General features: G+C 40.6%; 3 protein-coding genes across 14 annotated transcripts; 2 read left to right on the top strand and 1 right to left on the bottom strand.

Annotated features, from left to right (window-relative positions):
- The first annotated feature begins 14,712 nt into the window (after positions 1-14,712).
- mmaa (metabolism of cobalamin associated A) lies at positions 14,713-64,780 on the top strand. Its single transcript, XM_059964999.1, has 6 exons — positions 14,713-15,171; positions 22,898-23,020; positions 37,771-37,941; positions 54,348-54,433; positions 57,802-57,951; positions 63,121-64,780. Exons 1-6 carry the CDS (start codon positions 14,754-14,756, stop codon positions 63,406-63,408), a joined length of 1,236 nt encoding a protein of 411 aa, XP_059820982.1. The 5' UTR covers positions 14,713-14,753; the 3' UTR covers positions 63,409-64,780.
- A 33,796-nt stretch (positions 64,781-98,576) lies between these two features.
- Positions 98,577-136,112, top strand: LOC132391596 (uncharacterized). The gene is made up of 7 exons (XM_059964998.1): positions 98,577-98,944; positions 104,228-104,307; positions 104,901-104,992; positions 107,041-107,107; positions 107,232-107,326; positions 120,081-120,153; positions 135,782-136,112. Exons 1-7 carry the CDS (start codon positions 98,694-98,696, stop codon positions 135,982-135,984), a joined length of 861 nt encoding a protein of 286 aa, XP_059820981.1. The 5' UTR covers positions 98,577-98,693; the 3' UTR covers positions 135,985-136,112.
- Positions 136,113-147,800: 11,688 nt separating this feature from the next.
- znf827 (zinc finger protein 827) lies at positions 147,801-236,955 on the bottom strand. Of its 12 annotated transcripts, XR_009511276.1 has the most exons (17): positions 236,578-236,955; positions 218,676-219,683; positions 217,919-218,091; positions 215,004-215,490; positions 202,770-202,985; positions 189,847-190,080; positions 180,258-180,315; positions 171,221-171,312; positions 164,773-164,910; positions 164,421-164,592; positions 164,110-164,276; positions 159,873-160,115; positions 156,539-156,716; positions 155,463-155,579; positions 150,525-150,614; positions 150,282-150,363; positions 149,425-149,481 (listed from the first exon to the last, which is right to left on the bottom strand). XR_009511276.1 is itself a non-coding variant. In XM_059964997.1 (15 exons), exons 1-14 carry the CDS (start codon positions 236,621-236,623, stop codon positions 150,324-150,326), a joined length of 3,252 nt encoding a protein of 1,083 aa, XP_059820980.1. In that variant the 5' UTR covers positions 236,624-236,955; the 3' UTR covers positions 149,343-149,481; positions 150,282-150,323. The 12 variants fall into 12 exon arrangements, 8 of the variants coding, with proteins under 8 accessions (XP_059820972.1, XP_059820973.1, XP_059820974.1 ...); XR_009511275.1 differs by lacking the exon at positions 150,282-150,363 and having other exon boundaries at positions 149,439-149,481; XR_009511277.1 differs by lacking the exon at positions 155,463-155,579 and having other exon boundaries at positions 149,338-150,363; positions 236,578-236,954.
- Between the last annotated feature and the right edge of the window lie 6,167 nt (positions 236,956-243,122).

Below are 243,122 nucleotides of genomic sequence, written 5' to 3'. Positions count from 1 at the left end.
CTGTGCTTTGATGTCAATCAACTGCAGAATTTTTGTCGTTAGTTATATTTCTTAAAATGTTATTCAGCAGGCTGTATAACTGTTTTCATTTCTTAAGGGGACAAATAGTGTTGGGTCACAGGTTCTGGTGGTTGCCAGAACATTGTTATAGCATAGTAGTCTTCTCATTGTCTTTGGGTATTGAGATAGGTGCTGTATAGTTTGTGATGGAGTTTGCTTTTCTAAGTCTTACTCCTCTATAGATTAGTGTTTTGGAGCTTCCTTGTAAACAAACCAGTACAAAAAGTGTTCCTTCTAAACGTACTGGTTTCAAAAAGTCTCCTCCAGCTAGGGATATCTTTTTGATACCCATGTGCCTCAGTCACTATTCATGAGATTATTCGGTGAACTCAGATTTTCATACCATTGATCATGGGAAGCCAGCCCAACTTAACGAGATGCGAGTTTCTTACCCTAACTTTTATAGGAACAACTCTGGTTGAACCTGTTAAGACTTCATTAAATAAGTATGACTTCGTGTTTCTTTTGCCTTGTGATCATCACACATGGGCTGTTTGTTTGCTTACTGTGAGCTACGGCTTTTGCTGAGGCTTGTTAGGACCATTAGGAAACATCAAATGTATTTTGTTGAAGGGTTAATGAGTGTCAGCAAAAATGACATTCAAGAAACTAATGGTATGAGTAGATTGCCCACATGAACTAAGTCAGTGTACTGCTCGTGGTGTTTATCAGTAAGATGTGTGCGCTACAGTGCAGAATCTTCAGCCAGCTGAGAGCCAAGGCTTATTGGCTGAAGTTATTTTATCTGCCCTGGTGCTCAATAAGTGACTGTCAGCTGAAGTGTGGTTGTGTTGTCATCTGTATATTAGGATTTTTCAATCATTTACGCCCTTTCTATTCACCCTCCTACTGACAAAATGTCATATACTGATTATTTTGCTCAGGTGGTTTAGCCTTTCGATTTAGATCAACGTTGAAACTAATTGGGAACTTGAAGTTTCATAATAGTCTAAGATATATCAAGATTCTAATGGTAAAAAGGCAAGTCTTGCATTATTTATGGATTTATTTATCTTCATTTCAACTATTTTACATATAAATAGGACTAGTTTAGCCGATTCAGTTCACTAAATGACATCAATGAAAGGATTTCACTTTTTGTACTATTATATTGCAGACTAACTATTTCAATCATGTTCATTATTTTCGTAAGCATGTAATATGATTGACTTTCTGCTTTGTTTCTCATGTCTTCATCCACAATGGACCAGTATGTAAATTGATGTTCCCAGAAATCAAAAGACTTGAAGACAGCAGAGAAGTGTTTTGCAGAAATAACGTACAAAATAAACATACTTTTCACTCAACAATTTGAGATATTCTTGAGTACCGTGGTTGTGCTGTGATCAAATTGCATGAAATGTTTTCAATAAAAAAAATTCTGTGCATTACCCTAGACCATGTCTTCAATGTGACATTTGGCTTCGAGAAGTAATAAATATTATAGTAATATTAATTTATTTTACTTGCTGCTTAACAGAGAATAATTAAAGTTCAAACTTTCATTGGTATGTTTATATTTGCCTTTTGTCTTCACATTCAGTTTTTCTTTTGAATGGTGTTTGTAATCTAGAATTAGAAAGTCCTGAGCCCAGATTTTCCACATACACAGAAGCAAAGTATTTAATGCAGCTGACAATGTAATGCATACTTTCACCTTGGTAGACATTTTACAAAATTAATTAGTTCATTATAGAGAATATATACATTCAGTATGGTTTTCAAATAATCAGAAGTGTGCATATTTACAATTGGTACATTTCTAATTAGATCTTTCTGTAAAGCTTATCACAGACCATGGCATCTTGTATAAAAGCAAAAATTGATGAAAACTCAGTAGATTAAGCAGTGTCTGTGTTGAAAGAAACAGTTGACATTTCAGAGTGAAACTTTCAACAGACAAGGTTTATTTAAGGGAAGAACAAAAGGAACAACTTAGATTGGGTGATAACCAAAAGGACTGAATTAGATCTCTTTGTGCCATCTATGAGAAGGTGCTTAAAATTTGTAAATCACAACCAGGAGGAGTTGAATGAAAAAGGGAAGAGACAAAACAAAAATGCATAATAGGGCTTCTAATATTTTCCATTTTTTTATAACTATGGTTTCCTCTTTATCAGTGTTCACAAGGGTATCATCCATATCAGGAATATCTTCCCCTCTTGCTCTCGTGGCCTTCTTCATACAGGACAACAATTGAGTTTCCTTTGTCCTGTCCTTCCATCCCACAAAATTCTGCATTCATCACATTATCCTTAATGTCTACCACTTTCAAAGTGATAGTAGCACCACCAGTCACACACTCTCAGCATTCTATGAGGACTATTTCTATTACATCTCCTTGGCTCTTCCAAATTCACTAAAATATATCCCCTTTCTTTCAGTACCTCTGCCCACCAGCCAGTGAGCCATATATTGCTTAACGAAGCAGTGGTTAATGTGTACATACTAGCATTTGATGTTCATGATGTTTAAACAAAAATGCAGCTGCTTTCTAGGATACCTGACATTGAGCTTCTCCTTTGCAATTCTCTTGTCTCGTTCATTTCCAGTAGGAGAGCAGCATCTTGACTTCTGACTGGGCAAGCTATAATTCTCAGGACTTGATATTTCATCCAACAACTTTGGACAACCATCCTTTTCACTTTGTATCAGAACTAGGTAGTTCTCAAAGATTGAAAGAGTTAGAGCTAGATGAACTAAGGATCTTTCAGGAGGCCGGGGTTGATACACCGGAGTTACAGGGAGGCATTCACATCTAGGTTACAGGATGCTGGGAGCTGGATCATTGTCAGGAGAGGAAAGGAGTCAGTCAGTGCAGATTACCTTTGTGACTGTTCCCCCTGATTAACTTTGGATACTGCAGGGGGATGACCTACCAGGAGAGAGCTGCAGTGGCTAGGTCTCTAGCACTGAGTCTGGCTCTGTGATTCAGAAGGAAAGAGGAGAGTGATAGTGATAAGGAATTCATTGGTTGGAAGATTCTGTGGACAGGAACAAAATTCACAGTTGCCAGGGTCAGGGAGATGTCTTGGATCGAGTCCACAAATTCTTTAGAGGGAGGGTGAGCAGCTAGAAGTCATGGTACACATTGGTGCCAGCAACATAAATAGGAAGAGGGATGAAGTCCTGAAGAATGTAGGGAGTTGGTAAGAAAGCTCAAAAGCTGAATCTGAATATGGATTAGGAGTATCTTTTATAAAATGGATTAAAACCTTAAATACTAATCCCAAAGCTAAAGTAGTGACAAATGGTCAAATTTCAACACCATTTCAGTTAACAAGGTCAACTAGGCAAGGTTGTCCATTATCACCTGCTTTATTTGTTTGGCGATAGAACCATTAGCTGAATTAATTAGAATGGATCCAGATATTAAGGGTTTCAGAGTTAAATCAGGAAGAATACAAGATTAACATTTGCTGATGATGTTCTGCTTTATTTAACAAACCCATTGCACTCGTTGTGTAAATTATCCTATAGATTAGAAGAATATGGGAAAATATCAGGTTATAAAATAAATTGGGATAAAAGTGAAATTTTACCTCTTACTAAAGGAGATTATAGTCAATGTCGATTAATAACTCAATTTAGATGGTCGGCAAATGGTATAAAATATTTAGGTATAAGAGTTGATAATGACATAAAGAACTTAAATTAAATTACTTACCATTATTGAAAAAAATTCAAGAAGATCTTGATAAATGGATGGTATTACCAATAACATTAGTAGGTAGAGTAAATACCATAAAAATGAAAATATTCCCTAGACTACAATACTTATTTCAATCACTACCAATACAATTACCCCAGAAGTTTTTTCAAGAGTTAAATAAATATGTGAGGAAGTTTCTTTGGAAAGGTAATATGTCAAGAATATCGTTGGAAAAATTGACATGGAAATTTGATCTAGGAGGGTTACAACTTCCAAATTTTAAGAATGATTATAAAGCAAATCAACTTAGATTTATTGCATCTTTTTTTGAGAGAGATAGACCAGCATGGATTAGAATAGAACTAGATAAAATAGGAGAAAATACACCAGAAGATTTTACATATAAATGGGAATCTAAATGGATACGGGAAAAGAAAGAATCTCCTATATTAAAGCATTTGATTGACTTATGGAATAAGATAAATGTTGATGATGAGACAAAGAAATCTTTATTAGCAAAGAGATCTTTAATTCAAAATAGACATTCCTTTTACAATGGATCATCAACTTTTATATAATTGGTTTCAAAAAGGGATTAGATACATAGGAGATTGTTTTGAAGGAGGTATATTAATGTCATTTGATCAAAGAATAAATATAAAGTATCAAACAACAATCTTTTTTGTTACTTACAATTAAGGGCTTATTTAAGAGAAAAATTAGGTCAAACAATGTTATTGCCGAAATCTAATGAAATAGAAGCTTTAATTCAAAAAGGAAAGACTAAAAAATTTATCTCTTGTATGTATAGCTTGATTCAAAAACAGGCAATTAAACAAGGAGTCCATAAGTCAAGACAAAAATGGGAAAGTGACTTGAATATTAAAATTGAAGAAACAAATTGGTCAAGACTATGTCTTGATAGTATGACGAATACAGTAAATGTCCGGTTAAGATTTGTGCAATATAATTTTTTACATCAATTATATATTACACCACAAAAAATAAATAAATTAAACCCAAATTTATCCGATCAGTGTTTCCGATGTAAACAAGAAATTGGTACTTTTTTACATTCTACTTGGTCTTGTTCTAAAATTCAACCTTTTTGGACAAATTTAAGAGTTTTATTGGAACAAATTATTGGAACACAACTTCCACATAATCCAATATTATTTTTATTAGGTGACATTGAAGGGATAAAATCGAAACCCAAATTGAATAAATATCAGAAAGAATTTATAAAAATTGCACTGGCATAGCCAAAAAGGCTATTGCAGTTACTTGGAAATCGGATGCATACTTAAGTATAGATCGTTGGAAGAATTAAGTTTACAGCTGTATTCCACTTGAAAAAATTACTTATAATTTAAGAGATAAATATGAAACATTCTGGAAAATTTGGCGCCCTTATTTACAAAAGACAGGATTAAATATATAGGTTCTCCGAAGATAAAATAATTGGTTATTTGGGGAAAGAAATAAATATATATACTAAAGTTATTACGAACTCCATGGAGCATGTGGGGATCTCCCGATATCCAGGCACTCTTTTTTTTCTATAGGGATGGGAGGGGGGAAGGGTATATATATATTTTTTTTACATATTTTCTTTTTCTTTCTGTAATTATTTGAAAACTCAACAAAAAAAGTTTTTAAAAAAAGCTGAATCTTGTGTATTTATCTCTGGATTGCTGCTTGTCCCAAGCACTAGTGAGGGTAAAAATAAAATACGACTAGACAGATGTGGCTTAAGAGTTGGTGCAGAGGGCAGGGTTTCAAATTTGTGAATCTTTGGTGAAGCTATAACATACACAAAAGGGATAGAGTACACCTGAACTTGAGAGAGACCTATATCCTTGTGGGCAGATTTGCTAGAGCTGCTGGAAAGGATTTAAACTAGGTTAGCAGAGGGGTAGTTAGCCGAGTGTTGTCAGATGATGGAGCAGTTGGACAAGGGAAGCACAGGTGCGGTTATAGGTCAGCTTTGAATCGGTGGACTGGACTGTATTCAGGGATCCATCTTCAAAACTGGTTGAGTATGCTGCAGTTGTTACCAGCTTCATTAAAACCTGTGTGGATGAGTGTGTGCCTACAAAGACTTACTGTACATTTGAAACCAAAAGCTGTGGATGAACCAGGAGGTATGTCATCTGCTGAAGGCTAGATCTGTGGTATTCAAGTCAGGTAACCCAGGTCTGTACCAGAAAACCAGGTATGATTTGCAGAGGGCTATTTCAAGGGTGAAGAGACAATTTTGTACGAGGTTGGAGGGGACATGGTATGTACAACAACAAGGTTTGCAAGACATTACTTTGTACAAAGTGAAACCCAATAGCATAAATGGCAGTGATGTTTCACTACCAGATCAACTCAAAGCCTTCTATGCCAGCTTTGAAAGGGAGAATATAACTACAGCTGTGAAGATCCCTGTTGCACCTGTTGACCCTGTGATCTCTGTCTCAGAGATCGATGTTAGACTGTCTTTAAAGAGGATGAACCCTTGCAAGGCAGAAGGTCCTAATGGAGTATCTGGTAAGGCTCTGAAAACCTGTGCCAACCAACTGGCGGGAGTATTCAAGGGCATTTTCAACCTCTCACTGCTACGGGCTTAAGTTCCCACTTGCTTCAAAAAAGCAACAATTAATACCAGTGCCTAAGAAGAATAATGTGAGCAGCATTAATGACTATCACCCAGTAGCACTCACATCTACAGTGATGAAATGCTTTGAGAGGTTGGTCATGACTAGACTGAACTCCTGCCTCAGCAAGGACCTGAACCCATAGCAATAGGTCAAGAGCAGATGCAATCTTAATGGCTCTTCACACAGCCTTAGACCACCTGGACAACACAAACACCTATGTAAGGATGCTGTTCATCAACTAGCTCAGCATTTAGTACCCATCATTCCCACAATCCTGATTGTGAAGTTACAGAACCTGGGCCTCTGTACCTCCCTCTGCAATTGGATCCTTGACTTACTAATCGGAAGACCACTATCTGTGCGGATTGGTGATAACATCTCCTCCTCACTGACAACACTGGTGCACCTTGGATGTGTGCTTAGCCCACTGCTCTACTCTCTCTATATCCATGACTGTGTTGCTAGGTATAGCTCAAATACCATCTATAAATTTGCTGATGATGTAACCATTGTTGGTAGAATCTCAGATGGAGATGAGAGGGCGTACAGGAATGAGATATGCCAACCAGTGGAATGGTGCCGCAGCAACCTGGCGCTCAATGTCAGTAAGACTAAAGAGCTGACTGTGGACTTAAGGAAGGGTAAGATGAAGAAACGTATACCAATCCTCATAGAGGGATCAGAAGTGGAGAGAGTGAGCAGCTTCAAGTTCCTGGGTGTCAGGATCTCTGAGGACCTAACCTGGTCCCAATGTATCGATGCAGTTATAATGAAAGCAAGACAGCGACTACTTAATTAGGAGTTTGAAGAGATTTGGTATGTCAACAAGTACACTCAAAAACTTATATCGATGTACCATGGAGAGCATTTTGACAGGCTGCATTACTGTCTGGTGTGGGGGGGCTACTACACAGGACCGAAAGAAGCTGCAGAGGGTTATAGATTTAGTCTGCTCCATCTTGGGTACTAGCCTGCAATGTACCCAAGACATCTTCTAGGAGTGGTGTTTCAGAAAGGCAGTGTCCATTATTAGAACCTTCAGTACCTAGGGCATGCCCTTTTCTCACTGTTACCATCAGGTAGGAGGTATTGAAGCCCGAAGGCGCACACTCAGCGATTCAGGAACAGCTTCTTCCCCCGGCCGTCTGATTTCCTAAATGGACATTGAACCCTTGGACACTACCTCACTTTCTTTAAATATATATTCTGTTTTTTGCACAATTTTTAATCTGTATACATATACTGTAATTGATTTACTTAGTATAATTTTATTATTTTTCCTTCTTCAATATTATGCATTGTATTGAACTTTTGCTGCTGTTAACAAATTTCATGACACCTGCTGGTGATAATAAAGGTAGATGCAATGAGGAAGGACATAAATGCAGTCAGTTGGATGAACTGAAATGTATTAAATGTGGGAAGTATTAAGAATAAAGGTGACAAACTTAAACGTGGATTGGTACATGAAATTATGATGTGACCATTACAGAGACTTAACTGTCTCTGAATAGACAGAATAGCAGCTTGATGTTCCAGGGTTTTGATACTCCAAAGGGGACAGGGAGGGAGGTTAAAAAAGAGGGGTGGGACAGTGTGCCATTGCTAATCAGGTATGGTATCACAGCTGCAGAAGGGGAGGCTGTATGGATGTCAGAAACAGGAAGGAAGCAATCACTTTTTTGGGAGTAATCTATAGATCTCCCGATACACACCATGACACCAAGGAGCAAATAACAGGCAGATTTTGGAAAAGTAACAGGGTGGTTGCCATGGTTGACTAAAACTTCCCTAATATTGATCGGCACCTCTAGTGTAAAAGGTTTAGATGGCCCTTTCTATGGGTGAGCATTTTGCACAGCCATGAACAGAAGCAGATGATTATGGGCAAGTATTTATTTGGGTAGGGGTAACTATGACGGTATTAGGCAGAAATTGAGTGTAAATTCAGAACAGATATCCTAGGGAAGTACACAGCAGAAATATGGAGATAGTATAGGCCACCACTCCCATGGGGTTCTGGATAGGTTTGTTCCACTGAAATGGGGAAAGAATGATAGGCTAAAAACCATTTGTGGAACATTTAGTCAAGAGGAAGAAGGAAACATACTTAAGGTTTAGAAAGCAAAAACATTCAGAGCTTTTGAGGATTATAAGGTAGCCAAGAAGCTTAAAAAAGGAAGTAGGAGAGCTAGAAGGGGACCTGAGAAGGCATTGATGAGTAGGATTAAGAAAAATCCTACTCATGGACCTACTCTTGACCTCAATGACCTATTTTTGGTCATTCTTTGATTACTGACTATATCCTATTGACCAAGAAGAATGTGGTAACCTGCCTCAATAACTATTGTCCAGTAGCAATTACATCCATTGTGATGAAGTGCTTTGAGAGGTTGGTGATGAAACATATCAACTCCTGCCAGAGGAGTTGCAACAGCAGATGCCATTTCATTGACTCTTCAAACCTCTTCATTGTCAACAGTTCTGTATTCAATACTATCATCCCCTCAAAACTAATCAATAAGATTCAGGACCTAGACCTCAATAATACTTTGTGCAACTGGATCCTTGTTTTCCTCACTTACAGACCCCAGTCAGTTTGGGTTTGCAACAACATCTCCTCTGCAATCACCATTAGCACAGGTGCACCACAAGGCTGTGTGCTTAGTCCCCTGCTCTACTCACTTTATTTATACTTATGACTGTGAGGCTAAGCACAACTCCAATGCCATATTTACATTTGCTGATGGCATTACTGTCGTTGACAGAATCAAAGGTGGTGACGAATCAGCACGTGGGAGGGAGATTTAAAAATCTGGATGAATGCTGCCACAACAACAACCTCTCACTCAATATCAGCAAAACCAAAGAGTTGATTACTGACTACAAGAGGAGGAAACTGGAGGTCTATGAGGCAGTCCTCATCAGGGGATTAGAGGTGAAGAGGGTCAACAACTTTAAATTGTTTGCATTATCACTTCAGAGGATCTATCCTGGGTTCAGCATGTAAGTGCCATTACAAAGAAAGCTCTGTAGCTCCTCTATTAGAAGTTTGCAAAAATTTGGCAGGTCATCTAAAGCTTTGACAAATTTCTATAGATGCGTGATGGAGAGCATACTGACTCTTGCCTCGCAGCCAAATACCCTTCAACAGAAAAGCTTACAAAAAGTGGTGGATACAGCCCAATCCATCATGGGTAAAGCTCTTCCCACCACTGAGCACATCCACAAGGAGAGCTGTCTCATCAAAGATCCCCACCATCCAGGCCATACTCTCTTCTTGCTGCTATCATCAGAAAGAAAGTACAGGAGCCTCAGGACCTAAACCATCAGGTTCAGAAACAGTTATTAATCCTCAACCAGAGGGGATAACTTAATTCAACTTGACTAATCCCAAAAAAGAACTATTCCCACAATCTATAAGGACACTGCATCTTAAGTTCTCAATATTCATCTCTATTATTATTTTGTTTGTTTTTCTTGCACACTGGTTGTTTGTCCATCTTGTGTGTGGTTTTTCATTGATTTTATTGCGTTTCTTTGTATTTACTGTGAATTCCTGCAAGAATATGAATCTGGGGGTAGTATACAGTGATAATAAATTTACTTTGAACTTTGATCAGACTTGGACGGAGAAGTGGCAGATGGATTTCAGTCTGGAAAAGTGTCAAGTGATACATTCTGGAAAAGCAATCTTGAAGGTACAGTGCAGTTTTAATGACAGGGTTTTTGACTGTGTGAGGAACAGAGTGATCTTGGGGTCCAAGTCCATTAGTTCCTTAAAGCTGCCGCAGAAGTTGATCGGGTGGCAAAGAAGGCATATGGTGCGTTGGCTTCATTAGTCAGGGGGATTGAGTTTATAATCTGTAAGATAATGTATAATCTGTAAGATAATGTTGCAGCTCTACAAAACTTTGATTAGACCACACTTGGATATTTGCTCAGTTTTGGTCATCTAATTATGGGAAGGATGTGGAAGGTTTAGAGAGGGTGCAGTGGAGATTTACCAGGATGAGAGAATGTCTGCACCCTGACGTTCTCTCATCAGGTTTAGTGAATAAGTTGGGGGGGGGGGGCTACCGCACAGAACCAAAAGAAGCTACAGAGGGTTGTAAGCTTAGTCGGCTCCATCTTGGTACTAGTCTACAAAGTAGCCCGGACATCGTCAGGGAGCTCGGACTTTCTGCTTTAGAGCGACAGAGGATGAGAAGTGACTTGATAGAGGTGTGTAAGATTATGAGAGACACAGATTGAGTGGACAGCCAGCACATTTTCCTAGGGCGCCAATGACCAATACTAGAGGACATCTGTCTAAGGTGAGTGGAAAATGTTTGGGGGAGATGCCAGGTAGGTTTGTTTACAACAGAGTGATGGTACAGGCCAATACAATAGGGATATTTAATATTCTTAGACAGGCACAATGTAAGAAAAATGGAGGGTTATGGGCTGTGTTAAACTGATCATGGAGTAGGTTTATATTGGGCAGTACAACATTGTGAGCCAGGTGGCTTGTACTGTTCTATATTCTATTCATCTGCCTGTAATGTTCACCTTCTCTCACCATGGTTATGTCCAGACCCGGTTGCAGCATATTCCGCTAATTAGGATTACAAGATGTATAGTTTGTATACTTTTTAGTTATATCCTCTAATGTATTGTGTGCAAGAGATTTACGCCACCCACAGCTTTCCCTCAAGGTCCTTTACATCAATAGCACTTAATCTGTGTCCTGCAGCATATATACTCCTGGACCTCAATGTGCTCGTCAGTAATGTTATGTCATGAATACAAATCCAATAATCTGCTCTCCTATGGTTAGAAATTCCAGTGGTTTGGCATCTGCTTACAGCATTCTCGTTCACTTGCACTCTTCAAACACGCTAGGTCCTGCACTCCCTGTGAGAACAATGGAGTCCCAACTCCTGCACTCCCTTAGAATTTAACTGTGTTCACTGGAAAATATATTTTACTAATGGAAACCAAAAAATGGATTAAAAGTGTTGGGATATGGAATAACATCCAACAGTCTGGATAATTTGCCAATCTGGCAGCAACTAAGTTCCCAAGTGTGCCAGATTAACAATTTTACTGTAGTTTCTTCTTGGTAATTCCTCCTAAAAGACCAGAAAGCTTTAAATGGACCAAGGCATCTTTTGCTGGTTTAAAACTTAAAGCAATTGATCTGTTTGGATAACAAGAATTATGTATAATTTAGCTATGAGAAACAAACCACTAGAATACCAGTTCATTTACCCCTGGAATATCAGTGGGCTACATCAGAGCCTGTAGTGGCAATATGGTTTTCCCTTTATATAACTGGCTCCCAGAATTATTGAGGACATATAATGTTTGGTCCTCCCATGTGACTGGAGAGAAACGCAGGTCAGAAGTTTCTCACCCCTCAATGATCTTATTATTGGATGTTCCTGGATTGCTGGAATGAGGTCATAGGTGATAAAGCTTCTAGCAGCATGCCAAGGAAACTTATTTTTGCTTAAAGTAATTCTACCCTACTCCCAAATTAGTATGAAAATACATGTACTGTATAATGGACCGTGGTTTAACATATAGTGTTTCTGGGTGTTTTGGGCACCAGATTAGACTGAAGTTGCACTTCAGCTGGGTTTCAAATTTTCAAAGTAAATTTATTGTCAAAATATGTTTACTGTATGTCACCATATACTACGACATTCATTGTGTGAGCAGTTAACAGGAAAATAAAAAAATATAATAGAAATCATGAAAAAGCTATACACAAAGACTGACAGACAAACAAGCTACCAATGTGCAAGAGAAATCAAATCATGCAAATAATTTAAAAAATGTAAATAATACTGAGAACATGAGTTGTAGAGTCCTTGAAAGTGAGTCTTGGTGTGTCTGTGCATAGACAACAGATCAAATCGTAGAACTATTTACAAGGATGTTGCTGGGACTTGAGAAACTGAGTTACAGAGAAAGGTTGAATAGGTTAGGACTTCATTCCCTGAAGCGTAGAAGAATGAGGGGAGATTTGATAGAGGTATATAAAATTATGATGGGTATAGACAGAGTGAATACAAACAGGCTTTGTCTACTGACATTAGGGGAAGAAAAAAACCAGAGACATGGGTTAAGGGTGAAGGGGAAAAAGTTTAAAGGGAATATTGGGGGTGGGGGCTTCTTCACACAGAGAGTGGTGAGAATGTGGAATGAGCTGCCAGATGAAGTGGTAAATGCGGACTCACTTTTAATATTTAAGAAAAACGTGGACAGCTACATGGATGAGAGGTGTATGAGGGATATGGTCCAGGTGCAGGTCAGTGGGACTAGGCAGAAAAATGGTTCAGCACAGCCAAGAAGGGCCAAAAGGCCTGTTTCTGTGCTGTAATGTTCTATGGTTCTAACTAAGGATGGGAGGTGGTCATTGCTCTAAAAGATTTGATTTATACATTACACTTCCCCCGCCTTTAGATTAATGTACCATAAAACTGTATATGTACAAAACATTCATTTTCCCTTTTATAAACGTATATTCCAAATAAATACACTTTCACAATAACAGTCTATAACAACTTCACACACAGTTCTGAAGGTGCAATAATTCGGAGTCTCAAAGATCCTTCCAGGTGAAGTGACACATACCTGTGTGAGTCTGTCAGGGTCATCTACTGTATCCAGTGCTCCCTGTGCTGCCTCCTCTACATCGGTGGAATCTGACGTAGATCAGGGGCTGTTTCATCAAGCAGCTTCACTCCATCCTTTGCGAAAGGCAGGGTTTCCTTTTCAGTTCGACTCCCCATTCTCATACCGACACTCCCCTACTGCCACAATGAGGCCAACACTTCTAAGTAGCCTCCAACCTGATGGCATGAACATTTATTTTCCTAACTTTTGGCAATTTCACCCCCTCTCCCCTCCTTTTCCATTCCCCATTCTGCGTCTGCTCTTACCCCTTATCTTCTTACCTGCCCTTCACCTCCCTCTGGTATCCCTCCTCTTTCTTCCATGGTCCCCTGTCCTCTATCAAATTTCTTCTTCAGCCCTTTACCTCTTCCACTTATCACGTTCCAGCTTCATACTTCAACCCTCACCAGGTTTCTCCTATCACCAGCCAGCTTGTACTCCTTTCCCTCCCACTATCACCTTATTCTAGCCCCTGTCCCCTTCCTTTTCAGTCCTGATGAAGGGTCAACCCAAAATGTCAACTGTTTATTCTCTTCCACAGATAGTATCTGACCTGCTGAGTTCTTTCAGCATTTTGTATGTGTGTGTTGCTCAAGATTTCCAGCATCTGTAGAACCTTGTGTTTGTTTATCAGTTTTTCCCTTTGTCTGTATAATCTGATTTGCTGACAGGCTGCATCCCTGTCTGGTATGGAGGGACTACATACTGCACAGGACTGAAAGAAGCTGCAGAAGGTTATAAATCTAGTCAGCTCCATCTTGGGCACTAGCCTACAAAGTACCCAGGACATCTTTGGGGAGCGGTATCTCAGAAAGGCAGTGTCCATTATTAAGGACCTCCAACACCCAGGGCATGCCCTTTTCTCACTGTTACTATCAGGTAGGAGATACAGAAGTCTGAAGGTACACATTCAGTGATTCAGGAACAGCTTCTCCCCCTCTACCATCTGATTCTTAAATGGACATTGATGCTTTGGACACTATGGTGAACTACAGATACCTGTCTGGACACGCCCCCTCTGCTGACTGCTCCTGTGGCTCCTCCCACAGACCCCGGTTTAAAGGCTATCAAGGCCTGAGCCCGGCCTCTCAGTCTCCAGGATGTAGTATGGTGGTCAATCACCAGTCAATACTGGCCTTCGCGTCTCAGAGAGATCTGAGAGAGAGTTATTGATGGTGCATCAGACACTACCTCACTTTTTTAATATACCGTATTTCTGTTTTTGCACATTTTAAAAATCTATTCAAAATACGTAATTGATTTGCTTGTTTATTATGTTTTACTTTATTATCATTTTTCTCTCTGCTAGATTATGTATTGCATTGAACTGCTGCTAAGTTAACAAATTTCACGTCAGATGCCGGTGATAATAAACCTGATTCTAGACATTACACATACAAAAGAGTTTCAAATCAGAAACACGAGAAAGTCTGCAGATGCTGTAAATCCAAAGCAACAAATACAAAATGCTGGAGGAACACGTCAGGTCAGGCAGCATCTATGGGAATGAATAAACAGTCGACGCTTATTAAAGGAGCTTGACTGTCTTTCCCATCTAATTCTATTCTTCCACATCTAATCAAATCTGATGAAAACGTCGTCATCATCCACCCAGCCCGACCACCGATCGTACACGACCAGGTAGAACGGATGGTCAGAGCGTCAACGAGGCGCATGCGTGCAGTATCAGCGAGGCAGTGTATGCTGGGAACGGAGCAGCGAGCAGGACGATGCTCCAGGCGGTGCGGCCGGGCGCCTGGCCTCGCGCCACACGGCCGAACTGGGGTTGGCCGCGCTGCCCGAGAGGACCCTCGCGCCAGGGCCCCGCGCAGCGGCGCGCGACCAGGCCGGAATTCGGGGTGTGGGCGCGCGGCGTCGCGCACCAGCGCCTCGGCCCGGCGCCGGACGGCCCTGCGGGCCCGGGGACGGAGCCGGAACGGATGACCGACTGGGAGAGGAGGCTGCTTGACCGTTTGGGCCGCGGGCTGCTGAGTGGAAGCAGGTCGTGCCTGGCTGAAGGCATCACCCTGGTGGAGTCGGCTCACCGGCAGAAGAGGCACCTGGCGCAGCTGCTGCTGCAGAGAGTGCTGACCTGCCAGAAGGAACGGGAGCGGCTGAACGGCGGGAGACCGCTGGCCTTCAGACTGGGTCAGTACCGAGTGGCCTTTCGAAACGCCACCGGGTGATCAGCAATCGTGGCGTCCTCAAATGAAGCCTTATACCAAATCCCTCAAAAGCCACATCACGGTGGATCTTGGAAGTCCGAAATAACAAGAAATATTTGACAATGATCTGTCATCCAAACTTGGAAGAGGTGAATTTTCAAAGGCAGTGTAAGGAGAAAAAGAAATACAAGTAGTCTGTAAAAGGGTGGAAAACAGGAGATAGTAAACGACAAAGGGTTGATGATGTAAGGTGAAAAGAAGTAACAGTGAGTAAAGAAACAAAATATTGGTCGAGAAGTGGTGTAAATGGAAGAAGCAGAATAATTCTCAACTTTCAGTGAGTAGCAACCTATTCCTTTGGCTATTTGGGTTTTATTGTAAAAGGTATAAATACTCTGTTTGAGCCTCCTTTAGATCCTTGCTTCATAAAGAGTAGGTCTGACCGGTCATGGGAGGATTGCCAACATCTTGATTTGGAAATCTCTTAATTTGAATCTGGTCCTTTCTCATTAGGAACAGTACTTTGTGTGCTCCCACATCTGAAGGACTGTTATATATTTGATCTGTGAAGTTTTAGAATGAGGGACATACACAAAATCCCCGAGGAGCTCAGGTCAGGAAACATCTGTGGGGGGAAATGAAGAGTCAAGGTATAGGGCTGTGGCCCTTCATAAAGACTCAAGAAATAGTGAGATTTGAGGCCACATCTGTGGATCAGGTGCTGCGTAGGTGTATGTAGGTAGATTGTTTTGCTGAACACCTACGCTCTGTCCGCCAGAGAAAGCAGGATCTCCCAGTGGCCACACATTTTAATTACATGCCCCATTCCCATTTTGATATGTCTTTACATGGCCTCCTCTACTGTCAAGATGAAACCACACTCAGGTTGGAGGAACAACACCTTATATACCTGCTGGGTAGCCTCCAACCTGATGGCATTGACTTCTCTAACTTCCGTTAATGCCCCTCCTCTCCTTCTTACCCCATCCCTGATATATTTAGTTTGTTCCCCCCTTTTTTATCTCTCTGCACATCACTCTGCCTGTTCTCCATCTCCCTCTGGTGCTCCCCTCCCCCTTTCTTTCTCCCTAGGCCTCCCATCCCATGATCCTTTCCCTTTTCCAGCTCCGTATCCCTTTTGCCAATAACCTTTCCGGCTCTCAGCTTCACCCCACCCCCTCCAGTCTCCTGTCATTACGCATTTTCCCCTCCTCCTCCTACTTTCAAATCTCTTGCTATCTTTCCCTTCAGTTAGTCCTGCCGAAGGGTCTCGGCCCGAAACGTCAACAGTGCTTCTTCCTATAGATGCTGCCTGGCCTGCTATGTTCCACCAGCATTTTGTGTGTGTTGCTTGAATTTCCAGCATTTGCAGATTTTCTCGTGCTTGCCCAGTTTATTTAGCCTTCTTGGAACTGAATGACTTGTTATATAACATGCTTCTGACTCTTTTCTGCATCCTTTCCAGCTTCATGATAGCTAGGCAATGAGAATTGCACACTATACTCCAAGCATGGCTTCACCAACAACTTGTACAATTTAACAGGTTGTTCAGGATGCCCTGACCAACGAAGGCAAATGTACCAAACACATTCTTCATCCTGTGTTCACGTGTCTGCTTTCAGAGATCTATGTGCTTGTACCCCTAGCAACCTCTGTTCTGCAACACTCTCCAGGTCCCTATCGTTTATTGTACATGTCCTGCCCTGGTTTAACTTAAAGTAGAATACCTCACATTTGAGTGTTAGATTTTATCTGTCATTTTTGGCCATCTCCCTCTGTTTATTTAGGTCTCATTGTGATCTTAGTTAACCCTCTTCACGGTCCACTATACTACCACTCATCTGCAAACTTACTAACCATGCCCAAATACTGTACTTTCTTATCCAAATCAAAAGGTAACAGACCCAGTATTGATCTCTATGGCATATCTCTGGTCACAGGCTTCCAATCCATGACACAAGCGTCCAAAACCACTTTGTGGATTTCTTCCACCAAGGCAATTTTATATCAAAAATCCACGATATATCAAAATTGCCTACTCATCTTGATTCCCATGTAATCTAATCTGGAGTAGACCATCATGCAGGTACCTGTCAATAGCCTTGCTGAATTGCCTTCACTTTTCAACTGAAAAACCAAATCAAATTTGAGGGGTGTACCATTTCCCACAGACAGCCATGCTGACTCTCCCTATCAGTCCTTGTCTTTCCAAGTACTGTTAGATCCTGTTCTTCGTAATCCCCTCCAGTAGTTTTCTCACCAACATGTAGTTTGTCCTACAGCTGTTTTAAGATAGAAACACAACATTTGCCACCCTCCAGTCTTTAAGGAACTAGTCAAAGTTGTCTGGAAAGGGACATTCGCAAGAAGGACAGCAGAGCAGCAATAGCTGGGGTTTCTGTGAAAAATGAGGGAAGTGTCGGACAGATATATTCCGAAGAAGAAATTTTCAAAGGGAAGAAGGACACTACGGTGGCTGACAAGTCAGAACCAAAGTTAAAGCAAAAGAGAGGGCAACAAGGAAGCCAGAGCTAGTGGGAAGCTTTTAAAAACCTACAGAAGGAAACTAAGTAGGTCATTAGGAAGGAAAAGATGAATTATGAAAGGAAACTGGCAACTAATATCAAGATACTAAAAGTTTTTTTAAGTATATAAAAGTTAAAAGAGTGTTGAGCGTAGATATAGGACCAATAGAAAATGACGTTGGAGATTTTGTAATGAGAGATGGAGAGATGGCAGAAGAACTGAATGCATATTTTGCATCAGTCTTCACAGTGGAAGATGTTTGCAGTATACCAGACATTCAAGAGTGTCAGAGAAGTGAAGTTTGTGCAGTGAAAATTTGGACTGAGAAGGTGCTCAGGAAGCTTAATGGTCTGAGGGTGGATAAATCTCCTGAACCTGATGGAATGCACCTTCAGATTGTGAACGAAGTAGCTGGAGCGATTGCAGAGGCATTAATGATGATCTTTCAAGAATCGATGGATTCTGGCATTCTACCAGATGACTGGAAAATTGCAAATGTTACTTCGCTATTTAAGAAGGGTGGGAGGCAGCAGAAAGGAAACCATAGACCCCCTTCCTTTTTTTCTTTCTCTGCCCATCACTCTGCCTGTTCTCCATCTCCCTCTGGTGCTCCCCTCCCCCTTCCTTTCTCCCTAGGCCACCTGTCCCATGATCCTTTCCCTTCTCTAGCTCTGTGTCCCTTTTGCCAGTCACCTTTCTGACTCTCAGTTTCACCCCACCCCCTCCGGTCTTCTCCTGTCATTTTGCATTTTCCCCTCCCCCTCCTTTCAAATCTCTTACTATCTTTCCTTTCAGTTAGTCCTGACGAAGGGTCTCGGCCCGAAAGGTCGACAGCGCTTCTCCTTATAGATGCTGCCTGGCTTGCTGCGTTCCACCAGCATTTTGTGTTTGTTGCTTGAATTTCCAACTTCTGCAGATTTCCTTGTGTTTGCCCTTTAAACTATAGACCTGTTAGTTTAACATCAGTAGTTGGGTAGCTGTTGGAATCAATTGTTTGGGACTAGATTCCAGAGTACCTGGAGGCACATGACAAGATAGGCCACAGCCTGCATGGTTTCCTGAAAGGAAAATCCTGCCTGACAAACTACTGCAATTCTTTGAGGAAATTACAAGCAAGATAGAGAAAGGAGATGCAGTAGACCTGGTGTACTTGGATTTTCAGAAGCCCTTTGACAAGGTGCTTAGCAAGATAAGAGCCCGTGGAATTACAGGGAAGTTTCTAGCATAGATGGAGCATTGGCTGATTGGCAGAAAACAGAGAGTGGGAATAAACGGATCCTATTCTGACTGGATGCCAGTTACCAGTGGATTTCCACATGAGTCGGTGTTGGGACCGCTGCTTTTTACGACGTATTTAAATGATTTGGACTATGGTATCAATGGATTTGTGGTTAAATTTGCCAATGATACAAAGATAGGTGGAAGAGTGGGTAGTATTGAGGAAACAGAGAGCCTGCAGAGAGACTTGGATAGTTTAGGGGAATGAGCAAAGAAGTGGCAATTGAAATGCAATGTTAGAAAGTGTATGGTCATGCACTTCAGTGGAAGAAATAAACAGGCAGACTATTATTTAGAGAGGAGAGAATTCAAAATGCAGATATGCAAAGGGACCTGGAAGTCCTTGTGTAAGATACTCCAAATGTCAGTCTCCATGTTGAGTCGATTGTGAAGAAGGCGAATGCAATGCTGGCATTCATTTCTAGAGGTATAGAATATAAGAGCAGGGATGTGATGTTGAGGCTCTGTAAAGCACTCGTGAGAGCACACTTGGGAATATTGTGTGCAGTTTTGGGCTCCTTATTTTAGAAAAGATATACTGACATTGAAGAGGGTTCAGAGAAGATTCACAAGAATGATTCCAGGAATGAAAGGGTTACCATATGAGGAACGTCTGGCAGATCTTGGGCTGTATTCCCTGAAGTTCAGGAGAATGAGGGGGGATCTCATAGAAACATTTCGAATGTTAAAAGACCTGAATAGTTTAGATATGGCAAGGTTATTCCCATGGTAGGGAATCTAGGACAAGTGGGCACAACTTCAGGATTGAGGGATGTCCATTTAGAAAAGAGATGCGGAGAAATTACTTCAGTCAGAGGGTGGTAAATCTGGAATTTGTTGCCATGAGCGGCTGTGGAGGCCAAGTCATTGGGTGTATTTAAGGCAGAGATAGATAGGTTCTTGATTAGCCAGGGCATCAAAAGGTATGGGGTGAAGGCAGGGGAGTGGAGATGACTGGAAGAATTGGATCAGCCCATGATAGAATGGCAGAGCAGACTTGGTGGGCCGAATGGCCTACTTCTGCACCTATATCTTATGGTCTTAATGTATTATATTGATATAAATATTAAATGCATTAATGTGCTTTAAGACTCCCAGCATCTCCTTTGTAATGTGGATATGTTACAAGACATTGTTATTCATTTCTCTTAATTCCTTAACTTATGCCCTTCTCCATGGTAAATATAGTCATTTAGAATCTCAGCCAATCTTCCTTAGCTCCACTCATGGATGACAACATTGATCCTTTAAGAGTACTCATTCTCTTCCTTGTTATCCTTTTGCTTTTAATGTACTTGTAAAATCTCTTGTTTCTCACTTCCTTGTCTGCAAGAACCATCTCTTGTTGTTTCATCCTCCTGTTATCCCTCTTGTGTACTCCTACATCTCTTGTACGAAGGATTTTCTAGATCCCAGTTGCCTCTGTCATATGCTTCCTTTTTCCTGAGTAGAGTTTCAATATCCCTCTTCAATGAGAGTTCCCTACTCTACCAGCCTTGCCCTTTATTCTAACAAAACTCTCTCTACCTCACTTTTAAAAGCCTCCCATTTTCCAGGCATCCCTTCACCTTAAAATATCCATTGCAGATTCCTAACTAATGCTTTCAAAACTTACCATGCCCCAATTTAGGACTTTAGGATCAGTCCCATCCTTCATTAGAATTTAAAATCTAATGGAATTGTGCTTACTGATCCCAAAATGCTCCCTGCTGATATTTCAGTCACTTACCCTGCCCTATTTCCCAACAGCACATCTAGTGTTGCCCCTTCTCTTAAACTGTCTACATATATTTTGAGGAAACTTTCCTCAGAATTCTGCCCCAATCAATCCTTTTGCACTATGGCAGCCCGGTCAATATGAGGGAAGTTGAAATCACTTAATCTTGCAACCCTCTTATTCTTACAGCTATCTGCAGTCTCTAATTCTTACAGACTGTTGAAGGGACAATAATGCAATTCCATCAAAGTGATCATCCCCTTTCCCCCCAAGATATCACACATGTATAGACACATGTATAGAATGCTTTTCCTTGTCTATCCTCCCACTTATATTCCTTGCCCTCCTCATTCTTGATCATCCCCATCCCTGAATTTCCCATCCTTTATTTAGTTTGACTTCATCTCATCCCCATTCTCTGCTTGCTGACTAACCTACTCCTGCCATCCTCAGTCCCCCACCCTCCAACTTTTACTCATCGTCACTCTTAACACCCTGCTGCTAAGCATAATTCTTATCCTGATTTTTGTACCCATCCCCTTCCCCACCCTCCACAAACCCCCCCACCGATCTTTCCTCTTACATTTTCTCATCTCTCCCATGCATCTTCTCTTCATCTTTGAATGGTATTCTCTTAGCAAGGGGTTAAAATTTTGGGTGGCTAATAGTCATGGAGTTGGACAGCACAGAAACAGTCCCTTCGACCCTCTATGACCATGCTGACCTTTGTGGTCCATCTACAATTATCCCATTTGCCTGCATTGGGTCCATATCCTTTTATGTCTTGCCTATTCATATTTATTTATTTAGTGATACAATGTGGAGTAGCAAGTCCTACTGGCTCTTTGAGCCACACCTCCCCAGCAACCCCTGACAAACCTGATTAATCCTAACCCAATCACAAGATAATTTTACAATGACCAGTTAACCTACCCAGTACGTCTTTGGTCTGTGGGAGGAAACCCATGCATTCCACGAGGAGGACATACAGAGACTTCTTACAGAACAGTGGCAGAATTGAACTCTGGAACGCCCTGAGCTGTAATAGTGTCCTGCTAGCAACTACGCCTCTGTGGTACCTAAATGGCTCTTAAAGGTAGCGATTGTAACTGATTCCATCATCTCTGAGAGTGTGTTCCAGATTTAAACCACAGTTCAAAAACAAATCTTTTGCTAAAATACATTTTAAAACTTCGTTCATCTTAATCTATGCCATCTGTTTTTGATGCCCATATTTTTGATAGTGGCAACCTTAGATTGGTGACTTGGCAGAGTCATGGTCCTTGGGGTCACTGTTGTAGCAAGAGTGTAGTGAGGCCAAAAGAAGGGAGGAGTGCTGGAGGCACCCAGATTACTAGTTCGGTAATGTACGTGCATCATTCTTTGCCTCTATAAATTTGACGACCACTGATTTGGTGATTAATTTACGTGTGCTATTAGTCCAAGGAAACCTAAAGTACAGAAGATATTAGCTAGTAGTCCACCCTATCAATCTCTTGCAGTTTTTGAGTGTAGATCTGTAGATTGCAAATCAATATTATAACGTGTATTTTATGTATTGAAACAGAAGGATTATGAAAGGTATCATTGAAGTGAGATTTGAAAGAGTAATGTACAGGGCAGTGGCACAGCTTGTAGAGCTCTTGTGTCACGGCACCAATAATCTGAATTCAATCCTGACCACAGGCCCTGCCTGCATGGAGCTGGCAGATTCTCCACATTACTACATCTGTTTACTCTGGGTGTTCCAGTTTCTTCTCATGTGGTGTGGTAGGTTAATTGGTCATGTGGTCATGTAAAATGACCTAGTGTTGCATGAGTGCTAGAATCTGGGGACAGTGTGTGTCAGTGAGAATGTGTGGGGGGGGGGGGGGAGTAGAAATTGGAGCAAGACAGGATTGGTACCAAATTGGTTGTTGGTGGCCATACTAGATTTAGTAGGCTGAAAGGCTTGTTTCTATGCTGTATCTCTCTGACTACAACAGTGATAATACCTTGGCTATTAAGGGCTTCTGATTAGACTTTGCTAAGCCTATTTCAAAGCAGTAACTTGCATTCAATCATTTTATTCCACACCCTTTCCAATAAAATGTTTTTGTTCAATGTTACTGGATTATTTGGAGGAGAATTCAAAGATCTGAAAACTATTCTAACCTATGATGACTTAATGTACTGATTTGCTCTTCAGGACTGACTGGCCCGCCGGGAGCTGGGAAATCCACATTTATTGAAAAATTTGGGACAGTGTTGACAGGAAAAGGACATAAAGTTGCTGTACTAGCTGTTGATCCATCTTCTAAAACTTCTGGAGGTATGTAGAGTTGCACATAGTAGGATACCTTTAAGGCAGTTCAAGATCATGCATTTTTCCCTCCTACTCTCAGCCAGCTTAAAGTTCCACAATCTATATTTTTTGATATTTTAACTGCAAGCTGGAAATTCTTATCTGAATTTCAGAAGAAAATGAAGAAAATATTAAATTAGTAATATTATGTAATTACCCTGTTTTGACAGATCTTTAGTATTTTTCTTTAAAATATACCTGTACATAAGTTAAGTTTTTGTTGTATTAGTAATCAGGATATTTAATGACATTAATGCTTCAAGGTTGCTATTTATGTACAGCTTATTTAGTTGTTTCAAGAATTAGATTTGAGGTTATTTACAATACTTTTGTTTAGTCATTAAGTAATTGAATATATTTTTAAAATATCAATCTTTTTCCTCCCCTCCCTGTATGTTCCTGCAAGTCCTTTAGTATTTCAGAGATGACCGTGCACAAGTATCTTAAAACCATAATCCGATAATCTTGCAGTTGTCCTGAGATGTGGGCTGTTTGTCAATACTCATGCTTCCATAGGTAAAAGTGGCTCAAAGCTTGACTTTGTTCATAGTGTCTGGAAGCAATCTTGTCATAAAGGCAAAGAATAATACATTACGGAAGCAGGTCTTTTCGTCTAACTGGTCCGTGCTGACCACAACTGGTTCCTATTTCCTGCATTAGGACTCTAACCCTCCAAGCCTGTCTCCTTCATATTCAAATACCTCTTAAGTGTTGCAGCTGTACCTGCCTCAACCACTTCCACCTTAATTCTCCTGCACTTCATTAAGTAAAGATTTAGTTTGTTTCCCTATAACTCAAACCCTCTAGTTCAAGTAGCATCCTTCTAAGTCTGTTCTTGCACACGCTCAACTTGATATTTCTTATAGGGATATGACCTAAACTGTACACAATCCTCTAAATACAGTCTCATCAATAACATGTATAACAACAACATAATGTCCCTACTCCTAAATTGATGCCCTGACTGATAAGTACCTTTTTTACCACTCATGCTTTTGCGCTGGTGTTGCGTGGCTGTTTTTGCACTTGTACTCCCAGATGCCTCTGTTCCACAGCACTTATCAGTGCCCTGCCTTTCACTGTATATGTCAACCCTAGTTTGGATGTCAAAACACATCACCTTGCACTTATCCAAGTTGAAATCCATTTCTATTCCTCAATCCTTGTCCCTAACTGCTTAAGATCTTTGTAATTCACTAACCTAATTCACTATCAATAAGATCTCCCTAATTTTAATGTCAGTAAACTTGCTAATTGTTCTAATGTACATTCACATTGAAATCATTTACATAAATAATGATTCAGAAAGATCCCAGTACCAACCCCTGAGGCATCAACGTAATCCTGTATCTTAAAACTTGGACACAATTTCAACCAGGTTTCCTGTACCCATCCTGTTCAGGTTTACTTGGTAAGTCTTCCAACAAATTTCTTAAATTCTTGACCATTATTTAACAGGCTTCTAGCATTCCATTGTAAGATTAGAAAAACTGTTAACAATCCTCCTTTGAAGTCTGAGTATTGTTTACTACTTGTAAGGCATCATTAATAACTTCTAGAGTCTTTTATCTGTAGATGTTTTCCTGCAGCTTTTAATATAATTTTAATTTTTTTCTGTCTTCCTTTTAGTTTGTGATGTATTCCTCCTCCTCACACCCCTCCACCACCCTTCTTCTTTTATGCTATGTTGGCTCGCATCTATTAGAAAGGTGCATTACCACCACCTGCTATAATGGAGTATGAAGGGAGCCATGACAGACATTAATCTCCTTCCTATATGCTGATTCATCACCTCCTTTGATTCGGCACCATGACAGTGGTGCCGTCAGCAAACTTAAATATGGCATTGGGGCTGTGCTTAGCCACAGTTGTAAGTGTAACGTGAGTAGAGCAGGGGACTGAGCACTTGTGGTGCACTTGTGCTGATGTAGATCGTGGAGGAGGTGTTGTTGCTAATCTGATCTGACTGGGGTCTTCAAGTAAGGAAATTGCAAAAGAAGGTATTGAGGCTAAGGTATGAAGCTTATTGAGTTGTTTTGAGGGGATGATAGTATTGAATGCTGAGCTGGAGTCAATAAAGACTGAACATCTTTGTTCAGATGTTTTAGGGTTGTGTGAAGAGCCAATGAAATGACAAATGCTGTGGACTTCTTGTTGCTGGTAATGAAATTGGAGTGGATCCAAATCACTTCTCAGGCAGGAGTTGATATGTTTCATTACTAAGCTCTCAAAATGCTTCATCACTGTGGATGTAAGTGCTACTGGATGATAGTCAATGAGGTAAGTCACCAAGTTTTTCTTGGGCACAGGTATAATTGAAGCCTGCTTGAAGCAGATGAATACCTCAGACTGCCAAAGCTAGAGGTAAATATCTCATTGAACACTCTAGCCAGATGATCAGCATAGGTCATTAGTACTCAGTTAGGTGCCCCATTTGGGCTGGATGCTACCCCTGGATTCAACTTCCTGAAGGATGCTCTCATGTCAGCCTAAGAGACTGAAATCACAAAGTCATTGGGGGCTGTAGGCATTTGTGTTGGTTCTTCAATATTTTGACGGTATAAGCGAGCATAGAAGGCATTGAGCTCATCCAGACATAGTGCCTTGTTGTCATCTATGGTTTCACTCTGTAAGAGGTGATACCATTCAAGCCCTGCTACAGCTGTTGAGCATCCTTCATTGATTCAAGTTTAGTCTGGAATTGGTACTTGGGCCTCTTGTAACTTTCTTGGTTGCTAAACTTGAATGCTCCTGATCTGGCCCTCGGCAGATTGTGGATCTCATGGTTCATCCGGGGTTTCTGGTTAGGAAAGACTGAATGATTATGTGTGGACACACTCGTCTACGACTTTTTATAAGGTCTGTGACAACCGTTGTGTATTCATTCAGATCCACAGATGAGTTCTTGAATGCAGCCAAGTCCAACAACTCAAAGCTATCCCATATCTGTTCCTCTGCCTCCTGTGACCACTTTGTTGTCCTAATCTCTGGAGCCTTGCTCTTTAGCATCTGCTTGTATGTAGGTAGGAGAAGGACAGCGAAGTGATCAGATTTCCAGAAGTGTGGTCTGGGCATGGAACTGTAGGCATTCCTTATCTTAGTATAGCAGTAGTCCAATGTGTTGGAACCTCTGGTGTTACAGGTTATATCCTGATGGTAATTGGGCTGGGAATTTTTTCAAAGAAGTCTGATTGAAGTCCCCAACTATGATATGAAATGTGTCGGGATGGACTGTCTCTTGTTTGACAGCATCATATGGTACCTCAAGCGCTTGATTATAGTTGGCCGCTGGTGGTTTGTTAACTGCAGTCAAGATCATGGAGAAGAACTCTCTTGGTAAATAGAATAGTTGTCATTTGATCGTTAGGTGTTAAAGGTCAGGGAAATGTGAATACAGCAAAACTGCTACATCGGAGCACCACTGAGAGTTTATCATGAAACACACACATCCACCTTTTGCCTTTTTGAATCAACAGTTTGGTCCATCCTGTGTAATTGATGTAATTTTAAACAGTTTTTAATATATACAGTATATAGTTGATGGGTGTTATAGTATTAAATCAGGAAGTTCTATTTATTGCTGGAGAATCCAAAAGAGATTCGAAAGGGAGTGGGTAACTAATTGGCCTTGTATCAGTAAAAAAAAATGCTGGAATCAGTTATTTAAATAATAATAGGGAGCCTGCAAAAGGACTTGGACAGATTAGGAGAAAAGAAGTGGCAGGTGGTATACAGTGTAGGAAAATGTATGGTAATACACATTAGTAGAAGGAATATGGCATTGATTATATTTCTAAATGGAGAGCAAATTCAGAAACCATTGGTGCAAAGATACCGGAGAATCCGAGTGCAGGTTTTCCTAAAGGTTAAATGGCAAGTTGAGTTGGTAGTAAGGAAGGCAAATGCAATGTTAGCATTCATTTTGAGAGAACTAGAATATAAAAACAAGGAAGCTAGGGCTTTATAAGACATTCATCAGATCAGATTTCGGTATTGTGAGCAATTTTAGGCCATCTGTCTAAGAAAGGATTTGCTGGCATTGGAGGGGGTCCACAGGAGGTTAACGAAAATTATTCCAGGAATCATTATATGAGGATTCTCATATATGAGGAGCATTTGACAGCTCTGGGCTTGTATTTGCTGGAGTTCTGATGAATGAGAGAGGATCTCATTGAAACATACCTTATACTGAAAAGCCTGGATAGAGTGGACATGGACAACAAAAGACCAGAGGGCTCAGGATTAGAATAGAAGCATATCCCTTTAGAACAGAGATGAGGAATTTCTTTAGCAAGGGAGTGGTGAATCTGTGGAATTCATTGCCACAGATAGCTGTGAAGACCAAGTAATTGGGAAAATTTAAAGTGAAAGGTTCATGATTAGTAAGGGCGTCAAAGGTTATGGGGAAAACACAAGAGAATAGAGTTGAGAATGAAAATAAATCACCCATGATTGAATGGCAGAGCTGACTCAATGGGCTGAATGGCCTAATGCTGTTTCTATATCTTACAGTCTTCTGGTCTAATTGTATTAAGACCGTCAGGACTGTAGATTTATGAAAGGAAGGTTTGCAGTATGTTTGACAAACGATACTTTTTTGTTATTGTACCAAGCAGAAGAGTATAGATGAATTGATGAATGAGGCATATGCATTTTAACAGATTAATGGAAGGATATACTTTGGAGAAAAAACAACTCCTAGAGGCATGATGCTATTTTGAAGGAAAATTGATCCTGAGAATGAATGTTATTGCATCATTAGTGTTAAGTAGTCATAAGTAGTCAGCATGAAATACTTAGCTTTACATATGGGGAAATGATTATAATCTTGAGAATCACACTCAAGCTTGTTAAGTCACTAGTTAAGCTTCAGCTGAAATGTTATGGACACAGAACAATAGCACAGTCACTACAGCTGTAGACTCAATGCAGAAACCTGGATTCAGTCCTGCTGTTTGGATTTTGCACATTCTCCTTTTGACCATGTTGGTTTCCTCTGAGTGCTTTGGTTTCTTCCCTCATCTCAAATGCATGCGAGTTGGTATGCTAATTGGCACTAACTAGCGCCTACCTAGTACAGGGGTCACCAACCTTTTTTGCACCGCGGACCAGTTTAATATTGACAACATTCGGACTGTCAAATTGGCGCTTATGGGGTGAGGCTGTATTAGGCTTTGCTCCAATCCTATTACTTTTTTTTTAACCTACAATCACCCCCTAACTGACCTATTTATACCTACTTTAAAGGAGCTGATATTTATGAATTATTTTTCGACTTTTTGAATTATTTTTCAACTCATCAAAATGTCTAAACCACGAGAAACTAAAGAATCGAAACTGACTAAAGAACCATCAACTTTGGACGCAATCGGGAAACTTATGGATGAGAGACTAGAGAGACTGGAGAATAAACTCACCCCAAAGTTTTCTTCGCTTGATGAAACTAAAGATGTTCGATGCAAATCTTCAATCACTTAAATCGGATATTCAACAACAACAAGCAAGAATTTTAGCTCTTGAAGATGCCGCTCGCCAGAGAGATCGTAAAATTGAAACTTTGGAACAAAAGCTATCTTCAACCTCTCAATTTTTGGAACGTTATAAATCCAAACTTATTGATCTGAAAATCGATCTCGAAGACAGAATCTGCGGATAATCGGGCTCCTGGAAAATTTTGAGAAGAGTGATCCAGTTGCATTTTTCGCTATATTTTTAATGGATGTTTTTGGCTCAGATGTTCTGGATACCCCTCCAATAATCGACCGTGCACATTGCATCTCTCGCTTTAAACCAGTTCCAGACGGAAAACCACGGCCTGTGATTCTCTGACTTCACTATCCTCCTACTAAAGATCACCTGATTCGAGCTGTCTGGCAGAAGGGTATGATCATCTTTCAAGATTTCAAATTTTGTATTCTGGAAGACTACAGTCCCGAAGTTCTGAGGGAAAGAATGGCTTTTAAACCGGTTATGTCGGAATTCCATCGGAAAGGCTACAAACAAGTGTTGCTATTTCCAGCACAATTGAGAGTCACTCTTCCCAATGATTCTCATCGGCTGTTTAAATCTCCAGCAGATGCCCAAAGATTTGAGGAATAGAACCTTTTACTATGAGTTGACTAACGTATTTTTATTACCCGTTTTTAATGGCTTTTTATTGTTTTGCCTTTTTTCTTTGCTAATAATTAGCCTACAGATTTGGACCTTTCATAATTTGATGATCCTTATGTGATAGCCAATAGTGTATTTTTTATACTTTTAAGTAAAGGTCTGTTTTTGGTTTACTTTGAGTTTTTTTAAGCTAGTATTCTGTTAGTTTTGTAAGTAACTAGTTAAATGTTTCTATGTATACATTTTTGCCTTATATCTTTTATGCTTAAGTATTAAGGTTTTTTTTAAACTTTCCTTTTCCAAGAAGTTGTTTCTCCTTCCCATAAGACCTCAGTTCTTAGATACGTCACATCCATTTGGATGTGTCTGAACAAGACTGATGACCTTTTTTTGAAATATTGGTTTAACGTTATTTACTTTTGGGTTTTAACGGTTTAGTATTTTTCTTTTTTTTAATCTTGCTTTTTTTATAATATTAATTTTATAGTTTAATCATTGTTATACTAACCCTTTATTCTTTTTTGAATATGGGCGGTTTGTGTCTTTTTTTTAATTACTTCTTCTGAGTTGTCGTCTTGAGAGATGGGGGCAAAATTTGTTTTAGTTTGCATGCTTGCCTCTTTCTGGCTTTTTCTTGGGTTTTCGGGGGGGGTGGGGGGGGACTCTCTTTTGCCTTTGCTTTCTGCTTAGTTTTCACTTCATGGGCTGACTTGAAACTACCAAAATGGCTGAAGTGTCATAACTTCCGGTTCCTCTTTGAACCTGCTCTCCTCTTCCGGATTCATGAGCTTATCTTCTCCTTAACCTTGTGCGTTAACTACGATAAATATTAGCAATGTGGATAAGATTATTAACTTTGTCTCTTGGAATACAAATGGCTTAAATCATCCGACTAAACGAAAAAAAATAAAGTATTCCACAGAATGAATGCTAATATCTTTGCACAAGAGACTTGTGTGAGGAAGGAGGATAGTCAGCGTTTGTTTTGGTTTTAGAAGGGCCAACAGTATCATTCGAATTTTCAAGCTAAAGAAAGGGGTGTTTCTATTTTTATAGACTCTTCAACCTCTTTTATACATTATGAAGCAATTTCAGACCCACAAGGTAGATTTTTGCTCCTTAGTGGTTAACTTTTTAACCAAAAAGTTGTTTTAGTTAATGTTTATGCTTCAAATATTGATTGTCCTGAATTTTTTAAGTGTTTATTTACATTCTTCACTAATTTAAATGAGTATATGTTGATAATGGGTGGGGATTTTAATTGCTGTTTAAATCCCTCGATGGACAGATCTAAGTCCACTCAGGTTCTTCCAAATAAATCGGCCTCTCTTATTAACTCCTTTATGGTTGATTCTAGAATCTCTGAGATTTGGCAGTTTTTACACCCCAACAACAAAGAATTTTCATATTTCTCTCATGTTTATCATAATTACTCAAGAATTGACTTGATCATCGTTTACTTACAGACGTTATTGATTGTAAATATAACTCTATTACTATCTCTGATCACGCACCTTTGAAACTATCTATTAAGACAACGGATTCATCCTCAAGTGTTAAATCATGGCTGTTCAACTCTACTTAAGGACTCAGACTTTCTTAACTTTATTAAACAATAAATTGATTTGTTTTTTTCAACAAATCTTACAGAAGAGATTTCTAGTGGAATATTATGGGACATTTTTAAAGCATTTATTCGTGGACAAATTATTTCATACTCTGCTGGAGTCAGGAAACGAATTAACACTGAAATACTTATATTGGTTGATAAAGAAATTGGTAAGACTTACTCTGTGACCCCTAGTAAAGAACTTTATAAAAGAGAGTTGAGCTTCAAATGGAACACAGTTTGTTATTATCCTCCTCGATTGAAAATCAATTAATTAAATTTAGGACTCAGTTTTATGTACATGGAGACAAATCTGGTAAATTATTGGCTAATCAATTGAAAACTGCTTCAGTTAAACAGCAAATCATTAAGATTCGTAAACGAGATGGCACTTTGACGATTGATCATAAAGAGATAAATAAAGCCTTTCAAGATTTTTATAACTATCAATCAGAATTTTCTGATGATTCTTCCATAATGGATGAATTTTTAAGAAAATTGAATATCCCAAAATTAATAGCCGAAGATTATATATTACTAGATGCACCTATTACGGAAACTGAAATAAAGGAGGCTATTTTTTTCAATGAATTCAGGTAAAGCCCCTGGTCCGGATGGTTATACTGAGGAATTCTTTAAATCTTTTTCTTCTATACTTTCTTCTTGGCTGTGTAAAGTTTTTAAAGATGCATTAACTGTAGGTAAACTACCACAATCTTTTTATGATGCCTGCATTTCTCTTATTCTTAAAAAAGACAAAGACTCTATTGAATGTGCATCCTATTGGCCTATATCTTCGTTGAATACGGATTCCAAGATTTTACCAACATTTTGGCCACTAGATTTGAAAATATATTGCCTCAAATTATTTCTGAAGACCAGACTGGATTTATTAAAAATCGTTATTCATCCTTTAACATTAGGAAATTAATTAATATAGTTTATACTCCATCTAAAATTCCAGAATGTGTTATTTCCTTAGATGCTGAAAAAGCATTTGATAAAGTTTAATGACCATATTTATTTAATACGCTGCAGAATTTTAATTTCAGCCCGAAATTTATATCATGGATGAAATTAATATATTATAAGCCCTTGGCTTCGGTTCTTACCAATAATCTAAAATCTCCCTTTTTTCAGCTGTTCCGTGGTACAAGGCAAGACTGTCCTTTAAGTCCTCTACTATTTGATATCGCTTTGGAACCCTTAGCCATTGCAATTCGTGACTCACCTAATATTTTTGGTATTACTCATGGGGAAGGGACTTCTAAGCTATCACTATATGCTGATGATTTGTTACTATACGTTTCTGATCCTGAGAGATCTATTCCTGCTATCTTATCCTTGCTTGCTCATTTTAGTAGCTTTTATGGCTACAAACTGAATTTTAATAAAAGTGAATTATTCCCATTAAACACGCAAGTTCCAATCTATAAACACTTACCATTTAAAGTTGTCACTGATAACTTATCTGGGTATTAAAATCACCAAGAAACATAAGGATTTATTTAAAGTTAATTTTTTACCCTTAATTGACCAAATCAAGCAACTTATTACTAGATGGTCCCCTCTATCTTTGTCATTGGTTGGTTGGTCGAATTAATGCTATTAAGATGATAGTTTTACCCAAATTTTTATATCTATTTCAAGCATTACCAATTTTTATTTCTAAATCTTTTTTTGACATTATTGACTCCAAAATATCCTTGTATGTGTGGCAGAATAAAAATCCTAGATTAAGTAAAAAATATTTACAGAAGCCTAAGAAGGAAGGTGGTTTGGCTTTGCCAAACCTAAGATTTTACTACTGGGCAGTTAACATTTGATGCTTAATATTTTAGACACAATTGGTGTCAATATCAAGCCCACAATGGGTAAATTTGGAGTGTAAATCTGTACAAGACTTTTCACTGTTTTCTATTTTAGGATCTTTGCTTCCTTTTGTTTTATCTAAATTGAATAAACAAATAACTAATCCTTTAGTTAAATATACATTACGAATATGGTTTCAATTTCGTAAATTCCTGGGCTTGAATAAGTTTATCTTATCAAGCCCTATTATATCTAAGCAACACACACAAAATGCTGGTGGAACACAGCCGGCCAGGCAGCATCTATAGGAAGAAGCACTGTCGACGTTTTGAGCCGAGACCCTTCATCAGGGCTAACTGAAAAGAAAGATAGTAAGAGATTTGAAAGTAGGAGGGGGAGGAGAAAATGCGAAATGATAGAAGACCGAAGGGGGTGGGGTGAAGCTGAGAGCTTGAAAGGTGATTGGCAAAAGGGATACAGAGCTGGAGAAGGGAAAGGATCATGGAATGGAGGCCTAGGGGGAAAGAAAGGGGGAGGGGAGCACCAGAGAGAGATGGAGAGCAGGCAGAGTGATGGGCAGAGAGAGAAAGAAAAAAAAGGGAGGTGGGGAAAAAACTAAATATATCAGGGATGGGGTAAGAAGGGGAGGAGGGGCATTAACAGAAGTTAGAGAAGTCAATGTTCATGCTATTAAGTTGGAGGCTACCCAGCTGGTATATAAGGTGTTGTTCCTCCAACCTAAGTGTGGCTTCATCTTGACAGTAGAGGAGGCCATGGATAGACAAATCAGAATGGGAATGGGATGTGGAATTAAAATGTGTGGTCACTGGGAGATCCTGCTTTCTCTGGCGGACAGAGCGTAGGTGTTCAGCAAAACGGTCTCCCAGTCTGCGTCGGGTCTCACCAATATATAAAAGACCACACTGGGAGCACCAGACCCACTACCAAGCACATCTTTCCCTCCCCCCTCTTTCTGCTTTCCGCAGGGATCGCTACTTACGCGACTCCCTTGTCCATTCATCCCCCCCATCCCTTCCCACCGATCTCCCTACTGGCACTTATTCTTGCAAGCGGAACAAGTGCTACACCTGCCTTTACACTTCCTCCCTCACCACCATTCAGAGTCCCAGACAGTCCTTCCAGGTGAGGCGACACTTCACCTGTGAGTCTGTTGGTGTGGTATAGTGCATCCAGTGCTCCCAGTGTGGCCTTTTATATATTGGTGAGACTCGACGCAGGCTGGGAGACCATTTCGCTGAATACCTACGCTCTGTCTGCCAGAGAAAGCAGGATCTCCCAGTGGCCACACATTTTAATTCCACGTCCCATTCCCATTCTGATATGTCTATCCATGGCCTCCTCTACTGTCAAGATGAAACCACACTCAGGTTGGAGGTAACAACACCTTTTATACCGGCTGGGTAGCCTCCAACCTGATGGCATGAACATTGACTTCTGTAACTTACATTAATGCCCCTCCTCCCCTTCTTACCCCATCCCTAATATATTTAGTTTTTTTTTCCCCCTCCCTTTTTTCTTTCTCTGCCCATCACTCCGCCTGTTCTCCATCTCCCTCTGGTGCTCCCTTCTCCCTAGGCCTCCCGTCCCATGATCCTTTCCCTTCTCTAGCTCTGTATCCCTTTTGCAAATCACCTGTCTGGCTCAGCTTCACCCCACCCTTTCCAGTCTTCTATCATTTCGCATTTTCCCCTCCCCCATCTACTTTCAAATCTCTTACTATCTTTCCTTTCAGTTAGTCCTGACGAAGGGTCTCGGCCCAAAACGTCGACAGCGCTTCTCCCTATAGATACTGCCTGGCCTGCTGTGTTCCACCTGCATTTTGTGTGTGTTGCTTGAATTTCCAGCATCTGCAGATTTCCTCATGTTTGCCTATTATATCTAACTTCTTTTTTCAGCCCTCTTTTATGGACCAAGCCTTTGTGTTATGGAAAACAAAAGATATACACGTTTTCGTGATTTATTTTTAGATAATACCTTTATGTCCTTTGAGCAGTTATCCAATAAACATAATTTGCCTAAAACCCATTTTTTAGATACTTAAAAATTAGAAATTTATTGAATAATATGTTACAGTCCTTTCCGAATTTATGTCCAATGGATATTACGGAAAATTTTTTAGCTCTGAATCCTTGTCAGAAGGGTTTAGTAGCCATCATTTATAATATGATTATGAAAGTACAACCAGTGATATCAGATAAAATTAAGAAGGAATGGGAAAAAGAACTTCATTGTCTTAACCCACGAAGCAGTGGGAGAAAATTTTACAGTTAGTTAACTCCTCTTCCATTTGTGCCAAATGTGCCCTAATACAATTCAAGGTTGTACATAGGGCTCATATGTCCAAGGACAAACTTGCTCGATTTTATTCTCATGTTAATCCAATCTGTGACAGATGTCACTCTGAAGTTGCCTCATTGACTCACATGTTTTGGTCTTGCCCCTGTTTGGAAAATTATTGGAAAGATATTTTTGGCATTATTTCAACAGTTTTGAATATCAAATTGCAACCTCATCCTATAACTGCAATTTCAGTTTACCAGTGGTGGATAATAGTCACATTAATGGCTAGAAGATCTACCCTATTGAACTGGAAAGAAATTAATCCTCCAACTACATTTCAGTGGTTCTCCCAAACTGTTCCCTATTTGAGTTTAGAAACAATCAGAAGTGTCATTTTTGACCCTTCAGTTAAATTTGATGAAACCTGGAGACCGTTCATTCAACATTTTCATATGAGTTAAACTGACCTTTCCCAAACCTTATTCTTATCATCTTTAATTATTTGGATAGAGGTGCAGAGTTATTGATACTATAAACTTGATATAATACAATAGTCCATGTCGGTTAGGTTAGCTGTGTTTTTTTGGGGGGTTTTTTTCTCATTTTTCTATTCTTTGTAACCTACTATGAGTTTGGGAGGCTATTATATATGGATTAATAACTGTTTGTATTTTAACCTATTAATTATGTACTCTCAAGCTCTCTGTACTTGATGTTTTTCTTATTATGCTTGTTTGAAAATTAATAAAAAGATTTAAAAAGACAAAAGAAAGACAACATTCTTGCGGACCAGCCAACGGTGGGGGTGTTAATCAAGACCAGAATATAGGTGATGAATCAACTATAAGTCACTTATAAATGGCTAATACACTCAATTTTGTTTCTAAAAGGGTTTACCTAACCAATTTAATATTAAACACACTTTACTTTCTTTATTGTCACCAAACAATTGATGCTAGAGCGTACAATCATCACAGTGATACTTGTTTCTGTGCTTCGCGCTCCCTGAAGTCCAAAATCGAAGTAAATACAATAAAAATTTAAATTATAAATCATAATTAGAAAATAGAAAAGGGAAAGTAAGGTAGTGCAAGTCAGGTCCAGATATTTCCCAGATCTGGGTCAGGATCTGTTCAGCAGTCTTATAACAGTTGGAAAGAAGCTGTTCCCAAATCTGGCCATACGAATCTTCATGCTCTTGAACCTTCTCCCGGAGGGAAGTGGGACAAAAAGTGTGTTGGCTGGGTGGATCTTGTCCTTGATTATCCTGGCAGCACTGCTCCGACAGCGTGTGGTGTAAAGTGAGTCCAGGGATGGAAGATTGGTTTGTGTGATGTGCTGGGCTATGTTCACGATCTTATTCACAGCGCATATTTTCCTCGTATGAACATATAAAATTATTGCAATACACCAGTGAGAGGACAAGGTAAGGGCCGGAGGTCCCTGTACCGGGGCTGTGGCGGTCACAGTTCAGAGAGTGACCAACCGAGTGAGGAGTGCCCCCCCCTCCCCCCCCCCCCGTAGGTAGGTAGGATCAATCGGCCGGCAAAAATTTGGTTCAAAGGATGACTTTCAGTAGATTGCAACAAGGTCACTGCTCTGTTACTTACAAAACCCCGAGCCCAAATTAGGTCGTCCACAAATATTTTAGTACCAGGTTCCCCACAAACGTACGGTGTGCTAAAGAGGTTTAGAGGCAGTGCACATCAGTACACGCCCTAGGTCAACCAGGAGGCATGCTCCAGGCGCGAGGCGGCCGATTACCTGAGGCTAACCAGTGATCCTTGGCGCGAGGGTAACACTGCAATTAGGTGACTGATGACCTCGAGTGTGTTTAAGTTCAACAGTGGGCATGACAGGGAATGAGGAAAGGTTCAGCTGACTCGTATCATTTCTTATCGCCAAATCATGTTGTTTCCTCGCAGCCCAGTAGCACATGGCAGTGGTTGGGGACCACTGACCTAATATATAGGTGAGTGGACTCTCGTACTGAGATGATGAGGTTGTAGAAGAATTTTTTAAAAATGGGATTGATGTAGGAATATCGGATAGTTAATAGTTGGTACAGATGTGGTGGGCCAGTGATCCTGCTTCCGCACTGACTATAATCCTAAATACTATATTTGGAGTGGTGTAGATGGTGATTACCAAAATGCACTAATGATATGGGTGTCTTCAGACTGGAGAAGTTTGAATTGTAGAGGATACTAAAGTGAGGCCAGTTTCATGCATGGAAAATGGGTGGATTTTTAATAATTGACACATGAATTAATGGCAAATGAAAAGTTAATTTGCATTTAGAATTTTTATACAGTTTTGTATGTATTATTTGAATGTGTGGTGTAATTAAATATAGGAATTCTTAAAGGATATTTGAGGATGTGTATGTAGAAAACTAAGTTGCATTGTTTCAAAAGCAACAAAAAAATGAGAATGCTAAAAATCAGAATCAGAAACAAAAACAGACATGCTGAGATTTCTGCCCAGGCAAAATTCTAAGCAGGATCTGTGGAGTGAACAGTGGGATTAATGTGTCACATTGACAATCTTTCAATAGAATTTGCAGTTTTAAAAGCACCAACTTTAAATAGCTCTTTCAGAGGACTAGTAGAGTTTATTTCTGTGTTGTAAAATTTTTGTTGTTCTGCACTATGCTTTCTTTAGCTTTATAGTTTTAACAATTTTTAGCAATTGTTTGCACATCTTCTTTAGAGACTCGAGGTTTGTCTGGAAACATGTTACAAAGACCCTTATTTTATTCCCCTTTTGGAACACATAAAAGTCATCTATATTAAAGCATGTTGCAAATTTATTAAAACTTGTCATGTGCACTACTATGTTTTGTGAAAGATTTTAATAAATGTTTTGCAATTACAAATTTTAGGATCACTTTTGGGTGACAAAACTCGTATGACTGAACTTTCAAGGAATATGAATGCTTATATTCGTCCGTCACCCACTTCGGGTATTTTGGGAGGAGTTACAAGAACCACCAATGAAGCAATTATTTTATGTGAAGGGGCAGGATATGATATAGTTCTTGTAGAAACTGTAGGTGAGTTATTCTGTATTTTTATCTTCAATTTTGCACAATGTAAATTTTTGAATTGTATTTTGAATCATCATTTAATCAGCCAAAATGAATATAATGTTTTGATCTGGCAATGCCATTATTACAGGCCACATTTTGGTGAATTGGTTATCTTGTGCTTTGCTCTGTTAAACTGTGTTCGTGTGTTTATATAATTTTAAAAATTGCTTAAAAGTTTACTGGAAGTTGACTGGTTCAGAGAAGCAGCAAGTGTCTAAGACCTTGATGAGTAACAAGATAAATTTCATATTTCAAGAGCTTTTGTAATTCAAGGACCTCGAGGAGGGGAAACAAGAATAAGGGAGTGAGTGGGTGAGTGGAATTTGGAGAAAGTGATAGTTATATCAGTTGGAAAAAGAAACTAAGAGACTGGTTTAGCAGAGGGAGATAAGGAAAGATGATAATGTGTTGAATATGTTGTCAAATAACATTTTATCTTTTAACCTTAATCTGCAAGTTCATTAACTGCATTGTGTTCGGACCACAGTCAACACAATGGAAAATTTAAGTCAATCTATTATTAACATTGCAATAAAATTTTGGAGCCTATTAAATTTGCCTTTGACTGTTTTACCAACAATCCCATCTTTTGAGACTTAAAGTACCTGATTACAAACTAATAATTATCCTCTCCATTGTCTTTAAGGCTTTTATATGCTTCCGAATATACAGGGCCCAGAAGTGGTGACGGTATTTCCACTAAAGCCAAATAAGTGATTTTATAAAGGTTTGGATTAAGTTCCTAACTTTTTACAACCCCCAAGCTCATGTTCAGTTTTAGAACAGCTTGAACTAATGCCACCTTCAACATTGTCTACACTGTTTTCTTAAAAATTGCACATTTTGTTTTCCAAAATACAGAATGCAGTATTTCCTAGCATTTGCAAATTTTGAATTAATTCCATTTATGCCCAATTCATTGTTACAACTAGTTATTGATAGTGGTCTTAACAACCCCTCAGAGCACTGTGATATATTCCCCTTCAGTTGATATAACAACCAGTTGCCATAGCTCTGAATGTATCCTAGCCAGTCGTACTCTACTATACCTTTGTCAGATTTTATTATTTGATATTGTATCAAAAGATTTTTGAACCAACATTGACTATAAAACCCTTTAATTGTTTTTCTGTTACACTTTCTGAAATATTTCAATCATGTGTATTAAATGCAACTTAAAAATCCTTGTGAAGGATGTTAATAAGTAACCCATATTTTACAGATTTGACAGTTTTGTCTGAGGTTTTAAGTTAAACATTTCATAATCATTTGACTAGCCTTCAGTAACCAGATATACCTATCACCTTCTTAATTTTTTTTATCCAAAGATTTGCAAACCTCCACTCTTTTGGCATTATTCTTGTGTCCGAGGGAACTGAATGATTGTGGCTGGAAATTCAACTATTTTCACTGTTACTCCCCTCAGCAATCCAATGTATTCTATTCATTTGGTTAAGTTTTCTACTTTACGCATTGTTAACCATTTAAAATAGTAATTTATTTTACCCTTCTAGTTTCTCTATAGTCTTTCTTCTTTACTGTGGCATTGACAGCATTCTCTTATGAGGCAGGTGTAGAATACTCATCTAGAGCTTCAGTCTGTATCCTTTTGTTTTTAATTTTATACAGAAAGTCAGTATTCCAGTTTTCTCAAATAACCCCTTTTCCCTTCATATTTCCCTTTTTTACTTTCTGTATTTTGTTTAATTCTGCACCATTGCAAATCTGGCATTACTCATGAGCAGACCTTTTCTGTTTAACTTTAATGTCTATATCTTTAGTCATTCAAGGAACTCTTTTCCACATTGAGAAATTCTCTGATTTAATCTTTGTTTGGACCTACTGTTCTAGGCTTCTGGTCAAACTGAGCAATACCCCTTTTCAGCCTATTGAAATCAGCTTACTTTAAATTAAACATCAATGATTGTTTGTGATACTTTACATTAATCTAAACCAATTTCAATCATTGCTTCTCCCACTGAAGCATATCATTTGCTAAAATTAGATTGAGTGCTTTTTCCTTCTTCAGTGACCCACCTATTTAACACTAGCCTAATCACAGGATTATTTACAATAACCAATTAAACTACCAACCAGTACATCTTTGGACTGTGGGAGGAGACCAGAACACCTGTGGAAACTCGTGGTTCACGAGAAGAACATGCAAACTCCTTAAAGAAGGTGCCAGACTTGAACTCTAAACTCTGGAACACCCTGAGCTGTAATGCCATTGTGCTAACCACTACACTACCATGGCACCCGGTATTGTATGTTGCTGAAAATTAAGATGGTAGAGGGTTATTTTTTTTTTTGATGACTTTTAGTCTTGGCTGCATCACTTGTCATATAACTTCTGTTGAATGTGACAGGTAATCATGGGCATCCATCCATTTGTTAGCCCTGAGACTGACGTAAACCAGTTTTTACACAATGAGTAATCGTATTTTCCTCTTCACACCATTCCATTTTATCACATCTGTTACAGTAATGTCACAGCAAGAATAATGTTGGAATCCATCTTAAAAACCAGAAGGAAAGAGGGAAGAGAAAAAGACTTAATCCTAAACAGATCCAACTGAAATTACAGTTTTGCCATTTCAGCAGTTCATTTCAACAGCCTGTTTCTGTAATAATAGTGTTAATATATTTCAAAATATGTATTTTGTATTTTCCTTATCATAGGATCCTTTTGTATAATACATAACATGTGAGAGATGAACTGACTGTTTCCAAAACTGGGGGTCTTGTGCAGGATTAACCTAAGCAACAAGCCAGCATTTTCTGCTACTGGTTGGCGTGTGTGTTAACCACTACTTAATATAATTTTAACACATAATCACTGCTAACAACACAACTGGTTGCATGCATCACTAGTAGGCCAATCTTGTGGATGTCCAGCACTACTGAAAGCCAGCCAACATATCTTCAAGTGCCGGTACATTGCAGGCGGGGCAATTTTTTGGCATTTATTAAGCAAGTACAATAGCATAACACGGAAGATAATAGGCTCCAATATTTTCTGATTTGAGGGTATTTGTATGGCAGGCGGAGAGAAGATATTTATTCCACGGAGGGCAGGGAGACTGGGTGAACTTATAAATGGAAAAGGTACTAAATAGCTGTGATCTTCAATTCAACGAGCCCTGACTCAGTGCTGCAAAAATTTTAATGACATATGTTTCAATGTCTGAATGCATTATCACATAGCCTATCTTCCTACCTTCCAGTTACACTCAGAAAATATTTAGTGCACCACTCCTATTAAGTTTCTATCAATCAGAACTTAGCAGCATCCTATTGCTTGCCAGCTTCTTATCCAAGAGTAATTGAGGAATGATATTCAGTCCCTTGCGAGAGGGGACATAGAATCCGGGGACGTAGAGTCATTATGGATAGAACTGAGAAATTCTAAGGGTAGAAAGACCCTAATAGGAGTTATCTACAGGCCCCCAAACAGCAGTCTGGATGTAGAGTGTAAGTTGAATGAAGAGTTAAAATTGGCATGTCGCAAAGGTAATGATACAGTTGTCATGGGGGATTTCAACATGCAGGTAGACTGGGAGAATCAGAATGGTACTGGACCCCAAGAAAGGGAGTTTGTGGAGTGCCTCCGAGATGGATTCTTAGAACAGCTTGTACTGGAGCCTACCAGGGAGAAGGCAATTCTAGATTTAGTGTTGTGCAATGAACCGGATTTGATCAGGGACCTCGAGGTAAATGAACCATTAGGAGGTAGAGACCATAATATATGTTTTAACCTACAATTTGAGAAAGAGAAGGGAAAATTGGATGTGTCAGTATTACAGTTGAACAAAGGGAACTATGGAGCTATGAGGGAGGAGCTGGCCAAAGTTCAATGGAACAATACCCGAGAAGGGAAGACAGTGGAACAAAAATGGCAGGTATTTCTGAGAATAATGCAAAAGGTGCAGGATCGGTTCATTCCAAAGAAGAAGAAAGATCCTAAGGGGAGTAAGGGGCAGCCGTGGCTGACGAGGGAAGTAAAGGGCAGTAGAAAAAGTAAAAGAGAAGAAGTATAACATAGCAAAGATGAGCGGGAAACCAGAGGACTGGGAAGCTTTTAAAGAGCAACAGAAGATAACAAAAAAGGCAATACGCCAAGAAAAAATGAGGTACGAAGGTAAACTAGCCAAGAATATAAAGGAGGATAGTAAAAGCTTCTTTAGGTATGTGAATAGCAAAAAAATAGTTAAGACCAAAATTGGGCCATTGAAGACAGAAATGGGTGAATTTATTATGGGGAACAAGGAAATGGCAGATGAATTGAACAGGTACTTTGGATCTGTCTTCACTAAGGAAGATACAAACACTCTCCCAGGTGTAATAGTGGCCAAAGGAACTAGGGTAAAGGATGAACTGAAGGAAATTTATATTAGGCAAGAAACGGTGTTGGATAGACTGTTGAGTCTGAAGGCTGATAAGTCCCCGGGACCTGATGGTCTGCATCCCAGGGTACTTAAAGAGGTGGCTCTAGAAATCGTGGACGCATTGGTAATCATTTTCCAATGTTCTATAGAATCAGGAACAGTTCCTGATGATTGGAGGGTGGCTAATGTTGTCCCACTTTTCAAGAAAGGAGGGAGAGAAAAAATAGGAAATTATAGACCAGTTAGCCTGCCATCAGTGGTGGGAAAGATGCTAGAGTCAATTATAAACGAGGAAATTATGACACATTTGGATAGCAGTAGAAAGATCAGTCCGATTCAGCATGGATTAATGAAGGGAAAATCATGCTTGACTAATCTTCTGGAGTTTTTTGAGGATGTAACTATGAAAATGGACAAGGGAGAACCAGTGGATGTAGTGTACCTGGACTTCCAGAAAGCTTTTGATAAAGTCCCACATAGGAGATTAGTGGACAAAATTAGGACACATGGTACTGGGGGTAGAGTACTGACATGGATTGAAAATTGTCTGGCTGACAGGAAACAGAGTAGTGACTAACGGGTCCCTTTCGGAATGGCAGGCTGTGACCAGTGGGGTACCGCAAGGTTCAGTGCTGGGACTGCAGCTGTTTACAATATACATTAATGATTTAGATGAAGGGATTAAAAGTAACATTAGCAAATTTGCTGATGACACAAAGCTGGGTGGCAGTGTGAAATGTCAGGAGGATGTTATGAGAGTGCAGGGTGACTTGGACAGGTTGGGTGAGTGGGCAAAAATATGGCAGATGCAGTTTAATGTGGATAAATGTGAGGTTATCCACTTTGGTGGCAAGAACAGGAAGGCAGATTACTATCTAAATAGAGTCAAGTTAGGAAAAGGGGAAGTACAACGAGATCTAAGTGTTCTTGTACATCAGTCAAAGCAAGCGTGCAGGTACAGCAGGCAGTGAAGAAAGCTAATGGCATTCTGGCCTTTATAACAAGAGGAATTGAGTATAGGGGTAAAGAGGTCCTTCTGCAGCTGTACGGGGCCCTGGTGAGACCCCACCTGGAGTATTGTGTACAGTTTTGGTCTCCAAATTTGAGGAAGGACATTCTTGCTATTGAGGGAGTGCAGCGTAGGTTCTCAAGGTTAATTCCCGGAATGGCGGGACTATCATATATTGAAAGATTGGAGCAACTGGGCTTGTATACACTGGAATTTAGAAGGATGAGAAGGGATCTGATTGAAACATATAAGATTATTAAGGGATTGGACATGCTGGAGGCAGGAAGCATATTCCCGCTGATGGGTGAGTCCAGAACTAGAGGCTACAGTTTAAGAATAAGGGGTAGGCCATTTTGAAGAGACGTGGAAAAACTTTTTCACCCAGAGAGTGGTGGATATGTGGAATGCTTTGCCCCAGAAGGCAGTGGAGGCCAAGTCTCTGGATGCATTCAAGAGAGCGTTAGATAGAGCTCTTAGAGATAGCGGGGTCAAGGGTTATGGGGAGAGGGCAGGAATGGGGTACTGATTGTGTATGATCAGCCATGATCATAGTGAATGATGGTGCTGGCTAGAAGGGCCGAATGACCTACCCCTGCACCTATTGTCTATTGCTTCAATGTGTGCTGCTCAGTGACTACTTAGTTTCAACAAACAGATCCTGTCCCGTAGAATTTCAGTGTGTGCACAGGAGGTCGTAAGACCCAAGAGTGCTGATCAAGTTCAAGTATATTGCCAGCTGACTGTACATATATACAATCAAACAAAATAATGTTCCTCCAGATCACGGTGCCTTCACAAAATTTATCTCACACAGCACATAAAACAAAATATTACCACAAGCAGTGAATAAAATATTCAAATTGTTTATAGTGTGCAGCAGTGATGGCGGCAGGGTATCATTAGTCTCACAGGGTAAGGGAAGAAGCTGTTAGCCAGTCTGCCATTCTAAGTGTTGATGCTTCTGTACCTCCTTCCTGTTGGTAGTAGGTTAAAGAGATTCTGGAATGGGTGGTTGGGATCCTCACCAATGCTTCAGGTCCTTTATATACAATACTCCTGGTAAATGTTTCAAATAGTAGGGAGGGAGACTCCGGAATATCCTTTGTAGGTGCTTGTGGTCTGATGCCTTGCAGCTTCCGTACCACACAGTGATGTGGCCAGACAGGACACTATTGTTGATGCTCATTTAGAAAGTTGTTAGAATAGGGATTGATACACTTGCTCACCTCAGTCTCCTAGAAAGTGTAGATACTATTGTGCTATCTTGACTAATAAGGAGGTGTTGTGAGTCCAGGTTAGAACATCTGTCATGTGCACACCAAGAAACTTTTTGCTTTTCACTCTCACCACAGCAGAACCATTGATGTGCGATGAAGTTGTCGACCTGCGCCTTCCTGAAGTCCACAATAATTTCTTTTGTCTTGTCCATGTGCTCACACCATTTGACAAACCTCTCTACCTTCGCTCTGTAAGCCGACTCATTGTTACTGATGAAGCCAACGACTGCAGTATCATCAACGACCTTGATGATGCGGTTTGAGCTGGGTCTGGTAGTGCAGTCATGAGTCAGCAGCGGGCTGTGCACACAGCTCTGATAGCACCATTGCTCAGTGTAATGGAGCTTGAGGTGTTGCTGCCAACTGGGACTGACTGATGCCAGTGTTGAAGGTAAATCAAAGAAAGACATTTAAAAAAAAATTAATAGGCAGTATTATTTCTTTAACTGGCTTAATTTGTTTAGTATTTAGGAATTGTAAAACAAAAGTACATCAGAGCCAAATAGGACAGTGTGGCGACCCATTTCCTGGCGCATCCGAACCGACTCACAATTAGATAGCCTACGGGGGTTTGTGAGCACAGAGCTTTGGAGCCTCTGCGCCATGGGGGGCAGGTTGAGGGAGGCTTAAAAGTGAGGCTGAAGATTTTGAATAAAGTTTTTTCCTTCGACTGCAGTTACCGACTCCGTGTCGTAATTTTAGTGCTGCGTGTAGCACACCGCTACAACAGTTTATTTTAGTTGAATGTGGTCTAGGAGACAGACTAGTAATAATTGCATCATAGACAATTCAAATAATTTCCAAGCATCAAAAGATAACAGCACATTGCCTCCTTCAAATTTATAGCACCTGTAAAATATATAATGTATGCAATGACTGGAATTACAGAAATTCTAGATGGGAATTACTGTACAATTCTTCCTACAAATCCACCACACACATACTTTTGGAAGTTTGTAATGTCGCTTTTTGTATGAGGTAAATGTTGATTAAGAATATGCTTTGGATGGAGAGGGTGGAGGAAAAGTTGGACCTACTCAGCCATCAGTCATCAGCTTCATTCATCCCAGATCAGCAATCAGACTAAAAATAATGCATTTGTTGCCCATTTTCGTTGCAGAATTAGGTAAACATGCTGATTAAAATAAACATTTCTGCATCTTTTATTGTTTTATGGATAAATTACAGGATTCTCTACTGCTTATTCCAAGCCACAGGCATGCAAAAGAATTGAGTTCCTTCATAGGATTTCACTTAGCCAGGGTACTCTCACGTTAAGTGGTCCAGATACTGCGGAAATTCTTGGCAGAGCCTGGATGCTAGCTGGGGATGTTGCCTGCTGATGCAAAGGCTAAGAAATTCCAATTCATAGCAATTTGGTGGGAGACCAGCTTCACTGGTGAGCATATGTGCAGCTTGAAAATATGCATGTGCATTCACTAAACATCCTCCTCCTGTCTTGAAACACATTAGTAACAGCAGTAATTGATGGTGATGTATCATGCAGTCAGGCCCAAGATTCATAAACTTACCTCACCTTAATGTGAACTGCAGATGTACATCTCAGAGCTCACATAATGCTGTCAACGGTCAAACTGTGATAGTCCCATATTATACACATTGTATAACATTCACACAGGTAACCTTTACTTGCACAAGAGACAATATAGCAAGGTATCTACATTCTCTGAATCCAAGGATAAGATGGTGCGTGCTTAAATTGGAGCAGCCATTATTGAGGTTGTCATCAGCAGTGGGGTTAAGACAATAAAAAATACCGGTGTTGCATACACAACCGTCTTCTCCAAAGTGCTTCTCCCTTGTTTTCCAGTTCTTCAGATTTAGACACTTGGATGCTGTAAGCTTTCAACTTTTGCTCTTTCCTGCTTTTTCTCTCACTTCTCCTGTAATTGTGCTTTTTTTAATCTTAGTGTTCAGAGAAGTGCAATAAGACAGTGTAGGGAAAGAATGTCGCCAAGTGATTTCATACTTGTAGCCACCATCTCAGATACTGGAGCCATCACCTAAATATTGATGATGTGTAGATTAAAGGAAGTAGTTTAAAGGTAGGACCAACATGTGGTGAAACATTATGCATGGATAGCCAACAGGAGGCAAGGTTAACACAGGTGCTAGGTCACTGAAGGGTGAGGTTGTCTGTTGAGATTCCAGATTACCTCTTTAGTAGAATAAAGGTTAATAACTGTGGCCATTGACATGCTTGTCACATCTGTAGTCCTCCTAGAAAGCTTACCAAGGAACGTGGAAGAGCTGAGTAACAACTTGAACTGAGCTCTCTCTTTCTTGTGTGGAAAAGGCTGAGAACTCTCTTGGCATGGTTGTTGGCCCAACCATAACAGTACATGTCTTGGTTTTCTTTGTAAATCAAGCAAATCTCAGTTTCTGAATATTTCAACTAATGCTGAGATTCAACTTCTTCCTTGCTAGTAGTCCAATCTTGGTTTGCTGTAACAGAAGCTGAGAATACTATTTATTGTTTGCAGCAGCTCCCAGTGTTTGAGGTGGCTTTCAGTGTATTGCAACAATACTACAACCTGTCCTCTGATAGATCCCTGGGTACCTCAGTGAGCCTAGTAATTGATGTATGAGAATGCCTTCATTTCCTATCATTTCAGCCTCATTGCTGGCCATCATCTATAATGACTCCTCCAGTCTTAGCATACATCATCTCTTCCTTGGAATTCAGAAAATGCAGCAATGCTAACACCCTGATTAGCTGCGGCTACCTCCTGTAATCTGCAGATGAAAGATAAGTGCATAATGAATGAATAATGTGTTTAAGATGTGATTAATACTGTGATAACAGCTGTCCTGTTTCATGACAACAGGACTTGAATTTATACTACTTCCACTTTGAGTGGTAGCAATAACACTGGCAGCTAGCTTTTTCAATTCCTAATGGGATAGCAACTCAGCTGATGTGGTTATAATTCATCATCCCATTGCATTACCTCGGATGGACACACTCCACTACTATTTACCTGGTATCTTTCTCTGCTGGAAGAATTTCCTCAGTCTGCTTGAAGGCCCACTTACCTATTAGGCTAATTTCAGGTTTTAAGTAACTGATCATTTGAAGCAAATGGTTTTGTTCTATTTCACTTAACCACCAAGAAGAGAGATAACTGGGCATCTACATGCTAACAGGTATTGAAAATTGTTAGTTGCTGAAGAAGACTTCTGTTAAACTAACATTGAATGTCTAACAAAGAACCTGTCAATTTAGAGACAGTGCAAAGGCCAAGCAATGAGTTGTCATCAAGATGGAAACTAATGGTCTTGGACGATACTGCAGAGAGGTGACATGTACAGAAGAAACAGGTATGAGTCAAACACGGATGCTTGTGAGAAATCAGATTAATTCAGAATAAGAAGACATTTCTGAAAAATCTCTGGCTTTATCTGAAGAAACGAGAATGGAACCAAGTTTTTTGTCCACATAATGCTTATGGGTGAAAGCTTAAAGGACTTCAAACAAGGCATTTGGGAAAGATGGGCATAAATATTGCAAAATAAATTGATGAAGGTTCACAGAAAGTGACATTGAAGGAAAAGCCGTGAAGATTAGTGGAGGATTATAGGCAACATGCAAAATTTGAGCTGTATATTTTATTCAAAATGTTTGATTTCAAATTCTACTTTTCATATGGAAAAGTGTGGTGGACAACAATTATGTAGGGATCTTGGGTGCAACAAAGATACAGCAGATTAATGCCCATGAAGAAAGAGAAGGCAGACAGGGTCAATGATCTCAAGTTTAAAAGAACTAGAGTTAATATCATTGAAAAAGATTAGTTTACAGAGATTGGCCATCTTGTAGGGATGACCAAAGCTTGGGTTACAATTAAAGCATGGCATAGTGATACAGCATACCATACAGCTGTAGTGACCCATATTAAACTCTGATCTCGGGTGCTCTTTCATCTTCTTACCATGTGTGTTTCCTCTGCATGCTCTTTGCTTGTGTCCCAAAGGTGTGCTGGTAGATTATTACAAGTTGGCCTTTGTGTAGGTGGAATTAATGTGCATGTGATTGAGAATAAGTTACCAGTGAAGGAAGTGGGACCAATGTGAATGTCCTGAAAGCTGGCATTGGTTCAATTGCAGAGTGTTCCTCTGGTGTTATAAGAACATATGGGAAAATATGAAACTAAAGTATCGGTTATTCAGGACCAAAATGGAAGAAATTCCTTCCCTGGAGTGTGGGAATCTTTGGAATTCTCTGTCCAAAAACATCTTGTATGTATTCAAATGTGAAAACAAAAATGCTGGAAACACTTAGCAGGTCAGACAACAACCAAGAGAAGCAGTTGATATTTTGGGTTAAAAGCCCATCATCAAACTAAGAAAATGTAAAGAAGTAGTTTTAAGTTGAAGTGACAATTGCTGATAAGGGTCTGGAATTAGTAGGGGATAGGAAATTTTTTGATAGGGTAAGACTAGGATTGTTTGGATGGCTTAATCATGGAGTCATCTGGTTAATAGGCAGATTAAAGACAAGTCAGCTGCTGCTAAAACAAAATAAAAACTATTGGAGATTATCTACAGAACGAGCACTCTGAGGAGAGAGGAAAATAAGATCAATAATACAGATGGATATTTTACATCTGGTAAGATGCGGCACACATGGTCACAGTGGCCTGCTCCTGCTCTTGTTTCTTACGTTCATTCCCACTTTGACCTCTCACAATTTCTAATGAAGTGCAGCATAAGCTTGAGGAATAGCTTGAAGATGTGAAGGAAAAATAATTACACCTTTGGTTGGATCTGGAGAGGCCACTGTGACCATGTACAACATTAGCCATTCGCCAGTCCTCTGGGATTTCCAGTTTTTCTCCAGATATCTCCTCTATTTTCTGTAATGTTATAAAGTATTTTAGATCCCAGCATTCTTTTAGTTCTGGGCATTTCTATTCCAGTTCTAATAAACTGGCCCCTTATTTTACTCCCAATAAAATCAGAAATTAACGCAACTCACTGCTGCCTAATATTGTGATTCATTCAGAAAACTTTTTTTCCTGCAGTCTGCTGTATTATACATCTCTACCAAAGGAGGTTTGAGTCGCTCCTTCCTTCCGCTAGCCTGCAGGTCACCCTTGGACAAGGTGTAGCAGGTGGTGGATGGTCGTATGACCAGCTGGTGCACATCACAAGTCCCGGTTATCAGAATCCGAATTAGGTTTTTTATCTCCTCCTCACTGATGTGTGCTTATCCCACTGCTCTACTTCCTCTATACCCATGACTGTGTGGCTAGGTATAGTTCAACTACCAACTATAAGTTTGCTGATGATACAACCATTGTTGGTAGAATCTTCAGCTGGAGATGCGAGAACACACAGAAGTGAGATATGCCAGCTAGTTGAGTGATGTCACAGCAACAACCTTTCAGTCAGTGTCAGTAAGACAAAAGAGCTGATAGTGTATTTCAGGAAGGGTAAGAAGAGGGAACATGAATCAATCCTCATAGAGGGATCAGAAGTGGAGAGAGAGAGAGCAGATTTAAGCTGTTGGGTGTCAAGATCTCTGAGGATCTAACCTGGTCCCAATATATTGATGCAACTATAAAGAAGACACGACAGCGACTATATTTCAATAGGAGTTTAAAGAGATTTGGTTTGTCGCCTAAAACCAGTGGTTATGCGACCACTGACGTCTGGAAGATAATCTCTGAAAAGTATAATGGCTGGGGTCACCTGTCTTGTAAAGACATTGGCCAGGCGAAAACAATGGCAAACCATTTCTGTAGAAAAGTTTGCCAAGAACAACCATGGTCATGGAAGACCATAGTCGACCATGTCATATGACACTACACATAATAATGATGATGACTGCATTACAAAATGACCTGCTCTTATCTCCCACACCTACCAACAAATTTAAGCTCAATATACTGCAAACTGCAACTGTCCTGCAAGAAAAGCACAGTTCATTCCACTCTCCACTCTTCACTCAACTCTCACGTCTCTTTTACACTTTATTTATCTGAAGAAGCTTTTGGTATCCTCTTTAATATTATTGGCTAGCATACTTTTGTATTCCCATCTTTACCTTCTTAATGACTTTTTAGTTGTCTAACTTCCCACTAATTTTTGCTGCATTATATACCCCCTCTTTTGCTTTAATGTTGGCTTTGACTTCTCGTTAGCCGCAGTTATGTCATTTTTCCTTTAGAATACTTTTTCCTCTTTGGGATGTATTTATCTTGTGCCTTCCAAATTGTTTTCAGAAATTTCTGCCAATGCTACTCTGCTGTCATTCCTACCAGTGTTCTTTTCCAATCAATTGAGGCCAGCTCCTCTCTTATGCCTCTGTAATTCCCTTTACTCCACTGTAATACTGATACATCTGACTTTAGCTTCTCCATCTCAAAATTTAGGGTGAAATCGATCACATTATGATTCCTTGTCCTTGAGGGGTTCTTTTACCTTAAGCTCTTTATTTAATTCAGGAGCATTACACAACACCCAATTTAGATTCTTGATTGGCCAGGGCATGAGGAGAGTACGGGAAATGGCAGGAGATTGGGGCTGTGATGAAAAATGGATCAGCCATGATGAAATGGCAAAGCAGACTCAGTGGGCTGAATGACCTAATTCTGCTCCTATGTCTTATGGTGTTACAGCTGTACAAAATGTTGATGAGACCACATCTGGAATACTGTGTTGTTCTGGTCCTGTTCTATAGGAAAGATGTGATTAAGCTAGAGAGTACAGAAAAGATTCACCAAGATGTGACTGGATCTGGAGGACTTGGAGGGCTTAAATATAAATTGTTGACAGGTTTTGGAATTTTTCTTTTGATTTGACATAATGCACAATAGCTTGTAGATTAGCTCAAAAAATCGTACTTCAATATATTTTAAATTTAGAACATGAAACATTAAAATGTGAAAATAGTTGTAGGGGCTGAATACATTTTCAAGGCACTGTATATGGAACTAGTTGCCAGAGGAAGCAGTACAGTTCTCTGCATGGGTGTATGTCCAGGAATAGTTTAGAAGGATATGAGCAAAATGCAGGCGAACAGGACTAGCTCAGGAGGACAGCTTAGTCAGCATGGCCGATTTGGGCAAAGGACATGACTGTGCTATGTAACTCTATGAATCTATAAATGTTGGAATTTTATCAACATCCTTAAAGTCAAAAATAACTGTTCTCTGTTTATCATTCTAATTGAAGCTATTATTAGCTTTTATAAAATGTCAAGGAGCCAAGATTGAATAAGCATATGGAAGGATTTTATTGAACAGGCTCAAGGGATTGAATTCTTATTGCAAAACATAGATTCTCATAATTAGCTCGTGAAAGGTTGACTCATAATTTAATAAATCATTTCATCCTTTGGTGAAAGGAGGGGGAAGATGTCAAATTTTATAGCATTAAAATAGATGCTGAGCAATCTGAATCTAGGGTTAACTTGAAGGCATACAAAAATAATTATAATAAATCAATGATCACGCCAATTATTCAGAAATCTTGATGGTCTGCTGTATGTTTTGTTGGATTTCCAGAATGTAAGCCAGGGTTGACAGTGCACTTGGGGCCGGTGTCCAGACTGGGCTGGGTGTGTGGCTGGAGATGGCATTGAGATGTGTACTCCAGGGGTTGAGAACTTGGGTAGATTTGTGGCCAAAGCCAGGGCCTGGTGTGCATATATATTTCTTGATGTTTAAAGATTCCAGATTGTTTCATGTCACTTCTGGTACACAAGTGTAAAGGAGAACAAAATAACTGTTATTCCAGGTCTAATGCAGTGCAAAAAAAAAGCACAAAAGATTAAGAACACAGTAATAATAAAAAACACAATAAATAGAAATACGTAAGATTTCTGAAGTACATAGATTGTAAGTCAGTAAAGATTCTCTGGCAAATTTATTATGCTGTTAATTAATGTACAAATTAGTGAAATAAATCGTATTTAACAGAGTAACTTTCTGTGGTCAAGAAAATCTACCTTGTCCTTCTTCCCCTCACCCCACCTTTTTATACTGCCGGTTTCCTCTCCCTGCTCCAGTCCTGATGAAGAGTCTCACCCTGAAAAGTTGACTGCTTAACCATATTCATAGATGCTGCTTGAACTGCTGAGTTCTCCAGCATTTTGAGTGCGTACTCTGGATTTCCAGCATCTGCAGAATCTCATGTTTAAGAAAATCTACTTGCCTGGCACAACCAAAGTCAAAAGAGTGCTTATGAAATTTTACTGTTTATTTGAATTCCAGATTAACAGGCCCTCTATTGAATGTACTCAGTGAATCAGTGAATTTAGTAGATGCTCATGTTTGAATTGTATGAGCATGGGGGTTTAGTCTGAGGCCATCCACACTACTAGTTATTTATTCTTTTTTTCTTCTACCAGATTCTGTGATCTTTATTTTAGGGCTTACAATCCTGGATCATATTTGGTGCTTTCCAATTCCAAAATTATTCCAGGTGCAGAAAACCCACAAAATCATTTTTAATATTCCTTGATGGTTCAGTGAGTGTTAAAAGGTGATTCATTTCAAGGAATGTTGTAATTGAGTAGAAAACAGTATATAATTGAATGCAATCAAGGAGGAAATTCAGAGCACAAGACCTTGGATGTTGGAATCATAACTATGATAAATACTTGTAAGATGCTAGAATTAGATGTGCAGGAATCCCAGAGAATAATGGAGTAGGGGGCAAACCCAAGGAAAGAATCTTAGCTATGAAGATACTTTACAAGTTCAAGCATTTTTATTCTGAGATCCTTGTAATAAACCTGTCCTATTACTTCAGATTTGCTAGCCTGCACACAGATATCACATCTTATATCTACACACAGATAGCACATCTTACAATAAAACAAAGCATTTGAACTTGATATTATCTCTTTCTTTTATCCTCATATTCCTGCTTCACGTTCTCTTTTTTTTTATTAGGTGGAGGAGCAAGAAATACTAAAATTGGAATACTAAGTGGATAGGTATTACTAAAAGAAAAAAAGAGAGGTTTTAATATTTTGGAGATTTGGTATAGAATTCTCAATATTCAAATAATTAATCCTTTTAGGTTTTGCAACTTCCCATTATTAATAATGTTGGTTAGCCCTGGTTATTGAACTTCTTCAGCAATATAGAAGTAACTAACTTCTCAAATCTGAACCAAAATTCAAGAGTTTGATTGCCTGGAGATGTAGTTTTTTTGTGAATTTTCTCTATAAAGTGTTAATAAAGTGATAAATCTGATACAGCTTCTGACATAAGGTAATGATCATAAGAATGTAAGTATTAACTCTGTTTTTCTCTCCACAGTTGCTGCATAGTGTATTTAGTGTATTTTCTTTTATTATTTCAGGTTCCTTGCATGTACACTATAATCATATTCTTTGATATCCAAGAAACTAGTAAACTAAATTTGGTCTGTAACCGTTATTGGAATTATTAATAAAAAAAACATTAAAATGGTGTGAGATTTCATTTTTGCAGTCAGTAGAAATTAGGATTTTTCAGCTTTGCCATTGTTTCAGTAGATATAGTTTGAAAAATATTACCCTCATGTTCAGTTGGTCAGCACTGCAACTATTTCCTTGCTGATCATGCTTTTCAGCAGTTTTGTTGATTGATAAACCTTTTAGTTTCCACTTGCTTGATGCAGTTTAATTAATTCAGATTTAGTAAAAGCAATGCCATTGTGATTTTGTCTTCTGCATAGGTGTGGGCCAGTCTGAGTTTGCAGTAGCCGACATGGTGGATATGTTTATACTGTTTATTTCCCCAGCAGGGGGAGATGAACTTCAGGTGAGATAGAAACTACTTTTTATTGCCTAATCTTCTTTAATGCATTGCTCCTCGACTTGCGAAATTAAAGAATATGATTTAAAAAGATATGATTTTCTTTAAGAAAAACATTCTGTGTGGCTTTTCATTTTTATAGGAGGATAAAAAAGCCCTTAAGTTGCAAAATAGTATTGAAATTATGATTATGACAAAATATATGGTTACAAAATAGTATTGGACATATGATTAAAATAAAAGAGGTGATGCAAGTGTGCAGCGATAATTTGCAGCATGTTGCTCGGATTTAAGCTTATAGGATCCAGTGCAGATGGGCAAACTGGATCGGAAGTTGGCTTGGCAACAGGAGACAGAGGAAATGGAGGATTGTTTGTGTTTGGAAGCCTTCAATCTGTGTTGTGCCACAGGAATTAGTGATTAGACCTTGCTATTTGTTATACAAACAATTGGATATGAATGTAGGAGATATGATTAGCAAGTGACAGATGACATGAAAATTGTTGGTGTTGATAGTGAGAAAAAGAATATTAAGCTAAAAGATGATATTGATCAGTTGGTAAGATGGGCAGTGCAGTAGCAGATGGAATTTAATTCTAATAAATGCAAGTTAATACATTTTGGGAGGACGAATAACCAAGGAAAATTGAAGAACAGAGGAACCTTGGCGTACAAGTCCAAAGATCCTTGAATATGGCACGTGGTAAATAAATTGGCAAAGAATGCTTGTTTTTATTAGCCAGAGCAAGAATAAGAGCATAGAACAACTATTGATTGGCATACAGCTGTACAGTCTGGCTACCACACTATAGACAGCATATGATTGCAGTGAAGTGTGGGCAGAGAAGATTAATCAGGATGTTGCTCAATACAGAAAGCTTCATTTACAAGAAGAAATTGGGTTTGCTATCCTTAAAGTGAAAAAGGCTGAGGAGGAATAGAAAATCACAGTGGGCATAAATAGGGTAGAGAGTAACAAACTTTTCCTTTCAGCAAAAGTATTTAATATTGGAGAGCATGGATTTAGGGTAAAGGGTAGAAGGTTTAAAGGAGATCTGAGGAGGATTTTTTTTTTGCTCATCCAGAGGTTGATAATAATCTGGAATACACTGCTTCAGTGAGTTGAGAATTACCTCAGTTGAGAAATATCTGAATAAGCACTTAAATCTTACAGTTCTGATAACTGGCAAAGAATAAGTCATCGTAGACATGGTTAGCAGAAGTTTCTGTCAGTTTTGTATTATTCTGTGATTCTTTCTATTGATCTCTTATCCTCTGATTTTATAGTAACCTGTTTGTCTGCGTGCTCATTCTTTTTGTATATATGCTGAGTGCTAAAGGCTAATGCCTTTAAAGACTTCTGATTTTTAAAAAAATCACTGCCTGGTCAAGTTAACATGAGGAAATCTGCAGATGATGGAAATTCAAGCAGCACACACAAAATGCTGGTGGAACACAGCAGGTCAGGCAGCATCTATAGGGAGAAGCACTGTCGACGTTTTGGGCCGAGACCCTTCGTCAGTCGACAGTGCTTCTCCCTATAGATGCTGCCTGGCCTGCTGCGTTCCACCAGCATTTTGTATGTGCTGGTCAAGTTACCTTTTTTTTCTATTTTAATTATACAGCCAAAAACTAAATCTTAGATTTTAAAGAAATAGCTTCGAAGTTGAGAGAAGTTGGATGTACTAAGTGCAGTATATAATTATTTATCGATCCTTTCTTGATTTCTATTTAAATATTCTATCTTTCTATAAGCAGTTAGCATGCTGGAATATTGCTCCTACCAAGGAAGTATTTTCTTCATGTGTTTATCTGTTAAGTCTATCACTGTGACCCACAGTCCAGTATTCTAATTTATCGAAGTACATACTCTTCAGCAAAAGCCACCTGTATTGAATTGAATTGACTTTCTTTTTCACTTACATCCTTCAAATACATGAGTAAAAATCTTTGTTACTTCTCTGTTCAACTGTGCAATGTGTAATTATAGTCATTTATAATAAATACGTACAACAGAATAGTCAATATAACATAGAAATACAGTAGCATCAGCATGAATTAAGCAGTCTGACAGCCTGGTGGAAGAAGCTGTCCTGGCTTTAATGCTGTGGTACCATTTCCCGGATGTAGCAGCTGGAACAGTTTGTGGTTGGGGTGACTTGGGTCCCCAGTGATCCTTCAAGCCTTTTTTACATACCTGTCTTTGTAAATGTCCTGAATAGTGGGAAGTTCACATCTACAGGTGCACTGGACTGTCCGCACTACTCTCTGCAGAGATCTGCGATTGAGGGAAGTAGTCCTCATACCAGGCAGTGATACAGCCAGTCAGGATGCTCTCAATTGTGCCCCTGTAGAAAATTCTTAGAACTTTGGGGGGCTATACCTGACTTCTTCAACCTTCTGAGGTGAAAGAGGTGCTGTTGTGCCTTTTTCACCACACAGCTGGTATGTACAGACTACATGAGATCCTCAGTGATGTTTATGCCGAGGAACTTAAAACTGTTCACCCTCTCAACCCCAGATCCATTGATGTCAACAGGGTTAGCCTGTCTCCATTCCTCCTGTAGTCAACAGCCACTGTGTCAGGGTGATGACTTCCTCTCTGTAGGCTGCCTCATTATTATTAGAGATTTGCCACGTTAGCTGTATAAGTGTTAGGAGAGGAAACAAGAATTTTTTCCCCCTGTTTTCTTAATTTATAATTCTTTCACTTCATGGCAACTTTATTGTGCACCATGGATTCTTTCAGCCAAATAGATGATAGATTCATAGAATGCAGTAGCAAGCCTGTTGACTCACCAAGTCCATGCTGATCATCAAGCACCTATTTATACTAATGCTATAGCAATTTACTTTTCCACATCTCCATCAATTCCTCCCAGATTCTACCACTGACCTACATACTTGCAGTAATTAACTACTGACATGCACTTCTGGGATGTGGAAGGAAATAGGAGCACACAGGGGAAGCCCATACAAACTTGACGAGCAGGAAATCCGGATCAAGCCCAAGCCACTGCTGGTTTGAGGCAGCTGCTGTACTGGATGTATTAGTTATAGCTACTGTAGAGTAGTGAATAGCCAAGATTATTACCTCTTCTGTGAAAGGAAACTGGGTTGCAGCAGAAAATTAAGAAAATAAAATATTAAAACTTGAACTCAATGTCCACTGTTTCTTTAAATGCATGTGCTGACCACGGGGACAAAACTTGTTTGGTTATGTCCAATTTTGATGCCAACTTAAAATGAACACTGGTATTCCCAAATGGCTTTTAAAAGTTTCCACAGTAACTTGCAGGAAAGGATTTAACAATGTAGAAAATATTATTTTAAATTTACACAGATTTCAAGAGATGATTTTTTTTCTTCCTTAGGGAATTAAACGTGGTATAATAGAGATGGCAGATTTGGTTGTTGTAACAAAATCTGATGGAGATCTCCTTGTTCCTGCACGAAAAATACAAACTGAATATACAAGTGCTTTAAAATTGCTTCATAATCAGTCCAAGAGCTGGAAGCCAAAGGTATGCATAAATTATAGTTGATGCATGGCTTACAAATGAATTCCTTAGCTTGATCTTAGTCTTACAACAGTACTGTTAATGGCAGGAGAAGGAAACATACATACGTTTCTTCAATTTAAGACTTATTTAAAGCAAGCACAGGTTTGAGTACCCCATATCCAAAACTCGAAAATCTGAAATTTTTTTGAGTACTGACATGACATCACAAATAGAAGATTACACAAGGGGCTGGGTAGGTTCCCAAGTCTCTGCACTTCACAGACAGTTCTGAGAAATGACCTGACATCAGTATTGTGCAAAAGTCTTCGGCACATGTATATAGATAGTATGTCTTAAGACTCTTGCATGGTATTATATTTCTCAACATGGAGTGGAGAGCAAATCTGTAAATCTGGCAGGAGCAAATGATGTTGGGAATGGTAAGGGTTGGATGCTGCGGGGTGTGATACAGATGGCAGAGAAGGAGTGCTGGGGCAGGTGGTAATCTGGGTGCAGACACACCTAACTCTGAGTCACCAGGCAAAGTCAATTGATTTCAAGCAATTGGTTTATTGATCATTACAGAATGTCTCTCTGATGCTTCCCACTCCCTCCCCTCTCCTTTCCCATTTCTCCAACCATGATTCCCCTCTCCCACTTTCAGTCCACAAAAGAGACGCATATCAGAATCAGGTTTATCGTCACTCACACGTCATGAAACTTGGATTTTTTTTATATATATAGATATATATATATATATGTGACTAAGACATTTGCATAGTACGGTAGTAATGAACAGAAGTCAATGAAAAATATAAAAACTCTGGATAAAGTGAAAAATAAACATCTCAGAATAGATTTGTCAGCATCGGAGTGAACATATACCACTTAATGCTAATGAAATAGGTAAAGATTTATCATGAAGGTCTGAAGATTGAAGGTAATTGTGAATATTCAGCAGGCTGGTTGCAGAAAAGACACAACATTAAATTTTTATAGATTTAAAAAAATTTAAAGATAAAGATGTCTGCTGATCACAAGGCAGTTGAGAAATTCATTGAGTTTGTGAAGATTTTCTGGATGAAAATCTACCACCAGAGCAAGTCTACAATGCTGATTGTTTTTATACCTTACATAAAATCTAAAAAAAAGTAAAATAATAATACAGTGATCTGTAACCTTTTAATCAAAACGTGGCATTGTCGGCGGAAACTGAAAGCCTGCTGTTGTTTGTTGTTCAACAGCTGGTTCAGGTATTCTCCCAATGGAAACATAGAAAATAGGCGCAGGAGTAGGCTATTCGGCCCTTTGAGCCTGCACCGCCATTCAGTATGATCATGACTGATCATCCAACTCAGAACCCTGTACCTGCTTTCTCTCCATACCCCCGATCCCTTTAGCCACAAGGGCCATATGTAACTTCCTCTTAAATATAGCCAATGAACCGGCCTCAACTGTTTCCTGTGGCAGAGAACTCCACAGATTCACCACTCTCTGTGTGAAAAAGTTTTTCCTCATCTTGGTCCTAAAAGGCTTCCCCTTTATCCTTAAACTGTGACCCCCTCGTTCTGGACGTCCTCAACATTGGAAACAATCTTCCTGCATCTAGCCTGTCCAATCCCTTTAGAATTTTATACGTTTCAATAAGATCCCCCCCCCCCCCCAATCTTATAAATTCCAGTGAGTATAAGCCTAGTCGATCCAGTCTTTCTTCGTATGAAAGTCCTGCCATCCCAGGAACCAATCTGGTGAACCTTCTCTGTACTCCCTCTATGGCAAGAATGTCTTTCCTCAGATTAGGGGACCAAAACTGCACACAATATTCTAGGTCCGGTCTCACCTAGATGAATGCTGCCATACTACTTTTGTTACCCTGTACACATTATATTAATGGTATGAAATAATTTTTACTGTTTAAGTACATGTGTGATGATCAAGTATAAGATAATGTTGCTTACTGGTAGCACATAAATTCAGATTTGGAAATGATGGTGATCTGAAGGTATCTCATTATATATTCCAAAATCTGAAAAACCCAGCCCCAAGCATTTTGAATAATGGGTATTCAAACTATACAAGTATGTCCAGACTCCACAGTGCTGAGGCCGTTCTTAAGTAAGCGGTCAGCCATTGTCAAAATTGATTACTTTGTGAAGTGGAAAAGAGAAGGTAGATGGATTGGAAGTGGTTGGGAATACTGGAGGCATGGGTACAAATACAGCCACTGTGAACATAACTATAGAGCATCCACTGAAAGGAAATCCTACCCAAACAAATTAAGTGCAGATAGCCTGGGGCTACTTCCAATCCCATGGAAGCAAGTTGTTCAGTTTACTTTGTACTCATAATTGGTGTTTGAAAGAATGGATGCCATTCATTGTCTTTCACTGTCCAACAATATCTTCAGCCTCACAACTCTGGAGATTATGTGCACAATGTTCACTTCCATTTCCCATTCAAAGCAAATTTTTTTCCCAGAATGTGATCTCAAATTTAGTGTAGATTAGATTATTACATAGGTTTTTTTTATCATGACGGTTCTTGCCCAAAGATCAGTTTAGCAATTGAAAGGCAAACTGATGGTCTAAACCAGGCACTATAACCATTGAAAAGTTTGAAGAAGTTATGAAATGGACAGGTATAACTACACTTAATGGCCACTTTATTAGGTACACCTGTACAACTAACCATTAATGAAAATATCTAAGTAGCTAATCATGTGACAGCAACTGAACGCAGACATGGTCAAGATGTTTAATTACTGTTTCAACCAGTTATCAGAATGGAAAAGAAACATAGAAAACCTACAGCACAATACAGGCTCTTCGGCCCACAAAGTTGTGCCGAACATGTCCCTACCTTAGAAATTATTAGACTTCCCCATAGCCTTCTATTTTTCTAAGCTGCATGTACCTATCCAAAAGTCTCAAAAGATCCTATCGTAACCACCTCCACCACCATTGCCGGCAGCCCATTCCACGCACTCACCACTCTCTGAGTAAAAAACTTACCTCTGTACCTACTCCCCAGCACCTTAAACCTGTGTCCTCTTGTGGCAACCATTTCAGCCCTGAGAAAAAGCCTCTGACTATCTACACAATCAATGCCTCTCATCATCTTATACACCTCTATCAGGCCACCTCTCATTATCCGGCTCTCAAGGAGAAAAGGACGAGATCACTCAACCTGTTTTCATAAAGCATGCTCCCCAATCCAGGCAACATCCTTATAAATCTCCTCTGCACCCTTTCTATGGCTTCCACGTCCTTCCTGTAGTGAGGCGACCAGGACTGAGCACAGTACTCCAAGTGAGGTCTGACATGTGATCTAAGTGATTTTGATCGTTTAATGATTGTTGGTGCCTGATGGGATGGTTTGAGTATCTCAGAAACTGGTAATCTCCTGGAATTTTCACAGTCTCTATAGAGTTTACAGAGAATGGTGCGAAAAATAAAAAACATCCAATTAGCAATAGTTCTGTAGGCAAAACTGCCTTGTTACTGAAAGAGGTCAAAGGAGAATGGCTATATTGGTTCAAGCTGACAGGAAGGCAACAGGGACTCAACTAACCATGCATTTCAACGGTGATGTGCAGAAGAGCACCTCTCAACACACAACACATTGAACCTTGAAGTGGATGGGCGATAGCAGTAGAAGACCACACTGCATTGCACCCCTGTACCTAATAAAGTGGCCACCTAGTGTAGACTGTAATCCATTTAGGTCTGTTCTTTTCGAATACTTGTACATCTATGTAATTTGATCGTGGGTTCACCACACATTAACAAAGTTTGCAAAAATAAAGTTTGCATTTTGTTCTAAAAATTTCATTTTTACTCTTGATTAACTCAAATAACTTGTCTGCGTCCTAAATGGCTGCTTTCTATATAAAAATTAAGTTGTTCATTTATTTTCAAAACTTCCAATATCAACCTAGCAAGGTCTACAAAATGAAAAAAAATGTGATGACTAAGACATTTTTGTTTCCTATTTCTTTGTTCTTATTTCAGTTGGACCTATGCAGTTTATTAGCCTTCAATAATTTCTAAGATGAGGGTGCAGGCAATAGGTTGTGTGCTGGTCTATCCTCTGCATCATAAAATACTATCCTTGGCTTAATTTGTACTTCCCTTCTCTTAGTAAAGCCAAATCCCTTTGTATCTATTCATCAGCCAAACCCTAACACTTTTTTTCATTTACATATCCTATGAACATCAAAAACCCCTTCTCTTTCTGCTCATAGACATAACATTGAATGTGGAAATTCTACAGAAATGCATCTTTGTCTCCTGTTTTAATAGCCGAGAAGCTAGTAAAGGGTTATAGCAGTGAATACTTTCTTTCCGTTCTCACGGAATTTTAGAGTTACAAGCCCAATTTTTTTCAGTCCTCTGTCTTTTTCTAGGTAGCAAAGTACATCTATAGAATTACATGTAGTTATCCCAGAAAGGCAAACGAGACACATGCAGAGTTAATAATATAAACACAATACAAAAATAAATAATCCATTAATTATAAATATCAACATGGAAAAAAGTTCATCACATCTAACCTAGTAGGATGAAAAGATTAATGATTTATAGAAAATTAAAGAGAAATTGTAAAACAATTAAGAAAATAAATGTTTTTGTAGAGACCAGTATTGTAGTCTAGGAAAAGACAGCTAAAAGACTCAGTGTTAGAAATCTGAAATAAAAATACATAATATTGGAAATACTTGAAAAGGCAGCAGTGTAAGTTCTGGAGAAGGGGGGGAACAGATGTGGAAAGAATGAGGGAATATCTAAGATGCAGTGTAGACCAAGATAGGTTGAATGGAACACATTATTTGTAATTCCTGAATCTTTATCCACTTTTAGTATCACCCCATTCTTCAAGTGTCCTCTTTTATTTTACTAGCATAGATGAAGATTAGTTTTACTTGAAAATATATAACTATCATAAAATTTGTACTTTCCAACCTGCAATGCCATGATATTTCAGTATTTACATGATCATATGGATTTAGATTTAGTTGGTAACATATTAAGTAATTATGTGAATGTTACTTTATTCGAGATGTTGTCAAACTAAGTATTCACAATGTTTACACTTTCCAGAAACTTGTTTGTTTTTTTTTTCATTCACATTGCTGTCGAGAAGAACAATCCATTTGTGAGCCAAGTTTATGCTTTTTTCTTTCTTTTTTAGGTGATGCGTGTGTCTTCAAAATTTGGTGAAGGGTTTACTGAACTCTGGGAGAAAATAGCAGAATTCCACAACACAGTAGTTGCGAGTGGTGACTTGCAAATAAAAAGACAAAATCAGCAAAAGGTGTGGATGTGGAACATGATCCAAGCGAATATCACTGAGCACTTCTGTAATCACCCAGCTGTCAAGAATCAAATTCCCAGTTTAGAAGATAAAGTCATCAATGGTGATCTAACTCCTGGACTAGCTGCAGATATCCTTCTGAGGACATTTTCATCAAAGGAATAAATACTATAATTGTTGTAAATACTGATTGACTATAGATTATATATTTATAATGAGTGTAATATTTGCAGTGGTAATTTCTACTCATTCAAAGAGTAGTGAGAAACATTCCTGGGTGACGTTGGAATATTTATGTTGCACATCTTTATGAAAAGTTTTTATATTTCCTTCACTCACAGATTTAAAAAATCCATTATATTCATTCAGAATATTTATTGGACAAGCGTGGAAAATTACTTGGTTTCTGTGCTGAGTCACCATGATTGTATTTTAATTGTTTTTCATTTCAACATTGTGCTAAGGAGGTAAATCGTATAAAACTATTTTCCAAAAAATAGTATCTTTATAAATGTAGAGTTTCAGTAGATCACAATAAACTTCCATACAGAATGTTCAGGCAAGATATTTTAGGTGAATTTGGTGAGTTTTTTAAGTAGGTATGTATTAAGAAAATAGTATTTAGGAATGATGTCTCCCTATGACTTTTTGAAATGCTTTGCAAGATTCTCTACTGCTGATTTCAATTTATCTGCCTTCCATTCCAGATATATTAAATCCTGTAGAATAGTTATATTTAGGATGAACCTTAGGCGAAGTGCTTTCTACTATATTTAATTTTGTCTACTTTTACTTAGGGGAAAGGAGCATTTATTTCACTTGTAAAACATCAGCATTAAGTTTATCTTATTGGTTGAAGTGATGGTCATTTTGGAGCTTGTACATCATTTTATCAGTTGTCATTCTTATGACCTAATATATCAAGACTATAATTTTTGATATTTTAGTGACAAATTTGAAGCAACAATTACACTGTTTCCACTTTATTAGTACACCTGCTTGTTAATGCAAGTATCTATCAGCCATTCATGTGACAGAAACTGTGCAAAAGCATGCAGACATGTCTAGAGGTTCAGTTGTCGTTCAAACCAAACATCAGAATGGGAAGAAATGCAATCTAGGTGACTTTGACTCTGGAATGATTGTTGGGGTAATTTGTATATCTCAGGAACTGCTGGTTTGCACAGAATCTGGAATGGTGCACAAAAAAAAAATCACCTGTGGTCAGAAACATATTGTTAATAAGAGAGGTCAGAGGAGAATGGCCAGACTGGTTCAAGCTGAAAGGAAGGCAACAGTAACTCAAATAATCATGAGTTACAACACTGGTGCGCAGAGGAGCAACTCTGAACACATAATACATCAAACCTTAAAGTGAATGGTCTACAGCAACAGAAGTCCATGAAGTGCACACTGAGTGGATGAATGTCTCTTAAAGTCAACTGTTGTAATGTTGTAGAAGAAAAGATGTGTATCTCTAAAATAAATATCTAATGCATGTACTGGACAGAGTGATATTAAATGGTTCAGATTTTGAGTACTGTCATAGTCCTATTTTGTAGACATTTACAGCACAATTTTTGCATCAAGACATGGTCATGCTCCACATGGATCTAAATTGTAGCCTTTTATATTGTGACAGCTCTGTTCAGTTCCAGGTGGTTGGAGCCATGGCATTTTTTTTTAAAGAGGTGAGTTTTGAGGCTTTATCTTCATTACCAGGTAACAGGACAGTAAAAAAGGCACAGCTGCAAGTTACCAGTTGATAATTGATTGGGTAATTAGCTAAATGGCAAGAGCCAATAAAAAGAAATAAGCATCAAGCAGAGTGGCCCTTGTTGGAGTGGAGAGCTGAGGCATTGGCTCAAAAGGCTTCAGTGTGAACAGTGTAGGTTAAGGTGAGGTTCTGGTAAGTTCTTTTTGAATTTAGAGCAGTGGAAATGGCAGACAGTGATATGCTCCTCTAGCAGAATGTAGGAGTCGGGGACTCCAGAGTCCCTGATGTCTGCACCTGCGAAAAGTGGATCAGGCTCCAGATAGATCACATTAGGGAGCTGGATGGTTTGCAGGTCACTTGTAATCAGTCATTCATCGCTCAGGGACTGACTGGCAAGAGTTAGAGGGAGACAGTTACATCTACAGTAAGTTGCAGGATCCAAGTAACTGGATGAACATCGAGGGCAAAATGGGATAGGCAGCCAGAGCAGGGTACTGCCATGGCAGTTCTCAATAGGAAGTGTAATGTTTTGGATATTGGTGGTGATTCTAGTAGAGGAAAGTCACAGCTGTCAGGTCTGACACTATCTGGCTCTGTGGCTCAGACAGAGGGGGAAGACGATAGGGATTAATTAGGGCAACAGATGGAGCTCAGTGGACAAGAACGAGAATAAAGGATGGTACATTGGCTCCCAGATGCCAGGGTCAGAGACATCACAGATGAGTCTATGGCATTCTTAAGTGAGAAGGTCAATAGCCAAAGGGAGTTCAGGGAGTGAAGTGCTATGTGAAAAGTCAGAAGCTCCAGTATTGTGATCTCAGGATTGCTACCCATGCCACTTGCTAGTGAGACAGAAATAAGAAAATAGTGCAAGTTTTACACATGGCTAAGCAGATGGTGTAGTGTAGGTATGAAAGCTTCAGATTTTTGGAGACCAGGACAGATGGGACAATGTGCAACTTAACCTGAAAGGGGCCAATATCCTTGCTGGAAGGTTTGCTAGAGCTGCTGTGGGAGAGGAAGGGGTGTGGGTGGAAACTGGCTTGTCAGGACAGCAAGTGCAGTGAATGTGGGGAAAGATCTTAAGCCTCAAGCAAAGACAAGAAATTGAAATTTTGATGTTGGGATTAATGTTCTAAGCTGTATATTTCAATGCAAGGTATATTGTAGGAAAAGCAGATGATCCTAGTGCATGGATTAGCAGGTTGAATTAGGATGATGTCATTAATGAGACTTTGTTGCAGGAGGGCCAGTACTGGCAGCTCAGAGTTCTGATGCTTTAGACATGATAAAGGGGGAGGTATTAATGGGGCATGGGTGGCATTAATCATCAGAGAAAATATGGCCATACTCAATGAAGACTTGTTGGAGGGCTTGTCTATGGAGGCAATGAAGTATTATAGACCTACCAATAACAAAATTTGGAGGAGCAAATTTGTTGAGATAACAAAAGTTGCAAGAAATACTGTTTGTAATAGTAGATGATTTTAACCTTGCACATATTGCAAAAGGACTGAATTGAATAGTTTGTCAAATATGTTCAGGAATGTTTCATTCATCAATATATTGGGGTCTCAGCTAGAGAGCACCATCCAGGATCACGTTTTAAGGAATGAGAGCAAGCAGGTGACAGAAGTATGTATAAGGGAACAGTTTGGATCTAGCAATCATAATTCCTTTATTTTCAAGATAATGGAAATTGGTCCTCAGGTTGAGATGCTAAATTGGAGAAAGGCCAATTTTGACAGCATCCGAAGGGATCTGTCAGATGTGGATTAGGATAGGCTGTTTTCCAGCCAAGAGATGCTTGGTAAGTAGGAGGCCTTCAAAAGTGAAATATTGAGAGTACAGAATCCATATGTTAACATTTAAGTAAAAAGGCAAGGCTAACAGATTTAGGGAGCATTGGTGAATAAGTGAGCCCTGGCTTAAAAAAAAGGGGGCATATCAGATATAGGTATTTAGAATCAAAAGAGGTATTTGAGGAGTATAAGAAATGTAAGAGAACATAAGAGATCAAGAGGGCTAAATGTTACATGAGGTTGCTCTGGCAAACAAGGTGAAAGAGAATCTGAAATGTTCTATAACTATGTTAAGAGCAAAAGGACTTCACTGTTACTAATGTCATTCCCACAGGAGTTACCTTTTCTCCAGTATAAGTTGTTAGTTGAAACTTATTTTGTGGAATGACTGAGACAGACAAGCCCGTGTTCAATTCCATTTGAATTAATTTGCTGTTCACTTCTGGTGTAAGCCATATTGCTTGTCTATTGTTAATTTTCACATTGGAAATCTTAAGGCTACTCAGACCTGGGTCACTCATCATTATCAGATTGTTCATCAACTGCATGCAGATTAGTGTTCTTTTCAAAACTGCAACTTGGCTTGTTTGTCTTTTTCTCTTCCAGGGGTAGTCCATTTGTTTTTGTCTGTCTGTGTGTCTGACTTGTTGCATTTTCTGCAAGTTTTGCCTTTAAACCTGGTGTATGTGAGTCACTGCCTAATGGTAACACAGTTTGTTCGGCCAGGCAGGTACCTGTTTAGACATTGCAGTTTTGTTCATGCTCCCTTTCATTCCTGACTGCAACTCACTTGCATCTCTGCTGTTTCCATTGATAATTGATTTCAATCACACTTTCAAATGTGAGTTAGGAGTTGTTTTTGAATGCTTTCTTGTAAGATTCTGCAAACTAAACAATCTCTCAGTACATCTTTACGCTCATCACTGAGCTGACAATGCTTACATAATTCCTTCAATTCAGTCATGTAAACTGAAATGGACACCTTTTTGATTTCACTTGTGAAATTTTGCACCCACTGCATTCAGTGACACTGGCACCTGCTTTTTATTGGCTATTTCATTTGCTTTAAAATACTGTTCTATTTGTTCATAAACATCATCCAGTTATCTGTTGTACAATCAAACTTATCTATCTTTCTGATGTAGCCAGCCATTATCACCCGGTACTCATTGTTTATGAACCTGCAAAGTTAGTCCATTTCCTGCCTTTTTTTTACTCAACTGTCTCTCTCCTCTTATGAGGAAACACATGCTGCATTTCAACAGATGGTCGTCATCTGTTCATTTTAAAACTTACTCATTACCACTTATGTTTTGTAACTACAGAAACTAATTGAAAGGAAAACATGGGAGTCAGGATAAAATGTCTACTTCACTATGACTTTCAGTGAGGCACTCACATGTGATGTGGCATCATGACATTGTATTTGTACGCAGACCACGCCGTAGTCATGAAGGAAAAATTTGAAAAGGGATTGCAGACTGTTGAAAGGAACATATGGTTGTTGTAGCAGGTGATTTTAACTTTACACATATTGACTGAGAATGGCATACTGTAAAAGGACTTGATAGGATAGAGTTTGTCAAATGAGCTTGGGAAAGTTTCCTTCATCAATACATAGAATTCCCAATGAGAGAGTGTGCGATACTGGATCTGCTATTCGGAAATGAGGTAGGGTATGTGACAAAAGTTTGTGTAGGGGAACCATTTGCATCCAGTGACCACAATCATTAGTTTTAAAGTAAATATGCAAAAAGAATCCACTCTCACCTTTCTTTTACACTTTATGTATCTGATGAAACTTTTGGTATCTTTAATATTATTAGCCAACGTACTTTAGTATTCCATCTGTACCTTCTTAATGACTTTTTTAGTTGTCTTCTGTTGGTTTTTAAATCTTCTAAATCCTCTAACTTTACACTAATTTTTGTTCTATTACATGCCCTCTCTTTGGCTTTTATGTTGGTTTGACTTCTCTTGTTAGGCACAGTTGTGTCATCTTTCCTTTAAAATACTTCTTTCTCTTTGGGATATGTTGGCTAGAAAGAATGATAGTCTACAAATCAGTGAATTCATTTGAATCAAGGACAGCGGAAGCAGACAGGCTAATTGTCTTTGTTCTTGCCGCATACTTGGGGATCGAAGCTGCTGTTTTGTGAAGCCACACCATTCTCCATTTTGTGAGCTTGATCAATGTTTTAAAGAAGACACAATGATTCTTCAGGTAATCTGCTGGACTGGAGATAACTTAATATTTGGAAATTATTTGTGAGATGTTCTTTGGTTGGATATAATATGCAGGATTGTGAATATTGGGATTGGTGCCTTCCTGGAGTGATTCATGCTCATTGATGATTGAGACAAAGTCGATAATTTATGGCTCTATCACTTGATGTGAAGAGGGCAATAAATGGTTGCTGGGTTGGAGCAGAGCCAATAACAAAGTGTTAAAGGTCAGACATGACCTGTGACCAATGACACTGGAATGCAATATTTGAATGGATATAAAGTTGGATGCTTCATGTGTCCTGGCAGCAGTAAATTCGAAGAATAACCATTGTAGATGCTCAAGCGTGAGCAACCCTGCATGAAACACATGGTGAGTGAACTGGGACTACAAGGAATGCCTGACCAGCGTAGGCTCCTTTGCCCAGGTAAGACCTTTGCTATTCGTTGACTAGTCAGGAGAGTCAGGGATACCTAGCAAGTGTGCACACAAGGTATTCAGTGTGTGTATTCATGTACTTGTTAGTTTAAACTAACAGTTATAGTTATTCTACAGTTATATTAATGGCAAAAGGATAGTGAGGGATAAAATTGGTCCCTTAGAAAATCAAAGTGGACTGCTATGTGCAGAGCCAAAAGAGATGGGAGAGATTTTGAACAATTTCTTTTCTTTGGTATTCACTAAGGAGAAGGATATTGAATTGTGTAAGGTAAAGGAAACAAGTAGGGTAGTTATGGAAACTATGATGATTAAAGAAGAGGAAGTACTGGCGCTTTTAAAGAATATACAAGTGGATAAGTCTCCAGGTTCTGACAGCATATTCCCTAGGACCTTGAGGAAAGTTAGTGTAGAAATAGCAGGGGCTCTGACAGAAATATTTCAAATGTCATTAGAGACAGGGATGGTGCCGGAGGATTGGCATATTGCTCATGTTGTTCCATTGTTTAAAAAGGGTTCTAAGAGTAAACCTAGCAATTATTGGCCTGTAAGTTTGATGTCAGTGGTGGGTAAATTAATGGAAAGTATTCTGAGAGATGGTATATATAATTTTCTAGGTAGACAGGGTCTGATTAGGAACAGTCAATATGGATTTATGTGTGGAAGTTCATGTTTGACAAATCATTGAATTTTTTGAAGAGGTTACGAGGAAAGTTGATGAGGGTAAAGCAGTGGATGTTGTCTATATGGACTTCAGTAAGGCCTTTGACAAGGTTCTGCACAGAAGTTAGTTAGGAAGGTTCAATCGTTAGGTATTTATATCGAAGTAGTACAATGGATTCAACAGTGGCTGGATGGGAGATGCCAGAGAGTAGTGGTGGATAACTGTTTGTCAGGTTGGAGGCTGGAGACTAGTTGTGTGCCTCAGGGATCTGTACTGGGTCCAATGTTGTTTGTCATATACATTAATAATCTGGATGAAGGGGTGGTAAATTGGATTAGTAAGTATGCAGATGATACTAAGAAAGGTGGCGTTGTGGATAATGAAGTAGGTTTTCAAAGCTTTGCAGAAAGATTTAGGCCAGTTAGAAGAGTGGGTTGAAAGATGGCAGATGGAGTTTAATGCTGGTAAGTGTGAGGTGCTACATTTTGGTAGGACTAATCAAAATAGGACATACATGGTAAATGGTAGTGCATTGAGGAATGCAGTAGAACAGAGTGATCTGGGAATAATGGTGCATAGTTCCCTAAAGGTGGAATCTCATGTGGATAGGGTGGTGAAGAAAGCATTTGGTATGCTAGCCTTTATAAATCAGAGCATTGAGTATAGGAGTTGGGATGTAATGTTAACATTGTACAAGGCATTGGTGAGGCCAAATTTGGAGTAATGTGTACAGTTCTGGTCACCAAATTATAGGAAAGATGTCAACAAAATTGAGAGAGTATTGAGGAGGTTTACTAGAATGTTACCTGGGTTTCAGCACCTAAGTTACAGAGAAAGGTTGAACAAGTTAGGTCTTTATTCTTTGGAGCATAGAAGGTTGAGGGGGGACTTGATAGAGGTTTTAAAAATTGTGAGAGGGATAGATAGAGTTGACGTGGATAGGCTTTTTCCATTTAGAGTAGGGGAGATTCAAACAAGAGGGTAAAAGTTTAGGGGTAACACGAGGGGAAACTTATTTACTCAGAAAGTGGTATCTGTGCGGAACGAGCTTCCAGTAGAAGTGGTAGAGGCAGGTTCGATTTTGTCATGTAAAAAAAAATTGGATAGGTATATGGACAGGAAAGGAATGGAGGGTTATGGGCTGAGTGCAGGTCGGTGGGACTAGGTGAGAGTAAGCATTCAGCAGGGACTAGAAGGGCCGAGATGGCCTGTTTCCATGCTGTAATTGCTATATGGTTTAAACAATGAAGGTACTTGTCAGTAAATACAGATCTCTCTGTGCCTTACTAATCATTTTTGTAAGAGTTTTTTTTCACAACAGATGTATATATCCTGTACCTTCCGAATTGCTTCCAGAAATTCCAGCCGTTGTTGCTCTGTTGTCATCCTTGCCCATTTTTTTTCCCAATCATTTCAGGCCAACTTCTCTATCGTGCCTCATATTCTCTTCACTCCATTGTAATACTGATACACCTGACTTTAGCTTCTCCTTCTCAAATTTCAGGGTGCCCCCATGACTTTTTCTATATTGCCCTTTTGGCATGCATTTTCTACCTCCCGTTGTAGGCTACATCCTTACCACTGTCTGGAGGTCTGTATACAACTCCCCTCAGGGTCTGTTTTACCCTTGCAGTTCCTTGCCTCTATCCACAATGATTCAACACCTTCTGATCCTATGTCGCTTCTTTCTGAAGATTCGATTTCATTTTATAATCAACAGAGTAACGCCACTTTCTCTGCCTTCCTACCTGTCCTTATGATACAACGTGTATCCTCGAACATTAAGGTCCCTGTGCTATAGCCTGTTGGTTGGGCTGGTAGTGCTGTTGGTCCTATTTGATGTTATGGTTTCAGATGATATCCCAGGATTCTGGGCAGAAAAGTCTAGACCAGGGGTCAGCAACCTTTACCACTGAAAGAGCCACTTGGACCCGTTTCCCACAGAAAAGAAAACACTGGGAGCCGCAAAACCCGTTTGACATTTAAAATGAAATAACACTGCATACAACGTTATGTTTTGCCTTTATGCTATGTATAAACAAACTATAATGTGTTGCATTTATGAAATTGATGAGCTCCTGCAGAGAAAACGAAATTACATTTCTGCATGCAACAAAAACATTTTGAACTCCGAAAATAAGATGTTGGGTTGAAGGTTACTTTTAAGTAAAATACTCAACGTCTATTTGAGTCCTTCTTGTGTTTATGAAAAACGCTAAACTTAAATTTGCCGCCAGCAGCAAACCAAAAATAACGTCAGCCAGCTGTCAACCTGAAAAATAAAAGGACTATTTCACTGAACAATGAAAACATATGAATATACGTAAAATAATAGGCAATTAAAATATTTATCATACTTGGTCAGGTTGACTCACACCTGACAATGCAGTCGTATTCGGTAGGGATGGATCGATGCTTAGGGGAGTGACCGGGAAGGATAATGTGTTTTTTTCCTCTCTGAACTCACAGAAGCGTTTCCCAAACGATGTTTGCATTGCGATGATTGCAGAATGTAAATACTCCGAATTTATCATGTCGTGACCTTGTTTGAACTCTCTCAAATTGGGGAAGTGAGACAATGTGCCTTTCTGTAAATCTCTGGCAAGCACTGTCAACTTGCGCTCGAATGCCAAAACATCCTCCAACATGTGTAGGGCTGTAAGTCCTTACCCCTGAAGAGCTGTTTTCAGTGTGTTCAGGTGCGCTGTCATGTCTACCATGAAGTGTAGCTTTTCCAGCCACTCTGGCTGTTCCAGCTCAGGAAAGGTGAGCCCTTTGCTGCCCAGGAAAGTTTTCACTTCTTCCAGACACGCGACAAAGCATTTCAGCACCTCCCCTCTGGACAGCCAGCGATAAAAACACGTTGTAGCGGTGTGCTCACGCAGTCAGTAAACTGCAGTCGAATAACTTTATTCGAACTAAACAGCCTTGCTTTTAAGCCTCCCTCAACCCAGCCCCCATGGACGCAGATGCTGCAAAAGACGCGTACTCACAAACCCCCGTAGGCTATCTCCCTTAGCCGGAATGCTGGCTAATTGTGAGCCGTTTCGGATGTGCCAGGAAATGTGTCGCCACACTTAGATTGTACAAGATCACCATAATCTTCAAATTTGGAATTACATTTCAAAAGCTAACAAACTAACATAAAATACATTTTAATTAAATACTGACCAATTATTTCCCAAAGCCACAGGGAGCCGCAGCACAGAGGTGAAAGAGCCACAAATGGCTCGGGAGCCGCGGGTTGCCGACCCCCGGTCTAGACCAACAGACTTTGCTAAGGGAGTAGCAATTCAAAGCAATTCTGCAGATGCTGGAGATCCACAGCAACACACAAACAATGCTGGAGGAACTCAGTGTATCAGCAGCGTCTATGGAAATGAATAAACAGTCAATGTTCCATTCTTCAGGACTGGAAAGGAAGAGAGAAGACGCCAGAATAAAGAAGCTGGGGGAGGGGAAGGAGGATAGCTGGAAGGTGAAGTCAGATGTGTAGGAAAGGTAAAGGGCCGGAGACAAAGGAATCTAACATGAGAGGAGAGTGGACCATAGGAGAAGGGGAAGGAGGAGGAGACCCGGGGGAGGTGATGGGCAGATGAGAAGAGGTAAGAGGCTAGGGTGGGGAATAGACAGAGCTGACCTGGAGAGAGTTTTTTTCACCAGAAAGAGAAAGCAATATTCATCAGCTGTCCATCATTCAGCCAAGATATTAAACAGAATCCCTACAGAGCTTCAAGGGAGTAGATGACCAGTAGTCCCCATAGCCTTATGATGTATCCAGCTGTACCCAACTGTATCCTAATAGGTGAAGCGAAATTGGCTGAAGAATTGAATTTCTGATACACCTCTCAGGAGAAGGCTAAAATAAATTGTATGCATCAGACTTCTTGTTGAAAATGATTGTAAGCATTTAGCTTTGCCTTCCATGCATGTGGAGACTCATTTGATCCTTTGTTTCATTGTCCACTGTTGCTCAAGGGCTGGAGAGGAAGGAATCTGATAGAAGAGGAGAGTGGATCATAGGAGAAAGGGAAGGAGGAGGAGACCTGGGAGAGATAATGGGTAGGTGAGAAGAGGAAAGAGTGGGCATTGACAGGAGAGGGGCACAGGACATAAATTTCTAACCCTCATTCATAGACATAACATATGTAAGACTGCAGAGATTTGTGCTAATTTGTCAGTAGTAATGCAACTTGAAATACTTTATCCACCATCTATGCTTCTGGGAACAGATGAATGATAAAATAGGAAAATAAAAGGATTGAAAGAACTGTAATTTTATGACACTAGGCTGTTCGTGAGTAAGCCTGCCCAAATATAGAGAAAAAAACTTCATGGTATGCACAGAGAGCTACCCTTCACCCTTTATCTCCATCTAGTAACCCTTCAGGTTGAGTACCCCTTATACAAAACGCTTGGGGCTGGTGGAAGTGTTTCGGATTTTGCATTTTTTCAGATTTTGGACTATATAATGAGATAGCTTGGGATCGCTATCATTTCCAACTCTGAGTTTAAGTGCTACCGATAAGCCATCTTTGTCTTACACTTGTTCATCACACAAGCTGTATGTATTGATACAGTCATTCAGTGTGATAGATTTTCATCAGCGATGATTTTGGCAAACTCATCAATGAATTTCTCTCCTGCTTCGTGATCAGCAGATGCTTTATCACCATAAATCTTTAAAAAGCTAATGCCGAGTCTTTTCTTAAATTTCTGCAACCAGCCTGCTGACTATTCACAATTACCTTCAATTTTCAGTTTGGCATGGTAGATCTTCACTTGTTTCATGATCAGCATACCCTTAAGAGGCATATGTTCACTCTGATGTTATATAACCATATAACCATATAACAATCACTGCACGGAAACAGGCCATCTTGGCCCTCCTAGTCCGTGCCGAACCCTTAATCTCACCTAGTCCCAGCTACCCGCACTCAGCCCATAACCCTCCACTCCTTTCCTGTCCATATACCTATCCAATTTTACCTTAAATGACACAACTGAACTGGCCTCTACTACTTCTACAGGAAGCTCATTCCACACAGCTATCACTCTTTGAGTAAAGAAATACCCCCTCGTGTTTCCCTTAAACTTCTGCCCCCTAACTCTCAAATCATGTCCTCTAGTTTGAATCTCCCCTATTCTCAATGGAAACAGCCTGTTCACGTCAACTCTATCTATCCCTCTCAAAATTTTAAATACCTCGATCAAATCCCCCCTCAACCTTCTACGCTCCAATGAATAGAGACCTAACTTGTTCAACCTTTCTCTGTAACTTAATTGCTGAAACCCAGGTAACATCCTAGTAAATCGTCTCTGCACTCTCTCTAATTTATTGATATCTTTCCTATAATTCGGTGACCAGAACTGCACACAATATTCCAAATTTGGCCTTACCAATGCCTTGTACAACTTTAGCATTACATCCCAACTTCTGTACTCAATGCTTTGATTTATAAAGGCCAGCGTTCCAAAAGCCCTCTTCACCACCCTATCTACATGAGACTCCACTTTCAGGGAACTATGCACAGTTATTCCTAGATCTCTCTGTTCCTCTGCATTCCTCAATGCCCTACCATTTACTCTGTATGCTCTATTTGGATTATTCCTGCCAAAATGTAGAACCTCACACTTCTCAGCATTAAACTCCATCTGCCAACGTTCAGCCCATTCTTCTAACCGGCATAAATCTCCCTGCAAGCTTTGAAAATCCACCTCATTATCCACAACACCTCCTACCTTAGTATCATCGGCATACTTACTAATCCAATTTACCACCCCATCATCCAGATCATTTATGTATATTACAAACAACATTGGGCCCAAAACAGATCCCTGAGGCACCCCGCTAGTCACCGGCCTCCATCCCGATAAACAATTATCCACCACTACTCTCTGGCATCTCCCATCTAGCCACTGTTGAATCCATTTTATTACTCCAGCATTAATACCTAACGACTGAACCTTCTTAACTAACCTTCCATGTGGAACTTTGTCAAAGGCTTTGCTGAAGTCCATATAGACTACATCCACTGCCTTACCCTCGTCAACATTCCTCGTAACTTCTTCAAAAAATTCAATAAGGTTTGTCAAACATGACCTTCCACGCACAAATCCATGCTGGCTACTTCTAATCAGATCCTGTCTATCCAGATAATTATAAATACTATCTCTAAGAATACCTTCCATTAATTTACCCACCACTGATGTCAAACTGACAGGTCTATAATTGCTAGGCTTCCTTCTAGAACCCTTTTTAAACAATGGAACCACATGAGCAATACGCCAATCCTCCGGCACAATCCCCGTTTCTAATGACATATTAAAGATCTCCGTCAGAGCTCCTGCTATTTCTACACAAACTTCCCTCAAGGTCCTGGGGAATATCCTGTCAGGACCCGGAGATTTATCCACTTTTAAATTTCTTAAAAGCGCCAGTACCTCCACCTCTTTAATTGTCATAGGTTCCATAACTTCCTTACTTGTTTCCCACACCTTAGACAATTCAATATCCTTCTCCTTAGTGAATACCGAAGAGAAGAAATCATTCAAAATCTCTCCCATCTCCTTCGGTTCCACACATAGCTGACCACTCTGATTCTCTAAGGGGCCAATTTTATCCCTCACTATCCTCTTGCTTTTAATATAACTGTAGAAACCTTTCGGATTTACTTTCACCTTATTTGCCAAACCAACCTTGTATCTTCTTTTAGCTTTTCTAATCTCTTTCTTAAGATTCCTTTTACATTCTTTATATTCCTCGAGCAATTCCTTTACTCCATGCTGCCTATATCTATTGTAGACATCCCTCTTTTTCTGAACCAAATTTCTAATATCCCTTGAAAACCATGGTGCTCTCAAACCTTTAACCTTTCCTTTCACCCTAACAGGAACATAAAGATTCTGTACCCTCATAATTTCACCCTTAAATGACCTCCATTTCTCTATTACATTCTTCCCATAAAACAACTTGACCCAATCCACTGTCTCTAAATCCCTTCGCATCCCCTCAAAGTGAGCCTTTCTCCAATGAAAAATCTCAACTCTAGGTCCAGTCCTGTCCTTCTCCATAATTATATTGAAGCTAATGCTATTGTGATCACTGGACCCAAAGTGCTCCCCAACACATCTGTCAGCTGACCTATCGCATTCCCTAACAGGAGATCCAACACTGCCCCATCTCTAGTCGGTACTTCTATGTATTGTTGCAAAAAACTATCCTGCACACATTTCACAAACTCTAAACCATCCAGCCCTTTTACAGAATGAGCTTCCCAGTCTACGTGTGGAAAATTAAAATCTCCCACAATCACCACCTTGTGTTTACTACAAATATCTGCTATCTCCTTACACATTTGCTCTTCCAACTCACGCGCCCCATTAGGTGGCCTATAATACACTCCTATCAGTGTTACTGCACCTTTCCCATTCTTCAATTCCACCCAAATGGCTTCCCTAGAGGAGCTCTCTAATCTATCCTTCCAAAGCACCGCCATAAGATTTTCTCGGACAAGCAATGCAACACCTCCTCCTCTGGCCCCTCCTACTCTATCACAGCTGAAGCAACTAAATCCAGGAATATTTAGTTGCCAATCACACCCTTCCTGCAACCATGTTTCACTAATAGCTACAACATCATAATTCCAGGTATCAATCCACGCTTTAAGCTCATCCACCTTTCTTACAATGCTCCTAGCATTAAAATAGATACATTTAAGATACTCTCCATCTCCTCCTCTCTTTCCATCCCTAACAATGCATTCAAATTTATTATCCTTTTCTTTCTTCTCCCCTACATCTTCGGGCTGAGCGCATCCCTTCTCCATCACCTGCCTTTCCTCCCTCACACACTGTCTATTTACTTGCTCCACTGGTGAACTAACCTCCTCTCCCATAGTCTCCTCAAATAGTCTCCCACCCCCCCATCTTACTAGTTTAAAGTCCGCCCTGTAGCCCTAGCAAACCTCCCCGCTAGGATATTGGTCCCCCCACGATTCAAGTGTAACCCGTCCTTCTTGAACAGGTCACTCCTGCCCCAGAAGAGGTCCCAAAAATCCAGAAACTTGAATCCCTGCCCTCTGCTCCAATCCCACAGCCACGCATTCATCCTCCACCTAATTCTATTCCTACTCTCACTGTCGCGTGGCACAGGCAGTAATCCCGAGATTACTACCTTTGCGGTCCTTCTTCTTAACTGCCTTCCTAACTCCCTATACTCTCGTTTCAGGACCTCTTCCCCTTTCCTTCCTATGTCACTGGTACCTACATGTACCACGACCTCTGGCTCTTCACCCTCCCACTTCAGGATATCTTGGACGCGATCAGAAACGTCCCGAACCCTGGCACCAGGGAGGCAAATTACCATCCGGGACTCCCGGTCACCTCCACAGAAACGCCTGTCTGAGCCCCTGACTATTGAGTCCCCTATTACCATGGACCTCTTTCTTCTAACCCTACCCTTCTGAGCTACAGGGCTGTCCTCTGTGCCGGAGGCTCGGCCACTGTCACTCTCACCAGGTAGGCTGTCCCCCCCAACAGTACTCAAACATGAGTACTTATTGTCAAGGGGTACAGCCACTGGGGTACTCTCTAGTACCTGCCTCTTCCCCTTCCTGACTGTAACCCACCTATCTGCCTCCCGTGGTCCCGGAGTGACCACCTGCCTGTAACTCCTCTCTATCACCACCTCACTCTCCCTGACCAGGCGAAGGTCATCGAGCTGCAGCTCCAGTTCCCTAACTCGGTCCCTCAGGAGCTGCAGTTCGGCGCACCTGGCGCAGATGTGGACGTCCGGGAGGCTCGGAGACTCCAGGATCTCCCACATCCGACACCGAGAACAACAAGCTGCCCTCACACTCATACCTCCCAAATAACTGAAAATACAAGAACTAAAAGATAAGCCTACTGTGCCCTCTTCCGCCTAAGCCCTCTGAGCCCAAGCCCTACACTCTGCGCCCGTCTCACTCCCAAGCCCTACACTCTGTGCCCGGCTCACTCCGCTGCCCGCAAACGAAGCTGCCCACTTCTTAAGGCGGCTTTCTTTATATATCTTCCCTCCTTCCCGCGCCTCCTTCACGCGCCTGCGCAGTCCCGCTTCTCAGAACTCCGATCTGAGAAGCAATTGGGCAATTTGAAAATGGCCCCCGCCGCACTTCCTCTCAAGCCTCGCTGTCCTCTTCCAAAAGAGTTCATGAAAAATGTTCATGAATTTACTCTATCAATACCCGATTGAGATCTTCATTTCTTGCTTTATGCAGTGTTTTTCTATTTTTCATTCATTTCTGTTCATTATGTGAACCTTCATTGTGTGAGGTCACTTCTCTGAACTGTCTGAGGTGTGCAGAGACCTGTGTTTCAGCTGGGAACCTTCCCAGTGCCTTGTGAAATCTACTAATTGCTCAAAAAAAGTCAGATTTTGGAGTATTTCCGATTTTGGAATTTCAGATAAGGGGTACTCAACCTGTATTTACAATCCTCGATAAAACATATCAGTTCACAATTCAGACATGAAATGGGTTGATTCCAAAGTCAAACGTATCTTTACTTGCAACTTAAATCAATGAAATGAAATACAGGAGGAGTCTTTGTGCATGAACTCTAAACTGGCAGAATGTAAATCAAAGTAAATAATTTCATTACACAAGTACAACAGCAACTTTTTTTCAAAGCGAGGCACCCAACAGCAAATGTTGCAGTTCTTTTATAAAACCAAAACTGAGCAATCCTTAAAAATGTCCATGAACATTTACTATAGGTAAGTGAAGATTTGGTCATAGTTTAAGAATCCAAAACAGCCTTGATCTAAAGTGGAAATTTGTAATTTTTATTATTCCATTAACTGAACTGAAAGTCTTCTTGGTTTCCCTATACTAAAATGTCTTCAGGTCATTGTGTCATTCTAGACCTGATACAAGGAATGAGATCGGATTAATACCTGACTACTTAGTTACGGTGACTATAATATGTATTTTACATTTTGCTGAAGAAGAGAAGAATGAGTCCAGAGCTAGTATTGTCTTTTAAATTTAAATAAGGGGAACTATCAAAGTAGTCCTGGTATAAGTGTACTGGTAAACTAGGTTAAGGGTCAAGATGCAATGACAGACATTAGATAGGTTCTTGATTAGAAAAGGCATCAAGGGCTATGGGTTTTACATTTTGTAACTCTAGAAATTAATCAAAAGCAAAACACAGGTGTCTGGGGATATCATGTACTTAATTTTACTTGTAGTGAGGCACTCACATATGATGTGGTACTGTAATGACATATGCCATTCACGTATTTTTACATATAACCTGTAATGAATTATGTAAGCAACAAGTAATGATTAACCAAACAATATATTTACAATAGTACTCAAATATTATTGAAATATTAAATACACTACACTCCTCCCTGCTTAGCTCTAAACTCTGACTCAGTACAGCACGCATCTCATCTCAGATCTGTAATGTAATGCTGTCTAGTCATCTGATACACAGTATACTATATAGACTTCCACAACATAGTATATTAAAAATTGTCCCAATGTGGTAAACTATGTATACCTGTCTGGACACGCCCCTCTGCTGATTGCTACTGCCCACTGCTGCCGTGTCGCTAAGTGATGTCTTGCATAGCTGGTGTTCACCAGCAGCAGGTATTGTCTTTTGAGGGCATCCATCGTGCCCTGGTAGCTCGGTTGGTCCCTGATCATGGAGTCGACTCGTGGACTGACCATGGAGAGGAGAACTCTATGCATCGTGGCAGGCTCAGTCACTTGAATCTCCTCCAGGTACGATTTGAAGCAGGCTAGCCAGAGTTCAAAAGCGTTGCCAGCTTCCTGGGATTGAGGGTCGAGATCCCATCTGTCGGATTGTAAAATAATCTCCATGTTTTAAAATCGCTGTTAATAAAATTGATGCACCATCAATAACTCTAGGAGACTGGAAGTGAACGATAGGCTTTTATTAACAGCGAAAAGGGAGCACGACATGTCGAAGACTGAGGGAGGAGCAGTGCCCCAATCGCCTTTATACAGGGGTCTGTGGGAAGAGCCACAGGAGCAGTCAGCAGAGGGGCGTGTCCAGACAGGTATACATAGTTTACCACACCCATTCAGGTCTAAAGATATGTATGCTAAACGATAATCTCCATCTGGTCTGCAAGCTTCTTTGAACAAAATAATTTAGCATGTGTTGTCTGTTTTAAAACAAGACAAATCAAATAACCCATTGTCTTCTTGAGAAGTCAGTCCTGTGCTTTCAAGACATTGTGTCTGTTTGCAAAGCTGTCTTTTCAACTTCAAACTGATTACTCCTTGTCATCTATATTGAGAACTGAAGACTGGCTCCCATTTATGACCAGAAGTTGAACAATGAATATTGGTTGGAAGTTTAACTTATTCAAAAACAACACTTCGGTCTTTAGCTGCTGTGTTTAGAAAGCTGAGCTTAGTAAAAAAGAAACAGGCAAGGATCCCCCAGGCCCAGAACAGTGAGTGTCTATCACAATTCCTTGGAGCATAGGAGAATGAGTGGGTGACCTGAGAGGAAAGTTTAAAATTATGAGAGCAATAGATAAGGTGGATGGTAGCAGTCTTTTCCCAGCACGATGAAATTCAAAACTAACAGCATAGTTTTAGGGTGAGAGGGAAAAGACTTAAATATAGAGCAACTTTTTCATATAGAGGGTGGTGAACCTATGGATGAACTGTCAGAGGAAGTGGTTGAGGCAGGTACAATAGCATTATTTAAGAAATACTTGGAAAGTTTCTTGGCAGGGTAGAGTTCAGAGGGATACAGGGTGACTGCAGCAAATTGGGACTAGCTGGTTGGGCTGATGTGCTGTATCTCTCCATGACCCTAGCCATAACTGGGTCTGTCCCTGGTGGGGAAGATTAAAAGGAGTAGTGCAACATGTGGATTTGTGCAGGGGCTTCAACATGTCACAATTTATAGAAATGATTTGGTTGAAGGGATCAAATTATGATTGATAAATCTGCTATGGAGACAATGATAGACAGGAAAGTATCCTAAAGAGGACCTAAGGAAGCTACAAAGGAACGTAGAAAGGTCAGTGAACCAGGTGTTACTATTTAAAATACTTGGGACAGATGAGTAAAATGGTTTAGCTAGGATTTATGAATCTTGGTACTCAAATTCACAAAAGGTGCTGGAAGTAGAGTCCTTGAATGTTTTTATGACAAGGTAGTTGGATACATGTCAAGCAAGGAGTTAAAAGATTATAGGTGTATAAAGTATAAAATTGAGCTTCCATTATCTTATGGAATGGTGGAACATGTCTGAGGTTTACATTACAGCTGACTAATTACACCTACTCCCACTGCAGCTAAGGCTAATCAGCAGAATCAATCAGATTTCCATTTCTTTTAGAAATGACATTAACACCTGCAATAGAAGGAACTCTCCCAAGCTGACAGTCAAAAATTGACAAAAGATGGTGAGCAATAATTTTACTTTAATTTTTAATTTACTTCCTGATATGGGTTTGCTTTTTCAGATCATTATTATTGTTACCTGTTAGTTTTAACATGGAGATTGATCTAAAAGTCTCACATCGTTCTGCATCCAGACTGTTGCTCATGCATTATCTTTTTGACAGATGGAAAAACTTTTTGACTATTCCAGGGACTGAATTAAAATTTGATTTCATCAAACTCTGCCAAAACTAGTGAAAAGCAAAAATCACAAATGCAGAAATTGCTGGAGATACTTGGTATAGCACACTGCATCTGCAGAGAGAGAAAGGAGACATTTAACATTTAAAATCAATGACTTCTTTTGGAAACTATAATCAAAGGAAAGATAAAGGAACAAGGTAAGCTGTTTCTCCCGCCAAAGATGCTGATTGACAAAATGAGAATATGAAGCACTTTCTGTTTCTTTCAAAAGAATTCTCTAATTCAAGTTTCTGATTTTAGACAAAGTGAAAATGTTATCTATGTAAAATTATGTGAACTTATGGAAGCCAATCTTTAGCTGGAAGTTTTTAACTGAGTTAGTTTTGATGGAGAAATAGCAATTCTGCTTTGAGAGAATGTTATCAATATTACCAAAGTGACACTTGCAGCATTGTTACCATTATTTCGTGTACAATGGATTCAGATTAATTGGGCTAGCTGTTAATCGGGGCAGCCACTTATTTGGGACAACTTTTAAAAAACAAAAACTAATCAAGAAAATTGCTGGGATTCCCTTTGTTTATTTGTAACACTATGCTGCTTAAATGTGCAGGAGACTGTTGCCAAACAGGTTCTAACTAATGAAGATTTGGAGGATACAATTGATGATAGCATACAGTAGTATGAAGGCAGTCCATTATCTGCATTAGGTACCCGAGCTGATTTTGTTCTTTGCTAACACTTAATGAATTTGTCCATCGATAACTATTAGTTTTATAGTACAGTAGTATTGGTAGTGTTCTAATTTGTTCTGTATTTCATTTAAATATATAATTCATTACTCAGTTTTGTCTTTTCTATACCTTTTTACCCATTTACATGAAACTTCAGCTAATTGCGACAGCCGCTTAATTGGGCGAAAATGCATTGGTGCCAGTATGTCCCAATTAACTAAAATCCACTGTATATATTATTGCAACTGGAAAATTTAGTATTGTGGAACAAGAATATCGTTAATTATGCTATTAATTGTCAATCATCTGGAGAAGCAAATAACAATTGAGACCTATAGGTTAGGAGTACTGTAGATAAGAAGAGAATGGGTATATTAGTAAAGGAGTCATTACATGTTGCCAAGAAATTCAGATTCATTTTAACAATAGTCATTATCACTGAAGAGTGAAGAGAGATGATAGATTGCTCATGGATTTTTTGATTATCGATTCCCTCATTTTGGGAGAAGTTGGTGGATATCAAAGAGCTGAAGAGGAATAAGATCCTTAAAATCATAATATAGAGAAAAGTAGCACAAAATCCTGATCTGGAGGAAACCTGATTTCAGAGAGTTGAGGGATGAGCCAATTTGGATCAGATGGGGAAACAGCAACTGGTGTATAGAATCATAAAAGGGCTGTATTAAAATATTGCAGGAGAATATCAAGTTGTAATGAAATGAAAGACAAGCTGGTTCATGATTTGAGAGAATCTTGAAATTCTAAGAAAATTTAAATTGGAAAGAAGGTGGATAAAAATAACAATCTTAATAAAACTTAAATTGCAGCACTTAATGCAGATCTTACTAAAGAAAGGATTTCATAACCTTAAAAAAAAGACTTGCTAGAAATGCTATTTTCCCTCTCAGGGATCTCTAAGTATTTACAGTCAATTAGCTCTGAAGCGTAGTCACTGTTGCTGGGTAGATACGGATTTACTCGGGTGCATCGAGCTTTGAAGATTGCAAGTACAAAATCTTCCTTTAAGAGCAGATTATATGTTAGCTAATGGATATTAATTATAATTATGGGATAGGATAAGCTGAATAGAAATTGTTTCCTGTAACTGAGATTTTCATAGTTCAGGAAAACAAAATAAGATTAAGTGCAAGAAGCTTTCAGAAGAGCCACACTTGTAAGTAACAGCATTAGTGACTCAACAGAGATCACATCAAAAGAAAATTTATAAATGGGTCAATAATAGGATGGGGGAAGGTGAGGGAAGCAAAATAGAACAGACACATGATTAGAACCATTTCTTATGAGGAAGACAGTATCAAGATGACCTGATTGTTTATAAAATTGCTGTTTATGATGCTTTTATGTGAGGCCTTGTTATGGCTTTTTAGAGCAGTTTGTCATTGAGCCTGCTAGGGGATCAGCGATGCTGGATCGGGTGTTATGTAATGAACCAGAGGCGATCAGGGAGCTTAAGGTAAAAGAGCCCTTGGGAACCAGTGATCACAATATGAGTGAGATCAACTTGAAATTTGATTGGGAGAAAGTTAGGTCTGATGTAGCAGTATTTCAGTGGAGTAAAGGAAATTACGGTGGTATGAAAGAGGAGATAGCCAAAGGATATTGGAAGCAGATGCTGGCAGGGATGATAGCAGAGCAGCAATGGCATGAGTTTCTGGGAAAAATGAGGAAGGTGCAGGATAGATGTATTCCAAAAACAAAGAAATACTCAAATGGCAACTGTGGCTGACAAGGGAAGTTAAAGCTAATGTAAAAGCAAAAGAGAGGGCATACAACAAAGCAAAAATTAGCAGGAAGACAGACGGTTGGGAAGCTTTTAAAAACCTACAGAAAGCAACTAAAAGAATCATTAGGAGGGAAAAGATGAAATATGGAAGCAAGCTGGCAATATCAAGGTGGAAAGAAAAAGCTCTTTCAAGTATGTAAAAAAAGAAATATGAGAGTGAATATAAGACTGCTAAAATATGAGGCCAGAGAAATAATGAGAGACAAGAAGATGGAAGATGAATTAAATGAGTATTTTGTTTCAGTATTCACTGTGGAAGACACTAGCAATATGTGTTGAAGATTGTGAGGGAAGAGAAGTGAGTTCAGTTACTATTACAAGGGGGAAGGTGCTCAAAAAATTGAAAGAGCTAAAGGTACCCAAACCACCTGATCAGACAAACTCTTCCCCAGGGTTCTGAAAGAGGTAGCAGTAGAGATTGTGGAGGGGTTAGTAATGATCTTTCAAGAATCATTGGACTCTGCCATAGTTCTGGAGGACCGGAAAATTGCAAATGTCACTCCACTCTTTAAGAAAGGAAGGAGGCAGCAGAAAGGAGAAAATAGACCAGTTAGCCTGACCTCAGTGGTTGGGAAGATGTTGGAGTCAATTGTTAAGGATGAGGTTATGGAGTACTTGGTGATACAGGACAAGATAGGACAAGATCAGCATGGTTTTCTTAAGGGAAAGTCTTGCCTGACAAACCTGTTGGAATTTTTTGAGGAGATTATGTTACAAACCCCGTAACTGGGTCACTTACCAGCAAAGATGGAGACGTCCGTTGAAGTCTGATGGTACTATTTTTAACAGTATTTATTAGTAAAAATACACAAAAATAATATCAATGCAAACATACAGATAATATACCTCGTCAATACTAAATCTAAAAGTGCAGGTGTAATAATAATCAATAAGAAATAGCTCTATCGTTGTCTAGGGGTTAAATTTATTGTCCGATGGAAATATAAAAGTCACTCAGTTCATTCAGGCTGCAGCCTTTGGTTGGAGAGAGAGAGAGATTTTTGAGAAACTTGACGGCTTTTCCTTTTATGATTTCGATCCTTCGGGAGTCCCGTTGGTGTGGCCGCTCACTTGTGGCCTCTCCTTTTGCTAAAGCCATTCTTCCGTGGTGAGGCTGCCAATCCCAGGCAAAGGGAAGGACGCACACGAGCCCCCCACTGGCTGTCGCTATTAAACGCTGTCACGGGATTTCTAGCGTTTCTCCTGGTGCGTCTAAAGGGGTTATTCCCCAGACCCTCTTTTATCCTTACGGGGTCTCAGATGTCAATCAGGTTGGGATGATGCAATCCCTCAACCAGCTCACTCTGGTCGTCCCCCGAGGGGCTTCAATGAATAGTACAGTACTCAAAACACAATTCCGTCTCCAAGAGACAATAGCCGTTATCAGGGGCTTTGTTTCCGCTGAGGCCAGGACACATTCCAAACCTTGTGGATTCTCTCTCATTTCCTGGGTCCCAGACCCGAATTAATAGCGATCTTGCGATTCTCAAGAAGGAGGGGGCTACTTTGTACCCTTCGGCCCCTCAGAGTTGCTGCACGTTTGTAACACCCCCTTCCTTCAAAGATTTTTACCATCGGTAAAAATGAATTAATACAGAGTCTTACAGGATTTTAGAATCTAACACAATACAAAAGAGTTTTTTTTCACTACAGAGGAATACAGTTACACATTCAATTCAGCATCTAAACAGTTAACGATTACATTGTCACTTCTTTTAATATCTTAACATCTTGTACCTTAATAAATTCTTGTAGCATCAGACTCCAATTTAATATCTACCTATTTTTATTCCTTTTCTTCAGCAAACAAAAACTAAAGAGTTGTGATCTTAGCTTATGCGTATACTACAAAAGTTCATGCAAATACTAATCTTTATTTTACTTTCAAACTTAACAGACAATCTTCCATGGGGGTTGTCTTTATTATTCACAGGCTTTGTTGAAATCTCTTAAAACCGGATCCTGTTATTTAAAATGGCATCCCATCAACCCTCGCCCCTTTTCCAGTTAACTCCCACATGGCTAACTTGTATACTAGTGTGGAATAAGCTTTCGCATGCTCCTTTCTTAGGAGTTATTTTATCAACAATGTGTTCCAAACTTAGACCATTTTCCGAATTTCCACACAATTCCTTAATTTTAAGCAAGTTGCTAGTTTTCTCTTCAGGACCTTTCATGCTATTAGTTCTCAATTTAAGATCTGCAAGAGATCCCTCTTTGTTCAAACAGCATTTCAAATTCTGCCTTTTCACAGCACACTCTTGAATAACAATAGCGTGTGGGGTACCTTTACATTCCAAATCAACCTGTAATTGATTCGCAGGCACGTTGCTACCAAGCCATTGTCTCTGCAGCCTGGTTGCTGCTTCTGACATCAATCCAGACTCTAAATTTTCTTCATTCAATTTAGGATCTACACTTTTCCCTTTTCTTTCAATAATAATATTCACCTCACCACCTTTTATCTCCTCACTAACTTTTAACACACTTTCGAAAACAAACAACTGGGTATTCTCACTTCCCACTATTACCAAGATTAACCCTTTCTTCACTGAACCAAGTCCATCTGACCCACAAGGACTGCATTCCTTTTCAACTGAATCAAATACCTCAGACTTTTTTTGAGCTCCATTACTAGGTTCAGTACCACATGCATCCACATCTTGAACACACTCAAACGTGACATGTGCCTCTTCCAGGCTTTCAATACCCGTACCCCTTTCAAATTCTAAATTCCCCTGATCCTCCCAGTTACTCTCTGGGCAACTCCCTTCCGGAGTAAACTGAACCCCGCGGGCTGAAACAACCTCATCTGCCAACCCAGCAGACTTCTTCAAGGTAATGGCATCCTTTTCCTCTAGGACTGCCCCCATTTCATTATCGGGAACACCTTTAGAATTTTCAACTTCTTCAAACAACTCTGCCAAACTAGACAGATCATCCATGTCCAACTCTGGACCTTTTAGCATCCTGATCTGTTTCTCATCTTTACTTCGTGCCTCTATAAATTTCCTCCTGGCTAAGGGCAGGTCTACCTCCCCTCCCTTACTCTCTTTCACTTTCCTATTCTTCGTTTTACCACCCTCTAAACCCTCTTGGTACATGGTTGGTAAAAACGTCTCGGACAAATCGATACTGGCCTGATTTAAACTGGTCTCGTTTTCAGCTGCCTTTTTTGACATGCTGCGAGTGGTCGCGCATGCAGGATAGATCTTGGAATCTAGGGGCGGGTCCTCAACACTTACAGGCTGGCTTGTCAGTTCCATGGCCAACCAAACATCACCACCAGCTAAATCATTACCAAGGAGCAGGTCCACGTCAGTTCTCGGGAATTCTGATCGCACCCCTATTTCAACTGGTCCAGATACCAGCTCACAATTTATAATGATCCTATGCAAGGGCACCGCTTCTGTCCCTTTTCCTATGCCTCTCAAAGCTACCTCTCCAGTCTCGGGACCAAAATCTAGTACCGTACTGCGAATCAATGACAGCTCAGCTCCAGTGTCCCTCCAGATCTGCACTGGAACTGGTGTGTCTCCCTCTCTCACAGACACGGTTCCTTCTGAAATACAATTCTCAGACCCTTCTCGTACTCTGTCTACCTGGGGCTCTCTCGTCGATTTACTGATCACCACAATACATCCTGTAGGGACTGTTGGTTTCCATTTTCCTGTCTCCTTCCTCGGAGCAAGGCACTTGGATGCAATATGACCCACTTTTCCACAATTAAAACAGGTCAAGCCAGGACCTCTCCTGCCATCTTGCCTCTCCTCCTCAATTTTACCACTAGCTCCTGGCGGGACCTCTGCCTCAGCTGGCGGGCTTTCTCTACCGTTCCCACGGTCTCTCTGGTAACTTTTATTCGAGGAAAACTTTGTCTTGTGGGTTAGGGCATATTCATCTGCAAACCTAGCAAATTCGGAGGTGGACTTATTCGGCTTCTCATTCAAATACATCTGGATATCATCTGAAAAACAACCTTTAAATTCCTCAATCAGAATTAACTCCCTGAGATGCCAAAAATCTTCTTCCACTATTTCTGCTGCACACCAACGATCCAAGAGCACACCCTTCTCATAGGCAAACTCGGTATACATCTGATTCCACCCTTTCTTTAAATTTCTGAACTTTTGTCTATAGGCTTCAGGTACCAATTCGTAGGTCCAAAGAATGGCCTCCTTTCTTTCTCATAATTCTCCGACTCCTCCTCCATGGACAATGCCGCATATGCCCGTTGTGCCTTCCCTTTTAACACACTTTGTAACAACGCCACCCACTGCTCTTTGGGCCACTTCCGACTCACCGCCACCTTTTCAAAATGCAAGAAATAACTATCAACATCCGTCTCCTTGAACGGAGGTACTAACCTAAACTCCCGACTAACATTAAACCGCTCCTCTCGGTCTGGCCTTTGAGCTCTTCGATCTTGCCTTAACTTCTCCATATCCAAGTCATGTTGCCTCTGTTTCTCCGCCTCCCTCTCCTTCTCGGCTCTCTCCTTCTCCTTTTTGTCCCTTTCCTTCTCTTTTTCAGCTGGTTCCAGCTGTTTTAACTGAATTTCATGCTCTCTTTGTTTCTCAGCTCTTTCCTGCTCCCTCTTCACCTCTAACTCCTTTAGCTGGAGCACATGCTCCCGTTGCTTTTCGGCTCTTTCTTTTTCCTTTTCGGCCCTTTTCTTCTCTTTTTCAGCCCTTTCTTTTTCCTTTTCAGCTGCTTCAAGCTGCTTTAACTTAATTTCATGTTCCAACCTTAATTTCTCCAACTCTAACTGAGCCATCCCACTAGCTGGTGCCTTTTCAGAGATATTTTCCAATACCTCAGGCGAAAACACATTCTTCACAATATAATACTGAGTTATGGCCCTCTGCACTTCCCGCTTTTTCATTGACAACCTCACCTCTGCGAGGTTTAGTCCTTTCGCAATATTTATCAATTCCGACTTTGTGGCCGCCTCTAGCGCCTCCAGAGTCAGGTTTTCTATAAAGTTATCCACGCCCATCTTTGCTGGTTTCCCGTCTGGCTACCCGTGTAACCAGATCCAAGTTTGGACTTACAAGCCCGATTCACTGGCCCTCCAATTTGGTATCAAATCCTGAGACTAGGTCCCCACTTTGTTATGAACCCCGTAACTGGGTCACTTACCAGCAAGGATAGAGACGTCCGTTGAAGTCTGATGGTACTATTTTTAACAGTATTTACTAGTAAAAATACACAAAAATAATATCAATGCAAACATACAGATAATATACGCCATCAATACGGGATCTAAAAGTGCGGGTATAATAATAATCAATAAGAAATAGCTCTATCATTGTCTAGGGGATAAATGTATTGTCCGATGGAAATATAAAAATCACTCAGTTCATTCAGGCTGGTTGGAGAGAGAGAGAGATTTTTGAGAAACTTGCCTACTTTTCCTTTTATGATTTCGTTCCAATTATACTTGGAGGAGGTTCGTGTGACTGAGCCTGCTATCATGCACAGAATTCTCCTCTCAAGGGTCACCCCGAAAGTTTACTCACTTATCAGGGACCTGCCGACCTACGAAGGGGCACTGGATGCCCTCAAAAGACAGTACCTGTGGCCAGTGAACACCGTCTACGCAAGACATTGCTTAGCGATGCGGTGACAGTGACCGGACAAGTCGAGCGCCGTGTTTCTCAGAGCCCTACAGACACTCGTGCGAACTTGCGACTGCAAAGCTCTGATGGCAGAACAACATGCAGAGCTGCTAGTACGAGACACCTTCGTTACGGGGATCAGGTCAGTGTACGTGCGCCAGCGGCTGCTGGAAAATGCTGATCTTACCTTACGCTCGGCGATCAAGACAGCCGACACGCTGGAGGCTGCTCCGCACAACGCTGACGCTGTCCAGCTGCGCGATCCCCCACTGATCCCGTGGACACCTCAGACCCCACCACCTGCAAGCGAATTCACCAACGCTGCTGCCAGTTGTGAGTCCACGAACTCCCCGAAACCGACCACAGCTGCTGCCAGTTGCAAGTCTGCGCAGTGTTACTTCTGCGGACTCAAAAAGCACCCCCGAAAATGCTGCCCGGCCCGAGAAGCGACCTGCTCCAGCTGCGGGAAGAAGGACCATTTCGCCAAGGTCTGTAAGTCTAAACCACGAGCAGGGTCGGGCAGCGCTGCGTGTGAGGCATGGGGGCTGCCATCTTGCCTGCCCGCCTCGTGTGAGGCATGGGGGCCGCCATCTTGCCTGCCTGGATGGGGGCGGCCATCTTTGTTGGCGCCAACTCGCCCTGCCCCCAACCCACTGGTGCTTACCAGGCACCAAGACGGCAGTTCAACTCTGGCCTCCATAACCCTCGACCAAAGCGCCCCACACCAGCTTGCAAGGTCAATGATGGACATCCTGGTGGAGGGGCACAGGACTAGCTGCCTGTTTGACACAGGTAGCACTGAGAGTTTTATTGACCCGGACACGGTGCAACACTGCGGACTTGTGACCCGGCCAGTAAGCCAGGGGGTCACCATGGCTTCTGGGTCGCATTCCACAGACATCTGGGTGGTTTGTGTAGCGACATTGGTGGTGTAGGGCACAGAATATTGGAACTTTGCGCTACTGGTCATGCCTCAACTGTGTGCGCCTGTGCTATTGGGGCTGGACTTCCAGAGCCATCTCGAAAGTGTGACTATGGCATATGACGGGCCCTCCCACCACTCAGTCAGGAATCCTCAGTTTTGTGGGACTTCGTCATATACCCCGCTTCTGACCACACCCACACACCGACCCGCACATCCCACCCAGCACCATGCCAACAGCTGCGCTACTGACACCACTTGCAGCCTCTCCACCCGCAAGATCCCTCCCCCACCACTGTTCGCCAACCTGACCCCCGACTGTAAACCTGTGGCAACTAAAAGCAGGAGGTACAGTGCGGGGGACAGGGCCTTCATTCAGTCGGAGGTGCAGCGGCTGCTCAGGGAGGGGATCATTGAGCCAAGCACAAGTCCTTGGAGGGCCCAGGTGGTTGTTGTTCGGACCGGGCAGAAAAATAGGATGGTCGTGGACTATAGCCAGACCATCAATAAGTTCTCGCAGCTTGACACGTACCCCCTACCCTGCAACGCGGATATAGTCAACCAGATAGCTCAGTACAAGGTGTACTCGACAATAGACCTGAAATCCGCTTATCACCAGCTCCTCATCCGCCCAGAGGACCACCCATACACTGCCTTCGAGGCGGGCGGCAGGCTCTATCACTTCCTGCGCGTCCTCTTTGGTGTCACGAATGGTCTCTATCTTCCAGAGGGAAATGGACCGGATGGTGGACCAGTGCCAACTGAAGGCCACATTTCCCTATCTGGATAATATCACCATCTGTGGTCACGACTGGTCAGATCACAACGCCAACCTCCAACGATTTTTCCAAGTGGCCAAAGCCCTGAACCTTACTTATAACAGGGACAAGTGTATGTTCAGAACCACCCGACTCGCTATCCTTGGGTATGTCGTGGAGAATGGGGCCACTGGCCCTGATCTGTATGCGTCCCCTGTTAGAACTCCCTCTTCCCACCACCCTCAGAGCCCTCAGACAGTGCCTAGGCTTCTTTTCCTACTATGCCCAATGGGTCCCCCATTACATAGACAAGGCCCCCCCAGTCAAGTCTACCACATTTCCCCTCTCAGCCGAGGCCCGCGCGGCCTTCAGCTGCATTAAAGGGGACATTGCCAAAGCAACGGTGCATGTGGTGGACGAGACCATTCCCTTCCAAGTAGAGAGTGATGCCTCCGATTTTGCGCTGGCTACTAACCTCAATCAGGCAGGCAGGCCAGTAGCATTCTTTTCTCATACCCTTCAAGGCTCTGAAATTTGGCACTCCGCGGTGGAGAAAGAAGCCCAGGCCATGGTGGAAGCTATTAGGCACTGGAGGCACTATCTCACCGGCAAAAGGTTCACCTTGCTGACCAACCAGCACTCAGTTGCGTTCATGTTCAGCAACCAACAGTGGGGCAAAATCAGAAATGATAAAATTTTGCGGTGGAGAATAGAACTCTCCACCTACAACTATGATATCCTGTACTGGCCTGGAAGGCTCAATGAGCCCCCTGAAGCCCTATCCCAGGGAGCGAGTGCCAGCACACAGCTCGACCAGCTATACGCCCTCCATGCACATCTTTGCCACCCGGTTTTACCATTTTGTGAAAGCCCGGAACCTGCCGTACTCCCTTGAGGACATCAGGACAATGACCAGGGACTGCCAAGTCTGCGCTGAGTGCAAACCGCACTTCTACCGTCCTGAAAAGGCGCAACTTATCAAGGCCACCTGCCCCTTTGAGCGTCTGAGTGTTGACTTTAGGGGCCCCCTTCCCTCCACCGACCACAATGTCTACTTTCTCAACATTATCAACGAGTACTCGCGGTTCCCCTTTGCCATCCCCTGCCCCGACACCACTGCCACATCCGTCATAAAAGCCCTTTGCCAGCTCTTCACTCTGTTCGGATATCCCAGCTATATCCAAAGTGATAGAGGGTCCTCCTTTATGAGTGACGAGCTGTGCCAGTACCTGCTGGCTAGGGGCATTGCTACTAGTAGGACCACGAGCTATAATCCCCGGGGAAATGGACAGGTGGAGAGGGAGAATGCCAGAGTGTGGAAGGCCACATTTTTAGCCCTTAAGTCGAAAAGATTGCTGGTCTCTCGATGGCAGGAGGTCCTCCCTGAGGCACCCCACTCTATCCGCTCTCTGTTGTGTACGTCCACCAATGCCACCCCTCACAAGCGCCTATTCTCTTTTCCCAGGAAGTCTGTCACTGGGACCACTCTGCCAGTTTGGCTGACGTCCCCGGGGCCAGTGCTGCTCCGGAAACATGTGAGGAGCAATAAATACTCCCCGCTGGTCGAGAGGGTTCACCTACTACATGCAAACCCCCAGTATGCTTACGTGGTCTTACCTGATGGGCGGGAGGACACAGTCTCTGTCCACGACCTGGCGCCCGCAGGAGCAGCAGACCACTACCCCGAACACTCCACGGTAACTATGAACCCTGTACCCGAGGTGACACCGCGCACACCAGGCCCTACACAGACTCCTCACAACACTCCTATACCTGGCATCTCGCACGCGCATGAGGGATCACTGACGCCTAGTGGGCTGACACCTCCAGTTAGGCCGGAACCAGCACAACCTCCGTCTCTGGTGCAATCACCACCGGCACCTGTGCAATCACAGCCGGTGCTACGTAGATCGCAGCGACAGCTTCAACCACCTGATAGACTTAACCTGTAAATATACTTGTAAGAAACTTCGCCGCATGGGGACTCTCTTTTAAAACAAAGAGGGGGGGTGAATGTGGTGAACTACATATACCTGTCTGGACATGCCCCCTCTGCTGACTGCTCCTGTGGCTCCTCCCACAGACCCCGGTATAAAGGCAATTGGGGCCTGAGCCCTGCCTCTCAGTCTCCAGGATGTAGTATGGTGGTCAATTGCTGCTTGTTCTTTCTTCCAGTTAATAAAAGCCGATACCTCGCCTCACGTCTCAGAGAGTTATTGACGGTGCATCAGGGTGGGAATAAAAGGATCCTTTTTTGGTTGGCTGCCAGTGACTAGTGGTGTTCCATGGGGGTCCGTGTTGGGACCACTTTTTATGCTGTATGTCAATGATTTAGAAGATGGAGTAGATTGTTTTGTTGCCAAGTTTGCAGATGTTACAAAGATTGGTGGAGGGGCACAGTATTGAGGAAACAGGTAGGATGCAGAAGGACTTAACAGATTAGGAGAATGGGCAAGAAAGTGGCAAATGAAATACTATGTTGGAAAATGTATGGTCATTCACTTAGGTAGTAGAAATAAATGTGTGGACTATTTTCTAAAAGGGGAGAAAATCCAAAAATCTGAGATGCAAAGGGACTTAGGAGTCTTTGTACAGACCACCCTAAAGGTTAACTTGCAGGTTGAGTGGTGGTGAGGAAGGCAAATACAATGTTAGCATTCATTTCAGGAGGTCTAGAATACAAGAGCAGGGATGTGATGCTGAGGCTTTATAAGGCACTGGAGAGGCCTCACCTTGAGTATTGTGAACAGTTTTGGGCTCCTCATCTAAGAAAAGATGTACTGGAGAGGGTCCAGAGGAAGTTTACAAGGATGATTCCAGAAATGAAAAGGTTATCATATAAGGAATGTTTGATGGCTGTGGGTCTGTACCTGCTGGAATTTAGAAGGATGAGGGAGGATCTCATTGAAAACTTTCGAATATTACAAGGCCTAAATAGAGTAGATGTGGAATGGATCTTTCCCATGGTGGGAAGTCTAGGACAAAAGGACAAGAGAGCCTCAAGATGGAGGGGCATTCATTTAAAACTGAAATGCAGAGACATTTCATTAGCCAAAGGGTGGTGAACTTGTGGAATTTGTTACCACAGGCAGCTGGGTGTATTTAACACAGAGATTGATAGGTTCTTGACTGGACATAGCATCAAAGGTTATGGGGAGAAGGCTGGGAGTGGGGCTGAGAAGGGACAAAGAAAAGGATCAGCCATGATTGAATGGTGACGCAGACTCGATGGGCCAAATGGCCTAATTCTGTTCTCATGCCTGATGATCTTCATCGGTCATTATATGTATTTCCAAGCTCAGTGTTCAAACGCATTAAGATTTTAATTTACTCCATTTTTGCTGCCTCATTAAAAGCCTAACTAATGAATACTGAGATAATTTAAATCATCTTAAAATTGTTCCTGAAGAAATCCAGCAATCTCAATTTTGAAATTTTCAATTGATCTAGCTTCAGCCAATTTTTTTGTTGGAGGGAGTTCCATATATGTACTATCCATTGTGAACCACTAAATAGCTTGGTGCTGATTTTAAAAATATCCCAATTCTTTTTCAGCTTTAAGCTTTAAGTTCCTCAGCATCCACATCACCGAGGACCTCACGTGCTCTCTACACACCAGCTGTGTGGTGAAAAAGGCACAACAGCACCTCTTTCACCTCAGACGGTTGAGTAAGTTTGGTATAGGCCCCCAAATCCTAAGAATTTTCTACAGGGGCACAACTGAGAGCATCCTGACTGGCTGCATCACTGCCTGGTATGGGAACTGTACCTCCTTTAATTGCAGGACTCTGCAGAGAGTGGTGCAGGCAGCCCAGTGAATCTGTAGATGTGAATTTCCCACTATTCAGAACATTTACAAAGGCAGGTGTGTAAAAAGGGCTTGAAGGATCATTGGGGACCCGAGTCACCCCAACCACAAACTGTTCCAGTTGCTACCATCTGGGAAACGATACTGCAGTATAAAAGCCAGGACCGACAGGCTCTGGGACAGCTTCTTCCACCAGGCCATCAGACTGATTAATTCATGCTGACGACTGCATTTCTATGTTATATTGACTGTCCTGTTGTACATACTATTTATTACAATTTACTATGAATTGCACATTTAGCCGGAGATGTAGGGTAAAGATTTTTACTGCTCATATATATGAAGGATGTAAATAATAATTTCAATTCAATTCCTGTGAGCTCCAACCAATCAGGCTATGACCTCTCTCATTAACAAAGCGTTTTCACCCACAGAAATGCCGTTCACTGGATGTATTTTGTTTCTCGCACCATTCTCTATATAGACTGCTGTGTATGAAAATCCAGGTGATCAGCATTTTCTGAGACATTCAAACCATCCCACCTCGCACCAACAATCATTCCACAGTCAAAGGTGGTGAATTAGCATGTAGGACGGAGAATGAAAACCTGACTGATTGGTGCCACAGCAACAACCTCTCAGTCAATGGCAGCAAAACAGAAGAGCTGATTACTGAGGTGGAAAACGGAGAGCCATCAGCCAGTCCCCATCAGGAGAAAGTCAGTAACTTAAAGTTCCTCAGCATTATCATTTTCAGTGGATCTGTCCTGCATCTAGCACAAAAGTGCTTTACAAAGAAAGCACGGCATTGTCTCTACCTTCTTAGATGCTTGTGAAGATTTGATGGCATCTAAAACCTTGACAACCTTCCAAAGATACATGGTGAAAAGTTGCATCGAGGCCTGGTATGGAAACACCAATGCCCTTGAAAAGAAAAGCATATAAAAAGTAGTGGATACAGCCTAGTCCGTCACAAGTAAAGCCCTCCCCACCATTGAGCATATCTACAAGGAGCACTGCTGCAGGAAACAGCATTGTCATCAAAGACCCCCACCCTGCAGGCCATGCTCTCTTCTCATTACTACCATCAGGGTAAAGGTATAGGAGCCATAGGTCCCACACCACAAGATTCAGCAACAGTTATTACCTCTCAACCATCATGGTTCTGAACCACAGTGGATAATTTCACTCACCTGTTGCACAACCTGTGAACTCACTTTCAAGAACTCTGCCACTCTTTGTTCTCAATATTTGTTATATATTTGCTATATTTTTCTTTTAGTATTTGCACAATTTGTTGTCTTTTGCACACTGGCTGTTTGTCCATCTTTACGTCCAGTTTTCCATTGCTTTTGTTTTTGTGTTTCTTTGTATTTATTGTGAATGCCCACAAGAAAATTAATCTCAAGGTAGTATATGGTGACATGTGTGTACTTTGATAATAACTTCACTTTGAACTTTGAAAATCTGAACAACTGAACCTCTTGACCATGTCTGAGTGCTTTTCGGCATTAAGTTGCTGCCACATGATTGGCTAATTAGATATTTGCATTATCGAGGGGTATAGCGTACTTAATAAAGTGGCCATTGAGTGCATGCAGAAAGATGCTGGGAAAGGCCAGCAATATCATGAAGGTTCGCACCCACCCTACCTGGGGACTGTTTCTCCCACTCCCATCAGGGAGGAGACCGTGCAGCATCCACGCCAGGACATTAGGCTCAAAGACAGTTACTTCCTGCTAACTATCAGGCTGATCAACCCATGACCCCCACCACCTTCCCACATACCACATATCAGCCGCTCTTCTCCACAGCTCCTTGGCAACCTTCAACTTCCCCATGTATTTCCACTACAGTACTTGCACGTTGTCCTTAATAGGATTCCTTTTATATTAATTGGGGTTTTTTTAATGCTGCATTGGATCCAGAGTAATAATCAGTTTATTCTCCTTTACACTCGTGTACTGCAGAATGGCAACAAACAGTTTGGGATCTTGAATACTGATTCTTTGCAGCTATGTGATGACTTGCTGAGGAACAATTCTTAAGCAATAGATTTCTCCAGTCTCTTTTCATCTCCCGCACCGTGCTCTCACGTTCTTGTTTGCCAATGCCCGTGGCAGAACATGTTCCATCCAGACTGTGGGAGGTGCTCTGCTGGCCCTGTTGCTTAGCAATTGATCAACAAAGCCTACTCCTGCACCAAAAGCAGATGAACCACTTCAACAGCTCTGAAAACAAAGTCATACTCCAACAAAACCAAATTTCTGCTCATCTACTGGTCATTTAAAGTGGCAAATAATTGTCTGCAATTGCTCTTCGATGACGCATGAACTGTCTGAAGAAAGCTTTTGCTCTAGAAACCATGTCCTTTCAAATGCCGTTCAGATCTTTAGATCATGAAGAGTTTGAAAAGATCAAGCAAAAAGCAAGTACTATGTGGAGAGAGGAGCATGAGAATCGACTGAGAAACATTACTACTTATTCAGCCGAATACAGAAAAAAGCAACTGGACGAACCTACTCAGAACCTGATCCGACTACACTCCCCTACCAGACTACACAAGCCCCATCCACCAGAGTAAGGAATAATTCAGTCATAATTAACAGCATTTTATAGTTTTTAATGTATGTATTCAGTTGTATTGAAAATGCTTGGGGAATTCAGATGATACATTATTTCTGTAATAATAGAAAACCCTCTTGTCTTTAGACAGAACAATGATAAAGACAGTAAAATTTAAAAGGAACCTTAAAATTAGTCAAAGATAGTGCAGTCATAGTAACCCACACACACATTTTGGGTTGTCCTGTAAATTAAATATGAAAATGGTTTCCACACTGGCAATTTTGACATCACGATATAGGAGCTATCTTTATTATGACAGATGACTGAACATGGTGCAGTGTTGTGATTTAGAATTAAAATCACATTAAGAAGTAATTTTGAAAATGGTTGCAAGATTTGCCCAAATCAATTAAAGAATATTTTGTGATTAGCAATAAAATAAAAATAAAATTCCCTTGAAGTGTTTGGACAGTTTTGTGCCTTTTAATTCAGCTCTATGTGGATATGGCTCATCTCCATCAGAGAGCTGTTAGAACTGTTAATATTTACCTCTGCAATTGAAATGGAAAGTTAATTTTTAATTTGTTCCCAATTTTTCTCCAAAAATGCAAAACCAGGAGATGTTCTTTGTGATCCAATAATCTTCCAGTAGCCACCCAGATTTTCATAGGACCAGGGACAAATGATTATTTTGAACAGGAGTGTGGGCACATGGAAAAGTCAGAATATTCGGATACATCTGATACCAGTCAAGGCTGTGTGTTTCTAATAGAACCTTGAGAGCACAGATTTTCATCAACCCAAACATTAGACATGACAGAACCATTAAGGACACAAATTCTCAGACTGAGGAATTTGTTGGTTCTACTTTCTCACACTCAGAGATTCTACCATTGGAATGATCTGCCTGGGGTCCAAATAGTATTCAAGTATCCTTTCCATAATTGTTTCCTGTCATAAAGTGCATTTTATTAATCTGTTTCTCAGTAGTGACATGATCAACATAAATAAGAACTTTCTGTTATCTCTTCTATCGAGGCGGCTTTCAAGTGCAAGGAGGCCAAATACTAGGAGCTGGTAGAGTAGTGCCAGAGACTGGGGTGGTGGGTACATCATGGGCCTATAGAGGTGGGGTGTAGAGGTTTTGCTGGCAGCTTGCTCTGCTGAACCAACTCTCTCTTTGGCATTACGGGGGGCTACGAAGGAAAGAGGCATCAGGACTGTCATAGAGGCTGCTGAACGTGACTGCAGATGATTAAGAATCAAGAGGTGTAACACAAGAACATAAGAAATAGGAGCAGGAGTAGGCCATCTGGCCCATTGAGCCTGCTTTGCCATTCAATAAGATCATGGCTCATCTGGCCATGGACTCATCTCCACCTATCTGCCTTTTCCCCATAACTCTTAATTCCCGTACAGTGCAAAAATCTCTCCAACCTTGTCCTAAATATATTTACTGAGGTAGCCTCCACTGCTTCATTGAGCAGAGAATTCCACAGGTTCACCACTCTCTGGGAAAAGCAATTTCTCCTTGTCTTCATCCTAAATCTACTCCCCTCAGTCTTGAGACTATGTCCCCTAGTTGTAGTCTCACCTACCAGTGGAAACAACTTTCCTGCCTCTATCTTATCTAGCCCTTTCCAAATTTTATATGTTTCTATATGATCTTTCATTCTTCTGAATTCCAGCGAGTACAGACCCTGGCAACTCAATTTCTCCCCATAGTCTAATCTCCTAGTCTCTGGAATCAACCTGGTGAACCTCCTCTGCACTGCTTCCAAAGCCAGTATATCCTTCCTCAAGTAAGGAGGCCAGAACTGCATGCAGTACTTCTGATATTAATGATTTTTTATCATTTTTATCATTTTATCATTTAAATAGTAATCTGCTCTTCTATTTTTCCTTACAAAGTGGATGACCTCGCATTTACCAACGTTGTACTCCATCTACCAGACCCTTGCCCACTCACTTAGCCTATCTGTATCTCTCTGCAGACTCTCTGTATCTTCTGCACAATTTGCTTTTTCATTCAATTTAGTATCATCAGTAAACTTAGATTCATTACACTCGGTCCCCTCTTCCAGATCATATATCATGAACAGTTGCAGGCCCAGCACTGACCCCTGTGGCACATTGCTCACCACTGATTGCCAACCAGAATAACACCCCTGTATCCCAACACCCTGCTTTCTATTCATTCATCAATCCTTTATCCATGCTAATACATCACCCCCAACTCTATACATCCTTATCTTAAAGATAAGTCTTTTATGTGGCACCTTATCGAACACCTTCTGGAAAGCCAAGTATATAGCGTCCATTTATTTCCCTCTATCCACTGTGCTTGTTATATCCTCAAAGAACTCCAGTAAGTTTGTCAAACGGGACCTGCCTTTGCTGAATCCATGTTGTGCCTGGCTGATGGATCCATTTCTTTCTAGATGCCTCGCTATTTAATGATAGTTTCAAGCACTTTTCCTACCACAGATATTAAACTAACTGGCCTATAGTTACCTGCCTTTTGTCTACATCCTTTTTTGAACAGTGGTGTGACCCATAGAACAGTGCTACTGGGACACTAGCCAGGGCTTGATCAACCCTGGTTGGGATGAGAGTGTCTGATGTTGAATGACCCGAAACACCCGATGGACCTAGGTTACGTCAGTGATGATGTGTCCCAGTGCATCCTAGCAACCTATCTCAGCATCATGTCCACTTCCAGGTATTAAGGACGTGCCATGAATATTCTCCACCAGCCGAAGACATAGTGTGGAAATTGTGATATTGTCCGTGTTGGGAGAAAAATTAAAAAAAGCAAATATTGAGCCACAAGAAACAGTAAATACTAGATTTTATGAAAGCAAACTGTTGGACAAAATCAGCAGGTCAGTGGGCATCGGCAGGGGGGATGATTGTTGATGCTTCATTCCAGGATCCTGTATTAGGACTGTACAGGGAAGATAACCAGCATTAAGTGTGGAGGGGGTGGTGTGACACAGGGGCCTAGAAGTCAGAGTCTGAAATATGAGAGGGTGGGGGATGTGTGGAGTTGGTCAACAGGCTGAGGTGTGCTAATGGAAGCAAAGAAGAACAGAAGGGCATATGGAGGCAGGTGGGTTAAGAGGGGGTGATTAGTGAGAAGATAGACTAGCTCTGCTGGAATCTGTTAATCAAAGAAGGTGATAATGGGAAAAACTGGGTGAAAGGTGAAAGCAGATGGGGAGGGAATTCGCTGGGTGAAATAAGTGGATGAGAACAGCAACTGAACAGCGATACAGATGGATTGAAAGTTGGGGGGGGGGGGGAGTAAAGGTACCTGAAATTGGAAAGTTCGGTGTTTATTTCATTGGGTCACCGACTATCCAGACAGAATACCTAAGCAGTGAGCGATTCCGTAGTTGTGCGATGGAGAGGGAGCTGGATGTTCTAGAGCAGGGATTCCCACCCTGGGGTCCACGGATCGCTTGCTTCATGGTATTGGTCCATGGTATAAAATAAGCTTGGGAACCCCTGTTCAAGAGCATTATTTTCAAAAGGCCTGTGGGCGGGTAATTCAGAAAATTAGAAATATTATAGTTTATTTTTAGGAGAATGGGAAAAAGCAGATTCACAGAGAAGTGCAGCATAGAAACAGGCCTTTTGGCCCATCTAGTCCATGCTGAAAACATTTAAACTGCCTACTCCCATCGATCTGCACCAGGGCCATTAGGCCTCCATTTCCCTACCATCCATGTACCCATCCAAATTTCTCTTAAGAGCTGAAATTGAGCTCACATACACCACTTGTGCTGGCAGCTCGTTCCCCACTCTCAGGACCATCTGAGAGAAGAAGATTCCCCTCGTGTTCTACTCACCTCTCACACTTCATCCATGACGTCTGGTTGTAGTCCCACCCAACCTCAGTGGAAAAAGCCTGCTTGCATTTACCGTATCTGTACCCCTAATAATTTTGTATACCTCTATCAACTCTCCTTTCAAATACAGTCCTAACCTATTCGATCTTTCTTTATAATTCAGCCCCTCCAAACCCAGAAACATCCTTGTGAATTTACTTTGTACTCTTCCAACCTTGCTTTCATCTTTCCTGTAGGTAGGTGACCAAAACTGTACATAGTACCCCAAATTAGGCCTCACCAACGTCTTATACAAATACAACATGACATCCCATCTCCTGTACTCAATACCTTGATTTATGAAGGCCAATGTGCCAAAAGCTTTTTTATGACCCTATCCAGCTGTGCCACCACTTTCTGTGAATTATGGACCTCTATTCCCAGATCCCTTTGTTCTACAACACTCCTCAGTGCCCTACCGTTCACTTCTCTACATTAAATTCCATCTGTCCATTTCAGTCCATTTTTCCAGCTGATGCAGATCCTTCTGAAAGCCATGATAGCCTTTCTCACTGTTCACTGCAGCCCCAATCTTGGTGTCATTCGCAAATTCGCTAACTCAGTTAACCACATTATCATCCAGATCATTGATGTAGATGACAAACAACAACTGACCCAGCACCGATCCTTGCAGCACTCCACAAGTCACAGGCCTCCAGACAGAGAGGCAACCCTCTACTACCACTCTCTGGCTTGTCCAACAAGTGGATATGCTTCTGGAGTATTGTGTACAGTCTCCTTGTTTAAAGAGGGATGCCAGTTCAACAGGGATCTGTAATGGGCAGCTTGTCTTATGAGGAAAGTTTGTCAGGCTGAACTTGAGTTTAGAAGAATGGAAGGGATTTGGATTGAAACATGAAAAATCCCAATGGCTCTTGAATGAATCGATGTGGAGAGGATGTGAGGGAATCTAAAACTAGCGATTATTGCTAAAAGCTAACGAATCACAAACAGTGCAAAGATTGAGGTGAAATTTTCTTAGTCTCTCAAACTTGCTTTCATGAAGAGGGTGAGAGCAGAAATGTTCAACACTCACAAGGCAGAAGCAGGTGGATATGCAAAGTTAATGAAAATCCAAAAGAAAACTGCAAATGCTGGAGAACTGAAATAAAAGCAAAATGTTTGAAACTCTCAGCTGGTCAGCAGTATCTGTGGACAGAGATAAAGAGCTAATATTTCAGGTTGAAGTCCTTTGTCTGAACTGGAAAATAAAGAGAATACATATTACATCCAGATTTGTCCAGCTGTTATTAAAAGTTAGGGTAGGATTGAGGGACCAAGAGACCTTCTCCTGTTTGGTAATCTGTATGTTTGCATGTATGTTATAATACTCATGTGGGTGCAAGTATTGGAGTCTGTTAGGTTGAAAATTGGACACTCTAATTTGTCATTTTTTTTTTAGGATATTTTTAGTGACTCGGCTTCATAAAATTCCGAGACACCACAATAACTCTAAAAGTACAATCACTCTGTCATCCCAAGGTAAGGGGTTATGTGCATCTTCAATCACGAGATTCAGGCATGGGATTGTTCATTACATCTCCAGCACACTGATTTTGCTTGAATTTCCAAATCTAGATTTACTCTATGTGTGCAATATAAAGAAATATCATTGAGTCAGGCAGAACCACAACACAGAAACAGGCCCTTTGGTCCATCTAGTCTATACCAACCTATTATTCTGTCTAGTCTCATTGACGTGCACCTACACCATAGCCCTCCAAACCTCCCCCATCTATGTTCTTACTGTAATTTCTTTTAAATGCTGAAATCAAACCCAAGTCCATCACTTCTGCTGGCAACTCATTCTATATGCTCATCACTCTCTGAGTGAAGAGAGCGTTCCCCTAAGATATTTCACCTTTAACCTATGACCTGTAGTTCTAGCCTCACCCAACCTCGATGGGAAAAGCTGGTTAACATTTACCTGAATAATTTTGTACATTTTTGTCAAATCTCCTCTCATTCTCCTAAGCTCCCAGGCAATAAAATCCTATCCAATTCAACTTTTCCCTATAATATTCTGTGCGTTGACAGAGAATGTGATTTTACATACATTCCTTTTCTTTTCACAGATAAATGGGAAGAAGTTCTCAGACAGTCACCAGGATGGTGCAAATCTAATCTACTCCCGCAGGCACTGTTAAAAACCAGCAGATCCAGAGGGGTATTTAAAAAAATATTTTGGACATTGACACTTTAAAATTTAATGGTTTAGACCGTACACTTGTCTAAAAAAGCAGAATAAACAGAAGGTAAGAGTAGAGAGCAAATGAGGCAATCACCAACAAGACCAAAAAAATATTATTGATACTGGAGGCTAAATCTTTTGAGGATCCACTGTTGCAAAAGTGGTTTCAGAATTTATCCTGGTCAAAATGGCCAGACCCTGCATTGTACAGGCACCCGGTGTGACATAAAACCATGCAATAATTACTTAGCATTAACATTCCAGAGGGTCTGTCCTGGCAAGTGTCATCACTAAGAAGGCACAACAGCACCTTTACTTTCTTAGAAGTTTGCATGTTAGCAAAAAACTTTGCCACACTTTAATAATTGCATAGTAGAGAGCATCCTGACTGGCTGCATCATGGCCTGGTGTGGAAACACTAATGGTGGATACAGCCCAGTCCATCACAGGAAAGGCCCTTCCACCATTGAGTACGTTTACACGTTGCACTGCCAAAAGAAGACAGCATCTATCGTCAAAGATTCCCACTATCCAGGTCAATACAGTCTTACAACTCCCTTTGGGTAGAAAGCACAGAATCCTTTTGTACCACACAATCAAGTTCAGGAACGATCAGGCTCCTGAACCTGTGTGGATATCCTCACTGACCACAAGTCTGAACTGATTCTATGATCATGCAGACTGATCATGCAGACTCTTTTACAACTCATGTTCTGACTATTATTTTTGTATTTGCACCATTTCTCGACTTTTGCACAGTTACTGTTTGTCAGTCTTTATATATGTTTTTTGTAGATTCTGTTTGATTTCTTTATTCTTCCTGTAAATGCCCACAAGAAAATGAATCTCAAGGTAGTATATGGTAACGTGGATACTTTGATAATAAGTTTACTTTGAACTTTGAATGAAATTTGTGCATATTTTTGGTAGGCACAAATATTGAAAAACATGCAAACAGAATAAAAAATGAAACAACTTAAGAAAACATTCAAATTGTTAAAAATTAAGACACTTAAATAACTTAACACATTTTGCAAATAATTTGTTGTCATTGAAAAGCGCAGCTTTGAATGAATGGCATTTGTCCAAATTTGCTCCCAGGTTGCCTTATCTATTTTGACCAGACCTCTCCATGCACTTTTTGTGTGCCAGGTTAAATCTGGTTCAGGCATAGCACATTTGCTGATGGTCACAGTAGGTCCACTACTGATTCATGGGGAGCTGCTTGGATTTCCCAGGAGGCTATGATGTTGCTCACTCTCTGTGGATGCTCCTTTTCATATCTTAGTGCAGCTTTCAGTGTCTACAAATTAGTTGTCCTATCATTCTCAGCCATCTTGACAATTATTTCTGTGGAACCTTTGTACATATAAGCTAGTGTTACTGTCAGATCCTGTGTAATGAGTCGGTGCATTCTTTTCTCATCTGGAATTTTATCCTCTTTCAGTGATGTTAGTTTGTCAACTATGTTCTGTCTGTTTATCCCAGTTGCATTAATTTTATTTTCAAACATCTTCCCGCCTTGGTCATGGGTTGTAGAGTCAGAGATCGTGTAACATTGCAAGCTGGCCCTTCAGCTCACCCGGTCTGCACTGGCCATCAATAACTCAATTTGCACCAAACCTCGTTTATTTTTTATTCTCCATCCAGATTCTGCCACACACCTACACACGAGGAGCAACTTGCAGTGGCCAATCAATCTATAGTAATTAATCTTCAGTAATAATTCAGCAACAATTTTCTCATTTCTTTGTCAACTTAATCTGGTTTTCTCAATTGATCTGTAGTGGTGTGAAACCTACTTCAATTTTTCTTTTCCTATTGTGTGCCCAAAGAATGCTTTAAATCTTTTCACAAATGATGATATAATTTTGTAATTTCTTTTTACTCCATCTGATCAGCAGAGAGTGCACAAGGCGGAGTAACCTATTCTTTGATGTATCACTCTTCAGCATTTCATTTCATTCCCATCTGAAATAAGTAAAGTTGACTGATGTAATCCTGTTCTGCTCTGGTCACTTCAGACACTCCTCAATAACTCAAATGCCGTCAGGGTTGCAGAAGGCTGGCCGAAGCTTGCCAATGAGAAAGGTAAGCAATAGTGACTTTCAGCCAAATCCAACTAAAACCATTGTTTTTGAAAAAGCTCTTCTGACATTTTCATATTGAGTGTTTGACAGAGATTGTGATAGGGTAACTTATCTTGGCTCTTTAGATCACCAGACTGTGAAGAAGAAGATAGACTGCATCACCAGTGCATCAGCAGATATGACAAGGAAAGATGCTCCAAGACAACGCTACATCAGTCAAGTAAGTAACTGAAGTTTCAAGTTGAGAGTAATTTATTACCAGACCAGATACACACAATTTGTTTTTCACTTTCTGTTTCTAATACTATCTAACCACAATGTGTGAGACTTACTCAGGAAAACGTGGCATCCATTTGAGTTAGCAGATATTCTTGCACATACAATATACCACCCATGGTGCTGGTTGTTATTGGAGTCGTGTTACTGCAGAAAGCTAACTTTACAATTCCTCTTTTTACAAACTGCCATTGAGGTAGGACTACATCTCTAATTTCATTTTAACACAGCCAGACCCCTTTGTGCCTTCCATTTCTCAGATGCCCAAAGACTGCACTGTTAGATAATGCAGGAAAGGCAGTGTGATTAGTTCACAGGGACAGTCTACAGAGGCAGGCTGGTGGGTCAGAACAATGAATTGCTGGCTCCTTGTGAGATTTGCCAAAAATCCAGAGATCAGCCCCAATCTGTGTTGTTGGGTTGGGAATGCACTTGGCTTTTCTTGGGGGCTTCAGGTGTCAGGGTGTAACTCTACCGACACCACTCAGTATATTCAAATCAGGACAATTGTTTTAACTTTGGAGAACTTTTCTCAAGATTGTATTCCCATGTTATCAGTAATATTTGCATTTTATATGCTCCGTTTCTGAGTGCAAATTGTACTTGTACAAAGGTAGGAATGACTGTTATTCTGAATGTCCTGTACAGCTACAAATATAGCTACCTTTAACTTGTATCGGCAACTTTAACAGTAACTTTGAATCATCATTAGACTTCTCCAGATCCAAATAAATCAAATTCTATCATCCAGCAATATTAAAGATGAAGTATAAATATCATGTGAACGGCCTTATTAACAAACATCAGATAGACTTTGTACAAAAGAGAGCAAGGAAGGATAAACATGACCTGAAGGGTAATAATTTCTGGATTGCTGCCTGTGCCAAGTGAAGGTAAGAGAAGGATGATATGGCAGATGAATGTGTGGTCCAAGGAGCAGGGATTCAGAATTCTGGGTCATTGAGATCTCTTCTAGGGAAAGTATAACCTGTACAAAAAGGATGGGTTACGCCTGAACTTGAAGGGTCCAATGTCCTTGTGGGCAAGTTTGCTAGAGGTATTGAAGATTTAAATTAGGATGGCGGGGGATAGGTAACAGAGTGATAGGTCAGAGTTGGTATGCAGGTAGATGCAGTGTGTAGACAGGCTGTGAGGAAGGATAGGCAGTGGATTGGGCATAAATGCGGTCAGTTGGATGGGTTGAACGCTGTCTATCTTAATGTGAGAAGTCTCAGGAATGGAGTGATGAACAGGTTAGGGGTCAGTACATGGAACTACAATGTGGCCATTACAGTAATTGGGCTGTCGCAAGGGCAGGAATGGCTGCTGGATAATCTGGGGCTTAGATGTTTCAAAAGGGACAGGGAGAGAGGTAAAACGTTGCTAATCAGGTGCAGAAGGGAAGGTTGTCATGGACAGAATGTCTATGGAGTCAGTGTGGGTGGAAGTCAGAAACAGGGAGGGAGCGATGACTCTACTGAGAGTATTTTATAGACCATCCTCACCCCCCAAAGCATCAGGGACAGTAAGGAACAAGTAGGTATGCAGAATTTGGAAGGTGCAAAAATACCAGGGTTGTAGTCATAAGTGACTTTAACTTCCCTAATGTCAACTGGCACCTCCTTAGTGTAAGAGGTTTTAGAGAAGGTTGAATTTGCTGTGTGTTTCTAGGGAGGACTCTTGATACAATATATAGACTGGCTGACTAGAGGAGAGGTCATACTGGATCTGATACTAGGCAAAGAACCAGATGAAGTGTCAGATCTGTCATTTCAAAGACGGTGACCGCAGTTCACTGACCTTTAGCATAGCCTTGGAGGTGGATAGAAGCAGGCAGTATAGAACTATTGAAGTGGGGGAGGGCTTATCAAGCTGCTATTAGGTATGAACTTGGGAGTGAAACTTCGAAACAGATGTTCTCAGGGAAATGTATAATGGAAACGTGGTTGTTTGGGGTTCTGTATAGGTTTGATACTTCGAAGTAGGGAAAGGATGGTAGAGTGAGGGACAAGAGAAGTGGAACACCTAGTCAACAGAAGGAAGGTAGCATACTTAAGCATATTTCAGAAGAGACTTAGGAGAACTTGAAGGGGACATGAGAAGGTCTTAGAGAGTAGGATTAAGGAAAACCCCAAGGTGTTCTACGCATGCCTGAAGAAGAAAGAGGAGGATGACAACTCAAGTGAAGGTAAAATCAATTAGAGATAAAAGAGAAAACATAAGCCTTGAGTTGGAGAAGGTAGGGGCGTCCTTAGTGAATACTTTGATTCAGTATTCAGCAGTAAGAGGGACTTTGATGAATGTGAAATCAGTGCAGAACAGGTGCTGTTACATAACCAGGTTAAGAAAGGATATTTTGGAACTTTTGAAAAACATTAGCGTGGATAAGTCCCTGGGGCTGAACATCAAGTGACAGGTGAGGGAAGATATTGCTACACCGTTGGAGGTGATCTTTGCATCCTCACTGGCCATAGCAACAGAACATCAGATTAGAGGATGGCAAATGTTATTCCTACACAAGAAAGGGAGTAGGGATAACCCTGGGAATTATTGAACAGTGGGTCTTACATCAGTGGTGGGCAAACTACTGGAGAGGATTCTTAGAGACAGGATTAGAATTAGTTGGAGAAGCATAGTCTGATTAGGGATAGTCAGAATGGCTTTGTGAGGAGCAGGTCATACCTCACAAGGTGGATTGACCTTTTTGAGGAAGTGACAAAATAACTATGTAGAGTGGTGGATGTAGTGTATATGGATTTTAGGAAGATGTTTGACAAGGTTCCCAACCCTAGGCTTATTCAGAAGGTTAGAAGGCATAGGATCCAGGGAAACCCGGGCTGTGTGCTTTCCCACATATGGTTGTAGATTAAGCATTTTCTGCCAGGAGGTCAGTGGTCGGAGGTGTCCCTCAGGTTTGATCTGGGACCCCTGCTCTTTGTGAATTTTATAAAGGCTTGGATGACTAAGTGGAAGGGTGGGTTAGTAAGTTTGCAGATGGCACGAAGGTTGGTGGAGTTGTGGATAGTATGGAAGGTTGTTGTAGGTTACAACAGGACATTGATAAGATGCAAAGCTGGGCTGAGAAATGGCAATTGGAGGACAGTCCAGAAAGATGTGAAGCGATTCACTTTGGAAGGCAGAACTGGATAGTAGGGTACAAGGTTTCTTAATAGTGTGGAGGAACTGAGGGATGTTGGAGTCCACGTCTACAGATCCCTCAAATTTACCACGCAAGTGATAGGGCTGTTATAAGGTGCATGGTGTGTTAAGTGATTGAAGTCGAGTGCAATGAGGTATTGTTACAGCTCTATAAAACTGGTTAGAGCATACTTAGAGTATTGTGTTTAGTCTGGTCGCAATGGATGTGGAAGCTTTAAAGGGATTAGAAAGGAGGTGTACGAGGATACTGCCTGGATAGGAGAGCATGTCTTATGCTGACAAATGGAGCAGGCTGGAGCTTTTGTCTTTGGATAGAAGTGTTTAAAATGATATGATGCACAGATAGGGTGCACAGTCAGCACCCTTTTCCCAGGGCGGTAATGGCTGATATGAACGGTATACTTTTCAGGTGATTGGAGAAAAGTACAGGGAGAATGTCAAAGGTAAGATTTTTATAGAGATATAAGTGCATTGAACGCCATGCTAGGGACGGTGGTAGAGACAGGTACATTAGGGACATTTAAATGACACTTGGATAGGCACACAGATGAAAAAAAATGGAAAATAATGTGACAGGGACGGATTAGATGGATCTTGGAGTAGATTAAAATGTCGCATAACATGGTGGGTCGAATTGCTAACGCTGTATGTTCTAATTCTCTAACAGTGGAGAAGAAATCCTTTATGTTGTTAAGTTGATGAAGAAGCAGTCTGATCTGAAGACTAATAGCTGATCAGCAATATTACATTTCATTAAATCGGTTACATCACTTGCTGATTCTTTATGTGGTGATATTTATCTTGTGGTGATTAATTCTTTTGCTTCATGTTTAATATTATCAAAGTGCTGCAGTTCATTTTCTTAAAAGCATAAACCTAATTGCTTTATTAATAGATCAAGTGGATGCTGTTGTTTGGTTGTTCTGAAAGGTGAAGTCCGCTCAGTTCTGGCCCAGCATCACAGTCATTGCTCTGCCTCATTTATAGTGAGGGTGAAATTATTCATCTGCAACCATAAAAGTCCTAGATTTATGCAGCATGTCGGGCCAAGTTGTCCATGATGATAACAGTGCCCACCCAAGTTAATCCCATTTGCCTGTATTTGGCCCATATCTCTCTAAACCTTTACTGCTTCTTTTAGACACCATAATTGTAATCGTAGCCGCATTTACAACATCCTCTGGCAGCACGTTCCATGTACACACCACACTCTGTGTGAAAAATCTCCCCCTTAGGTCCCCTATAAATCTCCCCTCGCCCCATCTTAAATCTATGTCCTCTAGTTTAAGACTGACCTACCCTAGGAGAAGGACTGTAACCATTCTAACTATCGATGCTCCACTTGATTTTAAATATAGCAATTCAACTTTTGTACTCAGTGCCCTGTCTAAGGTAAATGTGTCAAATGCCTCCAAAGTGCACGTACCTCAAATTTCTCCGTTCCACAACCCTCCAGGGCCCTGCCATTTATGTGCAAGTCCTGCTCTGGTTTAACTTCCCAAAATGCAACACCTCGCACTTGTGTGAATTAAATTCCATCTGCCATCCCTTGGCCCACTCTCTCAGTTGGTCCAGATCCTGTTGAAATCTGGGGCAACCTTCTTCACCGTTTGCACCACCACCAATTTTGGAGAGAGCTGTAAAATTAATAGCCCTGCCACCTGCATTCCCATCCAAATTTTTAATATGTACGACAGACAAGAGGAGCCAACACTGATCCCTATAGCACACTAGTAGTCACAAGCCTCCAACCTAAAAAACAACCCTCCATTACCACCCTCTAACTCCATGTCAATTATGTAGTCAATTGGCTAGCTCACCTTGGATCCAATTTATCTAACCTTCCAGAATGGCTTATCATGCAAGACCTCAACAAAAGTCTACGTTGGGAATGTTTACTGCTCTGTTATCAATAAATCTCTTCTCACCTATTCGAGACCTCAATCATGAGACCCAAAGCCATGCTGACTAGGCCCATCATAACATGTAGGAGCAGAAGTAGGCCATTTGGCCCATCGAGTCTGCTCTGCATCAGTGCTTGCCCTTTGAAATGCAGGTAGATCCTCTCCCTCACATTTCCTCCTAGAAACTTTTCCACTGCTCAATAGTTCCCCAGCCTGTTCTTGCAGCCCGGCTTGAATAAAGGTTCAACATTTGCCACCCTCCAGTCTTCTGGTACCTACGGCTAATAATGATGCAGTGATATCCTAAAGGGATCCAGCAATTTCTTCACTGGCTTCCCAAATTGTCAACCACCAGGGCAGGGGTTACCACCCCTTTTCTTTTGTCCTGTTGCCAATTACCATTAACCCAGGGGTAGGTGGACCTCAGGCTGGGAACCCCTCCCCCCAGGGCTTTTCCACTATAATGTACTTCAAGTCCACCAGCGTCTTCTCTTTTGTAATATGGATGTGTTCCTGAATTCGCTAGTTTTTATGACATTAAATATAGAAGAGAAACACTAATACAGTTGGACAGGGACCAAATACTGTAGCCTACGTCAGTCACATATTTACCAGATAAGAATGAGAATCCTTTCCTTAATGTCTGCATGGATGGAGTGGACTGGAGGGCCAATTTCTCTGACCCTAGTTGAGCTATTATTTCACTTGCATGGTCAAGGCAGATATTTGCTGCACTGAATTCCAAAGCCACGGCAACAACAGTAGCAAAACGTCAGTGTTGCACAGACTAATGTTAATATCTGCCTGCCCTATACGTATATTTTCAGTAGGGTTTCACTGTGAACTTTAATCTCTCTACCAGGATGCTGACAGGCACAATTTTTTCCACAAACGTTCCTAAGTGTGACAAGTGTTCAACTTGTGTCAAAATTTAAGAAGTAGCTTGCTAAATTATGATGGAAATGGGCTTAAGTGGTGTGGTGTTCGGTCTGCATAGAACATTCTTCAAGTACAGGCTCCATCAGATAGGGAAAGACGTTCAGACTGGGAGATGGTACAGAGGGGAGGCACCAGGCTGATCTTGGTGTCTGAACATGGTTAAGAGGAAGGTCTGGAGAAATTTGGCTTTCCACATAGATAAAGATACAAAAAATGTTCCAGAAGAGCCTAGTGGGCATTAAGACTCAGATGTGAGCTAGGTAATCCATCACTAAGCGGCTTTATCTATGTTGGTGAACTGCAAGTTTCGAGGAGATGGGGAATGTTATGCAGACTAAACTCACTGCAACATTTGCACCAAACAAACTGGCTGATCCTCTAAGAGGACCAGAACCTTGTCATAGGGTCATAGGCTTCTTCTACCACCCATGGTGCTTTCCCCTTACATTCCTTCGTCACCCTTCCTGCCTATCCCCTCCCTGCTTCCCCTCCCCCACCCCTCGATCTTTCCCCTTACTGGTTTTTCACCTGGCACCTACCAGCCTTCTCCTTCCCACCCTCCCCCCACCTTCCTTATAGGGCCGCTGCCCCCTCCCTCTTCAGTCCTGACGAAGATTCTCAGCCCAAAACGTTGACTGCTCGTTTCCACGGATGCTGCCCAACCTGCTGAGTTCATCCAGCGTGTTGCACGTAGGTCTCCTTGTAGATGTGTTCAGCAGTGAAGAGGGCTTTACCCGTGATGGACTGGGCTGTATCCACTACTTTTTGTAGGCTTTTCCATTCAAGGGCATTGGTGTTCCCCTATCAGGCTGTGATGCAACCAGTTAATCTACCCTTCATTGCACATCTATAGAAGTTTGTCAAAGTTTGTCAGCAGTGAAGAGGGCTTTACCCATGATGGACTGGGCTGTATCCACTACTTTTCGTAGGCTTTCAAGGGCATTGGTGTTCCCATACCAGGCCGCGATGCAACTGGTCAGTGTGCTCTCCACCACACATCGATAGAAGTTTATGAGTTGTAAATGACATGTTGAATTGTCGCAAACTTCTAAGCAGGAAGTAGAGGTGCTGCCATGCCTTCTTTGTAATGGCACTTACCTGCTGGAGCCAGGACAGATCCTCTGAAATGATGACAGCGAGGAATTTAAAATTACTAACGCTCTCCACCTCCGATCCCATATAGGGGACTGGCTCATGGACCTCCCGTTTCCTCTCCCTGTGATCAATAATCAGCTCCTTGATCTTGCTAACATTGAGTGAGAGATTGTTGTGGCTCCGCTCCGCCAGAATTCCAACATGCTGATTCATCACCACCTTTGATTCGGCCAACAGTGGTGTTGTCAGCAAACTTGAATAAGGCATTGGAGCTGCGTTTAGCCTCAGTCGTAAGCATAAAGCGAGTAGAGCAGGGGGCTGAACACACAGCTTTGAGGTGCACCTTTGCTGATGGTGACCGTGGAGGAGATGCGGTTGCTGCTGGATGATTGTGAGGTGAGTTACCACGTTCCTCTCAGGCACTGGAATGATTGAAGCCTGCCTGAAGCAGGTGGGTACCTCAGACTGCTGGAGCGAGAGGTTAAAGATCTCAGTGAACACTCCAGACAGCTGGTTAACACAGGTCTTCAGTTCTTGGCCAGGTACACTGCCAGGCCAGATACTCTCTGTGGGCTCACCCCCTTGAAGGATGCTCTCACATCCTGCCTAGGAGAAAGGAAATAACAAACAGAGGACGTGACACACCCTTTATTACTTAGCCATTGAGTCACAGATCAGTACAGCACAGAAACAGGCTCTTTGGCTCATATACGGTAGTCCATGCTAAACAGTTATTCTGCTTGGACCTACTAAACTACACCTGGACCGTAGCCCTCTATTTGCACGTCTTCCATATAGTTATCTAAATTTCCCTTAAATGTTGAAATCGAATCGATGCGCAACAGTTCCACAAAGCCCACCAGTGAGGAAGCAGCTGATGCCTGGCTCTGCTACAATAGCCAAGACTTCCAATCTCCAGAGTGTTCTCACTCCGTCCGCGTAATGTGTGAGACCACGTCTGAAATACCCAGCATACTGGTGATAAAGAGTGCAGCAAATACTCACCAGACTCATTCCTGGGACGGTAGCTTCATCAGTGAGAAGACTACACTCTCAAGTTTGGAGGGATGAGAGCTGATTCAGATGAGGAATCTGTAACCACAGCATCGGAATAAGGGGTCAGCCAATGAGGACAGAGATCAAAGTAAATAGCCACCAGGTTGATTTTAAATCTTTAGAAATTTGCCCCCCCCCACACCACCCCAAGTCCCAGTTGATCAGGGCTACTAATAATATGAAGGAATAGAATATGATGAGTGGATCGAGGGTCTGTGTCATGGCAGGCGACTCGTGTGTCATCAGGGAGGGTGGAAAATCTTTTGCTGTGGGCTCGAGGACCCGAGATCTTTGCGATCCTCGGGCACAGAGCTTGTAAAAAGCGACAAAACGGACTTTTAACATTATAAACCAGCGGGTTGTCGTTATGTCTCCCGCTCGCTATGAAAATGGGGGATACCCTATTAGGGAGAGAGAGACCCCGTGGTTTGTTGTATACCGGGTGAAATGCAAAGTCTTTGGGGTAACTGCAAGTCTGTGTCTTTGCTGTTGCTTTGCTCACACTTGAGTGCTCAGTGGCGGTGTCGATGTTTTTTATTGCCGGGGGGGGGGAATCGTTGCTCACTGCCGCTTACACGTGAGGGGGGGAGCTGGGGGGGGGGGGTTGGGGTTCTCACATTTAACTGTTGTTCATTCTTTGGGGCACTTCTCTGTTTTTGTGGATGTTTGTGAAGAAAAAGCATTTCAGGATGTCTATTGTATACATTTCTCCAATATTAAATTGGACCTTTTGAACCTTTGAATATGAGGTTAGTGTAGGATAGTGCACGGAGATGAAGAAGCATGAATGAAGGGCTGATTGCTTTCTTCTGCTCCTATTCTTTATATTCTTACAGCAATGGCACTCTGAGTCAAAATTCTGTGCACTGATACATGAAGATGTCACTGATAGTGTGGTTTCAATACAAGGATCGATTTGTGTGGATGGTAAGAACACACAAGGAAATAGGATCAAGGAGCCTTCCATCTATTCAATATAAGACCACAAGATATAGGGGCAGAATGAGGCCATTTGGCCTATCGAGTCTGCTCCGCCATTTCATCATGGCTGATCCAATCTTCCTCTCAGCCTCAATCTCCTGCCTTCTCCCTGCATCTCTTCATGCCCTGACCAATCAAGAATCTATCAATCTCTGCCTTAAATATACATAAAGACTTGGCTTCCACAGCTGCCTGTGGCAAAAAAATCCACAGATTTTTTGGCTAAAGAAATTCTCTCTGGCTAAAGAAATTCCTCCACATCTTCGTTTTAAAGGGACGCCCCTCTATTCTGAGGCCGTGTCCTCTGGTCTTTGACTCTCTCACCAAAGGAAACATCCTCTCCACATCCACTCCATCAAGGCCTTTCACTATTCAATAGGTAATCAATATAATCATAGATGATCTGCTTCAGACATCCACACCTCTTCTGTGACAGTCCTCAGTCTTTCAAATATATTATCCACCTCCGATGATGCAGCCTTTCCCAGCTTCCAGGAAGAGAATTCCAGAGATTCACCATTCCACGCGAGAGGAAATTCCAAAGAAACTCAGCGATGTATATCTGCACCATTGTCTTGTTACCTCAGTTGAGATTCTCTCACCAGCCGCAACATCTCAACATTTATCCTTTACCACCAACCCCCTCTTAATCTTATGTTTCAATAAGATTATCCCTTGTTCTTATAAACTCCAAAAATGAGAAAATTAACCTTTTCATTTGTTTGTTATGACAATCCTCTCAGTGTCCATGCTGAAGTCAATGCTGCCCCCCAGTGTTCACTTGGCAGAAGACAAGCTGTATTGTGTCTGCAGACTGCTGTAACTTCCATGGACTCAGGGACTTGGACTACATGTTTTGTGTGTCTGTATTTTACTGCCATCTTCTATGTGCTTCAAAGGTCAAAATATATGTATGCTCTATACAACATAGGGATTCCTCTCTTTACAGGCAGCCACAAAACAAAGAAACCCAATAGAACCCATTACAATATGACAGTCAAACATTTAATGTGCAAAACAAAAAGAACAAATGTGCCAACAATAAAACATAAGAAAATAACATACAGAACTAAGGTTCACAATAGTGAGTTTACAGCCATGAAGTCAGTCAACACTGCAGCTGGTCCAGATGCCCATCACTTGCAGGCAGTTCAGCGCAGAGACAAGTAAACCTTGCTGAGCAGTGAGCTGAGCACTGCCTCGAGTCAGCATGTACTCACCCTTTCCAATCTGGCCCAGTGCTTAATTTGTTCAAATACCATCTTATAATTTGTTCTCTTATTTTATATGTGCTATGTGTGCCTTCTGATGATTGTATGGCTGTTGGTACTTTGTTCTTCACCATGGCCCCAGAGTAATCTGTTAGTTTCGTTTGGCTGTATTCATGGTTATTCATGTATGGTTGAATAACAGTTAAACTTGAGCTTGAACTTGTAGGTTTTGTGCCAGGGTGCCCTCTAGTGCTGAACCATAGTATCACATTTTTAAGCAGCATGTGATTTTCTTTCCAATGTATATGGTCACGATTGACCTGTATTATGATTGACACTAATCTATAGATACTGTTCAAAATGTTTCCAAAATGGTAATGTTGTAATTCTGCCAACATTGATAGTGAATAATCAGCCATGATCTCAGAATGGTGGTGCAGACTCGAGGGGCCGAATGATCTACTTCTGCACCTATTGTCTATTGTCTATTGTTCATGAGGAACACAATTATTTTGTTAAATTTCAATCAGCAATTTCTCTTGAATTTCTACATATGTGCTGTATAAAGCACCATGATGGGTGTATTGCAGACTGGTACGGCTGCTGCTCTGCTCTAATCTGGGCCATCACAACCTTCAGAGAACAGTAAACACTACCTTGTCCATCCCAGGCTTGTCACATCCACCCACCGGCCACCCTGACCGTGCTTTGCATCAGGAACGCTAACTGTACAGTCAGGAATGCCTGCCACCCTGACCATTCCCTTTTCTCTCTTCTACCTTCTAGGAGAAGATGCAGGACCTTGAAAGCCCAGGTGTCCAGACTAAAGAACATTTCTCCCACTCTCATCGGACTTCTAGCCAATCATCTCTTTCAAACCCTCTTCCCAGTGGTGTGGTTATGTTCTCAAAGTCTTAATTCCAACTCTTCCATTACTGTGACTTTATCATTTCTTCTTGCAACACCTCAGTTCGCACTATTATACTCCATTGTTTGTGCACTTGTCACTGCATTCATTGCAATATTTATTATTACCATGTATACTGTTTACTCTGTGAGCATTCCATGGTACATTGGTGTATAGGACAATGAACTCATCTTTATCCAGCTATTCACTGATAGGGTTACTTACACTCACTTCACTTTCTGACTCTAATGCTACTCTCTGAGATTAAGCAGCCTCTCCAATCAAAAAGCAAAAGCTTACATGAATGACTTTTAAAAATTCAATTTACCTCTCTCAATTATGACATTAGATAGCCAAGTGTTGCATTTCCCAGCACACAATGTGACCAATGCATTGTTGAAGATTTTCCATTGGATAGGTTTCCTGTTGAATCACATTTCATGCTTAAAGGCCAAAGTGATCTTTGAGTCTTGGAAAATTCCCAATTAATTATTTTGATTAATTCCCACTGGATGCTCAGCTGATAATGCTCTTGTTTCTAAAATGGTACGGGCTAGATGTTGTATTACAATTTGAATTTATGGTCAATTGACACTGCAATGCCCTTTAGTGGAAGCAATGCTTTGTTGAAAGTGCAAACCTTAAACAAATTGTTAAACCTAATGATTCAAAATTTTGTCAGCTTGTCTTCACATTAATTGAAAAAATTAGTTAATGGCCAGTACAGACTGAATGGGCCTTATAGGTTATTTTTGGAATAACCTATATATTTATTTAAGGAATAACCTTATAGGTTATTTTTGCATTCCGTATGTCATCTTGACTCACCAAGAATTAGTAAGTTACCATTCTAAGCCAACATTACTGAATCAATCCAAAACCATAAACAAAACAAGTTAACTGATTGCTACCCCTCTTGGTCCCTTTTTACCCCTTTATCGCACCAGACCCCTCACCTTATCTTTTTTCTCTTCCCTACCTTCTTGATCTGTCTAGCACCTACATATTCCACCTACTTGTACACCGTCCTCACCTCTTTCTCTTTATTCAATAGTCCACCATCCTTTCTTCCCAGATTCTATATCCTTAGCCCTTTGTAACCCCCACCTATCACCTTATATATCATTTTCACTCACTCCCCTCACCCACCAGTTCTTACATTGCCCTCTCCCCCCATCTTTTTATAGACTCTCTCTCTCTCTCTCTCTCTCTCTCTCCACTCCTGATGAAGGGCTTCAACCCAAATGCCAGCGTCCATTTCCCTCCCATACACAAGATCCTCCAGCATTTTGTGTGCTGCTAATGGACTATCAAGGTAACAAAGTGGAAAAGTGTATAATCCATTGTGGGATTTTCAATGACAAAAATATCATATTGGTTTTTGCTGAACTTGGTTTAATGAATATACTCCAGTTGCCTAAATTAATTTCTGTTTTTCATTATCAGGTACTACCTAGATCTATCAAGCCTGAATGCATTCCCTCATTAAATCACTGGTTGCAGAAGGCTACAAAACAAGGTAAAGCATTATCAATTTGGAAGAACCATCAGTAACTTTTTTTTCCAAAGTCAATTTGCTTTTCAGGTATTTTATCTTTTACACTAAGCGTCAAGTTTAATATGACTTATTTGAGATTATTCACGGAATTGTACCGCACAGAAACAGGATAGTTGGCCACCCACCTTATCCAGGGGGCCATTTGTGCCAGTTCTATATACCAGCACCTCCACAACATGGCAGTTCAAATGGTCAGCTAGGTAAGAACCTGTCTCCGTCACCCATGAGGGCAGTGCATTCTGGAGTCCAAGCATAATCTTGGTGTAAAGCTTCTTCCAAACAGTAATTATATCAATAAAGTGGATGTCCAGGAATCACTGACGACAGTGTTAAAATAAGTAGGTGCTGGCTACTTTGCCTCAGTATTTACAGTAGTGGAAGAAAACCAATAAATGAAGAAAACTAATAGTGGACAAGGAGATATAATTTTCACAATTAATGAAAGCACATTGAAAGTAATGAAGAAAATAAGGGTATAAGGGATGAGAAGTACCCAGGACTAGATGGTGATTTCCATCCTTTGTTTTTGAGAGATACTGTATTATCGAGGTTCCCACCCAACAGTCCAGCATCCTTTTTGACTTTCTGCCATCAGGCAGGAGACTATGATGCATAAAGACAAGAACAGTCAGGATGGAAACAGATTCTTGCCTCAGGCCAGTAGCTTCTGAACTCCCTGCCACATCATATTCAAAGTTTCACCAGATAATTTTTACTGTACCCTACAATATATAACTTATGCACTTCATTTTTTTTCATCTATGCACAATTCATTTGTAGAGTTAATTCTTACTTTCTGAAGTTATTGTGTTATGTGAACTACATCCTGGGAAATAGACCTATACATGTACAGTTAAATGACAATAAACTTGACTTGACATCACAGATGTTTTGAAATAGAATTATCCAAGTTTCCTCTCACTCTGGAAGTATTCCTGGTGGCTAAAACAATTTGTGTGTGATTTTTCTACCTAAGAAAGGCAAGAGGAGGAAAATCAGAGCATTTTAGAAGACATCCATTCTCAGGGAATTATTAGAGTTTATGGTTTGGAGAGAGTGAAGGATCATTGAATGAACCAGCAATGAAATATAATGTGATCCTTGCTTATGTTGCCCATTTTTATACACTTTTCTTGGCAAGGTTGCAAACATCTTTCAGACTTCCCTTATTTTCTTCACCTTAGATTTGAGATTTTGTCACCAAATTAACCATTTCATTTATCTTAATTGAGAGTGAGAGAACTTCTGTGTAAGTGGACCAGCTCAGAAGGCAAATATGGAAGATGAAAATAAAAGTAATTGTGCTGCTCCTATCAATGTATATTGACATGGTGTGTATCGCGTATTCAGCTATTTGATCTGCTTCCTTCTCCTTCATCCACCAATCCTTGCTGTAGACTTAACGCTCAGCCACTAATTCCATTGTTCGGCATTTCTCTGTGTGAAGATGCTTACCTTGTTACACTTTATAAACCTGTCTTTCTTAATCTTCATGCCTGACCTCTCACTTGCCAGGAAAAGGACAGTTGTGTTTATTCCATAATATATGTTCATAATTTTCAACACAAAGCAGAACACTTGGTTATTGGAAGATACAGTAATTGTAAAATCTCCAACATATTGCTTGGTGAAAACCTTTATAGACAAGGAGTTGGTACTTTAATACAAATTCTAACCCTCATCTTTAGTACTGAATGAACTACGTGGTCGCCTTAGTACAAAGTACCCTGCTTACAAATTCCTTCCATTGACTTCAGATGTAACGTTAATTGCCTCAGTATAACAGAGTGGGACAGTGGCACAGCAGGTGTTACTGCTCCAGCAACCTGGACTCAGTCCTGACCTCTGCGTGGAGTTTGCAATATTGTCTGTAGTCCTCTGGGTTCCTCAGTTTTCTCCCACATCTCCGCTGATTCTCACTGAATTAGATTCTGTAACTTATCCGCAAGAATGGAGTTGACGAGAGTAAAGCAAGTGAGAAAAATGTGAGAAAGTGAGAGTGACAGGGTTTTCCTGAGCCTCTCTCTCACATTGCACAAGTAGAGTGCAGGACAGTGGAATGCTCCTCTTGCAGGAGGTGGGAAGGCAGGGAGACCTCCAGTGTCCCTGACGACTACAACTGCAAGAAGTGCTCCCTGAAGATGGAGCTGGAACGAACTCCAGATCATTTGGGAGGCAGGAAGCTCAGGGGTTGATTGACAGAGATACAGGGAGGCAATTACACCCAAAGTGCAGGACACAGGGACCATCAGGAGGGGAAGTGGAAGAAGAGGTGAGCAGTTAGCGATAAGGGATTCATTGGTTAGGTGAAAAGACGGGGGTTCCATGGAAAGGTGTCAGAGTCAGGGACATCTCAGATCAAGTCCATAGCGTTTGTAAAGTAGAGGGTGAACCAACCAGAGGTCATGCTCCAGATCGGCACCAAAAACATAGCCAGGAAGGATAACAATGACCTGCAAAGTGAGTTCAAGGAGGGACAGTACCTCCAGGGTTGTGATCTCAGGATTGCTACCTGATCATGTGCGAGCAATGCAAGAAATAGGAAGATAATACAGTGTAACACGTGACTGTGGAGAATATACAGGAGGGAGAGTTTCAGATTTGGATCATTGGGCTCTCATTATTCGGTAAGATATGGTGCACTTGCAGCCGTCTCTCTGGGTCCAGCCAATCGTGTAATTTTGTTTTTTACATCTTTGTTATCATTACAAGACACTGCTGGATATGAAGTACACCAAGTATTACAGGTCTATCCCAACAGATAGTTACTCAGCACGGGCTTGTTGCATATTGCAGCATCACTTGTTTCAGCCATCCAGGGAAGAAGGCATTGGGGGTGCTGCGCAGTCCGACAAACAGTGCGAGTGATTGTCTTGGATGTTTTTCTGGTGATTGAAAGACCCTGCTGAATATCGGTAAGTCCGATTCAGCGGTGAGGTTGGTGGCTGGGTAGCTGAGTGTCCTCGGCTGCTGCACGGACCAGGCCTGCGGTGACATCCGAGGAAGGAGAGGCTGGTGGCAGTGTGATGGAGAGCAGGGGTGTAGCAGGCATGCTGGCCTATCGATCAGTGCTGCCCCCCAGTGTTTGCCCGGTGGAAGATCATCTGGACTATGTCTGTCCGCGGCTGCACTAGTGCATGATGAGGAACTGCTGCATGCTTGTTCTTACAGAAACATGGCTCCAGGAAAATACCCCGTGCACCATCATTCTATAGGTCATGCCACTCAGGGACTTGGACCATATATTTTTCTGTTTCTCTGCCATCGTAACCATATGCTCTGTGTGCAGTGCGCAGTATGCTGTGTGCAATTGTTGGTCATCTGTTTTGCACCTTGACCCTGGAGGGGTACTGCTTCATTTAGCTGTATTTATACATGTGTATGGCCAAATGACAATTAAACTCGAGCTCTTCCAAAGAAAGTGGGGCCTGTACAGATAGGATGGTCTGTGCCTGACCTGGAGGGTGACCATTATCTTTGAGAAGGGTTTGCTAGTGTTGTTCTGCGGGACTTAAACTAGTGGTGCATTAGGCTGGGAACCAGAGTGCCAGGGCAGATAGTGGAGTGGTTGTAGGGAATAGATGCTGTAAAGCCAACATACATAGACAGCAATTGAAAGGTTGAACATGGTGGAAAAAATGCTGAGAATTGCATCTAGTTTAATCAAGGAGTATTGTAGGTAAGGCATACGAGCGGACAGCATGTATCGCCAAGCGGAATTATGATATTGTAGCTATTTCTGAGATTTGGTTGCAGGAATGGCAGGACTGGCATCTGGGGTACAGTGATTTAGACATGATAGAGGGGGAAGTGATAAAGGGCGAGGGGTGGCATTACTAGTCTGTGAAAATGTCACGGCAATGCTCAGACAAGGGCTCACCTGGAAGGCTTGAGAGCTCACCTACTGAGGCCACGTGGGTGGACTTGAGGAATAAGAAAAAGATGACCATATTAATGGGATCATATTATAGACCACCCAGCAGTCAGAAGGACTTAGAGAAGCAAATTTGTAGAGTGATAGCACACAGTCACAAGCAAAATAAGGTTGTGACAGCAAGAGATTCTAACTTTTCACATTTTGACTGGGATTCTTAATCTGTAAAATGACTGGATGGGATAGAGTTTGTCAAATATTTTCAGGAAACTTTCCTTAATCAATATATAGAGGTCCCAACTAGAGAGAGTGCAATACTGGATCTCTTACTCGGGAATGAGACAGGACAGACAATAGACAATAGACAATAGGTGCAGAAGTAGACCATTCGGCCCCTCGAGTCTGCACCGCCATTCTGAGATCATGGCTGATCATTCACTATCAATACCCAGTCCCTGCCTTGTCCCCATATCCCTTGATTCCCCTATCTATCAGATATCTATCTAGCTCCTTCTTGAAAGCATCCAGAGAATTGGCCTCCACCATCTTCCGAGGCAGTGCATTCCACACCTCCACAACTCTCTGGGAGAAGAAGCTCTTCCTCAACTCTGTTTTAAATAACTGACCTCTTATTCTCAATCCATGCCCTCTGGTACTGGACTCTCCCAACATCTGGAACATACTTCCTGCCTCAATCCTATCAAATCCTTTAATTATCTTAAACGTTTCAATCAGATCCCCTCTCAATCTCCTCAATTCCAGCGTGTACAAGCCCAATCTCTCCAATCTCTCTGCGTAAGACAGCCCTGCCATCCCAGGAATCAACCTAGTGAATCTACGCTGCACTTCCTCAATTGCCAGAATGTCCTTCCTTAAACCTGGAGACCAAAACTGTACACAATATTCCAGGTGTGGTCTCACCAGGGCCCTGTACAAATGCAAAAGGACATCCTCGCTCTTGTACTCAATTCCCCTTGTAACAAAGGCCAACATTCCATTTGCCCTCTTCACTGCCTGTTGCACTTGCTCATTCACCTTCATTGACTGGTGAACTAGGACTCCTAGGTCTCTTTGCATTTCTCCCTTACCTAACTCTACACCGTTCAGACAATAGTCTGCCCTCTTGTTCCTGCTTCCAAAGTGGATAACTTCACATTTATTCACATTGAATGACATCTGCCAAGTATCTGCCCACTCACCCAGCCTATCCAGGTCTCCCTGTATTCTCCTAACGTCCTCTTCGCATGTCACACTGCCACCCAGTTTAGTATCGTCAGCAAACTTGCTGATATAGTTTTCAATGCCCTCATCTAAATCGTTGACATAAATCGTAAAGAGCTGTGGTCCCAATACAGAGCCCTGTGGTACCCCACTAGTCACCTCCAGCCAGTCCGAGAAACACCCATTCACTGCTACCCTTTGCTTTCTATCTGCCAACCAGTTTTCTATCCATGTTGAAACCCTGCCCCCAATGCCATGAGCTCTGATTTTACTCACCAATCTCCTATGTGGCACCTTATCGAATGCCTTCTGAAAATCTAGGTACACAACATCCACTGGCTTACCCTCGTCTAACATCCTTGTTACACCCTCAAAAAACTCCAACAGATTAGTCAAGCATGATTTGCCCTTGGTAAATCCATGCTGGCTTAGCCTAATCCTATTTCTGCCATCAAGATGTGCCACTATTTCGTCCTTAATAATGGACTCAAGCATCTTCCCCACGACTGACGTTAGGCTAACAGGGCGATAGTTCTCCATTTTCTCCTTCCGTCCCTTCTTGAAAAGTGGGATAACATTAGCCACTCTCCAATCTTCAGGAACTGATCCTGAATCTAAGGAACATTGGAAAATGATTACCAATGCATCCGCAATTTCCTGAGCCACCTCTTTTAGAACTCTCGGATGCAGACCATCTGGACCCGGGGATTTATTAGCCTTCAGTCCTACCAGTCTACTCATCACAGTTTCTTTCCTAATGTCAATCTGTTTCAATTCCTCTGATATCTTATGACCCTGGCCCATCCATACATCTGGGAGATTGCTTGTGTCCTCCCTGGTGAAGACAGATCTAAAGTACGCATTAAATTCTGTTGCCGTTTCCCTGTTTCCCATAACAATTTTTCCCAATTCATTCTTCAAGGGGCCAACATTGTTCTTAACTATCTTCTTTCTCTTCACATAGCTAAAAAAGCTTTTGCTATCCCCTTTTATATTCCTGGCTAGATTGAGCTCATACCTGATTTTTTCTCTCCGTATTGCTTTTTTAGTTAAGATCTGCTGTTCCTTAAAACTTTCCCAATCATCTGTATTCCCACTCATCTTAGCCCTGTCATACTTCTTTTTCTTTAATGCTATACAATCTCTGACTTCCTTTTTCAACCACTGTGGCCCCTTCCCCCTCTTTGAATCCTTCCTTCTCATTGGAATGAACTGCATTTGCATCTTTTGTATTATGCCCAAGAATATCTGCCACTGCTGATCCACTGTCTTTCCTGCCAGGGCATCCGCCCATTTAACTTTGGCCAGCTCTTCCCTCATGGCTCCATAGTCTCCTTTATTTAATTGCAACACTGACACCTCTGATCTGCCCCTATCCCTCTCAAATTGTAGATAAAAACTTATCATGTTATGATCACTACTTCCTAATGGCTCCTTTACTTCAAGATCACTTATCAATTCCTGTTCATTACACATCACCAAGTCCAAAATAGCCTCGTTCCTGGTTGGCTCAAGCACAAGCTGTTCCAAAAATACATCCCTTAGACACTCCACAAACTCCCTATCCTGTCCCTATCAGGTGACAGAACACTTTGGATCTAGTGATCATAATTCCATTAGTTTCAAGATAACTATGGAGAAGTATAGGAGTAGGGTTGAGATTCTAAATTGGAGAAAGGCCAAGGATTGGTGTAGATTTGGATGGGTCATTTTCTGTTAAAGGTATACTCGGTAAGTTGTAGGCCTTCAAAAGTAAAGTTTGAGAGGACGGAGTTTATTTGTTCCTGTTATAATAAAAGGCTAAGTTACAGGTTTAGGGAACTTTGGTTTTCAAGGAATTTTGAGGCTTTGGTTAATAAAAAGGAGGAGGTGCATAACAGGAATTGACAGGAAGGAACTAATGAGGCACTTGTGTGTAAGAAATGCAAGAGAACACTTAAGAGGGAAATCAGGAGGACTTAAAGAAGGCATGAGGTTGTGCAAGGGGAATGAAAATACAAAGGATGTCCACAGAAACATTAAGAGCAAAAAATCAGGAAGAGACAAAATTGATCCACTTGAGCATCAAAGTGGTCATCTATGTGTGGAGTCAAAAGAGATGAGGCAGATCCTAAATTTTTTTAAAAAGTTATGTACTTGTTCAGGGTCTGGACACAGAGTCCATCGAACTGAAGCAAAACAGCAGTGAGGTCATGGACTGTATCCAGATTTGAGAAGGCAGGTGCTTGCTGTCCTGAGGCAAATTAGTGTAGTTAAGTCCCCAGGACCTGTCAAGCTGTCCCCTCAGACCTTGCAGGAGGCTGATTCAGAAAATACAGGGGCCCTGACAGAAATACTTAAAACAAATTTAGCCATGGCTGAGGTGCCGGAGGACTGGATGATAGCTAATGTTATTCTGTTGTTTGAGAAAGGCTTTCAGAATAAGCTGGGAAATTACAGGCTGGTGAGCCTGGCACAGTAGTGGGCAAATTTTTGGAAAGTATTCTTAGGGACTGGATATATAAGTATTTAGATAAACAGGACTTGATTAGGGATAATCAACATGGCTTTGTGCACGATAGGTCATGTCTAACTAATTGTTTTCAAGGAGGTTACCAGGAAAATAAGAAATAGGAGCAGGAGTAGGCCATCTGACCCGTCTGGCCTACTCTACCCTTCAATAAGATCATGGCTAATCTGGCCATGGACTCATCTCCACCTACCTGTCTTTTCCCCATGATCCTTAATTCCTCTACTATGCAAAAGTCTATCCAACCTTGTCTTGAATATATTTACTGAGGTAGCCTCCACTGCTTCATTGGGCAGAGAATTCTATATATTCACCACTCTTTGGGAAAAGCAGTTACACCCCATCTCCATCCTAAATTTACTTCTCCAAATCTTGAGGCTATGTCCCCAAGTTCTAGTCTCACCTACCAATGGAAACAACTTTACTGCCTCTATCTTATCTAACCTTTTAATAATTTTATATGTTTCTATAAGATGTCCTCTCATTCTTCTGAATTCCAGTGAGTACAGACCCAGGCGACTCATTCTCTCCTCATAGTCTAACCCCCTCATCTCTGGAATCAACCTGGTGAACCTCTTCTGCACCCTTCCAAACCCAGTATATCCTTCCTCAAGTAAGGAGACCAGAACTGCACGCATTGCTCCAGGTGTGGCCTCACCAGTACCCTGTACAGTTGTAACATAACCTCCCTGCTCTTAAATTCAATCCCACTAGCAATGAAGTCCAACATTCCATTTGCCTTCTTGACAGCCTGCTACACCTGTAAACCAACCTTTTATGATTCATGTACAAGCACTCCCAAGTCTTTCTACACAGCAGCATGCTGCAATCTTTTACCATTTAAATAGCCTGATTTTCCATTTTTCCTTCCAAAATGAAAACCCTAGCAGTTACCAATATTGCATTCCATCTGCCAGACTCTCCGTTGGTGAAGTAGATGTTTTCTCTGCAGACGAGGCCTATGACAAGGTCCCACATTGGAGATTGTTCAAGAAGGTTCAGTTGCTTGGAAGTTAGAATGAGGTAGTAAATTGGATTTGACATTGGCTTCATGGGAGAAGCCAAAGGGCAGTGGTAAATGGTTGTCTCTCTGACTGGAGGCCTGAGGCTAGTGTATCACAGAGAGCGGTGCTGGGCCTGTTGTTGTTTGTCATCTATATCATGTAGTGAACTGGATCTGCAAATTTGCATTTGACACCAAGATTGGTATGAAGGCAGTGGGATCAGGGCCAGCTGGAAAAATGAGCTGAAAATACCAGATGGAATTTAATGGAGACAAGTGTGAGGTGTCACAGTCTGGGAGTACAAACCAGGGTAGGACTTGCACGGTGATAGGCAAGGCACTAAGTGTGCTAGAATTGAGAGATCTAGGAACTACAGATTAATAATTCTTTGAAAGTGACGTCACAGTTAGATAGGGGCATAAAGAAAGCTTTTGGCTCATTGGCCTTCATAAATCAAAGTATTGAGTACAGATGTTTGGATGTTCTGTTGAAGTTGTGTATGACCAAATTTTGATTATTATCTGCAGTTCTGGTCACCTTCCTACAGAAATTATATCAATAAGTTTGAAAGAGTACAGAGGAATTTTACAAGGATGTTGCTGGAACTTGAGTTATGGAGAAAGATTGAATCAGTTAATTTCCAAGAAGGTAAGAGAATGAAGGGAGATTTGAAAGAGTTACACACAATTATGAGGGTTATAGATAGGGGAAATGCAAGCAGCCTTTTTCCACTGAGGTTGGGTGAAACTGGAACTAGAGGTCATTGACTATGATGAACTGTGAAGTATTTGAGGGGAACTTGAGGGAGAACTCCTTCACTCAGATGCTGGAATGAGCTGCTGGAGGAAGTGGTGGATGCGGGTTTGATTTCAATATTTGAGAGGTTTGGATAAATATATTAATGGGGGTGGGTATGCATGGTCCAGGTCCAGGTATGGGAAGAATAAGGGTCTGTTTCTATACTGTGGTGCTTTATGAAATAATGTGTTCAGCATTACTGGCTGAGAATTATATTTTATATATTTAGAGATACAACACAAAACAGGTCCTTCTGGTCCCTTGAACTGTGCCTGCCACAATTCTCAATTTAATCCAAGCCTAATCACAGGACAATATACAATGACCAATAAACCTACTAACCAGTAGGTCTTTGGACTGTGGGAGGAAGCGAAGAACCTGGAGAAAGCCTACGCATTCCATGGGGAGGACATACAGACTCCTTACAGATATGATTGGAATTGAACCCCAAACTCCGAAGCTCTGAGCTATAGTAGTGTTGTGCTAACCACTACACTACCATGGCTGGTACAGTAATCTGTATGACAATAATGCCTTCATACTGGACTGTACCACAATACAACTCAATTTATGGGTTATTAACTTAATAACGTAACAGGTTGTTAAAAATAGCTATTCTGATGCAAGTATCGAAATGACACAAGTACTAATTAGTCAAAGATTTTGCAGAACAGTAAATCTGGACTTCTCCCACTCAACTCCCACTGGGAATGTTAAGTGATGTGACTGACATTTTCACAATAGTTCGGAGAACAAATGAAAAGGCAACACACAATGTCTCAATCATTAATCTTGCTTCTACCACGGTCACGTTGGTGAAGTTGTGGGATGTCGTGAACACACAAAGCAGAAGTAGTCTACCTTGTCCCCTCCCTTATTGCAACTAATGCTTCTCTATCCTTTATTATTTAGAACAACTTTTCCAATTATTTTCATCCGTTTTCCAGCAGTACAGCACATTTCTTCCCTGATTACCTCTTGTTAATGAGTTACATAACGTGCAACATAGTCTACTCTCAGTGATCAATTGTAACCATGAGAAATTGAGTAGAATGGTGGTCCAGGGCACCATTTAGGTACAGTATTCTGTTACCTGTTAATTTCTATTGGCTATTGTTACGAACCCCGTAACTGGGTCACTTACCAGCAAAGATAGAGAGGCCCATTGAAGTCTGATGGTACTATTTTTAAAAGTATTTATTGAAAAAAGGGCACAAAAGTAAGATTAATGCAAACATACAGATAATATACATCATCAATACTAAATCTAAAAGCACGGGTATAATAACAATCAATAAGAAATAGCGCTATCGTTGTCTAGGGGATAATGTATTGTCCGATGGAAATATAAAAGTCACTGTTAGTTCGTTCAAGCTGCAGCATTTTGGGTTTAAGAGGGAGACGGTTTAAACTTGCCCAGGTCTTTTATGATGCCAATACATTGAGTTGGGGGAGTTGGTTTCCCCATTGTTAGCTAAAAGCTGTTTTCCGAGTTCCAAGCCACTAGTCCCAGGCAACGGAACTGAACGCAAGTGGCCTCCTTCAAAATGACATCCCCGATTACGGGAACACTAACGTTTCTTCTGGTGCGTCTGAGGGGCTGTTCCCACAGACCCTCTTTTATCCTGACTCACAGGGTCTCAGATATCAAACAGGTTGGGGTGATGCAATCCCTTCCTCAACCAGCCCACTTTGCCTGAGGGCATCCACGTAGCACAGTATCTTCAATCCACAAATTTGTCTTCCAGAGACAATGGCCATGTCCCGTAGCTTTACATCGCTGGGGAACGAGACATTCCGCACGTCTCTCTCTCATTTTCTGGGCCCCCTGACCCAACCCAACCCAACCCAACAGTGATCTTGTGATTCTCACAAAGGAGGGGGCTGCAGGCATATCACTATTGAGAGAATTAGACACCTATCATACACAGGAGACCATGGAGCAATCCTTGCAGAAAGTGGGAAGAGAGGAAAGATGTGGCTCGGTGGTGGGATCCAATTATGTGCTGGATGTGGAGGCTAGTGGGACGGTAGGTGAGGAGAAGAGGAAGCCTAACCCTGTTGTGACAGTGGGAGGAGGGGGTGAGGGCAGCTTTGATGTTGGTAAAGGCCCTTTCTTAGAAGGGGGGCACCTCATTGTCTCTGGAATTAAAAGTCTCGTCCTGAGAGCAGATGTGGTGGAGATGGAGGAACTGAGAGAAGGGGGATGGTATTTTTACAAGTCACAGGGTGGAAAGAGGTATAATTATCCTGCCACCACCACACCAGGGATAGGGATCCTCTTGTCCTCACCTATCACCCCACTTTCTGCTCTCCATGAGGTTTGCTCCCTACACGCACCCTTAGCTACTTGCCCTTCCTCACTGATCTCCCTCTTGGTGTTTATCCTTGCAAACAGAACAAATGCAGTACCTGCTCCACACCTCTTCCCTCACTACCAAACAGTCCTTCCGGGTGAAGTGACACTTCATCTGTCAATCTGTTGGGGTCATTTACTGTATCTGGTGCTCTCAGTATGACCTCCTGTGAACTGATGAGACATGACATAGACTGGGAGATTGTTCCACCAGAAAAAGTGGATCTCCCAGAAACCACCCATTTTAGTTCTACTTCCCATTCCCATTCTGACATGTCAGTCCATGGCCACCTCTGTTGCTGCGATGAGACCACACTGGGTAGCCTCCAACTTGTTGGCACGAACATCGATTTTGCAAACTTTTGGCAATTGCCCCTTCTCCCTTCCCTATTCCTGTTTCCCTCTCTCACCTTACCTCCTTAGCTGCCCTTCATCTCCCTCTGGAGATCCTCCTCCTCCCCTTTCTTCCATGGTCTTCTACCCTCTCCTATCAGATTCCCCTTCCTCCAGCCCTTTGTCTCTTTCACCAATCAAGTTCCCAGTTCTTTACTTCACCCTTCCACCATGTATGTTTTCCTCCCTCTCCCACCCTCTTACACTGACTTCTCATCTTTCCTTCCAGTCCTAATGAAACATCAACTGTACTCTTTTCCATAGTCGCTGCCTGGCCTGCTGAGTCCCTCCAGCATTCAAGTGGACAAGATTTATCCACTTGTCCTACTAGCTTCAAAAGGAGTAAAATCATCCACTTCCTTCCATGCCCTAGCTTATTGGGCTAAGATTCTCAAATTTCCATTGCTTGAGCTTGCATCTTCAACTTCTTTCCTCAGTCATTTTCCCTCTTGGATCTTGCCATGTCCATGAGACCTACCTGGTGCTTCTTTGACCAAGTTCTAACAAACTATTGTCCATTCAACTTCCTTTGCCGGTACCACATTAGCTGATATTGTTAGTGTGATTTTCTCTCTGGAATTACTTCCCTCTTTCAAATGATCTAAAAAAAATCATTTACTACTTGGCTCTTCTGAGAAATTACCATCCCATCTCAACCTCTTTAATGTTCTTGTCCACATTGTCAAATTCAAAATCTGTGCCCTTCTTTCCCAGAAATTCACAATTGAATTCACTCAGTCATGTTTCTTCTAAGCTGACCATCAATAATGACCTCTTGTGCTGTTTGTGTCACAGCTCTTCTGACACAGTTTCAAACTGTGCTGTCCATGTGGAGTTTGTAGGGTCTATCTGTGACCACGTAGGTTGTCAGTTTCTATCCACACCCCAAGGACATGCAGAATTTTAAGTTAATTGATTGCCATAAACTGCCCTCAGAGTGTAGGCAAGTGGTAAAATTGAGGGAATCTGTTGAGAATGTGGGGAGAATAAAATGGTTAATATGGAGTTGGTACAAATTAATGTTTGATGGTCAGCTGAGACATGGTGTGGCAATAGTTTGTGTTACAGGCCCCACCCATACAAAATTAACAAATAAAATCCCATTGTGATTCTGGAAAGCTCATTCTCATTTACTGATCTCCCAAAAGACTGAATTAGCTTTATCTGTCATACTTACATCAGGAAATGTGTCATTTACGTCAATGACCAACACAGCGTGCTCTGGGCATGCTCCCAGCACCAACATTAAATGTCCACAACTTACTAACCCTACCTCATGTGGAACGTGGGAGGAAACTGGAGCACCCAGAGGAAACACAATCAGTCATGGGGAGAATATAGAAACTCCTTACGGACAGCTGGGGGATTCCAATCAATGGCAGGCACTGTGTAAAGTGTTACGTCATCCGCTGTACTCCTGTGCCACCTTTCTCTGTATCCTTTCTGCACCCTTTTATGCTGCTAATCAAACAAAGTTTTCTCTCTCATCGAGATGGGTTTGATTCTACACAACTTTTTTTTTCTTAACCATCGGCAACTCATCCCTTGTTGCAACAGTGTTTGCTTAAATCGCACAGAACTCTATCCTTTCTCCTTTTACGTGCTGTGCCTGTATGAATTAATACAAATACGTGGGGGGGGGGGGGGGGTTAGTTCTCAGCTGTACACTGAAAACCCACCTTTGATGCTTGCACTGTCCAACTTGTCGCACTGCTTTATCCACAGGTTTATCAAAGAGCCTGGAGCCACTATCTACAGTTCCTGCTTCAACCTGACTCATTCCTTAATCAGTAACACATTCCCCCTCACAGGGTACAGGAATCAAAGGCTGAACAAGACTATTCTCAACACTGGAACCCTACTTCTTGAATTAAGCTTCAAATCTCATATTTTTTATTATCACAACAGATTACTTTCACCTCTATGGCACTACCAATCTTTATTTAATATTCAGTAACAATTTGTACACGTCGCTTGTATTTTCTGTTGATAAGCATTATTGAAATAAGAATTCATTCAATTAGCTTTTTCTCTAACTACAATATTTACTGCAAGTCACCCCTGGAGAAGCTTTTACAAACATATCCAGTAGTTTCAAGTTTACTATTACTGCAATTAGTATTTTTTCCCCAAATTCATCACTTATTTAATTACTTGCACTTAAGTACCCTAGTTGGTATAATACCCTAAGATATAGGAGCAGAATTAGGCAATTTTCCACATTGAGTCTGCTCTACTGTTCCATCATGGCAGATTTATTATCCCTCTCAACCCCATCCTCCTGCCTTTTCCCCATCACCTTTGACACCCTGATTAATCAAGCACCTAGCTATCTCTGCTTTAAATATACCCAATGACTCTGTCTCCACAGCCATCTGTTGCAATGAATTCCACAAGTTCACCATCCAATGGCTAAATGTACATCCCTCTATTCTGAGGCCGTGCACTCTGGTCCTAGACTCCCCCACTACAGGAAACATTCTCTCCTCATCCACTCTATCTAGGGTGTTCAATAATTGATAGGTTTTTAATGAGATCCCCCCACCCACCCCCAGTCTTCTAAACTCCAGCAAGTACAGGTCCAGAGCCATCAAACGCTCATAACCTTTAACCCTTTTATTCCTGGAGTCATTCTTATGAACCTCCTCTGGATCCTCTCCAATGCCAGCACATTTTTTCTTAGATAAGGGGCCCAAAATTGCTCACAATACTCCAAGTGTGGTCTAACCAATGACTTATAAAATCTCAGCATTAATTCCTTATCTTGTATTCTTGTTCTCTTGAAATGAATACTTCCGTAGAATTTGCCCTCCTTACCACTGACTCACCTTTAGGATATCCTCCATGAGGACACCCAATTCCTTTGTACCTCAGATTTTTGAATTTTCTCCTCAGTTCTAAAATAATCTATGCCTTTATTCTTTCTATTAAAGTGCATGGCCATACACTTCCTTACACTATATTTCAGCTGCCATTTATTTGCCTATTCTCTCAATCTGCCTACAGACTGCCTACTTCATCAATACTACCTGCCCCTTGACCTATCTTTCTATTGTTGCAGACTTGGCCACAAATCTTCAATTCTGTCATCCAAGTCATTGATATGTATCATGAAAAGAAGCAGTCCAAACACAGACCCCTGCAGAACACTACTAATAACTGGCAGCCTTCTAGAAAAGGCATTCTTTATTCCCACTCTTTGGCAATATCATCAGATATTTATGTCCAGAACTCAGGTTACCAGTCAAACAACGTAATCACTAGGCTTCAGTCTGTTTGTCAAGCTCCCTCTTGAACAGACTCATCTTCAATTGCTAGGACAATTCTGGAAATTCACTCTTTATGTCTCTCCATCCCTTTATCCCTCCCTCCACCTGCAAGTGCTCCTTAAGTTGTTCCAAACTTCTGCCTTTAGTTTTCTTTTCTCTTTACAGAAACCAAGGAAGTGGAACAGCTGCTGAGAACTCTTTCTAGTAGCAATCCTCAAAAAGTGCAAGTGCAAGATCCTCGTTTTCAGCTTGCAAACCGCGCGTGTGTCTGTGAGATGACTTCCAAACCATATGTCTATGATTATCAAATACACCCAGAATGGGTGACCCAACCCTGGCACACTGGGTACAGACAAAACCAAACATGAACCTTACAACTGGGTATAAACCTAGATGTCATAAAGAATTATAGTCAAAACTTATGAAAGGAAAAGTTATTAGCAATTGTTTATAATTTTTGTCCTGTAATTGAATGTAATAAAATTCTCATAAAGCATTTTTAAGCAGTGATTATTGATGCCAACCATTTGCTAGTTTCAGAATTTTACTGAGCTCAGGAATGTGAAAGCATTTAATTTAACAATAGCACAGATCAGGGCCATAAACTTGGCATGCTTCAGCCTTAAAGATATAATGTACTTCATATTCTTCCAATTCTCATGCAATTATACTACAGAATATGAGTCACTCAGCAGTGAATTAGACTTTTAAGCCTATTATATCCATTAAATATTTCCACCTAGTATCTTAATGCCTTTGCAAATTAAATAGCACTTGATCTGCACAAGGACTCCACTATCAGAAACTCTTTAGTATCAGCAGTCATTTTGCTCTATTCCAGTTGATTATGTTAAAAATTTTAATGTGTTATTAGGCATCATCCTGGAACCCCCAACTGAAAATGCAGTAGCAAAATTGAATATTAATTCTGAATCAATATTAGAACATAATTGTGTTGGTTTTATTAATGTTAATAATTAATATTAATTCAATTTACTCTCCAGTGAAATACATTACCTGGTGGCTAAATATTCCAAGACTAAGTCAGTGTCACATGAACACAGATGAACAGATTTCAGTTCTCCCCATCAATCATTATCCATTCCAGGTACCAATCAATTTCTGTCTCCACTATGTGGAAAGCTTACCTTCCAGATACCTGGAATGCATAGGAGCACAAAAGGCAAGGTTTGAATCTCTTGTGAAAATGATTCGGCAGATGTTGAAAATGCAGAACAACCCACACACAAAATGCTCAGCGGATCAGTCGACGTTTCAGGCTGAGATCTTTCATCAGGACTAGAGAGGAAGTGGGAAGGGGCCAGAATAGAATGTGGGAGAGGGGGAGGAGTACAAGCTAGAAGATGATAGGTGAAGTCAGGCGGGTAGGGGAGGAGGGGAAATAAAGTAAGAAACTGTAAGGTGATAGGCGCAAAAGATAAAGGACTGGAGAAGACTGAATTTGATAGGAGAAGAGAGTGGATCATGGGAGAAAGGGAAGGAGGAGGGGCATTAGATGGGAGGTGATAAGCAGGTGAGAAGAGAGCCAGAGTGAGGAATTGAAGAGGGAAGGGGGAAATGGAATGGCTACACCTTGAGTTTGATGGGAGTGGGAAGGGCCGAAAGAGAACTTGTGGAGAGTGAGGAAGAGTTCCAATCAGAGGAGGCTGCTGGTGGAGGGGAATTGGTTGGGTCTGTTAGAGAGTTTTAGGGCCTTCTTGAGGGGGGATAGAAGTGAACAGGGATTAGGCATTCATGGTGAAAATTAGGCAATCAGGGCCAGGAAGGTATAAGTTCTTGAGGAGATCAAAAGCATGTGAAGTGTTGTGGATGTAAATGGAAGGGACTGAGCCTAGGAAGACAAAATGGAGTTGAGGTATGCAGATACTAGTTTGGTTGGGCAGGAGCAGACAGAAACAATGGGCCTACTCAGACAGGCAGGTTTGTGGAACTTTGACCAAGTTCTAACAAACTGTTGGCCATTAAACTTTCTTTGCCGGTACCACATTAGCTGATATTGTTAGTGTGATTTTCTCTCTGGAATTACTTCCTTCTTTCAAATGATCTAAAAAAAACATTTACTACTTGGCTCTTCTAAGAAATTGCCATCCCATCTCAACCTCCTTAATGTTCTTGTCCACATTGTCAAATTCAAAATCTTTGCAGGAGATTGAAACAAGCATTGTGGGGTAAGAGAACTATGAAGTTTGTGGCAGTGGATGGGAGATCTCCAGCAATGCCTGCCTTTTCATTGGTTATGTGGAACAGTCCAGGTTTTAAGACTTCCCTGATAATGCTCACCAACTCTTTTTGCATAACAGTGACAACTGCATTGGTGCTGTTTCATGCACCAATGCTGAGCTCCTCAATTTCATCAACTTTGCCTCCAACTTCCACCCTGTCTGAATTTCATTTGGTCCATTTCTAACACCTCCCTCCCCTTTCTTAATCTTTTTGTTTCCATCTCTGGAGACAAACTGTCTACTGATTTTTTTTTTATAAACCTACTGACTCTCATGGCTACCTTGACTATACCTCTGCCCACTAAATTCTCTCTTTGCCAGTTCTGATGAAGGATTTCTCAACCTGAAATATTAAGCATTGCTTCTCTTACCACAGGTGCTGCCTGGCCTGCTGAGTGCCTCAGCATTTTCTGCTTTTGTTTCAACTTTGCAGCATCTGCAGTTTTATCAGTTTTCACTCAGTTAGGGTGTCGGGTATGGGACGGTAGACAGTATTGTGCATAGTATTGGCCTCCATATTTATGAAAGGATCTTGATGTTTTATAAGCAATTCAGGAGTTCAGGTACGGTTTTCTACTTGAATAACTGGAGTAGCTTCAAAGCGAGAAGGGGTTTGATTGAAGAATACAAGATTCATAGAGTTATACAGCATGAACACAGGCTCTTAACTCGTCCAAGATCCCTGTCTATGCTAATCCCATATCCCTGTAAACCTTACCCCACCATGTACCTGTTCAAATGCTATTACTGTACTCACTTTACACCTTCCTCTGATAGCTCATTCCATACACTTACAATCCTCTATGTGGAAGCATTTCCCAACATCTCCTTTAAACTTTTCCCCTCTCATCTTAAACCTATGCCCTCTTCTCCTAAAATTACACTATCCTGGGGGGAAAAACTGTGATCATGCACCCTATACAAACCTCCTGTAATTTTTTAAAAAACCTATGTAAGGTCACCCCTTCAGCTCCTGCTCACCAGGGAAAACAGTGCTAGCCTGTCCAATCTCTCATTTACGTACTTGTACTCCTAGGACTCACTGTTGAATAAGAATTCCCAGGGGCCTACCATTCACATTGTATGACCTAGTTTGGTTTAATTTCCAAAATGCATCACTTTGTACGTAAATTGCAACAGTCATTTATTTGCTTACTTTCCTAGTTGATCTAGATCCTGTTGCAATAGTAGACAACCTTCTTTACTGTCCAGTTTTGGTGTCATTTGCAAACTTACTAATGCCATTCTTTTCCAAGTTATTAATACATATGACAAACAATAATAAAGTACCAAGCCTCAATCTCTGCAGCACATCACAGTTTACAGGCCTCCAACCAAAGAACAACTGTTCAATGCAACTCTTTTCCACCTACTCCCAAGCCAATTTTTCTTTCAATGTGTTGTCTCACTTTGGATCCATGTACTCTAACCTTCTTGACAAGCCTATCATGCTGGATTTTTATCAATGATCTTGATAAATCCACAAATCAATGTCCATTGCCCTGCTTAGCCAATCCTCTTGGTCACCTCCTCCAAAAACTCAATCAAATTTATGAGATATAATTTCTCACAAAGCCATGCAGATTATCCTTAATCAGTCTTTGATTTTCCAAATCAACTACATACTGACCCTTAGAATTCATGACAGTAGCTTTCCCATCACTGCTGTTAGGCAGAATGGCCTATAGTTCCTTGACTTGCCGTTGCAGCTTCAATTAAGGCACTTTGGCTATCCTCAGTTCTTCTGGCATCTCACCTGTAGCTAACCAATTTACAAAAATCTCAGTCAGGGCCTCATCAATTTTCCTGAATGCCAAAATGCTTCAGGATATTACTGTTGTTATCCACAAAATCACTGTCCTTCCCCACTGTAAATAAAGACTTTTTCTGTGGTTTCACACGTAGATGACTACACTGATCCATAAGGGGATCTGCCCTCTCCCTAGCTACTGTCAGTATATTTAGACTTTTTTTTCCAATTCTCCTTTGCTTTATTTATCTCATACCCCCTTTTTCCCTCCTAATTTCCTTAAGTGTAAACCTATATTCCTTATACTCAAGGGACACAATTGATCTCAGCTGCCTACACCTGCCTTATGCCTCTTTTTTCCCTGACTGGAGGTACAGTAGCCCTTGTTATATGGGCTCTTGAATCCTGCCAGCCTTGTCCTTCACAGGAAAATGCTGGTCCTGATCTCTTCCGATCTCACTTTTAAGTCTTGTACAGTACTTGCCAGAAAACCCTTTACCTGTAAACAGCCTCTCTTTCAACTTTTGAAATCTCTTGTCTAATGCTTTATTCATTAGGCTTTGCCCTAATTTAGGACTGTAACTTGTACAACCAGAATCACAGGTGCATGCAATCCTCCAGTAAGTATAACATTCTTGGAGTCCTGAGAATACTTGCTTGCCCTGCTTGTATCTGCCATATGCTTCACAATTTTACTATCAGTAGGGCAAATCCCATTCGTGATGAGCTGTAGATGCAGCGGCAGGAGCAGGAGAAATGTTTGGGAATTAGTGATGATTCATCCCTGATTGGTCACACCCATTACAATATCTGGGAATTCTCTTATGGATTCCACTCCATTGGTTCCACGCTCAGGCAGGGAAGGACAAGCTCAGGCAATGATATACCTTGACACTAGAGATTTGGGATTCCCATAGCAAACACAGCCCTCCAGACTTGTGATGATCTTCATCAAGAGCAGTAGAAACATGTTCACTTGTTTACCAACAGCATGAACAACGTTCAGCTAAATTGTACAAGCACTTTGGAGGAACGAACTACCAGGCAATAATATCTATCAAAATAAAATCAAAAAATACTGAAAACTACTCAGCAGGTCAGGCCATACTTATGCAAAGAGAAACTGGAGTCTGTATTTCAGGTCAAAATCCCTTTGCCAGAACAGGAGGCTGTTGGTGTCCATTTCGACACTTTTTTGTTGATGCTGATGGAATTTTTGTCTCACATTCAAAGTTTGCCATTCTGTCCATCAAGGAGGCTGGCTGTGCTGAGATAATTTACATCTTTGACAGCAACTTAGGACATATATTGAAACATTAAACTTGTCAGCTTGAATGCTGCTCTCACCTAAAAGTCAATACACTTGGCTGTCAGATTACTGCCCATGATATGAAGACCATAGGTGTATCTCACTGAGGCAGATGATTGGACACAAACATTTTCTCTGATCAGCTGTTCAATGGCAAGCACTTTTAGACTTGTATTGCGGAAGACAGGTTCAGAAAATTTCTTTGCACAGCAGCATTGCTTGATTTGCCAAAATAAATGGTGAAAGCAGAAACCACTGGATCTCTCAAGGATAAATTTGATAAATTTTTGAAGTTAAGGAAGATATGCAGTTAGTTTAGTGGCTGGTTTAAAACAAGAGACAGCACAATGGCTTTGAGTTGCTCTATTAAAGCAGCTACACACTTGCAAAGGGCTAAATGATACCACAAAACCCTTTGCTAGCTTCTTTGTGACCAGCTTTTCTACATTGTCTAATTCCAGACTAGTGCTGAGCCAACCTAGAGCATTCAGAATTGGCTTTTTGGCTCGTTTCTCCTCCTTTATTCAATAAAATTATAGCTGCCATGAAACCTATTCACCACATTCTTGCACTAACACCATATCGCTGAGTTTCTAAGAAGTTAGAAACGAACAGTACAGCACGGGAAAAGGCCCTCCGGCCCACAACGTTGTGCCCAACCAAATAAATTAGTAATCAAATAGCCAATTAAACTAAACCTTCATGCCTACACAATGGGCACCAGCATAGCATAGTGGTTAGTATAACACTAATACAGATTGGGGAGTTCAATGTTTCAATTCTGGCACTGATCTGTGAGGATTCTCTGTACGTTCTTCCCATGGGAAGTGTGGGTTTTCGCCGAGTGCTCTGGTTTCCGCCCAGAGTCCAAAGACATACCAGGTAGGTTAATTAGTCAATGTAAATTGTCCCCTGATTAGGTTAGGACTAATCAGGTTTGTCGGGGATTCCTGGGGTGGCGTAGCTTAAAATGCTGGGAGTGCCTACACCACACTGCGTCGCTAAAATAAATAAAATTTTTGAATGTCGATATCACTCTGTTTTCCCTTCATTCATGTCCCTTAAAAGTCCGTAATGTCTCTTTCTACCACCACCACCACCACAGGTAATGTATACCAGACACCCAGCACTCTTTGTGTAAAAAAACTTGCCCTTGCACCTTCAATGCATGTCCACTGGTATTAGACATTTCAACCCTGGGAAAAAGATAGTCTCTGTTTACTCTATCTATGCCTCTCATAATCTTATAAACCTATATCAGATCTTGCCTCAGTCTCCACTCCTGTAGAAAAAACAACTCCAAGTTTGCCCAACCTCTCATTATATACCCTCTACCAGGCAACAGCCTGGCAAACCTCTTCTGCACCCTCTGCAAAGCCTCGACATCCTTCTTATAATGGGGCAGCCAGAACTGTATGCAACATTCCAGACATGGCCCAACTAGAGTTAAATAAAGCTGCAACATAACTTCCTGACCTTTGAATTCAATACCTCGACTAATAAAGGGAAGCGTGCCATTTGCCTTTTAACCACCTACCAACCTGTGTAGCCACTTTCATAGAGCAATGAACTTGGACTCCTAGATGCCTCTGCTCATCAACACTGATACGGGTCTTGCCCTTAACGGTATACTGCCTTTTTATATTTGACCTACCAATTGCAACACTTCACATTTAGCCAGGTTAGACACCATCTGCCCATATCTGCAACTGATCTATAACCCAGTATAATCTTTGCTAATCTTCAGTGCTATCCACACCACCAACAATCGTTGTATCATCTGCAAACTTACTAACCCATTCATTTACGTTTTCATCCAGCTCATTTATATATATATGTACATCACAAACAGCACAGGTTCCAATTCAGATACATACCTGCGGAACACCACTAATCAGACTTCCAGCTTGACTAAGTTCCATTGACCATTACCCTCTAGTCTTCTAAGGGCAAGACAGTTCTGGATCCAAATGGCCAATTCACCATGGATCCCATGTATCTTAATCTTCTGTTTGAGATTCTGATGAGGGACCTTATCGAACATTTCACTGAAATCCATGTAGACACCATCCACAGCTCTACCTTCATCAATCACCCCGACATCTCGTCAAAAAACTCAAAACAAGTTAGTAAGACATGACTTACCTTGCACAAAGCCATGGATTTCCAAAAGCTCATAAATCCTATCCCTAAGAATTCTCTCCAGTAACTTTCCTACCACTGATGGGAATATCACTGGTCTATAGTTTCCAGGATTAAACCAGGTTCCCTTCTTGAATATAGGAACAAAATACACTGGCTCACCTGTTCTTCAGGCCCTCACCTGTAGAATACATAGATATTGGTCAAGGCCCCAGCTATCTCTTCTCTTGCCCATCCTAATAACCTGGGATATATCCTATTAGGCCTTGGGGACTTAATGCTCTTTATGAGATCCAACACTACTTCCTCCTTTACCTTGAAATGCCCTAGCGTATCAATGCACTCAGTACCAATCTCCCCACATGCTAAGCACCAAAACAAATGTTCTTCCCTTTATCCTTGAGTGGTCCCAACCTTTTCCTAGATATCATCTTGTCCTGATCTATGTAAATAACGCCTTGGGATTCTCTTTAAATCTACTTGCCAAGGATGTTTCATGGCTTTCTTAATTCCCTTCTTGAAATCTTTTCTGGCTTCTTTATAAACCTCAAGGGCACTGTTTGATTTTCCTCTTCCTTCTTAACTAAATTCATCACATCTCTTGCCATCCTTCTGTCCTTTTCTCTGTGCTGTTGTTATTTAAATCCCCTCCATGTGTCAGAAATGGATGTGCCCCTAAACAGCTGTCCCATCTAAAACTCTTGCACTAAGAATGCCCCGGTTTAACTTAGAGAAGTTGAGGTCCCCCATGACAAGCCTATTTGTTTTGCACCTTTCTCTAACCTGTCTACCTATCTGTTTCTCAATGTTCCAGTGGCTTTTGTAAAGTCTGCAGTACTCTCCCATTAGTAATTACACCCTTCCTATGTACCCATCTAGACACAGTGGATGAGGCCTCTATTATGTCCCCTTTCAGTGCAGCTGTGATATTGTCCCCGATTAGTAGTGCAAACTCCTCATCTCTTTTAACTCACTATCTTTTCTTAAACATCAAAACCTTAGGGCATTAAGCACCCATTCCTGTCACTCTCTCAACCACGTCTCTACTTGCTACAACATAAATAGATCATGTCTTGATCCATTCTTGAAGTCGATCACCTTTACCCAGAATATTCCTAGCACTAAAATAAACACACTTCAAACTATCAGTCCTACTGTATTGCGCAAACATGAGGAAATCTGCAGATGCTGGAAATTCAAACAACAACACACACAAAATGCTGGTAGAACACAGCAAGCTAGGCAGCAACTATAGGGAGAAGTGCTGTCGATGTTTCGGGCCAAGACCCTTCATCAGGACGAAGGGTCTCAGCCCGAAATGTCAACAGCGCTTCTCCCTATAGCCTGCTGTGTTCTACCAGCATTTTGTATGAGTTGTTGGTCCTATTATATCTATTGCTTTGTTCCCACCTGTTTTACTGGCCTTGACATCTATCCACCTTCCTCTGCATCTGTCTACATGCTGACCTGGTGCTCTGGTTCCCATCTCCCTGCAAAACTATCTTTGTCTGAAATATACTTGGAAGACGAGCCTCACAGCCCTTTTCAGCAGAGTATTATAAAGAACCATTAGCCCTTGGCTGAAGAATTTTTTTTCTCTTCTGTCCTGAATGGCTAACCCCTATTGAGAGAACAACTCGTGGTTCTTTTGGCAAAGGATGGAAAACTATACAAGGAGAAATTGGAATGGGAAACAGGAGTAGAAACAAAATGTAGGAAGGGAAAAACAAATGATGCCAAGAGGGACGAGATACAGTGGCATGCAAACATTTGGGCACACCTGGTCAAAATTTCTGTTACTGTGATTAGTCAAGTGATTAGAAGATGAACTGATCTCCAAAAGTCATAAAGTTAAAGATGAAATATTCTTCTCAACATTTTATGCAACATTAGTGTATTATTTTTGTTTTGTACAATTTTATTGTGGAAAAAAACGAACACCATGCAAAAGTTTGGGCACCCCAAGAGATTTGAGCTCTCAGCTAACTTTTACCAAGGTCTCAGACCTTAATTAACTTGTTAGGGCTACGACTTGCTCACAGTCATCATCAGGAAAGGCCAGGTGATGCAAATTTCAAAGCTTTATAAATACCCTGACTCCTCAAACCTTGTCACAGAATTTCATGGAAGAACACCTCTCCAACTGTTAAGCACCGGGGCGGATCAATCATGCTTTGGGCTTGTGTTGCAGCCAGTGGCACAGGGAACGTTTTACTGGTAGAGGAAAAAATTAATTCAATTAAATACCAGCAAATTCTGGGAGCAAACATCACACCGTCTGTAAAAAAGCTGAAGATGAAAAGATGATGGCTTCTACAATAGGATAATGATCCTAAACACTTCTCAAAATCCACAATGGACTACCTCAAGAGGAACAAGAGGTTTTGCCATGGCCCTCACAGTCCCCCAACCTAAACATCATCGAAAATCTGTGGATAGACCTCAAAAGAGCAGTGCATGCAAGACAGCCCAAGAATCTCACAGAACTAGAAGCCTTTTGCGAGGAAGAATGGGTGAAAATCCCCCAAACAAGAATTGAAAGACTGTTAGCTGGCTACAGAAAGCATTTACAAGCTGTGATACTTGCCAAAGGGGGTATTACTAAGTACTGACCATGCAGGGTGCCCAAACTTTTGCTTCGGCCCCTTTTCCTTTTTTGTTATTTTCAAACTGTAAAAGATGGAAATAAAAGAGTAATCTTGCTTAAAATATTAAAGAAATGTGTCATCTTTAACTTTCTGCCTTTTGGAAATCAGGTCATCTTTTACTCGCTCAGCTATTCACAGTAACTGAAATTTTGATCGGGATGCCCAAACTTTTGTATGCCACTGTATATTTTAAAAAAACCAAGCTTAAAAAGTTTTTGTCTTAATGCATTGACAATAAGGTGAATGAATTAGATGTGAAAACTATTAGGTACTGGTCACCCTCTGCGCATGAACGCATCTGAATCCTTCAGTCTCGGTTGATTTTATATTATTTTCTACAAATTATGTATCTTTCGGCTGTATTACCTCCTTATACAATACAGAGTTTACCAGAATTAAATGCAACTTGTCATTGCTTGGCTTGAGAACAATTAAGTTCACCAGACTAATTTCTAGAATGGTGGTTTAGTAGTATGAGAAAATATTAAGCAGGTTTGGGTCTATGAAAGGCCAGCTTATTGAAGATTTTAAAAATGCTTTTTGAGTTTGACAGGATAGATGTGGAATTGTAGTTTCCCCTAGCTATAGTGCCTAGAACCATTGGTCATGGCGTCAAAAGAGCTGGTTGACCACTTACAACAATGATGAGTACAAAACAGCAGGAAAGTCACTGAGTATATTTAAGACAGATCAGTAAGTTTTTAAGATACTGATGAATTGAGGGTATAGATTTTGTGTAGGAAAATGTTCTTGACATAAAAGCCATGAGTTGAGTCAAATGCCGTATGGGAACAAGACACAAAATAACTTACTCCTGTTTCTATGTCCTTATATAGATTTATGGTCTGTTCATTCCCAAGCTTGTTATCTTACAGTTATGGTCCCTAGGATCCTCACAAGTGGAAATATTTCTCTGCGTCTATCCTATTAAATCCTTCATAATCTTTAGAACAACACTTGTCAGCCTTTCCTTATGGGTATAATCTCAGATCTTCCAACTTCTTTCTTCTGGCAACTCTAGTGAAATACTATCATTTACAGGACAATGAGTATGCAGAATGGCAACTCAAAGTACATTTTTGATAAATTGAAATGGAACCACACAGGAAAAGCTCACTAGGAAAACAGAAGATCCACTTGTGAATCTGCTGTTGATTCAGGACTGTGGACAAACAAATCTTCACTGGAGTCAGCAATACAAATACTTGTGTTTGCTTTGTCTGGCTTTGGGGACAATTGGCCAATATAGGACCAGAAAATCTCCCAATGGTGCAAAATGTTTTATTGTAAGTTAGAAGAATAAAGAAGAATCAACTGTAGCTACACAAATCAGAATCTTTGATACACAGAAGTCACAAGTTATTGACCCATAACAGGTCATAATAGGTAGGTATTTATTTCAAAGAAATATTTGAAATAGTTGTTGTATTATTTATTTTCTGATAGCAATTACTTTTTTGGTGCCATATTCAATGCAATCTGAATTATAGTTATCAATGGAGGCTGGGCAGCTCAGTCTGAAATAGATCAAAGTGCAGGAATTTAAAAGCAGACAAATATGTCTTATAACGTTCAGAAAGCTAATGTCTGCTGTGTTCGATACTACCTAAAAGTAAAAGGCAGTTTAAAATTGTTCTTACTGTAAGCCATGTACAAATCATTTCTACTTGGAACAAAACTATTTCTACATTAGATATTATTCTTCTGGAATGAACCGTTTTTCCTTCCTCAATTTTCACCACATTCAAAATATCAATTATACAAAGCATTGCCACAAATTATGTAGAATGAAGAGAAAGTAGTTTATAACTTTCAGAATTCACCGGTTGAACAGGGATTGGCCAGAAAGAGTAGCACAAACTGAAAGCAAAGGTAATGTTTCTGTAAAGAAATCTGGATGCCATTTTGATGCACGAATGATGTCAAATATGCAGGCAGAAGGTAGGAAATCATCATTCTCCCCATCACAGATAGTGTCTGCCAAGAAATTTAACGGACTCAGCAGCATTAATTCAACTATATGATTCAAGAGGAACAAAAAGGAAATTATACAACTGGCACTCTGGCAGGATCAAAACTAAGTACTAGGAAACCAAAATAATGCAGATTTATTTTGAATATACTGCAGGTTACACTTAGTAATGCAACTGAACAGGAAATAGAGCAAAAAATCTAAGTGCCAATCACTGTCACAAACAGCCTTTTAACAGCTTTTTTTTTAAATGCAGCAAAGCATAATCAAAGCAAAATATATAAATATATATTATGTACATACACACAATAATATATATAAATATATATTATTATATATTAGTACACGCACACACACACACACCCACACACAATCTACACGGTTCAGAATACTGAAAACAACAATGTTGCATTTTGAAAAAAAAAACAAAATACTGGAACTCAGTTGTGTGTTTGAGGATGAACTCCATAGTGCAGGGATCATTTCTACTGCATTGAATGCAAAAATGTCAATGTGCCAGTCCAAAGCTTGAAGATGAAAAATGCTGAAAACTCAGCAATGCCATGCATCTTTCAAAAAGTGCTAACGGTTTTGCTAAAATTAATGGGGGCCGATCACTATCATCACGCTGATCAAATTTAATCAACACACTGCTGCTCTGAAATTAGTAACACTAGGTAGAAAATGATACTACTTTAAGTAACGCAAAAATGTGCAAGACTAAGCATTGTGCAAAATTCTGCCTCATCACATAACTTCTCTTTTTTTTAGACTGGGCGTTTTTCAGCCCAGAGTCCAACTATCCCTTTCCATTACTTGGGCTTCCATACAAATATGGACATATAAGTATTTATATATAATTCAAGCAGCACTTATAGGAATACAAGAAGCATTTACAGCCACTTCTACGCATTCTACTCTTCTACAATAATAAACATTTTTTGAAAAAAAATCTTATATTGCAGCAATGACCACAATTTGCTCTGTGGCTAAAACCTAAACGGGGTTTGTCTGTTCAGTTAAGCCAAGGTAGGCCAGGAACGAGTTTTTGGGTGAAACAGTATCTGCAGGTGCAGTCTGCTGCTGTGACGAATGGAATGTAGTTTCACATTTGTTTTGCGGAAAAAGTGTAGTCAGTGGAATAAGGTGGGTGAGATCACAGTTCCTGTATTTACTGAGATGTGCAGAAATGCCATTCAAGCCAAATAAGCCAAATGATCCCGTTGAAATTCCATTCTTGCCGGTCACTGACAGTGCAACAGATTGCAAAGCCTGTGATGCTGACATAACTGAAAGTGGTGAAAGGAGCTTCCTAGGACTGCCCCTGTTTAATACAGAGTTACTTTCTTTCCCAGGTACAGGTTGGGCCTTCTTTTCTCCTTCCAAATATTCGCCATTTTGATGTTTCTTTACATGCCGGCTGAAGACAAATGGATGTGTGGTTGTAAAGAAGCATTCTTCACAGCATAGAGTCTGCCTGGGAGAGTGCTTCAACTTTTTGTGCAGGTTTAGATTGTCTTTGCGTTTGCAGCTGTAACTGCACTGGTCACAATGGAAAGGACGCTCTCCTGTGTGGACACGCACATGCTCGATAAGCTTATTGGCTGTCTTGGAGAGATAACCGCATTGATCACATTTATAATGATTGCCAAGGCGATGCTCACGGATATGAATCTCTAGCTCCAGTTGGTTTGCTTTAACCACTTGACAGATTCGACACTTGAATTCCATTTTGTAGTGGGTCCTTAAATGGCATTCCATGGCTGAAGGACGGTTTGTGGCGTAAACACAAAATGGGCACCTAGTGTACAATTAAAAACAAAGAAGTAGTTTAAAACAGATTTAATAATGGTATAATACCGTGTGTCATAACACGCTTGATACGAAGACTGTGACTAAATGAACTAAACTGCTCAATAGTAACAGATGATACACTCACTGAAACACCACTGACTTGGTTTCATGTCCATAAATAAACAATAAAAGTTCAAATTAAGCTTTACGTAGAAGAGAGGAAGTAATGATTTCACCAATAAACTATACTTACAGTCTATAAATTTGTAATATAGATCAAAACTTATTTGTTAGAATACTCCCAGAAGGGGACTAACATAGGTTCCCACATCAAATGCTATTCCTCAAGTTACTGGGAATTAGAGCACTCTTCAGCTCCTACAGTATATGTGTGAGAAACACATCATTGAGAGGGCATTACAAGTACTTGCTCCTCTGTAGTGATAAAAGATGCCAACAAGTTTGTGCAATTGTGTTAGGGGTTACGTTTTATTTAGGAACTTTCTAAAATTTTACATTTCAAATGATATTTAATACTGCAGCATTTTCACTAGCTAGAACCATTTAAAAGGATTTTCTTATATTATATATAAAATGGTATAATTTCAAAATTCAAATCATTTATAAATTCTTATTACTGGTCCACCCTCTGCAATCTCTTTTGATACAACTAATTTTCAACTCACCCCATTCCATTATTATTGACCACTATGGTCCAGCATTCTGCAATGTCCTGCCCAAACCCATTTGCATTACAATATTTCTTCCCACCTTAAACCTTCTGAATCTCTACTTCTATGTTCATACCTTTGGCACCTCCACTAATTCCTGCCTGTGTGAGATAGCCCTTCAACGAAGTGAAGTTGGAAGTTCTGCTATGAAAGAAGCCCTAAGCAAGCATAAATTTTGTTAAAATTCAGCACCATTAATGATTAATTTGGCATAATCTCAAACTAGAATGAGATTTCTATGTTTCATACTAAAGTTTTATGTACAAGAGGATATACAACAAGGCTTAGTGGTTTACCAAAAAAAGTTTTTGCAACTCACCAATGCCACAGTAAACCATCAAGTCAAAGTTGTGCATCCGATTTATACCACATCACTTTAGAGAAATTGTAACTTCATGGTTCAAAGTATCTGTTCAAATAAATATTTAGAGAAATGAATAAGGAGACCAAGGATTTATTAATTTTGGAGTTGGGTAGAAGGAAAAGCGGCTGCATAAAATATGATAAAGAATTTCCAGCACAAAAGATAGCTGGTTCAGATAAGGTTTAGAAGCGTGTGGTAAAGCTCTAGACATGGACACCAGATGGATAAGTGTAAGTGATGTAACCTGCAAATATTGATGCAGCAAGCTGAACAATAGGTGAGCACAAATAGACAGATGGAATTAGAAAATCAGTCAGGGACATAGCTAGAGTGAGGATAATAGGAAATTTGGGCTGGTAACACAATATTACAGCTACAAAAGACAAGAAATTATGAACTAGCTGAATGCTATTGTTTAGAACCAGTTTGAAAAGTGGGCTGAATGGCCTCCTTCTATGCTGTAAATTTTGTGATCTGTAGCAGAAAAGCAGAAGTTTGCACAAGTAAATGCTGTATAATTTAAATAAGGAAAATGTTGTATTGTTGCTAATCGGAAATCTTCATATAAGCCACAGCGAAGAGAAAAACTTGAAAGAACATACAGGTAACTTTAAAATATGGGCAAAATGAATGCCGACAAAGTACACTGAAAGTACAAAATAAAGTCAATCCCCAATGATATCATTTAACTAAATTAGTATAAGAAAGTAAATCTTATACTAATTAGCACACAGCAGGAGTAAATATCTTTTCATGTGCTATAGCCATGAGGAACCTACAGGGACCAGTCTAATTCAGTTGAACAGACTGCAAACACGAGCACAGTATACTTAAGGAGAGGTTATAATCCAACATATATCAAACTTGTTTCATTTTTATTAAAATTCAGTGATGTAAAACTTCCTCTATGAAAACTTTCCTTGCTGCATTTCTCCTGCCCCAAATTACCACTGTGAACACTAAAAGTAAATGCCAGTGATTATTTGGTATATCTGATCTTGCTGCTAAAACTAGTTCAGACATGCCCATTTATACCAAGAGATATCAGCTATGGGCAACAAGAGGGAAATCTGTCAAATCTTCCCCTCTAAACCAAGGTGCTTTCATTGCTGAGTCAAAGCAGGTTTATTCATTATAATAGTTATGTTTCAATCCACATTCTTTAAAACAAAATCAAGTTATTTCAGCAAATAAAATTCTGTAAGTTTCAGCTCCTTGCATTGTGCATTGTACTCTGCACGCTGCATTCTTGAACATCAATTGAACATCTTACATTTAGGGAAGAAGGAAGAAATGAAATGAAGATATTGTAGGAAGATTTCTGTCCAAAGCCCTGTTTCGTACTGTAACTTGTCCAAGTGGATATTCCCAGCTGATGTCTCAGCTTCCAGCATTGGCGTGAGCCTAACACAGTACAGGTTGAATACTCTTATCTAAAATGCTTGGGGCTGAAAGTGTTTCGTATTTTTGAATATATAATGAGATTACTTGGGATCACCATTACTCCTGACTCTGAATTTATGTGCTACCGGCAAACAGTCTTTGTCTTGAACTTGCTCATCACACATACACTACGTACTGATGAAGTTGTTCAGCATGTTAGATTTTCAACAGCGATGATCTTCGCAAACTCATCAATGAGTTGCTCTGCTGCTTTGTGATCAACAGACACTATCTTTAAAAATTTAATGTGCCTGTTCTTAAGTTTCTGTAACCAGTCTGCTGAGTATTCACAATTACTGCAATTCTGTTGGTCATGATAGATATTTGCATGTTTCATGTTCAGCATATGTTCACTCCCAACTTTGACGAATCCACTCTTTCAGTACGTGTTCCAGATCTTCATTTTTTACTTTATGCAGTGATTTATATTTATTCATTAACTTCTGTCATTACATATATATCTGTAGTTACTTCTCAGAGACCTGTTCCATCTGGGAACTTTCCCAGCGCCTTGTAGAATTTTCCATTTGTGACATCATATCAGCGCTCAAAAAACTTCTGGATTTTGGAGGCTTTCGAATAAGTACTCAATCTGCAATATCTTCTCCTCTGCTGCTACTACTCCTATGGATTCCCTCCACAGAGTCTGACAGGGCAGCATGAACTTCCACAGCTCTCAAGGTGGGAAGCTGCACCTAAAACCCTCCCAGTTTAACAATGTAAGTACAGCATTTTTCATTTGAAAAGGAGTCAAGGCCTGCTAGGTGTCTGTGTTGTACTCTGCCATGCCGCAGCATTAGGAATGAAGCCTTGGGGCAAGTGGTCAGTGATTTTACAACTACAGAAAGTCTGCGCCATTATCTAATCTCCCCCATTCCCATTTTACCAAGTTCCTCTGGCTGATCTTCTCCTCCAAATATGCTGATTCCCAGATTTTTTGGAATAACATTGGGAAAACATCTTATACTACTTAGCATCCATTTTTTTATTGGCTAAGTGTCCAGCTTTTGACTCCCATTTCGTACAATTTTTTTTTAGTTGCTGATTTGTGCAAACTTTTTTCTCTCCTATGCTCTTGCCTCTAAGGTAAACCTACAGAACTCATTTCAATTGCTCCCCCTGGTCTGGCGAATCTAGGTTATTCATCCATTGGTCATAGATCTGTTTCAAAACCAGGGCCATATCTTGTTGGATCAAAGCAAATATGTCAAGCCTATTCCCTTCATTCCACATTGTTCACTTCACTTCAATGTCAACCTAGAGAGCAAGACCCCAACTACTTTTCTCCAAAGCTGGCAATGTTTAAATTTCTCCTCTTTGTGCACTCCTTCCCCTTTTTCATGCACAGGGAACTCACGGACAACATCAGCACCAAATCTGAGGCATCACTCTCAGCTGCACTGTTATTTGCTCCTTCTTCCTGTTGTCTAATAAGCCACACCTCTCTACTCCTGCGCTTAATTGTGAACCTGTTTCTTTCCCTATTTATCACTCTTTTTCATAACATAAAAGGCAAGTGATCACCACTGTCTTCCTGGACTTCATTCCATCTAAACTGATGAGTACATAGTTTCTTATTCAGGGTGTCATACCAGTCAGCATTGCTGAAGATTTCTTCTAAACTACTGTGTTCTTCCTTTCAAAAATGCCAGCATATTTCAAAAAACAGTTATGCTCAACCTCCTACCAATAAATACTTCAGGGTACTTGAGGCACTTGAGCCAAAGTCAAAGTCAGCAGGGAAATTCTTACATGACAAATCTGTTGGAATTCTTAGAGCAGTTAACAGGCAGGATAGTCAAAGAAGAATGGATGTTGTTACTTGGATCTTCAGAAGGCCTTTCACAACGTGAAGCTGCTAAACAAATTAAGAATATTGGCTGACTGGCAGGAGACAAAGAGTGGGAATAAAAGGAGCCTTTTCTGGCTGGCTCAGAGACGAGTGGTGTTCCACAGGGGGTTGCTGTTGGGTCTACTACTTTTCACATTATATGTTAATAATATGGATTCACAGAATTGAAGGTTTTGTGGTCAAGTTAGTGGACAATAAAAAGATATTGTATAATTAAAGGGGCAGGTAGTGTTGAGGAAGCAGGAAGTCTGCAGAAGGAACTTGGAACTTGAAAAGATTAGGATAATGGTCAAAGAAGTGGCAGATGCAATACATAATTATGCACTTTTGTAGAAGGAATAAATTTTCTAACCGGGGAGTAAAGTCAGAAATCTGAGGTGCAAAGGGACTTGGGAGTCGTAGTGCAAGAATCCGTAAAGGTCAACTTAGAGGCTTGGTTCAGCAGTAAGGAAGGCAAATGCATTGTTATCATTCATTTCAAGAGGACTAGAATATAAAAGCAAGAATATAATGCTGAGGTTTGATAAGGCATCGGTCAGACCACATTTGGAGAATTGTGGACTGTTTTGGGCCCCGTATCTAAGAAAGAATTTGCTGGCATTGGAGAAGGTCTAGAGGAGGTTCATAAGAATGATCCCATTATTCAAAGGGTTAATGTATAAGGAGTATTTGATGGCTCTGGGCCTATACTCATCGGAGTTTAGAAGAAAGAGGGGAGTTTAGAAGAAAGTGGGGAATTGCTTCAAGACCTACTGAATATTGAAAAGTCTAGACAGAGTGGATATGAAGAGGATGTTTGCAATAGTGGGGGAGTCTAGGACCAGAGGGCACAGCCTCAGAATGGAAGGACCTCCTTTTAGAACTGAGGCGAGGAAAAATTTCTTTACCCAGAGGAATCTATGGAATTTATTGTCACAGACAGCTGTGCAGGTCAAGTCACTGGGTATATTTAAAGCAGAGGTTGATAGGTTCTTTATTAGTAAGGGTGTCAAAGATTATGTGGGGGAGAGGCAGGAGAATGGGGCTAAAAGGAAAAACAGATCAGCCATGACTTGATGGGCCGAATGGCCTAATGCTTTGGCACCTCATCTTTCATGCAAGCACTACTTTGAAGGCCTTTGATTAACTTTCCATCCTTATCACAGTATTGAAGCATTTCTAATCAAAGCGTTAAAGGATATCCCAGTTTTATCATTTTGGCATAGTATCCTCCTTTAATTTCTCTGCAGCCTCTGGCAAAAGCAGCAACACTATCATATTTTAATACAAACTCCATATTTCATTTCATCCTGTCCTGGTTGAACTATATTGGCTCCTGGTCAGTTGATTCAGTTTAAACTTTACATCCTTTTGTTTAAATCTTTTTAGGTTTCTCCAAGCCACTACCCACATATATTAACATATTTCAGTCTTACAAACTTTCCCTTCTTTCTCAACTCAGTTTCTCTTACTTTATACTGGTGTGCATTTCCTTTTGCCCTCATCCATACTGGAAGAACTGACTTCAACTGCCAAGATCTATTCATCTAAAGGTCTCTTCCTAAATCTCTCTGAAACCCCACCTTCATCTCTCCTTTAAAGCCCTCCTTAAAACCCACCTGTTTGACCAATCTTTTGTTCAACCCTCTTAATATCTCCTTTGTTGGCTTGATGTCCACTTTTGTCTGTGTATGCCTCCGGAAAGTGCCTTGAGACGTTTTTCTACGTTAGAGGGACTACATAAATGCAAGTTATTGTTATTGCTGTCATTATTGCTTATCCTTTGCATTCCATTCTTTGTAACACTGTGCAGTAAAATCTGGACTAAACTTGATTACCTATGATACAACATTGAATGAATGAATCAAAGCACTCAAATAGAAAAAAAATTTTAAAAATTATAATCCTCAAGAGCAAAGGACATCAAAGTGACGAATGCTAAGTAAATTTTACCCAAAGATCAATACAAAAATTCTTCTCTTCAAAACCTAGTCTAGCTAGTTAGTCTAGCTCGTTTTTCAGCAGTGGTTGCACTGTAACTACCTTTGGGGATGGAGAAAGTAAATCAACATGGCTCTAATTTCACTTCATTGTTATAGAACCTCACTGAAATTTGCACATGTAAGGCAGCTAGATGAGAACAAGATTCAATTTAGCAATGATAATTCCCACTTCAATCTTAACTTTCTACTATCTCACTGGAATCCCAATACTTTGTATGCAAAAGTCAACATTGTTCTCAAGTTTCCACCCGTTCTGAGTAAACTAATTACTATGAGGACATCGCAGTGTTTTAGACCATTTAACAGTAACATCAACAGTTGAAAATAAAAAGGAAATGCTGGAAACCCTCATCAAATCAGGCAAAGTGTGTAGAATGAGAAAAAACAGCTTAAGTTTCAGATCTCTGATATTTTGTCGGAGGATAGTGCTGACATAAATCATTAGGCCAACATTTTTTCTTTATGGAGATTGATGTCTGACATGCTGGGGATTTGCAGCATTTTCCACTTCCCTGTATTTTTGTAGATCTGACCCAAACTGGCTAATTTTCTCAATCAATACTGGAACAATTTTCTTAAAGCCAGTCTAGATTTAGCTGCTTCAAAACCAAAACTAAGCAAGGAATTAGTGCAGAAAAGTTCCTTAAAAGTCAGATCCCAAGAATGGTAGTCTAGATTCCAGCTTTCCTTACTTGAGTCCTCCGGTGGAAACATTATGGCATTTTTTGTGTTCCAAAAGCTGCTCAGATGTTTTCAAAAACTTGTGACAGATGTCACATTCATACATCCTGGTGATGAGGTGGATCTGCAGATGTCGCTCATACATCATCTTTGTTTTACACACAAAGTTACAGAAGATGCACTCAAAACCTAAGGATTAACACAAGCACCACAATTATAAACTACAAATGAACACAACAAGACAGAATGGATTTAAAAAATCTTTTAAACAGTCAGTACGTACAATAACATTGTTCTAAGTGAGTGACAAATTACAAAACAGTAATTAGGTTAATTATGAAGTAGGACCACCCTTGGTGACATATAGCACGAGGAAGGTGTGAGCACTACCCCAAACAAAGATTAGCTACTGGTTATAGTACAAGTATTGATCCCAACCATGCAAGTCTTGTCCAACAGGGAGCAATCACAAAATAATCTTATTGATTCATCTCATTTGACTTCATAGGTGAAGGGTGTGTCACTATGCAATGTCCCACAAAAACAGGGATTCAATACAAAAAGAAACAGCTGTACTTTAAGGTGTTGAAGATGCTGTCCCTTCCAACTCCTCTTCAAATGTATTTTATGATGTCTGTGTCAAGTACAGTTTCAGGAAGCAACAAATGAAATGGACCTACATACACTCCTGCCTTATTGGTTACTACAATGCAATGCAAGCATCAACTCTTCCCCTCAGTATGACTTGTTCACATTCCTCTGCTGGCAACCTCCTGCAGGATCACAGCATGTAATCTAACTACATAGTGCAATACCTCTGGGTGCTCTGCTAGATTGTTCTCAAAGATTAACGCCAGACCGTGAAAAGGCTGATAACCAATTGCTCAATCAAAGAGGTTTTCTAACCAGCAGAAAGAGGGAGAAAAACAGAGCAAGGAGAAATTTAGGGAAGGAGTTTTAGAGTTTGACAGCTAAAGTTTTTAAAAGTTGGGAACGATTAAGAGGATCTGATCGGGGAACACAGATATTTAATGGGAATAGGGCTGTGGAAGTTAAAGAAAGACAATGGGCAGATTTGAAAACTAAGGGGAAAACTTTAAAGTTAAAGCACTCTTTATCAGGGAGCCAATGCAGTTCAGTGGGCACAGGAGTACTGGCAAGTTAAAATACCGTTTATGAGAACGATAAGTTAGATCAAAAACAGAATATAACCAAATTTAAAATATACAAGAGTAGGCCTGCTTAAAGAGGCCTGCTTAAAGAGGTTGAAAACCAGTTACTGTCTAAGGACAGCTATAGATCTGGGATCTCTGGCGCTGCGCTTCCACTGCTTACCAATAAACAATTCCTTAATTAAGAAATTATGATGATCCCTCAAATGTCTCCTATGCCACGAAATCACAGAACATTTTCATGGATTGAGGGTGAATGCTATGTTTTCCCTCACAAAGTCTTTTCATTATTTAAAATATAATGAGTGTGTTTCTATATTTATACCAAGTGTTGCAAAGTACTGTTTCATGCTGAAATCCCAAATGGGCCCATAACTCCCACTGAATGAATATGTATGCAAAGTTATACTGCGTTCACATACATTACTGATGCCAGAGATACATTTATTAAATCTTGTAGACATGGTTCTTATTGCTTCCCATAATAAATATTTAGAAATAGGTTGGCTACAATGGAAGAATATTCTTTCTCCTCTAATTGCTTTGAGCACACAAGTTTCACTGTGAAACACATGGTGTGTTTATAAAGGCAATCAAGGGCATTTCTGGCTTTAAATTATGCTGCTTCATATAATTAAGATAAATATAGCTCAGCAACACATAAATGAATTCATAGAACAAGAAACCATTTGCTCTACTGCAAGAAATGCAAGAAGCTGCATGATCGTCCTGTGACTCCATATATTTCTCCCAGGTGTTCTAGTTTCTTCCCACATATCAAAGACATGCTGACAGGTTAAATAATTACAGAAAAATCTGGTTAGTGCAGGTAGGTGGCAGGAAAATTGGAGTTAATGGGCATGTGAAGAATAGGTTTTTAGGGAAATAAATTTGGGAATGGGACAGATAGGACTGCTCCAAGGGCTGGCATGGACGCAATGGGGTGAATAGCCACTTCACTGGCATAATGAAATATAACTAAAAATAAAAATCACTTATTATATTCTAAAGTAAACATATCGTAAGTTATTTTTGTTTGTTCCATATGCATTGAGCTACATGAATTTTTGAACAATTAGAGCAACCAACATTGACCAATGCTGAACTGAAAATAATGCAATTTAAACAATGAAAGTAATTAAATGAAATTTAAAGTAATGAAAAAAATGTCTTTCATTTGTTTAATTTTTTATCATCTACCTTACCATTATAACAAAGTACTCTGTACACTTAATTCAAGTGTGGCCCCTACCACAGAGGCATTTGCTTACGCTCAATGCTATTCCATGAGGATAGTTAAAATCTCATTTCTTAAGGCATTAAATGTATTGAACTACTGTTACATTTCCTCAGGGAGAGAAAAAGCCAAGTAATAAGAGCAAGTCTCAATTGATAGCAAATCCAGAAATGAATTAGTTTGCATCATCAGTACACTCATCTTGAAAGTTCACCAAGAAGCAAAATAAGTTCTTCAAATTAAAAGATGTTCACTACTTGTACAAGGAAGTTCTGGACAAATTTTGTGTGCAAATTATAATTTCACATATTTTCACTAGTCACATTATAGGATTTTTTCTATTATTTAAGTTGTTTATATAGTCTAGCTGTTTCGATCTGAATATGTGAACTATCTGTATTTCCAATGATATTTACACCATGATTATGAGTTATTATTAGATCTAGGTCATTTATTCCATGCAGTATGCATGTAGATTACGATCTCAGATCCTAATAGATCTGGTGTGTTTACTGAAAATTAACTACTATACATTATCATAAAGCAGTAAAATTTAAAACTTTAATACTGGAAGAAATATTTAGAATTGGTGGGTTTGAGACACATGAACCACTTGTGCATTTTGATACCTTTAGTAACTGGACATCAAATTTCCAAGTTGCTCACTTCATCATTTTTACCAGTAATTTGTCAAATTTAGTAGAGATTATGTTTATTTAGACATTTAATAAAAGTCAGCTTCTAATTAAATTCTGACTAATCATGATCCATTTGGACTTTTCATACATAGATGGACATTTGCATCTGCAAATTTATGACATCAATGACAGGGTCTCAGGACAATTAGCATTAAATTCAGGCTACAATGCAGTATGATAATAGAAAAAAATTTCAGTTGGATCATTATCATTAAAACAATAAACAGATCCACCGTACCTTTATCATTTTTTTCCTCAGATCCTGATGTAGATGACCCAGTGAGCAACACCGCAGGGTTGAAGGAAGAGCTTTGCTCTTCAGTGGTCACGTCTGAATGGGGAGTTTCAGGTTCAATGACAGAATCGCAAAGTGCTGAAGATGAAGACAACGAAGATGACGATGATGATGAAGAAGAGAATGTGGTAGCTGCCTTGGATTCACTGGACGGGCTATGACAAGAGGGTGTTTGGACTTTATCATCTGTAGAAATGTTAAAAGCAGAGTGAAGATGTGAGGAAATTCTTCCATTAGTTGTCAGAATTGATTTTTTGACAAGTATAACCATAAGCCAAAGCATTAGTTTAATTTGACACAAATTCTAGGGCTTTTCTCTGGCTATCTGGGCTAGAAGCAAAGTATCCAAGGTAAAATGTTGAAGAGAAATGTCTGAAAACATTCATCTGAAGATACTCTGGAAACTTTAGAAAATGATGGCAATTTTTCAAATTGATTTATTATCTTCACCAAAGGGCACTTGATTGTAAGCCATAGAGTCATAGAACAGTATAGCACAGAAACAGGCCATTTGGCACATCTAGTCCATGACTTAGATCCTTAAGTCCTGGCAATATCCTAGTAAATCTTCTCTGCAGTCTTTCAACCTTATTGACATCTTTCCTGTAGGTAGGTGACTAGAATTAGACAAATTAGGCCTCACCAACGTCTTATACAACATCAACATAATATCCCAACTCCTGGATTCAATACTTGGACTTATTAAGACTAATGTCCCAAAAGCCCTCTTTACAACTCTTTCTACCTGTGACACCACTTTCAAAGAATTACTTGACTTCTCTGTTCCTCTGCACTCCAAGCCAGTCCTATCCTATTTTGTCCTCCCATGCTGCTGTCACCTTTACACTTGCTTGCATCAAAAATGCCATTTGCCATTTTTCAGCTCATTTATCCAGCTGGTCCAGATCCTGCTACAAGCTTTGAAAGCTTTCCAAGCTGTCCACTAATACTGCCAATTTTGGTGTCATCCACAAATTTGCTGATCCAGTTTACTCCATTATCATCCAGAATGTTGACATAGATGACAAACAACAATGGACCCAGCACTGATCTCTTTCGCACACCACTAGTCACAGGCCTCCAATTAGACAGACAACCATCTACTAACTATTCTATGGCTTCTCTTGTGAAGCCAATATCTAATCCAATCTACTACCTCATCCTGAGTATCAAGAGAATGAACTTTTTGACCAAATTCCAACTGGTACATTGTCAAAAGCCTTGCTAATGTCCATGTAGACAACATCACTGCCTTGTTGGCACTGACTTTTCTGGTAATTTCCTCGAAAAAACAAGATTGGTTAGACACAACCTACCACGCACAAAGCCAAATTATCGCTAATTGGGCTCTATCCAAATGCTGATATATCTGGTTCCTTAGAATAGGTAGTGTTGAGGAAGTTGGGAGACTGCAGGAGGACTTGGACAGTTTAGGAGAATGGGTAATGAAGTGGCAGATGGAAAACAGTGTCAAGAAGTGCACGGTCATGCACTTTGGCAGAAAGAACAAAAATATAGTCTATTTTCTAAATGGGCAGAAAATTCAACAATCCAAGGTGCAAAGGGACTTGAGCATCCTCACGCAGAATTCCCAAAAGGTTAACTTGCGGGTTGAGTCGGTGGTGAGGAAGGCAAATTGCAACGTTAGCGTTCATTTTTAGAGGACTAAAATATAAAAGCAAGGAAACAATTCTGAGGCTTTATAAGGTACTGATGAGGCCTTACTTGGCGTATTGTGAGTAGTTTTGGGCCTAAGAAAGCAATGCCTGAGATTGGGAAGGGTTCTGAGGAAGTTCACAAAAATGATTCTGGGAATGAAAGGGCTAATACATGAGGAGCATTCGATGGCTCTGGGTCTGCAATCACTGACAAAAGAGGGGGATCTCAATGAAACATATCAAAAGTTGAAAGGCCTAGATAGAGAGGATATTTCCTATAGTCAGGGAAATTAGTCAGGTCTGAGGGCACAGCCTCAGAATACAGGGACATCCATCTGTATCTATTGCAGCACACACAAAATGCTGGAGGAACTCAGCAGATCAGGCAACATCTATGGAAATGAAGAGATTTAGACAGGGACCTTTCTTCAGTACTGAAGATGCTGCCTGACCTGCTGTGTTCCTCCAGCATTTTGTGTGTTGCTTTGGATTTCCAGTATCTGCAGACTTCCTCTTGTATCTATCATCTCCTGCACCTTTCAAACAAAGCCAGAGCCTTTCAACAGAAGCTAATGAAATAGCTTTTGACTGGGCATTGTAGAGCATACTGGACAAAATCCTTTTACTGTGTGCTCCTTTGTACCTTGTTCATCTCCTTTTCCCTACCTCTCTGTTTAATTGTAACTTGTCACATATCGTAACTTTTTCCTGTTCAGATGAGGTCATCAGCCAGAAATATTTCCATTTCTCTCTCGAACTGCTGTGTATGTCCAGAACTTAGCACTTCTATACTTACAGTGGCATGCGAAAGTTTGGGCACCCCGGTCAAAATTTCTGGTACTGGAATAGCTAAGCGAGTAAAAGATGACCTGATTTCCAAAAGGCAGAAAGTTAAAGATGACACATTTCTTTAATATTTTAAGCAGGATTACTTTTTTATTTCTATCTTTTACAGTTTGAAAATAACAAAAAAGGTAAAGGGCCCGAAGCAAAAGTTTGGGCACCCTGCATGGTCAGTACTTAGTAACACCCCCTTTGGCAAGTATCACAGCTTGTAAATGCTTTCTGTAGCCAGCTAAGAGTCTTTCAATTCTTGTTTGGGGGATTTTCACCCATTCTTCCTCGCAAAAGGCTTCTAGTTCTGTGAGATTCTTGGGCCGTCTTGCATGCACTGCTCTTTTCTGGTCTATCCACAGATTTTCGAAGATGTTTAGGTTGGGGGTCTGTGAGGACCATGGCAAAACCTTCAGCTTGCGCCTCTTGAGGTAGTCCATTGTGGATTTTGAGGTGTGTTTAGGATCATTATCCTGTTGTAGAAGTCATCCTCTTTTCACCTTCAGCTTTTTTTTTTCAGATGGTGTGGTTTGCTTTTAGAATTTGCTGGTATTTAATTTAATTCATTCTTCCCTCTACCAGTGAAATGTTCCCTGTGCCACTGGCTGCAACACAAGCCCAAAGCATGATTGATTCACCCCTGTGCTTAACAGTTGGAGAGGTGTTCTTTTCATGAAATTCTGCACCCTTTTTTCTCCAAACATACCTTTGCTCACTGCAGCCAAAAAGTTTTATTTTAACTTCATCAGTCCACAGGACTTGTTTCCAAAATGCATCAGGCTTTGTTTAGATGTTCCTTTGCAAACTTCTGGTGCTGAATTTTATGGTGAAGATGCAAGAAAGATTTTCTTCTGATGACTCTTCCATGAAGGTCGTATGTGTGCAGGTTACTTTGCACAATAGAACAGTGCACCACCACTCCAGAGTCTGCTAAATTTTCCTGAAGGTCTTTTGTAGTCAAACGGGGGTTTTGATTTGCCTTTCTAGTAATCCTACCAGTAGTTCTCTCAGAAAGTCTTCTTGGTCTTCCAGACCTCAACTTGACCTCCACTATTCTTATTAACTGCCATTTCTTAATTACATTATGAACTGAGGAAACGGCGACCTGAAAACACTTTGCTATCTTCTTATAGCCTTCTCCTGCTTTGTGGGCATCATTTATTTTAATTTTCAGTGGTAGGCAGCTGCTTAAAGGAGCCCATGGCTGCTGATTGTTGGGACAAGGTTTGAGGAGTCAGGGTATTTATAAAGCTTTGAAATTTGCATCACCTGGCCTTTCCTAATGATGACTGTGAACAAGCCATAGCCCTAACAAGCTAATTAATGTCTGAGACTTTGGTAAAAGTTATTTGAGAGCTCAAATCTCTTGGGGTGCCCAAACTTTTGCATGGTGCTCCTTTCCCTTTTTTCCCCGCTCTAAAATTGTACAAAACAAAAATACAATAATCTTGCTTAAAATGTTGAAAAGAATGTTTCATCTTTAACTTCATGACTTTTGGAGATCAGTTCATCTTCTCCTCTCTTCACTATTCACAGTAACAGAAATTTTGACCGGGGTGTCCAAACTTTTGCATGCCACTGTATGTGATTATTGCAGTTTAACAGAGAAAACTATCTGAAAAAAAAATTTAAAACATACTTAACCAATTAAGTCAGCACCCAGAACTACACTTAATTGCCTTGGTTACCTGCATGTGTTGCATGTATATGTGCTTTCATTTCTGTTTCATCCATGCAGGAAAAGTTGCAGGTATTGCAGCACAATGAAAACATCCACTGCTCCTTATCTACATGTAATGACATGTGGCTGACAAACTGCAGATTCACCTCGGTCTCAAATCCACAAACATGGCAGCTAGATAGAAGAATAGGCAACATGAAAATGATTACTTTTCATCTTGTTTATTCAGTGCTCAATATTTTAAAAAAAGTAACGTCAGCTGAGCATGACCTTGAACTGAGGTGAATTAGCATTCTGCACAGCAGAAACATAATTTACCTGTAGTAATAGGGGCTGTTCTTACGATCACACCTGTTTGAGGTTACAGCAGTTGCTATTTCCTCAGAATCTCCACTCACTAACTTCACTGAATGGATTGTCAAATGCTGGTTTAAGTTTGCTCGGCACTTGGCAGCATACGGACACAAATGACACTTGTACCTTCTTTCTTCTATGAAAATAATATTTTGCAGTGGTTAGTTTTCATACACCCTTGCAAAACATATAATCTCTGACAAGAGAAGCTCTTTCAAATTTAGTGACAGCAATGTGTGTGTGTGTGTTTTTTTTTAAAACCTTGTATTAGTTTATATACAACAGTAACTAACAGTGCTCTGGCATTATCACTTACCTGTGTGCAAAGAAAGATGTCGTGACAATGTTTGCTGTCGACCAAAAACTTTCCCACAAACCTTACAGGGAAAAACTTGCTCACAGAATTTCCAAGGCGGATTTACAGTCCCTGACTCAATGGGTAATTTTCCCGATTCTGTAAATGGATAATAGTTCTTTAATAAGTTCTGATATCAGCATTATTCCAAAAGCTGCAAAGTATAACAACATAAAAAGAGGGGCTTCTCCACTTCAATACATTGAAGATATTCAACATTTTTCACATATTTTCAACTGATATTTCCTTCTAACAATAATAATATTTTTCTTTATCATCAGGATTACATTTATGCCTCTACACAAAATTAATAAAATAACCACTGCAGATATTTCAAAGACCTAAGACTTTTCATTTCATTTCACAGAATTTTACTAAACATGGAAAAAACCTGGTCAAAGACTGTGAGTCTTATTAGTTGAGAGAAGTGGAATGGTTTAGGGAAGAGAACGCCCAAGCTTGTGCCCTTGGCAGCTGAAGGTATTGCACCTAGCAAGAGAATGATTAAACTGGGGCTCACAACAGACACCCTAGAGGGTTGCACTGGCCTGCTGCACAGGCAATAAAACTCACATAGGGGCCAAATAGCAAAAAGTGAGTGAAATATATATTAACAAGAAAGAAAAACATTTCTAACACTCTGATGTGATAATCAGTAATGCACAATATTCTGATATTCAACCATTGCACGTTTTAAATGTTTTACTAAGCCTTATGTTTTCTCCTCTCCTCTCTTGAAGGTACCAAATCTTGCTGGGCTACAGGTTTGACTGCTAACTGTTACCTTGGATCAGAGCCTTAAACAGTCTAAACTTAGTAGAATCTTTTAATTAATAAAACAATCCACCTATCCTTGTTGACTGGATGTCTATCTACACCAACGCTGTTTATCTGCATTAGACCAGCATTTAAGCTATTCTTATCCAATTACCTGTCCAAATGTTTTTAAACAATTTAATTGTATCTGCCACTATCACATCCCTGGCAGCTTGTTCTGGATGATCATCATTCCCTTTGTGAAAAATATACCCTTCCTTTAAATCGTTTTCCTCTCGCCTTAAATCAGTATCCTCTAGTTCTCAACTTCCCTGCCTGGGGAAAGACCAGAAGGTAGTGGTCACCAACCCGTCAATCACGATCGACTGGTCGATCTTTGAGACTTTCCCAGTAGATCCCGGAAAAAAAAAGAAAACTAAATACACAAATACTGTTGAGAGATTGTTTCCTGGTTGCGGGGTTTTAGTTCCGTTCTTTCTGCCCAGTGCGCATGCATGTAGCTCCCCCGCACTACACAGTGTATTTCAGTAGTCCCCAACCACTGGGCCGCGAGGAAACAATATGAGTCAGCTGCACTTTTCCTCATTCCCTGTCATGCCCACTGTTGAACTTGAACCCACGCGAAGTCATCAGTCGCCTAAACACAGTGACATCCTCATGCCAGGGATCACTGTTTGGCCTCGAGCGGCCGGCGGGAAGTGCCATTGCACGGACAGATGGGTGCTGCCTCTAAACCTGTTTAGCACACCAAATGTTTGTGGGGAACCCCGTGCTAAAATATTCGCAGATGGCCTAATTCGGGTTTTGTAAGTAACAGAGCAGCTACCACGCTGCGATCTATTGAAACAAACTTTGTCGGCCGATAGATCCTACAACAGGGTTGGGCGTGCGCCCTGTCGCACCCCTCACTCAATCGCTCTCTCCAGACTGTGTCCGCCGCGGCCCCGGCACGGTGACCTCCAGACCTGACCTTGTCCTCTCACCCCACCCACGACCAGCAGCACCTGGCCAAAGCATCTGGTGGCGGGAGGGCGGGAGCTGGAGTTCGGGCCCGGAGGCTGTCTAATGAGGCAATGAAGCCCTCAAAACTGCTTCGGTACCCTGAGTCCAAGCACCCCGCACTTAGAGACAAACCTGCTGAGTTTTTTCAGCAGAAAAAACATGAGCAAGCGGGACAGCAGCTAAGTGCCGAGAGCCGCAAAAACTAAATTGTGGAATAGACTGGACGTAAGGAACCTGCTTTGAGTATCACTGTATTCCGGTCGTGTTAATCACCAACACCCCGCCCCCCCCCCCGCCCATTGGCACCCCACCACAAGAATATTGTTAATAATATTGTTTAATAATATTAAACTGGTCCGCGGTGCAAAAAAAGGGGTGGGTACCCCTGGTGTTTATACATTATTTCTACTTCCGGGTTACGGGGTTTTACTTCTGGTCTTTTCTGCCCCAGTGCACATGCGTGTAACTAATTGATCTGGGGTCGATCTTGCCTTTCACTAATGCCGAGGTAGGGGATCTTGGGCTTAAAAAGGTTGGTGACCACTACCATAAGACATAGGAGCAGAATTAGGCCATCTGGCCCATCGAGTCTGCTCCGCCATTCAATCATGGCTGATCCTTTTTTTTCTCCTCCTCAACCCCAGTTCCCAGCCTTCTTTCAGTAATCTTTGGTGCCATGTCCAATCAAGAACACCCAAAGACCTGGCCTCCACAGCTGCACGTGGCAACAAATTCCACAAATTCACCACCCTTTAGCTAAAGAAATGCCTCTGCATCTGTTTTGAAAGGATGCCCCTCTATCCTGAGGCTGTGTCCTGTTGTCCTAGACTCTCCCACCATGGGAGACATTCTTTCCACGTCTACTCTGTCTAGGCCTTTCAACATTCAAAAGATTTCAATGAGATTCCCCCTTATCCTTCTGAATTCCAGCGAGTACAGACTTAGAGCCATCAAACATTTCTCGTATGATAACCCTTTCATTCCTGAAATCATCCTTGTGAACCTCCTCTGGGCCCTTTCCAATACCAGCTTTTTCTAAGATGAGGGATCTAACTATCTATCCTATCTGTACTCTTCATAATTTCATAAATCCTTATGTCACCTTCAGCTTCATTTCTTACCACATTGCTCTGTAGTGTGGTGAACCAAAACTGTACACAATATTTCAAATGTGTTCTAACCAATGTTTTCTACATCAACAACAGGGCATTCCAACTCGTACTCAATACCTTGGTCTATGAAGGTAAGCATACCAAAATCAGTTCTTCATCTGTGTTGCCATTTCAAGGAGCTATGGGGTTGCATTAGAAGGTCTCTCTGTTCATCAACACTCCTATATCCTTGCTGATATGCCCAACAAGTATTTGGTATCACATTATTCCTTTGTTTTTGCATGAGTTATTTCGTAATTTATAATAATTTTTATGTCTTTACACTGCACTCCTGCCACAAAACAAATGCCACGTCATCTAAGATTGTAATAATAAATCTGATTCTAATTTCCCAAGTGCATTACTTCATATTTGTCTGGATTAAATGCTGTCTGCCACTGCTCTACTCAATATTCCAGATGATATATGTTCTGCTGTATATTAGACAACAGACTTCACTATCTATGTCTCCACCAGTTCTCATATTACCTACAAATTTATTAATCAGATCACCGAGATTCTCATCCATGATTTCTGTATATACATTACATAACAAAATCCTCACACTGATCCCCGCAGTACACCACTTGTTACAGACTTCCAATCAAACACCCGTCCATCACTACCTTTGCCTCCTACCACTCTTGGATTCAGTATGTCAACAAAGCTCTGTGGTATAACACTCCTGTCCACCCTACAATGTGACCTTGTCAAAAGCCTTGTAAATCTTGCTTTGCGTGCAGTCTGCCTTCAACTGTTTACTTAGCTACTTCCTCAGAGGTGTGAGACATGATCTCTCCTGCACTAATTCAGCCTTTCCAAGTGAATATAAATTCTGCACGTCAGAACTTTTGCCCTCAACTTCCCTAAGGACTGATGGCATGGTTCACTGCTTTGTAGTTTCCAGGTGTATTATTACTGACCTTTTGGGACAAGGTAACATTAGCTACATTCCCATCATTTGCAACTTCACCCAAGGGTAACAAAGATGCAAAGTTCTCAGTACGAGCTCCAACAATCTCTTTCCTTACCTCCCTAAGCATCCTAGGATATATTGTCAGGCCCTGGGGTGGTGGGGGGGGGGGGGTGGTGTTACCATAATGCCTGCCACTATCTCTAACACTTCCTTCTTCCTGATATGGACATTCTCTAGAATATTAGCAAACCTGTCCCTTAACTGTTCAGCTTCCACACGGTCTCTCGGTAAGAAGTATCTAATTAACATCTTGTTCAAATATCCTCGTTTCACATAGGCTAAGGGTAGCTGCTCTTTGCTTAGCTACTATTTTGTTTCTAATATAATTATAACATGTTTAGGATTCCTCTTAACTCTACTTGCCAAGATCACTTCATGGTCCTTTTCTCGCTCTTCTGATTTCTTTAAGTTTACTCCTATTTTTACTAAAAACCTCAAACAACTGCAATTGGTAATAATTTCCTATCCCTGACATAAGCCTGTCTTTTCCTTGATCAGACGTTTAATATCCTCTGTTAACCAAGGCTCCCTAAGAAAAGTCATAGTACATAAATATATACCGGTAGGGTGCCAAAGACTTTTGCACAGCACTGTAGTAATTGTATGTATTGCACTGTACTGCTGCCACATAAAAAACAAATTTCATTACATATGTGAGTGATGATCCTGATCCTGATGTGGGTCTCTGTTGCGAACTGAGAATGGGAAGGGGGCAGAGAGAGGGAAATCATGTTTGGGAAAAGGAGAAGGAGCAGGAAGCACCAGAGAGACATTCTGTAATAAACCAATTCTGACCAACAAACTAATTGAATCAGATGACCTTGCCTGGTGTTTCAGGGCTGGGTGTGTCTGCACTAGCACCACCCCCTGCCCCGGCATTCTTTCTTTGTTACCTGTCTCACACCCCTCCCACAGCACTCTACCCTTGCCAGTCCCAACATCTTTTGCTCCTACCAGATATACAAACCGACTCTCTGCCCCATATTGACAAGTACAATATCATGCAAAAGTCTTAGGCACCCTAGATATATATATGTCTTTTGGACAGTTCCATATAACGTTTGTTTCTTACCATTACAGGGACACGCCAATTCATCTTATACCATTAAAATCTGCCTTCCCCCAGTTTTGGGCCCGATCCAAGCCTGGCTTATTCCATGTCTACCTTAAAGCTTACCGACAATGGTCACTAATCCTAAAAGCCCCCTCCACAGAGATCTCTTGCCACTCCCCATTCCTCAATCAGTAAAGCCCAAGTTTTACTCTCCAGATAGTAAAATACTTTTACTGTTTTTTTAAAAAAAACCCTCTTGGATACATTTTACAAATTTCACTTTATCCGAGCCCCTTTCACAAAGGCAATTTAGTCATTATTAGTAGAGTTAAAATCTCCTACTACTACAACCCTATTGCTTTTATACCTCTGTCTGCATATCTGTTCTCCTAATACCCACTTAACTATTTGGAAGCCTAAAACATAACCTGAAATAAATACCACACTTTTGTTCCCAAATTCTATCCATATAAACCCACTTAGCCGAACCCTCCAGATACCTACTCTAAAGTACTGCTGCAATGCTAATTCTGATCAGCAGCACAATGCTCTCCCCCAATCAGATTCTCTGCACTGATAAAACTATTTCAAAAAGTTCCTTACAGTGCTAACTGGCAATTTATGATAGCACTGCTATCATCGTCTCATTTTTCCTCAATTATCCATGCAAAATACCCAGAGTTAACATATCTCAAATAAATAGAGTGATTCTTGTGAATGCATCAAAATAAATTTCATCTGCAGAAAGGAAGCATGTTGGATATCTTGACCATAAGAAAACGCTCAATTAACAGAGAGGGAGGAATAACACAAAATCTACGCAATGTTGACATCACATGATAGTTATTTCACTATCTTATATTCTTCATTTAAATTCATATTTATCATATTTGTCATATTTTCCAATATATTGTCATATTTGAATAGCTTTAAAAGATAAAAGCTCTAAAGCCAAATGAAGTTCTTCTTTCTAGTATCATAAAGCCAACAATAGACATAAACTTGCAGAAGAATTTTGACACCACCAAATGTATCACAACTGCAGCCATTTTTATAGCTTACAGCTTGAGACCATTCTTTTGCATATTGTGGACAGACTCCTGTGTTAAAAACTGCAAGCTACCCATTTTTCTTAGATAAATTAACTTATGCTTTGTGGTAGCAAGGAACTATATATGTGGAGAATTATATCAGAGAATTACACGCGTGGATCAGAAATACAGTTATAGCACTTTCTGTTACCCGCATAATTTGATGTCTGCATGCACTTCTTTTCATTTTCAAATTTACACATTTTAAAAACACCATTCAAGTATTCAATACAAACAAGGAAACTGCATTTTAATAATTAAATTCCTGGTGGATTAATGTAAAGCGTACCACCATAAGTTGTAAAACAACAACTATTTAATGAAATAGGCAGAAAATGAAACTTTACAGAACATCTACCTTGCGATGATGGTCTTGCATGGAGATTAGATAAAGAATCTCTCAAGTTTGAAACAAATGGTGATTGTCTAAATACCTCTTCACATGAAGAACTGCATCAAAAGAATACCAAACCCCAACAATTACTGTTAATGAAGATTCTAACATGGACTATTTTAATTAACTACACACTTAAAACATTACTTCTTAAACTGCAGTTAAACGATTAGCAACAAGTTCAAGGAAACTGGGTGGTAGCGGAAACACAGATTATCCTTTTTCATTAAGGGTCAGCGTGTGAATCTAACCTTGGTTAAAATTAACAGAGCATTTCACAATTTCACACAATGATTTCATATAAAAAAGAATCTATGACTGTTCAAGAGTTCAATAAATTAGCTTTTTCATGCAAACCAGTTAGCTGGATATTTGACTATCTGATGCATAAAAGCCAGTTTAATTCTCTCCTGCCAGGCATTATACCTTCACACACTTGCACAAAAATTATAGATAGAATTACTAGCTAGCAATTGGAAAATAAAACCCCACGAAGTTAGTGGTGCCTGTCAGGACTTGATTGCAGAATGGGAGAACGCAGAGAGTGTTGGAGACAGCTCCTTGCAGAGTTTACACACCAATTTTAAAAACTAAGTGATGCCTGTTAGGACATGGAGTGAGCGATCACAGACAGCATTGGAAATAGTTTCCTTGCATAACTTATGTGCCAGTTTCAAAAAATAAGCAGTGCCTGTTGGGACTTGTCTGCAGCGCAGGAGATCTCTTGGGTTATTAGTAACTTAGCAAAGGCCAATAAAAAGAAGTTAGGTTCAAGCTGAGTGGCCATTGTGGGAGTGGGCCAATGTTAGAGTGGCCAGGCTTTGGTTCAAAAGGCTTCAGTGAGAACAGGCAGAGGTTAAGGATGCTGATTCTTTCGGAGTCATTTATTTGATTACATAAGTTAGAGCCAAAGGCATTGTATAACAAGCGTAGACAGGATGACATTAAAGCAGTGGAATGCTCCTCCTATAAGACCATAAGATACAGAACAATTAGACCATTTGGCCTATCGTGTCTGCCCCGCCATTTCATCATGACTGATCCATTTCCCACTCAGCCCCAATCTCCCACCTTCACTTTATGCCTGATTAATCAAGAATTTATCAGCCTCTGCCTTAAATATAAATAAAGACTTGGCCATCACAGCTGTCTGTGGCAAAGAATTCCACAGATTCACTACTCTCTAGCTAAAGAAATTCTTCATCTCCCTAAAAGGATGCCCCTCTATTTTGAGGCTATGCCCTCTGGTCATAGACTCCCCCACAATAGAAAGCATCCTCTCCACTTCCACTATCGAGGCCTTTCAACATTTGATAGGTTTCAATGAGATCCCCTACCCCCCCCCCCTCCCGATTCTTCTGAATTCCAATAAGTACAGGGACAGAGCCATCAATTGATCCTCATGTAGTAAGGCTTTCATTCTCGGAATTATTCTTGTGAACCTCCACTGAACCTTCTCCAGTGTCAGCACATCCTTTCTTAGACAAGGGGCCCTAAACTGCTCACAAGTAAGGCCTTACCAGTGCCTTATAAAGCCTCAACATTACACCTTTAAGATACAGCATTGCAAGTTACCTAATTGTCTCTCTAATGACTGCACCTGCAGAAACACACCCAACTTCAGCTCCTGACTGACAAGGTCAAGGAACTGGAGCTGGAGCTAAGTGTACTCAGGACCATCTGGGAGACCAAAAACCTCATAGATGAGACTTTTACTGAGGTGGTCATACCCAGAATGCAGGCTTCAGTTAGTAGATGGATGACCATCTGAAGTAAGGGGAGTGAGCAGTCAGTGCAGGGATCCCCTATGGCCTTTCCCCTCAGCAACAAGTACACCCTTTTGGATACTGCTGCGGCAATGATCTATCAGGACACAGCAATAGCAACCAGGGTACTGTGGCCGACTGCCTTACTCTTCTTGGTTGAGCCTCAGAGATAGGTAGGAGGACAGAAAGGACATTCTGGGGCCATGAAAGATAAGCAAGGATGGTGTGTTGCCTCCCAGGTGCTAGGGTCCAGGAGGTCTCAGAGTAGCTGCAGAATATTCTCAGGGGGGAGGATGAGCATCCAAAGTGGTGCACATTGGCAACATTGACGTAAGTAGAACGGGGGAAGAGGTCCAACACAGTGAGTATAGGGTGTTAGTAAAGAGGCTGAAGAGCAGGACCTCCAAGGTAGCAATGTTGGGTTACTCGGTACTGGTCAGAGCAGGAATAGCATGATAGTACAGATGAATGAGTGACAAAGGACCTGGTGCAGGGGCAGGGTTTCAGGTTCTTAGATCACTGGAACATTTTCTGGGGCAGTGGTGACCTGTACAAGAGGGTCAGGTCGCACCTAAACTCGAGGAGAGCCAATATCCTGACTGGGAGGCTCGCCAGTTTGGCAGGGGGATGGGAACCACAGCACCAGATAAGAAAGTGAAGGGATGAGAAGGTAGATAGTTGTTAGGGCCAGTAAAAACAGAGTAATAGATATGATGAGACAGACAGCTTTCAGTGTGTATGTTTCAGTGCTAGGATGACTATAGGTAAAAGTGATGACCTTGCAGTATGGATCATTACGTAGAACTATGATGTTGTGGATGTCAGAGAGACTTGCTTGACACAGGGTCAGGAAAGGGTGCTTAATGTCCCAGGGTTTTGAGGGAGGTAAAGGGGTGTGGTGGGGAGGGGAATTGCATTACTATTTAGGGTGAGAATCTCAGCTGCACTCAAAGGAGACAATAATGAAGGGCTTGTCCTCTGAGTCTATATGGATAGAATTGAAAAATAGAAAGGGTGCAATCACTCTGATGGGATTGTACTACAGACTCCCCCCCCCCAAATAACCAGCTGGACATTGAGAAACAAGTATGCAGACAGATTAAGGAGAAGTGTAAAAACAGTACGGCTGTCGTCATGGGGAACTTCACCTTCTCTATTATAAACTGTGGGACATTCTTAGTTCAAGAGCTTTAGATGGGACAGAATTCAGAATTTGTTAGGTGCACCCAGGAGGGTTTCTTAAATCAATATGTAAATAGACCAACAAGAGGAGAGGCTATACTGTACCTGGAGGTGGGTAACGAACCTGGATAGGTTACTGACCTTTCACTGGGCGAACAATTAGGGAACAGCGATCACAACTCCTTAAGTTTTAAGATTGCTATAGATAAGTATGGACCTTGCTAGACAGCATTAAATTGGAGCAGGGCGAATTACGAGAGCATTAGGCAGGAACTAGGGAAACCGTTTACGGGCAATTCCATATCCAACACGTGGGGGGATTTAAATAACATCTGCACAGAGTACAGGACAGACATGTTCCAGTCAGAAGGAAGGACAAAGATGGCAAGGTAAGAGAACCTTGGATGTCGAGAGAAGTGATGAATTTAGTTAAGAAGAAAATCAAACAGTGCCCTTGAGGATTATAAAGAAGCCGGAAAAGATTTCAAGAAGGTAATTAGGAAAGACAGCAGAGACCATGAAAAGTCCTTGACAAGTAGGTTTAAGGAGAAATCAAGGCATTCTATACATACATGAGTACGAAGATCACTAGGGAAGATTGGGACCACTCAAGGATATAGGGAAGTACATTTGCTTGGGTGCTAGCATGTGAACGATGTCCTTAATGAGTATTTTACATCTACAAGGAGAAGGACGTTGGGGTTAGGGAGATCAACAATGTATTGATATGCAAGGGCATTTTGAGGCAAAGCAGGAGGTAGTACTGGGTCTCATAAAGAGCATTAAGGTGAAAGCCTAATGGGATACATCTTAGGTTAAGAGGCAAGAGAAGAGATTACTGAGGCCTTGACCAATATCTTTGTGTCCTCTAGGCAAGGTCCTGGAGGACTACTGAGTAGCCTATTTTGTTCCATTATTTAAAGGAACCAAGGATAATCCTGGTAACTATAGACTGGTGAGTCTCATGCCAGTGGTAGGAAAGCAACTGAAGAGAATTTTTGGGAATACGATTTATGAGCATTTGGAAATCTATGGCTTAATTAGAGAGAGCAAGCATGGCCTTGTGCAGAGCAAGTTGTATCTTGCTAATTTGACTGAGTTCCTTTGACGATAAGAGGTGAATGTTGAAAGTAGAACTGTGGATGTTGATAACATGGATTTTAGTAAGATGTTTGACAAGATTCCTCATGGAAGGCTCATCCAGAAGAGTACGATACACGGAATCTTAATTGGCTGTTTCGAATCAGAACTGGCTTGTCCATTGAAGACAGAAAGTGGTGGTCAAAGCTGGAGTGCTTGATTAGTGCTATTCCACAGGGATCTGCACTGGGACCTCTGCTGCTGGTGATGCATGTGAACAAACTGGATGAAAATGTAAATAGGAGGGTTGGTAAGTTTGTAGATTGTTGGTGTTGTGGATGGTGTTGAAGATTGGTAGAGATTACAATGGGATACAGATCAGCTACAGATACAGACAGAAAAATAGCAGACAGTGTTTAACTCAGCTAAATATGAAATGTTGCAGCTTGGTAGGTCAAATGTAAAGATACAGTACACTGTTATGGACAAGACCCTTAACAGTGTTGATGAGCAGAGGGATCTTGGAGTCCCAAGTTCACAGCTCCCTGAAAGTGGCTATACAGGTTTACAGGGTGGTTAAGAAAGCATATGCCATGCTTACCTTTATTGGTTGAGGCACTGGGTTCAAAGGTCAGGAAGTTATGTTGCAGCTTTATTAAACTCTAGTTAGGCCATGTCTGGATGGTTGCATACAGTTCTGGTTGCCCCATTATAAAGAGGATGTCAGGGCTTTGCAGAAGGTGCAGAAGAAGTTTACCAGGTCGTTGCCTGGTAAAGGGTAATTATGAGAGGACATGTACTATAATGAGAGGTTGGGCAAACTTGGTTGCTTTCTCTGCTGTGGTTGAGGCTGAGGCGAGATCTGAGGCTAAGGTTTAAAAGATTATGAGAGACATAGATAGAGTAAACGGAGACAGTATCTTTTTCCCAGGGTTGAAATGTCTAATATCAGTGGGCAGGCAATTTCAGAGGAGATGAGGGGAGGAAGTTACTTTTATGTAGAGTACTGTGTGCCTGGAATGCACTGGCTGGGGTAATGGTACAGGTAGAAACATTAGGAACTTTTAAGAGAAGTTTAGATAGGCATATCAATGAGAGAAAAATGGAAGGATATGGCCGTTGTCCATAAAAGAGATTAGTTTAATTTGCCATTTGATCACTAACTTAATTGGTTCAGTACAACATTGTGGGTTGAAGGGCCTGTTCCAGTACTGTACTGTTCTATGATCTAGTATTTGTCATTGCCTAAAACATCAGTCCAGAAGCAGCTTTCAAAGGAGAGGGATCTTGCATACTCTATATTAAGTTGTTACAACAAAAAAACAATTCATGTATGGCTTTAAAACGGTATCGGCAAACGGTTGACTAAGCATAAGTGAAAGCTCCATGTAAGCAAGTGTTGAATCATTATAATAAACGGATGGGTTATGCATAGAAACACACTATTGCATTGTTATGCTGAACTGCAAATCAACTATAGGCAGATAGCATACTGCAGGTAATTTATCAAACTTGATTTGTGTTTATATTTAGACACTTACTGCAAAGCATTATATAAATGCAACATTCCTTTTGGAAGTGCCATGGTCATATTAGGCCATTTGTTTGTTTTGCTGAGTCTAACTGAGGCACAAAGCATGACAGCTGGGCAGTCAGTGTTCTTCTAGATTTCAACTAGGGTCATCCTGAATCTTCGACTTTTTATTTCTTGAAACATAGGAGGTGGTCATTTTGCTCATCGCTCATTGAGTAAATGCCAGCTTTTAGCACAATTCCACTTTCCCATTTTACTTCTGGTAATATTTTCTCTGACACAAGTTCATCAACTTGATCCTAATTCCACCATCAACGTTAGAGGACTCACAGTAGTTAAATAACCCACAACTACCTGATCTTGGAATGTAAAAAGAATCCAGAGAGTACGGGAAAATTCTCTGTACAGGGTTACAGATGACCCGTGTAAAGTCCTTCTCAGGGTAAGATATTTTGTGATGTCCATTAATGACTGGATACAGTTTAATTAAGGGTAGTATTAGGGTGAATGTAAAATTAAATAAAATAATTATAGCAAGTGATATGATACAGACAGGTTACCATACACAATGGATATTTCAGACTTGAGGAGACATCAGCTTAAAGACTGTTCTCAGGGAAGGAACCCTTACATAACCCAGTACACACACTAAGAATGTGCAATATATACACAGACAGCACCAGAGGCCGGAGCACCAGAGGGACTCGGGTCCCTTGAGTGGCACAGTAACACTGCCAACTGCTGTGCCACTGTGGACAGGATATTTTGGGTTAACTTGCCACGCAGCCCTGTTTCAATGTAAAATTTTACATACTTCTCTCTTTATCCCTGCCTTTCAAAGTAACGTTTTGGTTTTTATCTTTGCCACAGTTTTGTCCTCTATCTGTGCCACAGCTTCAAAACACTGTTGCTATCAAATGTAAAATGATAGGAGGTAGTTGAATAGCAACAAGCTTGCCTGTGTAGTATCAAATTTAGCTGGAGGAAGAGAGTAAAAATAATGCAGTTTCACAATTCCACTAAAATGTAACAAAAACTGAATTTAATTCCATTGCATTTTTCAAGTGACATTCTCACAGATTATGATAGATTTTATGCCTTTTCATAAGAGGTTTTAATCACTGAGATAAAGGCCAGTTTTCAGCTTGCCCTTTGCTAGTAAACACATGATGTTAAATAGTGCTTTAACAGTTACTGACTAAAAATCTCCATTTCTTCAAGATTCAATCAAATTATTGATCAGAACTTAGGACGCAGTACCGCTGCCATCCTGGACCCTTTTTCAGACAAGACAATGGATCACTAAGCTCCTGAACTTCATTAAATGACACTAAGTTAGAACTCATCGGAACTAGTTCCATACCACTGATACATTACTACTAGAAACAGAACCAAGCCCAAGGTTTCATAAATAACCTTCTCTATTTCTAGCATTAAGTTTCTAGCACTTTCCTCCTCTCCCCGATCTCATTCCATCCACACAGATCAGCTGTGATTATAAATCCTAATCACCTTCTCATAGCTACAACCATTATCTCTACCACTTGAGTCATTCACTCTCTTGCTCTCTACTTTACTACAGACATTTGCTACTTAAAACATCTGATTTTCAACCATTCCTAGTCCCGATTATTGTTCATTTCCACACCTTGTGGTGCATCTGGCATCTACCAGTTGAATGATTTATCATTCAACCAGACATGAATACTCATGCATACAGCCAAATGAAAACAGCATTCTTCCAGAGTCAAGGTGCAAAACACAGTGCCAACAGTCATACACAGCACAAGGCACACATAGCGCATAAGGCAGCAGTAAACACACATTCACAGAAAAAATATAATATACTGTTAAGTCCCTGAGTGACATATCCATTGATGGTGCAAGGACGTCGTTGGCAGGAACAGGTCGTCAGGAGTCTGTAGATGAATGCATGCGTGCACACAAGCACACAATCTAGCTTATCATCCACCAAGCACTTTTGGGACGGACCAGCTACGCCACACTGCCTCCGGCACCTCCCCTCCTACGTGGCTCCAACAGGTGACACCCCGGCACTTGGCCAAGTCCATGCAGCTACCCCAGTGAACCAGACTTGCAGCATTCTACATTGTTGTTCCTTCCTGCACCTTGAGGTGCATCGGGTGGCAACATTGCTATTTCTTTACCATTTTTGTCTGTTTTTAAAAAAAAAAATGAGGCCAGGGTGCTAGCTCAACGCTTAAGCAGGCAAGGAGCTGAACACAAATTACACTGCAGATGCTGTGGTCAAATCAACACGTACAAACAAATTGGATGAACTCAGCAGGTCGGGCAGCATCCGTGGAGACGAGCAGTCAACGTTTCAGGCCGAGACCCTTTGTCAGGACTGAAGAAGGAGGGGGCAAAGGCCCCATAAAGAAGAAGGGGGGAAGGTGGGAAGGAGAAGGCTGGTAGGTGCCAAGTGAAAAACCAATAAGAGGAAAGGTCAAGGGGTGGGGGAGGGGAAGGAATGCAAGGGGAAAGTACTATGGGTAGTAGAAGACAGAACCATGAGAGAGGTGATAGGCAGCTGGAAGAGGAGGCAGAGTGAAAGTGGGATGGGGGAAGGGAGATGAAGGAAATTACCGGAAGTTGGAGAATTTGATGTTCATACCAAGGGGCTGGAGACTACCCAGATAGTATATGAGATGTTGCTCTTCCAACCTGAGTTTGGCCTCATTATGGCAGTAGAGGAGGCCATATGCGAATAGGAATGTGAAGCAGAGTTGAAGTGGGTGGCAACTGGGAGATCCTGTCTGTTATGGCGGATGGAGTGGAGGTGCTCGACGAAGCAGTCCCTCAATCTGCATCGGTTCTCGCCGATGTAGAGGAGGCCGCACTGGTAGCACCGGATGCAATAGATGACCCCAACAGACTCACAAGTGAAGTGTTGCCTCAAGATGTAATAACAAGCTGGATGAACTCAGCAGGTTGGGCAGCATCTGTTGAAATGAGCAGTTAACGTTTTGGGCCGTGACCCTTCTCGAAGTGTTGCCTCACCTGGAAGGACTGTTTGGGGCCCTGAATGGTGGTAAGAGAGGAAGTGTAGGGACAGGTGTAGCACTTATGCTTGCAGGGATAAGTACCAGGTGGGAGATCTGTGGGGAGGGACATGTGGACCAGACAGTCACAGAGGGAACGATCCCTGTGAAAAGCAGAGAGGGGTAGAGAGGGAAAGGAGCTGGCCTGATTTGAAGCCAGGACCATTCGCCCCAAAATCCAGTGCAGATACCACAACATCACTGGCCAGCTCTAGTCCTGATTAAAGCCAACAAACTGAAATATTAGCTCTATTTCTCTCTATAGGTGCTACTGAGCATTTCCAGCAATTTTGTTATAGTGGAAAGATTCTGTTAATTAGCAATTTTTCCATGCAGATAGAAGTGCACTGAAATTGGAATAAAACAATGATACTTACTTGCTACTACTCAACTCTGAAGCTTCCTTTCCTTGTTCTTGTGCTTTGCTTACTTTTTCTACAAAGGGACAAAACAGAACCAAAGCATTACAAAATGCATTTGATTTTAAATAAAAGTCTGAAGAAATTATTTTTGTTTGCTGTTTGTGACTTAAAAGCACAAATACAAAATTTAAGAACATGCCAATTTAAGATCAGAAATGAGAACAGTGATTTAACTCTTTTACTGTCCTGTCATTTAGTTTAATCCCATCTCCTTATATATTGATAGAGGCCTTTACCCATCAAAAAAAAATCCACCTAGGTCTTGAAAATTTTTAATTAAATCAGGTGTACACTAGAATTAAAGTCCTTACTGATTTAAATTCTGAAAGACCTACCATTTGTTCTGAATTTAAGTCCTAACAAAATTTTAGTTTCTTTCTGGTGCCCCCCCCCCAACTTCCTTTTCAGTCCTGAAAAAGGGTCTCAGCCCAAAACATTGACTGTTTATTCATTTCTATAGATGCTGCCTGACCTACTGAGTTCCTCCAGCATTTTGTGTGTGTTGCTTTGGATTTCCAGCATTTACAAAATTCTTCATGTTTAAAATTCTACCTCATCACTTCTAAGGCTATTATATCTTTCCTAAGTTGTGATGAACAAAACTGAGCATGTGGGGTCTGATAAAAGGCTCTGACTAAAACATTACTTCCTCATTTTTATATTCTGAACAATCTTCATTCCATCAGCTTTTTTAATTTGTGCAATGCATTCCCAAGTCCCTTTTCTCCCTAATTTCCTCTAAGAAAACATTTTAATTTCTTTCTCAGATGCAAAGAGAATGCTTCTTGGTTTCCCACAATGAACACCAATTTTGCTTACTTTTAGCTGAACACGTCTCTTTTCACCTTATGCATTTAATTCTCAATTAAGCCCTGTAGATAGACACATAGGGCCAGATCTTTCAGTTTTACGGTCTGGAGTCGCTACCCATGGACCCTGCACAGCCTCAGTTGGATGCAGAGTTTTGATCCCAGAGTTCTACTCACCCTGGAATCAGTGAATAAAGTCTCAGCAACAACAATGCATCAATTGGTAGAGAAGCCCAGCACCTGAAATGCTCCTAGTAAAACATGGTACATTACCTTCTGTTATACCTACATGGCATTTGATCAACATTTTTAAAAGCTTCAGACACTGAATTTAAACAGCTGAAGGGTGGAAGTTCTGTTTGGCACCACAATTTCCAGACTGAAAAACTCACTCCATTCAGTCATGTGTTATAAGAGCAGCACAGTATCTGCACCTCTCTGCTGACTCAATTTCTACACACTAAATATATTTACCTAACATATAAAAATAAAATTGAATATGAAGATGCTATAATACAAGCCATTTCTCAAAGTCAGTGATAACTCTGGCTACCCACGTTCTCACAAGAAAACAGCAGTGCATCTCTTGGCATCGTTCTATAGCTGTATTAGTGCCTTCTGGATGAAGTCCCAGGCTTGTGGTGCTCTTGCAAATACAACACATACTCATGTCCAGATTTTGGAAATATGATCAGATCTTGCACAAGTGTGGAACAGTTTCAACAACTAGTCATTTGTTGCTAGCCAGAATTTCCAATCAGTTCAATAAGCATGACATCAAAGTTGATAAGTTTATCCACTATTTATGACACCGATAGCTTCTCCCATTTCACCAGTTGTGAAGTGACTATTGAAATTACTTTCTGTATATTATTATTCAGTTTAATTTTTGACCAAGTTCATTTGTCATTATATCATGTTTATAAACCATATAAACCATATAACAATCACAGCACAGAAACAGGCCATCTCGGCCCTCCTAGTCTGTACCGAACTCTTAATCTCACCTAGTCCCACCTACCCGCACTCAGCCCATAACCCTCCACTCCTTTCCTGTCCATATACCTATCCAATTTTACCTTAAATGACACAATTGAACTGGCCTCTACTACTTCTACAAGAAGCTCATTCCACACAGCTATCACTCTCTGAGTAAAGAAATACCCCCTCGTGTTTCCCTTAAACTTCTGCCCCCTAACTCTCAGATCATGTCCTCTCGTTTGAATCTCCCCTACCCTCAATGGAAACAGCCTATTCACGTCAACTCTATCTATCCCTCTCAAAATTTTAAATACCTCGATCAAATCCCCCCTCAACTTTCTACGCTCCAATGTTTCTTCTTGTTTCTTCAATGTTTTTGCTTCTTCAACGTTTCTGTCATGTCTTGTTCTTCTACCAGGCCAGAAATTTTACAACTGTGTCTTCCAAAATAGGATCAGTTGTGAAACTGAAAATGTCGTTATTTGCGGGGCAAAATTCCAACACATAACTTGTCCTGCAAGCTACATAATGGGATCTGGCCTCCACAAATAACAACAACATTCTCAAGTTCTTGCTTATAGAATGTGTTTTCTACCTGTCTGCTTTATCATGTTTAGAACCTGTTCATATTTCTGGGGAAAACTGGGTGTTTATCATTGTTATACCTACACTGTACTATTGCCACATAATAACAAATTCCACAACTAATGACAGTGACAACAAACCTCTATTGTGATGCTCTATTGGGTTAGGCTGAGAAATTCTGCCAGTTTAACTGTCTGAATTTGGGCTAATGAAAGAATGGTATCATTTTTAGTATAAAACTGGATGGACTGTACTCCATTGAATAGTTTTGACAAAATGGGATTGGTTATGTTGCAGCTATATGCCGTGTTTCAGCATTTCTGTTCTTCTTCTGCTAAAGTGGAAAAACTCATTTCTCAACAGTCCCACAACTCCCATTGTTGTATATTCACTCAGCCTCATCGCTAGCCACATTCTTACTTAGTATTGCACATCAAAAACTTGGAAATGTTAGCTTCAATCAATATAGACTGCAAATAATTAGGGTATGGGCACCTATCCCTGCTGTACTACACAAGTCACTGCCTAATCATCTGAAGAAAACCTATTTATTCAATCTCTCTGGTTTTAACCCATTAACAAACAATCTGCGCTGCTACAGGACACTCCTTCCACATCTTGTTCAACAACCACGTGTGTCGGGCCTACTTTCAAATTACAAATTTGCCACATCTATTGCAAAATCTATTTTCTACCCCACTAGATACGTCCTTACAGAACTTCAATAGATTAGTCAAACATGATTTCCCTTTTATAAATACACATCGACTTAATTCAAGTGTAATATTATTTTCTAAGTCTCTTGATAGCACTTCCAAATTCTAGCATTTTCCTAATCACCAACAAGAGGTCTATTGTTCCCCATTTTTTCTCTCTCCCTCTCCCTCCCTCCCTCTTTTCTCAAACTTGTCTACCTACAATTCGCAGGAATCATTTTAGAACCTGTAGAATTTTAGAAGATATTCAGAATATCCACCACATCTATAGCTAACTCTTTCAAGAATCTGGGGTGTCCAATCAGGTTTCTGGAATTTTATTACTTTTCAGACTCACTACAAGTATTGCTCCACTAATACCAGTTTCCCTTGTTTTCTCATTTCCACCAGTGGAAACCCTTGAGTTTCCATTATTGCCGCACAGTTTTTTATGTCTTCTCCAATGAAGAGCATGTTCAGTTCCCCTGACATTTGCTCATTCCCCAAAATAAGATCCCATCTGTGTAAGAGAACTCAACAGTCTTTCCCTTTTATTATAGCTGTAAACACTTAGAGTCTGTCACATTTCTTGCTAGTTTACCTTCATGGTTTATTTTCCCTGCCTTTATTCATCTCTTGATCATTTCAAATCCTCAAACTTACTTTTCCCCCAACATATTTAAAATATTTTTTTTGAGATTTAATACCACCTTTAATTTCTCCCTTACTCCATGGGACCACTTTCTGTGTTGTGTCTGTATGGTACAAAGGAAAACATATGTGTTACAAATTAATTGAGTTAGTCATTGCCTGTCCACTGTCATATTCTTTAATGGAGCTTCCCAATTTATCACCGTTATACTAATTTACAACCTCAGAATAGGAGTAGGTTATTCAGTCCATCAGTACAATTTGGCCATTTAACAAGGTCTAATTGTAACCTCATCCCTGCATTTTGACTACATATGGTAGTCTTTCTCCTCCACTATACTGCTTCTAATGAATTAATAATCTTCCTTAAATAGTACTATGCTGTTAATTGAACCCGAGATGTGTTCTCAACAATGCTCCACATAACAGACGCATATTTCCCTACCTTTTATTCAATTCACCTTGCAACAATAACTTTGTTCGTTTTCCTAATTAATTACTTGCGATATAAGCATACTAGTCTCTTATTAATATTTACCGAGACTGCCAGATCCCTCTGCACCTCAGAGCTTTTCAAGTTCTCACCATTTAGATAATATCCTTCTTTTCATTTTTCTTGGCAAAATGAACATTCACATATTTTCTATCACTACGCTTCAATGGCTCACTTAACAATGACCCTTCTCATTGCAATGGTGCATCAGGCGTTCTCACTTGATAATGGATTAGGTCATAAATAATAACAGCAGGCTTAGCAGTCAGGAAGCCTTCCAGGATTACAACATGAACATGCCTGCCTGCAGCAGGAGTCTCTGTGTGGTAGCCATGAGACTTTCCAACTGCCAGCCTTGCAATTAATCATTCACTGAATGGGCAGCATCACTTAGTCTTGTTTCTGATCGAGCTGAATGTCACATTAAAGGATGCTGGTTCCTGAACACAGAAACAGAGTTCTACATACAATTTCAGACATCTCCAGTATCCTACAGACAGTCCTTGGGGATACTTGTGAAAAATGATCCAGGAGCACAGATTCACCAGTGAGTAAAAGGTTACAAATGAACTAAACAGAATCATTAAAACCACATCAAGCCCGAGGGTTTGTTCTCAAGAAATAGAATTCAAATGCTTAAGTAATGTTACACCTGTATACAACCCTGGATAAGCCAGTACAGTAATCGTTAGGCAGCACTGCAATGATTATTTTCAGCATCGTGTCATCCTAGAATCTCAAAAGTTTCAAAGGTACATTTAATGTCAGAGAAATGTATACAATCCTGAAATGCTTTTTCTCGCAACCATCCACAAAAACAGAGGACTGCCCCCAAAGAATGGATGACAGTTAAAGGTTAGAACCCCAAATTTCACCCCCCCCAGCTCCCCTCCCTCCTGCGCATTAACGGCAGCGAGCAACAATCCTCCCTCCCCCCACCGGCAAACAAAGCATCGGCACCCGCCACCAAGCACGAGCAAGGCATCAGCAAAGACAAAGACTTGCAGTTACTCCAAAGATTACATTGTTCACATACAACATTCAACATACCACAGACTCTATGTCTCCCTAATAAGGGAGAAAGAGCTGTCTCCGTTTTACAGCGAGATGGGAGACATAACAAACAACTTGCTGGTTTACAATGTTAAACGTCCATTGCATTGCTTTTTCCGTGCTCTGTGCCCAAAGTTCTTGGGTCTCTGGGCACACAGCCAGAGAGCTTCCTTCTCCAACAACACACCAATCTCCTGCAGGGGGACTGACCTCCAATACACTGCCCCCCTCCCCTATTTCCAGAGCCACAAGATCCCAGGCCTCTGAAGCCAAGTGGAGCTCTTAGGCCAAGCCCTTGCCGTGCTGAACAAAGGCCAGTTTTGAAACCCCAAGAGCAGGTCTCATTCCCACAAATCTGTGTACGTTAATCTATTTTGTTATCTACTGTTGATGGAAATAAAATTGTAAACTCCTGTTAACATATAAAAACTGTATTTCTATCACATGCCACTCAAAATGTAACCAAGGAAAAGCTGAGGATATCATTTTATTTAGCAAACAGATGTACAATTTCTATTTATTAATATAAGTAAACTGATAATTCTCTTTAAAACTTGGATACATCTTTTCCTTGCTATTTTTCTTCTAATCAACTGTACAATAAAACATCAACAACCTACAACTTACCCCTATTCTGTTAAAATATCTGTAACCTTGATAGAAGGAAATTAAAACTTTATTCATACTTCATACAAGGTCAGCTGTTACCACTTAAATTTGCATCAGTCTCAAAAAGAATGTCTCACTATAAATGATGAACAGATGTTACCTGTTACTAGTGTAATGCCCTGGTTGTGCTGTAGGTATTTCATTTTAGTAGTTTTCTGCAAAAGCAGTGTGTCCTGGTGGTAGAATGTTTTGGTTTTGGCTAAAGATAACATGTCGGTGTCGGGATTGGGTGAGGTGGGAGGGTCCCGTCCCGTGGGCAGCGGAGTCACATGAGGCCTCGGAGCTGGATCCGCTGTCTCCTGGCCGGACAGTGGAAAGACATGAAGCGTGTGTAAATAAAAAAAAAATAAAGATAACATGTCCTGTTGATCAACTTAGGAATCTTGTGTCAGCCAATCAGGCTGGAGGCATCTGGAGAAGGTTCTAGAGAGAGCAGGACAAAGAGATCTGTGGTGAACAGTAGTCTGGTTTGGGGTCTTTTGACAGGAGATGCAGAGCGAGACAGAAGGGAAGGTGCTGCAGAATGCCTTTGGAAGGACAGTCCCTGTTGCAAGTGCTTTGTGCAGATGAATGGCTCCAAGGAGGAAGGGATAATACTCCTAAAAGAGAGCCAGTTTATTCAAGAAGGACTTTGAGGGGTATTCGGACTGTGGTGGCTGCTTTCACGTACTCTGTGGGTTCGGCACCGTCATGGCCTTAACCAGCTTTTGGAAGAGGTGAGTTTCAATGGTCATGTGCACACTAAGACTGGTTTAATTGTAATGGGCCCTTTTTTTCCCACTTCCTTCCTTTTAATAATTATTTGATAAAGCTCAAAAGGGCAAACATACTTGCTTTATAATCTTATGCAGTGTATAATGTTACTTTTAACTGTGCATAGGCAGTATTTACAACAGGGTTTCTCAACAGGAATTCCACAGAACCATAGTGTTCCGTGAGAGGTCGTCACTAGGGGCTTTGCAAGAAATCATGATTGAAAAAAAAGTTTCTTGAACTTCGTGCAACGCGCAATGCTAGTGCTCGCGGTGGTGGGCAGTAACTGAGCAGCCCCAGTAGCAATCTTGTTGGAGGTCTCTCAGCCCAGTATAGCAGTGCACTGTAGGACCGTGTTTACATGCTTGAGTCCATTCTCAGTTTTTGATGAGAGATAGGGAAGGCCATCGATAATTGGTGAGCGCAGTATTACGTGATAGGGAGGACGGTAGGATGGCAATTGGTGAGCGCTGTATTGCACGGAGAGGACCCAAGGTGAATTGAACAGTTTGGTAAGTATGGTAATAAATCATCGTTATGCAATTCCCATTTTTGGTCTTTTATAAAACATATTTAAACATCCTGATTTATTTTCCTTTCTCTTTGGCACTTTATGGAAAAACATGACCAAAGAACATATTCTTCCTGGTCTTTAGACTTTTCTGATAATATTGAAGCACAGACCTTTCCAAATCCATTCTGTTGGCTTCCTTTGTAAGACCCTGTATATGACTGGAAATAAAATCAGGTGACATTGTGGAAATATTCCAATGTCTTCCCCTCCATATGCATGATAACAAGGGGGAAATTTTAACACCAGGAGGAGGTGTTTAAGTATGCAAATCTACAGTATTTCCCATCATTTATGTTGCTCAAAGTTTTAAGTTTTGTGAAAACTCTGATCTCAAACCTCTGTTGCTTTGCAGCTAATCCCACTCATCAGGAAGGCTTTGAGAGTAAATTCAGAGATGGAATCCCTAAGGCAGTCCTTCATTGAGTTCAACGCTGGCTGGTAACTCCTGTGACACTGCTGGTGCCAAACTGCAACAGTCTCGGCCGTTCCTTTGGATCCATCAGCTGTGTGGAGTGGGGGAACCTGCTACCTGGGCAACAGCTCGCTCTCCATATCATATAGCAGCTAGGATGCAACATCCATGCTCAACCCCGACTAACAGAGGGGCTTAAGGATGTGTTGCTCCATTGATGGCTTTGGTCATAATATTCATAGGATTTCCTTGTGGACGAGGCTAAACTATGAAAAATAGCTTTGAGCAAATTGGTCTAGAATATAGCAATATGCTAGTTACTGTAGGACTTTTCTCTCTCTCACACTGGTACAAGCACTTTACAGACATATTCAAATAAACTTCACGTAAAAACATAGCTAAGAGGTATTTCAGTGTTGCATCTTAATTAAGGTAGCAGTGATGAAAAGTTTATGACAGCATTTGAAGTAGGGAGTGACAAGCCAATGTTTCAACTCAATTCTTTATCAGCATTCAATCAGCAGCCTAAATGCATCAGATAAATTTATATTTTGAAAAAGCAATGTATTATAAAAATTGATACCGTTTTACTGGAAAAGAAATAGAAGAGACAGAGATAGGGTAAAGTATGTGTGTTTCCTCACCACCCATTCTCACATATTTACATCTTTACAACAGTTGATTCCAATGGTTCACATCCACGTGGTAGATGCTCATATGAAGCAAACACTTTCCTTTTATTTGCTCCCTTTTCCCCACAACCCTTACGTGCCTCTCTGCCAGACTGATAGAGAAGGCAGATGAAGTTGCAACTAAGGATGATATTTGTTGCAGATTTAGCTGTCAAAATATCCCTGAAAACAAATTGTGAACATTAGAACAATTAGTACTGTACATACAGTAACTGTATGATCAGAAAGCCAGTAACTAATGAACATATGGCTTTACACTGGCTGGACCAGCCCGAAGACAGACATGCACAGAGTGAATCAACAAGGTTTCTGGAACAAGATTTTAAAACTTTTTTTTTAAAGTAGCAGTTACCAGTTATTTATAAAATGATTTGATGAATAACTGAAATACCACACCGATTTGGCTTTTATTCTGGTTTTGGAATTATTTGTTTTGACATTTTTATTTTGCAGAGATAAAACATAATTTAAATGTTCATTCCAAAAAAAACATAGTAGCTTCCATCACATCACCCACTATCACCAAGCACCTTCAAAAGGTTTTTCTCTCTTCTTCTTCTGATATCACTATGTGCTGAGGTGCCATTCATATTTGTTTCAATTGAATTCTGCATGCCTTAAATAATTGAGCAGAGGAAATAAAGAATTAATGAATGATTGGGATCTATAATAAGTCTGATTAAAAAAAACTATCAAAAGAAATATGAAAATATAGTCATTGCAGAATATACCAGCAACAAGCTGTAGATAGTAAGAAAGTTTGAAAACTACTGCAAAAGCTAAAGAAAAATACTCACTGATATTTATGTATTCTAAGAGGATTGGTGGTGTCAGCAGCAAAGAATAATCAGTTAAGCCTTTAGATCAGGTCCCAGCTAAGCAACTCAGCATAGTTGATTCCTACAAATTCATGGAAGCAGCTATGTTTTAAATGGTATTCAACCTTGTTAGTGATAGCAGCACCTTTTAGTGAAAGTGATCATGAGGTACTGGTCATAATTTATGATAATCACTGTATTCTTACTGACTGAAATCATATTACAACATCAAAATAAAGAGAATCTGAAAGGCATATAAGTTAGAAAATAAATGTTCGCATATTGCTCTCTTCCCAGTATACTTCAATCATTATTCTCTGGCACAAGATAGTACATTTATTGAACAACAACACAAATACCTGAGAGTTGATAAAGAAGTTCTGATGCCATCTTCACTGATATGTCTTGAGTGAAAAGCTTAATTTCTGTGAGAGGTACAACTTCAGGTGAATTCTGCGACCGTTCACTTTTCACTGCCTTGCAATTAAATGAAAGATTAGGAAGTCGGGGCAATGCGGGATCGGGTATTTCCAGTTCCATTGGCTCCTCTTTTATTGTTATGGCCTGTGTTCCCTGTTCCTTTTTATTTTCAGCTGTGACAGATCAAGAAAGAAATAAAAAAAGTGCTAGAAATAAAAACAGATTTCGTACAAATAATATAACTGCACAAACAATACTGTATCCTGTTTGAACTGCTGAAGCAGGCCATTCAGCCCATCTTGGCTGGCCTTGTAAGGAATTACCTGATTATGCCTACTCCTCATGTACAAACTTTGTAATTGCCTATTGCTTTTTTAAACTCCCAATTTTCACATTCAATTCTTATTTGTAAGTTCCTGTTAATCTGCTTCTATCAACCTTTCAGTTGTAATCATCAGTATGTTTTGTTTGTTAAATCAACAGGCTGCTGCAATTGGTGACATTTCAGTAATGGTTACAATAGGACAGGGGTCTCAGGCAGAAAAGTTTTAGTATCTGGTTTCCAACGAAACAGAAAATACAAGCATATTATGCTTACAATGTTGGGTGATAATAAAGCAACAGGCAAAGGGTGAAAATACAATTGTAGGAGTTTAATGTGGGCTTATTTAAAAGTTTTAGTAGTACTTGAATTTTATAGTTTCATCAGAAAACATACAGTAACCAGTGAAACCTGCCAACATCTCAAAAACCAGAACTAGCTCAGTCCAACAAGATTTTCTATGAATGGTTTGCTTTGACGTGTTTCTAAGCTTGTTGATTTCTAAACACATGCTGATCAAAAAGACTAAGGACTCAAAAGATGACATTACAGAATTCTGCAGGGTTTTGAACATTGATTAACGTGCTTCCAGCTTGGAATGACAACCTAGGGCTTGATATTTTGGCCGAGAAGAGAAGAATGTTTATGAAGAATGTTGAAAAATACACCAAGTTCTTATAGATGAAAATGTGCTTTCCCCAAACAATTCTACAATGCTTACAATATTGCTGAGTATTATCATTACTTTCCAGAATTAACATTGCAAACAAGAAAACAGTGTCTGGCTTTAAGCGAAATAAGGATCATCTTACTGTCCTCACTTATACCAATGTGGAAGTATACAAGGTCTGATTCATGAAAAATACAGTAAAGTAACTCCACTTCAACAAGTAACTTCATTTACATCCTTTCTCTGCTCGTTTCTTAAAGTTATAACCGTGCCTTTAAGATGTTAACTTCTAGTTGTAATATGCTTTCATATATTGGTACAGTACCCAGACAACAAACACAAGAGATTCTGCAAATCAAGAGCCACACACACGAAGTGTTGGAGGAACTCAGCAAATCAGGCAGCATCTATTAAAATGAATAAACTGTCAATGTTCTGGGCCCAGACCTTTCATCATGGGGGTGGGCTAGGGAAGGAGGACAATCTAGGTCAGGGGTCGGCAACGTTTACCACTGAAAGAGCCAATATGGACCCATTTCCCACAGAAAAGAAAACACTGGGAGCCACAAAATGAAATAACACTGCATACAACGGGTTTTTTTTGCCTTTATGCTATGTATAAACAAACTATAATGTGTTGCATTTATGAAATTGATGAACTCCTGCAGAGAAAACGAAATTACATTTCTGCATGCAACAAAAACATTTTGAACTCCGAAAAAAAGACGTTGGGTTGAAGGTTACTCCGTAGGTAGCCTACCTTGGATCGAAGAATTAAAAGAATGCGCGCACTGGCGGGCGTCAGGCATTGGCAGTTGTGATGTATATTAATAGTGATAAAAAAACACGTTGTAGCGGTGTGCTACACGCAGTGCTAAAATAAAGACACTGCAGTCAAAGGTAACTTTATTCGAACTAAACAGCCTTGCTTTAAAGCCTCCCTCAACCCGTCCCCATGGGCGCGGATGCTCCAAAAGACACGTACTCACAAACCCCCGTAGGCTATCTCCCTTAGTCGGAACGGTGGCTAATTGTGAGCCGGTTCGGATGTGCCAGGAAACGGTGTCTCCGCAAAGTTTTCAGATTGTACAAGATCACCATAATCTTGAAATTTCGAATTACATTTCAAAAGCTAACAAACCACGGGGAGCCGCATCACAGAGATCAAAGAGCCGCATGTGGCTCTGGAGCCGCAGGTTGCCGACCTCTGATCTAGGTGATAGGTAAAGCCAGGTAGGTGGGAAAAGTAAAGAGCTGGAGAAGTAATCTGACAGGAGAGGAGAGTGGACTATGGAAGGAGAGACACCAGGGGGAGGTGATAGGCAGTTCAGAAGAGGTAAGAGGCCAGACTGAGAAATAGAAGAGTAGGAAAGGGGGAATGGAGAAGAAAAAAAAATTACCAGAAGGAAAAAATCGATGTTCATGCCACCAGGTTGGAGACTACCTACAAAGAATATGAGGTGTTGCTCCTCCACCCTGAGAGTGGCCTCAGTGTGGCAGAAGAGGAGGCTGTGGATTGACGTGACGGAATGGGAATGGAGATATCAATTAAAATAATTTGCCACCAGTTAATTCTGCTTTTGGTGGATGGAGTGGAGGTACCTGACAAAGAGGTCCCCCAATTTATAATGTGTCTCACCGATATAGGGGAGGCCATATCAGGACCACTGGATACAGTAGATCATCCCAACAGATTCACAGGCGAAGTCATGCCTCACCTGGAAGGACTGTTTGGGGCTCTGAATGTAGGTAAGAGAGGAGGTGATTGGGCATGTGTGGTATTTGTCAGTTGCAGGAATATGTGCCAGGAGAGAGATTAGTGGGAAGGACCAAATGGACAAGGGAGTTACAGAAGGAATGATTCTTGCAGAAAGTGGGAAGTGGGAGAAGAGAGAAGTAAAGATATGTTTAGTAGCAGGATCCTATTTCCAGTCCTGAAGAACAGACTCAGCCCGAAACATTGACTGCTTATTAATTTTCATAGCTGCCAGATGACCTGCTGAATTCCTCCAGAATTTTGTGTGTGCTATCTTGACCAGTTATTTTTTTCATATTGTAAACATAGGTAAAACTGTGCCAAGCTAGGAGGACTGTTGAATCTGATTTTCATTCTCTCATTCACTTTCACACATGCAGTCACATGGGATTGCTGGATAATGGTCAAGTCGAACTTTTGGCCAAGCCTGTTAGCTAGCATAGAGACAGTTGTCAAAAGTAATAACTTGAAAATCACTCCAATGAACCAAAAAGAGTAGCATATTTTACAAATCATTCTTTTTTGCAAGGCTAAGGAATATTTTAGAACTAAATCATATGCAATTAAAATCTGGAAATCAAACACAAACAGAAAAACCAAAGCTGGAGTAAGCCATTTGATCCTGAACCTGTTCCAACACTACAACCATTCCTGACCCTGTATCTCAGTCTCATAGAGCTGCTTTCTCCAAATATCTTGAATGCCTGTTGTGATGAGAAATTCATCTACTTCTTAAATACATTTAGCAATTTAGTTTCCTTAGCCTTTTGTGGTAGAGAATTCCATAGGTTCAGTCTTAACCCATAACCTGAGCCTCTTCTGGCTCTGGAAACCTCCCATCCACCTCTCAGCCAACAGAAACGTCCTCCTCATGTACAGCCTCTTAAGAGCTGTCAGAATTTTGTACATTCAATTAGATTTACTTTTATTCTTCTAAACTCCAGCAAAACCTGCAAAGTTAAAACTTGTTTATGACACGAGTACCAGAACCTTCAATCTTGATGTTTTGTAATTCAGTTACTGCCACTATATTGTTGGATTGTTTATCATCTACCTCTATAATGACACAGGATTTCTGTGGAGTGAAAGAAAGAAATGCTTAATGCATAAAAGCTATCAAATATTTAGTTCTCCAATCTTGTAAAATGCTGCTTTGTATTTATTGTTAAACTATTACAAGGATCAATGATAGCCCATGCCATGTAAATAACTATTTTAATCTGGAGTGTTATACTCCAGTAGAAAATTCAAATTATGAAGTAAATGGCAAAGGTTTTGCTGTAACAAGGAGAAAGGCCACATAATTGAATAATTTGATCAAACAGTAAATCAAATTGGCACTTCTTTAGTTTGAGCTAAATAATATTCCATTCTATAGATTGAGAACCAAAAACTTGATTCTTAAAATTCATACTGTAGCTCAATAGCTGGTTTCTGCCACTAGAGGTCAGAAGAAGGTTTACAAAGTCAAATGACAACTGTTCTCTGCCTCTCAAACCTGGACTATGGTTCACCCATGAACAAACAGGCTTAAATTTCACAATGACAATATCATGAGGCTGTGCTCCTTTGAGTGTATAATTTGAACAACTGTTTTGCTTTACAAGCAGCACCTCACTTATCAGTTTTAAGTATTATTTTTTAACAAGTTTGTGAATAAGTGGGTGCAAATTCAATTATCTGAAGTTCAACATGTCATTTCAATAAGACTGTGAAATTGTATTCAGAAAAAAACTGATAAAAATGCATGAAAGTATTAAGAATTTGCAGAAATTCATCAACTCCTTTTAAAGTAGGGAAGAAGAAATTATGAAAGGCAAGGCAATAGAGATTGTGGACGTTGAATATTTGGATCCATGCAGAATTGTTACTCAGAAGGGTACCCAACAAATGAACACTTACATCCTGGTGACCACAAATAACTCAAGTACCTAGTTCAAATTATTTATTCTGTGCTCAAAAGAAAGTTCCACATAAAAAGAGCAAACCTAAATGAAAATAATTAAGCTTTACGAACAGACTTCTTAAAAATTATTCCTAGCAGCTGTGAGTTCTTTCTTATAAAGGTAGGTTACACACAACCGTGGTTATAGCTCATTGGATATTGGGTACCATGTTTTTCCTCAGTCTATTTCTTTTACTGAAATGGCTCACAGGACCTAAAGCATGGTAGTTTAGCTCAGATGGTACTTGTCTTGTGGGCTAAATCACAAAAAGCAATTTGACCATAATCCACATGGGCTACTGACAGCATACTGCAAAGGAGAAAGCTGCCATCTAATGTAACTTCAGGTCCTGTGACCACCTATTCAGATGGATGTTAAAGATTTTTTTGGCAGTGTTCCAAGTTTCAGAATCGGCAACATTACCTTGGGAAAACAGATTAACTGATCTTAGCTCACATTTATTGGTAGCTATGTGTTTGAAAAGGTTTTCTGGTCTGCCCCTTGCATTGTTGCCTCATTCCAAAAAGTAATTTAGTGTACGTGAAGTACTTCATGTATTAAATAAATAACTTATTCTGCAAGAGTTGCAGAAATAACCAATGGGAAGTATTTCTTCTGACCTCGTCATGCAAGGAAACATTCCATCTAGAGTAAAACACTGAGAAGGTGAGGAAAGTGGAAATTTAAGAATTGATGCACCTTTGTTCAGGAAGGGAGAAAAATTACAAAACCCTGCATCTGAATGCAAACAATCCATCATTTTAGCTAAAGCTGGTTAACATTTTTTATCCAATCACCTCTTTGGTAAAAAAGAGATCAGATTAGTTACAAATCAATTCCACAGCCAACCTGTCATCTTGAATTAACAACAAGGTTTTAGTGATTTTACATCCCACTCTAGAAAACTAAAGAAAGCCCAATACACAAGTACTTTACCTGGCAAGTTCAATGGCTACTTTAGAAAGCAGCACACTTCAATGGATACTGCTTATCTATATGTTAACTAATGGTAACATTCTTTATTAAGTGAGGGTAAGAGATTGTCCTTTGAAAAATGAGTAAAGGCATTATCAATGTGTGCTCAATAGAGTAGTTAAATTTGCCACTCTGCTTAGTTATCAACTGCAACAAGAGGACTGCATAGTGATTTCTTAATGATTTGGTTACATGACTAAATCCAGAAAGTGTTTGAGTTTAAAAAAGCTTGGAAATAATCCAACTGGTTCATTAATATCCTGAGGGAAAGAGTGCTGCAAGCCTGGTCCAGTCTGTCTTCCATATCATTCCATCTCACTCTTAATTGCCCAGTTACGTCAAATAGCTGATATGAACAGCAACAGTCCTAAAAGTATAATGGCCACCCCCACTATCTGCAAATGAATGAGGAATCCAAAATAAATATGGCTCAGTCAGCAAATCACAGATCCTGAGTGAGATTAGAAAGAACACTTGTGCATTATCTCCTGGAGGTGGAGGTAGGTAAAGGCAAGAAAAATAAAAATCATTTGGCAAGCTGTCAGTGAGTATTATTTTGCACAGCTGTCGATCAGTTGGGATTTCCCATTCAATTTTCAGTAAAAACACAAATCTGGAGGCAAAACTAAACAATTTTCTGAAACAAAATAACATTTATTCCAGTTCTGAATACTTCTGAATATTAACTAACATGGTGGGTCATAGTATGGGGTATTAATATTTATTAATAGATACTTTATTAATCCCAAAGGAAATTACAATGTCACAGTAGCATTACGTGTGCAGAAATACAAATATTAGAAGAGAAATAGAAAGAATAAAAAATAAGTTACTACAAACAGTCTAACAGGAGGGGGACAGCACTTCCCCAGCTATAGATTGACTCTATTATACAGTCTAATGGCCGAGGGTAAGAATGACCTCACCTAGCGCTCTTTGGAGCAGCACAGTTGTCTTAGTCTATACTAAAAGTGCTTCTCTGTTCAGCCAAGGTGGCATGCAGATGGTGAGAAACACTGTCCAGAATTCAGGATTTTTTGTAGAGTTGTTTGTTCTACCAGAGCCTTCAGTGTATCCTATAGTGTTTGACTCCTATAACAGAGCCAGCCTTTCTTAGCAGTTTATTGAGTCTGATGGCATCACCCATGTTAATGCCATTGCCTCAGCACACCACTGCACAGAAGATTGTACTGGCGACAACAGACTGGCAGAACATGTGAAGGAGAGGCCTGCACACTCCTAAGGACCTCAGTCTCCACAGGAAGGAGAGATGACTCTGGCCCTTCTTGTACACAGCTTCTGTGTTGGTGGTCACTCAAGTCTGTCATCCAGGTGCACCCCCCAGATACTTGTAAGTCCTCATCACATCCACATCCTCATCAACAATAGTAATAGGGAGCTATGCAGGCTTAGTCTTCCTAAAGTCCATCACCATCTCCTTTGTCTTACTAATATTGAGCTGCTGATGATTCAGCTTGCACCATTTGACAAAGTCCTATGACGGCAGAATATAGTACCGTAAATTCCAGACTATAAGCCGCTACTTTTTTCCCACGCTTTGAACACTGTGGCAACACTGCGGCCTATACTACGGTGCGGCTAATGCATGTTTTTTTTTCATGCCGCCAAAAACATTTTGCCTCGTAACAGTAGACCAATAAAATTGATGAGTAATTCACAGAGCTCCAATGAAATTGTACGATAATTGTACGATACTTTCACAATTAAATTATTGTAAATCAGTCATTTGTACTCACCCTCATCAACATGGAAAACACTCGAAGAAAAGCATATGATGCAGCTTTTAAGTTAAAGGCGATCAATCTGGCGGTTGAAGAAGGAAATCGAGCTGCTGCACATAATCTTGGCATAAATGAATCGATGGTGAGACGGTGGAGACACCAGCGTGAAGAACTGAGTCAATGCAAAAAGACGACAAAAGCTTTCAGAGGTAATCATAGCAGATGGCCCGAACTTGAAAACTTTCTTGAAGACTGGGTTAACACAGAGAGCAGGCGGCCGCGGTGTTTCCACCATGCAGATCAGACTGAAGGCTAAAGCAATCGCCACCAAAATGAAAATCGAAGATTTTAGAGGTGGGCCATCGTGGTGTTTTAGATTTATGAGACGAAAAGGCCTGTCTGTCAGGGTACGCACAACTCTGTGTCAGCAGCTCCCTTCCGACCACGAGGAAAAACTTGCTAACTTCTGCACATTCACTCAAACAAAGATAGCAGAGAATTCCATCGGGCCAGATGATATCATAAATATGGATGAAGTACCTTTGACGTTTGACCTGCCTCTCACTCGGACTGTTAATAAAAAAGGTGACTCGTCCATCACACTGAAAACAAGTGGCCATGAGAGAACGCATTTTACTTGTGTTCTGAGCTGCACAGCATCCGGACTAAAGCTTCCACAGATGGTGATTTTTAAGCGGCTGACAATGTAAGTTCAGTGAAAGCTGCCATCAAGAGTACAAACTCAATTCCAGCTGTGATTCCTGGGGGCACCACGAAGTATTTGCAGCCACTGGACATCAGCGTGAACCGGGCATTTAAAGTGGCGCTGCGCGTTGAGTGGGAGGCTTGGATGATGAGCGGCGAGAAATCCTTTACCAAATCAGGACGCATGCGAAGAGCATCTTTAACTCAAGTCTGCCAGTGGATCCTAAATGCGTGGAGCAGTGTCACAACATCCACCATCACCAACGGGTTTCGAAAGGCTGGACTGCTGCGTGATGAAGAGGACCACGTGCGCTCAATTGAGAGTGACAACGAACAGACTGAAGTGAGTGACGAGATCCTGAGGTTGTTCAATTCGGACACTGAAGGACTTTGATGGTTTTAGTGCGCAGGAGGAAGATGAAGAAGGCGATCAATAACTTTTCCTGGTAGGCTGCAGTATATATATTTTTTTTACCAGTCGTTAGGAGATATTGGAATGTTGTTCGTGCACTGTTCAGTAAAAAAGTATACGCAACGTAATTTGTGTGTTATCGATACGTATGTATATTTAAAAGTAGCTGTGTTACAGGCACTGTTCAAAAAAAAGCATTTGCAATATGTATTTGTTTATGTTACCATACGGATTTAATTAAAAGTTAAAAAATCCTCACATGTAATATCTTTCTGTGTAAATATCTCATATTACAACGTGGGACACCTGCGGCTTAAAATCCGGTGCGGCCTGTACAAGTACAAAATTGATTTTCTTTCTAAAATTAGAGCGTGCGGCTTTTAATCAGGTGCGCTCTGTAGACCGGAATCTACGGTATTAATGGTAAGACTCTTGGCAGTGTGGAAGATCAGAGGGATCTTGGGGTCCGAGCCCACAGGACACTCAAAGCAGCTGCACCGGCTGACTGTGTGGTTAAGAAGGCGTATGGTGCATTGGCCTTCATCAATCGTGAAATTGAATTTAGGAGCCAAGAGGTAATATTGCAGCTATATGGGACCCTGGTCACACCCCACTTGGGAGTACTGTGCTCAGTTCTGGTCGCCTCATTACAGGAAGGAAGGAAGGAAGAAACATAGAGAGAGTGCAGAGGAGATTTATCAGATGTTGCCTGGATTGGGGAGCATGCCTTACGAGAATAGGTTGAGTGAACTTGGCCATTTCTCCTTGGAGCAAAGGAGGATAAGAGGTGACCTGATATAGGTATGCGAGATGATGAAGGGCTTTGATCATGTGGATAGTCAGAGGCTTTTTCCCAGGGCTGAAATGGTTGCCACAACTGGACACAGGTTTAAGGTGCTGGGGAGTAGGTACAGAGAAGATGTCAGGGTTAAGTTTTTTAACTCAGAGAGTGGTGAATGCGTGGAATGAGCTGCCGGCAATGGTGGTAGAGGCGGATACGATAGGGTCTTTTAAGGGGCTTTTAGATAGGTACATGGAGCTTAGTAAATTAGAGGGCTATAGTTAAGCCTAGTAATTTCTAAGGTAGGTACATGTTCGGCACAACTCTGTGGGCTGAAGGGCCTGTATTGCGCTGTAGGTTTTCTAGGTTTCTATGTTCCCTCCACCAGAGTCCTGTATTCATCCTCCTGTCCTCCCTTATACACCAAACTATTGGGGACTCATCAGAGAACTTCTGCAGATGACATGACTCAGTGTTGTACCTAAAGTCTGAGCTATTCAAGGTAAACAGGAAAGGAGCCAATACAGTTCCCTGTGGGGCCCCAGTGTTGCTTATAGCCGTATCTGACATACAGCTCCAAAGCCGCACAAACTGTGATCTGCCAGTCAGATAGTCCATTATCCAGGATACAATGGAAATGTAAACCTGCATTGAATGGAGCTTTTCCCCTAGCATTGAGGGCTGTATGGCATTGAAGGCACTTGAGAAATCAAAACACATGACCCTCACAGTGCTGTCCTGCTTATCCAAATGGAGCAGGCTCTGTCAGCAGGTGGTAGTGAAGAACTCTATTGTACAAGGAGATGATAAATCTTCCACAAGACTATTAGTCAAATGTGAAATAGTGGCTAATTGGTGGTAGTTTCTTAAGACTTATGATTGCTATATGCTCTCACAATAATTTTCCTGTCAAATATAATCAGTCATAGTAGTAATAAATTAGCAGGATCATTTTAACAAGCAAGCTGGACTGTCATATCTCATAACAGGCATTAAAAGAATTGTTCTTGTATTAAATGCAAAACATTCTCCCTTATGGGTTTCCTCCAAATGATCCATTTTCCTCCTACATCCCAAAAAAATGCAGCTTGACAGGTAAACTGGGCACTGTAAATATTCCCTAGTGTGTAGGGAAGTGGTAAAACCCCCAGTGAATCAAAGAAAACATGGTGAGAATAATAGTTGAAACGAATGTAGGTTGACTGTAAAATGGGAGATCGGTGCAGATTCGATGGGCCAATGGGTCCATTTTCATGACTCGACTTTCATTTAACACAATATGATTGTAAAATAGAGACAATGCAGATTTCGACCAGTTAACTTGAGGGAAGAAAACAAGCAGGGAAATTATTCTTCATCACACTTGCTTCTACATATCCCATTAAAAACACTCCGCACTCCCTTTCTGCTAAGTTCAAAGTTAATTGATTATCAATAAATTTTTATCAAAGTACATATAACATCACCAGATACAACCCTGAGATTCATTTTCTTGCAGGCATATTCAATAAATCCATAATAGAATAATAACCATAACAGAATCAATGAAAGACTACTTGTCTTTTGTTCAACCAATATGTAAATACAAATAAACAATAATAATAAATAAGCAATAAACATTGAGAACATGAGATGAAGAGTCCTTGAAAGTGAGTACAAGTTTCCCCCGCTATCCGAAGGTAGAGCGTTCCTATGAGACCGTTTGTAAGCCGAAATGTCGTAAAACGAAGAAGCAATTACCATTAATTGACATGGGAAAATTTTTGAGCGTTTCCAGACCCAAAAAAATAACCTACCAAATCATACCAAATTACACATAAAACCTAAAATAACACTAATATACAGTAAAAGCAGGAATGATATGGATAAATATACAGCCTATATAAAGCAGAAATATTGTATGTACAGTGTAGTTTTACTTATCAAAATCGGGAAGGCAGTAAGCCAAAATCGATTTAGAGGAAAAAAAAATCGGCACGTACATGCATATGTACGCACATGCGTGCGCACACAACTGCCCACACAAGGCTTCACGGTCATGGTAGTCTTTCTCGGGTAAACACACATATAAAGAGGGCATCTTTTTGTCATAAAAGTGAAAATTCTCTTTGGTTAGTGAAAACTGGTACCAATGTAGGTCTTTCGTAACAGTGAGCTGTCATAAAGTGAACGTTTGAAAAAAAATCGGGGCCACCTGTACTAACTTGTGGGAACATTTCAAAGATGGAGCAAGCAAAGTTATCTCCTTTTGGTTCAAGAGACGCTGGCTGAGTAGCAGTAACTGTTCCTGAACCTGCTCCTGAGAGTCCTGAGACTCCTGTACTTTCTCTCTGATGGCAGCAGCAAGAAGAGAGCACGTCCTAGTTGGTGGGGTTCCTGTTGATAGATGCTGCTTTCCTGCAATGCCACTTTGTGTAGATGTACTCAGTGGTGGGGAGGGCTTTATTCGTGATGGACTGGGTCTTATCCAGTACCTTTTGGTGTATTTCCTGTTCAATGGCACTGGAGTTTCCATACCCGTCAGTCAATATACACTCAATACACATTCATAGAAATTTGTCAAGCTGAATCTTCATAAACTTCTAAATAGAGGCGCTGCTGTGCTTTCTTTGTAATTGCATTTATGTGCTGGGTCCAGCAAAGGTCTTCCCAAATAATAACATGTAGTAATTTTAAGTTGCTGACCCTCGCCAACTCCATTCTTCCGACGAGGACTGCCTCATGGATCTCTGGTTTCCTCCTCCTGAAGTCTATAATCAGCCATTTAGTCTTGATGGCATTGAGCATGAGGTTGTTGTTATGGCATCACTCAGCCAGATCGTCAATCTTCCCTCCTAAATGCCAGTTCTTCACCAGCTTTGATTTGGCCTATGACAATGGTGTCCATCAGCAAACTTAAGTATGCTATTGGAACTGTGTTGAGGCATATACTCACAAGTGTAAGGTGAGTAGAGCAGGGAGCTAAGCACACAACCTTGTGGTGCAGCTGTTTTGATGGAGATCATGGAGATGTGGCCACTACACTACTGATCAGCTAAATATTCTACATTACCAATGTCCAACAGGGTCTTGCAATCACAAGAAAAATGTCGAAGATGATGACTTGCATACTGCCTTCATGCACCCACTCTGACACCTTTCTGTAGCAGGCAGCAACACGGTCCACACCAAGGGCAGCTCCTCCACTAACAAGCAACTCACTGATGGGGTAGATCTGCAGTACTTTAAGTTCTTAATGTCCAGCAGTTTTGCAATCGTAAAAATAAAGACGTTTTAAAAAGACAGTAACACCTTTGGTTTACCTCAGAGAGATCGCTGCATCCAAGCACATTGATGGACTACTGGAAGCTGAAAATGCTTCACAGTATGACTTAACCAGGAGCTCAAAGTTACACACCCTTTGCTACAGTAGTAGATTTTAGCTCCAATCTTAAAAAGCAATTTTTCATAACATACCAAACTAATTTGTTTAAAACAAACTAAACATTTTGCTCGTATTAGAAAAATAAATTGAGCAGTTACACAGTTGCAATCCAAGTTAATGGACAAGTACCTGATAGTTTAAACAGGAGTTCTGATGCCACCTTACAAGACATGTCCTGGTTGAACAGCTCTGAAGCAGGAGGAACTTCGGATAAAATCTTCGCCGGGATCTCATTCCCAATAAAATTACCTGATCGTGGTGACTGAATAGGATCAGGTGTTGTCCTCTCCTTAGGCTCATCTTTCACTTTAATCTTTGGAATCAAGGGCCCCTTTTGGTTTGCAGCTACAATTTTAAAAGAATAAAACACATTAGAACAACACTGTATATGGACCATAACTCTGCTTTATACATGCAGAGCATTTACTATTTCACTAACCACTCTGTTAGCTATCCTATTATGAACATTACTCTTGTTGCATATGAAAACAGTTTCCCAATGGTTCCTTTGGCATCAGACACCCTTAAATACTTACACTAAAAATAACTGTTGCTTTTTTCCCCATGTATAAACAAAGAAAATTTGTATTGGTGTCAGCTGCTTTTAATAAGGTATTAGATGAATTAATACAAGACTAAAATTGTATATTTTACTAACACATTTTATATTTTTAACTCAAATTTTTCACAATGTGGTATTTGTCCCCACCAACTGGTGGTACAGCAGTATAGCAGTTACATAACAGTTTGTCACCTTTCCATTGGCTAAGTGTTAGCACATGACACACATCATGACTGTGTAGCTTTTAATTGGTCCTTCCTTATCTCAGGAATTTGTCTTAACTGTGTATATAAGTGTCAGGCTCTGCAAAAATTGCCATCTTTGATCTTGTCTTATGCCTTTGTCTTAGTTCATGTGCTCTGTATCTGTTCCTTTGTTTAAACTTTAAAATAAACAATCATGAAGCAACAAGTTTTCACTCATTCTTGGACTCCTAAAAGAACCTGCGGATCAGAAAAATTACCAGATCCCACAGTTGGTTTACAGATTTGTCTATCAGCGTGCATATCAGAAATCAAGGCAAATCCTCATAATTCTCAGAAACATTTTAATTATACAAAGGAGAATAAGTTCCTCAAAATCAAAATATGCAGATATTGGGAATATGAAAAAAAGACATTGCTCAGCAGATCAAAATGCTTTCATTGTAGCCATTTTCTGACAGTCACGAACTCAAGAATAATAATGTCAGACTATAAGAACAACATTTGGATTGACTTCTTGGTGTGAACTTTGGAATTCTCTACTCTTGAGACCTGAAGATGCACAATCACTGAGTACCTAAAACATGTCGATTGGATAAGAAATTGTACTGAGGTAGTAAATGAGAGGTGACCTGATAGATGAGAGGCATTGATCATGTGGATAGTCATAGGCTGAAATGGCTAGCATGAGAGGGCACAGTTTTAAGGTGCTTTGAAGTAGGTACAGAGGAGTTGTCAGGGGTAAGGTTTTTTATGCAGAGAGTGGTGAGTGCATGGAATGGGCTGCTGGCAACGGTGGTGGAGGCAGATACAACAGAATCTTTTAAGAGACCCCTGGATAGGTATACAAAGCCTGGAAAAATAGAGGGCTATGGGTAACCCTAGGTAATTTCTAAAGTAGGTACACGTTTGGCACAGCGTTGTGGGCCAAAGGGCCTGTATTGTGCTGTAGTTTTTCTGTTTCTAAATCAGCAAATTGTGAAGATGGTCTGACCTCTGACCCAGATCAATATATCTACTTTTACCTCATTGTCTATTGATTACTGGTTAATGAAAGGTATTATCAAAACAGATTGGAATTTAATAATCAATCCAGCATTAATTAAAACTTCTACAACTATATGCATGAAGTATTTCCTAACTTCACTCCTAAAGTCACAACTAATTTTTAGAAAGTTATCCTAGTAATTTTCCAATTAGAACACAATAAAATAGGAGGATTAAACTACCATGTCATTGTGACCTGCCCTGTCATTCAATACAGTGGCTGATCTAAGCTAGCTTCAATCCTGCACCAATTTCCATTACCCTTACTTTCATATATTTATCCAACTCCACCTTAAATGATCTGGCCTCCACCACCCACTGAGACAGACTATTTCAGATATCCTTTCAATTCACCTTATTTTGAAATTGTGACCCTTTTTTTTGACTTTCCCATTCATTAAAACATCTCAGTATATACCTCTTAGGATGTTACATCATATAAGCTCATCTCTTATTCTTGTGAACTTGAATGAACATAAACCCAAAAGTATCAGCCTCTCACATCAGGACAACTTTCACAAAGATAATTCCTCAGATGAGAATCTCCTTTGGACCACCTCTAATGCTACTATATCCTTATTAAAGTAAGAGGCCAAACTGTATATAGTATTCTAGATGTGGGATCCACCATACCCTGTACAACTATAACACAAACTCACCGTTCCTCAACAACAGCCCCTTAGCAATCAAGGCATAAATGCCATTTTGCCTTCTTAACTATTTACTAGACCTACCATCTAACTTTCAGTAAATTCATGCATTAGATCATTTAATAGATTCCCTGAATATTTAATTAGTCTCTATTTAGATAATTACCTATTGATTCTTCCCAGCAAGCAAGACTTCAGATTTCCCTACGTTAAACTTTATTAGCCAGGCATTCACCCAGTCACTCTGTACGTTGTTGCAAACATCACAAAGCCCTCAGCACAGTACCTCCTTCCATCCATTTCCAAATCATCAGCAAACCTGGAAACATTACATTTCATTTCCTCCTCCAGATCATTAATGTAGATAATGAACAACAGAGCCAAGAACCGATTCCTGTAGTACTCCACTAGTTATATTCTTCCAGATTGAAAAAGACCTACTTATTCCAGATCTCTTTTCTATGCAACAGGCAGTTTTCAATCCATGTTAAAACTATTCTTTAAATACCCTGGGCTCTTAATTTATGTAAACTCTTGTGTGCCATATTATTAAATGGTTTTTGGAATTGCAAATACATTACACACTTAAGTTCCCCTCTATCAATTCCTCCTCTTACATCCTCAAAATAATTGTGTATGTTTGTCAAATACTATTCACCTTTTGTGTTGATTATATTCAACATACCTAAACATTTGCTTATTTCCTCCAGTGATGACTGATTCAAGCATTTTGCCATCACTAAATGTTATCTGAAATGAATATTCTGAGTTGCTCCTTTTCAATGAGACAACCACATTGTCCATTTTCCAGTCTTCTGGAACACTCCTGAAACTTAGCAAGTTTTGAAAAATTTCATCTGTTGGGTCCACTACTTCTTTTAAATTATTTGGGGAAGGCTATTGGGTGCCAACAACTTATCCACCTGTAGCGTTGTTAGCTTACCTTCTACAAATCCTAATCACAAGATCCTCCATGTTACTTAAAATTGCCCATCTGTTTTCTTAGAGAGCAACATAGACAAAATACTGAAAGAACTCAGCATTTCGTGTGGGTTGTTCAAGGTTTCCAGCATCTGCAGAATCTCGTGTCTGTGCTTTCTTAGAGGTATTTGGAATGTTCTCCATGACAAAACAGAAGCAAAAATCGATCTAATGTATCTACCATTTCTTTCTTTCCGTTGTTAATGCTCTGGCCCCATTCTCAAGTGGACCTACATTTCATTTCCAACATTTATCCACAGAACATACCATTCGTTTTGATATTACATAGAAGTTTCTTTTTAAAATTATTTTTTTCTCTAGATCCTAAAAACTTCCCAGTTGCCTGGCATATGACCAGTCCTTGTTACCACATACCTTTCATTTTATTATAATAACTCCCATGACCTCGATTGTTAATCACAGGTCGTGCCCTTTTCTCACCAAATCTCTCTTTTTAATTGGAATTAACTCCTATTGGAAACTATGAATGTTGTTTGAATATGTGCCATTGTTCATCTACTAACCCATCTCTGAGCTTAGACAACTCCATCTCATTATAATTGCCCTTATTCAAGCTGAAAACAATGGTTCTATGGTGTCCATCCCCTGACTACATCTGGAATTCTATCATATAGAACAAGCCCTTCAGCCATGAAGTTTATGTTGAATTACTCTAAATAAGGAGTTCCCAACCTATTTATTCCTATTACGAAAAGGTCAGTGGGCCCCAGATTGGGAACTCCAGCTCCAAATCCTTTCTGTCTTTACTTGATCCTTACCCCTCCATTCCTTGCTTACTCATGTGCCTATCTAGCAGCCTTTTAAATACTATTATCGCACCTGCTTCTACCACTACTCCTGGCAGCCTGTTCCAGGCGCCTACTAATCTCTGTTTAAGAAAAGTGTCCTGCACCTTTCCCTTAAACTTTCTCCTTTTCACGTTAAATACATGCCCTCCAGTACTTGTCACTTCTACCCTGAGGAAAAGAGTCTGTTTACCCCATCTACACCTCTCAAAAGGTTATAAAAGTCTATCAGTCCTCCACTCAGCTCTGCCACTCTAGGGAAAACACCCCAAGTTTGTTCAACTTCTCCTCACAGCACCTACCCTCCAAACAAGGCAGAATGCTGGTAAACTCTTCTGTACCCTTTCCAAAGCCTCTACATCCTTCTTGTAATGGGGCAACCAGAATTGTACCCAATTCTCCTTGTGCAACCTAACTGAAGTTTTATATAGTTGAAATGAAGGCAAGCATAACATAAGGCTTCTTTAATAACATCTTGTCTATGTACATGGCCACTGTTAGGGAGCTATGGATATAAACCTCAAGATCCCTCTGTGCTTCATTGCTATCGAGGTCCCTACCATTAATTACATATGTTCCCTTTACGTCTGACCTACAAATGTGAAATACCTCGCTCTTGCTTTGATTTAACTCCAACTAGTATTTCTCTGGCTATATCTATAACTGATATATATCCTGTATCCTTTGATAGCCCTTTACACTGTCTGCAGCTCCATATTATGATGTTGCCACCTAGTGAACCTTTAGTCACAAAATCCTTTATTAATCCTACCTCATTATACACGACCAAATGTAAAATCATTTGTTCTTTAGTAGATTCTGTAACAGACTGCACAAAGAAGCAAACCCTGATGCACTCTATGAATTCTTCTACAATATTCTTGCTGATTTGATTCATCCAATCAATCTATAGTTTAAATGTGTCCAAAACAATTGAAATTCCTTTCAATCACACTCCATTTATGCTTCATTCTATAGAAACATTACACTTTGGAGGTGCAAAAGCTCACTGCCACCTCTGCTAATTATGCTTTAAAGCCACACTGATCCCACATTACTATCAAATGCCTCTATACACTACTCACATTGCTCTGAAAACATCGCTCAGTAACAATGCCAGCCCTCTGTCTCCTTTCCCTTTTGGCCTGCTCTTTCAAAACAAACACTGATCACCCAGCCCTGGTTACCTTGCAACCAAATCTCTGTAATGTCTATTACATCATGTTCATATGTACCTATCAATTTACCTATCTTATTGAAAATGTTACACACATTCCAATAAATGCTGCTTAAGTTTTGAAGGTTTTTTTAAGAAAACAGTTTTTTAACTTTGAATTTGTTGTAGTTCTCACATTTTCTGCCATGGCTTGTCAAACTTCGCCTGTCAATTTTCCCCCTCACGACTCACTGCCTCTGCTTTTTCATACCCTCCTGTTCAGTTTAAAGCCCTGATTTACAATCGGAGCATTCACCTACAAAGAAAGATTAGATAGGCTGAGCCTTGCTTTGGAAGGCTGAAGGGGGACCGAGCTGGTGTACAAAAGTATTAAGGGCATAGATAGGGCAGATAGTGAGAAACTTTACCACACAGCAGACATTTGTAACGAGAATATATAAGGTTTTGGATAAGGGGTAACAAATCAGGGGAATTTAAGGAAGAATTGTTTTCAATCAGAGAATGGCTGGTTGAAACCTGGAATGTATTGAGTGTGGATAAGATGTAGGCAGTTACTCTCACAGTATTTAAGTAGTATTTAGATGAGTACTTGAAACACATGGCATAGTCCTGAGAAGTGGAATTAGTACAACAGGGAATGGCTAGTGGAACTGAAGTTTTGTTTCAGGAGGGGAACTTGAATCTGTAATTTTTTGATTCAGAGATAAGGTGTTACTAATTTATAAAGGAAAATTTGACTAAGATCCTAAAGATTTTGAAGAGCTACAGAAACTCTATAGACATGGAATATTAAACAAAGAGAGAAAGAATTAAAAGTCAGAGTCCAGCATTTCAGGAGAAGGGTTAGGAAGTATTTCAAAGGTTGCTGGTAGAGTGGACTTCTCTACTACAGAAAACAGTACATGATAACTCATGCGTTATTTTGAAATTATGAGGTTGGTATCCTTGCCTTTCTAAAATCAAGTAAATGTGTTTCCAAAGCAACTAGATGAATTTGAGAACTGTCATGATCTCACGGAATGACAAAACAGGGTTCAATAGTTTACTACTCTCTTTGTTTGACTTTCCTTTTTTTATATAAATCAATGACCAACCTAGATGGCAACTAGGAAATTACTGCCTTGCCTTACCAGACTATAGTTCTTCATAGTCATTAAATTATCTATAATCCAATACCTAGCAAAGCTTCTGCAAGACAAAACCTTTCATGTCTCCCTTTCCAAGGCAAAATCAACTGCCTCCTGTCTGAATCAATTTCAGAGCCAACAAGAAATAAAATTTGTCACCAAGCACTATATTCAGTGTTACTTTTGCACCAAGGCAGCAGTTCAGTGCAATACATAAAATTACAAAAACACTGTGCAAATGCTTTAGGCACCCTAGGGGGGGGGGGGGGGGGGGTGTGTGTGTGTGTGTGTGTGTGTGTGTGTGTACATACACACACACTTTTGCACAGTACTTTATCTTAGTTCAGATATAGCCTTGGATCACCTGGACCATCCTAATACCTACGTCAGGGGGCTGTTTATCGACTGCAGCTCAACAGTTACAATAATTCCTACAGGTCTGATCAAAAATCTCCAAAACCTGGGCCTCTGTGTCTCCCTCTGCAACTGGATACTTGACTTACTCACCAGAAGACCATAGTCTGTGTGGATCAGAAATAATACCTCCACCTTGCCGATAATCAACACTGGCGCACCTCAAGGTTGAGTGCATAGTCCACTGCTCTGCTCTCTCTACACTCATGACAGTTCAAATGCCATCTATAAATTTGCTGACAACACAATTATTGTTGGCAGAATTTCAGATGGTGACGAGAAGGCGTGCAGGAGCACGATAGATCAGCTGGTTGAGTGGTGTCACAGCAATAACATTGGACTCAATGTCAGTAAGACCAAAGAATTGATCGTGGAAGCTAGAAAGGGTAAGATGAGAAAACACACACCAGTCCACAGAGAAATCAGAGGTAGAAAGAGTAAGCAATTTCAAGTTCCTGAGTCTCAGCATCTCTGAGAATCTATCCTGGACAGTTACAAGGAAGGCACAACAGTGGCTATATTCTATGAGGAGTTTGAGGAGATTCAGTCCTTTGCAAGAGGGAACATAGGGTCAGGAGAAGTAGAGTCTGTGTGGATAGAACTGAGGAACAGTAAGGGCAAAAGGACCCAAATGGGTGTTGTCTACAGGCCACCAAACAGTAGCATGGATATTGGGTGCAGGTTGAATAGGGAGTTAACATTGGCATGTGGCAAAGGTAATGTTGCAGTAGTTATGGGGGATTTCAACATGCAGGTGAACTGGGAGAATCAGGCTGGTGCTGGACCCCAGGATAGAGAGTTTGTAGAGTGCCTACGGGATGCACTCTTGGAGCAGCTTGTATGAGAGCCAACCAGGGACAAGACTATTCTGGATTTAGTGTTATGTAATGAACAGGATTTGATAAACAATCTTGCAGTAAAGGAGCCATTAGGAGGTAGTGATCATAATATGATAAGTTTTTATCTGCAATTTGAGAAGGATAAGGGCAGCTCGGAGGTGTCAGTGTTGCAGTTAAACAGGGGAAACTATGGAGCCATGAGGGAGGAGCTGGCCAAAGTTGACTGGACGGATATCCTCGCAGAAAAGACAGTGGAATAGCAATGGCAGGTATTCTTGGGAATAATGCACAAGGTGCAAAATCAGTTCATCCCCCAGAGAAGGAAGGATTCAAAGGGGGGAAAGGGGCCACAGTGGTTGACAAAGGAAATCAGAAATTGCATAGCATTAAAAAAAAGGAAGTATGACAGAGCTAAGGTGAGTGGGAGGACAGATGATTGGGAAGTTTTTAAAGGAACAACAGAACTTAGCTAAAAAGGCAATACGGGGAGAAAAAATGAGGTACGAACGCAAGCTAGCCAGGAATATAAAGGAGGATAGCAAAAGCTTTTTTAGGTATGTGAAGAGAAAGAAGATAGTTAAGAACAATGTTGAAGAATAAATTGGGTGAAATGGTTATGGGAAACCGAGAAATGGCAGAAGAATTTAATGAGTACTTTAGATCTGTCTTCACTAAGGAAGACACAAGCAATCTCCCAGATGTATGGATGGGCCAAGGACATAAGGTAACAGAGGAAATGAAACAGATTGACATTAGGAAGGAAACAGTGATGAGTAGACTGATGGGACTGAAGGCTGACAAATCCCCAGGTCCAGATGGTCTGCATCCTAGGGTACTAAAGGAGGTGGCCCTGGAAATTGCGGATGCATTGGTAATCATTTTCCAATGTTCCTTAGATTCAGGATCAGTTCCTGAGGATTGGAGAATGGCTAATGTTATCCCACTTTTTAAGAAAGGAGGGAGGGAGAAAACAGAGAACTATCGACCTGTCAGCCTGACATTGGTGGTGGGGAAGATGCTAGAGTCCATTATTAAGGATGAAATAGTGGCATATCTAGATAGCAGTGATAGGATTGGGCTGAGCCAGCATGGATTTACCAAGGGTAAATCATTCTTGACTAATCTATTGGAGTTTTTCGAGAATGTAACCAGGAAGTTAGACGGGTGAGATCCAGTGGATGTAGTGTACCTCAATTTTCAGAAGGCATTTGATAAGGTCCCACATAGGAGATTGGTGGGTAAAATCAAAGCTCAGGGCATTGGAAGGAAGACATTGACATGGATAGAAAACTGGTTGGCAGACAGAAAGCAAAGGGTAGCGGTGAATGGGTGTTTCTCGGAATAGCAGGTGGTGACTAGTGGGGTGCCACAGGGCTCGGTATTGGGACCAGAGCTGTTTACAATTTACGTCAACGACAGATGAAGGCATTGAGAATAACATCAGCAGCTGGGTGGCAGTGTGACGTGATGAGGATGTTAGGAGAATTCAGGGTGACTTGGATAGGCTGGGTGAGTGGGCAGATACTTGGCAGATGACGTTTAATGTGAATAAGTGTGAGGTTATCCACTTTGGGAGTAAGAGCAGGAAGGCAGATTATTATCTGAACGGTGTAGAGTTAGGTAAGGGAGAAATACAAAGAGATCTAGGAGTCCTTGTTCATCAGTCACTGAAGGTGAATGAGCAAGTGCAGAAGGCAGTGAAGAAGGCTAATGGAATGTTGGCCTTTATTACAAAGGGAATTGAGTACAAGAGCAAGGAAATCCTCTTGCATTTGTACAGAGCCCTGGTGAGACCACACCTGGAGTATTGTGTACAGTTTTGGTCTCCAGGGTTAAGGAAGGACATCCTGGCTGTAGAGGAAGTGCAGCGTAGGTTCACGAATTGTTAATTCCTGGGATGTCTGGACTGTCTTATGCAGAGAGGTTAGAGAGACTGGGCTTGTACACGCTGGAATTAAGGAGATTGAGAGGGGATCTGATTGAAACATTTAAGATTATTAAGGGATTGGATAAGATAGAGGCAGGAAATATGTTCCAGATGCTGGGAAAGTCCAGTACCAGAGGGCATGGTTTGAGAATAAGGGGTAGGTCATTTAGGACAGAGTTAAGGAAAAACTTCTTCTCCCAGAGAGTTGTGGGGGTCTGGAATGCACTGCCTCGGAAGGTAGTGGAGGCCAATTTTCTGGATGCTTTCAAGAAGGAGCTAGATAGGTATCTTATGGATAGCAGAATCAAGGGATATGGGGACAAGGCAGGAACCGGGTATTGATAGTAGATGATCAGCCATGATCTCAAAATGGCGGTGCAGGCTCGAAGGGCCGAATGGTCTACTTCTGCACCTATTGTCTATTGTCTATTTGATATGTTACCAAAGACTGGCAAATTTCTACAGATGTACCGTGGAAAGCATTCTAACGGGCTGCATCATCGTCTGGTATGAGGGTGAAGAGGACACTACATGTGATTTAAATAAGCTGCAGAAAATTGTAAGCTCAGTCAGCTCCATCATGGGCACTAGTCTCCCCAGCATCAGCATCACCTTCAAGGAGCGATGCCTCAAAAAGGCAACACCCATCATTAAGGACCCCCATCAACCAGGACATGCCCTTTTCTCATTGCTACCTTCAGGAATGAGTTACAAAAGCCTGAAGGAACACAGTCAATGATTCAGGAATAGCTTCTTCTCCTCTGCCACAAGATTTCTGAATGGACATTGAACCCATGAACACTACCTCATTACTTTTGCACTACTTATTTCTACTTGCTTTACTTTAACTTTTTATATATATGCAATTATGTTATCATCAATACAGTTTTATTAGGTATTGCAATGTACTGCTGCCACATGCTGGTGACTTTAAACCTGAATCTGATTCTGAAAACAAAAGACAGATCATTCCAAAACATAGAATCAACAATTATACTACTTCATATGCTATGTATATAGTGCAGGTTTAACACCGGAAAAATATACTCTGATGAGAAATAACTGATTCTACTTTTGTAAGGTGTGGAAGAATTATTCTGACCACAAACTGTTGTCTTACATATGTATAAACAAACCATACTCTGCACACAATAACACTGTGGAACACGTAACTAAACTGCAGAATGATGTAATTACTGTCCCAATATCTATGTTATACATCATAAAGCACAGTTGTAAATACATTCATGTACACAATTAGCAAAATTAATTTAATAACTTATTAACTACGTCACCCTTTTCAGATATTATTGTAAAACTGAGTGACTAAAATTATAATCTCAAGATTGGTTCCATGATGCACTTAATAGCTCTATTACTCTATTCTGTTGCTGTTCCATATTTAGCAAACTATATCAAAGTTCAAAGTAAATTTATTATCAAAGTATGTATGTGTTACTATATGTTACTAAGGTATCTATGTTACCTTGAGATTCATTTTCTTGCAGGTATTTACAGGAAAAATAAAGAAGTTGAATAGAATCTACAACAATCAATGTGCAAAAGAGAAACTGCAAATACAAAAAAAACTGAGAACATGAATTGTAAAAGAGTCTTTGAAAGTGAGTCTGTAGGTTGTAAAATCAGTTCAGTTGAGGTCAGTGAAATTATCCACATGGTTCTGAAGCCTGATGGTTGTAGGGTAATAACTCTCCCTGAATCTGGTGTTATAACATTCACAGCAAACTTATCATAAAATAAATCTACATCGTCAAATATTGTATAACCCATTCAAATCTCTATTCTGGAATTTATATACCTCAAAAGAATATACTGAACACTCCAGAACATTAATTGACAAAGCATTAAAAGTTTGGAATCAGGATAGATCATTTTTGTAACATAATAAAGATTCAAATCTTATCTAGCTGCTTCACTCAACAGATAATAGCATTTTACAGTGCTGACCAATCACAAATTCAAAACAGAATTATAGGTTATCAGGTCTGGAATAACTCCTGATAAATCTTTGCAATGCCTCAAAGAACCATAAACTTACTCAGACGATTTGACAATATTTCATTTTCAGAGCCAAGTGAATTAAGCCACTTTTAGATGAGACTCATTTGATCAGGGGAATTATTTTGAACTTTACTAATGTAAAATACTTCCCCCAATATTTGCATTATAGATTAGCACCAAAACATATTCCTCAACTCTTTGATTATAAGGGAAAAAAATAATACTTTTTTTAAAGAAATAGTAAACCATCAGCATAGTTTATTTCCATTGTTCCCATTGATATACTAAAATAATAAAAGGTTGCCGTTAGTCTCAGGCAAAAATAAATTCAATCGACTCAACATATGCAGTCATCAGTGGCCAGTAATTCACACTTGAACTACATTGTGTGAAGAAGTGTTTCAGATTTCACCCCTAGATGGTCTGGTTTACAGCATACAGAGAAATATACAAAACCATTGTTGCATTTTTAACTCAAGAATAAATGACATATCCTAACTTTTCACATCATCACAAAACTGCAGGAAGTCATTAAAGAGATAAAAGTTACCATCAGTTTAAAGTAACAGCCAAAAAAGCTACATTTTAAACAAACAAAAGTGAAATACCTGATAAGGTCATAAGAAAATCTGTTGCAGAGACGTCTTGGCTGAAGAGAAAGACTTTCTGGGTAGCTGTCAAGTCAGATGGTTTTGATGGATTTATAGTACCCTGTTGGATTGCTTCTGGTCGTTTGGCAAACCGATGACTATCTGATAGTGACATACTGATGACATTCTCCTCAGTGGGTTCCTCTTTAACTGGCTTCAGTGGAACAGCAGTTTCCTTACAATTATCTGCTGCGGTTTCATACAAAAGATGGTCCTGAATTTTTAACTTATTCCCAAGTAGTTGTGTTCCCTCGTTCTTATCAGCAGTTTCATGAGAAGGTAGCCTTTTGACCTCAGATTCAGTAATCTCTTCTTTGACTTTCACCTCTGTTCTGGGAAAGTGCTGATGACAGCGCATGTGGAGTTTTAAACTGAAATGGCGAGATGAGGTGAAAGGGCAAAGCTCACAGTGGAAAGTTTCTCCTCTGTCCTGGTGCTGATGAACCTGATGATTTGCAAAGTTGTTTGTAAAGAGAATAACATAATAAAAGCTTTAAATCAGACCTTTACCCTTGTCACTCCCCAAAAAACAAACAGTGCTGTTTTAGAGAAAGAAACAGCTAACTGAAGACAAAAGAAAAATCAAATCAGCCGGTTCATTCAACATAGTGTATTTAAAGCTTACAACTATTTTATGTCTGAACTTTCTCTACAAATTGATTATCTGTGACATCACCTAGCATCACTTCCAAGAATAGAACAATCCATCTGAAAAGCAAATAGAACAAGGGGACTTTGTGGTGTCAACTAAACAAAAAGGACACCTCTATTAGAGACAAAACAAATGAGCATGTAGGCTTCACTCTGCAGGGGTTGAGCTGGGTCAAGTGAACACAAGAGAGTGCCAACATTTGATCATTATATAAAGATTTAAAAAGAGGAAAATTTACCTGAAATACAGATTTAATAAAGTTTTGATTCTTATCATTTTTTTCTCTGAATGTACATTTTTAAAATCACATCCAAAAGTTTGCAGTACATTACAATGCTGTCCCCAAATTTATTGGATTATCTATTCTGTTTCCATAAGACATAGAAGGCAGTCGTTTAGATACACTGAATTCACACAAATTAGTCTGATTCTCCACTACTCTTCCATGCTCTCTGCAACAATCTCCCACATTCTACCACTTACCTGCACACTAGAGGCAATTTACTTGAGCCAATTCACCTCCCAACCTTCGTTTGGAATGTGGGAGGAAACAAGAGTACCCAGGGAAAACCTACACGATCATAGGGAGAGTGTGGAACAGGAAATCAGGATTGAACCGAGGTCACTGAAGCCAAGAGGCAGCAGCTCTTTGCTGCGCCACTATAATTAGAAAAAAAATAAAACTACAGCTTACTGGAACGAGCACTGTTTTGATATGCATAGAACATATGAAAAATCAGGACATTTGTAGATGCTGAAAACTTGGGAACAGGGTCTGTGAAACAAGAAATAGTTCACAAACAAGAGAAAGTCTGCAGATGCTGGAAATCCAAAGCAACACCCACAAAATGCTGGAAGAACTCAACAGGTCAGGCAGTGCCTGTGGAAATGAATAGATATTCGAATTTTCGAGCTGAGACCCTTTTTCACTACAGACAGTAGACAGGAAACAGTTAATGTTTCAGAGATCTTACCTCTCTGACCTGAAGCATTAACTGTTTCTCTTTCTACACATTACCCGACTTGCTGAGTATTTCCAACATTTTTGGTTTTAATTATGCATATGGCACAGAATGATAAATGCATGCATGAACCTGAAAAGGTTACTGAAAGCCAAGTGTAATTTCTTGAAAACAAGCATTTTGGAGACACTGAGGTGATTAAAGGCATGTCCACATTCTGCTGCATGAGTAAATGAAACATTCAGTAAGTACCCACAGCTAGTTGATCTGACAACTTCTAACTTTCAATGTTATAAATGTTAAAAAGTTATCCTGCACAGTAAATTACTTCATGACTTTAGTACTTTAGATCATGTGAACTAAAGGGCAGCTGACTTTCATAGCGATAGCTATACAGAAATAACAGTAATTTCGTCACATTGGTAACAGAAGGCCACCTAGCTATTTCCATAAAATTAAACTGAATCATTTGAACCACCAATTTATTCCCGGGTTCATTTCATTTTGATATCTTTTCTGGCAAAATCATGACACTCATCATTAAGTGGATTATAATTGCTGCAAAAAAACCATACGAACCAAGCAAAAATTACAATTTGAATATTTTCATTCTCATAATTTACAATTGTTTCTTACAAAAAGACAGTTTTGATTTTTAGATCAAATTTTAACTGAATTGATGACTAAAAAATCTATTTTTATTGCACTTACCAGCATCAAGCGTTAGCTGCATGCCCAGACTTATTACCCAATTAAATATACACTGTGCCATTACATTCATCAGCCCCTTCTAAGATGTACCATAGGGATAGTATGCTTATGTATAAAGGTGAAGATAAAAACCAACTGCATGAATTCCCTGACAAAGCAAAGTTTTTTAACATTAATTGTACTTAGGATTTTAACTAGGACGGTTACTTCTCAGGATACAAAATAACTAGTGTCTATAAAACTGCTTTCAGGAGATGTTTGGATGGGAGTGGTAATTTTCTATTTTATGTTAAGTATCTATAGTTTACCTACAATCACAAATTTTCTGGTTTTAGGATGATAATTTATATTAAAACTGCCACCTCCTCTTAGCCGAACTTAATGGATAAATTAATTTCCAGCAATGAGATTGGTTCTATTTAGACATCTCATTAAGTAACTGTCAACAGTCACTTATTTCTTTCTTTATTTAAGTACCTGTACTACTCCACAATCATCAGGAAAATGCACTGAGAAATGTAAAAAAAAATTAGCATCACTTCAGGTACCTTCATGTGTGATTTCAGATTGTCCTTGCGTGCACAGCGGAATGGACAGAGTGGACATTGGTGACTCTTTAACCCTGTGTGAATCACCATGTGCCGTTTCCAGTAGCTCTTGCGTTTTATAACCAAACCACAAATGGGACACTGGAAGGATTTTCCTCCCTCTTCCTCAGAAACTGTAAAATAAAGCTTCAAGTAATTCATCTGACTGCATCTGTGTTCTCTAACACTGATTCAGCTCAAGATACTGGGGAATTAGACTAGTGTATGGAGAATTCATGTCAATGTAAGATGTATGAAATGAATTTATTTAAGCGAATATTGAAAAAAAAACAATCCAAACCTTCAGAGATGGCCCCAAAACAAGAGATTTATAATTAGTGCCAGCTCAAATTTGACAAAATCAAGAAAGAATTTTGTATCAGCCTTCATAAAGGGAAAAAATAAACTATGCTGCAGACCTTTATCCACAAAATATAACATTCACCATGGAGGCTCACACACACAGACATAGCTCACATTATAAACAAAAGGGTTTCCTTTAAAAAAGCACTTCTTGTGAACCTCTGAATAACCTGAATGCAACTCCCACCCCATCTTCAATATCTGAATATGTGATATTGGATAAACATAGCCCATCAAGAGATCTGTAAAATACTTCAGAATAACACAGTGACAAGTAAATGTGATCAACGCAAAAGGTCAAAAAGTGATGAAAAGGATAGACATCAAAATAAAAACACCAGAATTTAACTTTTACCTTGATTGGCAGGCTTCAGAGACTTCTGTTTGGGGGCAGCCAACAGCAACTCTAATGGAGCTGATGGAATCACTTTTTCTTGCTTCACTTCCATAGATTTTAAGGTGTCTCCTGGGATAAGTTGATCTTTTCTCTCAACCATCATATTACCTGCAGCCCTAGCTGCAACTTCTTTTAAGAGGGCAGCTGATGAAGTCATTGAGGCCAGAGAAAGGAAAGAACTTCCTGGACGCTTCTGATCTTGAGAAGACTGACTTCTTTCACTAACTTTCTTTGAGAGAGCAGCCAGTGCAGAACTAGCTGACTGCTTTTGAATAGGGCTGTAAGCCGACGAATATGGACTAAACCTCATAGGCTCCTCTACCCTCGAAAGACTTTTGTCCAGGCGAACTGCATTTGCAGCTGCTTTAAGTTTCTGTGTGGCTGAAGCAGGTGATAAACTACAAGATGATGAACTCTGCAGCCAAATATCTTGGTCCCACATAAAGCTGTTACTTGGACTAAAATTATTACTTTGCTCCTGTTTAGCAGCTAATTTCCTAGCAAGAACACTTAACTGTAGTGCATGAGGGGAAGATGGTGACAGAGGCAAAGCCGAAACAAGACCATCTGCAGAACCCTCTTTTTCCTTAACTCCCAGTCCAGAGCTGCCACTGACTGGTCCAGCCTCCAGCAGTCGTCTCAAGTTGCTACTTATTGGTTTAGGCAAAACAGGGGAGCCCATTTCATGTAACAATGGTGATGAGACAGGTGACAATACATCCTGTTTACCCACGATGTCTCCAACCTGATCATTTTCGGAGATTAGCAATTCCAATGCGTTCCTAATTGGAGTTGTGCATCCTGAGGAGTTATCTGGAGAGGTTTCTTGTTCTTGCAGCTTTTTCCCAGGTGACACATTAAGGTCCTCTTGTACATCTAAATAGGAGACTTCGGAAGGAGTTTCAGAGGCATTTCCAAACCAATCTTCTTCTTCACCCAGTTCTTCTCCTGCTTCTTCATTTCCATCTTGAAAAGAAATTGGGGAATTTAGCAAAAACCAAGATATAGCAATATCATTGAAGCCAATATACTTGCTTGTTTGATACACTCATTTCCTATGACTGTATCAGAAATGAGTGTATCAACTATGAGCCAAAAAATTCCTGTCATCATAGACCTACTGCAGTTCACACCTTAAAAAGCCATTTTCCTTTGATTTATCCCTACACTAAGTAATCAACCAATGATCATATTTAATCTGTGGTCTTTGTTTGACTGGCAGCTGTAATCAAACTTGTTTGAAGACAAACATCTCAACATCAGACAATAGTCAAGAGTCTCAAGTGGAGTAATGTGTCAAATTCTTGGCACCTTTAGGAAAGATGTTAAGGTCTTACAGTTGGGAAAAAAAAAGACTTAATAGAATAATCCAAGAAATAATGATTTTACTCTAGAGAAGGCTTAATAAAAGTGTTAATAATTATGGAAGGGCTTTGAATTAGTGTAAATAAGGAGATACAATTTCCAATGACTGGAAGATTTGTAATCAGAGGATACAGATAGCTAACAAAAAGAACCAAGGGGGTAGATGAATAATTTATTTTACACAGAGCATTGTTATGATCGAATTGAATACAGTCGGCCCTCATTATCTGCGGGGGATTGGTTCCAGGACCCCCACCCCCCCCCCCCCCGTGGATACCAAAAAACGGGGATGCTCAAGTCCCTTATTTAACCTCAGTCCCAGTGGTCTTTAGGACCCAGTGGACATTAGGACCTGGCGGCAGAACTCTGAATCCGTTGTGTTTCTGTTCACGATCACAACTGAAAGTAAAGTGTAAATAATAAAGCGATCGGAAAGAGGTGAAACGCCATCAGTCACAGTTGGTCAACGATCATAACAATTTTAATGGAGCATGTGAAAGGCCCTGCCCGATGAAAGCTACAATGATTACTAAGCAACGCAGTGTTTTAATTATTAAAAATGTTTATTATGTGTTTTATATGCATAGGAAGGTAAAATACATACTACATACTAAAACAAACGTTGACTAAAATCAGACTTAAAGATGGACTCAGGAACGGAACTCGTTCATAACCCAGGGACTGCCTGTACTTTTAAATCATCTCTAGATAACTTATAATACCCAATACAATGTATATGCTATGTAATTAGCTGTTATACTGTATTGTTTAGGGAATAATGACAAGAAAAAATAGCCTGTACATGCTCAAGCAACGAGTGCTGGAGAGAGAACTTCCGGGTTTTCCCGATCCGCAGTTGGTTGAATGCGGAACCTGCAGATAAGGAGGGCCAGCTGTACTCAAAAAAGGCTAAATAGAAAGAAATTGAACTAAATGGGTCATCTTTTTCAACAGTTCATATAGGCACAAAAGATAACATATTTCCAAATAACTGAACTACCTAGCAGTTTATTAATGTTTGCTAGGTGAAATGAAGAATAAAATACATATTGCTAATGCCAAGCACAAATTACAATATTCACTAGCAATTGAAGAAATACCGAAGGAATTTCGATATTATTTAAGATAATGCTAATGTCCAAAATCTGAGTTCCATGTTGACGGTGGTTAAAAACAAAAATAAATGCATCTTTATTTCTGACTGTAGAAGCATTGGGAGTTTTCCATATTTTAGTATTGTCAAATTCACATCACTGGAAATAGTCATTTTTTCCATATATTAATTTGATGGTTAAAATAAGATCAGTTTGTGTGATTACCCTTCTGCTCTCTTCACAAATATCACTATTATTCTCTTCCCATGAAAGAACAATGATCACTCACAGCTGCCTCTGGATGGACACCAGCAAAACCCATGATTCAGTACTCCCACAAAGTAGTTTTCTAATGGAAATGAATAGGGATTTTCTAAAGGAAAAACATACTTTATAGAATGAACTACACTTTCACATCTCTGTCAAATAAGTACAGCAATATTGTGTTACTATAGATGTTGTAAATAATTGGTGCATACAGGTTCCTCTTTCTGCACGCAGCTAGAGGTCACCGCTGAAATACAAAATATCTTATTGACTATTATTAGCAGCTTCCTCACAACACAATCAAAATGGGGGTCTTATGTTCAGTAGCGCAGTGCTAAAACAAGTAAGAGACCAATAAGTAGCATGATGCTGATTGGTTACATAGTAAAGCTATCATTGTGTTGGCGCGTGGCCTAGTGGGCAAGGCCTCAGACTAGTAACCTGAAGGTCACTGGTTCGAGCCTCAGCTGAGGCAGTGTGTTTGTGTCCTTGAGCAAGGCGCTTAACAACACATTGCTCTGCGACGTCACTGGTGCCAAGCTGCATGGGTCCTAGTGCCCTTCCCTTGGACAACATCGGTGGCGTGGAGAGGGGAAGGCCTGCAGCTTGGACAACTGCCGGTCTCCCATACAACCCTGCCCAGGCCTGCGTCCTGGAAATTCCAGGCGCAGATCCATGGTCTCTCGAGACCGACGGATGCCACCACCATCAAAGCTATCATTAACCCTCAACAGTTATCTTGAGGTACAGACAAAGGAGAAGCATTTTTTTTGCAATATCCATATCAATGGAGTGCCAAGAGTACAACTGTGCCATCTCATGCAATATCTGTACTTTTTTTAACAATACAGGGATGCACATCAGGTCAAAAAGAAACTTGGCTCCACTGTGATGCTGCACCAATAACCAGTGTGGATATTAGCAAAGAATATTTCAGAGACCATCACACACAAAATGCTGGAGGAACTCAGCAGGTCAGACAACATATATGGAATGAATCAACAGTCGACATTTTGGACCAAGACCCTTCTTCAGGACTAGAAGGAAAGGGGGAAGTTGCCAGAATAAAAAGTGGGGGGGGGGGTGAGGGGAAGGAGGACTAGCTAGAAGGTGGTAGGTGAAGACTAAGGGCGGGAGAAGAAGGAATCTGAAAGGACAGAAGAGTGAACTAAGAGAAAACGGGAATAGGAAAGACACCAGGGACAGGTGGGTGATACATGAGGAGAAGAGGTAAGAGGCCAGAGGGGGGAATAGAAGAAGAGGGAAGAAGATAGGAAAATTACCCGGAGAAATTGATGTTCATGCGTCTGGTTGGAGGCTACCTAGATGGAATATGATTATTGTTTCTCCACCCTGAGAGTGGCCTCATCGTGGCAGAAGAGGAGGCCATGAACCAACCTGTTGCAATGGGAATGGGAGTAGGAAAGTAAATGGAGCAGAGCTGTTCAACAAAGTAACTATGAAGAGGTCATGCAGAGACCGTACCCTTCATGCCTGACTGTTGGAACAGTTTGCCAATTTGAGCTGACATGCTTCAAAGTTCAACATTAAACTTTGACACACTTGCAGTGGAAGGTTTCTGTTAAATGTATCACAGTTATTCATGGTGGTCTCAGCCTCATGCTTCAGATTCCTAGATTATTCTTTATGTACCCATCAGTACTACCACTTTATAACTATAATCTGCTGTCATATTGACTAGTTCAATCTTTGACAGGAGCTATGGTGTTTCTTTGTTCTTTCTCAGCAAATATTAACAATGGTTGGGAGTTAATTTGTTCTTAATATATTAACCTGTGGGACAGAAGAAGTCTATTTGTCACACTATGGTCCCAAATGAGTTTTCTTTAGTCCCACGTCATTCTACTTAGTGTTTTGAATACATATCCAAATTCTTCTTCAATCAATAGGCTTCTATAATCTTTGCAGGCACTGTTAGCTTGATCAAACTTATATTATTATAATCCTACAGTTTTGGGTGAATCTACCTTCCGTATTTGTCAATCTTCTTCCGATATAAAACAGAATTGATGAAAAGTCATTGACATGAAACATTTCCTTTTGTTTCTCTTTTTACAGATGCTACCAAAACTTCTGAGTATTTCTAGGACTTTGGATTTTATTTCAAATTAACAACATCTGTTATATTTTGTTTTTCAAGCTCATTCATTCTTTGCATGGCAGTTCCATACAGGGTTTGAGATGCTTTTCGTACCTTCAAAAATTTATGTTCCTTATGCTAACATTCACTTAATGTGTCTATCCTGTCCTGGGAACAATTCCATGCTTTTCAAATTATTTTTAGTCTTGCATGCCATTAATCTGTTGATTTGAGAAAATGAACAAATTAGTTGATCTATGAACACTGGATTTAATAACTAACATCAATTAAATCTACCTAAAATCCACCAATAAATACCTGGGCTTAAATTATAACCATATGAAAAAGAAAACTTTGTTATTGAGTTGAAAGTTGGATTTAGAAACTTCAGTAAGTCTGCAGATGCTGGAAATCCAAAACAACACATATAAAATGCTGGAGGAAATCTCAAGGCCAGGCAATATGTATGGAAAGAAGAAACAGTTGATGCTTTGGGCAGAGCCCCTTCAGCAGGACAGGGAAAGAAGGGAAGAAGTCAGAATAAGAAGGTGGGGTGAAGGGAGGAAGATCTACAAGGGGGCAGGTGATAGGTAAAACCAGGAGGGGGAGGGGTGAAGTAGAGAAGTTGATTAGTGAAAGAGATGAAGTGCTGAAGAAGGGGGAATCTGATAGGACAGGGTGGAAAATCATGGAAGAAAGGGAAGGGGAAAAGCACCAGAGGGAGTTGATGGGCAGGTAAGGAGATAAGGTGAGAAAGAAATAGGAATGGGGAATTGTGAAGATGGATTAAACCTTGGCACATCACAAGTGTGCAAGATGTTAGAAAGCAAATTTAAAAAATGATATGCAACAGTAGAATCAAATAGGTGTTCGGGTAACATCAAGAAGTTTGAACTGAGACCACACTACAAATTAAGTTTTCGTTAATACATTTTGCTCCCAAAAAATAGGATTGAGTTGGCTCAATGTTTGTTGTCTTTCTCCTATCTTATTAAACCATTTAAGCATCTCAAAAATATAATTTGAATCACCTCTGATCTTTTATATTCAAGAGAAATGCAAACTTAATCCATTCAATTTGTACCAACTGTTCAGACTTCTTATCTAAAAAGATTACCTGCATCTTTCTACTATACATTATGAAATGTCTAAATTCCCAACCTAACATTTGCAAAATGTAAACTGTATAAAAATCAGTATTCAGAATTTTGTTTGACCAAAGCCCTACAAAATATTCTTTTAGATTTTTTTAAATGTTAAAACCACTTTCTCTCTATTCTCAGCTACCTCTAAGAACTTTATATTAACTGGATTACTTTTCCATTTATGCTACATAGCAAAAATTGTTTTCAGTTGATGCACAAGGTTCCACAAAACAGCAAATGAATTGCCATGCAATTGCAGCTTGAAGGAGAATTGTTGATCAAGACAATTGGAAAGCTCTCTATTCTTGAAGTTGTTCTATGGTACATCAATACCAACCTAAATAGGCAAAAGCAATTTTAGTTCAAGTTCAGTTCAAATGCAAAATACCCTCTTGCAGTTTGTGTAGTTCAGAGATCCTCCAGCGTTTTGTGTGTTTGTTTATTCCTTTCTTTTCTTTTTTTGCTTTTTTTTCTTCTTTATTAGCTATTAGATTAGTAGTTTAGTTATTTTTGCATATTTTTTTCTTTGTTCTGTGTTTTTTATTATATTATTGATTATGAAATACCTAGATTTACCTTGTTCATACATATACTGTATGGTTCATGTTTTGGGAAAACTCATTTATATTGTAATCATTGCTTATGTATTCTTTCATGTGCAATGGGAATTTGTATGTTTGTAATCCCTTTATTAATATATCAATTGTATTTTGCTCATACTATTAATGATAATAAAAAGATTGAAAAAGAAAGAAAGAGTTTATTCCTCTCCATAAATGCAGCCTGACCTGCTGAGCTCCTCCAGCACTTAGGTGTTTTTCCATCAATTTTGCTTCTAGCTTCTATTCTGCCCTTGAAATTACTCTCCCCTTTCTTCTTCGTCTCCATCTATTATAAACTGACTGACTCTCACAGCTACGGCATCTTGACTGTACCTCTTCTCACCCCGTCACTTATAAAAATTGCTATTCTCTTTTTCAGTTCCTTCATCTCCACCGCATCTGCTCTCAGAATGAGGCTTTCCATTCCAGAACATTGAAATGTTTTCCTTCTTTAAAAAAAAATGGGGTTTCCTTCTTCTATTATTAATGCTGTCCACACCTGGATCTCTTCCATTTCCTGGACATCCGCCTTCACCCATCTTCCCACTGCCATACAGGGATAGAGCTCTCCATACCCAACACTCCATGAGTCCCCACATTCAGCACATCAGTCTCTGCAACTTCCGCTATCTTCAATGGGATCCCACTACCAAACACTCCCTTTCCCACCACCACCACTGCCCCACTTTCCACTTTCTGTAGAGATCACTCACTGGGTAACTCATTTGTCCACTTGTCCTTCCCCTGATCTACCTCCTGGCACTTAACCCTGAAAAGAGGACGTGCTACACATCCTCCCTCACCACCATTCAGGGGCACAGACAGGTGAGGCAACACTTCACCCCCGTCTGTCCAGGTCATCTGCTGTAACTGGTGCTCCTAGTGCAACCTCTGATGTAGACTGAGGGATGGCTTTACTGAGCGCCTTCGCTCCATCTACCTCAAAAGGGGGAATTTACATTTTAAAGCTACTTCCCAATCATTCACAGTTTGACATATTAGTCCACAGCCTCCTCTACTGCCATGAAGAAGCCACTCTCAGGTTGGAAGAGCAACACCACATATTCTGTCTGCATGGTCTCCAACTTGACTTCTCCAGAAATGTCTCCCCCTCCCATTCTCTCCTTTTCCTATTCCCCACTCTGGCTCCCTTCTTACCCCTCACATCTCCTCACCTGCCCTTCTCACCTCCCTCTGGTGCCCCTCCATCTTCCCTTTCTCCCATGGTCTTTGTTCCTCTCCTCGGATTTCTTCTTCAGCCCTTTAGCTCTTCTACCCATCACCTTCCAGCTTCTCGCTTCATCCCCCTCACATAAGAACATAAGAAATAGGAGCAGGAGCAGGCCATCTGGCCCATCTAGCCTGCTCCACCATTCCGATCTGATCATGTACTCATTTCCACCAACAGTGGAATGCAAAAGTTTGGACATCCCCAGTCAAAATTTCTGTTACTGTGAATCGTTAAGTGAGTAGAAGATGAACCTATCTCCAAAAGTTATAAAGTTAAAGATGAAACATTCTTTTCAACATTTTAAGCAAGATTAGTGTATAATTTTTGCTTTGTACAATTTTAGAGTGGGAAAAAAAGGAAAGAAGCACCATGCAAAAGTTTGGGCACCCCAGAGATTTTAGCTCTCAGGTAATTTTACAAAGGTCTCAGACTTTAATTAGCTTGTTAGCGCTATGGCTTGTTCACAATCATTGTTAGGAAAGGCCAGGTGATGCAAATTTCAAAGCTTTATAAATACCCTGACTCCTCAAACCTTGTCCCAACAATCAGCAGCCATGGGCTCCTCTAAGCAGCTGCCTAGCATTCTGAAAATTAAAATAAATGATACCCACAAAGCAGGAGAAGTCTATAAGAAGATAGCAAAGCGTTTTCAGGATGCCATTTCCTCAGTTCGTAATGTAATTAAGAAATGGCAGTTAACAGGAACGGTGGAGGTCAAGTTGAGGTCTAGAAGACCATGAAAACTTTCCTAGAGAACTGCTCATAGGATTGCTAGAAATGCAAATCAAAACCCCCGTTTGACTGCAAAAGACCTTCAGGAAAACTTATCAGACTCTGGAGTGGTGGTGCACTGTTCTACTGTGCAGTGACACCTGCACAAATATGACCTTCATGGAAGAGTCATCAGAAGAAAACCTTTCCTGCATCCTCACCACAAAATTCAGCATCAGAAGCTTGCAAAGGAACATCTAAACAAGCCTGATGCATTTTGGAAACAAGTCCTGTGGACTGATGAAGTTAAAATAGAACTTTTTGGCCACAATGAGCAAAGGTATGTTTGAAGAAAAAAGGGTGCAGAATTTCATGAAAAGAACACCTCTCCAACTGATAAGCATGGGGGTGGATCAATCATGCTTTGGGCTTGTGTTGCAGCCAGTGGCACAGGGAACATTTCACTGGTAGAGGGAAGAATGAATTCAATTAAATACCAGCAAATTCTGAAAGCAAACATCACACCATCTGTAAAAAAGCTGAAGATGAAAACAGGATGGCTTCTACAACAGGATAATGATCTTAAACACACCTCAAAATCCACAATGGACTACCTCAAGAGGCGCAAGCTGAAGGTTTTGCCATGGCCCTCACAGTCCCACGACCTAAACATCATCGAAAATCTGTGGATAGACCTCAAAAGAGCAGTGCAAGCAAGACGGCCCAAGAATCTCACAGAACTAGAAGCCTTTTGCAAGGAAGAATGGGTGAAAATCCCCCAAACAAGAATTGAAAGACTCTTAGCTGGCTACAGAAAGTGTTTACAAGCTGTGATACTTGCCAAAGTGGGTGTTACTAAGTACTGACCATGCAGGGTGCCCAAACTTTTGCTTCGGGCCCTTTTCCATTTTTGTTATTTTGGAACTGTAAAAGATGGAAATAAAAAAGTAATCTTGCTTAAAATATTAAAGAAATGTGTCATCTTTAACTTTATGCCTTTTGGAAATCAGGTCATCTTTTACTCGCTTAGCTATTCACAGTAACAGAAATTTTGACAGGGGTGCCCAAACTTTTGCATGCTACTGTACGTACCTTTTCCTCATAACCCTTTAATTCCCCTATTATGCAAAAGTCTATCCAACCTTGTCTTAAGTATATTTACTGAAGCAGCCCCCATTGCTTCACTGGGCAGAGAATTCCACACATTCACCACTCTTTGGAAAAAGCAGTTCTTCCCATCTCCATCCTAAACTTACTCCCCTGAATCTTGAGGCTATGTCAGCATGGTTTCTGTAAAGGGAAATGTTGCCTGACAAATCTGTTACAGTTCTTTGAGGAAATAACAAGCAGGGTATTCAAAGGAGAGGCAGTGGATGTCATTTATTTGGATTTTCAGGTGTTTGATAAGGCGTCATACGAGGTTGCTGAACAAGATAATAATTTTATGCGTTACAGGAAAGGCACTGACATGGATAGCGGAATGGCTGACAGGCAGGAGGCAGAAAGTGGAAATAAAAGGCGCCTTTTCTGGTCGGCTGCCAGGTGTCTGGTGGTGTTCTTCAGGGGTCAATACTGGGGCCGCTGCTTTTCACATTGTTTGTCAATGATTTAGATAATGGAATTGATGGCTGTGTGGCAAAGTTTGTGGATGACATGAAGATAGGTGGAGGGGTAGGTAGTGCTGAGGAAGCAAAGCGATTGCAGCAGAACTTAGACAAATTGGAAGAATAGGCACAAAAGTGGCAGATAGAATACAGTGTTAGGAAATGTATTTTGGTAAAAGGAGAAACAGTGTGGACTATTATCTAAACGGGGAGAAGGTTCAAACATCGGAGGACTTAGAAGTCCTTGTGCAAGACTCCCAGAAGGTTAACTTACAAGTTAAGTCTGTGGTCAAGTCAAGTCACTTTTTATTGTCATTTCGACCATAACCGCTGGTACAGTACACAGTAAAAATGAGACAATGTTTTTCAGGACCATGGTGCTAGAGGAAACTGTACAAAACCTACACTGAACTACGTGAAAACAACACAGAAAAAACTACACTGGATTACAGACCTACCCAGGACTGCATAAAGTGCACAAAACAGTGCAGGCATTACAATAAATAATAAACAAGACAATAGGCACAGTACAGGGCAGTAAGTTGGTGTCGGTCCAGTCTCTGGGTATTGAGGAGTCTGATAGCTTGGGGGAAGAAACTGTTACATAGTCTGGTCATGAGAGCCTGAATGCTCCGGTACCTTTTCCCAGATGGCAGGAGGGAGAAGAGTTTGTATGAGGGGTGTGTGGGGTCCTTCATAATGCTGTTTGCCTTACGGATACAGCGTGTAGTGTAAACGTCCGTAATGGCGGGAAGAGAGACCCCAATGATCTTCTCAGCTGACCTATCCGCTGCAGGGTCTTGCGATCCGAGATGGTGCAATTTCCGAACGAGGCTGTGATGCAGTTGCTCAGGACACTGTCAATACAACCCCTGTAGAATGTGATGAGGATGGGGGGTGGGAGATGGACTTTCCTCCGCATTCGCAGAAAGTAGAGAGACGCTGCTGGGCTTTCTTTGCTATAGCGCTGGTGTTGAGGGACCAGGTGAACACCAAGAAATTTGGTGCTCTTAACGATCTCCACCGAGGAGCTGTCTATGTTCAGTGGGGAGTGGTTGCTCTGTGCCCTCCTGAAGTCAACAACCATCTCTTTTGTTTCGTTCACATTCAGAGACAGGTTGTTGGCTCTGCACCAGTCTGTTAGCCGTGGCACTTCCTCTCTGTATGCTGACTCATTGTTCTTGCTGATGAGACCCACCACAGTCGTGTCATCGGCGAACTTGATGATGTTGTTCGAGCTGTGTGTTACAGCACAGTCACGGGTCAGCAGAGTGAACAGCAATGGACTGAGCACGCAACCCTGGGGGACTCCTGTGCTCAGTGTGATGGTGTTGGAGATGCTGCCTCTGATCTGGACTGACTTAGGTCCCCCAGTCAGGAAGTCTAGTATCCAGGTGCACAGGGAGGTGTTTGGGCCCAGTAGGCTCAGCTTTCCATGCTGAACTGAGGTCTATGAACAGCATTCAAATGTACGTGTCTTTTTTGTCCAGGTGGGTTAGGGCCAGGTGGAAAGTGACGTCAATGGCATCGTCTGTTGAGCGGTTGGGATGGTACGCAAACTGCAGGGGATCCAGTGAGGGGGGCAGCAGCATCTTGATGTGCCTCATGACGAGCCTCTTGAAACACTTCATGATGATGGATGTGAGTGCAACAGGACAGTAGTCATTGAGGCAGGACACTGAAGACTTTTTCGGCATGGGGACAATGGTGATGGCCTTGAAGCACGTTGGGATGGTGGCGCTGCTCAGGGAGCTGTTGAAGATGTCAGTGAGAACATCTGCTAGCTGGTCTGCACATCCTCTGAGCACTCTACCAGGAATATTGTCTGGTCCAGCAACCTTCCGTGGGTTGACCCTGCACAGGGTTCTCACATCAGCCACGGTGAGACACAGTACCTGGTCATTTGTAGGAGGGGTGGACTTCCTCGCCGCCAAGTCATTTTCGGCCTCAAAACGAGCACAGAAGTTATTTAGCGCATCTGGGAGGGAGGCATCACCCACATAGTCAGGTGATGTTGTCCTGTAATTGGTGATGTCCTGAATGCCCTTCCACATGCGCCGTGTGTCATCGCTGTCCTAGAAGTGGCAGTGAATTCACTGGACATGTGCACGCTCTGCCCCTCTGATGGCTCTGGACAGTTTGGCCCTTGCTGTTGTTAGGGCTGCCTTGTCGCCGGCTCTGAAGGCGGAGTCACGGGTCCTCAACAGCACACGCACCTCCGCTGTCATCCATGGCTTCTGGTTAGCACGTGTAGTGATGGTCTTGGACACAGTGAAGTCATCGATGCTTTTGCTGATGTAGCTGGTCACTGATGTCGTGTACTCCTCTAAGTTGGTAGTCGCCATAGGTTGCAGCTTCCCTGAACATGTGCCAGTCAGTGTGCTCAAAGAGGTGTGGCAAAGAAGACAAATGCAGTATTGGTATTTATTTCAAAGGACATAAAATATAAAAGCAAGGAGATAATGCTGAGCCTTTATAAGACACTAGTTGGGCTGCACTTGGGAGTATTGTCAACAGTTTTGGGCCCCATATCTCAGAGAGGATGAGTTGTCATTGGAGAGAGTCCAGAGGAGGTTCATGAGGATTCCAGGAATAAAAGGGTTAACATACAAGGAGTGTTTTGCAGCTTTTGGCCGGTACTCACTGGAATTTAGAAGAATGTGGGGGGATCTCATTGAAACCTACTGAATCTTGAAAGGACTAGATAGAGTTGATGTGCAGAGGATGTTTCCTTTGGTGGGGGTATCCAGAACTAGAGGGCACAGCTTCAAAATTGAGGGGCAACCCTTTAGAACAGAGGCAAGTAGGAATGTTTATAGCCAGAGCAGTGAATCTGTGGAATACTCTGCCACAGACTGCAGTGGAGGCCAAGTATGTGCATATATTTAAGGTGGAAGTTGACTGTTTCCTGATTGCTCAGGGCATCAAAGGATATGGCGAGAAGGCAGGTATATGGATGGGGTTGAGTGGGATCCGGGATCAGTCATGATGGAATGACAGAGCAGACTCGATGGGCTGAATGGCCTAATTATGCTCCTATGCCTTATTGTCATTGAATACCAATTGAAGCATTTTATTTATTTAGAGATAAGGCTCAGAACAGACCCTTCCGGCCCATCGATCCATGCTGCTCAACAACCCACTCATTTGCCTGATCATAGGACAATTTACAATGGCAAATGTCTTTGAACTGTGGGTGGAAACTGGAGCACAGAGGAAAGCCACGTGGTCACGGGGCGAATTAAAAATCCCTATAGACACGTCGAATTGAACTCTGAACTCTGATGCACCGAGCTATTATACTAACTACTATCATGCAGATAGTTATTTTGATAATCATTAACAATAAGAAATTAACATCCCTGAATAAATGTAATTATATTCAAAATGTTAGTAAACAGCTTTAAATGAAAAATGCAATATTTCTCACCAGATCATGTTGAGCAAGTAAACAGCTCACTACATTGGGAATATTCACTCAAGAGGTATGACTAGACAGCACTTCATGGCAGACCTGATCCACACAACAGCTTGCTATATTAGATGAATGACATTGGCCAATTGTAGGTTGACTCCCAGTGTTGTTTCACAACTAACAGTTAACCATGTTCATTACAAATCCTCTGACAAGCACTAATGCACTCCAATTTCCTCACAACATCCACTGCTCTGTCCACTAAGCACTTGACAAACAAGAAATGAGAGTTAGAATGTAATGTTAATTTTCAAAGGCATAGCTGAGCTTGCTCAGGAAATGAGTTTAATTCATATCAGGGCACACCATGCACACAAAAATTATAGCATACAATATTGTGTAAAGAAAATGTCAATTCTCTAAAATGCTTCAAAGGAGCTTATAGCAAAAGAGGTTCAAGGCTCCACCTCAAACTTTGCTAAAGTTGGCTAAACAGGGCCAAGATGTTATGGAATCAACCCAAGTTAAGGCAGAGTAAACTATCCCAAAGTTCTAGAACTCCTACAGTAATAGCGATTTTTGCTATAAATTTATACACAAGATGTCACAACAAGGACAATGTCAGGCTCAATTGATATGTCTTAATTGTTGGATAACCTGGTGAAACAGGCCAACAGGGTTCACAAAGGTGCACCATCTAAACTGGCTAAGAAATGCAAGGCAATAAAGGAAATATGCTAGCAGTCTAACAGCTTCAGGAATGAGAATAGTTAATGGTGGAAAACAAAGTATTGGCATTACTCAGAATTATAAAACTGAAAAACCTGCATACTCTCCTGTACTGCAAATCAGCATGCATCTCTCAGCCTATCCTCTCATACACATGAACCTAAACAATCAATAACCTTCCAATTCCATGGCAACTACCAAACAGATAGGTCAAAGACATGTACCCAACAGAACAGAACACCTGAAAGAGAAACACTGAATTTCAAAACAGAAAGACAGGAAGTTATTGCAACAGTTTTGAAATAATTGAACATTACTATCTTTGCGTAATGTTAATTTTAGTATAATTGGGAATAACAACATACAAAATACAGTCTAAATTTTATATGCAGTGTCAGGATATTTAAAAGAATACCAGCCTGTTTTGTCAACACATTATTTTTAATTTCATGTCAATAACCCATAAAATGATAATCAAAATAATTATGTGTTAACTAACTTCTCACAACAATCATTTTAGGGTTAACTAATGGCAGTGGCTGATGTGAGCTAAGCATTCAATGACAATCACTTTTTGCTAAACTAATTTTAATAGGTAGATTGCTAGGAAGTAAAAAACTAACTTACTGACAGTAAACTATTGATTATAACCTGAAAAATATATCTTAATTTCATTCCAGTTCTTATTCGTTTGCACTCGTAACAAAAAAGGAGTCGATCAGCTTTGTACCAACTCCCAGAGGAGCAATTCCACAAATCCCAATCCCACTCTCCATTTTTCCGCTATACCTCGGCAATTTATATTTTGTCACGCGCCTATCAACTCACATTTGATTCTTTATTGTTATTAACTTATACTAGAATGTGACTTACAGGAGCCAATTAACCTTCTCGCTCATCTTTGGGACTTGGAAGGAAATGCAGTGCCCAGAGGAAATGCACACGGTCGAAGAGAACGTGCACAGTCCAGAAAGTTTTACTCAAGGTCAGGGTCAAACTTGGGTCTTCAGTTATGCTGTAGTGCCATGTTAACGCCAAGCTGGTGAGTTACTAGAACGGCCATCACCATGCAAGTAAGTGACAAGTAGTTTGTCTGTTGTCACATGTCTACCACATCTATAGGGAGAATCTAGAGACCCACAACTGAATGAATGCAAACGCGTAACCATTGCTATTCTCAATGCTGTTTCCAACTCCATCATCGAGTCAACCAGTAAGTAAATCATTCTGAGCTAGAACCATCACAACCACCAGGCCTATAGCATCCATGTCCCTGTAAAAAAAAAGCCCTGATCTTTGAACTGTTGTTTCCCTGAAATAATATGATACTGTATGTAATTCAGTTCCATCACCAACACTAATTTCACTAAGTTGCAGTGTTTTTCTTTCAGTACTGATTCCCAAATTTCTTTACCCTCTCCAATTTTGCCCCATCTGCTCTGAAGACAATGATGTGTATTGAAATGACATCCCGCAGGTGCAGTCAAGAAATTTGATTGTCTGGACATCAGTCATGCAGGTGGCAAACAATGAGAGTCATTTGACTATATGACATTGAGAGTCAGATAACTATCTGACCTTAAGGCCCTGAAAGAGGATTTTGATCTTTAAATTCATAGGCACCTCTTGTGGTATAAGTGGTCTACCAACCTAGATTGAGGTTAACTGACTGAGTCCAGAATACTAAAGGCATTTGAAATATCTTCCACGATGCCCTCCCTGCCAAAAACCATGCGATCATGAAATCAGGGCTTTGCCTCGTCTACACAGTTCATTAACATATGATAGTTTGACCTTAAGATTTCCACACAGGTTCTCCAATCTCCTGCTCTAACATTAATTAAATCATCACAAGCTCCAAAAATGAAATGACAGATTAAATATGCATGGAAATTTATGGACTAAGTATTTATTTGCAGAAATTTAAAATTAGTTCAACGTGCAGAGTTCTCAAAAAAACTGTGAAGTTGAAGAGTACAACTGCAGCTATGGATCACTAGAACAAGCTTCCCCAAATGTCATCAATATCCTGGAACAATTCTTTGCTAAAGTGCTAACTTAAGGGAGCAAAAAGGCAACTTGTGACAACAAGCCATCAATGATAGACTTGATCCCTGTTGCTAGATCCGAGTAACTATTCCCATAAACAGTCTATCGTTCACTTTCTGTCATCCAAGCTTTTAGTAATCATGGGTGATCTTAAACTATAAATGTAGACTAATGGAGACAAAAATTATTATGTATAATCAATACAAATTTTGCTAACATGTATTTGAGTCAGTTATTACATAACTCAATGTAATTAAGACTAGCCTCTCAATCAATAAGTAAGTCATTAATTTAACAAATCTCTTAATAGGTTTTACATAGACAAGTGCTTTTAGATAGTCACAATGCTGTGTTGTGCTTTGTCGGCTGCGGTGCAATGGTGGGATTGACCTTTACTGCACAGTCAGTAACCAGAACAGGAATCCTGGAGATGTTATGCACAAGGCACGTTTGCAACGCACGCCTATTGCCGCGCCTTTATTCACCATCATACCAATTAAAATAGGAGTTTGTCTGACTGAGTAACATTAGATGATTAACAGTAAACTAACATGCGTTTGCCGTGATAGCAGAGGCTTGGTTACCGGTGTCAAAGCACACGGTATACAGTGTAAATAAATACAAGGAGGGTGAGCACAGCACTGGAGGGTCACAATTTGATCCGGTGAACTGTATTTGTAGCAAACGAACAGTAAAGCTGAAGTGCTGCAGATCTGAAGGAGTTTACTCGAGTCTTGATACGAGAATAAAATAAAGAATTAAATGGCAAAATGTCAGTGCGAGGCCGGCGCTCGGCCTCGACTGCCAGGGCGGCTCTGACCCGAAGCCGTGAACTCGGGCGTGATCAACGGCGGCCCCTCGGGTAAACCCAAGGCGGCGAGAAATCATGCTTCCCCCCCCCCCCACCCCCACCCGAGCAAGCCTGAACTCAAAGTTGCCGCTGAAATAAATAAGACAGAGAGAGAAAGTGCGGGACTGATGTGAGCAACTCCGAGTGGAAGAAGAGGAAGGAGGCTGCTGTTGCTGGGCCAGCGCCAGGAGCAAAGCCGGGGGCAGAGGCCGCGGCCTGACCTCTCGCTGGGCCCGGGGCGGGGGTCCACCATCCCCTCCTTTGGCCTAGCATAGCCCCGGACTTTCCTCGCTCACTCTGCCCGCCACCCCTTCACCCCTCAGTGGGATTGGGGCAGAGGTTAAAAACGGAGTGAGAAGCCACGCACAGTTCAGTCGGTGACCGGGAAGGGTGAAAGAGCCGAGGGCAGACTCCGGCTCCACGGGAACGTGTCGGAGATGACCCCCCCCCCCCCCACACACACCACCCCGCCCCGGATCATCGCCGAAAGCCCCATAAATCACACCCGGTCCGAGGTGCAGAAGGAGACTTCAAACGTTCCCTCTCCCCTCCCTCATCGCCACCAACATGGCGGTCTCCACCCGGCCGCCGTGTTAAAAGGTGAAGCGGTGGCGGCGCTCGGTGCCTTTGTCAGCCTCACCCCGTCACCCCGGCCCAGCCGCCCGGCTCACCCTCACCCCCGACGCCGCTCACTTACGCGAATAAGGCAGGCGCTTCGGCTGCTCCTGCTTTCTCCTGGGCATTTTCCTTCCTCCCCAACTCTCCTCTCTCTCAAATCATTTTCTCTTCACATTCTCCTTTATTGTCATTTTGTGTGTTGTTGATGTTATTGCCGAGGCACAAAAACACCGACAAGAAGAATTGGCGGCGCGCACCGGAGTGTGAGTGACATGCGGCGCTGGCTCGCACTGCCCGTGTCCGTGTGTCAGCCGGGGCCGGGGCTGGTGCACCTGGCGAGCTGGCCGGAGCCCGGTGAGTGAGTGTGAGCTGGGTGTGTGTGAGTGTGCCGCTGCTACCCGGAGCTCTGCTCTGCCCCAACCCTAACACTAATCCAGGGATCAAAGGGCAAGTGCGGGGACGCCAAGTAAAGGTGCCGCTCGGCTCGCAGGGAAACATTCGCGACCAGTTTCACGTCCCCCTTTCTTGCTGGAGCAAAATTAAAAAATGCATTCATTGCTTGCATGGTCCATTCGCGATCAAAAAGATGATTTCAAACCCAAAGGGCGCCGTTTGCCACATAGCGTGCCCCCCCCTCCACGCTCTGTATATTTTGGGGTGGGAGATTGGAGAATAATTCATTGTTGCTCTCTGATAAAAATCTGACTTTGGCAGCATTTATTTTCAGCAGCTGGCTTACTTTCGTTGAGAAACCCCGAGTGAACCTTGATAAATCCAACTTTGCTTTAAAAAAAAAGAGCTCCGTGTTTGGAGGGTTTGTAAATTTGAATCTTGGGATTTTATTACACTTAGTTAAAAAGAACAAATACTATATATATAGAACCTGTCGGAACCACAGCATTTGTAAACTAAAGGTGCTTCATCGGGCAACAGCTTCGAGTATTTCATTTTAACTTACAAAACATGCCTTTGTCTATTCAACTGGTCAAAACTGTTTAAAAACTATTATCTGCTTCCTCTAATAACATGGGGAGTCAGACCTTTTAAAAGATAATATTCTCCTTATCTATATACATAACTTTCTATTTCAAATGTAAATGATACACAAAAATAGAAGAAAATTCTGATTGATATTTGCATATTTAAGTTATTGTTATAAGGTAGTATTTGATCTAATAACGTTTGTATCTGTTTTCCAGACCAACATTAGCTTTCTTGGAAAAAGTACATACAATTTCATCAAGATAAAAGAAGTAGTAACTAAAATGTACAAAACGAATATATATTTCACAAAAAAACACAATGGATATATTCAGTAACAGTGATGAACCTATAACATTAATTAGATTTTCCTCTCTATTTTAAAAATAAAGTTACCTTTTTTCCAGCACTTTCTGTTTTGTATTCCAGGGTTTCAACATCTACAGTATTCTGCTTTTGGAATAGTAGATAATATATTTCCTCAGAACAAATGAAGGTTGATAAACTAATGCAAAGTTCAACATTAACTTTCTCCCTCTACATATACTGACTGAAACATTAAGAGGTTCTCATCATAGATGATGGCATGTATTTCCAGCAGTTTCTGTTTTTTATTAAGTGAATGTGTATGTTAGTTTTGCATGTTTTAAATGTCCTTGTATTACTAATGGATTTAAACATACTTCCATATTTATTGAATGAAAAATATCAAAATAAATAACATTCCTGCACTTTTGCACAATATATCCAAATGAAACAAACAGGTGTTTCTATATAAGGAACATGTTTCTGTTAATTTATTTTGTAAAAGGAATGCATGGATGAGATAATTGTAAAATAGTTTTGGTCAATTGAGCAATCGTTGTGATTTAAAACACATGAAGTTTGATACAGCTGACAATGCACTTACTGTAAGCACGCTTTATGTATCCTGTTCCTTTCTTTAGATTTCCAAAATCAACAGAATTTTGCTGTTACGATTTCAACATTCAAAATAGATTTATTATCAAAGTATGTATGCAGTATAAAACCCAGAAATCTGTCTTCCCCACAAGCAGTCACAAAATAAAGTACCATAGAATCAACCTGTCCAAAGAAAAACATCAAACATCAACACCCCCTTCCTGCGCACAAGAAAATCTCATAAATGGCAACAAAAAAAAGAGTATAAAACACAAAAAACATACTTCAGTACAGTTCAAATGTATACACGAACCTACAATAGAAGGCAAGGAACTCACTTGGAATTCTATGGAGCTATTTTCACATCTTCTGGATGTCTCAAATGCTGTAACTTCTCAGCCAATGAATTGCCTATAAGATGCATTCAAATAAACTAACAACATCGTAGCAATCCAGCAAAAAAGCAAGTAACCAATTAACTCTGCTGGTAATTTTGGTTGAGTCATTTAATAGCAAAAAGCCTGTAGTGGAGGAGTCAAGGAATTTGAGTATCTGTGTGACAAGTGACTGAAAGTACACAAAGGAATCAAAAACATGAAAAGTGTATTGTCTTTTATCTGAAGAGGGATGGAGCATATATATCCCCATCTCCCTTGCTTTTCTTCATAACTCAGTATCTGACCTCTGAAAACTAGCTCTAAAGTTTATTATAAGAAATAAAAATAAAAGCAGGAGTAAGCCACTCACCCCAAGTGACTCCTGTGCCATTCAGTTAGACCTTATACCTCAGTGCTTCTTTCCAGCTGTAACCCTATATCCCTTGTTCCTGTAACAACTAAGAATCTATTGATTCTTTCTTGAACATACTCAGTAACAGAGTCTCCACAGTCATCTTGGGTAGGGAATTCCATATTCACATTAGATACTGGGTGATAAAATTATTTCTATGATAAATAGAAGACCCCTTATCTTAAGCCAGAAGGTCAGCCTGTAAAAAAATTGTCTTTGACATTTGTTCTAGGTGCTTGTGAATGTGCTTTCTTAAAATCGGTTCCTACCTGTTTCAAAAGGGCGTCAATCATACCAGTGCCCAAATAAAGCAGGGTGAGCTGTCTCAATGACTATTGCCAAATTGCACTCCTATCTACTGTGATGAGTGCTTTGAGAGGTTGGTTATGACCAGAATGAACTCCTGCCTAAACAAGGACTGGGCCCACTTTAATTTGCCTATGGCCACAATAAGTCTACAGTGGATGCAATCTCGCTGGCACTCCATTCAGCCTTGTACCACCAGGGCAACAGCAATACCTACATCAGGCTGCTCTTTATTGATTCCAGCTCAGTATTCAAAACTATCATACCCTCAGTACTAATTAATAAGCTTCAAAACCTGGACCTCTGTACCTCCCTGTGCAACTTGATCCTTGATACCTCATAGGGTGACCACAGACTGTGCGAATCAGAAATAATTCTTACTGACAATCAACACAGGCACGCCTCAAGGATGCTTGCTTAACCTGCTACTTTATTCTCTTTATATTCATGACTGTGTTGCTAGACACAGCTCAAACGCCATCTATAAATTTGCTGATGACATAACTGCAGTTGACAAAATCTCAGGTAGTGATGAGGAGGCGTACAGGAGTGAAATAGATCAGCTGGTTGAGTGGTTTCACAATAACAACCTTGAACTCATCATCAGTAAGTCCACAGAGCTGATTGTGCACTTCAGGAAGGGGAAGTCGAGGGAACACGCACCAGTCCTGATTGAGGAATCATCAGTGGAAGGGGTGAGTCGTTTCAAGTTCCTGGGTGTCAACATCTCTGAAGATCTATCCTGGGCCCGACATATCGATGCAATTACAAAGAAGGTATGGCAGCAGCTATATTTCATGAGGAGTTTGAGGAGATTTTGTACGTCACCAAAGGCCCTGGCAAATTTCTACAGATGTACCATGGAGAGCATTCTAACCGGTTTTGTGTCACCATCTGGTATCGAGGGGGCCAAGCCACAGGATCAGAAGAAACTGCAGAAAGTTGCAAGCTCATCCAGCTCCATCATGGGCATGAGCCTCCCAAGTATCGAGGACATCCCAAAAAGGTGGCATCCGTCACCCAGGACATGCCATCTTTCCACTGCTACCTTCAGAGAGGTGGTAGAGGAGCCTGACGACAGACACTTTTAGGAGCAACTTCTTCCCCTCCGCCATTAGATTTCTGAACAGACAAAGAACCAACCCATGAACAATAAATTTCACAACTTACTTAGTGATATTGAACCTGATTCTGTATTAGCTGTTGCAATCTGTTAATTGGCCGCAAGGTCCACACATAACACCCATCTCCATTGCCCTTGTGAAAGCGGTGTTGAGCTGCCTCTTTGAGCATTGCAGATCCTCTTGCGGAAGTCCTCCTGTGCAGTCGGAACAATCTGGAGCTGAACACGCTCAAGACAAAGGAGATGATAGTGGATTTCAGGAGACATCCCCCTGTTATGTCCCCCCTCGTTGTCCTCAGCAGCCCTGTGTCCACCGTGGAGAACTTCAGGTTCCTGGGAACCACCATCTCCCAGGATCCGAAGTGGAAGCAGAACATCAGCTCCATCCTGAAGAAGGCCCAGCAGTGGATGTACTTCCTGTGGCTCTTGAGGAAATATGGTCTGCCTCAGGAATTGCTGCTGCAGTTCTACACTGCAGTCATTGAGTCTGTCCTGTGCACTTCCATCACTGTGTGGTTTGGAGCCGCCACCAAGCAGGATAGAACCAGACTACAGCGCACAGTGAGGACTGCTGAGCGCATCATTGGAGCCTCCCTGCCCTCTATTGTGGACCTGTACTCTTCCAGGTTGAAGAAGAGTGCGGGGAACATCATAAAGGACTCCTTCCATCCTGCGCACCGACTGTTTGAACTCCTTCCGTCTGGTAGGTGCTTCAGATCCCTCCAGGCTAAGACTAATAGGCACTGGAGAAGTTTTTTCCCTACTGCGGTCACTTTGCTGAACAGTTAACGGCCGGTTAACTGTCGGCTAACTATTACTTGGATTGCACTACCTGTATGTATAATCTATATTTTCATTTATATTTATCATTATTATTGTTATGAGCAGAGAGACAACATCTGCTGGAAGTAAATTCCTTGTACGTGCACAGGTACTTGGCGATTAAAGTCTGATTCTGATTCTGATTCTGATTCTGTAGTGCTATTGGGACTTAAGCCCTGCAATGTTAAAGAATTGGCAATATATCTCCAAGTCAAAATGCTGTTGTGAATTGGAGGGAAACCTGCAGGTGATGGTGTTCCTGTGCAACTTGGCTTTCTTGATTGAATGGATTTGCAAGTTTGGGAGTTGCTGCTTGAGTCGTCTGGGCAATCAGCTGCAATGCATTTTCTCTATCCTGTGTTCTGCAACCTCTATGCACCAATGATGGAAGCTGTAGTTATTTCATCAAAATAGTAAAACACTCATTGGATGTTTTATCATTGAGCAATAAAACTGCTTGATATAGGAACAAAATAAAACAATATAAACTATTTAAAGCAACTATATTTCTTTCTTCCATAATAATGATTAACATTTTATATATTTAGACCTTGCAAATATAACCTAAGAAACAATCGACAAAGATTGGAAGGGCATATGTTAATAAAATTATGACGGGAATATTCCAGACTCTCTTATCCTGAGAGTCATTCAGTTAGGCCATGACTGATCTGTATATCAATCTTTGTACCAGAACATTTGATACGCAATGAATATCTGTCAATCCCTCTCTATTCAGATCCATAGCTTTCCTGAAGAGAAAATTCCAGATTTCTAAAATTATAACAGGAAATGTTGGAAACCCTCATTGGGTCAGGGAGTGCCTGCAGAAAGAAAAATAGTTATTGGTTTATGTTTTAAGTCTGGGACCCTTTGTCAGAACTATTCTGATGAAAAGTCCTGGACCTGAAACATAAACTCCTCAATACCCAGAGCCTGGACTGACACCAGCTTACTGCCCTCTACTGTGCCTATTGTCCTGTTTATTATTTATTGTCATGCCTGCACTGTTTTGTGCACTTTATGCAGTCCTGGATAGGACTGTAGTCTAGTGTGTGGTTTTTTTTTCTGTGTTGTTTTCACGTAGTTCAGTGTAGTTTTTGTACTGTTTCATGCAGCACCATGCTCCTGGAAAATGTTGTCTCATTTTTACTGTGTACTGTACCAGCAGTTATGGTTGAAATGACGATAAAAGTGACTTGACTTGACTTGACTTCTTTCCACAGATGCTGAATGACCTCTGCTTGTACAACTGCATCTGCCACAGTATGCTCAACATTGCAAACTCCAGATACACTTTGAGGAACCTCCTTCCAGAACATATCTGTTATATTCACAAGGATGGTTCTTAGCTTCCTGGTACTTGTCTCTTGCCCACAATGCATTTTCTATTCCATTTGCATTCTTACTTCTCAGTCTTTTGCTCCTTACTCAGTTTCAGTGAAACCCAACTTAAGCTCCAGGCACAGCATCACATCTTCCCAAAGGGGTTCAACATTATATTAAACATCCAATCAGTCAACCTTTCCAACTTGAATCCAAACTGGCCTGGTCTATGAAAGGTCATCAATATGTAGAACTTTCCTCTCTCCACAGCTGCTGCCTGACCTGTTGAGTATTTCCAGTCTTTTCATTGATTTCAGATTGCCAATACCTTAAGCATTTTGTACCCTAAACACCAGTTTTTTAAAAAAGTTTTC

The sequence above is a fragment of the Hypanus sabinus genome, chromosome 3 (assembly GCF_030144855.1).
Source record: "Hypanus sabinus isolate sHypSab1 chromosome 3, sHypSab1.hap1, whole genome shotgun sequence".
Classification (NCBI taxonomy): Eukaryota; Metazoa; Chordata; class Chondrichthyes; order Myliobatiformes; family Dasyatidae; genus Hypanus; species Hypanus sabinus.
This window is presented reverse-complemented; position numbering and strand designations above follow the sequence as displayed.

Coding starts and splice junctions, on each gene's coding strand:
- mmaa (XM_059964999.1), top strand. CDS start 14,754: ATGCTCCAGGCGGTGCGGCCGGGCGCCTGGCCTCGCGCCACACGGCCG. Junction 23,021..37,770: donor ATCTTCTAAAACTTCTGGAG/GTATGTAGAGTT, acceptor TACAAATTTTAG/GATCACTTTTGGGTGACAAA. Junction 37,942..54,347: donor AGTTCTTGTAGAAACTGTAG/GTGAGTTATTCT, acceptor TCTTCTGCATAG/GTGTGGGCCAGTCTGAGTTT.
- LOC132391596 (XM_059964998.1), top strand. CDS start 98,694: ATGAACTGTCTGAAGAAAGCTTTTGCTCTAGAAACCATGTCCTTTCAA. Junction 107,108..107,231: donor GAAGCTTGCCAATGAGAAAG/GTAAGCAATAGT, acceptor TTGGCTCTTTAG/ATCACCAGACTGTGAAGAAG. Junction 107,327..120,080: donor GACAACGCTACATCAGTCAA/GTAAGTAACTGA, acceptor TTTCATTATCAG/GTACTACCTAGATCTATCAA.
- znf827 (XM_059964989.1), bottom strand. CDS start 236,623: ATGCCCAGGAGAAAGCAGGAGCAGCCGAAGCGCCTGCCTTATTCGC. Junction 219,684..236,577: donor GAAGCGCCTGCCTTATTCGC/GTAAGTGAGCGG, acceptor TTTCTTTTCAAG/ATGGAAATGAAGAAGCAGGA. Junction 164,593..164,772: donor ACATCTTTCTTTGCACACAG/GTAAGTGATAAT, acceptor TTATTTTCATAG/AAGAAAGAAGGTACAAGTGT.